A 288,358-nucleotide genomic window follows, 5' to 3' on the forward strand; every position below is an offset into this window, starting at 1 on the left:
GAATACTAAGGAATACTGATTCTGTATAAACAACACGAAAAGCAAGGACCACCGAGTCTATTGTATAAAACACCACGGGGTTGATCTACTCCATGTCCTTTTCTTTTAGAACCTCCGCCCACAGCCACCCGAAGCCACCGGAGACTAGAGTTGGCCGCAACTGGTTTTTAGTCCCACGTCGCCATGCGAGTTGGCCGCACACAGGCTTAAATAGCTGCGACGGCGGATGGCAGCAAGCTTCTCTTTTGTTGCATCGGATCAATTCGAGCTATGTGAGCGAGGCAGGTTGACACTTGATTGCATTTCATAAACCGATGATTGTTCATTGGGTGTCACTTTTGCCTCGTTCATGTACATTGAGTAACCCTGCTACAATGAAAGAGATTTTTAAATTGTGTGCGGCTGGAGATGTTGATAGATATAAGAATTATTAGAAGATCACAGTACAAATGGTTTCTATGGCATACCTGTGTGCGTTTTTTCCGTTAATGATCGATAAGTCAGTTACCTGTGCGATGTTTCCTAATAAAGCAAGCGTAGCATTGATCCAAAAAATCAACCACACATGTACATATTTTTGGAGATGGGATCCGCCAATTTTCTCTTTTCTTGCACACGAGTATTTTACGCGCTTCATCTGTGTTGTGTGTTTCCCCCGCCCAAGTTTCACAGCGAAATTTTTATTAGGCGCGCAATTTCAGAATTTATTCCTCCCACCACATCCCCACCCATCACATTTCCGCAGTATCCCCCCTCCTGGCAGCTCAAACCACCACCGCCGCAACCACAGCTTTATCCACATCTATGTTCTGCCCGAGCATCATCGATCCAGTCAGGTAACCCACCAATCTCTATCATGGCCCCGACCTGATTGCTTAAATGGAGCCTGCGATACATCCTCATGCCTCCAAATCCCCACTTCCCCTACCTCCAGAGTACCGCCGTGCAAGCCTAACCACATATCATGTGGAGGTTGAGGAGCTGATGGCGGTCGATGGTGCGATGGCCGTTGTGTGTGTCGACCCGGAGGAACACCTCGCCTCCGCCACCGACGAGTTGGTGCAGGCTCTGGCCAGCGACTACCCCCCAAGACTTAGCAAGTATGATCTGACCAGCTCAATCTTACCAATACCTGTTGCAATGGCTATGTTTTGTACGGTTGATGTATTAAGCATATTCGTGCCTTGTTTATTTCAGTACTGCACACTTTGTGATGTTCAAGTATTAACTGTCCAGCACTGATCCATGCTTCGACCCAGAGGAACACCTCACCTCCGCCGCTGCTGACTTGGGGCGGGCTCTAGCCAAGATGAAGTGCCCCAGCAACTACCTCTCAGGACTTACCAAGTATGAACTCACCAGTTCAATCTTACCAATACCAGTTGCAATGGCTATGTTTTGTATGGTTGATGTATTAAGCATGTTGTAGTAAACATGCCTAACATGTCTTAGCTATTTTCCCTACCTTTTTATAGACAACTGGGCCATTCTCTACTCTGGCAGCACCTGCCTTGCGATGTTTAACTCTACCAATTGCATTTTTATCAGTACCAGTTTCAATGGCTATACTAGGTTGCCTGTTGTTAAATGTGCCTTGTTATTTTCAGTACTACACACTGTGTGATGTTCACGTATGAACTATCCAACTCAATTTCACCTATAGCAGCTACAAACTTACAAAACATGACTTAGGATGTTGTTAATACTATTGCAATTAATAGTTGTATCCGTTTTTTAATCTGTCCCTTTGCTACTGTGCTACTCTCCACAATGAAGATATACTATAGATGTTATCGTCTTATTTCTATTTGATATTTTTGGTGGATGCTAACCCTGTTGTAGTTAACATGCCTTTCCATGTACTTACGCAGGACCATAACGGGCGACGTTGTTGTTTGCTGTCGAGGTTAGCTGCATCCCATGTCTTATAGTATTTTACATCATTTGTGCAATTGCAGTTTAGCTTCTAATATTTACTTGCATGTTGTAGGTACACATGTCAGCGGCTCTGATCTACGCTTCGACACGGAGGAACACCTCGCCTCCGCTGCGGCCGACTAGGGGCAGGCTCTTGCCCATATGAAATGCCCCAGCAACTACCCCTCAAAACTTACCAAGTATGAACTGACCAGTTGAATCTTACCAATACCAGTTGCAATGCCCACGCTTTGTACGGTTATGTATTAAGCATGTTGTAGTAAACACGCCTAACCCGTCTTATCTTTTTTCCCTACCTTTTTATAGACAACACAACCATTCTCTGCTCTAGCAGCACCTGCCTTGCGATGTTTAACTCTGTCAATTTCATTTCTATCAGTACCAGTTTCAATGGCTATACTAGGTTGTCTGTTGTAGTGAACAATTCTATCCATTTTTTAATCCGTCCTTTTGCTACCGTGCTACTCTTTCGCAATGAAGATATCACTACAGATGCAGCCGTTTATTACCATTTGCTATTTTTGATGGATGTTAACCCTGTTGTAGTTAACATTGCCTTTCCATGTACTTACACAGGGCTATAATGGGCGATGCTATTGTTTGCCGTCGAGGTTAGCTGCATCCCATGTCTTATACACCATATGTTCCTAAATATATTTATTTTTTAGAGATTCCAATATAGACTACATACGGAGCAAAATGAGTGAATCTATATTCTAATCTAAACTATGTCTATAATTTTATATACATCTGTATGTAGTTCATATTGAAATCTCTAAAAATACTCGTACTTAGGAATGTAGGTAGTTATATTTTACATCATTTGTGCAATCTTAATTTAGCTTCTAACATTTACTGGTTGCTTGTAGGTACATATATGAGCGGTAGCGATCCACGCTTCGATCCCTTTTGCATATGGCGCAATGAGATATTCATGAACAAGCGTCAAGTGAGGAAACTAAGAAAGATTGTCAGGCGAAAGAAACGGGTGACGGGAATTAAGCTCTTCATTTACACTTTGTCCAAGACAACGGTGAACTTTAGGATGGTAAGTAATGTGTTGCCTTTTCCCCCTACCTACAACAAGTTACTCTATTAGACCTGAGTATCTAAATTTTTTCTCTTTTCAGTGGTCGCCGAAGCAATTTACTGATGATTACCTTGCAAACTACATGACCGGAGTGGAGTCAACTAAGGTTAAAGTATATATAATTCATGCTACCATGATAATTCTCTAGAAGTCTTCCTGAAGGCGGTGAAGGATGGGCAGGCGGTCGTCACAAGGAGTTAGACAAAAGTTGTTTGTGCCTATGGCATGCAGGAGGGCACATTATGGGCATTCCGCTTCTTCAACACCATTGGTAGCCAAAATGATTTAAACTTGTCTCTTCACCTTTACCGCCTCTAAATATTGTGGTTTATCATAGTTAATTGATGCATAATCCTGTAATTACTGAACATATTGTACTGAGAATTTTATTAATGGATTGGTTGTTGAACCATTGTGATGATAATTTGAATTCCACGTTTCATATTTCAAAAATTCCAATTCAACTAATAAATTACAGGAAAAAATAAAATTATACAGGAGCGAATAAAAGAATGTGCACACGATTAGAAAGAAAATAACATGTGAGATGACAAATAGAGAACATGCGGTTCTTTGATGTGACACGCTTGCGTTGCCCGACGGATGCACACACGGTTTCGTCTCAAATGCGTGTGCGATTCATGGTAATACGGAAAACGTTTCAAACCTGTGTGCGTGTGATAGGAATACCTATCACACACATCTATGAAAATGGACACGTTGGCATTAGTAGAGGCACTCCACATATTTTACATTCTTGAACTGTGTTAGATAATGTACCTATCGCATACACATCGGTAGATTAAATGTTGATGTCCACCTTTTTCACACGACTATAGCGGCGTAATCGTTTCGGATGTCTCTCGGATCAGAAACGTAACGTCGAGACGTAACATGTGGGACTGGGGCGACTTCTCATATGTTTATTCTATTCTGATCGTCAGTAGCCACTCGCCTATCCTCGATGGTTTTTGGATCGTGTGGGAAGGAACCCCTATCACACACACTCACTCGGCGATGGTTCAGAATGCCGTCGTGGAAAGGGGTTAAAAACCGTTTGTATAGCACGTTACGGTACCAGTGCAATATAGACTATATACGGAGCAAAATGAGTGAATCTACATTCTAATCTAAACTATGTCTATATACATTCATATGTAGTTCATATTGAAATCTCCAAAACTACTTGTACTTAGGAACCGAGGTAGTTGTATTTTACATCATTTGTGTAATCGCGGTTTAGTTTCTAACATTTACTTGTTGCTTGTAGCTACATATATCAGCGGTACTGATCCACGCTTCGATCCCTTTTGTGTATGGGGCAATGAGATATTCATGAACAAGTGTCAAGTGAGGAAACTAAGAAAGATTGTTAGGCAAAAGAGACGGGTGATGGGAATTAAGCTCTTTATTTACACTCTGTCCAAGAAAACAGTGAACTTTAGGATGGTAAGTAATGTGTTGCCTTTTTCCCCTGCCCACAACAAGTTACTCTATTAGACATGAGTATCTGAAAGTTTTCTCTTTTCAGTGGTTTCCAAAGCAATTTACCGATGATTACCTTGCAAACTACATGACCGGAGTGGAGAAAACTAAGGTTAAAGTATATAATTCATACTACCATGATGATGGTCTAGAAGTCTTCCTGAAGGCGGTGAAGGATGGGCGGGCCATCGTCACAAGGGGTTGGACAGAAGTTGTTCGCGCCTATAGCATGCAGGAGGGTACATTATGGGCATTCCGCTTCTTCAACAGCATCGGCAGCCAAAATGATTTACACTTGTCTCTTCACCTTTACCGCCTCTATATATTATGGTTCATCATAGTTAATTGCTGCATAATCCTGTAATTACCGAACATATTGATTTGAGAATTTTATTTATGAATTGGTTGTTGAACCATTGTGCTGAGAATTTGAATTCCACGTTTCATATTTCTAAATTTCCAATTCGAATAATAAATTACAGGAAAAATAAAATTAAATAGGAGCGAATAAATAATGTACACACGGTTAGAAAGAAAACAACATGTACGGTGGAAAAATAAAGAACAGACGATTCTTTGACGTGAAACGTTTGCGATGCCCGACGGACGCACACACAGTTTTGTCTCATATGCGTCTGCGATTCATGGTAATAGGGAAAACGTTTCAAACATGCATGTGTGTGTGACAGGAATACCTATGGCACATAGTTACGAAAATGGACATGTTGGTGATGGTAGAGGCACCGCACACATTTTACATTTTTGAACTATGTGCGATAACGTACCTATCGCAAACACATCGGTAGATTAAATATTTGTGAGGTCCACCTTTTTCATACACCTATCGCAAACACATCGTCTCGAATGTCTCTCGAATCAGAAACATAACGTTGAGATGTAACACGTGGGATAGGCGCAACTTCTCATATGTTTATTTTATGGCGATCGTGAGTAGCCTCTCGCCTATCCCCGACGGTTTCTGGGTCATGTGGGAAGGACCCCCCTATCGCCCACACTCATTAAGCGAAGGTTTAAAACTCTGTCCCGGTAAGGGGTTAAAAACCGTTTGTATAGCACGTAAGGGTACCAGTGAATAGTGAGACACATGATTGCACAGTATTCATCAAATAAAGATCATTGCACAAGACTCTACACATGCAAAAATAACTTCCCCAAGCTTAGAACTTTGCAAGAGCTAGTCTCAAGAAAATTATGAAACAAAAAGAGAAAGTGCAGTTTATTGAAGGAGATTATGGAAAGTGGTTATCTCCCCAAGCTTAGATATAAGAAAGGTTAATAAAAACTTTTTACCGTTGAGGTGCAAGTAACCTCTCCTTTAAAATGGACATGGTCCTACGGTTCATCAAATGTTTTTTATATTGTACAACAAAACATGGCACTTGTAGTTGAATATTTTGTCATATCGAAGTGACTGTGTGGCTTGTGGAGGTTTTCATACAGTTTGCACCATACCGTACGTGTCACCACACTAGGTCCAAACCTCTGGCAAAATAAACACAAAACATAAAAAGAACACATGCTTCAGGATACGAACATAGTTCATATACCCAACCGGGCAAAAGAAATAAAATAAAGCATGAAGAACTACAAAGTTTATTTGTTGGGAGGCAATGGTGAATAATAAACATTAAAATGCATACGGATGGTTAAAGTATAATCCACTAACCTTGTCTTAAAGAAATAAACAAATTAGGCATTTTCTAGCCTTGGCACGAGCACACGTACGACCGTTCTTGGTCGTATGGTCCGGCATCTTTTACTCTATCATGGCACACAGCGTCAGCACCCAACCATACGAGCACGTGTACGAGCGTGAGCACTCCTACAAAATGATGTCTTGCATTCTAGATCTACGATTACTTTCGGCCAGAGCTTCATACAAGCACTATACGAGCATACATGCTCGTATGGACGTTGTCTTTGTCTCTCCAATCTGCTTGTCTTTGTTGAGGAGACATACGAACGCGTATACGAGCACTTGCGGTCGCATGACACGCCGTCGTTGGATCTGTCGCCTCTGGATGTTTTTGGTTGGCACCTCCCTCGCTCGATACAATGGTGCATACGACCATGGCTGGTCTTATGAAATGTCATATTTTCTTTTGTTTCATCTAGAACTTTGTTTTCTTCCAAAATTCATGCGGGATTAATTCCAACACTTGTACTAGGATAATAGTAAGAAGATCCAATCGTGCAATTGTACCACATATAAAATTTTGAGTAGACAAAAATTTCACCTAATGAAGACTAACCAAACCAACTTTAACAACAATTCATGCGAAGTGCTAATGCAAACTAAACTATAATGACTCAAAACTAATAAAAACTCCTACTTACTTTTGGGCTGCCTCCCGATAGTGCTTTCTTTAGAGCAATATAGTTGGGCTTTTATGCTCCATAAATCCATCAGATCCCAAGGGATATCCACCCGGTGTGTAGTTGGACTTGACTCTTCTTGATTAACTTCACTAAGTAACATCCAGGCACTTATGCATAAAACATATTGTAATGTTTCCTTAGTGTCATCACTCTCACGACCATTGTTGTAAGATGCAATGATCTCGTCATGAGCATCTGCACACTGGAATTTAAGGTGGATCTTACCATTACAACTTCTGCAAGAAACTGGATATGAGGAACACAACACAAATGCACATTTATCCAACAAGTTTATCAATTTCCTCATATCCATGGTAGCCATACGTTTATCAGTGTGCACTTCAAATCATTGCAAGAAATCACTATCAAAACTAATAGTTGTGAGAAGGCCGTCAAACCGTCCGTCCTCCTCTTCTCTTGCTAGATTCTTCCTATGAGCTCACTTGTTCGTGTGTATCATCTTATGTCTTTTATTACCAGAAAGATATTCTTGACAATAATAATTTACGCCATCCAAAAAACCATACATCCAGTCAAGAATTTCATCCTTCCTTCGAGCTTCAACAACTTTGATCTCTGCGGATAATTTTCATGCAACTTGATGACCTACAAGGGCACATGGCTATTGCAATTCACGGTAAGTAGAGTATGTCGTTCCCACAAGGAGCGGTGTTGCAGAGGTAACTACCAACCTCGTAGCTACGTCTTCACTTACGTGGCTATGTTCACACCCAGAGCATTATCTGGAAATAGTCTATTCGTCAGTTGCTAGCGGAAACTATAATAAGGGTGGTTTTATCTAAACAACTATGAGGAGTTAAAAACATAAATAAAAGAGCAAATAAAATAAAGGGGCGACGCTTGAGTAATAAGGGCATTCTCAAGGTGTTCGGAGTCATCTCTACCCGTATGTTTTACGAATACTAAGCCACTTTACATGTTTCTCTTTGTGGGCGGAGCAGGTACATATATGTGCATACATGCGGCGGCTCCTATCACATACGACACCATCATTCTTCGACACTCCGGTTATGAAATGGTGATTAAGGAGAAAAGGTCCCCGTCGACGCAGTCAAAGTGGTCTCCGTTTACCCCCTGCCGCAACAATCCGGGACGAAGGGAGATAGGGCCTGTCGCACACCCACCTCCGCAACCAGCCGGTTCGCGAACAGTATAATAACCTTCCGTCCAAAATTTACATATGTTGAATGGTCGACTTCCCCCAACATCAAGAAGACTACTAACACAAACATGTAAAGAGGGTCACATATGGCGCAAGACAATCGGTACTACTACATACTAGAGTTCATATTATTCCCCCAAGAACTAATTATATTACTCAAACATGGTGATGGAGTACATAGAGTTTACGGACAAGATACAATCCAACACGAAGTTGGAGATGGAGAGAGGCATGGCGGCAGTGATGAGGAGGGCGCTGGCTGGAGGGCCGGCGCCAGCATGGTGGCGCCTCCTTCCTTCCTTCTTCCTTTTCTTGGCCCTTCTCTCTATGCTGGAGTCGCTGCAACATAGGTGTGGTGACTGTAGATGAGACTTGTGGAGGATGGAGATGGCTTGATGCGGCGGCTAAGGCTGGAGGTCTTCTTATAAGAGTACTCCTCGGATGTCCTCCATTGATCTAGCCTCTTCCCTTTCATCCAAGGGCTCTAGGGGAGCCAAATCCACATCCAAGCATTGGTAGTCAAGGATACCATAGGAAGAAACGGATACAAAATCGAAGCAGAATCGGGAAAGTTCTAACAAATTTTCGGAGCTGCCCGAAGGTCATACGAGCTCCCGTACAAACGGCTACACTCGTATGGAAGGCAGTCATTCTCTATGGACTTCGGGAGCTGCTTCGTATTTTAGTCATCATTTCTTTATATGAATTCTGATTTTGATGTTTTTAGGCTCGTTGGATTGGTAGAGCAAAGGCCGATGCGTTAGAGGCCTTGAATCTTCAATTTGGACACTTTGATAAATGTCAAATCATCAAACTCTCCAAAGATCCGTGATTTGGTGCCTGAAACTTCTCTGTTGGACTCCCAACTTGGTTCTTTTGATGTCCCGAGACCATAAACATGTCAACACACCTATGAACATCACGAAAGAAAGGAAAACTAATAATAAATAAATATAAATATAAATTATGCAAAGAACTTGGTAAAACAAGTAAATACAGAAAACTATACATTGAAAACATGAATAAGTGCTAGATTGATATGATACGAGGATTTTGACACTAAAATATACTCTAAAAGGTATGCATAAAATCCACCCATCATGGGGCCGTCAACTAGCCAGGTCGCTCGGGAGCGAGCCGTCCTAACAGGTTGGACGGCTCGGAGAGTCACCGAGAGGCCCTCGCGGCACGCCACTCGAAAACGGATGGCACGGGCATCACGCGCGAGCCGTCGGTGCGACTGCAATGCACGGGATGACTAGCGCGTGACCTGACGCGGACGCACGCCGCTACCAGGCGGGCCCGTCTTGCCCGTCGCGCACGTAAAAAAATGCACCCCAGGACGCTCACAGGTGGGCCCGCTGCCGCCCAATGAAGGTAGACCCAAGCGTGCTGGGCGGTCCACCTGTCATGGACCGTCCAGCTGGGTCGCCCAGGCGTGAGCCCTTCGGGCAGATCGGACGGCTCGCGTCGCCCCTGAAAGGCTCCCGCGGCAAGCCAGCTGGAAATAGACGGACATGAGGCGCTCCTCGCCCGCGAAGAGCCCAGGGAGACGGGTACTCGCATAACTCTGCCTTTTAAAATATTTCAATATCATTTGTTACACAACTAATAACTATCATTTATTATAAGTGACTTTTTTCCTAATTTAGGGCACCTTTTATGTGCAAACAAGAAAATTGATAATTACAAAACCCATTTTGTTGTTGGCTATTTCAGAATCCGCAGCACCTTACATTTTCTCAATACCCATCATAGAGATACTGTACTAACTCCTAGGAGCTGAACATTGCTGATAATAGAATTCTTGATGAAACGAAAAATGTGGCAGGACACAAGCCTGGATTGCACGATCATAACTTCGATCGGTGTGACGGGAAACGAACGCGTCGCTACTAGGACAGATACCTTTTCTTGATTAGCAACTTTTTGCTCTCCTTTCTTTCAGCTCCAGCTTTCGAGTAAACACAGATCCGGATATTTGTCACTTGGTTTTTCATTGGACTGATCCATGATAGCAATGCGGACCGAACATGCGGCGCCGATCACGGCAGATAGACGTGACAGGGCGCAGGTGGATAGATTAACCCTTGTAATTAAAGGTCGTTTTAGAACGTGAAATTTGTTATTGATTACCCCGCAAAAAAGGAGAATTTGTTATTGATCAGTCTTGTCTTAGTCGTATTTAAGTGGAAAAAAACTCCTGCCTTCTTCGTAAGACACGTGAAGGCAGACGCAACTTTCGGACATTGGCAATCGGTTTTGCCTATTTCTCCGTTATTACAGTGCACGTTGTGTTTTTATTAAGGGAAATGTTTGGGGCCGGGGCACCGGCGGAACGATTCGGCCGGTCTCCCTCTTCCTCGCGCAGCGCACGTACAGGAGGGCACCAGAGCCGGCAGGCACCACGCGCGGGCCAGACGACCAGCGGGCTTCTTCGACCGCTGCCGCCAGAGAAGAGCGCCTTGTCGTCCGCGTGCGGCCGCCCCTCACCGAATGTCGTTCGCGTGCGGCCGCCCCTCGCCGGATCTCGTCCGCCTGCGGCCGCCCCTCGCCGGACTACTACCCCTCTGCCTCTTCCCAGAATCCGCCCCTCTGCCTCTCCCTGGAATCCGCGCCGGCCGCCCCTCGCCAGACCTTGCAGCGCTCGAGCCTCCCCAGCCATGGCAGACTACACCCCGCGGTGATTTTTTGTTAGAACCGGTTGTAGCAAATTCAATCGCCGGTGGTAGCAAAAATCTACTACTGTTGCAGCAAAACGGCGTCATCGTCATCGCGAGCAAACACTAGACATCGCGCTTTTTTGTTACATGCTACAACCTGTATCACATTTTGCTACAACCGGCACACCACTCAGCTACAACCGGCGCCGAGTTTTGCTACATCGGATATACAGAAAGTTGCAAGCGTTCAGTGCCATCAAGGAAAGCTACAACCGTCTACAGAAAATGCTACAACCTTCGATGAAAAAAGCTTCAACCAAACGAGAGATGAATTTTTCACCCAGGCGCTGCTCAAAACGAAAAAAGTTTCAATCGTTTACAGAAAAGCTTCCACCGTAGAGGAGAAAAGCTACAATCGTGTCAATTTTTGCTACTACCGTCTGTGTGTTTTGCTACATCCATTCATGCGGCCATGGTGCTTTTTTGCGACTGAGGTGTGACCGGCGACGACGAGGACGAACATTTTTTGTTGCAACAACCTCGTTTTTTGCTACCATTGGCGATGTGTTTTGCTACATCCGATTAACATGTTTGCTACAATGGCGACACTGATGGATTTTTTTTTTGCTGCAACCGTTGTCTTCATTTGCTACGACTGACACGGAAAAATGCTACCACGGGGCATCTCTGTTTTTTGCTGGAACCAATCACCGGTGAGGCGGAGCTGCATCCATGGCACTCCGACGAGCAGCGGGGGCAGCGAGCGGTCGGGGCGAGCTGAGTCCCGGAGCGCGGGGCGGCCCCGACGGGCGGCCGGGGCGGCGAGCGGACTTGGACGAGTTGAGTCGCGGAGCTGCATCCATGGTGCTCCGATGGGCGGCCGAGGCGGCGAGCGGTCAGCTCCAACCGGCGGGCGGGGCGGCGAGCGGGCGGGGCGAGCTGAGTGCCGGAGCGTGGGGCGGCCGGCGAAGACGGGCGGCGAGATCGGGTTCCTTTCCCCGTCCGCGCTCACGAGAGGAAGACGACGCCCTGGTTGGATAAGGATCCAACGGATCGGGATGGAGCTGACCGCTCGCCGCCCGCCCCACGCTCCGGCACTCAGCTCGCCCCGCCCGCTCGCCGCCCCGGCCGCTGGTTGCAGCTGACCGCTCGCCGCCTCGGCCGCCCATCGGAGCGCCATGGATGCAGCTCCGCGATTCAACTCGTCCAAGTCCGCTCGCTGCCCCGGCCACCCGTCGGGGCCGCCCCGCGCTCCGGGACTCAGCTCGCCCCGACCGCTCGCTGCCCCCGCTGCTCGTCGGAGTGCCATGGATGCAGCTCCGCCTTACCGATGATTGGTTCCAGCAAAAAACAGAGATGCCTCGTGGTAGCATTTTCCCGTGTCAGTCGTAGCAAATGAAGACAACGGTTGCAGCAAAAAAATCCATCAGCGTCGCCATTGTAGCAAACATGTTAATCGGATGTAGCAAAACACATCGCCAATGGTAGCAAAAAACGAGGTTGTTGCAACAAAAAATGTTCGCCCTCGTCGTCGCCGGTCACACCTCAGTCGCAAAAAATCACCATGGCCGCATGAATGGATGTAGCAAAACACACAGACGGTAGTAGCAAAAAATTGACACGATTGTAGCTTTTCTCCTCTACGGTGGAAGCTTTTCTGTAAACGATTGAAACTTTTTTCGTTTTGAGCAGCGCCTGGGTGAAAAATTCATCTCTCGTTTGGTTGAAGCTTTTTTCATCGAAGGTTGTAGCATTTTCTGTAGACGGTTGTAGCTTTCCTCGATGGCACTGAACGCTTGCAACTTTCTGTATATCCGATGTAGCAAAACTCGGCGCCGGTTGTAGCTGAGTGGTGTGCCGGTTGTAGCAAAATGTGATACAGGTTGTAGCATGTAACAAAAAAGCGCGATGTCTAGTGTTTGCTCGCGATGACGATGACGCCGTTTTGCTGCAACAGTAGTAGATTTTTGCTACCACCGGCGATTGAATTTGCTACAACCGGTTCTAACAAAAAATCACCGTGGGGTGTAGTCTGCCATGGCTGGGGAGGCTCGAGCGCTGCAAGGTCTGGCGAGGGGCGGCCGGCGCGGATTCCAGGGAGAGGCAGAGGGGCGGATTCTGGGAAGAGGCAGAGGGGTAGTAGTCCGGCGAGGGGCGGCCGCAGGCGGACGAGATCCGGCGAGGGGCGGCCGCAGGCGGACGAGATCCAGCGAGGGGCGGCCGCACGCGAACGACATTCGGTGAGGGGCGGCCGCACGCGGACGACAAGGCGCTCTTCTCTGGGGGCAGCGGTCGAAGAAGCCCGCTGGTCGTCTGGCCCGCGCGTGGTGCCTGCCGGCTCTGGTGCCCTCCTGTACGTGCGCTGTGCGAGGAAGAGGGAGACCGGCCGAATCGTTCTGCCGGTGCCCCGGCCCCAAACGTTTCCCTTTACTTAAGCTGGAAAATATCACCATCTTTTTTTACGAAAATAATCAAATATATTATAAAGATTCACCGAAAGTACAAACCACCTCAAACAAATAAAAATTATATCGAGGTCCATGGACCACTGAACGACCATTGCCATTGCCCAGAACGAGCCGCCGACACGCCGTTGTCGCCACTCTCATACCGGAGCCGGCCTGACCTTGTCGATGACAGCCGGAAAGTGTTCGTGCATGTGCCCTTAATGAACAGTGCCCCGGAGCCGTAGTCGTCGCCGTTGAATTCTTGAATAGATCTGAAAAACCTGACACCAAATATCGTCGTTGTGTATGCATGACGAGAAACTAAGAAAATATCACTATCTATATATATACTTTTCCATTTTGAAGATATGAGTCTCAAAATATCTAATTCTCAGATGGAACTAAACAACGGATGACATTGCATGCATCAATCAAGTTATGAGCGAGCCGTGCATGCATGGAAGCACACATGGACTGGACCGCTTTCCCTCAGAAAAAAAAAATATGGACTGGACCGGTGGGCGCATACCAGGACATTGCTTTCTTATCCTCTCCCGTTTCAGTGACCACTCTCGCTGGAAAACATTGCTCGGATGCTGGGCTGTACAATGGTACAAAATGATTGAATCAGACAGGCACGTGTATGCTAGCTGGCTGGCTACTCCCAGCAAATGGGAGAATAATGCCACAGTGGCTAGTCTATGATCAGGCTTTGGGCTTTGCAATATGTACACGGAAATTTGGGATTACATGCCCCAAAATTGTTGAAATTTGATAACACTCGAACGTTAGGTATATGACGAATCAAATATTTTCTATTGCAAATTTAGTGACGCAAGAAAGGCGACTATTGTTGGCAAGCATGACAACTTCGTACTTCAGCCTATTTTTCAACAGAAAATTACCATGTGTGTCAACTTACTTGTCATCCTTACATCACTAGAATTGTCATAAAAAACATTCGACTTGCCATGTACTTATACCTGATGTCAGGTACTTATCATTTTAGAAATTGTTTGCCTTTTCTGAAAAGTCAGCCAACCTTGTGGGACGTTCGACCTAGAATAAACAGTCACGGGCTCCCTTTTTCTTTCCGAATGAGCCGTAGCTCTTGAGAACATCAACATTGCAAGACGTTCACCAAAAGGATAATGGATATACAATCCATTCCTTAGAGAATCATCCATCTTCTCCATCCTTTATTGATTGTCGTTGCTGCCAAAGGAGTTACTCGTCGTCGCCAAAACAATAAAGGTGTACCATGCACGCAATTGGGAAGTCACCAATCTCTGCCAGAAAGTGTCGGCGACGTCGATCCCGAAGGATCGATGGCCCAAAGAAGAGGACGCGGCTGAGCTGATCACACCTAGACATCGACCGGAGTTGATGGAATATGAAAATAGGCATTGTTGTTGCCGAAGCACCATCGACCTGACAAAGACACAAATGGCTCCCCTGCATTGAACACGAAGGGGAAGACAAACCAGTCCACCTGATCCCACCACTAGATCTGATGGCACATGCAGCGTTGGAGAAGAAACCAAAGTAGAACTTATTGTGCACTGTGCTACCAACGGCCTTAGCGGTCCATCTGTATCTCGTCGCGGGTCGACAAGATCAAAGGAGAGCCTAAGGACATGGAAAAGTTCGTCCCATCCGCCACCCATGAAGTTGCTATTGTCGAAGATTTAACCGACATACCGGACCACGCCTCTGAAAAACATACCAATTCGGAAGAAATTGTCATCGATCCATCGCAGGACGTGCTCCCAATCACCGTCGAGGAGACTGAAAGTCGAGCGGTTCCCTCCACCCAAGACGTCTGTATGTTGGACAATACAAGGGATGAGGAGGACCGCAATGTATGATTATTATCCAGAGACCGAGGATGATTTAAGCCTCGGATCCGACGACTTTGATATCCCCGAGGAGCCGTTCACCGACCCTCGATGACAGGCTTTCCGCGTCAGTTAATTAGTACCGCCAAAAGAATGAAACAGAACTTCGAACAGCTTCCAGCTGAGCAGGACAAACTAAATGACAAGTGGACTGAGGTCCTTATCGCCGAGCAAGAATTCGAACAAAGAACCATTGGCAACAAGCAGCGACAACCCTGGAGGAACTCCTTCCTAGAAATCAACAAGGAGGTCGCCCGCTCCCGAGTAAATTGCACAGAAGTACCACAATTGGGGCATTGAAAGCAGATTGGTACCAAGTTTGGTAATTTTTACATGTCAGTACCAAGTCTGGGGCTAGACGTTACAAAAAGGTCTAAATCGCGTATAAACGCGTATTGACAGTGTATCTGACCGGCAGGGCCCGCCTGTCAGCTGCTGACGTGGCATTTTTTTTTGCAGAAACCCCCCGCACCTCCTTCTGCTAGCCCTGGCCCTAGCCCTCACCCTCCCGCCCGCCGCGCCGCAGCCGGCGCCGGGGTCGGCGGCGGAGCCGCAAGAGGACGACGCGCGGTGCCTCAAGGGCGTCAAGGCCGACCTCAGGGACCCCGAGGGCCGCCTCACCTCCTGGACCAGCAACACCTCGGCGGGCGCCGTCTGCGACTTCTCCGGCATCTCCTGCTGGAACCCGCAGGAGTCGCGCATCCTCGCCGTCTCCCTCTCCGGCTTCGGCCTCCAGGGCAAAATCCCCCCCCCCCCCCCCGCGCTCCAGTACTGCCGCTCCGCCAACACGCTCGACCTCTCCTCCAACGCGCTCGAGGGCCAGATACCCCCCGCGCTCTGCGACTGGATCCCCTTCGTCGTCAACCTCGACCTCTCCGGCAACCGCCTCACCGGCCCGCTCCCCTCCGAGCTCGCCAACTGCCGCTTCCTCAACTCGCTCAAGCTCAGCGACAACGCCTTCTCCGGCCAGATCCCCGCCTCCCTCGCGTGCCTCGACCGCCTCAAGGCGCTCGACCTCTCCGGGAACCGCCTCGAGGGCCAGATCCCGTCCCAGCTCGGCTCTGCCTTCTCCAAGGACTCCTTCTCTGGGAACTCGGGCCTCTGCGGCCACCCCGTGTCCTCGCGCTGCGGCAGCGGCCTTGGGGGCACCGGCCTCGGCATCGTTATTGCTGCCGGGGTCTTCGGCGCCGCCGCTTCGCTGCTCCTCGCCTTCTTCTTCTGGCGATGCACCGGGAAGGGCAAGGTTGGCCGCCGCCGCCAGGGCCGCGGAGGAAGCGAGTCGGAGGTCACTGCGACTTATCCAGATCGGGCGCCGCCGCGCGTGAGGACGAAGGAGGTGCGGGGGGTTTCTGCAAAAAAATGCCACGTCAGCAGCTGACAGGCGGGTCCTGCCAGTCAGATACACTGTCAATACGCGTTTATACGCGATTTAGACCTTTTTGTAACGTCTAGCCCCAGACTTGGTACTGACATGTAAAAATTACCAAACTTGGTACCAATCTGCTTCCAATGCCCCAATTGTGGTACTTCTGTGCAATTTACTCCCCGCTCCCCATGGTCAATGCTGGGTGGAGCCATTAATCTGGACAACCCTTCCCGAAGACAAATGAAGCCACCCGGTCAACGCTATGACACTCCAGAGGAAAGACACCGTCACGGCAAGGCACCAATCCCGCTTCGGAATAGTCACGATCCACGGGATAGGTCAGACCCGATACCAGGGTCTCCTGTAGGTCCTACCTACAGATCCCAGGAACAACCACCTGCTGGACAGGAGGGGCAACTGGCCTGGATGGCCAAATATGGCCAAGCACGTGATTATACACATAATCAGGAATTAACAACACCACACATCTGACACGTTGCAGCTCGTATCCGAGGAGCAGCACACCCAAGGTGTTTTACCAATAAGGTGATGCAGTACCCATTCCACGCTGGGTTTAAACCCATTAATATGGAAACATACAGGGACCACGAATCCGACAGTGTGGATTGTGGATTTCCTCATGCACGTGAATATGGCCCAAGGTGATGACCTTCATGATGTCAAATATCTGCCTTTAAGGCTTCAAGGACTGGCGCACCATTGGCTTAATAGCTTGCCCGAAAATTCAATAAATAGCTGGGAAGAGCTCGAGGAGGCTCTCCGAGCTAACTTTCAAGGAACTCATGGCCGGTCTGTGAACGCTAATGACCTCGGCCTGATCATACAGAAGCCCAAAGAGCCCAGCAACAATTTTGGAATCGGTTCCTAAATAAAAAGAACCAAATCATGGACTGTCCAGATGCGAAAGCAATCGATGCCTTTAAGTACAACATCCACGACGAATGGCTCGTTCGAGAGCTCTTGCACGAGAGACCCCGAACAATGGCGGCCCTCATTTAATGACTATATTATGTGCGGGAGAGGATAGCTGGATTACCCAGAGCAATCGACCTCGGCGCATCGCGCGCCCTACCACGCCCAGCTCCAATAACGTCGACATGGGAGTAGTCAATGCCGCGACCATAAATCAGTGCAGAGGTAACAAACATAAACCTGCTCAAATGGATAGAGAGGATCCCTCAATGTTGGATCAGATCCTAGACAGGCCATGTGTCATCCATGGTACTCCTGACAAACCGGCCACTCATTCTAATCGAAATTGCTGGGTGATCAAGCAAGCCGACAAGATAGCTGTCAAGCACCAGGATGGAGTTCAGCTGACAGTGTCCTAGACAGGCCATATCCAAGGCAATGATTATGTATGCATCACGTCCGTGTCAACTAGACCGACTCCTGTCTGCATCTACTACTATTACTCCACACATCGACCACTATCCAACATACATCTAGTGGATTAAGTTCATAAAGAACGGAGTAACACCTTAAGTAAGATGACATGATGTAGAGGAATAAACTCATGCAATATGATGTAAACCCCATCTTTTTATCCTCGATGGCAACAATTCAATACGTGTCTGTCGGTGTACAAAAGTAGGGGTCCTTTTGGTACCCCTTTACTTATGCGCGAGCAGTTGCAGCCGCACCTACGACCACGCTTGGCGGGGCAGAGGAGGCAAGGACGCAAGACTACCAAAGCAGTGTTGAAGACCAGAAGCATGAAGAGAAGAAGGGCGAGGTGAAACTCCCCCGGCAAGGCCCTTGCCGGGGCGGCCTCCATAGCCCCGGCAAGAGCCTTGCCCGGGCAACTTGCCCAACACCAACGAGGCCGCCACCCTTGAGCCTAAGAGTTCCGACACCATCGACACATTGGAACCAAGGATCGGGAGGCGCCCCATGGTGGCATGCAGATCTTTGTGAAGGCCAAGAGCATACAAGACTAGATGAGAACCAGAAGACGAACCGGCAAGATCTTTGCCACAGACGCCAATGAGACCCCCGGTAGGACCCTTGCCGGGGACGCCTGCAAGACCCCGCCAAGATCCTTGCCGGGGCCCCCGGGCAAGGCTCTTGCCGAGGACATCTACGAGGCCACAGCCAGGCCTGCGCCAAGGCTCCACCGCCGTTCCCACACAGCTGCCAGCCCGCCAACTAGGCAGGCACCTGCGTGGCGGCATGCAGCTCCTAGGTCAACTCAGCAAGCACCTGCATGGTGACATGTAGATCTTCGTGAAGACCCTGCCACCACACCAGCTCAGCAGCCTGCCAGCCTACATGGCGTTGCATGCCTTGTTGTCCTGGATGCGTGTAGGAGCAAGGCGAAGCGACGACGGACGGGACGGGCTTCGTTGCCGTCCCCGATAAAGCAAGAGGACACCTAAGTAGCGCATTTAATGCGTTTTGTCCTACGGTGCCAGAGATAAACTCGACTAGTGTACAACTTTCCACCTCATGTGTGCCACTGTGGTAGCCCCTTTGACTATAAAAGGAGGCCCGCGGCGTACTGATAGAGGATTCGAACTTTTTGGACCCTGCACGCTCTGTAGCACGTCCAAGAACACCAGATAAACATACACCAGTAGGAGTAGGGTATTACGCATCGCTTGCGGCCCGAACCTGGATAATTCCCCCGCGTCGATCTTCTAATCCTACTCTTCCCACAGCCCCGCGCCCTGTCAACCGTAGAAGGGATTCTTTGTGATCCCATAGGTGTTATTTCCGCCGACATCTTTGGCGCGCCAGGTAGGGGGCGCAGCTGTGGAAATCTGGTCTAGAAGCAAGCACGTTGGTTACATCATCGTGATGGCTTCAAGGGAGAAGGCCCCAACGGTGCCATCAGCGAGGCGGAGTAGTATCGTTTGCAGCCGCAACAACCACCCGCGTGGTGACGGAAAAGTTAAGTCGCGCAAAACTTTGAGTAATTCCCTTTTTTTATAAAGTTATTTTCCTCGAAAGATCTTGCTCTTTGTATGGAAAACCTGCACGCGATGGGACCCTCCCGCTATTGGCAACGCCTTTGTTCTGCTTCGAGTCCGCTAAACAGTTCGAGCGGCCGCGTTAAGAGCGGCAGGGTGGCCTATCCGCTATTGGAAACGCCCTTGTTCTGTTTCGAGTCCGCTCTACAGTTCAAGCGGCCGTGCTGAGAGCAGTAAGGTGGTTTGCCCGGCAGCAAGCACGCCCGACAGGCTGCTAAAGATCCGTCCTCAAAGCGCCGCGGCTTGGGTTTACGCGCCGGCAAGCCTATCGAACGAAGCGTAGGGCGTACATACCAAGAAAGATCGAACAGGAAAATAGCATGCATCATTTAAAAGTATTGCAGAGTTATATTACATCGATTGTTGCTGTGGTTCTAACTTAAGATAAAATTGTCTTGGTCATGAACCCGCAGCGGCGATGAGAAACAGGGTGGCTAGTCCCGACGCTGGCCCTCCACCCTCTGAACTCCGACAGTTGATGATGGGCTCGATACGCCCCTTGAGCGCTGTGAGGTCTGCATCCTCTGGCAAGCTCTCCAGCGCACCGGCGAATTCGATGTTGGGGTTCCAGAATGCCACCTTGGTCAGGGCACCCCGGCAGAGCCTCCGGGACTCATTGGCCAGATAAACTGCTCGGTTGGAGCGGAGCCGCTCCAGGGCTCCGAGGACGCCCTTGAAGAACAGGGTCAGCCTGGCATTGGGGCTCACGTTCGGCTCCGGGGTGTACCTGACATCCGGCAGGCCCATGGCGGCTAGCTGTGCGGTGAGCCTCTCCGTGACGTCGACGAGGCGGCTGATCCAGAGGTTTACGCCCTTCACGTACTCCTCATGATCGGCGGCATCGTTGCTCCGCGGATGCTTCTCGTCCTCCAGGGCCTTGTTCAGGGTCTCCTCACGGGCCCTGACCTCCGAAAACGTCCCCTCCAGGCCATCCAGTTTCAGCTTCAGGTCATTGATGGAGTCGTTGGCCTTGGAGAGTAGCTCGGCCTTACCGAAGACTACGGCCTGTGCATCCGCCAAGGCGCCGTTGGCCGTGTCCTTCTCCTCCGTCAGCTCCAAGACCTTTTTCTTCAGCCCATCCCGCTCCAGCTCCTTCACCTTGACGGCGTGATCCAGGGTCAGAGCATCGAGTGTGCCCTTGTGCCTCTGCTCCAGCTCCCGGGTCAGCTGCGCGACGATCTCTCTGATTTCCTCGTCTTTGCCGCGGAGCGTGGCGGCAAGCGCCTGCTCACGAGCAACAAGATCTTCTTCCTGGGAGTCCAGCAGGGCCTTCTGCTGTTGCCGGGCGGCTTCGTCTTTGGCGGCCTGCTCCTTCGCCAACTCCTGGGCCTTCTTGATATGAGCATACTTCAGGATGAGTTCACATTTGCGCTCAGCCAGCTCGCCCTGGGTAGCCTTCAGTTCTTCCTGGGCCTCGCGGAACCAGGCCTGCACCTGAGTGACGCGCTCCTCAAAATCAGCTTCCGCCTTGTCCACCGCCGCCATCTTGGATTTCACCTTGTCAAGGAGGGCACGGTGGAGCGCTTGGAGCTTCTGGAAGTTGACGCTCATGGCCCGAAGAAGCTGCTCCTCCTGAGAACCGTCACCGCCGACGCTCGGGTCATCAACAACCTGGAGCCCGGCGATGGCGAGCATCTCGTCGTCGAACACCTCCCCCTCGGCTGGCGCTCTGCCACCCATCGTCCTAGGGAGGCGAACGAAGAAGTCGTCACGCACCTCCAGATACTTGTCCAAGGCAGGGGCTGCAGGGGAGGAAGGTTGGTCGTTGGCCGCCTCCTCCTCGGCGGGCTCCTTGGCGGCCTCCTCGGTGGCAGCCTTGCCAGGCTCCTAGGCAGGCCCCTTGCCGGCTTCCCCGGCAGCGGTCTCGCTGGTCTCCCCGGCAGGCCCCTTGGCGGCCTCCTCAGCAGCGGACTTGGCGGCTTCCCCGGCCGCAACTGTAACGCCCGGACAATTAGGCTACAGTAAACCTCTGTTAAAGATGCCACGTCACCACGGTTACTGTTGATAAACTCGCGTTAGTTCAAAACGATTCAAATTCAAATTTAAAATATTGGCAAACAGTAAATGTTTTCAAACATAAAAACTAAAATGTTCTTATTGTGGCAAATAATTCATAGGATATATTGGTGGAGAGACCAAACATTGATAAAATGTTTTAGGGCTCTAAAGTAATTAAAACAGCAGCAAAGACTATTAACTTAATGCCTTTTATAGAGTATAATAATATAACTAATTTAATAATGTGCCAAAATAATTGTGGCAGTGGACTAATTAGTAATACTAATTTAGGTGCTCATTTGGCATTTTATAAAACTAAAATAAAATGTAACTAAAATAAAATATGAAAGAATAAATAAAAATAAAGGAAATAAAACAAAGTAAAAAAATCCTTGGCCCACTGGGCCACGGCCCAGCAGGCCACCAGACCACCAGGCCAGCCCACCAGCTGCGCCTATACACCCACTACCCCGAAACCCTAGCCGGTCAACCCACTTCCTCCCGATCCCCACTCCCCCACTCGCTCCCCGCACGCCCCTCTCCCCTTTCCCCGCCTGGATCGGGGCAGAGGGCCCCGACCCCTTCGCCACGCTGCCGCCGCCCGGCGCCTCCGGCCACCCCCTCGCCGGCGCCTGCCTCCCAGACTCACCCCGCATGGCGCCCGCCCCACCTCGACCCGAGCTAGATCGGGATCGACCCCGCTGCGCCCCGACGACCGTGCCTCGCCGCCCGGTGCCGCTTGACGCCATCGTCCACGACGACGCCATCGCTAGCCCCCGCCAGACCGCCTCCTCGACCCCGCCCCGCCTCTCCATCGACAGCCTGCATCGAGCCTCACCGTCGCCCCTCGCCACCACACAGGCGCCCGCCTCCCCGTCTCCTCCCGCACGACGCGCCCCGACCCTGCGCCTGCCCCTGACGTCGCCGCCTCCCCGATGCCGTTGCCAGACTGCCCCGCCCCGCCTCTCCATCGTCGGTCGTCGCCTCGTCCTCGCCCCGCCATTGCCGGTCCACCCCAAACCGCCTCGAGCCCACTGCCCCCTCCCTACAGCTTCGCGTTGAGCCGCCGCGCCGGTTGCGCCTCCCCTCTCCTCCTCCCTCTCTGCTCCCGTACTCCGCCGTCGCACCGCGCGACCCGGCCACGCTCGATGCGCACGCCCGCGCAACGCCGTCCCCGCCCTGGTGCCGTGCCACTCCTGCGCCGCTCGCCCGAGACCCCCTGCTGCTGCTCTGCACAGCCTCCTGGCCGTGCCCACGCCCCCTCTGCTCCGCCCTCCACGGATCCGTTCGCCCCGTCGGTGCCCTTGCCCGCCCCGCGCGCCGTACCCTCCTCGCCGGAGCTCCCCTGCCGCCCCGCAGCGCCCGGTCGGGTGCGCCTCTGTTCGGGATGGCGCCCGTGCGCCCGCTGCCCGGCACCCGTGCACCCAGCTCCCGTTAAGGCCATGAGCCTATGACATATGGGCCCCACCCCCAGAACGAAAAAATAATAAAAAAATAAATAATAAAAATAAATTTAATTAATTAATTAATTAATTAACTAAATTAATTAAGTTAATTAATCCTGTTTAAATTAATCTAATTAATTAGTTAATTTAATTAAACAGTAATTAATTAGCTAAACCCGAATTAAACTAAGCAGTGTATGACATGCGGGACCCGCACGTCAGTTTGACCCAGTCAACGCCCTATTGACTACTGATGCCATGCTGACGTCATGATGTCAGCATGCACTGTTCTGGATAATGTTGTATTAAATTAATTAAATAAATGCTAAAATTAATTTAAATCTTTTAAAATTCATATAAAATAAACTGTAGCTCGGATGAAAATACTTTGTACATGAAAGTTGCTCAGAACGACGAGACGAATCCAGATACGCAGCCCGTTCGTCCGCCAGCGTCCCTAGCATAGTGAACCTGTAACATTTCACCTCCGGTTCATCTGTCCGAAAACGCGAAACCCCGGGAATACCTTCCCGGATGTTTTCCACCCTTCGTCGGTATCACCTACGACCGCGTTAGGGCACACCTAGCACCGCGTATTGTCATGTTACGCTTTGTGTTGCTTTGATTGCTCTGTTATTTATTATGTTCCCCCCCCCCCCGTTACTTCTTTCCGGTAGACCCCGAGACTACCGGCGACCCCTAGTTCGACTACGGAGTTGACGACCCCTACTTGCCAGAGCAACCAGGCAAGCCCCCCCTTGATCACCAGATATCGCCTATTCTTCTCTATACTGCTTGCATTAGAGTAGTGTATCATGTTACCGCTTTCCGTTAATCATATCCTGATGCATAGCCTGTCATTGTTGATACAGTTGTTACCCTTACCTACTATCCTACTGCTTAGTATAGGATGCTAGTGTTCCATCAGTGACCTTACACTCTTGTCCATCTGCCATGCTATACTACTGGGCCGTGATCACTTCGGGAGGTGATCACGGGTATATACTATATTCTTTATATACATGACACATGTGGTGACTAAAGTCGGGTCAGCTCGTTGAGTACCCGCAAGTGATTCTGGTGAGGGGGCTGAAAGGACATGTGGCTCCATCCCGGTAAAGGTGGGCCTGGGTTCCTGACGGCCCCCAACTGTTACTTTATGGCGGAGCGACATGGCAGGTTGAGACCACCTAGGAGAGAGGTGGGCCTGGCCCTGGTCGGCGTTCGCGGATACTTAACACGCTTAACAAGATCTTGGTATTTGATCTGAGTCTGGCCATTTGGTCTATACGCACTAACCAACTACGCGGGAACAGTTATGGGCACTCGACGTCGTGGTATCAGCCGAAGCTCTTTTTGACGTCAGCGACTGAGTGGCGTGCGCCGCATTGGACCGTAAGCTCGCGCTTGTATTAAGGGGGCTAGGTCTGCTTCCGGCCGCGTACGCAACGTGCAGGTGTGCAATGGGCGATGGGCCCAGACCCCTGTGCGCATAGGGTTTAGACCGGCGTGCTGACCTCTCTGTTGAGCCTAGGTGGGGCTGCGACGTGTTGATCTTCCGAGGCCGGGCATGACCCAGAAAAGTGTGTCCGGCCAAATGGGATCGAGCGTGTTGGGTTATGTGGTGCACCCCTGCAGGGAAGTTTATCTATTCGAATAGCCGTGTCCCTCGGTAAAAGGACGACCCGGAGTTGTACCTTGACCTTATGACAACAAGAACCAGATACTTAATAAAATACACCCTTCCAAGTGCCAGATACAACCCGGTGATCGCTCTCTAACAGGGCGACGAGGAGGGGATCGCCGAGTAGGATTATGCTATACGATGCTACTTGGAGGACTTCAATCTACTCTCTTCTACATGCTGCAAGATGGAGGCTGCCAGAAGCGTAGTCTTCGACAGGATTAGCTATCCCCCTCTTATTCTGGCATTCTGCAGTTCAGTCCACTGATATGGCCCTTTACACCTATACCCATGCATATGTAGTGTAGCTCCTTGCTTGCGAGTACTTTGGATGAGTACTCACGGTTGCTTTTCTCCCTCTTTTCCCCTTTCTATACCTGATTGTCGCAACCAGATGCTGGAGTCCAGGAGCTAGAGATCCCGAGGATGATTCTACATGGAGTTCGGCTTCGAGGAGTAGTTAGGAGGTCCCAGGCAGGAGGCCTTGCCTTTTCGATCGTTGCTACTTTTGTGCTAGTCTTCTTAAGGCAAACTTGTTTAACTTATGTCTGTACTCAGATATTGTTGCTTCCGCTGACTCGTCTATGATCGAGCACTTGTATTCGAGCCCTCGAGGCCCCTGGCTTGTATTATGATGCTTGTATGACTTATTTATGTTGTAGAGTTGTGTTGTGATATCTTCCCGTGAGTCCCTGATCTTGATCGTACACATTTGCGTGCATGATTAGTGTACGGTCAAATCGGGGGCGTTTCAAGTTGGTATCAGAACCGACTGCTTGTAGGGATCCCCCTTTCCAACTCTTTGGCCGAAGTCGAGTCTAGTCATTGAAAAACTTTTACTAACATGGCTGTGTGTCTTACGGGCCCACGTCGCCATTGGGTGGTATTAGGATCTTTTACTCCTTGTCTATACTCTGGGACTCTGATCTCTCTTCTATTCGGGTTAAGTGAATTTTGCTAAATCTAACATTAGGATCTCGTTATCACTTTCACCCGGAGAGCCCCTTATTACTGAGGATCGTCTGCTGCACGTGAAGACCCTGAAGATACTCTCTGCTGATAACCCGAGAACTTGTGTTCATCGCTTTTGCAATTCCCTTTCATCGATAAACTCCTATGGATAACCACGTATACTCGCCATTCATACAATGTTTCCCAGTTGATCTTGTTATTACAAGATACCCCGAAATTCTCTCTGTTGTTACGAGAATCCTTTGAGCTTACTGCCTTGCTGTTCTTTATCACCTGAATACCCCTACGGATAATTCTCGCACTTACCGAGTATCCGCTCATCCCCAGTTGATTCAAGTATTTCACAAAAGTGTTCAAAATATCATTCGATCTTCCGAAAATCCTCAGGAGCCTTTTTGCTCTTGAAATTCTTGCTTACTTGCATTATGATTAATCTTAAGTCTCGTAATCTTATTGGCATCTCTTGTCATTATCATTTTGAGTCCGTTGATTCAATTTGTTGCGAATGCTCACAATCCTCAATCAGACCCTAGAATTCATCCTTCCGGCTCAGACGTCATTTGAAATGTGAGTTGGTTCTCCCCAATCAAATTGTCGCCGATTGTGCCCTATGTCTATTGAACTTATCCATCCTTGATCATAGCGTCTGTTTCTGATCCTTCGCTTTGTAAATCATAATTCCTTTGCAATTGAGCTCTAAGTTACTTAGTTGTTTCTATAATCCAAGGTCTTTGCATTGATTCTTCCTCTGGTTGTGTGCCGATACTCACATCAGATCCTTTATGGACCATCATAGCCTTGTTGGATTTTATCCGACGACGTCCTTCATATTCAATAACTTTGTGAGTCTTTTCTCGGATACATAATGCCTTTGGTAAATTGTATCCTATGCTTTGTCAACAATGCTCTCCTTTCGAGCTTGTGTTATTTACTCCTGCAGTTTGCGATATATGTTCCCAAGATGCCCCTATGGGTTGAAGCCTTCTCTAATCTGTGTGAACCCAAAAGTTTTCACGAGTCGTACTCTTCTGGTGCTTCGCCAGATAAAATTTCAGCACTACAACTTCTTCGTAAACGAGAAGTGAATGAAAGGTTATGCATTGCAGAAGTGGGAGTCGACCTTGAACATTTGTGTTCATGCCCACGGACACGATGTGGAACTTATCATGAAAGCTTCTTGCAATATTTAAACATTCGAATAATTCTTCCGGTGTAGTAAATTGGATCCCTTGCAATTATGGTTTCAACCATTCTAACCTTATTCAATACATCTGGAAGGAAACCATTCCATTGCCTCGTCTATCATGACAAGATTAAAGTATCTGCTATTGCAAGTCTACACTCCAGTTCAGTTTCTATGCTGATCTTCCCTTGAGTAGTACCCTCAAGTATTTCGAGAATACCACGGAACTACATAACTTCTTGTGAGTTCTTCATCAACTAATATTCTCACTGATTCCAATTTTTCACGGGCTCTCAGTTATTAAATACTCAAAGACACCGATAACTGAACCGAGTCCGCACTACGGTTCAACCAGTTTAGTAATCTTCTTTACTTACGAGTTTGTACCCAAACACATCATTCCTAGCCTGATTGGCTATATCATTATCGTGCTAAATTTTAAACTGTGCCACCCGGTACTTCTTCCCGGAGCACAACTTTCGACGGTGAGCAAAGCTTACGTCGATCTTCCCCATAATACCCTTTCACCTTGAGCAGCAAGCTTGATTCGAATTTGTGTCGTAACCGTGGTTCCAATATCCTTTCGCTTGATCATTCCTTTGACTTGATGTCATTGCCAATCGATTACATCTTCATGAAATCTCTCGACAAATGTGTCGTGATCATCATCGGCATTCTGAGCTCTTCTAGGATAGCACTTGAATTCATGATGAGAAATTCCACCCTTGCCCCCGATGATTTGTGTTATCATTGACCACCTTATTGCCTTCCGTTCAACACAAACTTGTTCGTGTTTTGTGTTGTACCTTGAGATCCTCGCTATCCAGCCTTAGTTCTTCTTTACCTTGGAGTATTACCATCTTTTATGTCAGGAATGTCTTGAGATTGCTCGACCTCTTAAGAATTCTTGGTACAGTGATACTTCTCGCCATCACCATTCTTTCTTGGTCCCCGTGTTGTTTCTAAATGAAATACTGACAAATGGTCTGTGATGTGTAAATTCTAAACTTCTAGCAACCCTATTGCTTTGAAGTTATTGGTCTATAGTTTCTTTCTACGTCTATGGCTTATTGAATCATCATTCGAACATTGATCGTGCTACCTAGCCCATATTTCGGGTGCACATTTCAACCAATTTTTAACTGTGTATGTTTTCCTCGAGCATACATCATTAAGTCATTCGATCTAGTTAGTGTTATCTCCTCGTTCACATAGTTGTGGAAATCCATCTTTTGGAAATCTCAATGGATTGTCGCTGAGTCAATCAGTCACCTCCTCACCTCTCCTTGATTTAATGATGAACCCTTGTTCGGAACTCGCTTCCATAGTTCATCTCCCGAGAATCTTCGATGTCGTTCCGACAATTTGTGTTGCACCTTTCTTCTCAAGCATCCTGAGTCTGAGGTTTCCTAACACCGATCAGATCTGAATCTCGGCCAGCTATGATGGTTGGAGCATATTTTCAAGAGTTATAACATTGGTCTTTATATGACCCGGTAAGGTGATGTCATGCCTAGCACACTTGACCGGAGGACCTATTGTTATAGTTCTTCCTTTCAGCAAGGTTATCCATTCTTCCATGAGGAAATTGTAAGACTTATTCTATAAGTTGTTCCTGATGGATCCTTTTTGTTTCCAAAGTCTGATCTTCACCTGTTGACCATGTCAATGCTATCTCGAAGCATGTCTATGGTACTCCGATTTTCAACAAGAACATTTGAAGCCCAATGCTAAATGTTTCCTGCTCAATTATCCAAACACCGTTGTATGGGTAATGTCATGAAATTTCTCTCCCCTACCTAAAGAGTTTTCTACATTATATCCTGTCATGGATATAATGCTCAGCTTGTCCTTGGGAAGGATATACCCTTGAAATATGTGTTTAAACACATTTTCCTTTCCATTGTTCTGTTTAATCTGATGATCACCCTTTTCTTTTCCATTATTTTATTTAATCTTTCTTGTGATCTATATGATCTAAGCAGTAATAATTCACTGCTTATGTAAACACCTCGGTGTACTACTCTGTCAGTAAGACCCTGTTGCATTTGTTGATGGCATTTCGGTAACCACCGATGGACGAGAACTTTGCCTATTGGTCCGCCTTGTTTAACGAGCAGGAAAATGGTTCTCTTCGTCCCTCGCCCTTGGTACCAACGATGCTGCCAACATAACTGACCGGTTATTCCCTGGCATGCCTTGCTTACATGATCGTGCAAGATGTCACCGTCCTTCCTACTTTAACCCACATGGTGGGCCCATAACCCACAGTTCCACAGGATCGAAACCTGACTCTCCTGTACACCCTGTTGTCAAAGTTATTCATCGTGCTTGACTTTGTATGTAATTCACAACCACCTGCCTGGTGATCTATTCTGATATCAGATGCAATGCTTATTCACATTGCTCTAAACCCCTTCAACACTTCGTTTCAGGCAACGAATGATTTCCTATGCGCTTGAAAACTTCTATTTTGCACCTTCTTACTTTGCTCTCGATATTTTCTTAAGTTTCAATTCGAGAGTTACTTTCCACCACCTTCCCCGATGTTATTGACCAGATAGTCAACCTTGCAGAGGTCCGTTCTCCCGGAATACCCACCCTTTATTCTTTCGTAAGTACGATGGAATTCCTGAAGGAAGAATGCCGACTTCATCATGATGACCTGAAGCAGAGAATTGAAGACATCAACGTAATGGATCGACCTCTTCAAGAAGAGCAAGCCAGAATGAAAAGACCCGCTAGATTCGTTACCAAACCTTCCCCCTTGCTCTACCCCTTAAATGTCGGGACGAGATTTCTTGTAGTGGAGGAGAATTGTAACGCCCGGACAATTAGGCTACAGTAAACCTCTGTTAAAGATGCCATGTCACCACGGTTACTGTTGATAAACTCGCGTTAGTTCAAAACGATTCAAATTCACATTTAAAATATTGGCAAACAGTAAATGTTTTCAAACATAAAAACTAAAATGTTCTTATTGTGGCAAATAATTCATAGGATATATTGGTGGAGAGACCAACTTTGATAAAATGTTTTAGGGCTCTAAAGTAATTAAAACAGCAGCAAAGACAATTAACTTAATGCCTTTTATAGAGTTATAATAATATAACTAATTTAATAATGTGCCAAAATAATTGTGGCAGTGGACTAATTAGTAATACTAATTTAGGTGCTCATTTGGCATTTTATAAAACTAAAATAAAATGTAACTAAAATAAAATACAAAAGAATAAATAAAAATAAAGGAAATAAAAAAAAAGTCAAAAAAAACCCTGGCCAACTAGGCCATGGCCCAGCAGGCCACCAGACCACCAGGCCAGCCCACCAGCTGCGCCTATACACCCACTACCCCGAAACCCTAGCCGGTCAACCCACTTCCTCCCGATCCCCACTCCCCCACTCGCTCCCCGCACGCCCCTCTCCCCTTTCCCCGCCTGGATCGGGGCAGAGGGCCCCGACCCCTTCGCCACGCTGCCGCCGCCCGGCGCCTCCGGCCACCCCCTCGCCGGCGCTTGCCTCCCCGACTCCCCCCGCATGGCGCCCGCCCCACCTCGACCCGACCTAGATCGGGATCGACCCCGCTGCGCCCCGACGACCGTGCCTCGCCGCCCGGTGCCGCTCGACACCATCGTCCACGACGACGCCATCGCTAGCCCCCGCCGGACCGCCTCCTCGACCCCGCCCCGCCTCTCCATCGACGGCCTGCATCGAGCCTTGACATCGCCCTCGCCACCTCACAGGCACCCGCCTCCCCATCTCCTCCCGCACGACGCGCCCCGACCCTGCGCCTGCCCGTGACGTCGCCGCCTCCCCGATGCCGTCGCCAGACTGCCCCGCCCCGCCTCTCCATCGTCGCCTCGTCCTCGCCCCGCCATTGCCGGTCCACCCAAGCCGCCTCGAGCCCACTGCCCCCTCCCTACAGCTTCGTGGTGAGCCGCCGCGCCGGTTGCGCCTCCCCTCTCCTCCCCCTCTCTGCTCCCGTACTCCGCTGCCGCACCGCGCGACCCGGCCACGCTCGATGCGCACGCCCGCGCAACGCCGTCCCCGCCCTGGTGCCGTGCCACTCCTGTGCCGCTCGCCCGAGACCCCCTGCAGCTGCTCTGCACAGCCCCCTTGCCGCGCCCACGCCCCCTCTGCTCCGCCCGCCACGGATCCGTTTGCCCCGTCGGTGCCCTTGCCCACCCCGCGCGCCGTACCCCCCTCGCCGGAGCTCCCCTGCCACCCCGCAGCGCCCGGTCGGGTGCGCCTCTGTTCGGGCTGGCGCCCGTGCGCCCGCTGCCCAGCACCCGTGCACCCAGCGCCCGTTAAGGCCATGAGCCTATGACATATGGGCCCCACCCCCAGAACGAAAAAATAAAATAAAAGTAAATTTAATTAATTAATTAACTAAATTAATTAAGTTAATTAATCCTGTTTAAATTAATCTAATTAATTAGTTAATTTAATTAAACAGTAATTAATTAGCTAAACCCGAATTAAACTAAGCAGTGTATAACATGCGGGACCCGCACGTCAGTTTGACCCAGTCAACGCCCTGTTGACTGCTGACGTCATGCTGACGTTATGATGACGTCAGCATGCACTGTTCTGGATAATGTTGTATTAAATTAATTAAATAAATGCTAAAATTAATTTAAATCTTTTAAAATTCATATAAAATAAACCGTAGCTCGGATGAAAATACTTTGTACATGAAAGTTGCTCAGAACGACGAGACGAATCCAGATACGCAGCCCGTTCGTCCGCTACGCGTCCCTAGCATAGTGAACCTGTAACATTTCACCTCCGGTTCATCTGCCCGAAAACGCGAAACCCCGGGAATACCTTCCCAGATGTTTTCCCCCCTTCGTCGGTATCACCTACTACCGCGTTAGGGCACACCTAGCACCGCGTATTGTCATGTTACGCTTTGTGTTGCTTTGATTGCTCTGTTATTTATTATGTTCCCCCTCCGTTACTTCTTTCCGGTAGACCCCGAGACTACCGGCGACCCCAGTTCGACTACGGAGTTGACGACCCCTACTTGCCAGAGCAACCAGGCAAGCCCCCCCTTGATCACCAGATATCGCCTATTCTTCTCTATACTGCTTGTATTAGAGTAGTGTATCATGTTACTGCTTTCCGTTAATCCTATCCTGATGCATAGCCTGTCATTGTTGCTACAGTTGTTACCCTTACCTACTATCCTACTACTTAGTATAGGATGCTAGTGTTCCATCAGTGACCCTACACTCTTGTCCGTCTGCCATGCTATACTACTGGGCCGTGATCACTTCGGGAGGTGATCACGGGTATATACTATATACTTTATATACATGACACATGTGGTGACTAAAGTCGGGTCGGCTCGTTGAGTACCCGCAAGTGATTCTTGTGAGGTGGCTGAAAGGACAGGTGGCTCCATCCCGGTAGAGGTGGGCCTGGGTTCCTGACGGCCCCCAGTTGTTACTTTATGGCAGAGCGACATGGCAGGTTGAGACCACCTAGGAGAGAGGTGGGCCTGGCCCTGGTCGGCGTTCGCGGATACTTAACACGCTTAACGAGATCTTGGTATTTGATCTGAGTCTGGCCATTTGGTCTATACGCACTAACCAACTACGCAGGAACAGTTATGGGCACTCGACGTCGTGGTATCAGCCGAAGCTCTTTTTGACGTCAGCGACTGAGTGGCGCGCGCCGCATTGGACCGTAAGCTCGCGCTTGTATTAAGGGGGCTAGGTCTGCTTCCGGCCGCGTACGCAACGTGCAGGTGTGCACTGGGCGATGGGCCCAGACCCCTGTGCGCATAGGGTTTAGACCGGCGTGCTGACCTCTCTGTTGAGCCTAGGTGGGGCTGCGACGTGTTGATCTTCCGAGGCCGGGCATGACCCAGAAAAGTGTGTCCGGCCAAATGGGATCGAGCGTGTTGGGTTATGTGGTGCACCCCTGCAGGGAAGTTTATCTATTCGAATAGCCGTGTCCCTCGGTAAAAGGACGACCCGGAGTTGTACCTTGACCTTATGACAACAAGAACCAGATACTTAATAAAATACACCCTTCCAAGTGCCAGATACAACCCGGTGATCGTTCTCTAACAGGGCGACGAGGAGGGGATCGCCGGGTAGGATTATGCTATACGATGCTACTTGGAGGACTTCAATCTACTCTCTTCTACATGCTGGAAGATGGAGGCTGCCAGAAGCGTAGTCTTCGATAGGATTAGCTATCCCCCTCTTATTCTGGCATTCTGCAGTTCAGTCCACTGATATGGCCCTTTACACCTATACCCATGCATATGTAGTGTAGCTCCTTGCTTGCGAGTACTTTGGATGAGTACTCATGGTTGCTTTTCTCCCTCTTTTCCCCTTTCTATACCTGATTGTCGCAACCAGATGCTGGAGTCCAGGAGCTAGAGATCCCGAGGATGATTCTACATGGAGTTCGGCTTCGAGGAGTAGTTAGGAGGTCCCAGGCAGGAGGCCTTGCCTTTTCGATCGTTGCTACTTTTGTGCTAGTCTTCTTAAGGCAAACTTGTTTAACTTATGTCTGTACTCAGATATTGTTGCTTGCGCTGACTCGTCTATGATCGAGCACTTGTATTCGAGCCCTCGAGGCCCCTGGCTTGTATTATGATGCTTGTATGACTTATTTATGTTGTCGAGTTGTGTTGTGATATCTTCCCATGAGTCCCTGATCTTGATCGTACACATTTGCGTGCATGATTAGTGTACGGTCAAATCGGGGGCGTCACAGCAACCTTGGTGGCCTCGGCCTCAGCATCCCTGGCGACCTCCTTGATGACGATGTCGATGTCGTCCTCGTCCATCGAGGGAGGATCTGAAAACCAGTAAAATAAATGGAGCGAGGCCAATATCAAAACTCAGAACAAGAGAAAGAACAGGGACGGGAAGCAAACAACTTACCCCCGCCAGGCTGAGAAGAAGTGGCTCCCTCCCTGCCAACATTTGTTGCCGGGACGGAACCACCAGCACCCAAGTTCGCCTCCTCCTCCTCCGTGCGCATGGGCTCAGTGCTTGGTGCCCTTGCCGGGGATGCCCCTCTGGGCAGCGTGGTCAACGAGGGCGGCGTGTTGGGAGTGGCCCTCAGTGGCGCCTCCTGCCGCCTCTCTCCTCCTGCAAACCCGACAAGGTCAGCACCAAGGATTCATGTCCCGGCACGCGTCAACGAAGAGTGAGTAATGAACTCACGCCGGGGGATGGAACGGGGGCTGCGTCGGGGGCTGTTGTCCGGGCTGATCTCCACCACACCAACGTGTGCGGAGCGCCGACCAGGGGCTTGTCGCTGGTCAAGACCCTGGCCCTCTTCACCACCCTCTGGGCTAGCATCTCCGTGTCCTTGTAAAGATAACATCAAGTCAAGAAGGATAACACAGGCGTGAGGTCAGGAGATGATGGGGCGAAATACTTACTCGTCCTCCACCTCCTCCTCCACCGGCTTCCTCTTCCTCTTCAGGCTAAAAGACCCGAGGTCGAACTCGGCCTCTAGGGTGCTGTCCGAAGGAGAGGGAGAAGGGGATGGGGTCCGGCGCCGCTTGGACGAGGAGGAGGCAGTCGCCGTCTTCTTCTCCACCACGGCCTTCACCGTCTTCTTCGCTGTCGCGGCCTTCCTCGCCCTCGTCTGGCGCACGAGCTGCTCCTGAGCCGGTTGCCGCTGCGTGGTCCTGTCAGGCCGGATCAGCTCGCCGGAGCTGGCCCGCCGCAGGACGCGCGTCTTCCCCACGGCCGGAGGGTCGTCCGCTTCGGCCTCCTCTTCGGACGACTCGTCGCCCACATCTTCAATGAGGGGGGCCCCGGCGCCGCTGGCCTCCCCGGCAGACTTCGCCCATTGGGCGAGCTCCGTCTCCTCCGTGGCCGTGTCGGCCTCGTCCTCCACGGTGCTGATGCTACCGGCCTCCCAGGCAATCGCCGCCTCCGCCGCCCTGGCAGCAATGTAGTCCAGCTCCTCCTTGGTGGTGTCGCGGATGAGCAGTGGCTCGTCACGGACATAGTTCTCTGACAGGTTGTTGAAAAACTCCTGCACCTTCTCTGCTGGCGGCTCGCCCCAGGCCAGGTTGAGGCCGTGCGCGTTATATCCGACATCATGGCGATGATAGCGGACTGGCGAGAGTTGTTGCTCAGCGGGACCAATCCCACCGGCAACCCAGGCAGAGGCCCCTTGACGGCGTTGCAGGTCTTCACGGCCTTGCCGGTCCTCTCAGCCCTGCCGTCGCCGTCCACATTGAGCTGAAAGAGCCTTTGGCAGAAATGGGCGTGCCCCATCACCGTGAAGTTATGCTTCAGGCCAGGGCGGAGCCTCATGATGTCGGCTGCATTCCTGAAGTCCCAGGCCGGTCTCCCCTTGTTGTGCAGCGGGGCGATTCAGCGACGGATGAAATCGGCCCCAATCATCTCAAGGGTGAGCCCGGCCATGGTGAGGCGATGGATCCTGGTGGTGGCGACCGTGAGCTTCTTGTCGTTGGCGTTGAGGTCGCTCCAGTCCTTGCAGCGGGTCGGCAGGCTCTGACAAACTCGGCAGAACTCCTGCAGATCCTTCTCCCTGATCCAGAGCCACCGGCCCCGCCACTCATCCCACCTCTCCTCCTGGGCACCCTCCGGGTATGTGCCCTTCTCCTGGGTCCTCGGGATCCAGGTGATGCACCCAAAAATGGCATCCCCTGGCTGGATGCGGGGATAGAAGTAGTGGCGGAAGAGCGCCGTGCTGGGGAGCACTCCGGCAAAGCCCTCACAGAGATGGGCGAAGAAGGCCATGCACACCACGGCATTCAACGTAAAGTCGAGGAGGTGAAAGCCGTAGGTGTGCATGATGCCGTTGAAGAAATCAGAGAAAGGGGGGGCAGAGCCCGCAAGAAAGGTAGTCGATGAAGAAAGGGTACCGGTTTGGGCCGGCCTTGGCGAAATCGGCGGGGACGATGCGCATGGCAGGGTGCCCCATCGTCGCCCTCACCCACAGGGGCCTGAAGTAGTCCCTGAGGTGGATGATACGTCTCCGTCGTATCTACTTTTCCAAACACTTTTGCCCTTGTTTTGGACTCTAACTTGCATGATTTGAATGGAACTAACCCGGACTGACGTTGTTTTCAGCAGACCTTCCATGGTGTTATTTATGTGCAGAAATAAAAGTTCTCAGAATGACCTGAAACTCCACGGAACATCTATTTGGAAAATAAGAAAAATAACGGAAGAAAAATTCACGTCAGGGGGCCCACACCCTGTCCACGAGGGTGGGGGCGCGCCCCCTACCTCGTGGGCCCCCTGACGCTCCACCGACCTCAACTCCAACTCCATATATTCACTTCCGGGGAGAAAAAAAATCAGAGAGAAGGATTCATCGCGTTTTACGATACGGAGCCGCCGCCAAGCCCTAAAACCTCTCGGGAGGGCTGATCTGGAGTTCGTTCGGGGCTCCGGAGAGGGGGATTCGTCGCCGTCGTCATCATCAACCATCCTCCATCACCAATTTCATGATGCTCACCGCCGTGCATGAGTAATTCCATCGTAGGCTTGCTGGACGGTGATGGGTTGGATGAGATCTATCATGTAATTGAGTTAGTTTTGTTAGGGTTTGATCCCTAGTATCCACTATGTTCTGAGATTGATGTTGCTATGACTTTGCTATGCTTAGTGCTTCTCACTAGGGCCCGAGTGCCATGATTTCAGATCTGAACCTATTATGTTTTCATGAATATATGTGAGTTCTTGACCCTATCTTGCAAGTCTATAGTCACCTACTATGTGTTATGATCCGGCAACCCCGAAGTGACAATAATCGGGACCACTCCCGGTGATGACCATAGTTTGAGGAGTTCATGTATTCACTATGTGCTAATGCTTTGTTCCGGTACTCTATTAAAAGGAGGCCTTAATATCCCTTAGTTTCCATTAGGACCCCGCTGCCACGGGAGGGTAGGACAAAAGATGTCATGCAAGTTCTTTTCCATAAGCACGTATGACTATATTCGGAATACATGCCTACATTACATTGATGAATTGGAGCTAGTTCTGTGTCACCCTATGTTATGATTGTTACATGATGAACCGCATCTAGCATAATTCTCCATCACCGATCCAATGCCTACGAGCTTTTCACATATTGCTCTTCGCTTATTTACTTTTCCGTTGCTGCTGTTACAATCACTACAAAACACCAAAAATACTACTTTTGCTTCTGTTACTTTTGTTACCGTTACCACTACTATCATATTACTTTGCTACTAAACACTTTGATGCAGATACTAAGTTATCCAGGTGTGGTTGAATTGACAACTCAGCTGCTAATACTTGAGAATATTCTTTGGCTCCCCTTGTGTCGAATCAATAAATTTGGGTTGAATACTCTACCCTCGAAAACTGTTGCGATCCCCTATACTTGTGGGTTATCAAGACTATTTTCTGGCACCGTTGCCGGGGAGCATAGCTTTATTCTTTGAGTCACTTGGGATTTATATCTGCTGGTCACTATGAAGAACCTGAAAGACACTAAGACAACAATTTATCGCTCAACTACGAGGGGAGGTAAGGAACTGCCATCTAGCTCTGCACTTGATTCACCTTCTGTTTTGAGTAAGCTTGCGACACCTAAACCTGCTTCTGCTATTCGTTGTGATATGTCACATGTTATTGATGATGCCACTTCTGCTATGCATGATACTTATGATGAAACTACTTCTATGCTTGATACTACTGTGCCACTTAGTGAATTTCTTGATGAACAAATTGCTAGGGTTATAGAGAAAGAAATTATTGAAACTGATTATATTGATGAAAGTGATGATGAAGACTTGCCTGTTATTCCTGAGGGTTATGTTTTTGAGAAAGAAGCTGCTTTAGCTATTTTATCTTGCAAAGATAGATATGAACTCAAGAGGTTATTAGCTAAATGGAATCAACAATCTCTTAATGCTAGAATGAAACCTGACCCTGCTTTTGCTACTTCACCTATCTGTGATACTGATAAGGATTATGAATTCTCTGTTGATCCTGATATAATTACTTTGGTAGAATCAGATCCTTTTCATGGCTATGAATCTAAAACTGTTGTGGCACATCTTACTAAATTAAATGATATAGCCACCCTGTTCACTAATGATGAGAGATCTCGCTATCTTTATATCCTTAAAATATTTCCGTTCTCATTAAAGGGCGATGCTAAGATATGGTTTAATTCTCTTGATCCTGGTTGTGTGCGTAGTCCCCAGGATATGATTTATTACTTCTCTGCTAAATATTTCCCTGCTCATAAGAAACAAGCTGCTTTAAGGGAAATATATAATTTTGTGCAAATTGAAGAAGAGAGTCTCCCACAAGCTTGGGAGAGGCTTCTCAAGTTACTTAATGCTTTGCCTGATCATCCTCTTAAGAAAAATGAAATACTTGATATCTTTTATAATGGACTAACCGATGCTTCCAGAGATTACCTGGATAGTTGTGCTAGTTCTGTTTTCAGGGAAAGAACACCGGATGAACCTGAAATTCTATTGAATAATATGTTGACAAATGAAAATAATTGGACACTTCTTGAGCCAGCTCCTGAGCCTATTCCTAAATCAACTCCGAAGAAGGGAGGTGTTCTATTTCTCAGTCCCGAAGATATGCAAGAGGCAAAGAAATCTATGAAAGAAAAAGGTATTAAAGCTGAAGATGTTAAGAATTTACCTCCTATTGAAGAAATACATGGTCTTAATTTACCGCCTGTTGAAGAAACATATTATCTTAATCCTTTACCTATTGAAGAACCTCATGGTCTTGATAACCTGACATAGGTAGTAAAGGTAAATTCCCTCTATAGATATGATAAAGCTGAAATCCCTCCTACTAAAATTGCTAGCCAATGCTTGGATGAGTTTGATAATTTTATGGTTAAGCAAGAAGATTTTAATGCTTATTTTGGTAGACAGTTAAAACAAAATGCTTATATGATCGAACACTTGGGTGATTATATGGCTAATGTTAAAGGTGAACTTAAACTCATTAGTAAACATGCTTCTATGGTTACCACTCAAGTAGAACAAGTACTTAAGGCTCAAAATGATTTACTCAATGAAATGAATAGTAAGAAAAATGATTATGCTGTTAGAGTGGCTACTAGAACTGGTAAGATGACTCAGGAACCTTTGTATCCTGAAGGCCACACTAAGAGAATTGAGCAAGATTCTCAGAGAAATAATATTGATGCACCTAGTCCTTCTAAAAAGAAGAAAAAAGAAAAATGATAGGACTTTGCATGCTTCTAGTGAACCTATTGCTGAACCACCTGAGAATCCAAATGATATTTCTATTTCTGATGCTGAAACACAATCTGGTAATGAACATGAACCTAGTGAAAATGTTAATGATGATGCTCAACCTAGTAATGATAATGATGTAGAAATTGAACCTGTTGTTGATCTCGATAACCCACAATCAAAGAATCAACGTTATGATAAGAGAGACTTTGTTGCTAGGAAACACGGTAAAGAAAGAGAACCTTGGGTTCAGAAACCCATGCCTTTTCCTCCCAAACCATCCAAGAAAAAGGATGATGAGGATTTTGAGCGCTTTGCTGAAATTATTAGACCTATCTTTTTGCGTATGCGATTAACTGATATGCTCAAAATGAATCCTTATGCTAAGTATATGAAAGATATTGTTACAAATAAGAGAAAGATATCGGAAGCTGAGATTTCCACCATGCTTGCTAATTATACTTTTAAGGGTGGAATACCAAAGAAACTTGGAGATCCAGGAGTACCTACTATACCATGCTCCATTAAAAGAAATTATGTTAAAACTGCTTTATGTGATCTTGGAGCCGGTGTTAGTGTTATGCCTCTCTCTTTATATCGTAGACTTGATTTGAATAAGTTGACACCTACTGAAATATCTTTGCAAATGGCCGATAAATCAACTGCTATACATGTCGGTATTTGTGAGGATGTGCCTGTTGTGGTTGCAAACGTTACTATTTTAACGGACTTTGTTATTCTTGATATTCCCGAGGACGATAGTATGTCTATTATTCTTGGAAGACCTTTTTTGAATACTGCAGGGGCTGTTATTGATTGCAACAAAGGCAATGTTACTTTTCATGTTAATGGCAATGAGCATACGGTACACTTTCCGAGGAAACAACCTCAAGTCCACAGTATCAACTCTATTGGAAAAATTCCATCGATTATTTTTGGAGGTTTTGAATTTCCTCTTCCTACTGTCAAGAAGAAATATGATATTCTTATTATTGGGGATGTGCATATCCCCGTTGAGGTAACATAGTGTTATTCGAAATTTCTCCGGTTCCATGTTATTCGGAATGAGTTTGTTAACAAGACTTGATCAACCTTGTTAGTGGATTCTTTTTGATGAGCATGAGATGGATGAAACTAGAAGGCAAAACCTTCTGTACCCTCTTTCTACTTTCTGTTATTTAGTTGAAATAAAGTAAACAATAGTATTTTTCTGTCTGTTTTCTGATTTATCTGTGCAATATAAAATTACCCCGAAAATAAAAGTTCTCCAAATGCCCTGAAAATGGAATATGATTTTTTCTGGAATATTTGAGAATATCTGGCACTGAGAACACAACAGGAGGGGCAAGCACCTAGCCACGAGGGTGGAGGGCGTGCCCTACCCCCTGGGCGTGCCTCCCTGCCTCGTGGGCCCACAGTGGCTCCCCTCCACTTATTCCTGCACCCACACAGTCCTTCTTCCTCCCACAAACACCAATATCCAGCTCAAGCACGAGTTCTAGCTCATTTTGCTGCGATTTTCGATCTCCTTGCTCAAAGCACCTCTCACAAAACTCCTTGGGGAGATTGTTCCTTGGTATGTGACTCCTCCATTGGTCCAATTAGTTTTTGTTCTAGTGCTTTATTCATTGCAAATTTGTGCTGCCTAGGTGACCATGTTCTTGAGCTTGCATGTCAAATTTATATGGTTCCAAGTAGTTGTAGGAGTAGTTGCTATCAATTTTGTTGAGCTTGGTTCACTTTTGTTTGAAGTTGCTAAAAATTTCAGAAATTTTTCAGAGGAAGAAATATGCTTAGGAAAATGTTCCAAGGTGGTTCTTCAAGGAAGCAAGGACCCAGGCTTGCAATGCGTGATGCTGACGACGAGCCATCAAGGGACGCTCCAGTGCGGCCCTGTGAATGGCCTTCAGAAAATTTTGTGGATTGAGCAGGAATCAAGGAAGAATTTAACGCATATTTGCGTAACGCTGATCTTGTGAGCTTCGAGGCAGAAAAGTGCAGCCAATACCATCATCTCACTAGTTCATTTGTGAGGAGGTTTGAATTTTCATCTTCACATAATTCTCCAACTGTCCTGTTTGATCTTTATGAAAAATCTTATAGCATGGACTTAGAGGATTTTACTACTGCTTGCAAACTTCCACAATGGGGTATTGCTAGTGAACCCCGCAAATCTGAATTTAGAAATTTTCTTGCTAGTATAACTGTGGGGGAATCTAGAGATATAGCACAAGCTACCATAGGGAGCATTCATTTTCCTGCTATACATTATTTTGCTCTCTTCATAGGTAGGTGCATAAATGGTAAAGATGAAGCATGTCATATGTGTGTCCCTGACCATAGTATTCTTAGGAGTGCTGTGTTAGGAGACAAATCTTATAATTTGGGAGCCATTGTTGCACGTAGGTTGCATCATAATAGATTTAATGGAGATTTCTTTGGAGGAATTTATGCAACCCGCTTAGCTGATTTTTCTTGGTGTGGACGTTCGTGAGGATGATGTTGAGTTGACTCCTACTTATTTAGACTATAATACTATGGTCCACCACGAGTTTGTCGAGAGGAATGAATCACCTCACCGGTATCGCTTAATCTTTGACAGACGTCGCGCTGTCCGTATTACTCTCCCTGCTCCTGCCTTCTTTGATTATCAGGCAAAAGGAAGATATGTTATTACCAGAGAGGAGGCAGATGAGTACAAGAGGAGGGCGGAGGCAGCTCGCCGCCACGCTGCAGCTCAGGAGGCGATAATTGCTGCATCTCAGTACGACCCCAGCTACACCTACGGATATCCGCCAGGCCATCCATGGCAATAAACCAACTTAGGCCAAAATCCTAAGCTTGGGGGAGTACGTATTTCCCACCGACATTACATTTATGTTCACACACTCATTGCTAGATGTCGGTGCTCATACTCTTTCACTGTAATATCCATGCTAGTTTATTTTTCTTTTTCCTGCTTTCTTCTTGTGTGTTTAATAAACCTTAAGAAAAACCAAAAAATTAGTAGTAACTTTTAGTTAGTTTACTTTTCTTGCTGTAGTAGTAATAATTAAAAGAAAACCCAAAAATATTTCCCGTTCTTCTTTTGCTTGTTGGGAGCTTTCCCGTGTAAATAGTTTTATTTCTTTTCTTTTCTTTCGGGGTCGATAGGAGAAGACCATAATTAAATTGTTGAAGTGGCTCTTATATGCATTATTCTTGATTTAACCAAGAGCCCATATTGCCTTGTCTTCTCCTGTTTATTGAATGCTCGCAGATTCCAGCTTAGTCCAATGCACGTGCACTCTTATTATTATTCACCTCGTTCGGTCGTACAAGTGAAAGGCAATTATGACGATATATGATGGACTGACTGAGATGAGAAAAGCTGGTATCAACTCGACCTCTCTTGTTTTTGTAAATATGATGAGTTCATCGTTCCTGATTCAGCCTATTATGAATAAACATGTTTGCAATGACAATTAGAGATCATAGTTGCTCGTGCCATGCTTGATTAGCTTTGAGTTATAATGGTTTACCTTGCGTGCCAACATGCTATTAAAATGGTTGTAATGTGGTATAGTGGGGTGGTATCCTCCTTTGAATGATTTAAGTGACTCGACTTGGCACATGTTCACACATGTAGTTGAAACAAATCAACATAGCCTTCACGATCTTTATGTTCATGGTGGATTATATCCTACTCATGCTTGTACTCAACGTTTATTAATTTTAATGCATGTTCATGACTGTTGTCGCTCTCTAGTTGGTCACTTCCCAGTATTTTGCTAGCCTTCACTTGTACTAAGCGGGAATACTGCTTGTGCATCCAATCCCTTAAACCCCAAAGTTATTCCATATGAGTCCACTATACCTTCCTATATGCGGTATCTACCTGCCGTTCCAAGTAAATTTGTATGTGCCAAACTCTAAACCTTCAAATAAACATTCTGTTTTGTATGCTCGAATAGTTCATGTATCAACTAGGGCCGCCCTTATCTTCCATGTTAGGCGGGTTATTCTCAAGAGGAGTGGACTCCGCTCCTCACTCATGAGAAAATGGCTGGTCACCGGGATGCCCAGTCCCATGCTTTATGCAAACTAAATCAAATTAATTGCAAAAAAAACTCCCCCTGGGACTGTTGGTAGTTGGAGGCACTCATTGTTTCGAGCAAGCCATGGATTGATGCTTGTTGGTGGAGGGGAGTATAAACTTTACCATTCTGTTTGGGAACCGCCTATAATGTGTGTAGCATGGAAGATATCGCCATCTCTTGGTTGTTATGTTGACAATGAAAGTATGCCGCTCAAAATATTATTTATCTCTATTTCAAAACCGAGCTCTGGCACCTCTACAAATCCCTGCTTCCCTCTGCGAAGGGCCTATCTATTTACTTTTATGTTAAGTCATCACCCTCTTATTAAAAAGCACTAGCTGGAGAGCGCAGATGTCATTTGCATCAATTACTATTAATTAATATTGGGTATGACTATGATTGGATCTCTTTTACCATGAATTACAATGTCTAGTCAGTCCTTGATCTTTAAAGGTGCTCTGCATTTATGTTTTGCGGTCTCAGAAAGGGCTAGCGAGATACCAACTTGTTATATCATATTATGATTGTTTAGAGAAAGTGTTGTCATCCGAGATTTATTATTATTGCTCGCTAGTTGATTATGCCATTGATATGAGTAAACATGAGACCTAAGAGTTTTTGTGAATGTGGTTAGTTATAATCTTTGCTGAAAACTTGAATGCTGGCTTTACATATTTACAACAACAAGAGCAAACAGAGTTTGTAAAAGTTCTTCTTTATCACTTTCAGTTTATCAACTGAATTGCTTGAGGACAAGCAAAGGTTTAATCTTGGGGGAGTTGATACGTCTCCGTCGTATCTACTTTTCCAAACACTTTTGCCCTTGTTTTGGACTCTAACTTGCATGATTGGAATGGAACTAACCCGGACTGACGCTGTTTTCAGCAGACTTTCCATGGTGTTATTAATGTGCAGAAACAAAAGTTCTCGGAATGACCTGAAACTCCACGGAACATCTATTTGGAAAATAAGAAAAATAACGAAAGAAAAATCCACGTTAGGGGGCCCACACCCTGTCCACGAGGGTGGGGGTGCTCCTGCCCCCCTAGGGCGCGCCCCCTACCTCGTGGGCCCCCTGACGCTCCTCCGACCTCAACTCCAACTCCATATATTCACTTTTGGGGAGAAAAAAATCAGAGAGAAGGATTCATCGCGTTTTACCATAGAGCCGCCGCCAAGCCCTAAAACCTCTCAAGAGGGCTGATCTGGAGTCCGTTCGGGGCTCCAGAGATGCTCACTGCCGTGCGTGAGTAATTCCATCGTAGGCTTGCTGGACGGTGATGGGTTGGATGAGATCTATCATGTAATCGAGTTAGTTTTGTAAGGGTTTGATCACTAGTATGCACTACGTTCTGAGATTGATGTTGCTATGACTTTGCTATGCTTAATGCTTGTCACTAGGGCCCGAGTGCCATGATTTTAGATCTAAACCTATTATGTTTTCATGAATATATGTGAGTTCTTGATCCTATCTTGCAAGTCTATAGTCACCTACTATGTGTTATGATCCGGCAACCCCGAAGTGACAATGATCGGGACCACTCCCGGTGATGACCATAGTTTGAGGAGTTCATGTATTCACTATGTGCTAATGCTTTGTTCCGGTACTCTATTAAAAGGAGGCCTTAATATCCCTTAGTTTCCATTAGGATCCCGCTGCCACGGGAGGGTAGGACAAAAGATGTCATGCAAGTTCTTTTCCATAAGCATGTATGACTATATTCGGAATACATGCCTACATTACATTGATGAATTGGAGCTAGTTCTGTGTCACCCTATGTTATGATTTTTACATGATGAACCGCATCCGGCATAATTCTCCATCACCGATCCAATGCCTACGAGCTTTTCACATATTGCTCTTCGCTTATTTACTTTTCCATTGCTGCTGTTACAATCACTACAAAACACCAAAAATACTACTTTTGCTTCCGTTACTTTTGTTACCGTTAGCACTACTATCATATTACTTTGCTACTAAACACTTTGCTGCAGATACTAAGTTATCGAGGTGTGGTTGAATTGACAACTAAGCTGCTAATACTTGAGAATATTCTTTGGCTCCCCTTGTGTCGAATCAATAAATTTGGGTTGAATACTCTACCCTCGAAAACTGTTGCGATCCCCTATACTTGTGGGTTATCAGTGGACCGCGTCGACTGTCGAAGGGAAGTAGGCGTGCTGCATCCGAAGCACCGCCAGCTCGCTGTCCGGCGCCTCCTTCTCCCCGACGTCCTTGGCCGCTCCCTTGCCCTTGCTGGTTTTGGGTGCCATGGCGGCTAGGAGAGGGCGAAGAATCGAGAGCAATGGGGGCGCGGCGGCGGCGAGCAGAGGCGAGAGCTTATAATCTTTCGCCTGAGGAAGAAGAGGGGAACGGCGGTTCCGAGATTGGAAAAGGCGCAGATGGTGAGCAGCACGCCTGCGGTTTTTCCTTTTTATGGGGAAAGCGCAGGCCGCCTCTTTACCATTTACCACGATGTGACGCACGCGTGCAGCAACCGCCCCACGCACGACCCCCACGTCACGCATTCAACGCGGGTCGTTGGGAAGCGCAACTGGCAAGGGAAGTTACTACAGTAAAAACTCCGCCTCACGTGCCCGCGCGCCGTTCTGGGTCTGGCCCAACAACGCTCTGCGCTTATGTGTGGCCCATGCCCGGGGGCTCCTGTCGGTGTACAAAAGTAGGGGTCCTTTTGGTACCCCTTTACTTGTGCGCGAGCAGTTGTAGCCGCACCTACGACCACGCTTGGCGGGGCAGAGGAGGCAAGGACGCAAGACTACCAAAGCAGTGTTCAAGACCAGAATCGTGAAGAGCAGAAGGGCGAGTTGAAACTCCCCCGGCAAGGCCCTTGCTGGGGCGGCTTCCACAGCCCTGGCAAGAGCCTTGCCGGGGCAACTTGCCCAACATCAACGAGGCCGCCACCCTTGAGCTCGAGAGTTCCGACACCATCGACACATTGGAACCAAGGCTCGGGAGGCGCCCCCATGGTGGCATGCAGATCTTTGTGAAGGCCAAGAGCATACAAGAGTAGATGAGAACCAGAAGACGAAGACCTCCGGCAAGATCCTTGCTGGAAACGCCAACGAGACCCTCGGCAGGACCCTTGCCGGGGACGCCTGCAAGACCCCGCCAAGATCCTTGCCGGGGCCCGCGCCAAGGCTCCACCGCCGTTCCCACACAGGTGCCAGCCCGCCAACTAGGCAGGCACCTGTGTGGCGGCATGCAGCTCCCAGGTCAACTCAGCAAGCACCTGCGTGGTGACATGCAGATCTTCGTGAAGACCCTGCCACCACACCAGCTCAGCAGCCTGCCAGCCTACATGGCGCTACATGCCTCGTTGTCCTAGACGCGTGTCGGAGCAAGGCGAAGCGGCGACGGACGGGACGGGCTTCGTTGCCGTCCCCGATAAAGCAAGAGGACACCTAAGTAGCGCATTTAATGCATTTTGTCCTACGGTGCCAGAGATAAACTCGACTAGTGTACAACTTTCCACCTCCTGTGTGCCACTATGGTAGCCCCTTTGACTATAAAAGGAGGCACGCGGCGTACTGAGAAAGGATTCGAACTTTTTGGACCCTGCACGCTCTGTAGCAAGTCCAAGAACACTAGATAAACATACACCAGTAGGAGTAGGGTATTACCCATCGCTTGCGGAGCGAACCTTGATAACTCCCCCGCGTCGATCTTCTAATCCCGCTCTTCCCACAGCCCCGCGCCCTGTCAACCGTAGAAAGGATTCTTTGTGATCCCATAGGTGTCGTTTCTGCCGGCAGTGTCTCGCTACCCCTACTTCGTCACTGGGTGAAATCACGCAAGATTGAACCCAAAGCTAAGCACCTCTCCCATTGCAAGAAAAACCAATCTAGTTGGCCAAACCAAACCAATAATTCGAAGAGAAATACAAAGATACGAAATCATGTATATAAGAATTTAGAGAAGATTCAAATAATATTCATACATAAGTTGATCATAAATCCATAATTCATCGGATCTCAACAAACACACCGCAAAAGAAGATTACATCGGATAGATCTCCAAGAACATCGAGGAGAACATGGTATTGAGAATCAAAGAGAGAGAAGAAGCCATCTAGCTACTTGCGATGGACCCATAGGTCTGTGGTAAACTACTCACGCTTCATCGGGAGGGCAATAGAGTTGATGTAGATGCCCTCCGTGATCGAATCCCCCTCATTCAGGATGCGGGAAAAGGCCCCAAGATGGGATCTCACGGGAACAGAAGGTTGCGGCAGTGGAAAAGTGTTTTCGTGGATGCTTCTAGTGGTTCTGGAATATATATGAATATATAGGGCAAAGGGCTATGTCAGAGGAGTCCCGAGGAGGTGGCAAGGTAGGGGGCGCGCGCCCCCTAGGGCCGCCCTCCACCCTTGCCGCCGCCTCGCGGCTCTTCTGACTTGGACTCCAAGTCCCCTGGGTGTCTTCTGGTCCAAGAAAAATCATTGTGAAGTTTTATTCCGTTTGGTATTCCTTTTCTGCGAAGCTAAAAAACAAGGAAAAAACAGAAACTGGCACTCACTACTAGGGAAAAGGCTAGCTGCAGCGCGGGTTTTAGGTGTATCAGTAGCGCGAGGACCGGCGCTACTAATAAGGCGCTACACCTAACACGTAGTAGTAGCGCATGCTCACCGGCGCTACTGCTATACAAGTGCAGCAGCAGCGCGCTTCATGGAAACTCGCTACTGCTAATAGCTCTAGCGCGCGTTGCCTGGACGCGCTACTGCTATCGTGGCGCTGCTGCTAACTTTTCTCCACTCGCTACTGCTAGTTTTAGTAGTTTTTGTTTTTTTTCTGCATATTTGTTTTGTATTTGAACAGGCTTTACACAAGAATCTTTAGCAGATACAAATGTCATCATGATACACATACCAATGGCTGCGAGACCACAAATGTAATCATAGCATATACATACAAATAGTCTCATCATAATCATCATCCAATACAAAGTGGTATCTTGTCATCATCTCGAAAATAGCGATACATGCAAGTCTCGAGTACTTGCAACTACAACGTCATCCATCTAAACAATGGTATATGCGAGAAGAGCTATCACTATGAGTGAGAGCGGAACTATGCAGTACATGAGGCGGCGGTTATGAGTCCTCTCTCGCGCTAGCGTGAACCTCAAGTAACTAGCTTCTCCTTCTTGTCTGCTTTTGAAGCCTTTATGGCTGGCGCCCGAGACCCCATTCACTTGCGCCTGACACTCAGGCCACTCGTTGTACACCCCCGGAACCTTCCCTTTGTACACGACATAGCACCGCCATCTCACCATCAAGAAACTAGGTACCTGTTAGAGATGCATGTTCATCAAGAGGATGTACAATCATATGCAACAAAATATATTAGAGCAACACAAAAAAGAAAGGGTTAATTAGCAACTAGATGCAACATACACTACGCAAACTAATTAACTAGAGGTACGCAGGTCATCGTACCCAAACAAACAAATTAGCGTTACGCAAGTTCGGCAGGGACCGTGGACATCACAAAGTTTCATCGCTACAGAAAGTATACAAGTTCAACCGACACATATAATCATCATCGGCATCGTAAATCACTAGAAGTTCCATCCTTCCATATCATCGAGGATGGACCCTAGCTTCTTGAATGGTGTGAGGTCTTGACATTGCATGCCTATGCGAGTTCGGACGTCAGCTCGCGATATAGGGCCGTGGTGGAACATCCCCTTCTCATCGATGACTTCTTTCATGATGATCGTCGCAATGTCCCTTTGGATGCGAAAGAAGTCATCTCTAAGTTTATAATCCGCTTCTCCATGAGAATCTAGCCACTTGTGGATATGTTCATCATTTCTGCTTATCATGCGAAGCTTTTGGTGATCCGTGTTGAACTCAATCATGAGATGGAGGATGTAGAATCCATCCTTCTTGCTTGGTTTTGTGACATGGATGCAGCAGAAGTTAGTTTTATGCGCGAAACCCATCTTCTTGTTCCTTTGTTTCCTGATCTGCATGTGGCCACCTCTAATGCTGAAGCCTTGGAGAGCATCATCCAAAATATTCATTATGTGGGTGTAGTCCTTCTTCTCGTAGTCTCTGGAAGGGTCGAAATACACGGCGTGGGAGACTCGCGGGTAAAGAACAATAAGGACGGCGCGCCCGTTGCTGCGGGGAAAAGATACCTCAAATTATTCTTCATATGAGCGAGAAGGAATGATTGAAATGTACGAAAGGGTTGTCCGGAACTGACTTACTTTGGATGATAAGGCAGGAGGACAATTTCCTGGTCCTTATTCTGTACCATGAAGTTTTGGAGGTAGTCCCTAGCAGTTGCACGCTCAAAGTCACCGAGACTCAAGAAAGACTCATGCATGTAGTACGGATCCACCACACAGATTTGCGAGACTTCTTCTCCCTTCATGACGAAGCTCATATGTAGCGCAAAAAGGCGGACGATTGTAAAATCGAGCCGCCTTGTCAGAAACATCTCAAAGATATGGTCAAACCATAGGAAGAACACCTCCGTGGGCCGTGTGTCGACGTAGCACTTCCCCTCAGGCACACGAGCCGCGTATGTCGGATATCCTGGATCCTTCGAGGCTAGTAGGCTTTTCTCAGTCGACAGCACATGGTCGTGCAGTCTCCTGAGATCCCCTGATAGTGCCTCCAGCGGTTTCGACGGTAGCATTGGCTCGTCCGTGAGATGGAACATGGCCGCACCTTTCACGGGTACACGCTCTTCAGAATCCATCATCTGGCTGCTATGTGCTCTGGCTTGTTTGGAGGCAGCTATCTTCCCCGATCTCTTCCTCTCCTTTTTCTTGGGCACACCTTCCAGACCCTTCCTTAACCCCTGCCCCAGTGTTCCCAGGCTAAGCACTGTACGACCCTCGGCTAGTTGAGCCTGTGTTGAGGCGGCATTTTCAGGCGTGTCCTATGAGGATTTCATGAAGAGAGACTTTTTGCAATCCCTGGTACGACCTTCCTGCCCGGGCAGATCATCCATATCCTCATTAGCATGCTGATAGCCCGATTCGTCATATGGTTGACTCATCATATATATGTCACAGTCATACGCGTTTGTATTGAGGAAACCCATTGGGTCGACCTCCATCTCATCATCCATTATATGTTCTACAGGACCGATTACATCAGCCAGTACTACTGCACCCCCTTCATCACGTCGTCCGCCGCTCTCACCCAACACTACAGGAGCTGGTAATTGCGTAGGCGGGGTGGTGGTCTCCGCACATGGTTGTTGATGTGTGGTTATTGGTGTGCTCTCGGCCGGCTCTAGACAAATAAGATTCTTCGGCCATAGCAGCACCCAACCCTTGCAGTTTCCAATCCGCGGCGGGGTCTCGTCGTCCTCTCCCACAGGATGTACTGGAGGAGGCAAATGCTCGTGCCCCGATTTCACACTGGACAAGCTAACCCTGAAGTGCCCAGCGGGGATCGACTGGTTGTGGAACGTGGGTTGCAAGGGGTTCATTATCATCCACTTTCCACGTCCACCTTCTGGCCTTTGATCAAGTAGAGTATGGTGCACGGGGTTTCTTTGGCCTGCAAACACATATGTGTGTGGCATAAAACATCCGAAAGGCAACGAAAAATGGAATATTCTATATATATATATATATATATATATATATATATATATGTTGGTGCGACATGTAATTACCGTGACGGCGTCGAGCTCAGCCAAAGACGAAGGCCCACCTAGCGCGCCAGAGACTGAGGACGGGCTGCTATGAGCGGGAGTGGCTGCGATAGGGGGCCCGGTTGCGTAAGCAAGTGATGGTGCGGTGGTGTTGTTGTTCATGGAGTTGCTCCCGACGAAACTGGGCAACGGGAAATCATGTACCGTCTTGTCTGGATTTTCCTTCGTCCAGTTGATGATAGCTGGAACCAAGTTAGTAGTGAAATCATTTCTGCGGGCAGTTACAGCTGCATTGACTGCTTGCAATAGCAACTCATTTTTCTCCTCGGCTGTTTTTTCGTGTCCTCAGCTGCTTTTTTCTCGACCGCAAGGTTCACCTTCACATCGATGTCCGCCTGACTAAACTTCTTTTTCTGCTTCTTGGCCTCCGGGCCCTTGTTGTAAAACACCTTCCACGTGGCGCCATCTCCAGCGCCGTGCACACGACCATATTGCGGCCGCTGGCCCAAAGGTAGTCCCTTAAGTTCGTTCAAGGCCGGGTTGAGAGGGGTGTCCCACTTGGGCCTCATCGGAGAAGTAGGGCTTTCGGCTGCAAGCTGGTGTTGCTTCTCCTGCAGAAGGAGCGTGAACCGTTTAGGAATGTATAGTCGACTAGATATGGAGCTAAATGTAAGGTGGTAAAAGAATAATTACCAGTAGTCTAATCAATTTCGTCGTGATCTTGTCCGTGTAAAAAACCTTCTTTTCCTTGTCCCACTTGTAGCGGGCCCTGATGAAGTCACGCTCCAAGGGGTTGGTGAACTTCGCGAAGGGGTCTGGGAGACCCGCAGCTTCACGTTCCACGTCCTCCTTATCCCATATGGGCCTTTTACCGAGGTAGCCACGGCTTCCGAGGCGATGCTTCCCCGTGTTTCTTTGCTGAAGGCTCTTGAATTTTGCGGGATTTGGGGGGAAAAGAGGCGGGATGAAGCAGAGAGAGTGAGGATTTTGGGTTAAGTGGACGTAGCAGTAGCGTGTTTAGAGAAAAAGCGCTACTACTATTACAGGTAGCTATAGCGGTTTTGTGCATAAAGCGCTACTGCTAACTTGACTAGCTGTAGCTCTTTTTCAGTAAAGCGCTACTGCTATAACCCACAGTTTTCCTTTTTCTTTTCCTTTATTTTCTCTCACTTTTTTTTCCGAGAGCAGTGAACGAAGGGAAGGCGATATATATTGCACCATTTGACGGTTAAATATGTATACAAAATAGGAAATATATATTACATCATTGGACCCATGCATAATAATGGCTAAGTGTGTATACAAAATAGGAACATATATATATATATATTACATCATTTGACCGATAACATACGGTTCCTCAGCGTTGACGTTTTCGTTTTTGAGTCAGCTTCTTTCCCTTCTTGTTCATTGAAGAATAATTGAGCCCTCATTGTGACTTTGCCTTTTCCATGGAGTACGATTTTTCTTAGGTAATGTAGTATTGCTTCTTGTTTTGACGTATACTTCATCATCATCGTCATCTTCCCTCATTGGGTTGTCGTACTAATCGTAGTCTTCCTCGTTGGCGACTCCATCCATTCCAATGATGTTCCTTTTGCCTCTCCTCACGACAACACGGCTGGGATTGCGCGGGTCGGTTATGAAGAAGCATTGTGTCACGTGCTTAGCGTGTACCCATGGCTCATTTTTTGCGATAGCATTCACGGTAGCGCTCTTGGCGTCGGGTATAGTCATGGTAGTGAAATGCCGGTTTTATCTTTCGACTTGCTTAGCCAATCTGACACGGAACATCGTCGTGTTGTGCAGTCCAGAGTAGTCAAGATCCCAGATCTCCCCGACCCTTCCGTAAAATCTTTCAGTTGCGCCGTTGTCGCTGCCGGTCATGCATTCCATCGTCACCCCTGAGTTCTGATCATCACTGTCCATATCTTTGGCCTCCGTGTAGAACGTGTATCCGTTGATATCGTATGCTTGATAGGTTAGGAGGTTGGTCGAGGGGCCATGTGCTAAGGCGTACATGAGCAATCCGTCCTTAGAGCCCTCCTCCGGGGGATTAGCAATAATATGCTCTTTGAACCAATGCAGGAAAGTGGAGTTGTGCTCTCTAGTAACTTCGGCGTCCGTCCTGCATACCCCCCGGTCACGATACTTCTTTGCGATAATTTCTTTGTGCAGTGCCACGAAAGGATCTACCTCGTCTAGGTGTTGTAGCACTACCAAGTTTGCTATGTCAAACTCGATGCGTCGATCTGAGTATGCCACGTGCAGTTCCCTGCGACCGTTGGAGTGACCTTCTCCTTCGAGCCTCCCATCGTGCTTGTTAACGGGCAAACCAACACCAACATCAGGCGGCTGGTCTGCGCCATATAGAAAATTCTCACAGAAAGATATGCACTCTTGTGTCAGATAGCCCTGGACGATGCTTCCATCCGGACGGGACATGTTACGAACGAATCCTTTGATGATCCCATTCATCCTCTCAAACGAAATCATGTTGTGCAGAAATGACGGCCCCAAGTCTATTATGTCGTCCACAATATGGACACACAGATGCACCATCACGTCAAAGAACGCGGGCGGGAAGTACATCTCAAGCTCATTCAGTATCACAATGATCTCTTCCTATAGCCTTCAGAGCTGCTTTAGACTGATCGACTTTCGAGAGATGACGTCAAAAAAGTTGCAGAGACCAATAAGCGTGTCACGGACGTGCTTGTCCATTATCCCTCTAAGGGCAATAGGTAGTATCTGCGTCATCATCACATGACAGTCATGGGACTTCATCCTGCTGAACCTTTTCTTGTCCGTGTCTAGATATCTGCTTATCTTGCCAAAGTAACCGGAACTAACTTTGACTCCGGTAAGGCACTTAAAGAATTGATCGATCTCAGCCTGACTTAAGGTGAAGCAAGAAGGGGGGCAATAATCCTCTTTATTTATTTTCTTGCCCTTCTTCTCCCGCACCTCTGTCTCCGTCTCTGTCTCGTCTGACTATTTACGGGGCGGCATGTGCAGATCTTCCCTGATTTTCAAATCTTGCAAGTCTTTTCTTGCCTTCGGCCCATCCTTGGTCTTATCTGGCATGTTCATCAGTGTCGCGAGCAAGCTCTCAAGGACATTCTTACAGATGTGCATTTGATCAAGGCAATGAGGTGTATCGAGTTTGTGCCAGTACTCCAAGTCCCAGAACACACACCTCATCTTCCATACATTCAGCAGCGGCTCCGGCGCCTTTTTCATCGTCTTTCCCGGCGCTGGGCACTCCTTCCAGTTTTTCAACAGCTCATCGATTTCGGCACCGCTCCGCTTACGTGGAGGTCCTCGATGCTCAGCGTGACCATTGAATAGATCTCCACGGTTTCTGCACGGGTCGTCCTGTTCGAGCCATCTTCGATGCCCCATGTACACGATTTTCCCAGACCCGCCATCTTTCCTTGACGTTAGATGCTGAGACATCGTATCATCCATGCACCGCGTGCATCCGCAATATCCATTGCACACCTGGCCTGCGACATATCCGTAACCAAGATAGTCATGCACCGTCATGATCAGCGCGGCTCTCATGTAGAAATACTCGCCTTTGCTGGCGTCCCATGTCTTGGCCGGTGTTTTCCATAAAGTGTCTAACTCCTCTTGAAGTAGCCCCAGATGCAAATTAATATTATTTCCTGGTTGTTTCGGCCCTTCAATAAGCATGCTCATGTGAATTTACTTCGACTTCATGCACAACCAGGGGGAGGTTGTACATCCATACAAACACGGGCCATGTGCTATGGTTGGTGTTCTGGTTGCCAAACGGATTCATGCCATCGGTACACGCGCCGAGCTAGATGTTCCTTGCATCACATTCGAAATACCGATAGAAGCTGTTCAACGCTCTCCACTGGCTTCCATCCTTGACGTGTCTCAGCTTCGGATCATCTCCATCGTCGGGCTTCTTCCTCTCCGCGTGCCAGCGCATTAGCTTTGCTTCCTTGGGATCTACGAAATACCGCTGGAGACGGGGAGTGATCGGTAAGTACCATACAACTTTCTGGGGACATTTCTTCCCGGCCTTCTTGTATCGAGAAGCATTGCACACCGGACAACTTGTTTTATCCGCGTGCTCCTTCCGATAAATTATGCAATCGTTGATGCATGCATGGTATCTAACATGCGGCAGATCAAGAGGGCACACGATCTTCTTGGCCTCATCAACACTAGTAGGACATAGATTCCCCGCGGGAAGAACATCCTTTAGGTATTTCAGATGCTCATCGAGGCTAGTGTCGGTCCATTTGTTTTTAGCCTTCGTCTTCAGGAGTTGGAGCATGAAACTCAAGCGGGTCACCTCAGGATTGCAACCATCATACAATGGAGTGTTCGAGTCTACCACCAGTTGCTCCAGCTTAGCCTCCTCTCTAGAAGCAGCTCTCTCAGTACTCGTCTCCTTGCGAAGCATTGCTTGAACATGAGGGTCCCGCATGATTGAACTTAGTACCGACGAACTCTGCTGCGTGGAGTCCACGTTCTCTCCGCCGACATGTCCAACCCCTTCTCCTCCGCCATGTCCGGCCCCTTCTATGCCGCCATGTCCGGCCTCTTCCCCGCCGCCATTATCAATCATCTCTTCGTCTTGCCCAGTGTCGTCATTGGCTGCCCCGTCAGCGTCATCAACATCATCATCCTCATCTTCAATTATCCACCGAGTATAGCCATCCATGAAACCAGTCATGAGCAGGTGCGCTTCGACACGACCTTCGTCATAGGGGTCGAGCCAAACTATTCCTTTGCATCTTCGACACGGACATAAAACCTCTGTCAGATTATTTTCTTTCATGTCCTGCACCGCCGACCGCAACCACCTGTCCACCATCGTTCCACTGACCATAATGAACACCTGCACGGTAGTAATAAACAAATTGATTATAAAAATGCGTGCATGCATCAAAGTCATACAAAAATTCGGCATGACCTTCCCTAAAAACAGGACAAATATAGATCTAGAGTTTGCCCGGAATTCGCCGAAACGGAAATAAATTAACATTTCGGCAAAACATAGGCAACTCAAAAGCACAATTTGGCGTCAACTCATGCCACACACACAATTTCCATCATATTTCCCAATTATCATATCACACACACACATACACATATTTCCATTTTGCAAAAGCATGAAATTTTAATCACCTCTATCTCGAGATCGAGCACACGGTGTGTGGATGATGATGTAGGGAGATCAAAAGTGCACGAAGCTCTTCTTGACAAAGAAAGATCTAGTTAGGGGGCAAATAGGTCACCTAACTAAATGCTACATCTACCTAGCTAGCTAATTTGGGAGGAGACAACTTCAACTAGCTAGTGGAGGGGGAAGGAAAAAAAGAAAGGAGATGCATTAATGAAGGTGGTGTAGTTAGCTAGGAGTAATGAAGAGAGAGAAAGGTAGGTAGAAGAGGGAGAGTAATGGGGGGAGAAGTATTAAGGAAGAAGAAGAGTGAGAGAGGGAGGATGTGGGTGGTAGGGGAAAGGGAGGAGAGGGAGATGGGGAGGGGGAGGTGGAAAAAGGTGGTGGGTCCTGCGTGTTAGCAATAGAGCGGGAACAAAAACGCGCTACTGCTAAGAGCGTAGCAGTAGCGCGCTTTCCTATCACGCGCTACTGCTAAACGGGCCAACCGTGTGGACAATTTCAAAATTAGCAGCAGCGACGTGACTAAAAAGCGCGCTACTACTATTGCATTAGCAGTAGCGTGCTTCTTGACGCCGCGCTGCTGGTGAACTTAGGTCGTTGTGTACCGTCGGTGGATTTTTGTAGCAGCGCGGTTTAGACATCACGCGCTACTGCTAAGTTTACATCAGTAGCGCGCTTTCCCTAACCGTACTGCTACTAATTAGCAGCAGCGCCTCTTTTTGTGCCGCGCTGCTGCTAAGATTCTGTGTATAAGGTTTTCCCTAGTAGTAACTAGGCTCTAGGTTAATAGGTTAGTCCCAAAAATAATATAAAATAGCATATTAATGCATATAAAACATCCAAAACAGATAAAATAATAGCATGGAACAATAAAAAATTATAGATACGTTGGAGACGTATCAAGCATCCCCAAGCTTAATTCCTGCTTATCCTCGAGTAGGTAAATGATAAAAACACAATTTTTATGTGGAACGCTACCTAACATATTTATCCATGTAAGTTTCTTTATTGTTGCATGAATGTTCAGATCCATAAGATTCAAAACAAAAGTTTAATATTGACACAAAAACAGTAATACTTCACGCATACTAATAAAGCAATTATGTCTTCTCAGAATAACATGGCCAAAGAAAGCTATCCCTACAAAATCATATAGTCTGGCTATGCTCCATGTTCATCACACAAAGTATTCAAATAATGCACAACCCCGATGACAAGCCATGCAATTGTTTCATACTTTTGATGTTCTCAAACCTTTTCAACTTTCACGCAATACATGAGCGTGAGCCATGGACATAGCACTATAGGTGGAATATAATATGGTGGTTGTGGAGAAGACAAAAAGAAGGAGATAGTCTCACATCAACTAGGCGTATCAACGAGATATGGAGATGCCCATCAATAGATATCAATGTGAGTGAGTAGGGATTGCCATGCAATGGATGCACTAGAGCTATAAGTTTATGAAAGCTCAAAAGAAAACTAAGTGGGTGTGCATCCAACTCGCTTGCTCAAGAAGACCTAGGGAAATTTGAGGAAGCCCATCATTGGAATATAAAAGCCAAGTTCTATAATGAAAAATTCCCACTAGTATATGAAAGTGACAACATAGGAGACTCTCTATCATGAAGATCATGGTGCTACTTTGAAGCACAAGTGTGGAAAAAAGGATATTAAATTGCCCCTTCTCTCTTTTCTCTCATTTTTTGGTGGGCTTCTTGGCCTCTTTTATTTTTTTGTAAAGTCCGGAGACTCATCCCAACTTGTGAGGGAATCATAGCTTCCATCATCATTTCCTCACATGGGACAATGCTCTAATAATGATGATCATCACACTTTTATTTACTTACAACTCAAAAATTGAAGGAAATATGCCCTAGAGGAAGTAATAAAGTTGTTATTTTATATTTCCTTATTTATGATAAATGTTTATTATTCATGCTAGAATTGTATTGATCGGAAACCTAAATACATGTGTGAGTACATAGACAAACATTGTGTCCCTAGTGAGCCTCTAGTTGACTAGCTCGTTGATCAAAGATGGTTAAGGTTCCCTAATCATGGACATGAGTTATCATTTGATAACGGGATCACATCATTAGGAGAATGATGTGATGGACAAGACCCATCCATTAGTTTAGCATATTGATCGTTCAGTTTTATTGCTATTGCTTTCTTCATGTCAAATACATATTCCTTCAACTATGAGATTATGCAACTCCCGGATACCGGAGGAATGCCTTATGTGCTATCAAACGTCACAACATAACTGGGTGATTATAAATATGCTCTACAGGTATCTCCGAAGGTGTTTGTTGAGTTGGCATAGATCGAGATTAGGATTTGTCACTCCGAATATCGAAGAGGTATCTCTGGGCCCTCTCGATAATACACACTGATACGTCTCCAACATATCTACTTTTCCTAATGCTTTCCCTCTTGTTTTGGACTCTAATTTGCATGATTTGAATGGAACTAACCCCGAACTGACTCTGTTTTTAGCAGAACTACCATGTTGTTGTTTTTGTGCAGAAATAAAAGTTCTCGGAATGGAACAAAACTTTGCGAGGAATTTTTATATCAATACAGAGAATTTTTGGAGCAAAGATACACCAGAGGGGGGGGGGGTACCTGGGTGGGCACAACCCACCAGGGCGCCCCCTCTTAGCGCGCCCAGGTGGGTTGTCCGCACCCGGTGGCCCAGCAGACCCTGAAACCGACACTATAAAATCCTATTTTCCCAGAGAATAAAAAGAAGGGAGAAAGAATTATCGTGATCCACGAGACGGAGCCACCGTCACCTCCTGTTCTTCATCGGGAGGCCGGATCTGGAGTCTGTTTGGGGCTCCAGAGAGGGAGATCTTCGTTCTTCGTCATCACCAAACCTTCTCCATCGCCAATTCCATGATGCTCCCCACCGGGAGTAAGTAATTCCTTCATAGGCACGCTGGTCGGTGAGGAGTTGGATGAGATTCATCATGTAATCGAGTTAATAGGGCCTGATCCCTAGTATCCACTATGTTCCAAGATTGATGTTGCTATGAGTTTGCCATGCTTAATGCTTGTCACTTTGGGCCCAGGTGCCATGATTTCAGATCTGAACCGTTTATGTTATCACCATTATATCCATGTTCTAGATCCGATCTTGCAAGTTATAGTCACCTACTATGGGTTATGATCCGGCAACCCCGGAGTGACAATAGTCGGGACCACTCCCGGTGATGACCGTAGTTTGAGGAGTTCATGTATTCACCGTGTGTTAATGCTTTGTTCTGGTTCTCTATTAAAAGGAGGCCTTAATATCCCTTAGTTTCCAATTGGAACCCGCTGCCATGGGAGGGTAGGACAAAAGATGTCATGCAAGTTCTTTCCATAAGCACGTATGACTATTTACGGAATACATGCCTACATTATATTGATGAACTGGAGCTAGTGCCATATCGCCCTAGGTTATAACTGTCTCATGATGAATATCATCCAACAAGTCACTAATCCAATGCCTACGAATTTATCTTATATTGTTCTTGCTAAGTTACTACTATCATTACTGTTGCACTTGTTACAAAACTACTGCAATCACTGTTACCGTTACTGCTGCTACTGTCACTACTATCAAAACTATCATATTACTTTGCTACTGATCATGTTGCTGCAGATAATTAATTTCTAGGTGTGGTTGAATTGACAACTCAGCTGCTAATACCATCAAATATTCTTTGGCTCCCCTTGTGTCGAATCTATAAATTTGTGTTGAATACTCTACCCTCAAAAATTGTTGCGATCCCCTATACTTGTGGGTTATCAAGACCTTTTTCTGGCGCCGTTGTCGGGGAGCATAGCTATATTTGTTGAGTCACTTGGGATTATTATCAATTTATCACTATGAAGAATCTAAAGGATGCTAAGACTAAGATTTACCCCTCTAAGATGAGGGGAGGTAAGGAACTGCCATCCAGTTTTGCTTTAGATTCACCTTCTATTATAAGTAAACTTGCAACACCACCACATGCTATTAATCCTGATATGTGGCAAGTTATTGATGATGCTATTTCTGCTATAAATGATACTTATGATGATGCTAGTACCTTTCTTGATGGTAATGATGTGCCACTTGGTGACTTTCTTGATGAACAAATTGCTAGAGTAATACAACATGATGTTGTTGAATCTGATGATGAGCTTGAAACTGCAACTCCTAAACAGCTGCTAGAACTAGCCTTCCCGGATATGAATTGCCTAAGGTACCGAAAGTTTATGTTATGAATGAGGAGATAACTAGAGATATTCTTGCTTGTAAGGATAGAGATGATCTAGAGAAATTACTATGCAAGTATAAAGAAAAATCTCTTAATGCTAGAATGCAATATGATCCTAAGTTTGCTACTTCACCTATCTTTATTGATGATAAGGATTATGAATTCTCTGTCGACCCAGAGTTAATTACTTTGGTTGAATCTGATCCTTTCCATGGTTATGAAACTGAAACTGTTGTGGCACATCTTACTAAGTTGAATGACATAGCCACCTTTTTCTCATGACGAGAAGACTCGCTATTACTTTATTCTCAAATTATTTCCGTTCTCATTAAAGGGTGATGCTAAAGCTTGGTAAAATACTCTTGCCCCTGGTTGTGTGCCTAGTCCCCAGGATATGATTTATTACTTCTCTAAAAAATATTTTTCCTGCTCATAAGAAACAAGTTGCCTTACAGGAAATATTTAACTTTGTGCAAACTAAAGTAGAGAGTCTCCCACAAGCTTGGGGGAGGCTTTGCCAGTTACTTAATGCTTTGCATGACCATCCTCTTAAGAAAAATGAAATACTTGATATCTTCTATAATGGACTAACCGATGCTTCTAGGGATTTCCTAGATAGTTGTGCTGGTTGTGTTTTCAGGGAACGAACTATTGGGCAAGCTGAAGAATTATTGAATAACATATTGAAAAATTATGATGATTGGACTCTTCCTGAACCACCGCCTAAACCCACTCCGAAGAAGAGGGGTATATTATATCTCAGTCCTGAAGATATGCAAGAGGCAAAGAAATCTATGATGGAAAAAGGTATTAAAGCCGAGGACATTAAAAATTTACCTCCTATTGAAGAAATACACCAGCTTAATACACCACCCTGCCTAAGGTGGTAGAGGTAAATTCTCTAATGAAGTTCAGTGATAATTACAATCCTCACAATATGCACCCTAGCCAATGCCTTTATGAGTTTGAAAACTACATTAGAAAACAAGTTCACTTCAATGCAAATGTTATGAAATAATTGAAATATAATTATGATATGATTGATCGCTTCAGTGACTTGTTATTTGGAATCTCCAATGATGTTAGAGGTGTGGGAAAGCATACTTCTATGGTTCGAACTCAATTAGAACAAGTTGCTAAATCACAAAGAGAATTGCTTGATGAAATGAATAATAATAATATACATGACTTTGCTGTTAGAGTAGCAACTAGAGGAGGTAAAATGACTCAAGAACCACTTTATCCCGAGGGACACCCAAAAAGAATTGAACAAGACTCACAAAGAAATAACACTAGTGCACCTAGTCCCTCTAGAAAGAAAAAGAAGAAGAAAACTGATAGGACTTTGCATGCCTCTAGTGAACCTGAAGTAGAAAAACCTCCTCATAATGATAATGAAAATTCTATCTCTGATGCTGAAACTCAGTCTGGTAATGAACACTCACCTTCTGATAATGAAAATGATAATGATGAGGTTCATGAAAATAGTCAAAGAAATAATAAAGAACCAGACAATTATGTTGAGATAGAACCACCAGTTGATCTTGATAACCACAACCTAGGAATAAAAAGTATGATAAAAGAGACTTTGTTGCTAGAAAACACGGTAAAGAAAGAGAACCATGGGTTCAAAAACCTATGCCCTTTCCACCTAAGTCTACTAAAAAGAAAGATGATCAAGAATTTGAACACTTTGCTGAAATGCTGAGGCCAGTCTTTTTGCGTACTCGCTTGACTGATATCTTAAAAATGCCTCCTTATGCAAAGTACACGAAAGACATCATCACCAATAAGAGAAAAATACCGAAAGTTGAAATCTCCACCATGCTTCCTAATTATACTTTTAAGGATGGAGTACCTAAAAAACTTAGAGATCTGGGAATACCAACTATACCTTGCTCCATCAAAAGAAATTATGTGAAAACTGCTTTGTGTGTTTTGGGAGCTCGTGTTAGTGTTATGCCTTTCTCTTTATATAAAAGACTTGATTTGAATAAACTCACACCTACTGAAATATCTTTGCAAATGGCTGACAAATCAACTGCCATACCTATCGGTATCTGTGAGGATGTGCCCGTTGTTGTTGCTAACGTGTGACAGCCTGGTTTTTGCCCTCTCTCATTTGCTTGATTTTCATTTGGATTCAATTTGAAACTTGGAGTTTTTGGAATCCTTTCATATGGACTTAAACACTTGGGTACCCTTGGCTTTCACCCAAGTGCTTCATTTCCCTCCCTAAGCATCATTCCCCTTCTGATCCACCCCAAAATAATCTTTGGAATATTTCTCTAAAATGAATAATATTCATTTTTTTCTTCCAAAAATCCTAGCCAGATCAGTATGCTCCAAAGCAACCCCAATTTTTATGGCCCAGAAAAATCTGAGAAAATTCACAAATATTCTTTGAACCCTAGGGCACCGTCCTGAGCAAAAATATTTCATCACTTTTTGGAATAGTTTTGCTACAGAAAATATTTTCTGTTCTGGACAGAAATGGTGGTTTCTACAGCAACTACCATTTTACTTGCTCCATTGTGCCTGGGTTTTCTTGTGCATTTTCACCTTAGTACGTCATGGCTAACCTCCAAAGCACAACCTCCAACTCCCAGCCGTTTGACCACACTAACTGCTCAAAGTTACTGGCCAGAAACTTACTTGGCCTATAACAACTTCTCTACTGCACCTGGATCCAAACCAAATCGTGGTAACATTCAAAACTACCACGAACAACATGCCAGACATGAAGTTTGGGCTTAGGTCGGCATGAGGTCATAGTTCACGCGGTGACCGCGTTCGTCCAGGCGTGCTGGCATGCAGCCGACGTGCTCTGCGACGCGCCCGAGCCTCTGTTGCTCGCAGCTCGCTTCCCCGCCTGCCTAAGCGTGCCAAACCTCGCCACCATCATCGTGTCAACGTCATTAACTCCTCCCTGGCGCTCGCCGCAACGAGCACGGGCACGGTCCGACCAACCCAATAGTGCGGTGCGCACTCGTCGCCTTCTCCTCGTTCATGTGCTCGTCTCCGCTCGCCCATAGTTGCCGCGTGAGTTGCATCGCCTTCTCCCCCTCTCACTGACGCCGCTCGTCGCCGGGCGCCGTGGACAGATGTCCACCGGCGGAGCCCGAAACCCCCTCGCCGCTCGCCTATAAATAGAGCCGCCCCCAGCCTCCTCGAGCACCATCCAACACTCCCACACACCCACAAGCGAGTAGGAAGCCGTAGCCCGGCCGGGCAGGCCGCGGGCCGCCGTCCCCAAGCTCGAGCTCGCCGGCGATCCCCGCCCCTCCCAGGCCAGGGCGACCCTTCCAGGGCCTCCGCCCCTCTCCGGTGAAGCCAGCCCGCCCCTCTAGATCCCCTGGAGTAGCCACTGCTCGCCGTCTTCCTCATCTCCGGTGACCACCACCCTCTGCCTCCGCTTGCGAGGAAGATTCTGATGCCGTCCGACCGCCCCTAGCTACGCTACGGGTATGGGCAGGTGCGCCACCGTCCCCTCTTGCCATCCCTCCCTCTCGTTTTGGCCAAGGAGCCCTCGTCTCCGGCGAGAGATCCGGCGGAGCCGCGACTCCCTCTGTTTCCTTCTTCCCCTCCTTCTCACCTGACTAGCGGGGCCCGCTAGTAAGCCACTTTGTACGCGCGCGAAGCGGTACGAGTGGTGGCGCCCCTGGGCTTTACGCTTTCGACGTCACCCCCCTAGTCTGTTTATTTTTATTCAAATTCATTTGAATTTGCAGAACACTTCAAACAGCCATAACTCCTCAACCATAAGTCCAAATGAATTGATTCTTTTTGCATCTTGTTCTTTGCAAAGAAATCTAGCAGCTCACCAAAGATGAGATTTTTTTGAGGTGTTTAGAATTTCTGGTGATTTTCAGAAGTTTTCTTGATATTTTCTTTTTGTGTTTAAAATTATTTTCAGAGGGTGAGGCTTGTCTTGAGGATCACCAGAAGGCTTGTGAACCTCATCTGCACTAAGGCAAGCCACAACAACATTTTCATGGTGTCATTTCAATATTTATGATTTTCTTACTTGAATGAAATGATTAATCCATGCATTTAAATAACTATTGTGTTATTTATATTCTGCTAAGTGTTTGTTAGTTATTATTCTTGATTTACAGTATGTTGAAACTAGCTTAGTTGTTGAAGTAAAGCTAAGGTCTATTTGTGGTGATGATAAAAATAATTTTGTTATGCATGTTAGTAATTACTTAAAGTTATTTTCTTACATAAATAAGATGGTAAAAATTTGCTAGAAAATATTCTGTTAAGTACTTGTTTAGTCATTTTATTTGACTTACAGAATGTTTGAACCTAACTTGGTTGGTAAAGATATTAGGAATTGTTTGTGGTATAATCTTTGCTATGCATGTCAGAAATTTATCGAAGTTACTTTCTTGCATGAGGAAATAATAAACTTGTTGTAAAATATTTTGGTTTAAATGTGAGTTATCCTGACCAGCAAAGTAATATGAGTTGTTGAGGTTTATGCTTAGTGTGAACATGGATGACATCGGTCATTTTCGTTAAATAGTGATGCATGTGTAGTTTTGCGTTTCATGGCATGCTATGACACCGGTCATTTTCATTTAAGTTGAACCTGAATATAACTCAACTTGAATATATCGTTGACTGGGTCATGGTGTCGCTGAATCAAGTTTTTCCCAGTGCAACCACATTTGCCTTTGTGGGAAGGCTTTGATTCGGTCCGTTGACATTGCCTCTGGTCGGTGCCTCCAACTAGGGAAGGTTATGTCGAGCTTACCCTGGCCGGGTAAGCAGGCATAACCTTGTGTGCCCGTTGTTCAGATTATGGTGCCGGGTCCCTGAGTGGGATCGTTTTGGCCACGACGGTGGTCGGTGTGTCTTTGGTAGACACGGGGCCACCCAGGACTAGCCCGTTGGGGATTGGGTCGGAGTGGCCGGGAGAGTGTCATGGCAATGGAAGGGTTTCGTCGGAATACCGTTGGTCCACCCGAATGGGAGTGCGAGGCCATGGGTTCCGTGGTGTGGGTACAGTGTGCTACCTCTGCAGAGTGTATAATCTATCGATAGCCGAGTCCACGGTCACGGACACCTCGTAGTAGGTCCCACCATGAGTCAACGTTTAATAAAAAAATTGCACACTAAGCTATGAACTTGGCACTGTTGATGATGGCGGAAGGGCCATCGAGATGTTCGGGACCAAATTTTGGTCGTGGTTGTGATCGCCGTAGGATCACGAGTTACTCTTGTTAAGACCAGGTTGGTGGCTTGTTTGTGATCCGAGAATGATCACGGTTGGTAAGTTGTCCCGAGGGACGTTCAGCATGATCATAGCATGTTGGGCATATAGTGTTGCATTATTGTTAAATTGGTTAAGTATCATGATATTGTTTGCCATTATGATTATGCCTGTTGTGAGCTTGCAAGTACATTCAATGTACTGACCTGGCGTGTCATGCCAGATTTCAGGAAAGTCTCGTTGGAGAGGAGCGCTGCTCGAGTCTAGATCGTGTCCAAATCGGTGTCCCTGTGATATGGAGCTTCCGCTACGACGTTATTCCGCTGCCGCATAGTTGTTCTGATCGAGGCCCCTTTATGTTCACTAAATAATGTACATATTGTTCAGCCACACAGGGTGTGCCGCTTGGCCTCGACAGCTATTGTAATATAAACTCTGTTCCGCTAGCATCAATAAAGCAGTTGTTTTCTGTACCAAGATGTTGTGTGTTGCCAGAAGACATGGTCTCTGGGCTGGCAATGCATGGTAAACCGGTCGCTCTGAGCCGGGGTGCCACATAACGTTACTATTTTGACTGACTTTGTTATACTTGAGATGCCCGAGGACGACAACATGTCGATTATACTTGGTAGACCCTTCTTGAATACTGCCGGGGCTGTTACTGATTGCAATAAAAGCAAGGTCACTTTTCATATCAATGGTAATGAGCATACGGTGCACTTTCCGAAGAAACAATTCCAAGTGAATGGTATTAATGTTATTGAAAAATCTCCGACAATCACTATTGGAAGTTTTAAATACATCTACCTACTGTTAAAAAGAAATATGAAATGCTTATTGTTGGGGACATTCATATCCCCGTTGAGGTAATTTAGTGTTTTATGGAACTTCTTCGGTTTCATGCTAATCCAAAGTGGTTGTTAATAAGACTTGATCAACCTTATTAATGAATCATTTTTTAGAGGTATGAAGTTGATGAAATTAGTAAGCACCACCTTATGTCCCTACCTTCTGTTTTCTGTTTTTATTAGTTAAATAAAATAAAATGCCATGTTTTGTCTCTTTTCTGAATTTCCCGTGCAATAAAAAAATGACCCAAAAAAGTTCTCAGAATGCTCTGAAAATTTAATGCAATTTTTTGCTAAATATTTAAGAATTTCTGGTGCAAATAATATCAGAGGAGGTGCACCAGTTGGGCACAACTCACCTGGGCGCGCCAGGACCCCTAGGCGCGCCCTGGTGTGTTGTGGTCCCCACGTGGGCCCCCTCACTTATCCCTTCACACCACATCATCACTTACCTCGAGAAAAAATTCTCCATTTCTCTCTCTCCCGTGTTCTTGCTCTCAAACCCGTGGATTTCGATCTCTTTGCTCGAAGCTCCATTTCCGAAACTGTTCCGGGGGATTGTTGCTTGGTATGTGACTCCACCGTTTGTCCAATCATTTTTTGTTTTAGTGATTTATATTTTGAATAATTAGCTACCCTTGGTGCTGTTGTAGATGAGCTTGCATGTTGAATTCTTAGAGTTCTAAGTAGTTTGAATGCTTTCTATGGCCTCTATGTATCCCTATGAGTAGTTGCTATCAATCTTGTGAAGATTTGTTAATAAATTTTTGTCACCCAAAATTTTTCAGAAAATTGTACGCGAACAAGATGAACCTATTTGGAAGGAGTTCTTCGAGGAGGAGATCCTCGGGGGTATCTTCTAGTGATAGCTCCGCTCGTCGGTCTTATGTTGAACCAAGTGAAAGTTCCATTCGAGATGCCGCCACCAAAACATGCCTATGGCCATGCGATGATTATATGGTGCGTGTGGGCATTAAGGAGGAATTTGAACAATATGTTCACAATGCCGGTCTCAGTCCCTACATTTCAGATAAGTGCGATCAACACCACACTCTCACTGAATCATTTGTTAAAGGATTTAAATTCCATCCCCGTGAGTCTAGGGTGTCATTTAAGCTGTATGAAAATACATTTACCATTTCAATAGAGAGTTTTGCTCACCACTGCAAACTCCCATTCTGGGGTTCGCTTGACGAACCGCCAAGGGCTGAGTACCAATAATTCTTGACTAGTCTTTGCTACAATGAGACGAGGGGAGTGACGCAAGGTAGAATAAAGAGCATTCATTTTCCCGCAATTCACTACTTTGCATTATTTAACGGGAAATGTATCGTAGGCAAGCAAGATTGTAGTACACTTTGTGCTCTAGACTTGAGCCTAATATGCACCGCTCTCACTGGTGATAGGAGTTATAATCTTGGAGCGATTATTGCACGCAGACTGCAGCACAACGCAAATAGTGGCTATTTCTATGGTGGAATTTCTGCCACGCGTTTAGCATATGGGTTGGGTGTTTCACCTTTGCCCTTTGACCCTATCCTACCCACGCAGTATTTAGACTTTGATTCTATGAAAAATCATAAGATCCTTAAAGGAGATATTCGTAATTTCACCTATAACTTGTTGTTTAACCAAACATCTGTTGTGCACACATATTTTCCTGCTCCTGCTCTTTTTGACTATCACAGCAAGGGAATATATTTTGTTCTTGAGAGCGAGGCCCGTGCTCACAACGCGGCGGTGGAGGCAGCACGGCAAGCCGAGGCATCCGCACCAAGAGTCTCCGTGAGCTACCACGCCGACTACTATCTAGACTACTGATTGATTACCAAGCTAGGCCAAAAGCCTAAGCTTGGGGGAGTACGTGTTTCTCACCGACATTATATTCATGTCCGCTTATTCCATTTGTCGGTGTGCACACTTTTTCATTGTATTATCCATGTTAGATTTAATTTCTCGCTTTCTTCTTGTGTGTTTGAGAAACTGAAAGCACAAGTGCTCCCTGGGTGGTTTTGGTAATTAATGTCAACATATCTCTTGTTGGACTAATATTTTCATCTAGTGTATTTCAGACAAGTTCAAAAGATGGAGTGGCGTGGACAAGAGGATGTGGAACCCCTTCAAGATGCTAAGGACAAAGGATTGGCTCAAGCTCAAAAGCTCAAGACTCTACATTTTACTTTTAGTGATCCAAGATCACATTGAGTCCATAGGAAAGCCATTACTATTAAAAGGGGGTGAGGTGTTGCTTAATGGCTTACTTTCTCAAACTGCTTAGTGATATGCTCCAAAACCCTCAACCACTTTCTCATATCCACATATGTCCCAAACCAAAAGTCAAACTCGGCCCCACCGAAACTTTCTATCCGGCGCCACCGAGTTCATTTGACATAGCCACTGCCACAAACCCTAATCAATTCGGTCTCACCGATGGGATCCCGGTCTCACCAAGATGGGCTTGCAAACTCTCTCGTGCCTGTTGCATTTACTTTGGTCCCACCGAGATTTGTAATCGGTCTCACCGAGTTTGCTTGACCAACTCTCTGGTTAGCTCTTTACCAAAATCGGTCCCACCGAGTTTGTGTAATCGGTCAAACTGAGATGAGGTTTTACCCTAACCCTAGCACATCGGTCCCACCGATTTGATAATATCGGTCCCACCGAAATGCCTAACGGTCACATTAGGAACTGAATCGTTCTGACCGAGTTTTCTGATTCGGTCCCACCGAGTTTGGTGAATTGTGTGTAACGGTTATATTTTGTGTGGAGGCTATATATACCCCTCCACCCACTCTTCATTCGTGAGGAGAGCCATCAGAACATGCCTACACTTCCACCATACATTTTCTGAGAGAGAACCACCTACTCATGTGTTGAGGTCAAGATATTCCATTCCAACCATATGAATCTTGATCTCTAGCCTTCTCCAACTTGCTTTCCACTCAAATCATCTTTCCACCAAATCCAAATCTGTGAGAGAGAGTTGAGTGTTGGGGAGACTATCATTTGGAGCACAAGAGCAAGGAGTTCATCATCAACACACCATCTATTACCTTTTGGAGAGTGGTGTCTCCTAGATTGGTTAGGTGTCACTTGGGAGCCTCCGTCAAGATTGTGGAGTTGAACCAAGGAGTTTGTACAGGCAAGGAGATCGCCTACTTCGTGAAGATCTACCCTAGTGAGGCAAGTCCTTCGTGGGCGATGGCCATGGTGGGATAGACAAGGTTGCTTCTTCGTGGACCCTTCGTGGGTGGAGCCTTCCGTTGACTTGCGCAACCGTTACCCTTCGTCGGTTGAAGTCTCCATCAACGTGGATGTACGATAGCACCACCTATCGGAACCACGCTAAAAATCTCCGTGTCTCCAATTGCGTTTGCACACTCCAATCCCATCCCTTTACATTCTTGCAAAGTGCATGCTTTACTTTCCGCTGCTCATATACTCTTGTCATGCTTGCTTGATATGTATTGTGAATGTTTAAACTTGTGCTAAAACTCTACCTCAACTCAAAGAAATTAAAAACTGCAACTTTTCTTGATTAGAGTCTATTCACCCCCCCCTCTAGACACCTCTTCTCAATCCTTTCAGAAACTATAGAAAAACCAAAAAAAAGTTGTAGTTAGTTTACTTTCTATGCATGCTTAGTTGTATTACTTAAAAGTAAACCCAAAAAGATTTCCTTGTTCTTCTTTTGCTTGCTGGGAGATTTCCCGTGTTGAAAGGATCGAGAAGAGGTGTCTAGAGGGGGGTGATTAGACATTCAACAAAGAAAAGTAGCAGTTTTTAAGTTCTTCAAGTTAAAGTGGAGTTTTAGCACAAGTTTAAACTTTCACAATACATTTCAAGCAAGCATGGCAAGAGTATATGAGCGGCGGAAAGTAAAGCATGCAATTTGCAAGAAAGTAAAGGGATGGGATTGGAGTGTGCAAACACAATTGGAGACACGGAGATTTTTGGCGTGGTTCCGATAGGTGGTGCTATCGTACATCCATGTTGGTGGAGACCTCAACCCACGAAAGGTAACGGTTGTGCGAGTCCACGGAGGGCTCCACCCACGAAGGGTCCATGAAGAAGCAACCTTGTCTATCCCACCATGGCCATCACCCACGAAGGACTTGCCTCACTTGGGTAGATCTTCACGAAGTAGGCGATCTCCTTGCCCATACAAACTCCTTGGTTTAACTCCACAACCTTGACGGAGGCTCCCAAGTGACACCTAACCAATCTAGGAGAAACCACTCTCCAAAAGGTAATAGATGGTGTGTTGATGATGAACTCCTTGCTCTTGTGCTTAAAATGATAGTCTCCCCAACACTCAACTCTCTCTCACAGATTTGGATATGGTAGAAATATGATTTGAGTGGAAAGAAACTTGGGGAAGGCTAGAGATCAAGATTCTTGTGGTTGGATGGGAATGTCTTGGTCTTAACACATGAGTTGGTGGTTCTCTCTCAGAAAATGAATGCTGGAAGTGTAGGCACGTTCTGATGGCTCTCCCCACGAATGGAGGATGGGTGGAGGGGTATATATAGCCTCCACACAAAATCTAACCGTTACAAACAATTTACCAAACTCGGTGGGACCGAATAGTGAAACTCAGTCAGACCGATTCAGTTCAAAATGTGAACGTTAGGTTTTTCGGTGGGACCGACATGATCAACTCGGTGGGACCGATGTGCTAGGGTTCGGGTAAAACCTCAACTCGGTTTGACCAATTACACAAACTCGGTGAGACCGATTTTGGTAATGAGCAAACAGAGAGTTGGTCAAGCAAACTCGGTGGGACCGATTGTATATCTCGGTGGGACCGAAATAATTGCAACAGGCAATCAGAGAGTTTGCAAGCCCATCTCGGTGAGACTGAGATCCCATCGGTGAGACCGAACTGACTAGGGTTTCTGGCAGTGGCTATATCAAGTGAACTCGGTGGCGCCGGATACATCAAATCGATGGGGCCGAGTTTGACTTTAGGTTTAGGACATATGTGGAAATGAGGAAGTGGTTGAGGGCTTTGGAGCATATCACTAAGTACTTTGAGCAAGCAAGCCATTAAGCAACACCTTATCCCCTTTTAATAGTATTGGCTTTCCTATGGACTCAATGTGATCTTGGATCACTAAAATGAAAATGTAGAGTCTTGAACTCTTGCCAATCTTTGTCCTTAGCATCTTGAAGGGGTTCCACATCCTCTTATCCATGCCACGCCTTTGTTGAACTCTCTGAAATATACTAGATAAAAGTATTAGTCCAACAAGAGATATGTTGGCATTAATTACCAAAATCACCCAGGGAGCACTTGTGCTTTCAATCTCCCCATTTTTTGTAATTGATGACAACATACATCAAAGCTTTAGATAAAGATATGAAGAATAATAAGTAAAGCTTTGGAAGGACATGTAACATGCATAGGCTCCCCCTACATGTATGCAATTATGTAAATAAGAAATGCAAGAGCATGTGAATGCATAAGCATGTCAGAGCAAGCAATGAGTTACATGTATCTTGGCTATATGCATCAGAGCAAATGATGTGAATAAAGGAAGTGTACCTCCATGTTCATGATTCCTTCTTGCAAACAATATGTACAGTAGCAAGAAATCATCATGCACATGAATGTGATGCATATACTTACCTTATGGTCTTGAGCTGGCTTTGGAGGAGGTGAACTTGAGGAAACATGGTTAGATAACACAAGAACACCTACTAAACAATGCCAGAACAGGAAACCACAAGAGTACCAAGATTCTGATGACATGTAGAGAGTGAGTACTAGGTACTCTATTTGGATATAGACATGTCCCCAAAGAGTAAAGATATGCAATGAATTCGAAGATTTCCTCCCTTTAAATGTCTTTCTCCCCCTGAATCTTATATTGGATAATGGGAGAAGATAGGGAAAACAATATCAGAGCAAAAACAATCATAATCAAACATAATACATACTAACATGCCTTTCCCCTCTTGAAGACATGTGACTTCTCTCCTCTATGGATAATAAGCATCTAGAGAAGCTTAAGGTGTGCATTCTCTATTATGTGATAAGCTTTGATGTGCTCTCTCTCCCCTTTGACATCAATTTCCAAGAAGGGATCTTTTGGAGCATCAGTCAAGTAGGTTTGGTCCTTGAGTCACAGTACAAAGCAACATGTAATATAAGATGCTGGTAGAGGACAAGCATCATGGAGTGGAGCTTGAACAAATATGCAGGATGTAAATGGCAAAGTGTTTTCTCAGTATTGAAATCGGTTACTCCGAGTTATTTGCTTCGGGGGCACCGATTTGTTTCGGTTTAGCCGAGAAGAACAAATCGGTGAGGCCAAATTCAACACAGAGAGAAAACAATTGTCATCTCAGCTCACTTAGGCAAATAAGATCTCACAAGGATTTGCAAGGAATTAACTGAAAGATTTGCAATGAATTGGATGTAGGGAATGCAGAACATAAGAGATAAAAGGAAAAGAAATGTACATGAAGTTTTTTTAAAGGGGAAACAAGCATGCAAGAGACAAATGCAAGAACACAGAACAACACTAGAGAACTTCATCTAGAATTGGTCGGCGACAAAGTCACCTATGTTAGAGTATATTGACTGAGGAGTCAAGTGAGAACACTTGATCGTAGGTCATACTCGCCGTTTAAGCTCAAAATGGGGTTGCCATTTTTCATTTAAGCATTTTGATGTATTCACATCTTTTTTGACTATAAACAGTAGGGCAAAACACCCCACTGCAATTTTTATAAATAACTAGGCAAGGTCCAGTACTACAAAGCAAGAAAAAAGACAGCAAGGGCTTGAGAGAAGCCCCCTAAAAAACAGAAGAAGAAATGAAGAAGAAGAAAAAAAGAGAAGAAACTAAAGAAGCTAGAAATAACCAAAAAATACTAAGAGAAAGGCTATTGCTAAAGCTAAAGCTAAAGACCTAGGCAGGAAGAAGCTGCCAAGAAAGATCAATGAAGCTATCCTTGAAGATCCAGCCATGAGTTGAATTGGTTGGCATGCTTTGGTCTCATCCTGTGCTTGAGTAACTTCAGCTCCATCAAGAAAATGTTCTTCCATCCTTGAAAAGTGGGGTGGATATGTTCCAAGATCTTGTTGTTTCTGGAAATCCAAATAGCCCAAGAGCTAAGTATTATTATGTCCATGAAAAATTGTAGCCTTAGCTTTTCGTTAATGTCCTGGAATGCCTCAAGAACAGATAAATTTGGAGTTCTGGTGGGACAGATGTGATCCCAACATCTCTTAGCAAAAGTGCATCCCCAGAACAAGTGATACAGGGTTTCCTCCTGTTGGCACCCCCTGAGAGCACAGTTATTGTCTTCTAAAACAAATGTTTTCCTTCTCAAAAGATTTCTTGTATTGAGTCTGTCATGTAATAGCATCCAGAAGAACATTTTGTGTTTAGGTTGGCATGATGAATCCCAGATCCAGTTGAAGTGTGGTGGAGTTTGTTTGAAGCCAATCATAACATTGCAAGCCTTGGTAGAGGAAAAGTGTTCATTACCCCAGATGTAGCTCCATGTGTCTGTGTGGTTCTGGTACTGAGATTGCCTCATGGAGTAACATATCTCTTCAAGCTGCAAGAATTTCTCATGTGCCTCCATTGATAATGGAAGGTGAAAAAGATCTTCAAATTATTCTGTGGCCAGAACCTGCTGCACTGTATATCTGACATTAATCACAAAAGAGAAAAGATGGGGGAATTGATGCTGCAGTAGTTGCTCAGACCATAAGTCAAACCAGAAAAAAGCACTTCTGCCATCTCCCAAGTTGCACCTTGCTAACCCTTTAAACTGTTGAACTAATTGCAGGTTTGCCTTCCACCAGAAAGAACCTACTAACTTATCTCCTGGCAACTTGTCCTCATTGTAATGTGTCTCCCAAATCAAATTCACCCATGGAATGTCATGTCTATTGTAGAACTTGTGTAAGTTTTTCATAAGCAGTGCCTTGTTCTGTGTGAAGATATCCATGACTCCTAGCCCTCCCTGACTCTTTGGTCTACAAACAGTGGTCCATTTTACTAAAGTTGGTCTATGGTCTTCCATATCTGGTCCTCTCCATAAGCAGTGCCTGAAATATTTCAAGATTTGTTGCTTAATAGTCACTGGTACATCCAAGCAGCTCATGAAGAAAATTGTGAGAGATGCCAGAACTGATTTAACCATTAACAATCTGCCTGCATAGGTCATGAATGTGGCAATGCTAGCCAATCTTTTTGCAATCCTGTTAACCAGTGGTAAACAATGCTCCACTGTTGGTTTGTGAAGTCCTAAAGGAAGCCCAAGGTATGTGAATGGAAAGTGTCCCATCTGACAATTAAGGGTTCCAACATAAATTTGAGCCCTCTCTTCCTGAATATTAATAGGTACCATGATAGACTTCTGGTAATTTACCTTTAAACCAGTGGCAGATGCAAAAGTGTTCAGTAGGGCTTTAAGATAGATGAGTTGTCTAGAATCAGCTTGCATGATTAACAAGGTGTCATCTGCATACTAGACAATTGGAAAATTAGTGCATGAATTTATTTGAAGAGGTGCATGAAGGAGGCCCATTCCCATTGCTTTATTGATTACTGATTGGAGCAGGTCAGCAACTATGACAAACAACAGAGGTGATAGAGGATCTCCTTGTGGTACTCCCCTTCTACAGTAAATCTTCTTACCAGGTATTCCATTCAGCATTACAGCAGTTGAAGCAGAGTTAAAGATCATTTCTATCCATGAGATCCACTTATTGCCAAAGCCTTTTGCTCTGAGAATGTCTATAATTGCTTGGTGTTCAATGGTATCAAATGCTTTTTCAAAGTCTAATTTCAGCACAAGCAATTCTTCCCTGGATTTGTAACATTGGTGAATGTATTCATAGGACCACCCCAAACAATCTTGGATAACCCTGCCCTTGAGAAATCCATATTGGTTAATGTGGATCATTTGCAAAATAACTTTTTGCAATCTATTTGCCAATAGCTTAGTGATGATCTTGAGCACCCCATTAAGCAAGGAAATGGGTCTAAAATCACTAGGGGTAAGAGGAACTGAGTTCTTGGGGATGAGGGTGATATATGAGGTGTTGATGCTCTCCAGAGAAATATTACCTTCATGGAAGGCATGCACCAAGTTTCTTACATCAGCTCCAATAATGTGCCAGCAGGCTTTTATAAAATCATTGTTGAAACCATCTGGCCCAGGGGATTTATCGGTAGGCAAGTCCTTAACCACATTATTTATTTCCTCATCTAAAAATGGTTGTTCAATGTCCTTGAAGACATCTGGGTTGATCTAATTGGCAAGAAGGTTTTCCAAATCAAAATGCATAGTATGTCCCTCAGATTTTCCTAGTCTCTATTTAAAGGATTCCCAAAGTAAGCTAGCCTTTCCATCATGATCAGTGATTTCAATTTGATCCTCATTAAGGAGCATAGCAATCTTATTATGCCTGTAATTAATTGAAGCTCTGGTGTGGAAAAACTTTGTATTTTCATCTCCAAATATTACTCCTTTAACTTTTCCTCTTTGTTTCCAATATATCTTCTGGTTCTTCAAAATAGTCAGCAAGTGTTCTTTTAGCAAGGCTCTACAATTCCACTCTATGGTATCCAGTCTTCTAAATTCCTCAAAGAAGTCCAGGAGGAAAATGCACTCATTGATGTCTGCAATCTGCTTCTTAAGGCATGTCAAACTCTTTGACCATAATTTTAGGGCCCTCCTTAGGTTTTTAAACTTAGCATTGATCAACTTGGCAGGATTTGTGTAACCCACAGGAATGTCCCAAGATGCTTTGACTATGTCTTTAAAAGAGTTGTGCTTCAACCAGTAATTCTCAAATCTAAACACTTTTGCTTTTGGAATAGAAGTTCCCACTTTGATGAAACATGGCAGGTGGTCAGAAATAGGTCTTGCAAGAGGAAGAGCTATGGAATCTGGGTATGAAATCATCCAGGAAGCAGAAGTGAAGAACCAGTCAAGTTTTTCTAATAGTGGGTTTTCATGCATATTACTCCAGCTGAATTGTCTGCCTTTTAAGGGTAGTTCAAGCAAACCTAAGTTACTAATAGCTTCATTAAAGAGGAGCATTTGATTGACATCTCCCCCTGGTTTGTTCCTGTCACTTGGAGATCTGATGAAATTGAAGTCACCCATCACTATCCAATCCACATCAGGGGGCATTTGGATGTTACTAAACCATTGCAGAAATTCAGCTTTGTCTTCCTGGTTGCTAGGACCATAGATGTTTGTCAAAACCCAAGACTGGTTGGAAATGTTACAAGTGAATTTCATTGAGAGAGAAAACTTGTTTTAGAACAGAACTTCTCCAGGAAAAAGAGAACCAACCCAGATAATAATTATGCCTCCAGAAGCCCCAACAGAAGGTAGGTACTCAAATTTAGTAAATCTATGTGGGCAAAAGTTATGAACATAAGACAAGTCAAACCCCTCCCTTTTGGTCTCCTGCAAACATATGATCCCAGCTACACTTTCTTCTATTTTTTGCTTTAAAGCTAGCCACTTGGCTTCTGCATTTATGCCTCTAATGTTCCATTTTAATATGTTCCAAGATCTCTTATTATTCATTATGTAGCATGGTTGTTATTAAACTGCTATCAAAGCCCAGCCTTTGACAGACCACCACACAGCACCCATAGAACCTGAATAAATACTGAGTGCAGCAGATTACTTGCAAAAATCCAGGTGCCCAGATTAGCATCATACAAGTCTTCCAGAAGGGCACACCATTACAGCAAGAGCTAGACAGACTACCAGGAAAGGTCCCAGTCATACACATAACAAAATGCCTCAGGCAGTACATAGAGCTCAATATTTGAGAAACTAACTTAGTAACATTCTCCCCATGGACCCTGCCTGTGCAGCCAAATATATAAAGGGTTTACTAATCATTCTACACTAGGGTTGGAGTTGTTGTTCTCCTTGGCCTTGGAATTCTTGGCCTCCCCATCAGACTCCTTGCTTCTAGCCCTCTTGGCCATGTTCTCTTGCAGGTCCTCTCCAGCCACCTTGCAAAAGGATGAAGTGAGATTTTAACTACTTTACTGTGCAAAACTGGAGGAGCAGCATTGCAAGGAAGACATGATTTTCCTGAGCAAGAATTTCTTTTAAAACCTTTGTTTTCCTCTCTAATTCTTCCACTTCTTCTTACCTGGGTTTCAACTAGGGGTCCCTTTCCCCTCCTTTTCCTGGAGATTGCTTCACCAGCAGGTAAGAGTATCACATTAGTTGGAGAAACCATTTTCAGAGGACTGCCTGCTCCAGAAGAAGAGTGAGCTGCTGGGCTACATCCAGCATTTTCTTTGTTAAAACCAGTAGGTGACTGTAACTTGCATACTGGGGCCTGGGAGACAGAGCACTTATCAGGGATACAAAAATTCATAGTATCTTCCTCTTTGCAGTTCTCAATAAAAATTTGCCATAAGGGTGATTTCAGAAGGTGCAAGGTCCACTCAAATTTGTCTGGAGTCAGAAGCAAGTGCGGAATAAAATTAAACCAACTTACTGGAATATGTAAAGAGAAAGAACTTGCCACCTGTGTGGGAGAAGGTACAAAATGTTTCCCTCAGAGCTCAATGCCTTCCTCAGACATAAGATGAGCACCATCAATAACAGAAAAAGCATGCTGTGAGGCCAACTGAAACATTTCTTGTGGACTGATCAAGGAAGTAGAAGAAATATCCAAATTAACATTAGTTATACCTGCAGAAGGACCAGCACTTTCCTTAGTAGAGCTCAATGGATCCTCAATAGCTGCTGGCACTTCTTTGAGAATGCTCTGTTCTGCAGCAAGTTGTGGGTCATCTGAAATTTGCTGCACGGCAACAGCACTAGAGGCTTCTACAGCTTCAGGCACCTGAATTTGCAGAGCCTCCTGTTGGATGAGACCAGTGTCATTCTGAATTTCATTTACAATGTTCAGACCAGGAGCTGTAGCATCAAGCTGAACCATCTGATCAGCAAAACCCACTTGTTGATTCACAGGTGCAATGAATTCACCCTCTTCCACATCATTTTCAGCATCAGATGGGTAAGCTTGCAGTAAATTATGAAGACCATCACCAAGAGGGGCCTCAATATTCCCAAAGCCACTTGATTAACCTCCTGATTCAGAATATTAGGTCCACCATTGTGTGAGGACAAACCTTCAGATAAAGAAACTGTTGTGGTAATGCTGTTGTTGGGCAAAACTTCAATTGCATCCATCCGAACTGCTTCTTGCTGTTGCTACTGAATTATATCCATAGGCTGAGCTGCTGGCTGAGGAAAAGCCCAATGCCCCTGCTCATCCCACTCTTCCCACTCTACATTATCTGCAGGTGCATTGTTCAACTGCAGGTTATGAAATCCTGGAAAATCATTAGCATTATGAGGAATGGGATGTGGATCAACTCCTGGTAGGGGGAAATGGTCCACATCTGCAGGACCACCACCCTGCATTTCCTCCAGCAGGACCTCAACAGAACTAGTTAGAGATCCTTCTTCAAAGTTTTCTCCTTTAGACCAACGAATGCTCTTTGGAATTTCAATCAAGTCTGTCACTCTTGCCTTGACCAGGATCTTGCCCTTTAGAGCACCTTCCTTTTCCCAGTGAATGATTCTTCCAAATTTTGCTATTGTGGTGGCAATATCTTCAGTGTTACAGTGGTCGAAAGGAACATCAACAATCAGCAGCCAACACACCCTGTTAAACTGCACTCCCCTCCAGTTTCTGCCCTCGTTATGCTTAGTAAATGTGATGAAAACATCCCCAAAAGCATGAGGGCTGTCTCTGACCAACCTGTCCCTATCACGGATGTTCCTAAACTGAACATATGCCTCCCCAAATGGGCAAGGCTGAATCTCTCTAAAGCCAACTTGAGCATCTGGGTCATTTTGCAGAAAATCTTCCAAAACATCACGGACGTTGGGGAAGTGTACCTCATCTAGAAGAGGTTGGATGGTGGCGATGGCCCAATCCTCATGGCGACGCGGTCGAGGCAGAAGAACCACCCTGGTAACTCCATTTCTTCCCTCAATCTGCTGAATCTGGAACCCGTGCGGTACAAACGGCTGAGGATCGATGGGAATGTTCGCCATAATGGCCTCTGCAGATGAGTGGAGCTCAGAGTCTGACAGCAATGGCGGAGAGGTTGAACGAGCTTGCACAGAAAGGGAAGTAGGAGTGGAATGTGAGGAGTCTGTCTACGGTCTTGGTTGAAAATTTAGGAAATGCCCTGAGACCAGCTCCCTAAATGAGGCAACCAATCTTGGCTCCTGGGCCGGCCCAATGTGCCTGAACCTGTCAGAAACTACCCCCTCGGCCCAGGCCTCGGCTAGTGGGCTACTGAAGGTTGCTACTGGGATAAATGGCCACAATCCAGTAAGCCTTGGCTTTGGACAGAAGCGCGCCAGGTGACCCACGTCACCACATGCAAAGCATGCACGTTCAAAATAAAGTGTGTTATTATCTGACTCCGAAATGCGCTCCTGATCCTCAATAATGGGCCCATTAACTGCTGTAGTAAAATTCTCAATTGAAGGCTGACTCAAATCACACTCCGTATCAACTGCCCTGGATAACCAACCGTTGGAAAACCGACCTATGATCCCTCACCGGAGTTGCACTCCGACGATCGCCGGAGCAATGAACAATGGCTTTGTCCTTATGACCAACAACGGTCCACTCAGCATCTAACTCTTTGTAAAACAGTAATTCTTCACGATGCCAGTTAGGACCTCCATTACCCCAAAGACTAAAGACCATCTCAAATTTTTCTCAACCACTTTCCCCGCATTGTAAATGTGAAAACCCACCGATTTGGAAGCAACGGAGAACTTGAAAGAACGGCCCTTGAGAGAGGAGACCCCAAAACCTTGAGGATAACCTCCAAAAGTTGACTGAAGAGCAATACTAACCATATGCGTATCCAACTTGAATGTAGCCCGGAAGAATGACACGACCAAGATGAATTCCTTTTGCCGAAAACCAGGAGAGAAGACCACTGGGTGCCCAAACGTGCTCCTCATGGTGGCTTGAAACTTCTTGCCCCTCTCAAAGTTGAGAGAAAAAGGTGCCATTGTTCCACCGAGAAATGATGAACGTGGATGAGGCAAGGAGACAAGGTGCACGCCGGGGTCGGAGTGGCCACCGGCGGAGAGAGAGGTGGCCGCCGGGGCTGGAGTGGCCACCGGCGAGGCAATCCCCTAGAGGAGCCTAGGAGAGCCTAGGAGGGGAGAGGAGAGGAGAGGCTTACCGCCAGAAACTTTATAACATACCTTGGGTGGTGGTGTTGATCTTGATCATGTAGTTGAACTTGTGTGGGGTGCTCAAGGTTGATGTAGTTCATCAATGAGTTGGGAGCACCACTTGTAGTTTGAGTTCATCTACCTACATGGGTTAGTCTTGCAAGGAAGAGCACTTGTGTATCCAAAATGACAAGCATGAGGTTCAATACCAAATGAAATTTGATATATAGAGATTGTCAAAGGATATGTTTGAAAGGATTCATGCTTCTTTGTCTTCAACCACCGAATTCTAGAAACATGGTGACTGATACGTCTCCAATGTATCTATAATTTTTGATTGTTCCTTGCTGTTATATTATCAATCTTGGATGTTTTATAATCATTTTATAGTCATTTTATATCATTTTTTGGTACTAACCTATTGACATAGTGCCAAGTGCAAGTTGTTGTTTTCTGCATGTTTTTTTACATCGCACGAAATCAATACCGAACGGAGTCCAAATGCAACGAAACTTTACGGAGATTTTTTTGGACCAGAAGACACCTAATGGGCCAAGGTTGCGCCTGGGGGGGTGCTCCGAGGAGAGCACAACCCACCAGGGTGCGCCAGGAGGCCCAGGCACGCCCTGGTGGGTTGTGCCCACCTCGGGTGCCCCCCGGACCGCCTCTTTGCTCTATAAATACCCCAATATTCCATAAACCCTAGGGGAGTCGACGAAAATCAATTCCAGCCGCCGCAGAGTCCAGAACCACCAGATCCAATCTAGACACCATCTCGGATGGGGTTCACCACCTCCATTGGTGCCTCTCCGATCATGCGTGAGTAGTTCTTTGTAGACCTTCGAGTCCGTAGTTAGTAGCTAGATGGCTTCATCTCTCTCGCTGAATTCTCAATACAATGGTCTCTTGGAGATCCATATGATGTAACTCTTTTTGCGGTGTGTTTGTTGGGATCGGATGAACTTTGAGTTTATGATCAGATCTATCTTTTTATATCCATGAAAATATTTGAGTTTCTTGGTCTCTTTTATGCATGATTTCTTATAGCCTCGTATTTCTTCTCCGGTATTTGGGTTTTGTTTGGCCAACTTGATCTATTTATCTTGCAATGGGAAGAGATGCTTTGTAGTGGGTTCAATCTTACGGTGCTTGATCCCAGTGACAGAAGGGGAACCGACACGTATGTATCGTCGCTACTAAGGATAAAACGATGGGGTCTATCTCTACATAGATAGATCTTGTCTACATCATGTCATCATTCTTATTGCATTACTCCGTTTCTTCATGAAGTTAATACAGTAGATGCATGCTGGATGGCGGTCAATGTGTGGAGTAATAGTAGTAGATGCAGGCAGGAGTCGGTCTACTTATCTTGGACATAATGCCTATGTAATGATCATTGCCTGGATATCGTCATGATTATTTGAAGTTCTATCAATTGCCCAACAGTAATTTGTTCACCCACCATTTGCTATTTTTCTCGAGAGAAGCCACTAGTGAAACATACGGCCCCCCGGGTCTCTTTCTCATATTATTTGCCTTTGCGATTTCTTTTCCTTTGCTTTTATTTTCAGATCTACTAAACCACAAAAACAAAATACCTTGCTGCGTTTTATTCTTATTTATTTTATTTCATGTTTGATCTATCAATCTATTTTATTCACGTTCGTTCCCCATCATGGGGCGCCGCTACACGAAAGGGATTGACAACCCCTTTTAACGTAGGGTTGCGAGAAGTTGTTATTTGTGTGCAGGTGCAATTTATGTTGTTATGCTTGGTTCTCCTACTGGTTCGATAACCTTGGTTTCACATCTGAGGGAAATACCTACCGCCGTTGTGCTACATCATCCCTTCCTCTTTGGGGAAATACAGACGTAGCTTCAAGCCATATCAAAAGGAATTTCTGGCGCCGTTGCCGGGGAGGATCTTCAACATATAAGTTCCTAATCACAAATCTCATCTCCTCACAATTTACATTATTTGCCATTTGCCTCTCGTTTTCCTCTCCCCCACTTCACAAAAATTTGCCGTTTTATTTGCCCCTCTTTTTCGTTCGCTGTTTTCTTGTCGGATCTGTTTTTGTGTGTGTTCTTGTTGGCGTAGTCATGATTCCTCAAAGAAAATATTATGATGTTCCTTACCCCAATATTTTGCTTGAAATTGAGAAAAGTACTAAGGAATATATGACTACACAATTTGAGCATAATAAGTATTTTACCGAAGAACTTAAGGAACACTCCGTTGTGCTTGATGCTATAACAATACAACTTGATGATATTAGTAGAGAAGTTTGCAATCTCCAATCTAAGTATGCATCTGCTGAAAGTTTGCTAGGAAAAATATCCGACGCACAAGCTACTCTAGTAAATCAAATGGCTGCTAAACCAATCTCGCTAGAGGATAAAAGTGATGAAGATCTTAAAGTGATTGGTGTTTCTTCTATTGATTCCTTGTTTAGTAAAATTATGATTGATGAAAAAGGGACTGGAGAAGAGTCAACTTTAGCTAGAAGGCGTCCCGATATTTCGGATGGTGAAAATCTTGTTGAGAAAATTGATGGAATTGGGTTTGAAGAGGTCAAAACTTTAACTAGTGATATGCCCACTCTTTTGGATTACAAAGACTTTAATTATCATAGTTTCTCTTTGGTTGGTTGTATTTATTTGTTGCAATCCGTGATAAATTCACCCCATGCCTATGAACAAAATGAAGCTTTTACTAAACATATTGTTCATGCTATGATGAAAGCTTTTGAAGAAAAAATGGAATTAGAAGTTTCAATTCCTAGAAAATTGCATGATGAATGGGAACCTACTATCAAACTCAAGATTAAAAATTATGAGTGTTTTGCTTTGTGTGACTTGGGTGCTAGTGTTTCTACAATTCCGAAATCTTTATGTGATGTGCTTGGTCTTACCGATCTTGAAGAATGCTCTTTAAATTTGCACTTGGCGGATTCTACTATTAAAAAGCCTATGATTATGTGCCCATATATTTTATTGTTCTTGATATTGATTGCAATCTTTCTTGTCCAATTATTCTTGGTAGACCGTTTTTACGCACTATTGGTGCCCTGATTGATATGAAAGAAGGCAATATTAAGTTCCAATTTCCTTTGAGGAAGGGGATGGAACACTTCCCTAGAACAAGAATTAGGCCACCATATGAATCAATCATGAGGGCATCTTATGGATCTCAAAACAAAGATGACCAAACTTAGATCCTTGCTTTATGCCTAGCTAAGGGCGTAAAACTATAGCGCTTGTTGGGAGGCAACCCAATGAATAAATTTTATTTTTGCATTTTGCTTTCTGTTCTTGAGTGTTTGCACAATTATTATACTGTTTTTATTGTGTTTTTTTGTGTTTCATTAGCGTTTGTGCCAAGTAAAGCCTTTAGGATCTTCTTGGGTGATAGTTGTTTGATCTTGCTTAAAAATAGAAACTTTTTGCTCTCACGAAAACAATTGTCATTTTTACCAGAGCGTGCTAAAATACTAATTCTTTTTGCAGTAGATTAAATACAAATTGCTCAGATCGTCCTAATTTTATAGAATTTTTTGAGTTCCAGAAGTTTTCGAAATAGTCAGATTGCTACAGACTGTTCTGTTTTGACATATTCTATTTTCTTTCCGTTGTTTGCTGTTTTGATGGCTCTATGGTTTTATTTTATGAGTTTTTGCCATAGAAAAGTAGGAATACAATAGATATAATGCAAAAACAAAATATGAATTTGTTTGATACAGTACTTATAGTAGTGATTTATTGTCTTTTACTAACGGATCTCACGAAGGTTTTATTGAGTTTTGTGTGATTTAAGTTTTCAAGTTTTGGGTTATCTTACGATGGATGAAGGAATAAGGAGTAAGAAGAGCCTAAGCTTGGGGATGCCCCGGCATCACAAGCTATTATCCAAAAGAGAGCAAGCAACTAAGCTTGGGGATGCCCCGAGTGGCATCCCATCTTTCTTCTAACGACCATCGGTATTTTAGTCGAAGCTATATTTTTATTCGTCACATACTATCGGTGGAAACGACACCTATGGAATCACTGGGATCCCTTCAACGGTTGGCAGGCGCGGGGTTGTGCAAAGAGCGGGTCTGGTAGCCAGCACAAGGATCGTTTACCCAAGTTCGGGCCGCAAGGATGCATAATACCCTAGTCCTGCGTTGGTGTATATTTGAGTGTTCTTGAGCCTTCGAACTAGCTGTGGTGCGTGCGTAGTTCAAAAGATCTGAATCCTTCTCCAGTATGCCTCGGGCCTCCTTTTATAGTCAGAAAGGGGTTGCCACAGTGGCACATAGGAGGTGGAAAGGTACACAGTGGTTAAGTCTATCCTCTGGCACCGTCGGACAAACACATTTAATGCGCTGCCGACGTGCCCTTCTTGCTTTATCGGGGATGGCAAGGAAGCTCGTCCCAGCTGTCGCCGCCTCGCCTGGCTCTGACGCGTGTCCGAGTTGATGAGGCGTTGTAGTGCCACGTTGGCTGGCTCCTAGGCTAGTGCGGTGGTAGAGTCTTCACGAAGATCTGCATGCCACCACGTAGGTGCTTGCTGAGTTGGCCTGGAGGCCACGCGTCGCCCCGCAGGTGCCTGCCCAGCTGGTTGGGCTGGCAGCTGTATGGGAACGGCGGTGGAGTCTTGGCAGACGTGGGCCTGGCTGTGGCGCCGTAGGTGTCCACCGCAAGGGTCTTGCCGGGGCCCCGGCAAGGGTCTTGCCGTGGCATCGCGGTCGTCCCCGGCAAGGATCTTGCTGGGGGTCTCGTGGATTTCCTCGGCACGGGTCTCGCCGAGGATCGTCGTCTTCTGGTCCTCATCTGATCTTGTGTGCTTATGATCTTCACAAAGATCTGCATGCCACCATGGAGGTGCCTCCCGAGCCTTGGTTCCAATGTGGTTGATGGTGTTGAACCCTTGGGCTCAATGGTGGCGCACTCTGCTGGCGTTGGGCAAGTTGCCCCGGCAAGGCTCTTGCCGGGGCTGCGGAGGCCGCACCGGCAAGACCCTTGCCGGGGGAGTCCACCTCGCCCTCTTGCTCTTTGTGTCTCTGGTCTTGGCGTTGCTTTGCCCGTCTTGTGCCTTTGGTTTCCTCCCTTTGCCCTGCTAAGTGTGGCCACAGGTGCGGCTCTGACTGCCCGTGCACAAGTAGAGGGGTAAAAAAAAGGATCCCCTACTTTTGTACACCGACAGGAGCCCCCGGGCCTGGGCCACATATAAGCGCAACGCGTTGTTGGGCCGGGCCCAGATCGGTGCGCGGGCACGCGGGGCGGAGTTTTACTGCGGTAATTCCTTCGCTCGCTGCGCTTCCCCACGACCCGCGTTGAATGCGCGACGTGGAGGGTCGTGCGTGACATGGGGGTCATGCGTGGGGCGGTTCCTGGCCTCATGCGTCACATCATGGTGAAGAGGCGGCTCGCGCCTTCCCCATAAAAAGAGGAAAATGCAGGGGCGCGGCTCATTTACTGAGTGGACTCGAGTCGTGGCCTTCAAGGCGCCCGTGCCCTACGATCACGGGGTGGAAAATGGTCGCCTCACTCGTCCCCTCGGTTTCTGCTTGCTCGCCAAGTGTCCCCCATGCCTCGAAGATGGTAGGCGGCGGATGCGGGGGCACGGGCCTTAAATGACGAGGCGGGAAACCGGGTCGCCGCTGATTGGAGCAGCAGGTCGGTCTCGATTCCTTGCGCCCCTGATGGCCGGATTGGTTGAGTTGGGCGGCCGAGCCCCGACCCCGCCCCTTTATAAGAAGGGGAAGGGGGTGGCACCCCTCAATCTTTCATCATCCACCTCCTTCCACCTTGGCTCATTTCTTTCTTCTGCTATGGCGAGAGGGCGCGTCGTCAATTCGATGGTGGTGACGAGGGTCTCCGCTCGATAGCGCGCCCCTCCTTCCCAAGAGCTCATGGCGGCAGAGCCGGCCACGAGAGGAAGGGGGAGGGGGCAAGGCCGAGGTCGTTGTGGCGCTCGGGGAAGAGGAGGAGGGGGCGGTGCACCGGCCTCGCCTCCACCAGTGGTCCCTCCACAATGGAGGGCCACGTCGGGGACCAGCCCCGCGAGTTATTCATCAGGCTGCACCGGCCAGTGTGCCGTCGTCTTCGTCTCCCTGCTCCATTCGCTCGGGAGATGGAGCTCGATCCGCCACAGACTCCGAGGTTGCATGTGAGGGGTTGCGGGAATGGCGGCACGCGGGTTGATGTCGACTTCCCCGCCCCTCATGTCATGTATCTTCGTCGCAGATGGAAGACCTTTGCTCGCGTCCACAGTCTGACGGAGGGGCTCGTTCTCCACTTCAAATTAATGGAGAACGGCCTGCTCTCCGTCAAGGTCTTTGGGGACTTTGGGACTCGCCTAAAGTGTTGCGTGGAGAGCTCCTCCGATGACGAAGACTCCTCCTCAAGCGGAAGTGACGAGGAGGACACGACAGCGATGACGAGGGCGCCGAGCGGGTGGATGCCGATTCCGACTGACCGCGTCGCCCCTCCCTTGGCCACGCGCCCTGCCAAGGGCCTTCCTCATCAAGCTCTCCATCGGCGCATTCCCCGTCGCCCCCTTTTTGCCTTCACCTGCCACACCTGGGAAGAAAGGGGCAAGAACAGGGATCACGGGGCACTTATCTTTTTTTAGTTTGTTAGCCTACAGGCCTTAGTAGAATTTAGACCTTGCAATCCCCTCGCTCGTGCATACATTCCGTACGAATTGTACTTGTTAACAACGTATGAATGAGAAGAAGGGTGTTTGTCGGGCTTCTTTTGTGCGTGGGCGGGGGCCACACCAAGGAACGAGCCCTCGTTATCTTAAGATAAACATTGTAACCCCGCAATAGTCCTTGACATCCTCCTGCTCTATAGCTCGATTACACTCACGCCCATGGCGGAGGTAGGGGCAAAGCAGGATTGGGCCCTTCGCCCGTTCCCTTCCCACCGCGCTACGACCATGTCCCGGCCCAAATTAAGGTTTTTTTTGGACATGGGAAAGAGGGAGCATGATGGTATTAGAGCGAGCGAAGTCTTGTACGTTCAAGTTTCATACGGAAGTAGGGAGTGGGGAATGAAAAACTTATCTGATGTTGCAGCCCCCGGCAGTTTTGGCTTGCCGCGGTCGGACCTTTGGATCCGCAGCCCCCGGCAACCTTGGCTTGCCGGGGTCGGGGCGCCGGCCTGTTCTCTTTCCTCCAAACAGCTCAGCAGAAATGTCCATGCACCCTGCGAACCTAAAAAGGATGGGAAGGAACAGAGAGATGCACACTCGACCTCTATGCTAGGGGTTAGTCGCCGCTAAGCACTATCAACCCTAACCAAGGGAGAGACTCAACCTAGCATGCATGCTAAAACTTAGGGCGCCAGCGCTTCATTTATTTATGCTCAAGGTATACGTCTGGCTTTGTACAAAGGGTTACATGCCTCGTAGGCAAGGCTTGTACAAAAGGTGGTCTGGCGGGGAGCCCGGCAATCGCGCCTTATAAGTAAAACTTGCGAAGATGTTCGATGTTCCAGGAGTTGCTCACTGGAATAGCATCTTTGGTCTCTAGGCGGACTGCGTCGGGCCTGGTAACTCGTATTACCCGATAAGGGCCTTCCCACTTCGGCGTCAACTTGTTGGAATTCTTGGCCGATTGAACGCGCCGAAGAACAAGGTTGCCATCCTCAAAGCTTCGGGCATGAACCTTGCGGCTATGGTAGCGGTGCAAGGCTTGCTGGTAGCGCGCTGCTCTCACAGCCGCCCGAAGACGATCTTCCTCAAGGAGCGTTGCGTCATCTTGCCGCAATTGCTCTTGCTCAAACTCATCATAAGCGAGCACGCGGGGTGACCCGTACGTGAGTTCCGTGGGGAGAACTGCTTCTGCCCCGTAAACGAGGGAGAAAGGTGTCTGGCCGGTGGCTCGATTTGGTGTCGTTTTGATTGACCAAAGAACCGCTGGCAATTCATGAATCCAGCGCCGCCCGCACTGGTGTAGCCTGTCAAAAGTTCTTGTCCGGAGGCCTCACAATACTTCAGCATTCGCCCTCTCAGCCTGGCCGTTGCTTTGTGGGTGTGCAACAGAAGCAAAACAGACCTTGCTGCCGAGGTCCTGGATGTACTGCAAGAAGGTGCGGCTCGTGAACTGCGTGCCATTGTCGGTGATGACTCTATTTGGCACACCAAAACGGCAGACTAGCCCCTTGAAGAATTTGACGGCTGATTGTGCTGTCACCTTTCTCACTGCCTCCACCTCCCGCCACTTTGTGAACTTGTCGATTGCAATGTACAAGTACTCAAAGCCCCCGACAGCACGGGGAAAGGGGCCCAGTATGTCGAGCCCCCAAACCGAGAATGGCCAGGAAAGAGGGATTGTTTGGAGAGCTTGAGCTGGTTGATGAAGCTTCTTTGAATGGAACTGGCACGCTTCACACTTGGTTCCTAGTGCTGTTGCATCCTGGAGGGTTGTGGGCCAGAAGAAACCTTGTCGGAATGCCTTGCTGGCAAGGGCCCTCGACCCTATGTGGGAGCCACATATGCCTCCGTGTATCTCTGCCAACAGCTCCAGTCCTTCCTCCCGAGGAATGCACTTTAATTTCACACCGTTTGGTCTTTTTCTGTACAGAACGTCGTCGACAAACTGATACATGGCAGACTGATGGGCTACTTTCTCTGCTTCTTCCTGCTCCTCAGGGAGTTCCCCCATTTGGAGGAATTGGACGGTATGCTCTGCCCATGCCGGACCCTGGAGCTCGACGGCAAGGACCAAAGGCATTTCCTCTGCCATGGGAGCGGCTGTCTCTACGGCCAGGGCTTGACGCCCTGCCGGAGTCTGTTGCCCCATGGCAGGCTTAGTGTCCACGGCAACATCTTTGCCGGCGGCTCCTGGGAGCTCGGCGGGAAAGTACTTGCCGGGGCCTGAATTCCTCCGCTTGTTCTGCCATGTCGATGGTTCAACAGATGGTTGAGTTAATCGAAGCACAAAAGTACCTGGTTCCATAGGAAATTTGAAGGCAGAGCATTTCGGCAAGTAGTCGGCGATGCCGTTCTCCACTCGGGGAACATGCTCCGCTTCTATACCATCAAAATGCTCTTCCAGCTTCCTCACTTCATCTACGTAGGCCTTCATCAATGGGCTTTGATAATCTTTGTTAACTTGCTTGACGACAAGCTGTGAATCACCCCTGATGATGATATTCTTGATTCTGAGGTCTGCCGTGATCCTGAGACCGGCAAGCAACCCCTCGTATTCAGCAGTGTTGTTTGTTGACATCTCCCTGGGAAAGTGCATCTGGACTACATACTTGAGGTGCTCTCCGGTGGGTGCGACGACCAGCACACCAGTACCGGCGCCTTGCAGCAAGAAGGCCCCGTCAAAGTACATAACCCAGTCGCGACTTGTTTCCTTGCCAGGGAGAGCGGTCTCCTGAATCTCTTCGTTGGGCATTGAGGTCCATTCCGCAATGAACTCCGCCAAGACTCTACTCTGAATTGTCGAAGTGCTTTCTAACTTCAAACCAAAGCTCGACAGTTCGAAAGCCCATTCCACAATCCTCCCGATTGCGTCTGGGTTATGCAATATCCGTTGCAACGGGAAGCGGGTGACGACGGTGATTTCGTGTGCTTGGAAGAAATGACGTAGCTTCCTCGAGGCCATAAGGAGGCTGAAGAGCAGTTTCTGCACACCGGAGTACCTTGACCTAGCCCCCTGCAAGAGGGAGCTGACAAAGTAAACCGGGTGCTGCATCATCATCTTCTTCTACACTATTTCATTTGGTTGCATCGCTTCTGCTTCACCAGCGTCAGACTCTGCTGGGGGCCTTGCCTTACCGGCACCAGGCCCTACCGGGGGGAGCTCTGGTTTGCCATCCGCCAGCCCTGCCATTGCCACTGCCTCTTTGTCGACCTCCCTCTGTGCCACTAGCGCGGCGCTGACCACTTGGTTCGTTGCCGCTAGATATAGCAGCAACGGTTCTTGTGGTTTAGGCGCAACCAGTATTGGCGTAGAGGAGAGGTACTTCTTCAAATCCTGCAGGGCTGCCTCGGCCTCTGGGGTCCATAACATTGGGCTCGCCTTTTTCAAGATTTTGAAAAAGGGAAGGGCACATTCAACAGACGCAGCCAACAAGCCAACACACATCCTTGAAACGACACCTATGGAATCACCGGGATCCCTTCTACGGTTGGCGGGCGCGGGGTTGTGCAAAGAGCGGGTATGGTAGCCAGCACAAGGATCTGTACCCAGGTTAGGGCCGCAGGGATGCGTAATACCCTAGTCCTGCTTTGGTGTATATTTCAGTGTTCTTGAGCCCTCGAACTAGCTGTGGTGCGTGCGTAGTTCAAAAGATCCGAATCCTTCTCCAGTACGCCTCGGGCCTCCTTTTATAGTCAGAAAGGGGTTGCCACAGTGGCACACAGGAGGTGGAAAGGTACACAGTGGTTAAGTCTATCCTCTGGCACCATCAGATAAACGCATTTAATGCGCTGCCGACGTGCCCTTATTGCTTTATCGGGGATGGCAAGGAAGCTCGTCCCAGCTGTCGCCGCCTCGCCTGGCCCCGACGCGCGTCCGAGCAGATGAGGCTTTGTAGTGCCACGTTGGCTAGCTGCTGGGCTAGTGCGGTGGCAGAGTCTTCACGAAGATCTGCATGCCACCACGTAGGTGCTTGCTGCATTGGCCTGGAGGCCGCGCGTCGCCACGCAGGTGCGTGCCCAGCTGGTTGGGCTAGCAGTTGTATGGGAACGGTGGTGGAGTCTTGGTAGACGTGGGCCTGGCTGTGGCCCTACAGGTGTCCTCGGCAAGGGTCTTGCCGGGGCCCCGGCAAGGGTCTTGCCGTGGCATCGCGGTCGTCCCCGGCAAGGATCTTGCCGAGGATCGTCGTCTTCTGGTCCTCATCTGATCTTGTGTGCTTATGATCTTCACAAAGATCTGCATGCCACCATGGAGGTGCCTCCCGAGCCTTGGTTCCAATGTGGTTGATGTGTTGGAACCCTTGGGCTCATGGGTGGCGCGCTCTACTGGCGTTGGGCAAATTGCCCCGGCAAGGCTCTTGCCGGGGTTGCGGAGGCCGCCCCGGCAAGGGTCTTGCCGGGGGAGTCCACCTCGCCCTCTTGCTCTTTGTGTCTCTGGTCTTGGCGTTGCTTTGCCCATCTTGTGCCTTTGGTTTCCTCCCTTTGCCCTGCTAAGTGTGGCCGCAGGTGCGGCTCTGACTGCCCGTGCAAAAGTAGAGGGGTAAAAAAAGGGGATCCCCTACTTTCGTACACCGACACATACTATGTGTTTTGCTTGGAGCGTTTTGTATGATATGAGTCTTTGCTTGTTTTATTTTGTGTTTTAAGTCTTGATTCCTTGCTGGACACACCTATTTGAGAGAGCCAAAATTATGTCATGACTTGTTAGAATTGCTCTCTTTGCTTCACTTAAATTTTTTATGAGCTATGGACTTGCTCTAGTGCTTCACTTATATCTTTTTGAGCGTGGTGTGCTTTAGTATTTTTGAAGAAATGCTCTCTTGCTTCACTTAGATTTATTTGAGAGTTAATAAGATTTTCAAGAAATGTTCTCTTGCTTCACTTAAATTAATTTGAGAGAAAGAAATATTATGCTCATGCTCTTCACTTATATTTGTTTGAGCTTATCAAAAGCAACATATGAAAATTAGTTCCAAAGTGATAGATATCCAAGAAGGATATAATTAAAACTTTCATGAAGATCATTGGACAAAATAAACTTGATTATTAGTTTGAGATATGATGATGTAATATGTGAGTTATGTTGATGAGTAATTATGCTTGAGTAAGAATATTGGTGTTAAGGTTTGTGATTCCCTATGCAAGCACGAAAGTCAATAATTATGCAATGAAATTATATCCTACTTGTAGTGCATTATTCGGTGTTCATTATGCTTAATGCTCGCTTATGAGATTATTAGTTTCTTGGTTGGTCGCTTCTCAATCTTTTGCTAGCCTTCATTTTGCACCAAGTATGATATCTACTTGTGCATCCAAAAACCTTTAAACCAGTTTTGCCACATGGGTCCACTATATCTACCTATATGCGGTATTCTCTTGCCGTTCTAAGCAAATTTGTATGTGCCATCTCTAATTTTCAAAATAAACTTCTCTTTTGTGTGTTCGTTTCGCTCGTGGAGCGGTGAGGGGTGGCTAATATTTTCCATGCTAGATGTGTTATTCTCACGGTGAGTGTTTATTCACTTGTCATTGCACGAGAGTAAGGCAAAGGTATTAGGCACGAGAGTAAAGCACGAGGAGTGTTTATTCCATTTTGTGTGTTTGTTCACCCACCGTTTGCTATTTTTCTCGAGAGAAGCCACTAGTGAAACCTACGGCCCCCGGGTCTCTTTGTGATATTATTTGCCTTTGCGATCTGTTTTGCTTTGCTTTTATTTTCAGATCTACTAAACCAAAAATACAAAAATACCTTGTTGTGTTTTATTCTTATTTATTTTATTTGGCGTTCGATCTATCAATCTATTTTATTCACGTCTGTTTGCCCATCTTGGGGCGCCGCTATCGGAAAGGGATTGATAACCCCTTTTACACGTTGGGTTGCGAGAAGTTGTTATTTGTGTGTAGGTGCTGTTTAAGTTGCGTTGCTTGGTTCCCCAACCGGTTCGATAACCCGTGTTTTACATCTGAGGGAAATACCTACCGCCGATGTGATGCATCATCCGTTCCTCTTTGGGGAAATACCAACGTAGCTTCAAGCCGCATCAGTGATGTAGGGATTGCTCAAGATGTGAGTGAGTTGCAATCTCATAGATTTAGATTCATCCAAGTACCTACAAGGGTTAGATAGCATGCAAGGGTGCAAGTATATCCAAGACATATGATCATCATCATAAGAGAAATATCAAGGATTAGTTAAAGGCTCATGCCTTGCATGTATCCAAATGGAGTTTCTACTCCAAGTTTGAAGCATCAATGATGTTCAATTCACCTCTCAAACGGCAAAATACTTTCTCATCAAGAGGTTTGGTGAATATATCCGCCAATTGTTTATCGGTACGAACATGCCTAAGATCAATGTCTCCTTTAGCAACATGATCTCGAATGAAATGATGACGAACTTCAATATGCTTAGTTCGAGGATGTTGCATGGGATTATGAGCAATCTTAATAGCACTTTCATTGTCACAAAGGAATGGAACATGTTTCACATAGATCCCATAATCTTTAATAGTTTGGGTCATCCAAAGTAATTGAGCACAACATGAACCGGCAGCAATGTATTCCGCTTTGGCAGTGGATAAGGATATCGAGTTTTTTTCTTGGAGGACCAAGACACAAGAGATCTACCAAGAAATTGACAAGTACCTGAAGTGGATTTTCTATCAACCTTGTCACCAGCATAGTCCGAATCGGAGTAGCCAACAAGATCAAAAGAAGACCTATTAGGATACCAAATGCAAAAATTTGGTGTATGAATTAAGTATCTCACTATCCTTTTCACAGCCTTAAGATAACATTCTTTGGGGGCCGCTTGATATCGTGCACACATGCACACACTTAGCATAATATCTGGACGGGAGGCACATTGTCGGGTGGTAGGTGCGACATATGCCAACGGGTGGCTTATCATTGTGGGAGCCAGTAAGACGTCGCCGGTGCCTGGAAACGGGATGAGGCGAAGACATGCACGCCGGCGAATCTTACCCAGGTTCGGGGCTCTCCATGGAGATAACACCCCTAGTCCTGCTCTGCGGGGTCTCCGCATGATCACTAGATCAAAATGAGTAGCTACAAACGCTCCTTGAGCTGTCGAGTTAGAGGGAGAAGAAGGGCAAGGCTAGTTCTCCTTTTCTCTCTATGTGGTGTGTGTAATTCTATGAGACCAACCCTTTGCATGGGTGCCCCGGGGGGTTTATATAGGCCTACCCCCTAGGGGTACAATAGTAATCCGGCTGGGCGCGGGTCCCAGCCGTCAGTGTCTGTGTTTGCCGGCTTCTCCGCCGGCCATTGGGGCCCGCCGACTGGTGGGTCCCGCCGGCTGCCGGCCTCTTGGTCGACAGGCCGGCCCCACCGCTTGGGGGTCTTGTCGGCGGCTGGTTACTGTTGCCTCGCCCCTGATGACGAGGGCTTTGTCGAGGTAAGCGTGGCTACAGCGCAGCCGCCTTGCGGGCTCTCACTGTAGCCTTACCTCGTCTTGTCTCCTTAATGAGGCACATGATTCGAGGGAGGGAGGTAGCCGGCTCTTGGGAGCCGGCTACGCCCCTGGCCGTCTAGGGGAGGCCGGGCCGCCTTCGAGCGTTTCTCTGGCTAAAGGGGCCCGCCACCCGCGGGCCGTACTGGCGCTTGTCGTGGGTGACATCGAGGTCAACATGGCTACAGTGCCGCGCCAGACGGGAGATGGTTGACCCGTACGGCGTCCTGTGGCCATTCCTGCTTCGGGATTCGGGGGTAGTGGGCTGTACTGTGGCCACGCCCCGTCTTATCACCGTTATGTGGATGCAGTCTTGGTGGGTGCGGTCTTGGCCGGCTTCTGGGAGTCGGCATTCTTTATGGCCGGCTTCTGGGAGTCGGCATTCTTGGGGCCGGCTTCCTGTAGTTGGCCATCTCGTAGCTTTCTTGGGGAAGGTTTCTGAGACTGGGTCGCCTTCTGGGAGTCGGCCCTGGGGATAGCCGGCCGGGGGAAGGCGGCCCTATGCTTTGTATGCTTGAAGGCTTAAATGGCCTGATAATTTTTGAAGAGCCAGGGGGAGTCGGTTAGGCTACCCGTGGCCATTTACTCCGACAATAGTCCCCGAAGCTGATTGGGCTTCGAGGTTGGGTGGAAGTCGAGAAGCTCGGTCAGCTTCCTATCTTGACGAGCCGGCAGGTGGGAGCCGGCTTCGGTTGGGCGCGCCGTCTTGGCGAAATTTTTTAAAAGTCGGAGGGCGGGAGTCTGTTGGCACGCGTGCCGGGCTGCGGGCCGGCCGCTCGCCGCCTGCGAACTGAAGGAAATATGCCCTAGAGGCAATAATAAAGTTATTATTTATTTCCTTATATCATGATAAATGTTTATTATTCATGCTAGAATTGTGTTAACCGGAAACATAATACATGTGTGAATACATAGACAAACAGAGTGTCACTAGTATGCCTCTACTTGACTAGCTCGTTGATCAAAGATGGTTAAGTTTCCTAGCCATTGACATGGGTTTTCATTTGATTAACGAGATCACATCATTAGGAGAATGATGTGATTGACTTGACCCATTCCGTTAGCTTAGCAATCGATCGTTCAGTATGTTGCTATTGCTTTCTTCATGACTTATACATGTTCCTATGACTATGAGATTATGCAACTCCCGTTTACCGGAGGAACACTTTGTGTGCTACCAAACGTCACAACGTAACTGGGTGATTATAAAGGTGCTCTACAGGTGTCTCCAAACGTACTTGTTGGGTTGGCGTATTTCGAGATTAGGATTTGTCACTCCGATTGTCGGAGAGGTATCTTTGGGCCCACTCGGTAATGCACATCACTATAAGCCTTGCAAGCATTGTAATTAATGAGTTAGTTGCGGGATGATGTATTACGGAACGAGTAAGGAAACTTGCCGGTAACGAGATTGAACTAGGTATCGAGATACTAACGATCGAATCTCGGGCAAGTAACATACCGATGACAAAGGGAACAACGTACGTTGTTATGCGGTCTGACCGATAAAGATCTTCGTAGAATATGTAGAAACCAATATGAGCATCCAGGTTCTGCTATTGGTTATTGACCGGAGAGGTGTCTCGGTCATGTCTACATAGTTCTCGAACCCGTAGGGTTCGCACGCTTAATGTTACGATGACAGTTATATTATGAGTTTATATGTTTTGATGTACCGAAGGTTGTTCGGAGTCCCGGATGTGATCACGGGCATGACGAGGAGTCTCGAAATGGTCGAGACATAAATATTGATATATTGGAAGCCTATGTTTGGACATCGGAAGTGTTCCGGGTGAAATCGGGATTTTTCCGGAGTACCGGGAGGTTACCGGAACCCCCGGTAACTTAATGGGCCTTAGTGGGCCTAGGTGGAAGAGAGGAGAGGAGGCCAGGGCAGGGCTGCGCGCCCCTCCCCCCCCCAGTCCGAATAGGACAAGGAGAGGGGGGCGGCGCCCCCCTTCCTTCCTCCCCTCCACCTTTTCCCCCTTCCTCTCCTAGTCCAACATGGAAAGGGGGGGAGTCCTACTCCCGGTAGGAGTAGGACTCCTCCTGGCGCGCCTCTCCCTTAGGCCGGCCGACCCCCCCTTGCTCCTTTATATACGGGGGCAGGGGGGCACCTCTAGACACACAATTGATCATTGATCTCTTAGCCGTGTGCGGTGCCCCCCTCCACCATATTACACCTCGATAAAATCGTAGCGGTGCTTAGGCGAAGCCCTGCGTCGGTAGAACATCAACATTGTCACCACGCCGTCGTGCTGACGAAACTCTCCCTCAACACTCGGATGGATCGGAGTTCGAGGGACGTCATCGAGCTGAACGTGTGCTGAACTCGAAGGTGCCGTGCGTTCGATACTTGATCGGTCGGATCGTGAAGACGTACGACTACATCAACCGCGTTGTGTTAAACGCTTCCGCTATCGGTCTACGAGGGTACGTGGACAACACTCTCCCCTCTCGTTGCTACGCATCACCATGATCTTGCGTGTGCATAGATTTTTTTTGAAATTACTACGTTCTCCAAAAGTGGCATCCGAGCCTGGTTTTATGCGTTGATGTTATATGCACGAGTAGAACACAAGTGAGTTGTGGGCGATATAAGTCATACTGCTTACCAGCATGTCATATTTTGGTTCAGCGGTATTGTGAGATGAAGCGGCCCGGACCGACATTACGCGTACGCTTACGCGAGACTGGTTTCACCATTGCGAGCACTCGTTGCTTAAAGGTGACTGGCGGGTGTCTGTCTCTCTCACTTTAGTTGAACCGAGTATGGCTACGCCCGGTCCTTGCGAAGGTTAAAACAGCACCAACTTGACAAACTATCGTTGTGGTTTTGATGCGTAGGTAAGAACGGTTCTTGCTAAGCCCGTAGCAGCCACGTAAAACTTGCAACAACAAAGTAGAGGACGTCTAACTTGTTTTTGCAGGGCATGTTGTGATGTGATATGGTCAAGACGTGATGCTATATTTTATTGTATGAGATGATCATGTTTTGTAACTGAGTTATCGGCAACTGGCAGGAGCCATATGGTTGTCGCTTTATTGTATGCAATGCAATCGCCATGTAATTATTTTACTTTATCACTAAGCGGTAGCGATAGTCGTAAAAGCAATAGTTGGCGAGACGACAACGATGCTATGATGGGGATCAAGGTATCGCGCCGATGACGATGGTGATCATGATGGTGCTTCGGAGATGGAGATCACAAGCACAAGATGATGATGGCCATATCATATCACTTATATTGATTGCATGTGATGTTTATCTTTTATGCATCTTATCTTGCTTTGATTGACGGTAGCATTATAAGATGATCTCTCACTAAAAATTTCAAGATAAAAGTGTTCTCCCTGAGTATGCACCGTTGCCAAAGTTCGTCATGCCCAGACACCACGTGATGATCGGGTGTGGTAAGCTCTACGTCCATCTACAACGGGTGCAAGCCAGTTTTGCACACGCAGAATACTCAGGTTAAACTTGACGAGCCTAGCATATGCAGATATGGCCTCGGAACACTGAGCCGAAAGGTCGAGCGTGAATCATATAGTAGATATGATCAACATAGTGATGTTCACCATTGAAAACTACTCCATTTCACGTGATGATCGGTTATGGTTTAGTTGATTTGGATCACGTAATCACTTAGATGATTAGAGGGATGTCTGTCTAAGTGGGAGTTCTTAAGTAATATGATTAATAGAACTTAAATTTATCATGAACTTAGTACCTGATAGTATCTTGCTTGTCTATGTTAATTGTAGATAGATGGCCCGTGCTGTTGTTCCGTTGAATTTTAATGCGTTCCTTGAGAAAGCAAAGTTGAAAGATGATGGTAGCAATTACACGGACTGGGTTCGTAACTTGAGGATTATCCTCATTGCTGCATAGAAGAATTACGTCCTGGAAGCACCGCTGGGTGCCAGGCCTGCTGCAAGAGCAACACCAGAAGTTATGAATGTCTGGCAGAGCAAAGCTGATGACTACTCGATAGTTCAGTGTGCCATGCTTTATGGCTTAGAACCGGGTCTTCAACGATGTTTTGAACGTCATGGAGCATATGAGATGTTCCAGGAGTTGAAGTTAATATTTCAAGCAAATGCCCGGATTGAGAGATATGAAGTCTCCAATAAGTTCTACAGCTGCAAGATGGAAGAGAATAGTTCTGTCAGTGAGCATATACTCAAAATGTCTGGGTATAATAATCACTTGATTCAACTGGGAGTTAATCTTCCGGATGATAGCGTCATTGACAGAATTCTTCAATCACTGCCACGAAGCTACAAGAGCTTCGTGATGAACTATAATATGCAAGGGATGATTAAGACAATTCCCGAGCTCTTCGCAATGCTAAAGGCAGCGGAGGTAGAAATCAAAAAGGAGCATCAAGTGTTGATGGTCAACAAGACCACCAGTTTAAAGAAAAATGGCAAAGGGAAGAAGAAGGGGAACTTCAAGAAGAACAGCAAGCAAGTTGCTGCCCAGGAGAAGAAACCCAAGTATGGACCTAAGCCTGAGACTGAGTGCTTCTACTGCAAACAGACTGGTCACTGTAAGCGGAACTGCCCCAAGTATTTGGCGGATAAGAAGGATGGCAAGGTGAACAAAGGTATATGTGATATACATGTTATTGATGTGTACCTTACCAGAGCTCGCAGTAGCACCTGGGTATTTGATACTGGTTCTGTTGCTAATATTTGCAACTCGAAACAGGGACTACGGATTAAGCGAACACTGGCCAAGGACGAGGTGACGATGCGCGTGGGAAACGGTTCCAAAGTCGATGTGATCGCCCTGGGCACGCTACCTCTACATCTACCTTCGGGATTAGTATTAGACCTAAATAATTGTTATTTGGTGCCAGCGTTGAGCATGAACATTATATCTGGATCTTGTTTGTTGCAATACGGTTATTCATTTAAATTAGAGAATAATTGTTGTTCTGTTTACATGAATAAAACCTTCTATGGTCATACACCCAATAAAATGGTTTGTTTGATCTCGATCGTAGTGATACACATATTCATAAGAATGAAGCCAAAAGATGCAAAGTTAATAATGATAGTGCAACTTATTTGTGGCACTGTCGTTTAGGTCATATTGGCGTAAAGCGCATGAAGAAACTTCATACTGATGGGATTTTGGAATCACTTGATTATGAATCACTTGATGCTTGCGAACCGTGCCTCATGGGCAAGATGACTAATACGCCGTTCTCCGGAACTATGGAGAGAGCAACAGATTTGTTGGAAATCATACATACAGATGTATGTGGTCCGATTAATATTGAGGCTCGTAGCAGGTATCATTGATTTCTGACCTTCACAGATGATTTGAGCAGATATGGGTATATCTACTTAATGAAACAGAAGTCTGAAACATTTGAAAAGTTCATATAATTTCAGAGTGAAGTGGAAAATCATCGTAACAAGAAAATAAAGTTTCTACGATCTGATCATGGAGAAGAGTATTTGAGTTACGAGTTTGGCCTTCAGTAAAAACAATGTGAAATAGTTTCACTACTCACGCCACCTGGAACACCACAGTGTAATGGTGTGTCCGAACATCGTAACCGTACTTTATTAGATATGGTGCGATATATAATGTCTCTTACCGATCTACCACTATCGTTTTGGGGTGATGCATTAGAGACAACTGCATTCACGTTAAATAGGGTACCATCTAAATCCGTTGAGACGACATCTTATGAACTGTGGTTTGGCAAGAAACCAAAGTTGTCGTTTCTTAAAGTTTGGGGTTGCGATGCTTATGTGAAAAGGTTTCATCCTGATAAGCTCAAACCCAAATCGGAGAAATGTGTCTTCATAGGATACCCAAAGGAGACAGTTGGGTACACCTTCTATCACAGATCCAAAGGCAAGACATTCGTTGCTAAGAATGGATCCTTTCTCGAGAATGAGTTTCTCTCGAAATAAGTGAGTGGGAGGAAAGTAGAACTTGATGAGGTAACTGTACCTGCTCCCTTATTGGAAAGTAGTTCATCACAGAAATCTGTTCCTGTGACTCCTACACCAATTAGTGAGGAAGTTAATGATGATGATCATGTAACTTCAGATCAAGTTACTACCAAACCTCGTAGGTAAACCAGAGTGAGATCCACACCAGAGTGGTACGGTAATCCTGTTCTGGAGGTCATGTTATTTGACCATGACGAACCTATGAACTATGAGGAAGCGATGATGAGCCCAGATTCCGCGAAATGGCTTGAGGCCATGAAATCTGAGATGAGATCCATATATGAGAACAAAGTATGGACTTTGGTTGACTTGCCCGATGATCGGCAAGCCATAGAAAATAAATGGATCTTCATGAGGAAGACGGACGCTGATAGTAGTGTTACTATCTACAAAGCTATACTTGTCGAAAAAAGGTTTTTTTACAAAGTTCAAGGTGTTGACTACGATGAGATTTTCTCACTCGCAGCGATGCTTAAGTCTGTCCGAATCATGTTAGCAATTGTCGCATTTTATGAAATCTGGCAAATGGATAGACAAAACTGCATTCCTTAATGGATTTATTAAAGAGAGTTGTATATGATGCAACAGGAGGTTTTGTCAATCCTAAAAGTGCTAACAAAATATGCAAGTTCCAGCGATCCATCTATGGACTGGTGCAAGCATCTCGGAGTTGGAATATACGCTTTGATAAGTTGATCAAAGGATATAGTTTTATACAGACTTGCGGTGAAGCCTGTATTTTCAAGAAAGTGAGTGGGAGCACTACAACATTTCTGATAAGTATATGTGAATGACATATTGTTGATCGGAAATAATGTAGCATTATTCTGCAAAGCATAAAGGAGTGTTTAAAAGGAGTTTTTTAAAGAAAGACCTCGGTGAAGCTGCTTACATATTGAGCATCAAGATCTATAGAGATAGATCAAGACGCTTGATAAGTTTTTCAATGAGTATATACCTTGACAAGATTTTGAAGTAGTTCAAAATGGAACAGTCAAAGAAAGAGTTCTTGCCTGTGTAACAAGGTGTGAAATTGAGTAAGACTCAAAGCCCGACCACGGCAGAAGATAGAAAGAGAATGAAAGTCATTCCCGATGCCTTGGCCATAGGTTCTATAAAGTATGCCATGCTGTGTACCAGATCTATTGTATACCCTACACTGATTTTGGCAAGGGAGTACAATAGTGATCTAGGAGTAGATCACTGGACAGCGGTCAAAATTATCCTTAGTGGAATAAGGATATGTTTCTCGATTATGGAAGTGACAAAAGGTTCGTCGTAAAGGGTTATGTCGATGCAAGTTTTGACACTAAGCTAGATGACTCTAAGTCTCGGTCTAGATACATATTGAAAGTGGGAGCAATTAGCTAGAGTAGCTCCGTGCAGAGCATTGTAGACATAGAAATTTGCAAAATACTTACGGATCTGAATGTGACAGACCCGTTGACTAAAATTATCTCACAATCAAAACATGATCACACCTTAGCACTCTTTGGGTGTTAATCACATAGCGATGTGAACTAGATTATTGACTCTAGTAAACCCTTTGGGTGTTGGTCACATGACAATGTGAACTATGGGTGTTAATCACATGGTGATGTGAATTATTGATGTTAAATCACATGGCGATGTGAACTAGATTATTGACTCTAGTGCAAGTGGGAGACTGAAGGAAATATCCCTAGAGGCAATAATAAAGTTAATATTTATTTCCTTATATCATGATAAATGTTTATTATTCATGCTAGAATTGTATTAACCGGAAACATAATACATGTGTGAATACATAGACAAACAGAGTGTCACTAGTATGCCTCTACTTGACTAGCTCGTTGATCAAAGATGGTTAAGTTTCCTAGCCATTGACATGGGTTGTCATTTGATTAACGAGATCATATCATTAGGAGAATGATGTGATTGACTTGAACCATTCCGTCAGCTTAGCACTCGATCGTTTAGTATGTTGCTATTGCTTTCTTCATGACTTATACATGTTCCTATGACTATGAGATTATGCAACTCCCGTTTACCGGAGGAACACTTTGTGTGCTACCAAACGTCACAACGTAACTGGGTGATTATAAAGGTGCTCTACAGGTGTCTCCAAAGGTACTTGTTGGGTTGGCGTATTTCAAGATTAGGATTTGTCACTCCGATTGTCGGAGAGGTATCTCTAGGCCCACTCGGTAATGCACATCACTATAAGCCTTGCAAGCATTGTAACTAATGAGTTAGTTGCGGGATGATGTATTACGGAACGAGTAAAGAAACTTGCCGGTAACGAGATTGAACTAGGTATCGAGATACTAACGATCGAATCTCGGGCAAGTAACATACCGATGACAAAGGGAACAACGTATGTTGTTATGCGGTCTGACCGATAAAGATCTTCGTAGAATATGTAGGAACCAATATGAGCATCCAGGTTCCGCTATTGGTTATTGACCGGAGAGGTGTCTCGGTCATGTCTACATAGTTCTCGAACCCGTAGGGTCCGCACGCTTAACGTTACGATGACAGTTATATTATGAGTTTATATGTTTTGATGTACCGAAGGTTGTTCGGAGTCCCGGATGTGATCATGGACATGACGAGGAGTCTCGAAATGGTCGAGACATAAATATTGATATATTGGAAGCCTATGTTTGGACATCGGAAGTGTTCCGGGTGAAATCGGGATTTTTCCGGAGTACCGGGAGGTTACCGGAACCCCCCGGTAACTTAATGGGCCTTAGTGGGCCTAGGTGGAAGAGAGGAGAGGAGGCCAGGGCAGGGCCGCGCGCCCCTCCCCCCAGTCCGAATAGGACAAGGAGAGGGGGGCGGCGCCCCCCTTCCTTCCTCCCCTCCACCTTTTCCCCCTTCCTCTCCTAGTCCAACATGGAAAGGGGGGGGAGTCCTACTCCCGGTAGGAGTAGGACTCCTCCTGGCGCGCCTCTCCCTTAAGCCGGCCGAACCCCCCCTTGCTCCTTTATATACGGGGGCAGGGGGCACCTCTAGACACACAATTGATCATTGATCTCTTAGCCGTGTGCGGTGCCCCCCTCCACCATATTACACCTCGATAAAATCGTAGCGGTGCTTAGGCGAAGCCCTGCGTCGGTAGAACATCAACATTGTCCCCACGCCGTCGTGCTGACGAAACTCTCCCTCAACACTCGGCTGGATCGGAGTTCGAGGGACGTCATCGAGCTGAACGTGTGCTGAACTCGGAGGTGCCGTGCGTTCGGTACTTGATCGGTCGGATCGTGAAGACGTACGACTACATCAACCGCGTTGTGTTAAACGCTTCCGCTATCGGTCTACGAGGGTACGTGGACAACACTCTCCCCTCTCGTTGCTATGCATCACCATGATCTTGCGTGTGCGTAGAATTTTTTTGAAATTACTACGTTCCCCAACACGAACCACTTGGCATCCCTTGGCTGAAAAGCCTGCCAGCCCACGCGCGCGACAAGACGTATCCGCAGGTCGGGGGCCCACCACTCGTACGCCCGGGCTCAGGCACGGATTCTCTGCGGCCCAAAGCCGTCCGCACGTCTTCCTGCGGTGGTTTCGGCACGTCTTTAGGGCGCAGTTATCGCGGGACGTGGGGGGAGTGGGCGCAGTTAATCCCACGTCCCACCCCACGCCTCGCCTCCTCGGCTTCGCCGCATGAGGCTATAAGTAGGGGGAGGGGGGAAGCGGCAGGCGTTCGCACGCCCCTCTCCTCTCCGCCATCTTCTTCCTCTTGCTCTCCCTCACAGCAGCGCCTCGCCGCCGCGCCGTCCCCCCATCCTTTTTTCCGCCGCCGCGCTCATTCTCGCCGGCCTCACGCCGCGATGGAGTACGGCGGGGACTGGGACGGCTCCAACGTCCATGAGGACCACGTCGAGTTCCTCCGCAAGACGCGGTGGCTGCCCGGCACGGACAAGGTGCGGGTCCGTCTCGCGCCTGAGAAGGAGATCACGCCGGAGCCGGAGGAAGGCGAGCGGGTGGTCTTCCGCTCGCATTTCTTGCGCGGCATCGGCTTGCTAGCAAGCGCCTTCTTCCGCTCTTTTCTTGAATTCTACCAACTCCAGCCGCACCACCTCACCCCGAACACGGTGGTGCTGCTGTCCGCCTTCGTCACCTTGTGCGAACCCCACCCTCGAGCTCTGGGGGGAGTTCTTCCAGTCCAAGCTGGGCACGCGTATGCAGGGCGTGCCGGCTCAGAGTGGTGCCTACATCGCGATGCGGAGGGTGACAGCCGACAACCCCTTCCCCGTCATCACGCTGATCCAGTCGGTGAAGCTCTGGCAGAAGTCATACTTCTACGTGAAGAACCTCGCCCCGCAAGGCGACTACGTCAATTTGCCGGCTTACGTAGCCGGCCCTCCGGCGGGTCGGCGGCCCTAGTGGTCCTATCGGGCCGTGACGCTGACGCCGGCTGGAGCCGCGGCTGTGGCCCGACTGCGGGTGATGATCCAGTCGGAGGGCCTGACCAGGCCCGACCTGCTGGCCGCCTTCGTCACGCCGGGTGCTTCCGCTTCAGAGCCGCCCTCATCTGATCTGTCAGATGAGCGGCCAGCTCGATCCGAGTCCGATGTGCACCAAAGACATGCTGCACGACGAAGTGGCCCACATGGTGAACTACCTTGCGAGCTGCAAGCTCTCCGCAGAGTGGCAGTTTGGCAAGGAGCCATATTGCCGAGCTCACCCACAGCCCACGGTATGTTCTCTTTTTCCCTTTCTTCTCTTAGTTTTGTCGCCGAGTTCCTTTTGGCCGACTCTGACTAGTCGGCATGTCTCGACAGAGCCCTCTCCTTCGGCCTGCAGGTGGGTCGGAGGCGGAGCGCCGGTTCGTCCCCGACCGGACGGAGCACGATCTGGAGGACGCCGACTTGGGGGCGGCCGCCATGGATGACAACACCGAGGCGGGCGGTGGCCAAGCCGGCGGCGAGGCAAGCGGCTCCGGGCTTGGAGTCAGCTTTGACGACTGGCCGGATGACGACGAGGCGGAAGTCGTCCCACGCTGCCAGCCGGCGCCTGGCCACGGCGCAGGTTCCTCCGTCGCGCCGCCTGCTCGGGATGGCGGGCAGAAGCGTCGTGCCGCGTCGGGCTTGTTCGGCAGTCGGCCGAAGAAGCCCAAGGGCGGGGTAGCGGCGACCAGGCGGGAAGAGGCGGCCGCGAAGGCGGCCCGCTTCCGCAAGGCGGTGAAGCAGCCGCAGACGGTGTCGGCGTAAGTATATACTCCTTCATGTATTCTTTCCTCTTTTCTCTGGTAGTTCCTGAATCCTTGTCCTTTCTCAAAAAATCAGGGCTCCATTGTCGCTCGAGCGGGTTGCTGCCGCCTCCATCGTTGGGTAGCCGGGAGGATCCGGGAGCACCACTCGCCGCGTGGACCCCCGTGCCGATCTTAAGGCGGCGACGGAGCGGAATGCGCGGGAGGCGTGGGAGGAGCAGGAGGCGGAGGCATTGAGGTCGGCCGCCGCCAAGGCGGCGCAGGAGGAGGAGGCGGCGAAGGCGCGCGCCAAGGCAGCGGCCAAGGCCCAAGCGGAGGCTGCGGCCGCGGCGATGGCGGAGGGGGGCTTGCTAGTCACCCCTCTGCGCGTCGCGGCGCCTGAGGCCCTAGAGCCCCGGCCAGAAGAAACCGGCGGTGACCAGCAAGGGCTGGAGAGGGAGGACGACGTCGTCGTCCCGGAGAGGGAGGCGGCACCGGCCCCGCCGACTGGGGCGACCCAAGGCGGCCGGCCTAACTTGCCGCCTGCGCAATCGGCCGGGGGCGAGCCGGCCGCGAGGACTGATCTGGTGGTCCGGACGCCGTCGCGCCAGCGCGCGGGGAAGGCCGCATCAGAGCCACAGAAGGCTGCATCGGAGCCACAGCAGGCCGCAGGCTCCAGCTCGTCGGCCCAGGACATGGAGGAAGCCAGCGCCAGCTCGGGGTGGACGCCGGGTGGAGGGACGGCCGTGATGAACGTGGCCGCACAGGACGTCCGGACCCGGCTTCAAGCCCAGGCTGCGGCGCTGAGGAAGTACAACGACGAGTTCCTTGCGGCGTGGGCGGCCATCCGGGTTAGTCTTCTTGTCTTTGCTTTTTTGATCTTGGTTTCTTCCGTGGGGGCGCGTCAGCGCACCCACTGGGTGTAGTCCCCGAGTTCCGAGTCGGCTACTGAGCAGGCGGCTTGGAACTTCCTAGCGGACCTTGTTTTGCTATTCTTGTTCTCATTTGCTCTTCTGCCTGACTTGCAGGACTACCACAACCTCCGCGCGGCTGCCTTCAACTCCCAGGCTCGGGAGCTGACCCAGAAGACTGCTGACTTATCTGAGAGCCGGGGTAAGTGCTTTGTCTTTTATCTCACGTGGGGGCGCGTCAGCGCACCCACTGGGTGTAGTCCCCGAGATTCGGGCCGACTGCCGAGCAGTCGGGTCGGATCTTCCTTGACGACTTCTTCTTATTGCTTCTTTTTTCTCTGCCATCCCTGCAGCGGCCAACGCTAGTCTAAGGGAGCAGCTGGGCAGGACTCAGGCCGCCCTCCGCACTAAGGAGGCCGAGTTTGCCGCCTTGGCACAGGAGCGTGACTGCCTGGCCAAGAGGTTGGCTGACCAGGAGGAGAGCCACAAGGCGGCCCTGAAGGCGGTGCGGGACAGCGAGGCCGCCCTCCAAGCCGAGTATGAAACAGAGGCGGCCAGCTGGGCCGAAGCGAAGCTCGCGCTGATCAACGGCTATGGCCAGATCGAAGACTTGGTTGACGGTAGGCCGCCTTCCTCTTCGTCCTTTCTTGCTGCTTGCCGTTTTGGCTTGTTTTCTGACTTCGTGTTTTTCTCTTCTTTCTCTTTCTTCCTTGCACAGAGTACTTCCCTGGCTACTCTACCGCCGCCAACCAGGTCGTCGAGGCCCACCGCGAGGCACAAAGGCAGGCTGGCGCCGAGATCGCACCAAACGCTCGCCGGTCGCTGGAGGAGCAGCTCTTGGCGATCCAGGCCCGCCTCCAGCCGGCTCATCGCCTGCTCCGCCGGCTTCAGCGTGTCGGGGCACAGGTGCTAGCCGCTCTCTGGCCTGGTGAAGTGATTCCCCGCACCCCCAGTCGGACTGCCGACTGGCTGGAGGTGGCGGTCGGCCGCTTCGAGGCTTGGAAGGCTTCGGCGGCTCGGTCCGGTGCCAGGCGGGCGCTGGAGTTCGCCAAGGCCTGGTACCCCGGGCTAAGTCTGGACCAGCTGGCCACCTCGCGACAGCAGGCCAACACGGAGCTAGAGCCGGCGCGGCCGGCTATCATCCGGCAGGCTTCGGCGATCGCCGACTACACCGACACCAGCGCCTTCGCTCCTGAGGTGGACGACAATGGTGTTGCCCAGCCGGAGGAGTGGTTCGGGCTGAACCCGGCAGACGGCGAGGACTCGGCGGAGGAGATCGACTCCAGCGACGAGGGCGAGGAGGAGGAGGATGAAGACGCCGGGCCAGATGGTGGAGTGGTCGGTCAGCCTCAGCTTGATCGTGCCTCCAGCAACAAGGCACGCGCGGGTGCACCGCCTCCAGCCGGCGATGATCAAGCCAAGACCCGCCAGCCGGCCACTCCTCCAGCCGGTGGCGCCGTCTCCACCGACCAACCCGGCTCCCACACCGCGCCCTTAGTCTAGTCTGCTGCCTTTATTTTCCTGTCTTGCCACTCTTGGAACAGTATTTTGTTAGGTTTGCACAATTCCACCCACTGGGGGTGTATTCGAACTATATCGATTGCCGGCCTGTTGGGGGCCTTATATGTAAATATGATTATGCATGCGTTTGGCTTTCCCTTGTTCTTTGCTTTTCATCCTTCTGCTGTTTCCTTTGCCGCCCTCCCTTGGTTGCCGCCTCCCCAGTCGGACAGTTGCTCTGCAATCTGTGGCTGGAGAAGTGCTTGGCCAGTTGGGAGGGCAAGTACTCTAGCTTTGTTGGATTATAGCGAAGTGTTTGGGAGGCCGGCCAGCCGGCTATTTTGACAGTCGGCAAGCATGGTTGGAGGCCGTCTTTTCGTTATACAAGTTCGTTAGTCCTTAGCCGTTTTTCGTGTGGGCATCCTTTCTGCCTTTGGCTCTTGCTAGTCGGACAGTCGGTTCTTCGAGCTGCGACTTTCAACAAGAGAGGGCTCAGGAGCCGGCACACTACTTGTCTGACTTCAGGTAGAACTTTAATATAACTTACAGCGGCCAGTCCCCGGGTCGGCTAGTCGAACCTGGTGCCAGACAGAAAATCAAATGTAATAATACATTCATGAATATGACACTCATCATTCATAGTTAAAGGAAGGCAGTCCCCGAGTGCTCCTCGGGGGGCCTGTTGTTTCGTACTTAATACAAATGGGTAGCATGATACATACTGCTTTCAACTGTAAAATCTTCTCAGGAGGTTCGCGTTCCATGGTCGCTCCGACTCCTTGTCGGAATCATCCCTCTTGTGTGCTCTTGGTTTTTGTGCGTCGATCAGGTAGTAGGAGTCGTTGCCTAGTGCCTTGCTGATGACGAAAGGGCCTTCCCAAGGGGCCGAGAGCTTGTGCTGGCCGGCTGTTCGCTAGATCAGCCGAAGCACAAGGTCGCCCTCTTGGAAGGATCTTGGCTTGACCTTGCGGTTGTGGTAACGGCGCAACCCCTGCTGGTAGATGGCGGACCGGCTGAGTGCTAACAGCCGGCCTTCTTCCAGCAGGTCGACGCCGTCTTCTCGCGCTTCCTTGGCCTCCGCCTCCGTGTACATGGTGACCCAAGGCGAGTCGAACTCGATGTCGGTTGGGATGACAGCCTCGGCACCATATACAAGGAAGAACGGAGTGAAGCCAGTTGACTTGTTAGGGGTAGTACACAGACTCCAGAGGACAGCCGGCAGCTCATCGAGCCAGCAGCCGGCCGATCGCTCCAGTGGTACGACCAGTCGGGGCTTGATGCCGGAGAGGATGAGTCCATTTGCTCGCTCGACCTGGCCGTTTGACTGCGGGTGGGCAACGGGCGCTAAGTCCAGTCGGATACCCTGCGTCGCGCAGAAACGTGCCAGTGCTCCTTTGGCAAAGTTTGTGCCGTTGTTGGTGATGATGCTGTGCGGCACGCCGTACCAAGTAGTGATGTCGGCAATGAACGTCACGGCAGTCGGCCCGTTCAGCTTCTTGATTGGCTTTGCTTCGATCCACTTGGTAAATTTGTCCACGGCGCAAGCAGATGTGTCAAGCCGCCGTGGGCTATCTTGAATGGGCCCACCATGTCCAGCCCCCTAGACGGCAAAGGTCCAAGTGAGCGGGATGGTCTTGAGTGCAGAAGCCGGCAGGTGTTGCTTGGAACTGAAGACTTGGCATCCTTTGCAGCTCCTGACTATCTCTTTGGCATCTTCCAAAGCAGTCGGCCAAAAGAAACCGTGGCGGAAAGCTTTGGCCACAAGTGATCTTGAGGCTGCGTGGTGGCCGCATTCGTCTTGATGGATATCCTTGAGGATTGCCACTCCTTTCTCTGGCTCGACGCAGCGCTGGAAGACTCCAGTGACGCTGCGCTTGAAGCTCTCTGTTTATTATTGCATATGCTCTGGCTCGACGTTGCACTAGTGTTGCCGAGATCTCATCAGCCGGCAGCTCTCTATTGACTAGAAAGTTGAGGATGGGCTAGGCCCATGATGGAGCTGTGACTTCTTCTACTGTCAGTACGGCCACCGTGACTCGGGTGGGTGGGTTGGGTGGTGGGGAGTTGGAGTCGGCCACCGCTTCTTGTGTCGCTGCAGTCCCCGGGCCGACTGCTGCAGTCCCCGGGCCGACTGCTGCAGTCCCCGGGCCGGGTTCTGAAGTCCCCGAGCCGGGTGCGACTACGGCAGTCCCCGGGCTGGTTGTCGAAGTCCCCGCGCCGCCTGCTGGGTTTCTCCAGTCAGATCCGGCTGCATCGGGGGCAGGCGGTACGAAGATAGAGTCCGACTCTGGAGACGGCTTGATGGACGGCTTGAGGAGGCGCTGGAGAGAGACACCGGTCGGTATAGCCTGTCGGGTGGAGCCGATCCGCGCCAGGGCATCTGCTTGGTCATTGTCGGCCCGTGGCATGTGAAGGAACTCGCACCCTTCGAAGTACCCACTGATCTACTGGACGAGGAATCGATAGCTTGCCATGTTTGCATCCTTGGCGTCCCAGTCGCCAGATGACTGCTGGACCACCAAGTCTGAGTCGCCATAGCACAGGATTCGGCGTATGCCGAGCTCTTTGGCTAGCCGGAGTCCATGTATGAGCGCCTCGTACTCGGCCACGTTGTTGGAGGCGGCGAAGTGGATTTGCAGCGTGTATCTGAGTTTGTCGCCTTTGGGAGAGGTGAGGACGATGCCGGCTCCCAAGCCGGAGCGCATCTTGGACCCGTCGAAGTGCATCCGCCAATGGGTAGAGTCGGGAGTCGGCGGTAGGTACTGGGTCTCGGCCCAGTCGACGAGGAAGTCGGCCAATGCTTGGGACTTGATGGCGGTGCGGGGCTGGTAGAAGATTGTGTACGGTGCCAGCGCAATGGCCCATTAGGCACCCAGCCGGATGCATCCCGGCTGCCTATGATCTCGGCAAGCGGGGCGGTGCATACGACCATGATGGGATGCTCTTGAAAGTAGGGCTTCAGCTTCTTGGCGGCGAAGTACACTCCATAGCACATCTTCTGGTAGTGCGGGTAGTTTTGCTTTGAGCTGGATAGCACTTCGCTTAGATAATACACCGGCCTCTGGACTAGCTGGGCTCGGCCTTCTTCCGGGCGCCGGACCACGACAACTGTACTGACCACTCGGCTAGTCGTGGCAATGTAGAGGAGCATGGGCTCCTTCTCAGTCGGCGCCTCCAGGACAGGTGGAGTAGTCAGCATCCTCTTCAACTCATGGAAGGCTTGGTCTACTTGGTCATTCCACTCGAAATGAGTGGATTTCTTCATGAGTCGGTACAGGGGGAGAGCCTTCTCTCCTAGCCGGCTGATAAAGCGGTTTAAGGAGGCCAGGCACCCAGTGAACTTCTGCACGTCCCGCAACCTGGTAGGAATCTCCATTCTCTCAATGGCCTTGATCTTCACAGGGTTGCACTCAATGCCACGTTCGGAGACCAGAAAGCCTAGAATCTGGCCGGCTGGTACTTCGAACACGCATTTCTCGGGGTTGAGCTTGATCTGGAATTGGCGCAAGTTGGCAAATGTTTCTTTGAGGTCCTCCAGCAGGGTGCCACGCTTCTCTGTCTTCACCACAATATCGTCTACGTAGACGTGGGCATTTCTGCCGAGTTGCTTGAGGAGGCATTTCTGCATGCAACGCTGAAAAGTGGCACCGGCATTCCTCAAGCCGAATGTCATAGTCAGGTAACAGAAAGCTCCGAATGGTGTGATGAAGGCAGTCTTCAGGCGGTCTGCTGGGTCCAACTTGATCTGGTGGTATCCTGAGTAGGCATCCAAAAAACTCAACAGCTCGCATCTGGCCGTGGAGTCTATCACTTGGTCAATCCGTGGCAAAGCAAAAGGATCTTTGGGGCAGGCCTTGTTGAGGCTGGTGTAGTCTATAGACATATGCCATTTGTTTTTCTTCTTCAACACCAAGACTGGGTTGGCAAGCCACTCTGGGAAAAATACTTCCATAATAATGCCGGCGGCGAGGAGCCGGGCTATCTCTTCTCCTACGATTCTTCGCTTCTCTTCTGACAGTCGGCGGAGGGGCTGCTTTACTGGCTTCGTGTCGGCTCGAACGTGCAATTTGTGCTCGGCGAAATCCTTCGGAACACCCGGCATGTCCTTTGGGGACCATGCAAAGATGTCTCGATTCTCACGGAGGAAGTCGACGAGATCGCCTTCCTATTTACTGTCCAGGTTTGCACCAATGACTGCAAACCTTTCCGGGTTCTCCGGGTCCAGAGGTATCTTCTTCGTCTCCTTGGCCGGCTGGAAGGAGCCCTGCGCATCATAATCCTTGGGGTTGGGGGACAAGGCCGGCTGCTTGCCGGCCATGGCCACAACTCGTTCCAGTATCTTCTTCTCTTCTGCCACCACGAGGGACTCGGCCAGCTGACTGCTGGCTGCAGCGCACTCGATGGACTTCTTGTAGTCGCCGGCTACAGTGATGATCCCCTTCGAGCTCGGCATCTTCATCTTCAGGTAGGCGTAGTGGGGCACAGCCATGAACTTGGCCAGAGCAGGTCGGCCAAGCAAGGCGTGGTAAGGGCTCTCCAGATCTACTACCTCGAACCAGATTGCTTCTCGGCGAAAGTGATCTTTGTCTCCGAAGAGAACATCCATCTTGATCTTGCCGATCGGGGAACAGGACAGGCCGGGTACGATGCCATGGAACACGGTCCGGCTTGGCATGAGCTGCTTTGCCTTGATGTTCAGCTTCTCCATGGTATCGCGGTACAATATGTTGATACTGCTTCCGCCATCAATCAGAACGCGGGAGAATCGGGCAGCTCGCCTCTCCGTTGCGAGGGTGACATCCAATACTAATGCGTAGGAGCCAGGGGACGGCATCACCTCTAGGTGGTCGGCCCGGCTCCAGTTGATAGGCTTCTCGGACCAGTGCATGAACTCGTGGTTGCTGGAGGCGACTGCGTTGACCTCTTGGTGCTGTCGGCGCCGGCTACGCTTGTCTTCAACTTGGCTTGTGAAGACGACGTAGGCGGCGTGCTCTTCAGGGAACTCATCTTGAATGGCTCCGACTGCTGGTCGAGCAGCCGGCTGCTGGGGGGCTGGAGGCAGCGGGCCGGGAGGCGGAGGCGGCACCAGCCTCTCGCCCTTGGAGATCCGTGTGAGCCAGTGGCACTTTCGGGTCGTGTGGTTGGACGGCTTCGCGCCACTGTGGAACTTGCAGGGGGCATCGAGAGTCTGCTCGTAGGAGAAGGCCGGCTGCCAAGCCGGCCTGCCACCCTTCTTCTTGTGAGCGGGCCGTTCTTCGGGCTGCTCATCTTCAACTGTGGCCACCTGCCGACTGGTGGAAGGTGGCATAGGGGCCTTGCGCTTGTGGTCGTTCTGGTAGGGGCGCCGATTGGAGTCGCCAGCCGGCGTCTTGGGAGCCGGAGCGAGCACCTTCCCGGAGGTGTCCACTCGGAGCTCGGTCTTCATCGAGGAGTCGGCCGTGGCATACTTGTCCGCGATGATCAGCAGTTCGTTGAGGGTAGCCGGCTCATCGCAGAGGAGTCGGTGCTTGAGGAGGGTGCCCTCTCGGCACCCGGCGGTGAAGTACTCGATGGCCTGAACCTCGTGCACCCCCTCGTAGGAGTTGCGGAGCTCGGCCCACCGCGTGAGGTAGTCGCGGGTCGACTCGTTGGGCCCTTGGATGCATAGGGAGAGCTGGCGAGGCTTGGGAGGCCGCTTGTACGTGCTGGTGAAGTTGCGGACGAAGACTTCCGTGAAGTCCAGCCAGCTGTTGACGTTGTAGGGCTTGAGGCTGTTGAGCCAGGTGTGCGCCGTGCCTTGCAGCATGAGGGGGACGTACTTCACGGCTACGCACCTGTTGCTGTTGGCTATGCTGACAGCAGTAGAATAGTCGATGAGCCAATCTTCCAGCTTCACAGAGCCGTTGTACTTGGGCGTGTCTCTGGGGAGCGAGAACCCTTTAGGGAAGGGCTCGTCGCGGATGCGGGGGCCAAAGCACGGCGGGGCGACATCGTCTTCTGCTTCTAGCGCCAGGGATCGAGCTAGGCGGTCGATCCGGTGGCGGGCGTCGTTCTCGCCGACTCCTTCGCGGTGGCCTAGTCGGTCACCAAGAGTCGGATGCATGACAGGCGGCGGGGTGGGATATCTCTCCCCTCGAGGCGGGGGAGGAGGCGGATTTCCTTGGCGCTCCATTGCTCGAAAGCGGTCTTCCGCGTCGCGCTCGATGGTGATCCGAGTTCGGCTGCGGCTAGCAGCCGGCTCCTTGTCTTTCCTTGCGTGGGCGCCGCTCGCAGTCGGCGACCGGGGTGTCGCGGCGTGCTCTTGGCGCGGGGGAGGACTCTCAGGGCGGGTTCCGGGTTCGTGCCGTTGGATTCGCCTGGTCATGTAGGGGAGGTCATCGGCTCGCAGCCCATTTAGCTCTTCAGCGGCCGCCTGGGCGGCTCGCAGATTCTCGAGCGGGGTGGCGTAGACGGGGCGGTCTGCCCCCAGCATGCTGGCGATGGCCGCGCCGCGCTTCTGGACGAGGCCGGCTTGGCTCGGCCCGCCATGAGGCGGCGTGCCAAAGGCGGCGCGGGCAACTTCGCGCCGGTGAGCCTCGGTGAGGCCTCTCATGGAGGCTATCTTCTGGCCTTCCGCAATGAGGGCGAGGCAGCGTGCCTGCAGGGTCTCGGCGTCGGCGTCAGCCGGGATGGGGACGGATAAGTCGTGCATCGCCGCTTGCAGGGCGTCGTGGGCGTTGTCGCCCGAGTTGGCGACGTGGCTGATGACCAGCACCTCCGTGACAGCGCTACTGCAGCTGTCAGCTCGGGGGAGAGGGTCGTCGAAGACTACCACATCGAAGGGGTAGGCGTCGAGCGATGCCGTGTCGGAGTCGACAAGCATCGGGTCGGTGGAGCCGACCGACTCCAAGTCTACACCAGGCTCGCTGGAGACGAGAAGTTGGTCGAGGAGGCTGACGAGGCGGCTCTCGGGGTAGTCCGTGCCCGCGTCGGACGCGGACTCGTCGGAGATGCGAGTCTCGCCGAGCAGATCGGCGAGGCAGCTCGCTGCACAAGCGTCGTGACGCCTTGCAGCGCGTCGGGGCACACGCCGTCGGGCGCAGCAGGCTGGCTGCGCTCGCGGGGGAGGAAAAGGGTTCCCGTCCAGAACAGGTCTCCGGACGACGGTGCACCTGGCCCCACGGTGGGCGCCAAATGTCGGGTGGTAGGTGCGACATATGCCAACGGGTGGCTTATCATTGTGGGAGCCAGTAAGACATCGCCGGTGCCTGGAAACGGGATGAGGCGAAGACATGCACGCCGGCGAATCTTACCCTGGTTCGGGGCTCTCCGTGGAGATAACACCCCTAGTCCTGCTCTGCGGGGTCTCCGCATGATCACTAGATCAAAATGAGTAGCTACAAACGCTCCTTGAGCTGTCGGGTTAGAGGGAGAAGAAGGGCAAGGCTAGTTCTCCTTTTCTCTCTATGTGGTGTGTGTAATTCTATGAGACCAACCCTTTGCATGGGTGCCCCGGGGGTTTATATAGGCCTACCCCCCAGGGGTACAATAGTAATCTGGCTAGGCGCGGGTCCCAGCCGTCAGTGTCTGTGTTCGCCGGCTTCTCTGCCGGCCATTGGGGCTCGCCGACTGGTGGGTCCCGCCGGCTGCCGGCCTCTTGGTCGACAGGCCGGCCCCACCGCTTGGGGGTCTTGTCGGCGGCTGGTTACTGTTGCCTCGCCCCTGATGACGAGGGCTTTGTCGAGGTAAGCGTGGCTACAGCGCAGCCGCCTTGCGGGCTCTCACTGTAGCCTTACCTCCTCTTGTCTCCTTAATGAGGCACATGTTTCGAGGGAGAGAGGTAGCCGGCTCTTGGGAGCCGGCTACGCCCCTGGCCGTCTAGGGGAGGCCGGGCCGCCTTCGAGCGTCTCTCTGGCTAAAGGGGCCCGCCGCCCGCGGGCCGTACTGGCGCTTGTCGTGGGTGACATCGAGGTCAACATGGCTACAGTGCCGCGCCGGACGGGAGATGGCTGACCCGTACGGCGTCCTGTGGCCATGCCTGCTTCGGGATTCGGGGGTAGTGGGTTGTACTGCGGCCACGCCCCGTCTTATCACCGCTATGTGGATGCAGTCTTGGTGGGTGCGGTCTTGGCCGGTTTCTGGGAGTCGGCATTCTTCATGGCCGGCTTCTTGGAGTCGGCATTCTTGGGGCCGGCTTCCTGGAGTCGGCCATCTCGTAGCTTTCTTGGGGAAGGTTTCTGAGACTGGGTCGCCTTCTGGGAGTCGGCCCTGGGGATAGCCGGCCGGGGGAAGGCGGCCCTATGCTTTGTATGCTTGAAGGCTTAAATGGCCTGATAATTTTTGAAGAGCCAGGGGGAGTCGGTTAGGCTACCCGTGGCCATTTACTCCGACACACATAGATATAACAATGAACCAATCATAGAGCGGTAAACCTTTTTGTCAACCGGTTTGCCATCCTTGGTCAAGGCAAGATGTCCACTAGTAGGCATGGGCGCGTTCATACCTTTGCTTTCTTGCATGTTGAACTTCTTGAATAAGTCCTTGGTATACTTTGTTTGAGAAACAAAGGTGCCCTCCTTAGTTTGCTTGATTTGCAAACCAAGAAATAAATTGAGTTCACTCATCATAGACATCTCACACTTCTCCGACATTAGCCTTCCAATCTTTTCACTAAATAGTTGAACCAAATATGATATCATCAACATAAATTTGGCATACAAATAATTCTCCATTAACCCTTTTAGTAAAAAGAGTAGAATCAAATTTTCCAATCTCATAGCCTTTTTCAATAAGGAACTTGGTCAAGCATTTATACCACGCTCTAGGAGCTTGTTTAAGACCATAAAGAGCTTTGCGAAGTTTGTAAACATGGTCGGGTTTCTTCGGATTAACAAAGCCGGGAGGTTGTTTAACATAAACTTCCTCCTCAATTTCACCATTTAGAAAAGCACTTTTGATATCCATTTGGTACAATGTAATATCATGATGATTTGCATAGGCAACTAAGATGCGGACGGACTCAAGTCTAGCAACGGGGGCATATGTCTCACCATAGTCCATACCTTCGACTTGAGTGTAGCCTTGAGCGATGAGACATGCTTTGTTGAGAATGACTTGTCCATCTTTGTCTTGCTTGTTGCAAAACACCCATTTGGTACCGATGATGTTGTGGTTGTTGTCGGGCTTCTCAACCAATGTCCACACTTGGTTCCTCTCAAAGTTGTGTAGCTCTTCATGCATGGCATTTATCCAATCCGGATCTTCTAATTCTTCTTCAACCTTCATAGGTTCAATGCTAGAGATGAATGAATAATGTTCAAAAAAAATAGCCAAACGAGTTTTGGAGCGAGTAATTCTGCCAGTTTGGATATCATTGAAGATTTGTTCGACGGGATGGTCTCTTGAAACTCTTGCTCTAACCCGTGCGAGGTTTTTTTGGGTCGGGGTGGAACATCTTCTTCATCATCTTGTTTTTCCTCTTGGCCTTCTTCATTGTTGGTGTTGTTATTCTCTTGTGGAGGTGGAGAAGGAGGTTGATGAGGTTCATCTTGGTGTACTTCCTCGTTTTCTTCACCTTGGCGTGTCCCACTTCTGGATGCCTCCGAGTCAACTCTTGGTTCACCTTGTCGTGAGGTAGAAGCTTCCACTTGGACGGACGAGGTACTCTCCTTCACCTCCATTGGACGAATCTTGCCAATAGACAAGTCTTGGATTGCTTCCGAAGGGTCTTTGTGTCCTACATCAATTGGCAATTGCTCTACTTGCAAGCCGCTAGATTCATCAAACTTCACATCTACCTTCTCTTCAAACTTTCGGGTGAAATTGTTGTAGACACGGTAAGTGTGAGAGTTTGAGCCATAACCAAGTAGGAAACCCTCATGAGATTTAGGAGCAAATTTAGAACAATGATGCTTATCAGGAATATAGCGCTTTGAGTCGAATACTTGAAAATTTCCAACTTGGGGTTTCTTACCGATGAGAAGCTCGTATGCCGTATTGCCGAGTAGCTTGTGAAGATATAGACGATTTGTTGCATGACAAGCTGTCTCAACCGCTTCTGCCCAAAAGTGTTTTGGCGTCTTGTACTCATCAAGCATCGTTCTTGCCATCTCAATAAGAGTCCGGTTCTTCCTCTCAACAACTCCATTTTGTTGAGGCGTGCACGTAGCCAAGAACTCCTACGAAATCCCTTCTTCGTCAAGAAAGGTGTCCACATTTGCGTTTTGAACTCCGTTCCATTGTCGCTGTGAACCTTCTTGATCTTCACTTCAAATTGATTTTGGGCCTTCCTAGGGAAGTTCCTGAAGATCTTTTGGACCTGCGATTTATCATCAAGAAAGAACACCCACGGAAATATTGAAAAATCATCGACTATGACTAAACCAAATGAGTTTCCACTGAGACTTTTATAGGCGTTTGGACCAAAGAGATCCATATGTAGTAGCTTGAGCGGTCTTCTCATGGTCATGATGTTCTTCACGGGGTGGCTCCCTCCAACCTGTTTTCCTGCTTGATAGGCACTGCACAATCTATCCTTGTCAAATATAACATCTTTCACTCCAAGGATATGATCACCTTTAATAAGCTTATCAAGATTTCGCATGCCCACATGACCTAACCTCCTATGCTACAACCAGCCTTTAGAAGATTTAGCAATTAAGCAAGTTCTAGGTTGAGCCTTTTTAGTGAAATCAACAATGTATAGATCACCTCTATGTTTACCGGTAAAGGCCATATTATGATTATCTCTTCGAAACACTTGGAAATATACCTCAGTAAATAGAACATTGAAACCAAAGTCAGCTAATCTAGATATGGAGTAAATTATAGCCAAGAGATTCAACAAGCATAACATTTTGTATGGAGCTATCATGTATAGATCACCTCTATGTATACCGGTAAAGACCATATTATGATTATCTCCTTGAAACCAAGGCCAACCACCTTACCCTTTGAGTTATCATCAAAAGTGACATATTTTCGAGGGCCGTCATTTTCAGCAAGCTCACGAAACATATACTTGTCTCCGGTTATGTGATCGGTACATCCACTATCAAGAACCCATTCCTTTCCTCCAGCCATGTAGCCGCGAAGATTTTCCATAAGACCAAAGTACTCATAGACTCATCGAGATCAAAGTCACTATCATCATCCTCATCATAGTATCCATGTTCAACATCGTCTTGTGATTGATCATTTCCTAGAGAGAGTGATTCATTAGATATATGATCATGGCAATGTTCATCTTTATGAATTATAATGACTTCCGAGATGATATTGCTAATGATTCCAACATCTCCTTTGGCATGCATAAGGTCATGAAGCTCAAATAGACAATCACCAAACTTAGGATCATTGGAATTCATCTTACTTAGGCAATTGACTTATGAAGAATCACATCTAGATTTTGCAAGGAATGGTTTGGAAATCGTTCCTCAAGATATCTCCATATGGTGTAAGCACAATCAAGAGTAGGCAAGCAAACAATCAAATTTCTAGGCAAACCTCTAGTGATAAGATTGACAATTCTAAGGTTGCGAATCATGTCAATAGATTCATCAGGGGTAGGATGCAAGGGGTCAACAAGGGGCGCACAAGGGCTAGTAATGTACTTGTTCAAGTGATATTCATTGAAAATCTCAAGCATCTCATTTTTTCATTCATGAAAGAACCCTCCATCAAGTATAGGGACTCTACGTCTAAGACTCCCCAACGTAGACTCACCCATCTTCCTCCAATGGTGATTAAACCAAAGCAATGGAGACCAATGCTCTTACACCAATTGAAAGGATCGAGAAGAGGTGTCTAGAGAGGGGGTGATTAGACATTCAACAAAGAAAATTAGTAGTTTTTAAGTTCTTCAAGTTAAGGTGGAGTTTCAGCACAAGTTTAAACATTCACAATACATTTCAAGCAAGCATGGCAAGAGTATATGAGCAGTGGAAAGTAAAGCATGCAATTTGCAAGAAAGTAAAGGGATGGGATTGGAGTGTACAAACGCAACTGGAGACACGGAGATTTTTGGCGTGGTTCCGATAGGTGGTGCTATCGTACATCCATGTTGTAGCGATCCGACCTCAGACGGTCAAATCTCTATGCATAAGTGTCATCCCTGGATCGGTGATGCTGACACCCACAGTACTCGAAGGATTTATAACAGAGTGCAATCACACACTTATTACATCGAATGTCTCAAAAGAGAACTTATTACAATAATATGGCTTAAGGCCATCTAAATAAGATAACTGCGGAAGCATCGAAAGTAAATGAGTCCATCAACTCCAACGGCATAGCTGAGTGCACGACAACGACCTAGCGCAAATTACTCTTCGTCTGAAAAGTCTGCAACATGATATGTTGCATCCCGAAATAGGTCAGCACATGGAATATGCTGGAAAAATAGCACAGTAGAGAAATGAACAGGTAAATACTATCACTATATGCATATATGGCTGGTGGAGGCTCTATGGTTATAATGTTTTGCGAAAAGCCAATTTTTTCCTACAACGAAGGAATATATTTTGTTTAACTATCATGGTAGTTGTTAAACATTGAGAAGGTTCCTCCAACTCAATCCCAATTAAGCAGTATTAAAAACCCCAAAATTAATTTAGAGTGATGAGATCAACATGATAATCCAAGAACCAGATACTCAAGATGTCCATAACCGGGGACACGGCTAACCATGATTAGTTTGTACACTCTGCAGAGGTTTGCGCACTTTTCCCCACAAGACTCGATCTCCTCCGTTGGATTTCTCGCACTACATGGTGTTTGAGAAACGGATGACCGAGACACAGTCCTTCATAAACATTAACACTATACTCTGGGTAGACAGTACCACCAACATCCCCTACATCTGCTAGCCTACCACTGAAAGAGGTCATGAACCTTACTCAACTCTGCCAGAGCCCATATGGCTTGTGGCCGCACACGGATGTTTCTAGCATGAATAATCTTATGATCCCTTTGAGCCTGGGTGGCGAGCCATAGGATGATCACACTGGTACTCCGGGATATCCTAGGACAACACTGGATTCTCCAGGTTCCCGCATCCAATCCACCCAGATGCGTATTTAAGTAGCCACCTTAAGTTAACCATTAATTAACAGTCTCACATCTGTCATGGATCTCTCAAACCAAACCACGTCTACGAGCATAGCATGGCAGTATAAGCATAACGTAGAAGTAACTCCCAAGGGTTTGATATAAAAAGGACAATAGGTTCTACCTCATCACCTACTTCCCAATACCCACAAGTTAATCACATCCTAATCATGCAGTGTTTGAGGGTTGTAACTAATGCATAAAAACTGGGTAATAAAGAAGTATGATCAATGTGTTACTTGCCTTGTTGATGATCCGCAAACCCTAGAGACTCGTAGTAGCACGCTTCGCACTCCGGGAATTCTATCGCAAAAAAACAATAGCATACATAAGCACTCAACCATAGATTCAAGGGTAAAACTCAGATGAGAAAGTCAAATCTGAAAGTTCAACTGAAGAGCTTCGATTTGCAAAAAGAATCAATCGAATCGGAGCTACGAAACTCAAACTACGATCAAAAGAACTTCGAAGTCAAATCAGCTTGAAACCAAATTTTAAATTGTCAGAAACCATGTTCAAGTTGTTTAACCGGAAAGAGGGGTTCGAGACAAAGATTTAGGCGTTGGTTTCACTGGATTTAATCGAACGGTTAAAGATTAGGGGCTAATCTGCGATGATAAATAACCACAGATAGATCCCTGGCGAAAAAACAGAAAAAGAAAAATCTATCGGACGAACGTCCGCTAACAAAGACTAACGAACGAAATCGATCGTTTCAGAAACTAATCTGACGAACGTTCACTAATTTCTAAAAATGCCAAAAACAATTTACGCCGTCTAAATAGAATATTTAGAATAAAGTGAACATTTTTCTAGCCTAAAAATGCAATTTTGAAAAATGCATATTTTTTTCTAATTCAAATAAAATAGCAATAAATCCAAATAAAAAAAATACTTATTTGATTTTAACATTTTTCCTCCAATATTTCTTTTATTTTGGAGAAGTCATTTTATCTCCTCTCTTTTTATTTTTAATATTGGAAATATTTCGAGAGAAAAAATATTAAAATCAAAATGATCCTCTTTTCAAATTTGAGAAAATTCAAAAATGAAAATAAATGAAATCCCCAACTCTCTCCGTGGGTCCTCGAGTTGCTTAAGATTTCTAGGATCACAAACGAAATGCAAATAAAATATGATATGAATATGATGACCTATGTATAACATCCAAATTGAAAATTGGGATGTTACAAACCTACCCCCTTTAAGATGAATCTCGCCCTCGAGATTCGGGTTGGCTAGAAAATAGGTGTGGGTGGTCCTTCCGTAGGTCTTCCTCTCGTTCCCAGGTGGCTTCATCCTCGGTATGGTGGCTCCACTGAACTTTGCAAAACTCGATAACCTTGCTGCATGTGACTCGGCTGGCAAACTCGAGAATCTTGACAGGTTTCTCCTCATAGGTCAGATCACTATCCAACTGAATTGCTTCAAGGGGCACTGTATCTCTTAGAGGAATATCGGCCATCTCAGCATGGCACTTCTTCAACTGGGAAACGTGAAACACATCATGAACTCCTGACAATCCTTCGGGTGACTCCAACTTGTAGACCACTTCTCCCATACGCTCCAAAACTCGGTATGGTCCTACAAATCTCGGGGCTAACTTTCCCTTAACTCCAAATCGTTTAACTCCTCGCAGAGGTGACACACGAAGATATGCTCTGTCTCCGATTTCATAGACTACCTCCTTGCATTTTGAATCTGCATAACTCTTCTGTCTGGACTGAGCTACCTTCAGTCTATCTCGAATCAGCTTAACCTTCTCTTCGGACTCCTTGATCAAATCTGGTCCAAACAACTGACGGTCTCCAACTTCATCCCACATCAACGGTGTCCTGCACCTTCTTCCATACAAAGCTTCGAAAGGGGCCATCTTCAAACTGGCTTGATAACTGTTGTTGTATGAGAACTCTGCGTAAGGCAGATTATCATCCCAACTAGATACTTAATCTAGCGCACAAGCTCTCAACATGTCCTCCAGAATCTGATTGACCCTCTCGGTCTGTCCATCAGTCTGCGGATGAAAGGCTGTACTGAACTCTAGCCTGGTACCCAAGTCTGGTGCAGCTGATGCCAAAACTTTGAAGTAAACTGAGTTCCTCTATCTGATACGATGGTCCTCGGAACTCCATGCAGACATATGATCCTGGTCATATATATCTTGGCCAACTTCGCACTTTTATAGGTGGTTTTCACTGGGATAAAGTGAGCCACTTTGGTCAAACGATCCACTACTACCCAGATAGAATCATATCCCGATCAGGTCCTGGGTAATCCGGTGATGAAATCCATGCCAAGCTTGTCCCATTTCCATTCGGGTATCGGCATAGGCTGCGGTAATCCTGCTGGCTTCTGATGTTCTGCCTTCACTCTCTGACATACATCACATACGGCTACATAATGGGCAATATCTTTCTTCATACCGGTCCACCAGAAATGCTCCTTTAAATCCAAATACATCTTGGTGTTTCCGGGGTGTATCGAGTATGACGAGTCATGAGCTTCCTGAAGTATTAACTTCATGATCTCTGGATTATTGGGCACATAAACACGGTCATCAAACCACAAAGTGTCGTGCTCATCCTCACGAAAACCTTTGGCTTTTCCTTTGCTCATTTTCTCCTTTATCTCAGCAATTTCCTTATCATCCTTTTGGGCTTCTCGAATCTTTCCCAATAATCTTGACTAAACCTCCATCGCTGCAACAAAACCTCTAGGGACTATCTCCAAACGAAGCTCCCTGAGATCTTCGGCTAACTCCTTTGGTAATCCTCCGCTTACAAGGGTATTTGCATAACTCTTCCGGCTCAAAGCGTCTGCTACGACATTGGCCTTTCCTGGATGATAATGCAACTTCATATCATAATCCTTTATAAGCTCCAACCATCTCCTTTGCCTGAGATTTAGCTCCTTCTGCGTGAAAATGTACTTCAAACTCTTGTGATCCGTGTACACATCACAACGGTTTCCAATAAGAAAATGTCTCCAAGTCTTGAGTGCATGAACTACAGCTGGTAACTCCAAATCATGAGTGGCATAATTCAACTCATGCGGTCGAAGCTGACGTGAGGCATATGAAACAACTCTTCCGTCTTGCATAAGTACTCCTCCAAGTCCTAAGCGAGAAGCGTCGCAATACACATGGAAATCCTTGTGTATATCCGGTAGAATCAGCACTGGGGCTGTAACCAAACGTTTCTTCAGCTCCTGAAAACTTGCCTCGCATTCATCTGTCCATTTGAACTTAGTGTCCTTCTTCAACAACTCCGTCATAGGCTTTGCAATCTTGGAAAAATTCTCAATGAATCTCCGATAATATCCCGCGAGTCCTAGAAAACTGTGGATCTCTCCAACTGAGGTGGGTGCTAGCCAATCAGTGATAGACTGAACCTTGGTAGGATCCACTGATATACCCTCTCCTGATATAACATGTCCAAGAAATCCAACTTCCTTCAACCAAAACTCACACTTGCTGAACTTGGCATATAACTGGTGTTCCCTGAGCTTCTCGAGAACTAAACGCAAATGCTCCTTGTGTTCCTCTTCATTCTTCGAGTATACCAAAATATCATCAATGAACACCACAACGAACTTATCCAAGAACTCCATGAACACCTTATTCATCATACTCATGAAATAGGCAGGGGCATTAGTCAATCCCAATGGCATAACCGTATACTCATATAGCCTGTACCTTGTGGTGAAGGCTGTCTTGGGTATATCCTGTTCTCGGATCTTCAACTGGTGGTATCCTGATCGCAGATCGATCTTGGAGAATACTTTAGCTCCTTGCAGCTCGTCAAACAAATCATTGATCATCAGTAATGGGTACTTGTTCTTGATCGTCACTTCATTCAACGCACGATAATCAACAACCATTCTCAAGGATCCATCCCTCTTCTCAACCAATAGCACTGGGGCTCCCCATGGTGACGAACTTCGTCGAATGAAACCCTTCTCCAATAACTCCTTAATCTGCTTCTTAATCTCCTCCAGGTCATTTGCGGGCATCCGGTATGGTCTCCTTGATATCGGTCCGGTGCCTGGCAACAGCTCTATCAAAAACTCAATATCTCGATCCGGCGGCATGCCTGGTAGTTCATCAGGAAATACATCCGGGTAATCCTTCACTACAGGCACTTCCTCCTGAACAACTCCTGAGAGGGAATTTACTTGGGTTCTCTTTGGTGCATGCCTGGATACATACTTAATGCTTTTTCCCTCTGGGGTGGTGAGAAGGATTGACTTACTAGCACAGTCAATGTTCCCTCCATACTTCGATAGCCAATCCATACCTAGTATTATATCCAATCCTTGTGACTCCAAAATTATTAGGTCTGAAGGGAAAACATGGTTACCAATGGTTAAGGGTAACCGATCACACCATCGGCTGGCCATATACTCTGCTCCTGGCGAACTTACTAACATGGGTGACCTAAGGGCTAAGGTGGGTAACTTATACTTGTCGACAAATCCCCTTGATATGTATGAATGCGATGCACCAGTATCAAAAAGAACGAGAGTGGTAAATGACTTAACCAAAAACTTATCGATAACTGCATCTGGCTGCTCCTCAACCTCCTCCACGTTGACGTGGTTCACCTGACCTTTGGTGAAGGGATTGGGCTTTCCAGAGCTTCCATTGCCATTTCCATTCTTGGCTTCAGAACACTCGGTGGCATAGTGTCCAGTCTTCCCGCACTTGAAACAAGTAATGTGACTTAGGTCCTTCTTGGCGGGTGTAGAGGGGTTGGAACGGTTCTGGCTGCTGCTTCCTCCATTCCCATTCCCATTCTTGGGGCCACTATGGTTATGCGAACTTCCTCCATTGTGAGTGTGGCCTCCATGGTTGTGGTGAGTGTGCCCTCCTGAGTTCGGGGTAAAACGAGGTCTCTGCTAAGCTCCTGAATTGTACTTCCCTTGTCCATACTTCCTTTTGCGGCTCTCTATCTGCTGCTGCTTCCCTTCAATCATAAGAGCCCTGTCTACCAACTCCTGGTAGTTAGCAAATGTTTCTACCATCAACTGCATGCTCATCTCATCATTCAGCCCTTCCATAAACTTCTCCTGCTTCGCGCCATCTGTGGCCACATCATCTGGGGCATAGCAAGCTAACTTACTGAACTCATCCACGTACTGTCCCACAGTACGATTTCCCTGGCGTAAGTTGCGAAACTCACGCTTCTTCATGCTCATAGCTCCAGTTGAGAGATGTGCGGTGCAGAACGCTTGCTGAAACTGATCCCAAGTGACATTGGCTATGGGGAAAGTGGCTGTGTATTCTCCCACCATGAGGCTGCGGGTTCATCCAATTGATGTGCGGCAAAACACACCTTCTCAGCATCTGTGCAACCTGCGGTGGTCAACTTCCTTCCAATCATGCGTAGCCAGTCATCAGCAACAATCGGCTCGGTGCTACTGGAAAACACTGGCACATACAACCTCAGAAAACAGGCTAAGTTGTCAACTTGAGGTGGTGGCGGTGGGTTGTTGTTGTTGTTGCCTTGGTTCTGGACTAGTAGCTGCATCAAGGCATTCTGTTGTTGGATCAACTGAGTGAGCTCCGGTGGGAAGACAAATACGGGGTCACGTGTCGGAGGCATCTGATGGGTTTAGAGGGGAGAGATTAGAATAGAGTGAGGACTAGTGAGAAAGCACTACCCATATGCACATGAGACAAACACATTCATATCACACCACTCAATTCAAACAAGGGCATACAAACGATCTAACTACCGTTACAAGAGTGCTCGGACTACTACTATGTACATGGGGAAAATACTACTGATAATATGGTGGTCATCTAGAAATTTTGATCGGTGGAAGGCTCCATGATATCTGCTCCAGCTTTGTCTTCATAATCATCATCACTACTATCAGGATCGGAGTCGGTTCGTCGATGATGATGTAGTCCTCAGAACAGATGTCCTCGGGTTGGTCGTCACCTCCTCCTGGCGCGGGGTCTCCCATGAATACTCCTAGCTTCCTCGTCAGGTCGTCATTTTTCTCCACTAGTATTGCGATTTCCTCCTCGTATCCATCTTGTGTAGACTTGAGTTCCTCTTCAAGCTCCATGTTCCTGGTCATCACCTTCTTCAATTCTATCATGCTTGCGCACATCTGGTTCTCCTATCGATGAATGTGCTGGTTTAACTCCTGGATGAAAGCTGCAATGGACCTGTCCCTCCTGGTGCTGATCATCTCCCATTGCTCATCTCGGTGCCGATTGCTCATCTCGGTGCCCACATATCTGGTAGATGGTGTCCTTAAGATCCTTGTGATAAAATTCGCCGATGCGTCCCATGGCGCTCTTACCTAGACTCCAGGTTGGTGCATCAAAGGAAAACTCTATGGGCTCAGTAACTGGCATGAATGTCCTTCCTGAAACTTGAACTCGAATCATCCAACGCTCCTCTTCTGGTAAAGTGGCGGTGTAGGTCCCAGTGAAGCATGGTATTCTGATGTTCAGGTACCTAGTGACTTCATTCAAGTGTCGTCCGAAAGGTGTGTCTTCATCCGGTTGTGCAAACTTGTTTCTTGAGTCCGCCATCCTATAGAGTGGAAAATGGAGAGGAGTCAGAAATGAGTAGAGAAGAGTGACCTATGGCTTATCTTAGTGGTCGTGTCCTACAATCAGCGTGTGCTCTGATACCATCTTGTAGCGATCCGACCTCAGACGGTCAAATCTCTGTGCATAAGTGTCATCCTGGATCGGTAATGCTGACACACACAGTACTCGAAGGATTTATAACAGAGTGCAATCACGCTCTTATTACATCGAATGTCTCAAAAGAGAACTTATTACAATAATATGGCTTAAGGCCATCTAAATAAGATAACATCAGAAGCATCGAAGGTAAATGAGTCCATCAACTCCAACGGCATAGCTGAGTGCACGACAACGACCTAGCGCACCTTACTCTTCGTCTGAAAAGTCTGCAACATGATATGTTGCAGCCCGAAACGGGCCAGCACATGGAATATGCTGGTAAAAAACACAGTAGAGAAATGAACACGTAAATACTATCACTACATGCATATATGGCTGGTGGAGGCTCTATGGTTATAATGTTTTGCGAAAAGCCAATTTTTCCCTACAACAAAGGAATATATTTTGTTTAACTATCATGGTAGTTGTTAAACATTGAGAAGGTTCCTCCAACTCAATCCCAATTAAGCAGTATTAACAACCCAACAAATTAATTTAGAGTGATGAGATCAACATGATAATCCAAGAACCAGATACTCAAGATGTCCATAACCAGGGACACGGCTAACCATGATTAGTTTGTACACTCTGCAGAGGTTTGCGCACTTTTCCCCACAAGACTCGACTCCTCCGGTGGATTTCTCGCACTACATGGTGTTTGAGAAACGGATGACCGAGACACAGTCTTTCAGAAACATTAACACTTTACTCTGGGTAGACAATACCACCTACATCCCCTACATCTTCTAGCCTACCACTGAAAGAGGTCATGCAACTTACTCAACTATGCCAGAGCCCGTAATGGCTTGTGGCCGCACACGAAAGTTTCTAGCATGAATAATCTTATGATCCCTTTGAGCCTGGGTGGCGAGCCATAGGATGATCACACTGGTACTCCGGGATATCCTAGGACAACACTGGATTCTCCAGGTGCCCGCAACCAATCCACCCAGATGTGTATTTAAGTAGCCACCTTAAGTTACCCATTAATTAACAATCTCACATCTGTCATGGATCTCTCAAACCAAACCACGTCTACGAGCATAGCATGGCAGTATAAGCATAACGTAGAAGTAACTCCCAAGGGTTTGATATAAAAAGGGCAATAGGTTCTACCTCATCATCTACTTCCCAATACCCACAAGTTAATCACATCCTAATCATGCAGTATTTGAGGGTTGTAACTAATCACTACAAAAAAAGACACATCCGTGACATTTTGGGCCGAACGAAAAAAAATTCTGTCATACATATGACAATTCTATGACGATAATTGTGACAAAACCCGGTATCATCATAGATGTGGTGGGCTCCTACTTCTATGACAAAAAATCATTACAGAAAATGGGCTTTTTGTCCTGGGCGGGCCGGAGACGCAGCTGCATGACATTCTTTGGGCTGTCCATGACGGAAAAAACCATGGTAGAAGCGAGGGCGAGGAAAATTTCGGGGAGTTCCCGGTTACGGTGGGAGGTCGGGGGCCGAGCGATGCATGTTTCTCTCGTACACGTACGCGCATGTGTGCGAGGCATTGGCTCTAACTGAACCCGAGCGAGGCGTTGGGCTCTAACTGAACCTGAGCGATTGCACTGCAGGCTACGCGTTACTGAATCCGAGCGATCGATCGATGGCTGCTAACTGAAGCTGATCGATGCTGTCTCTGGGATGAACAGTGAGCGTTGCGGGGGGGGGGGGGGGGGGTTGGATGAACAGTGAGCGGTGGCGTTGCCTCTGGATGAACAGGACCCCGGGGTGTGGTGGAGGGTTGGATGAACACTAGACGGTGGAGGGGTGCCCGTGGAGGGGTGGTTGAACAGGACCCCGTGGTGTGGAGGGCTGGATGAACAGTAGACGGTGGAGGGGTGGTTGAACAGTAGCCGGTGGAATAGCGCGCAGTGGAGGCTGGATGAACAGGAGCCCGTGGAGGCTGGAGGAGGTCCACGGTAGCCCGTGGAGGCTGGAGGAGGTCGACGGTGGAGATGAACAGTGTCCCGTGGAGTCCTGTGTTGCGGTACGCCACACCCCTCCCGATGAATAGGACCCCCGTTTCGACCGTAGGAGGTCCGTTTCGTCCGTTTTGCGGTACGCCACACCCCTCCCGATCAACAGGACCCCCGTTTCGACCGTAGGAGGTCCGTTTCCTCCGTTTTGCGGTACGCCACACCCCTCCCGATCAACAGGACCCCCGTTTTGACCGTAGGAGGTCTGTTTCCTCCGTTCTGCGGTACGCCAGGCCTCGTTTCCATCGCCTGTTCCGTCCAAGCCCTCCCGATGAACACGACCACGCATTCCGTTCCGACCCAGCCGGTTGGCTCCCACGCGTTCCGTTGCCTCCCGATGAACACGACGCATTCCGTTGCCTCCCCATGAACACGACGCATTCCGTTGCCTCCCCATGAACACGATGCATTCCGTTGCCTCCCCATGAACACGACGACGACGCTGTTTCTCCGTTCCAACCCAGCCATGTACACGAGCCCTGGCCGTACGTATGCGTGAGTAGGCGTTCGAGACCCCTCCCGTATGTACACATACGTGGCCGTATTTTCTTTCTTGCACCCTGGCCGATGTACGTACGTGTACATGCTACGTGCGCGCCTCTACTACGACACGTACGCGCCTCTACTACGACACGTACGCGCCTCTACTAGGACACGTGCGCGCCTCTACATCCACCAGTATATATGTACGTACACGTTCGCGACCAGAATGACAACGCTACGTATGCTTCGACCAGGTGGGTCCCGACTGTCAGGCACTTCCTGGCGTGTGAAGATGTAGCTGGTGGGTCCCAGCAGTCAGGGGGGCGAATCATTTTTTTTTTGCCCGGACGCACTTCCTTGCGTGCGAAGGTGTAGCTGGTGGGTCCCAGCAGTCAGGGGGAAACGTTTTATTCATGAAATACGGTGGCCCGTCCGGTGGGTCCCCGCTGTCAGGTGGAGGAATAATTATTTTGCACGTAATAAGGAGGCACTTCCTTGCTGCGGCCATGGACCCAGCTGTCAGCCTCTCCACGTATAGTCCACGTCCGATGGAAGCCGTTCCTTGACCACGTTGACCACGCCGCGCCGAGAACACCAGGGCGGTGGACGACGGTGAGGCCTAGGAAGGGGACGACGCGGAGCCGGGGAAGACGCGGCAGTGGATGCCCACGCGTAGAGGAGTACGAAGGTTCACTGGTTTGCTGCGGTGTGAGGCTGCCGTCGCCGCAGAATAACAGGGGGTGTGGGTGAGTAGAGGGATGGCCTGGCCAGCGGTGGGAGTAGTAGGGGGCGGTGAGGCCTCCGCCGCATCGCAGCCAGCCACGGGAGGCAGGAGCACGAGGCACGACCGGCGCTGGTTTGGGCGGCTGGAGCAAGAAGACCAGAGGTTGAAGAAGCACTACGGCCGTTGGATGGACATCGTACGGTCACTGGAGCTAGAATCGTGCATATTGACTAAGTTGACAAAGCCCTCTGTCCCCGTCAACTTAGTAGGCCCACAAGTCAGCCTGCCACTATACTGGGTCCCAGCTAACAGGGGGAGTATTCATTTTTTTGTGCGTAATAAGGAGGCACTTCCTTGCGTGCGAAGATATAGCTGGTGGGTCCGAGCTGTCAGCGGCGGTAACGTTTTTTTCGCGAAATACAGAGGCCCTTTCGGTGGGTCCCTGATGTCAGGTGGAGGAATCATTATTTTGCACGTAATAAGGAGGCATTTCCTTGCGTGCGGCCGTGGACCCAGCTGTCGGCCTCTCCACGTACAGTCCACTTCAGATGCATGTCGGTCGTTGACCACGTTGACCAAGCCGCGCCGAGAGCACCAGGGCGGTGGACGACAGCGAGGCCTAGGAAGGGAACCACACGGAGGCAGGGAAGACTCGGCAGTTGTTTCCCACGCGGAGGGGAGTACGACTGTACGAGGGTTTACTGGTTCGTCTGCCGTCCCCAGAGAATAACAGCAGGTGTGGGTGAGTAGAGGGATGGCTAGGCCAGCGATAGGAGTACGGAGGGGCGGTGAGGCCTGCGCGGCAGCAGAGCCGGCCGCGGGGAGGAGGGAGCAGGCAGCCCCGCCGACGCTTGTTTGAGCGGCTGGAGCAGGAAGAGCAGAGATTGAAGAAGCACGACGACTGTTGGATAGCCATCCAACAGTCACTGCTTGTGCGTCAACCTTTTTTTAGGAAAGCCTCAAATCTATGGAAAACAGCATACAGCCCATCTGCCATTATTTCTAATAATTTACAGCCCATTTGCTAATTATTAAGGTTTTTTTGGAGACCATATTCTTTTTGTTAGCATTACAGCCCATATTGTGGCCACGGTTAAAAAATTATACAAAATTTTGCATATTTCGGTGCGGTCCGAACTGTTTTTAATCCCGAAATTTCGACTCACATTCAAACTGATTTTAAAAATAAATGTATATCAATTTAAAATCCAACAAATTCTCCACGCATAAAAATTAATGTAATTTAAAATCTCGAAATGAAAAAAAAGATATTTGAAACTAATTGCCGGTTTGATGTGTTTTAAAAATGTACAACCCATTTCTCATTACTGATGGGCCATTTTCTCGGCCAGCCGAATGAAAGCTCTCCTCGTCTTGAAAGATTTGCAGCCCAACAGGCCTCACAAAGCGACTTACTTGGCAAATCACAAAAAAACTGGGCTGTGGCCGTGGACCCAGCTGTTAGCCTCTCCACGTACAGTACTCTTCCGATGGAAGTCGTTCCTTGACCACGTTGACCACACCGCGCGGAGAGCACCACGGCGGTGGACGACGGCGAGGCCTAGGAAGGGGACGACGCGGGAGTGGAAGCCCGCACGGAGAGGAGTACGAGGGTTCACTGGTTCGGCTGCGGTGTGAGGCTGCCGTCGCCGCAGGGCCTGGCCAGCGGTGGGAATAGTAGGGGGCGGTGAGGCCTCCGCGGCAGCACAGCCACCACGGGAGGCAGGAGCATGCGGCACGACCGGCGCTGCTTTGGGCGGCTGGAGCAAGAAGACCAGAGGTTGAAGAAGCACTACGGCCGTTGGATGGACATCGTACGGTCACTGGAGCTAGAATCATTCATATTGACTAAGTTGACAAAGCCCTCTGTCCCCGTCAACTTAGTAGGCCCACAAGTCAGCCTCCCACCATGGTGGGTCCCAGCTAGCAGGGGGAGTATTCATTTTTCTGTGCGTAATAAGGAGGCACTTCCGGTGGGTCCGAGCTGACAGCGGGGGGAACGTTTTTTCGCGAAATACGGTGGTCCGTCCGGTGGGTCCCAACAGTCAGGGGCAAACGTTTTTTTCACGAAATACGGTGGCCCGTCCGGTGGGTCCCAGCAATCAGGGGGGGAAATTTTTTCTGCGAAATACTGGTGGCCCGTCCGGTGGGTCCCTTCTGTCAGGTGGAGGAATAATTATTTTGCGCGTAATAAGGAGGCACTTCCTTGCGGCTGCCGTGGACCCAGCTGCCAGCCTCTCCACGTACAGTACTCTTTCGATGGAAGTCGGTCGTTGACAACATTGACCACGCCGCGCCGAGAGCACCACGCCGGTGGACGACGGCGAGGCCTAGGAAGGGGAGGACGCGGAGCCGGGTAAGACGCGGCAGTGGATACCCACGCGGAGAGGAGTACGAGGGTTCACTGGTTCGGCTGCGGTGTGAGGCTGCCGTCGCCGCAGAATAACAGGGGGAGTGGGTGAGTGGAGGGATGGCCTAGCCAGCAGTGGGAGTAGTATGGGGACGGTGAGGCCTCCGCGGTAGCACAGCCGGCCATGGGAGGCAGGAGCATGCGGCACGACCGGCGCTGCTTTGGGCGGCTGGGGCAAGAAGACCAGAAGTTGAAGAAGCACTACGGCCGTTGGATGGACATCGTTGACCACGCCACGCCGAGAGCACCAGGGCGGTGGATGACGGCGAGGCCTACGAAGGGAATGACATGGAGCCGGGGAAGACACGGCAGTGGCTGCCCACGCGGTGGAGAGTACGAGAGTTGACTGGTTCGGCTGCCGTCGCCGGAAAATAACAGGAGGTGTGGGTGAGTAGAGGGATAGACAGGCCAGGGATGCGAGTATGATGGGGCCGTGAGGCCTGCCCGGCAGCACTGCCGGCCACGGGAGGCGGGAGCAGGCGGTTCCGACGGCGCTGGTTTGGGCGACTGGGGGAGGAAGATCAGAGACTGAAGAAGCACGATTGCCGTTAGATTGACATCTAATGGTCTGACGCTGGTAGAGTCGATTGTTGACTAAGTTTCTTTTTTGAGAAACCTGGTGTACGCATGCACTTAGTAGGCCCACAAGTCAGCCTCCAAATATGTGGCAGACAACATAAAGCCCATTTGCTATTTTTTACAATTTGCAGCCCATTTGTTAATTCTTAAGTAATTTATTACAGCCCGTTTTCTGCCCAGGACCACGGTCAAAAAGTTCAACCTTATTTTGCATATTTCGGTGGAGTCCGAACTGTTGTAATCCCGAAATGATAAACATTTTTTTAAGAACTTATTGATTTGCCAAAAAAACGTTTTGTTTTTGTAAGCAAATAAGACGTGGGACAATTGAGTTGGTTTAAGGGAAAACCAGTGGTAAAAAAATCAGCGCTTGGTGGGAAAAAACAACAAAAATAAGGATGTAAATATGAAAAGAGAATTTTATGTGTTTTCAATATAATGATACGTGTATATGAACTAGTAAAACTATAGGTAGAGATTAGAAAATGGATGTAGGACATGCGTTTCAAGAGGAAAATAGAACTGGGCTGTGTGTTTGATTCAGTAAAAAATCTGCCTGCGGATGTTGTAAGACAAAGTATAATTAACGCTGGCGGGTCAGAGGCCAGTAGATACCTGCTGGATCTTTGTGCCCCGTTGTCGTCATGGGCTGGGCCTGTTAAAAACAAAACCAACCCTGGGCAGTCTACAACCCAGTTGAAACTTGCTCGACCTAAAAAAACATTATACGTGCTCAATATACGAGAGAATTCTGCAAGTACAGACTGATAACTGAGATGTAGCACGGATATTGTTTTTTTATCGTGATAATAAGTGCATGCACTTGTTTCGAAAAAATTGGAGAACTGGGAATTCGAACGGCGGGTGCTTATGCTACCCATCAAATAAATATCAGGTGCCTGAAAATTCGTTTCGAAACAAATGATTCAGCTTTATATCCACGTCGACCCTCGGCATGATGGTTGGAAGCAAATGCAAGTTCATACCAAAAGATCGTTAACAACAATACCAACTTGCGGACGACAAGGTAGTACAACTACCAATACCAAACTAACTTATAATCTTTTTACTCCTGGCCCTAGTGTTCGTCTGGTAGAAAATCTTGCAGAGGACCAGCTCCCGCTCCTTCTCTTGCTCCAGGTCCCCGAGGTGGTATTGGTGTATCACCCAGTTGGTCCTCTGCTGGTCGAAGTTCTTGTTGGTGTGCAGCACCAGAACCTTTTTTGCTGCCCGTCTTGCCGGCCGTTGACCATCACCGGCAAGGTATTGCCGGTCTTGTGCCACATCGCGTGGATGCCGCACTCCGACTGTATCTTGCGACGCATCCATGTGCCCCTTTTGAATGCCCTGGAATTGCGCTGGAAGAAATTCTTCCTTAGGCCACTCAGTGTGATACCTGCAGTATTGTGGAATACAGGTTTTAGTGTACCTAGTTGGCATTTTCATAACATCTTTGGCATGTTGCAGTCACTTGTTTCACTTTTTATTAACTGTCAAATTGTAATTGCTTCACCAGGTCTGCATCTAAAAAGAAAAATAGAGCTATAAACAAAGGAATATGTTTGTGCAAGTAGACGCCCGATCGGTGTCTTACCTGGAAGTTTCTCAGGTTGGGTGTACCATATGCCGTGCTCGCTGTCGATGGTTGGTATGAACAAATCGATGAACAAACCGAAATCTCGCGCTGTCAGCACTCACTTTGGCCTCAAGGTGCTCGATTAGCTCCTGATCCGTGGGATCGAACTTGATGCCAGCCGGCAGCACGGGCCAATCCTTCTTCGACTTGCATCGGTAATTCCAGTTATATGGTACTCAATGTATGATCAATCGACTGTTTTAAGTGAATGATGAAAGATTTCGACAGATAAGTGGTACTCCAAATCTGAAGTCCAGAATACCCGAACACGCCGCCGGGATTCTTGTGTCACGTCACGCGCAGCGTGTTGTCACATAAATTCAATGTGTGGACATGATGAATAATTTGACCCACGTATACTAGTACTGCTACTGTACTACTTACTAGTCGTATTTAGTGTCACAATTTATACATAGGTTTAACTAACAAGTACGCACTTGAAGCCTAACTGATATATATATATATGGCTTCTGCACAGCATCTCCATCATCATTATCAGTACATCCTACGCAGGTGAGTTAGGATGCACTTGATCCCAGGAAGGTATCTATCCTTCAAACCAGAGGAGTGCTTCAAACTAACAACAGTATATAATATCCAACAAAAGAGGGCCGTGCTACAGCAGCAGAATACATGGCTCAGTCTAGATATCAGCACGAATCAAGTTGTGCATATTTGCTGTTGGCATGAACCACATCGCCGCATGTCGGGTTTGCAAAAGCCATCCATCGCATGGAAGCTTGATGCCTTTCACACACTGAAGATTATCTGGCAACAAGCTGTGTCGACGAATCTCTGGATATGGTGATTCATGAAACCCATGGTATGATGTGTAAACCCAGCCCCCCCTCGCGAATGGAAGTTGCATAGCACAGTAATCATCGCCGGTGATATGATCGATGATTGGTTGGATGATCGGATAATTGAGCCCGAGGAACAAGGAGTGGTTGCCGAGGCTGTAAACCCGCCTCCAGTTGAATACGCCTGGCCCAACGGAGCTGGGATCTTTCTCGAACACGAAGCAGCCATAGCCATCAATGTCATGAACGCCCCACGCATTGTACTGCATGTGGTTTGATGTAATGGTTTGGTCAATTTGGTACGTGCGAATGAGCATCAAATGACCGCCGTCAGCTGAACGAGCGATAAACCACCACCGATCGGCTGGTATGATTCCAGGTCCTGGAATCATGAAGGCCAGCGCATTTGCGTCTACTGCAACAATTCAAATTGGAGACCAAAAGGACAAAAATAAACAATCATGTTCAGAGTATGTGTGGAATTAAGATTATTATAACAGTGACACATATCATAGACAGAGAATTGCAATGTCGTGGTCATAATCATACCCCAAGTTAAAAAAAAAAAGCCAATGGCTTTCATATTCTAGCAATATGTCATGGTTGAAACATCATGTAACAATGAGAGGAAAACAGCTATGACATCGCCTACTCATATTCTACCATAGCACTTACTACTACTGTTCTCATATCAACTCTAAGCAATAACATGCGTTGTTATAAAAATCTTATAAACGAGAGTAACATATAGCAATCATGATGTTATGCTCATAATATGTATTCTAACAATCATTAGATGCCAATTGTTCTCATATCAACTCTAACAATAACATGTGTGGTCATAAAAATCTAGGAACTGAGAGGAACATATAGCAATGATGTGGTTATAGACATGCTATGCATTCTAAATTTGTAACAAATGAACAGGCAGTCGTATTCATAAGGTAAAGATGAGATGAGATAGAACAATTACACGACGATAGATTCCACTAGTATAGGCAGCCAATCTGGGCGTTGACCGCGTAAACGATGCCATCGTGCACTATAGCATCAGACAGAAATGTTGCCTCAACAGGATTGATGATGAGCCATAACCATGTATGGCGATCGGATTCCAGATAGACTAATCCCATGTAGTCTTCTGATGGTGTGGGCACTTCGCAGATTACAACTTTCTGCAAACAGAGGTCGAGCCAAAAGCTTGACGCGTCTCGTGCGTAGTAGGCAGGAGTGTCCGGCGGGCCGCGAGGCTCGATGGCGGCGGTATCCAACGATGGAAGGGTGATCTCTCGCTGGGTGTAGATATCCACAAGACACCACGGACTACCGGTGTGGTGGATGAGGACGATCCAGTTGGCCTTCATGCCCGCCCAGTAGTGGCCGCGCATGAAGGACAGGTGGACGGGTAGTGGTAGCATGTCGAGGGGAACCACGACAACCTCCGTAGGATCGTCAAGTCGGTGTCTGGGCCACCTGCGAGGATCGGGCATCAGCAAGCAGGGTGTCTTGAAAAGAGCCGGCCGGTTGCAGACGAGTAGACGGTACAAAGACACCGAGCATGCGGCCAGAAGGACGGTGCTGAGTAGGTCCATACGACTACAGATCTGCTCCAAGAGAACATCGGGGAGGGAATTCCAATGGCGGCTCTGCGTGTCAGTCGGTTCTGCCATTGGGGTTTTTGGTGCCTGCGAGCCAGCGGGGAAGTGGATTCGGGCGGGCGAGCGAAGAAGCTTCTCCTTGTGTGGCCGAGCAGTGAGCGGGGGGATATGGTACGCGCGAGCTACCAAGGAAGATGGCGCGGGCGGGTGAGCAGTGAGTGGGGGTAAATGGTGTGCGGCCAACGATGGGGAAGAGAGGAGGAAGAAGAAGAGAGGAGGAAGAAGAAGAGAGGAGGAAGAAGAGTGGAAGACGGGGAAGAAAGTGCATTCAATCTCAATTCTACTAGTACTACTACCAGGATATACCGTCCTTCGGAGTGTAAATAGTTACACCGATGACATGTGGGTCTACCACAACAGGGCCCATATGTCAGTTAATGGAGGACAGAGGTGCGTAGGCGTATTTGCGGAAGCGTGCTCTACTGGCAAACATGATGGCAGTACTGGGTAAGGCTGATTTAGTAACACCAACACGCTGGTTCAGCTTATTAATTACGTGTCCCATCTGCTGCAGCGTGTATTGGCACTTCACTGCGAAGACTAGTTGAATAGTTCTCTCTGACCGAGATGGGGAATAATGGATCGCGAGGACTTCCTTTCTACAGTATCCCTATGCCTCTACGCTCACTTCACTCATTTTGCTCCGTACCTAGTCACTTGTTGAAATCTGTAGAAAGACAAATACTCCGTATTTGAGAACAGAGGGAGGCTTTCACTCCGTACTATTTGGGAACAGAGGGAGTATCACCATATGGAGGGAACAGAGGAAGCTTGAAATATGAACATGTCAATGGGAGGGAGTCAACATGCAACACTCACACGTACACATGGACGCACGCAACACTCACGCACCCATGCGGCACACAGCACACGACGCAACACACACGCTCATGCTCAAGTGCTCAACCTACTCCCTACGTCCGTGAAAGACTGTACATTTAGAGATTTACACATTGACCAGGGCATAATTAACGCCCAAAAGTAGCAGACTTATGTGTGCATGCGACCATTGAGATAAGAAGATTAAATGAAGGCTGTTGCATGCTGTAATTAAGGATAGACATGTAGCCTATACCTACAGCACAAGTTGGTGCATTAGTCAATCAATATCGATTTAGATTAAAGGCTAAATGCATTGGAAGTGTAGATGTACATCATGTACTACACTCTTTGTTTTATAGCCGATGTACACTCTTTGTTGGAAGACCGAGGGAGGACACGTGCATGCACTCACATACACAGCCAGGGCGGTTCGCGCGCAAGGGTTGGACTCCTGTCGCGCCTGCGTAAAGTTTTGTTTAACTGATTTCATTGCTCTGCCAACTGACAGGTGGGACCCAGAAACCAGGTGACAATTTAACCAGTCAACGAAGTGCCACGTCGACTATGTGGACGGTCAGTAGGGTGCAATACGGTGCTCTACGATGAGCTAGTGATCGTATAATCGCCGCAAAACTATATGTAGTGACCGTAAAGAGCGTATTGTTACATACGTTGACCGCCAGTGTATTTTTCTCGTTTCAAATTAAGCCATATTAATCGGAAAGGACGCAGTATGGACTACTACTACTAGTACTAGTACTGCTTTGATGTGTCCCGTCAACTCGCCAAACGAGGAGAAGCTTGCTTCCTATGCCTCTCCCTCGCCCACGCGCGTGGTGGTTCGCAGGACGAGGAGAGGGTTTTGACTACAGCGCCCTCTCCCTCTCCCTCTCCCTCGCCCTCACCCTAGCCCTCACGGTGGACGTGCAGTAGTTCAATCGGTGTCAGATTGCCAGAAGCATATTGTACTGTAGTATCATCATTGTTGGACCTTCCGAAGAGGCGAAGAGCCAAGTGCAAGGTTCACACGAGTACGAACTGTTGAACCTCCCGAAGAGGCAAAGAGCCAAGCGCAAGGTTTTATAGGAGTTGTCGTCCTAGTAGGAGTGTACTACAACTATAGCGAACGATGCTACTGTATGATGCCGCCACGTCACGTATATCCAAAGTTGTGCCACCTTTTTTCTCAAAGAGCGTGTTGGAGCCCGTGCAACAACCACACAAGTTGCACGTACACATAACACATTTACTAGTAATAAATTCTAAAGGACAAATGTCAGTATGCCACACAAGTTCATCTCCAATTCATGTGATAAATTGGTGCACGACTAGTCTACATATATTCACAGCGCTACCGTTCACAATTACCGTACTCCACTTACATGTTATAGATGGGCTACATGTCCTCCTCCAGGTTCCAGTCCCAGGTGTTCTTCATGGATGGCACGATCCATAGCGGTGGGCAACGGGAATCATTGTCGCAGCTTTCTAGTCCGGTTCCACACGATGGAGACTCATCCAAGCTGAAGCGACATAAATCAGGGATAGCGTGTCCCAGCATGACGTTCATCCGGCGGTGCGCACTGAAGACACAACCACGCTTCATGAACGGCAGGCCTTCCGTGTCATGCACGGAAGGTGGCATCCGCTTCACAACGGGGTAGTTGTCCCCGATGAAAAGCGAGTACTCTCCAAGAGTGTTCCTCGGCACCCATGTAGCATCACGGGGGTCAAACTTGGCGCCGTTCATCTGGTACACGCGGCATCCCAGATCTGGACACATGGTGACGTACATAGTCAAGGTCCATGCATAATAATGTTGTGCTCAAATATGGCGGTCAGTAATACTGTGCAGCAAATAGTACTACTCCGGTATAGAGGAAGTAAAATAATCGGCTTATTATATATAGCCACTCTTGGCTACATGGATGAGATAGTAAGACATGGAAAAACAAAAATGCTGGCAGCTAGTGGGTTCAAGTCTTCAACGGCCTAGCTAGCTATACGTGTCCTCCAAGGTAAAAAGTACTCCTACTAGTACTACAAAGTATACTACTAGTACAACAATGAAAGAGAAGGCGAGAGGGTTAAAAAATGGAATACCTGGGTAGATGGTGACGGTCCGATCGTGGTAGATTGTGTGACCATGTTGCACATCAGTGGTACCATGGGTAACGACTGCTAAGATAGTTGATCCCAATATGCCAAAGTCAGCTACAAGGTTCCAGGTTAGACCGAATCGCGGATGCAAATGCACATCCAGGATCGGCGATCTTATTTTGATCGGGGGATGACTGGTCCCTGCAAAATAATGGAGTACCGTTAGGGATGCAAATGATGGTTTGTGCATTCCGTTTGTAATCTCCCGTACCGTAGGATGGCAACCAGATGAAACAAGTCCCCTGGCTTGTCACCGCGAAGATGCGGCCTAGATGGCGCACGGCGTCTTCGAACGTGTAGGGGTACAAATCTGCCACCGCCAACATGCGCCAGCCTCTGCCATTACTGCCTCTTGCATTGATGGCAATCCTTATGTCGAACACCGCGATGAGATAGTAATCGTCATAGCCGCGTCGCTTTGTCGGCGGGTCCGCAATTGCTATCTTCTTCAATCTCATGTAGGCATCATCATACGTATTCAAGCCCAGCCAGTCCGGAAGGCCGATCCCAATGGTGGAGAAGGGGTCTACCGGAACGGCCGCACTGTTGTGGATGTGGTGCAAAATGATGGTGGTATCCGGCCGGAGGTATACAAGCCAATCTTCGTTGGCACCGACCCAGACCTATATATAAGACGGTGGGCAGCGGAGAAATTACGGGATGGAAATGGAATAACTAAGTACTACATGATCAAACTCCATTACTGACCTGCTCATCGGACAAAATCCAACTACCTCTCAACATCGGCAACTTTAGCGGAGTCAACGTGCAACCATGGCCAGGGAGTGGTGGACTGTTCGAAGGATTGTCCCATAGAAGAACATTCTCCTCGAGGACGCATGGAAGACCAACAAGCATGGCCTTTTCCCAAGCATGTTTAAGCAACGTCTTGAAAAAGTTGGTGCAGGAAGCACCGAGTCTTGCGGCGGTGAGGACGTCGGAGCGGCGTGCGATTTCTCCCAGAGAATCGTCGTCCAAGGTCTCCCAGCCCCGACGAGGAGGAGAACCGCCTGGCGAATCCATGGGTGCAGCGACGAACTGCCTTCTCTTCGGGGGAAGGGGAACTGGCAAGGAGGAGATAAGAGCGTAGTAACCACAGGGCCTCGTCCCTTCCAACTGTAGATCGTTCCTCAGCGAAGGGGTGAGGCTATTGTTTACTACTAGTACTAGCATTATGGAACGTTATGGGATTGCATTATACTGTAAATAATAGCACTAGTAAGAAATTTTTGGCACTAGGTAGTAGTTTTTGGCGTGGATTAAGAAATTTTGGGTATGTTTTTGCCATTTTTTGTACACGCCAACTAGTGTCAAAAAACGTCTTACATTATGTGACGGAGGGGTACATACTCGTACGGTAGCAGTACTAGTACTACTTTTCTCAACTAGTAGTGCGATGTACTGTACTTCTAGTCTAGTCTAGTATAGTGCACCAGTTTTGAACTCTTGAATCTCAGGGCCAAGGAGCTACAGTTGGAAGTGGAGGGTATTACTGTTCTCTAGAACCATCGTTGTACTATCAACGCAGGGGAAGTACACCTGCGTAGTGGCCTAGTGGGTACTCTCGGTGCTCTATTCAGCCGCTCCTCTCACGTAGCTGGCCTACTCAGCCGCTCCTCTCACGCACACACTAGCAGCCTGTTTATCAGCGACGGTTACTGCGGGGGCAGAACATTTGAGTTATTTGATACAGCGAGACTAGGCTTTTCGCTTCCATTTGTGGAGGTGTAATGGATCTCGTCGAACTTTGTTAGTAGTTCCTTCTTTATGAATGAGATGAAGCAAAGCTTTTGCCTTCGTTTCAAAAAAACACGTGAAGAGGAATTTCTTTTATAGTAGAGCCGATAATGGAGTGAAGTCCATGCGTGCAATGCCACAAGCTACAGAGTAGTAGTAGAGCACTTTACGTACAGAGCCATATTGCACAGTTCCCAATGCCCCGCCAGGCTTTTCCGGCTCCTCGGGCTTAATTGGGAGGCGCTAGTTTAAATATGCTACTAGCTGGAAGCTGCAAGCGAGGTGCGGCTAGGGTGAGCACGCGAGCCACGGGATGCTGGGAAGGAAAACCCGTTCATGTGGCTAGGCTGTCCAGTGCACCCAGATTGTGGGGCCGCACGTCCGTTTGACTTCAAAACTCAAACTACCTGTGTAAAATATTGGCCCGCAGCGAAGTGTAGTAGTACTATTTTTTTTAAAGGCTGCCGTGCGTTCGGCCGGGATCGAACCCACAAAACGAGGTATACACTCCCGCGACCACTAGTAGTACTCGTTGGAGTACAACGCAACCTAGAATCGCCTTTTGTCGCTAGTAGTACGTACATTGTTCCTTACAAGAAACCCCTAATGGTTAATAGTATAGCCAGCTGCTGGCTATAAGCCAGTGCCATGTCATCTACAGCCCATCTTATAGCCAACATGTACAATAATAGATCAAAAGAGTGTACTACGTTTTTACTATGTGGCCCACTTGTCATTCTCACAAAGTGCCTAGGAGCACGTGCTAGAGCTGGCTCTTCACGAAGAGCCCGCTTACCTTCTCTCTCCTCTTCTCTTTCCTCCAACTAAGCAGAAATATACTAGTTTATTTCTTATAGCCCGCTGACTCAGCTCTATTGTACTTGCTCTAATAATGCAAGAAACCACTAAAATGCCAAGAAACTACTACCACTTGCATACGTGGCAGACTTAAGATAAGACTACCTTATCAACCATTGTACATGCTCTTACCAAAAAAATCCTCAAGTGACCTCCTACCTCCGGCCCATCCACCTAGTCATCCTCGGCCATGGGACGCAGCTACCGCCGCCGGCAGAAGGCGAGGTCAAAACCGCCGACGGTGCGGAGCCAATGTTGCGGCAGCCTGGATGCCAGCTTTGTCCGGCGCTCGCGGCCGCTAGCTAGCCAAGATAGCTCCGTCCAGCTGCTTGTGAGTAAGGTTTGCTAGCTAGATTGGCACGGCAGCGCGGCGGCTTGCTCGCGCGCGCCGCGCTAAGGCCAGCCATCTGGCTCGAGCAAAGGCCAGCGCGGCGGCTTGCTCGCTCGTGAGTCACGCTCGGGCCAGCCTGCCAACCCGTGCGGAGGCCAGCGCGGCGTCCGGCCCGTCCGGCGGAGCGGCGGCCAACTCGCTCATCACCGGCGCCACCGACGAACACGCATCAGTACTGTTTGAAGTAATGTTCAGGAAAAATAATGATTTGAGGGGGAATAACATGATAGAAGGTCAGATGTGGGTCCCTCGTGTCAACGGTCAAACAAAATGTGTTGGTTTAAGCTGCCTCTCAGCACGGACGTGTGGGCCAACCCTGTCATAAATGGGTTTAAACGAACCTAATCGGTAGGAGTACTAGGTAGTTTTTGGCGTGGATTAAGAAATTTTGGGTATGTTTTTGCTATTTTTTGTACAATAGATTCTTCCTAGGGCTGGTTGAAAGTGGTAGTTTTTTGTTAAATACTCTACATATTGTAAGTAGGAGTGAAAGTTAAGCTTTGGAAGCCAATAAGCAAGGCTAGTTACATAGAGCATATGTGTACATGATTGAAAGTAAATATCAACCATGAGTAACTAATATCTTGATGGAAAACTCGAAACTATGGAATACTAGGAAAAAATGCATGGTTGGAAATACTAGCAATGTTCATGTCCGTTGCAACGAATCATAATTAGAATAATACTTATTCACAAACTTGGTACAAAACACTCTAATTTTGATATACATATGTCACTAGAGATATATTATGTTTCAATTAGAATATATTCCTTGGGCTGTTTTGGTGAGGTCAGGGAGGGATCTGGTTGGTTTTAAGATACTAATTATGGGTTTTTCTGCAAATTGGTAGACAAGTGGGATGTTGGTGAGAAAAGGCAACAACTTACCTCACAGTCGTTAGATGTAGATCTAATGGTCAGAAACGACGGATGGCGGACACACCAGCATCACCAACTTAGTCTTGTATAGGAGTACTAGCAAGATCCGTGCATTGCATGGAACATCAAGATGCATTTTTTATAGAACACTTGTTGTGAGTGACCCTTGCGGGAGTAATCTCATGTGTAAAAACTAATGATATCTCGAGAAATATGAGATAAGGTCAAGAGGAGTGGGGTGTGGTGGTGGTTGGTGGTCGGACTGAGCGGAGGCACGGGGATTGACGACGCCGGCAGCGGCCACCAGGCCAGTTTGTTCCAGAGGCTTCCTTTCTTAATTGCTCAACAATGAGGTTTGTTGGAGATAAGGATGAACGAGGGAAGGCCTTGTCTGCAAATGTGGAGAGGGGTGCGGGTATCTTTTAGTTTAATTTCCTTCCATCAGATATAGATCGGACGGTCTATATTGCAAGATGGCACACGTACCATCATCACCAACTCGGTTTTTTATAAGAGAAGAAATATAAGTATGGAGATACAAACGTATTATCGATACTTGCTTCCGTAAACTAGCATCTACATTCTATTCAACACCTCGGCATGTGGGGCCTTAGCACAATGACTTCTCAACTGTGTAAAACAAAGATTTTCCCGTCGCCGACAAGGAGGGGGTGACGGCGGCGCGCTTTTTGGCTTGCTCTAGTCCTAGTAGTCATACTAGGTGGTCTAAGCACATGTAGATTTATTCTTTTTCACGTCTTGTGTTCGCCGTACTGCCACGACTGTTGATGAATAGACGGTAAGTTATTCACGGGGAAACCCTTGTTCAGCGTGTTTGCGAGAGAGAGAGAGAGAGAGAGAGAGAGACAGTGTGCGTGTGTGATATGTTAGAGACTGAGGCAATGATAACAGATTCTTTGTGTCTATGTGTGTGGAGGATAGAGAGAGACATGTACATGGGGCTTTGTGTTGTGTAACGTGGAGACACATATACATAATTAGAGAGTGAGTGTGTGAGATACACATGCGGACATGAGGAGAGATGAGGACCAGATAAATGGGTGTTTGTGCGTGTCTATGTGTGTTTGTGCACGCGTTTGTGTGTGAGAGGGAGAGAGTGTATGTGGAGTAGAGAGACCACTGATGATGTAAACCTAGTATAAGGGAAGGGGAATGGTGTGACATGTGTAGTAGCGAGATAGCACGGGTGCGGGCGGGGGGAGCAAACTATTTGGAAGAGACATCGAGTGTGTGTGTGGGAGAGCGGTGTGAGAGCGAGAGAGAGAGAGAGAGGAAGAGAGGGGGCGAGAGGGGTCGTTTGTGTCCATAAATGGCGTATAGATAGGGAGACAATGTTGATGTTGTCCGAAATTGGCCTATGAACGGAGACGCAAGGGAAGCGAGTCATCGTGTGTGTGATAGGGACTTCATGAGAGATCTAGAATAGATGGTGTAGAGAACAATGTGCGAAATCGAGAACGATTATACATTAGGGAGCTATGCAAAGAGTCACGACATATATGTATACAGGGAAGGAGCTGGGGCGGGTCCGCATGTGGGAGAGATAGAAAGAGGAGAGTGGTGCACAAGGAGACAAAGTGTGCTTGTTTGCAGTGGGGGTGGTGTGTGAGGTGAGTGCGCGAGAACCACATGACTAGGGAGATAGATGTTTGGGGCGATGTTTTGTGTGTATGGGAAATATACACTCTACATAGTGTGTGTGCTTGGGTAAGAGAGATAGCGGGAGACCAAGAGAGTGAGGGAAGAGATGTGTGCATGCCCGAGAGACAAAGTGATAGAGACCTATGTTGGGGTCCGGACTTTACAAGAGAGAGAGGTGTTAATGTGCTCGTGTGTTGGTGTTTGGGGGAGAGAACGACTTCTCTATGTGTGTGTGTGTGGTGGTGGGGGGAGGGGGTTGACTTCAGATAAAGAGTGAGGTGTCTATATTTGAGGGACTTTAGCGTAATTGAGATATTGTGCACTCATGGTTGATTAATTTGTTTCACAGTTTGTACTATGAGATAACGATACTTCTGAACATGCGTGATATACCTTGATGTACCAGAATTACAAACCTAAGATTGGAATTTTGGAATTCGACTCCATCATTAGCTTTTGTAATTCATTTAAACGGAGGTACATTTTTTAAGCTGGGATTTCGTGATTTCAAATTCATATATCAAACCTGGAGATATACACATACGGGCATGTTCAAACTTTATAATCATCCACTTTATTCATACACATACACATTTTTGCTTTTGTCATCATATTTAGGATAAACACATTTGGAATTTCATTTGAATTGGACCGTATGATGGTATTTGCTTGTAGTAGCTCAATGATCCATATTTGAATTGAATGGACAATCTAAGTTTCGAGTTGGAGACATTGATTTTCAAAACTTGCACATTTTTTTGCGTGCAAAACAAACAAATTGTCGGCCATGATATCATAGTCGGCCGTACGAGAGCAGAATACTTATAATTTAGGCGCCAAAAGCTTTCAAACTTCCCGCTCACATCGAAATATCACGCGCCCGAAAGTTTGGCCCTGCGATATTCCTGTTTTACCCCTGCCACATGAACGGAAAAGGGCTGCTTTGGTAACTCCATTGTTTTCCCCTCTTTGCCCCCAACATTCTTCCCCAGAGCCCCTCCCCTTCCCCTCCCCGACCCCCCCCCCCCAACCACGGCAAGCCGCCGAATCTAGTTCTCCGCCGCAGCGGTGGACCTCACACCCCGCCGGATCTACCTTCCGCACCTTGGAACCCCCAACTGCCAACTCACCACTTCACCGGAGCCGCTTCAGCGACTGGCTTGTCCACCGCTCCAGATCTCCTTCACCGCCATCATGGTCCACCGCACCGGATCTGCTTAACCGGCGCCCTCGTCCACCACAGCGTAGGCCCTTCACTGACTCCCTCGTCCGCCCCTTCGCTGGCCCTTCATACAAGCCCTCATTCGCCGCAACAGATCCGCCTCACCGAAAGCACTGTACAATGCGCCCGCCGAAGCCTTCGTCCACTACACCGGACCCGCTCCACGGATGCCATATTCAACTCCACCGGCCCTGCTTTACCGACGCCGCAACCTCATCAGGTTATTTCGATTTGTACTCCTTCGGTTTTTCTCTTTATCGTGCAACTGTTCACTTACCACAGATGAGCTTTCTTGTATGTCGACAGGCGCCGCAACGGTAGCACCGGAGCCGCTTCAGCAACGGCGACAACCAGCCCAAACTCAACCGCAACACGAGCACCATCGACGATCCTTAGCTATCAAGTATGACAACGATACCCATACGCCGCCGAGAATCAGGTACTATTATCCAACGGCCGGCGCCTACGTTCACTTTCCTAGCATAAGCACCGCACCTTTGAATTTCTTCAGGGCATCATTCAGTTTTTCATGAGACGTGTTATTCTGCGTGCACCTGTAGGGCCATACTTCTGGCTGTGAACATGTTACGTGTGCTAAATTACATACCAGTGCACATATAGTTAATATGCTTTAGTTTAGTTCTGATGCCACCTATTGGTTCCATCAGACTGCTTAATGTTCTCTATGCTTAATTACACATCAGCAAACTAGCATGTGGTTCCGCTGCTTTTTGTTCGTTTTACCCTACATTTTCTGATGCTAGCTATTACATCACTGCTCCGAGCCTTTGTTCATTACTTGTTTGTGTGTTCTTGATCTTCCCAAGTTGCATGACTAATTTTATGCTTCTATTAATTATGGAGCTGCTAACCCCATCAAGCAAAATATTTGTTCTTTTGGGGCTGGCACCTCGAACAAGCATAAAAATAGAAGGAAGCAGATATATTGTCGTGTATGCACACACCCTTCTTTCATTAGTTTAGATGAACCATTGATGATCAATTCGGACCAGTGCATGCGATTAAAATTAATTTTACCTAAATAGATGGTGCAGAATAAACTACAACAACTAGATTTGCAACCACGGGATGCTGACGATATCTTCAAAGAACATTGCAACAGCAGCTAGGCTTCATAGCAACATATGGTAAGCCAGTGTGTTTTAGTACATGTGAAATGTAATGCGAGTGGGCTGCTTTCTTGGCTTGTGCCCTCAACCTGCAATCCTACCGAATTACAAATAGTTCAGTTGTCTGCTTTGCTGTATTGCTTGATCGAATGCTTATTTGTTGTTACGCTATACCTGAGTTGGCCAATATGTCAGCAGTGCCTGCTGTACTATCATAAAGAAATGCATGCCTATTTCATTTGAGTCCTTAACTTTTCCTCTCAACTTCATCACAAGACTGTCTTCGTAGTTTATATGAGGCCACACTGTTAAGTGCTTTCTCAGATTATTTCAACTGCTTAGATGCCTTGGCAACTTAAATATAGCGGTTGTACACTCCCTTTCAACTAGGGATGTCAATTGGGTCCCGTTTAATCCCGATTAAAGTCCACTAGTGATATGATAGTTCAAAAGAGTTTTTGCTTTTTGAGGAAAATGAACTAGGGAGGTAGCAAAAACTAACTAGATGGGACTGGCAGATGTCGTTTATTTGCCTCTTACATCCCTAGTTTCATCTTACCATTTTAATTTCTTTTCGGCTGATGCTGCTTCGAACCATTTAAATATAGTTTGCCATGCTCGGCAATAATTTGTCCGTCGTTTACCATGTAAGCTTACTGCCTGGATCAGACGATAACTATCTCTTACTGATGTCCAGCAGAAACCTTTCAGGATGCCGTTCACACTAGGACACAATGTACAACCCCAGAATCTATTTGTGGAAGCAGTGCGCCATCCATGTTACCAGATGGTAGAAGTTCAGAGGCAACACTGCTGGAGAGCAGTCTGAGCACAGTATTATAGTGCTTGAGGCTCTACTAGAGGCAGAAAGAGATGGTGTGGCTACCATGAGTGATGTAATCTTTATCTTGAGGCTGGAAATTACAGAATTAGCGGCACGCATTATGCAAGCAACCCCAGAATTGGAGGAAGTAAGAATGTTGCATTTGAAGATGGAGGAGGTCCTGCTGTTTCTGCTATCTGAAGCCCAAGGTAATCCCGGTTCTTCTTTAGATACCAGTTGAAATTGTCATTAGATTATTGTACTTGCATGTCGTGTCATGTCTCTGAATGGATTATTTTGCAAGACCCCCTATGTTGTCCATGTGTTGTAATGATCCGAATTTTTGAGGTGAGGTAATCCTCAGTACTTGTATGATTGACATAAGGTGAACTGTTTTTCGTGTGAGCATATTGTATTGGATGAAATAACTGTTTGACTCAGAGTGTATCCAACCTACTAAATTCGAAGATCACGGCATTTCTAAATCATAATCATATATAAAGGTGGAATAAATCTGCCGTCTAAAGTCTTCTTCCCCGCCGCCGACAGCCATCGCACCCGCAGCACCCTCAACGTATCAGGATAGGCCTACACGGCGTCGCAAGAGAGGTGGTACTCTTCCTTATGTGCTTAAGTTATTGATCTCACCCGGAAAATAGATTGTAATTTGTTTACTGTACTTTTCTTGTCCGTACCAAATCGTAGTGGCTAGTTGAAAGCAAACATTGGTTGCGAAGTAGCTTTGTCCGGTTTGCACCTTCAGATCCGCCATGGCACGGGCACTATACTCGTAAAGCTTATGGTTTCCCCCCTTTATATTCACTACCATCATCGTAGGTGCTTCGTGTCGTGCTAGCACTGCTCCTCAAGACCTCAACCCAAAGCTTACGTGTTGAAATACGAATCTGATATGATGCTCATATCACTAAAATAGAGAACGTTTAATTGGTCACCTAATGTTCCTATATTCGTTTCGAAAAGCATGTGCACCACCCACTGGTCCAGCTAGTTCCACTTTCCTGATTTTTCTCTTGATGCTTAGGGTTTTCCCCTTTTATCTACTCTACTATGATCTGCGTAGGTGCTTTCTGTCGTACTAGCATTACTCCACCCTTCAAGCTAAACAACACAACACTCAGAATTCGAAAGCTTAGTTGTTCAAATATGATTGTGATATGATACTGATATTAGTTAACCGACACATTTAATTGGTTAGCTAAAGGTCCCACTTGAGTTTCCAAATGCATGTCGCGACATATAGAGAGACAGCATAATTTCATTTCTTTGTCACTTGTTGACCGTGCTTTCTTGTCCATACCAAATCTTAGTTGTTATTTCAAAGCAAACATCGGTTGCTAACTACCCTTTGCGCGGTTTGCAGCTTCAGATCTGCCATCCCACTGCCACGGTCAACACTGTACTCATCATGCTTATGTTTTCCCCATTTTATGATGACCACAATCAGCCTACGTGGTTCGTGTCGTAATAGCACTGCTCCACCCATCGAGCTAAACAAGCTTAGTTGTACAAATTCATATCTGATATTATTGCTGATATTAGTAAAACTAAGAGATGTTTAATTGGTTAGCTAAATGTTCCTACTTTAGTTTCAAAATGCATGTGAGCCACATATGGAGAGACCGGAAAGAATAGTATTTCTTTGTGCGCTCTGGTTCATCATGGGTGGCCAACCGACATTGTATTGAAAGACTTGTAATATCTTCAATCTGCTTGCTCTTCTGCTCTTCTTTAAGATGATACTCTTCTCTTGCGGTCGACTGGTCAGGTCGAGTTGTTCTCCCTTAGTATATTTTGAATCTGTCAGGTCAGGTCGACTTGTTCTTCTTTACTATATGTTGAAGCTATCATCTGCGAAGTGTCATCACTTCCGGAGCTCTCATATTTTGAGTAGTAGGCCACATTATATTAATGCACACAACAAATTACAGCATGCATGGCATCTTTTAAAAGAATTGCAGAGATAGCACAAAGGGGTTTATAGGGAGGCAGTATTGGATTAGAATCACTTCTGCATTACAAAGAAAATCTCACTTGTTTTTATGTTTTCATGCATGTCAGATATTGAACATTATCAAAATGAATATCAGAATGGGCGCACGAGAGGAATATTGCGGAACGATCCACTGGCTAACAAACTTGGCATGGTGGAAGATGGCCTATCTTATTCTCCCATCAAGGTGCTTGCTCTAACTTTGCAAAGTTGTATTGGTCGCGCATATTTTGCATCTGACCTCTTGCATTACTTCTACTTTGTTACACCATCTGCTTAGTTTAAGCATCATATATGAGTATATGCCATACCTATCCATTTTCTGTACCTATTCCATGTCTCGTCACACCATGTTTTTCCAGTCAAATGTTGTTCTTTCGTAATAGATGTCCAAAAGGAAGAGGGTGAGTGCAGATCCTCAAGGAGTACAAACTAGGTATTTGGAAAAGGTAGTGATACCTGTCAAATTAGATAGATCAGCAGCCACAGAAAACACAGGCCCAACTGTACCACACTTTACCCCTACTCTAGTGGCCAAACCCCTATTAGAACTGCTGGGAGCCCAGCGTGAGGTACTGTCTATGATATCAATTCAAAATTTGAACTCCTAAATTTCTGCTTGTGCCTTACCTTCTCTCTTGTATGAAAACTAATTTCAGATGAATCTCCTTGCTCAAAGGATCATACGATCTCAAAACAATAATGGGCCCTGCATTGCTCTTGTCAGTACCTCTTTCCCTTTTGCCTTGTAACGCTGTACTTAATTAATTGCTATTTGATTATGTATCATCAGTCTGCACCTGAGCTTCATTATCCTTTGTTTCTTCCAATATTATTTGATCTATATTTACTCTTTGCAAAATGTAGAATAATGGCAACGGTTATAAAGAATTTTCTTTGGGGAATTTATTGAATTATCCTTCCATCAACATGGAGAAGGGCTTTGTCCAGCCCGTGTTAACATGTAATGTAAGTTCATCCTTCTCAAGCCTTCAAACTTTTTTTTGACTATATACTGCAAGGCAACAGCCTCACAGTCCTTTATTAATAACTAAAAGAAAGCAGTATAGTTACAATTATACAAATTTACAGAAAAAAGAGAGAAAAGATACTTACAAGCAAAGAGGCTAAGAAAGGTTAGCTATCCAAGACAGTAAACTATCTTTATATTTACACCTAATCCTAGGAGACAGAAGAGAGATGTCATGGATAAAGTTCCTTCTCCATGCTCTAAAAGAAGGTTGCTCATTTCTAAAGATCTTCCCATTCCTTTGTGTCCAGATATTCCAAGTAGCAGTGAAGACAACCTAAGTGAAGAAAGGATGACCGAAATCCCTCCTAACTGATTGAGCTATCTCATATGTGGTTTGGTCTGGTTGAACGGACCAAGAAATCCCAAGATAATTCCAAACCCTTTGGCTAAAATTGCAAGCAAAGAAAAGATGAGCCCGATCTTCATGCTGTTCAAGGTTGCATAGCACACATGTGTCATCCTGGATGATCCAATGACAACGTTGCATCATATCCCTAGTGTTCAAACGATCCATTAATAGAAGCCAGCCAAACACTTTGAACTTGAGTGTGCATGCACACTTCCAAATCCATTTAAAGATAGGGTCAACCACTAGGTGTGAGAAGCAAGAGTCATAGTATATCTTTGACATAAAAACACCAGACTACGAAGGCCACTTCCAAATGTCATTGCTCTCACCATCCAGATTGATCAAAGGCAGCAGGGCCTGGAGCTGAATTAATTCTGAGTAGGCCTCCTGTGACAGAGGCAAATGGAAATGATCCAAGACATCAGGCCCCTCCATAAACTCCTTGACAGTGATTGCATCATCAACTACAAATGAATGTAGCCTCGGGAAACAGTCATGTAAAAGAACAACACGATTTCCCAGCTGCCAACGGTCGAGCCAAAAAAGCACCGTGTCCCCAACATGAACTTGTGGAACAGCAAGCTTGCAGAAATCAGGGTATAAACGCATGACATCATGCCACCAAAAGGAGCCACAGTTCTGGGTGCTTTGAGGTGGTGACGATGCATAATAAGTGTCCCAAATTAATGATACCCAAGGCACATCCACTTTATTATAGAACTTGAAGAGATGCTTTAGTAACAAAGCCTCATTTTGAATGCCCAAGTTAAGCACACCCAAACCGCCGAATTTCTTAGGGCGACAGACTAAATTCCAAGCCGCCAATGATTGACGCGGGTTATCCGTGTTGCCCCTCCACAAACATTGCCTCATGATACGCTCTAACTGCTGCAAAATGCCCTTGGGAAGAGATAAGGTACACAAGAAGTATATTGGCATGGAACACAACACTGACTGTAGAAGATGCAGTCGGCTGCCTTGATTAAGCAGGCATGAGGAAGCAGATAAGCGTCGCTCAACAAGATCAACCAGAGGCAGCAGATCATAGATTGTAGGCCTAGAAGTTCCCATTGGCAAGCCTAAATACGTGAATGGTATAGACCCAACATCGCATCCGAGCAAAGAAGCCACCCTAGCACCTTCCGCATCAGTCATGTTTATTGGAATGAGTGAGGACTTGCTAAAGTTTACACGTAGTCCTGTTGACGCCGCAAAAGTGTCAAGCATCTCCTTGAAAGCAATAAGCTGATCATCGATCGCAGGAAGAACAATTAAAGTGTCGTCGGCATATTGTACAATCGGGTAGTCGCTGGAGTTGGTTGGGATTGGCAGTGAGAGGATATTCCTGGAGCACATCTCGTTGACTACAGATTGCAATAAGTCAACCGCAATCACAAAGAGCAACGGTGAGAGAGGATCCCCCTGACGCACGCCCGTTCTGCAAACAAAGTGATTGCCAGGTACGCCATTGAGAAGCACAGAAGAAGATCCCGGAGACAATATGCTATTGATCCATCCAGTCCACCGGGAGTCAAAACCCTTGCTTTGTAAAATTTTGAGAATAAGTTCATGCTCAATTGTGTCGAAGGCCTTCGTGAAATCCAGCTTAAGAAGGACGATGGGTCGCTTCGAAGCTTTGCATTGGTGTATATACTCAAAACACCAGGCCAGGCAATCTTGAATAGAACGACACCGAAGAAATCCATATTGATTGCGGTGGATGCATCTTAGAATCACTTTCTGAAGGCGGTTAGCAAGCAACTTAGTTAAAAACTTCAAGCACGTGTTGGTCAACGAGATGGGCCTAAAGTCTCCGACAACTTCAGGGCTCAGCTTTTTGGGTATCAGAGTAATTAATGAAGTATTAAGACATTCCAGATTGCATCTGCCCTCATAGAACTCCTGCACAAGTTGCATCAAATCCTCCTTTAGGATTGGCCAACACTTCTTTAAGAACAAACCAGACAAGCCATCGGGGCCAGGAGCACGATCCGGTGGCATGTTCTTAATGACAGATTCAACCTCGGAATCAGAGAAAGGTTGGGATAAATCCTCAAGGCCATCAACACGCGCAATTAAGGTGTCCAAGTCAAAACCCATGCGGATTCCTTTTGCCTTGCCCATTCTCTGATTAAAATCGGACCAAAACATGCCAACTAGTTGTTTGATCCAAGACCACATCACCTTCAGCATTCTTGATTGAAGAAATTGTGTTTCTCCGAAACCTTTCGGTGGCCATGGCATGGAAAAATTTCGAATTTTCCTCACCAACTTTAATGCTGCGTATAGTACAACGTTGCTTCCAATATAAAAATTGTCAATGCAAGATATCCTCAAGATGCAATTTGACAACTCGCCTGAAATTAAACTCCGGCCTAGTCAAAGGCCTAATCTCCTCCGATCCATCAAAGTAAAGGATCACTTTGTTGCAGTCAGAAATAAGCGCCTTAACTGTGGACAGATTGAGGTGCCATTGCTTGAGGGCATATCGAAGAGCCTTGAATTTAGAGGAAATAGTTAAGGCTGCCGAGGATCTGGCCACAGACTTGTTCCAAACTTGGGCAACACAATTGTAAAAGCCAGGCAACTCAATCCAATAATTTTCAAAGCGAAAGATTTTATCCTTAGGAATAGCAGTAGCAATCGAGACCACGCACGGGACATGATCAGAGGCCGTGCGTGCAAGCGGCGGTACTAGCGTGTTGGGATGATCCGAAGTCCATGCAACTGAAGTAAAAAACCAGTCAATCTGTTCAAGTAAAGGTTCAGATTGCATATTGGACCAAGTGAATTGTCGTCCCTTAATTGGTAGCTCAACAAGACCCAAGTGGCCAATCACTTCATTAAACAGAAAGATATCGCTGACATTACCCCCAGGTAGGTTACGATTTTCCAATGACCGCATAAATTGAAATCACCCAAAAGCACCCAATTATCATCACAATTGATGTCAAGATTGTATAACCATTGCACAAAATCATCGCGGGCAGGACCGTGGCAAGGGCCGTAAACTGACACAAGTGTCCAAACTTCAGAAGTATGCTTAGAACGGAATTCCAGAATAATACCATACTGCCGTGCCTCAATTAATTTACCCTCAAAGAAAGAGGAGTTCCAAATGATGACCATGCCAGCCGAGGCACCCACCGAAGGCACATACGCAAAATTGTCAAAACGTCGTGGACAAAACTTCCTAATAAACCTGTGATCAATATGCATGCACTTCGTTTCTTGGAGACAGACCATAGAGCAGCCACTTTCATCAATCTTTTGTTTAACCGCTAATTGCCGTGCTTCAGAATTAAGACCACGCACGTTCCAACATAAAACCTTCCAGTCTTTAAACCCGGACTGATTCATTACAAACCATAATAGAAAGCAACAAAAGTAGATCACACAATGACCTACACTGACCAACTAAGCATAGCCATGGGAGAGAGAACCCAAAATGAAAACATAAATAGAGATAGATGACGTTTAAAGCGGTAAGCCATGGACCATAAAGCTGTCCAATGCAACTAATCATCAGAACTCTTGTTGCAGGAGGAGGTAGAAGGATCAGCCTCAAGCTTATCCTTGGAGATCTTCTTAGGAGCAATACGCAGACGTGCCCCGATACGCTGAAGATTAGAAATAGGCGTTGGTGGAGGCACTGTTGGGTTCCCCTCCGGCTGTGAAGAGCTGGTTCGCCGCCTCTTGAAAGAACGCTGGGTCTTGATCTGTTGGGAGCCTCTGCTTGGGGATCTGTGAAAGCCATCACGTAGCGCACTTAGACGTGCACTGCGGCGCACCTCTGTATCTACCAAGATTTTAGCAGATCTTGGTTTCCGGCCATGCTTGGTGGACACCTCAGGGACAGCAGAGAACTCAAAGGACTCGGTGACAAGGTCAGAGATATCATCAAAGCAAAGAGCCCTTGCAACTGGTCTCCTAACTGGAGAAGTCTGACGTGGAAGACTGTAAGAGGATTCCGGCAGAGGCTGTAGAGAGAAGCTGACATCTGCTCCATTGTTACAAAAATCCCATGAACACTTAGATAGCAGCAGGGAGCCAAATGCAGTCTTGAACACAAACTGCGGGATTTCAGCAGTGAAAATAGCCGGCAAGAACTTCTGGAAAGTGCGTTGCCATTGCATAACAGGTGGCAGAACATGGCCAAATACAGTGAGAACTTGCCCAACATGAAGAGAGGTCTGCATAGGGGCCGCTGGTTGCTGCAAGATCGCCATATCATGAACTGGTTGAGCATTAACAGAATCATCCGAAACTTGCAGAATGATAGATTCCTGCGACTGGTTCACCTCAACATGATTTTCATCCACAAGCTCTTGTTGCTCATGCAGATCATCATGTGGAGCCTCCTGGTGATGTGGTTCATGATCGTGAGCCGGTGGTGGTAATTCATGCCAACCAATTTCAGGAAATTCCGGCATAACCCAGTTGTGGTTCTGAAATTGCAGATGCCCAAGGAGAGGGTGAGGGTTGCCATCGAAGGGCATCGGATCCTCATCAGGTGGCAAGATATCCGCAAAGTCTGCAGAGAATATGTATATCGGGGCAGACCAAGAAATGCGCGAACCCCCAAAGTCAGCAAACTCTCGGTAGACCACATCACGCGGCACTAAGGTACTTGCCGGAAAAGAAACGTACGCCAAAGTACGAACAAGCAGCGGATCATCCTGGTGCCAGTGATGGAAACGGCCAAAAGTACTGATTGCATCTGCAATATACTGCGTGCGCCTATAATCTAGGGGTATTCCAACAATAATAACCCATCCCCAATGAAAACCCTGAATAGCTCTGAAATTAATACCCTCATCATGTGGCACAAAGCGAACAAATCTATCATTGTCAAGTTGGAACGGAGGATGATCTACTAGAGCCTACCTAGCAACCGGACTACGGAAACGCAAGAGTCCAACTCCTTGGATCCAAGGCTGAGCATCAACAATAGCACGGCCAAGATTGTTGACAACAAAATCACTGACCATATTTCTGAAGATGGGAACTTCTTCAGGCAGGGGAGCAGGCTCGACAATGGCAATGGTGTATTCTTCATGCTGACGATCAGGAGCCACTGCTGGAGAGTAGAAGGTGCGTGGATGACGCCGCAGACCACCGTCGATGATCTCGAAACCCGGCGGGACGAAAGGCGTGGGGTCGAGGGCGAAGGTGGCCATTGCTGGATGCGATGAAGGAGCTGACGGCGGGGTAGGATCCGCGGTGGATAATGGTGAAGCTAAGCTGGGCGGTGGTGGCGAGGTAGGTGGCGGTGGCGTGGTGGGCGGTGGCTCGGCGGGCAATGGCGGAAGCGATGGGGTGGCAGGCGTGATGGGACTGGGCAAAGACCCCAGAGGGTTATGTGAGGGGGAAACCGAGGCATCGGGCGAGTATGTCTCCGCTGACCGGCCCGGCGAATCAGGATTGACCCGTGGGACCCACTTGTAAGCCGGAGAAGGCGCAGAGTCGGAGCATCCTTTGGCCCTGTGGCCCAGTCTAAAGCATCGACGGCAACGGACCTGCTTGGTGCATGAGCTGGTATGATGAGACATAGATAAACAGTTCTGGCACTTCCAAACGTTGAACACAATATCATCAATAATATCATTAACCTTAGCAGAAACACCAGGAGAGCCCGGTCGGTCAGCATCCATAATCAGTTGAGAATAATTTCCAGTCGCAGAAACAGAATTATCCAATATATCCCCTGATGGTTGGGGAGTAGATTGGGCCGAAGAAACCGAACATGGGATTGGAGTGCCATGTTGGCCGGTGATCCATGTTGGGCCGGGGATTCCGGTGCAACACAACCAGATGACACGGTACCAAATGTAACCTGCAACTCATTGCCTAAACAGATCGGTGTAATTCCGGAAAACACGGCAGTATTCTTGGCAGGGACGTTGATCGTTCCGAAAGAGATGGGTGGCGTCGCCACCGTCCACTGAAGGTTGCTCGCCGGCGGTGATGGCATGATCACCTTCTCAATAGGATTAAGTTCATAGCCGGCCTCAGAAACCGTATCAACACAGAGCTGAGTAGCTGGGTATCTATAACCCTTACAAGCTGGATACTGTTGGAATGTGGCAAAAGAGATTTTCTTCCTTGTCGATGAACCCGATCTAAGAGAGGACTTTGACGGTGGTTTATGCATAGCAATCAAACCCTGAGTAGCACGCTTTTTGGAGGGACTAACCAAAATCCACTCAGCGTCACACTCCTTTCTCCAGATCTCTAACTCACGTTTCCAATTTGGACCACCATTCCCCCAAAGATGAAAATAACATTTGAAATGCGGGCATGCAAACGATCTCAACTGGAGAATGCAAAGGCCAACTTGCTTGCAGAAAACAATGAAAGAAAATACCTTGTCCTTGATGAGTTGTACCGACAAATCAATGGCAGATCCCCCAATCACTGATTCCAAAGCAGCCGCCACAGAATCCTCATCAAGACGGAAATCATGCCGGCTAAAGGACACAACCATAATGAAATGGCTCGTGTCATCCGAGGGATGAACAGATCTCCCACAAGAAATGAAAACCTTCTCTGCAAAGTTGAAGCCCGCCGAGAAATCCAAATCCAACGTTGATCCACTAGAGGTACCCATAGGAGATGGGTGGAGCCGTGTAGATCAAAGCACGCCGGAGTAGATGAGCGGGGAAGATCCACAATTCACTTGCTAGAAGTGTAGATCGCCGGAAAACCTAGGCCGTGGGGTGGGAGGGTGGGTGGGTGAGAGAGGAGCCATCACCTGAGTTTTTGGTTATATCTTGATCTATTAGAATAAGCCTTCAAGCTTTGTTCTAGTATAGATTTGGATAGGCATCATTTCCTCCACTGCTGTTTGCTTTGCTGTTTACATCTGACTGGATGTTTGCAACAACTACCAGTTTCAAATTGTAGTTGTAAAAACATGTTCCTTATGCAGAACAGATCAATTTATTTGCTTATATAATTGTGAAACCTATTACGTGTCTCCTTGTTTCTCTTTCAGACTCGTATCTCTTACGCCAGGCAGAACCTTAGGGAAGATAGTGAGCCAAACCATCTTGAGGACAGCGAGATGACCCCAAGGTCCTGTCTTGATGAAGATAGTGAGTTGAAGCTACTCACCAGCAGGTGTGAGACAACCTCTATGCAGTCGCTGCCTCAATCAGTTCGACTTCTTCAGTCTCAACTTAAAGCGGAAAGGCTTACTTCAGCTCAGCTCCGACTTGAAGTCAAAGATGCAATGAAGATGTCAAAGGACTACCGTGCGCACCATCATGCCTTAAATCCAGTGTTGATGCATCTATCGTTGACACAACTGAGGTCTACTCAGCTTCTTCAGCTGTTTGGGGGGCCCGACGTGGCCAGGCCTAGTGCCTTCTGAAGTGCTCTCAGTTTTGTATATTCTTTTGTCGGCGCGTTTATTTGCACTGGTGGCGAACTTTGATGCCCAGTGGATGTAATATGTGTGATAGCCGTGATAGCCTAGCGTAAGTTGCTTGCTTATTTATTTCCTTGTTGTCTTGTTTATTTGTTTGCTTGTAGTCATTGCAGTTCTTTTTCCGTGGTTTGCTAGTGGCTGCAATAACCTATTTTTTAAAACTAGGCCACAATAACCATGGGCTAATATTTACTGTAGTGACACTGGGCCTCCTACGGGCCGTAGAAACAGTGGGCCTTCTACGGGCCGTAGAAACAGTGGGCCTTCTACGGGCCGTAGAAACAATGGGCCTTCTACGGGCCGTAGAAACAATGGGCCTTCTATGGGCCTTATCATCAATGGGCCTTATATGGACAGTATGATCGATTCCGTATGATCGATTGGCCAAACATGGGCCAATAACAGGCCACATTATGGCCGTAAACGGGCCAGAGTTGGAATCGTCCGTTCATGGGCCGACCATAACGGGCTATCGTTAATAGGTCGTATTTGATGACGCTATGAAAACGGCCCAACGTATTAACGGACCATAAACGGGCCGACTGTAACCACGGGCTGAAATTGACCCACAAGCAGAAAATGACAGTAACGGGCCGTAAGTAAACGAATGCTGGAAATGAGCCCAAGAATAAATGGGCTCTGAGAAGGCCAAAAGATAACATGGGCTGGAAACGGCCCAACGGAATAACGGGCCGTTAATGGGTATAAAGTGATACACTGTTCATTACGGGCCAGTTTCACCACGGGCCGTTAATGGGTGTAAAGTGATACACTGTTCATTACGGGCCAGTTTCACCACGGGCCGTTAATAGGCCAAGAGTTACATAGGGCCTCATATGGGCCCAAAGACGTCATGGGCCATACATGGGCCAGAAGTGAAAACGGGCTGGAATCATATTGGGTGGCCCAGATGACGCTACTGGGCCTAATTCGGATAGGGCGTAACGTGCCTTGGGTTAGCGGGCTGTAAATGGGCTATATGCGAATAGGCCGTTAACAGGCTTTACATGGGCTGGCCCGCCACCTTTTGACCAAGTCAAACGGGCCGGCCTTTTCACAGGAATGGGCCTCTGTGTGGCCGTGCCACGTGTCGACGTATCATAGGCTCCTTCTGTCCAATGAGTGGATGACATCTGTCCCAACGATGAGCCGACACGTGTTTCCTCCAGCCAATGATGATTTTACACGTGGAAAATCCCCATTGGTCGGGGCTGTTAACGGGTTATCGGATCCAAAACCCGACCGATAGCTTAACGGTGTTCCGTTACGGTGGATGCCACGTGTCGGTCACCCTTGCGAAAGCACTTCTGTGACGCGGGATTTATCGTCATGGAAGTGGACACATCCGTGATGATAATTTTGGTAATGTCATGGAACACTTCTACGACAGCACAGGTATGACTGTCTTGATTCTGTCATAAAATCGTCATGGATGTACATGCATGACAGAAAATGCGACCTACTGTGACAAACACGTATCATCACGGAAGTGTATTTTTTTGTAGTGAATGCATAAAAACTGGGTAATAAAGAAGTATGATCAATGTGTTACTTGCCTTGCTGATGATTCGCAAACCCTAGAGACTCGTAGTAGCACGCTTTGCACTCCAGGAATTCTATCACAGACAAACAATAGCATACATAAGCACTCAAGCATATATGCAAGGGTAAAACTTAGATGATAAAGTCAAATCTGAAAGTTCAACTGAAGAGCTTCGATTTGCAAAAAGAATCAATCGAATCGAAGCTACGAAACTCAAACTACGATCAAAAGAACTTCGAATTCAAATCTGCTTGAAACCAAAATTTAAATGTCGGAAACCATGTTCAAGTTGTTTAACCGGAAAGAGGGGTTCGAGAGGAAGATTTAGGCGTTGGTTTCACTGGATTTGGACGAACGGTTAAAGAGTTGCGAGGGTTTGAAGATCAGGGGCTAATCTGCGATGAAAAATAATCACGGATAGGTCCTTGGCGAAAAAAAACAGAAAAAGAAAAATCTATCAGACGAACGTCCGCTAACAGAGACTAATGAACGAAATCGGTCGTTTTAGAAACTAATCTGATGAACGTTCACTAATTAACGAGCTAAAAAAAACGATCTGAACCGGCGAAACCAAGAAAACCGAACCGATCTACTCGAAGAAAATCGGATCTAGGGTTTATAATAAAACCGAAACAGACCGGAACAAAGCCGGCGGCGGCGACGGATCAACAGCGACGGTGGGCGGCGGCTCCGGCGAGCGGGGCGGCTCGGCGAGGCGGCGGCAACGGCGCGGGGCCGCGGGCTGCGGTGGTGGTGGTGCGGGACGAGGAGAAAAGGGCGGCGGGGCGGGGCTATATTAAGGGGGTTGGGGGGCGATCCGACTTGGCCAAGGGGCCAAGCTGCGGCGGCGGCGCGGTCCCGGACACCCGGCGGGGTCCGGCACGGCTCGGGGAGGGGAAGGCGGTGGCGGCTGGGCCATGGACTAGCGCTAGTTGGGCCGGCCCAGTTCGGCTGCGAACTCTTTTTTTTAAATAAATTCCACCGAAAAGGAAAAATCCTCAATAAATATAAAAATTCTAAAAATGCCAAAAATAATTTCACCGTCTAAATAGAATATTTAGAATAAAGTGAACATTTTTTTGGCCTAAAAATGCAATTTCGAAAAATGCATATATATTTTTCTAATTCAAATAAAATAGCAATAAAATCCAAATAAAAAATACTTATTTGATTTTAACCATTTTCCTCCAATATTTATTTTATTTTGGAGAAGTCATTTTATCTCCTCTCTTTTTATTTTTAATATTGGAAATATTTCAGAGAGAAAAATTATTAAAATCAAAATGATCCTCGTTTCAAATTTTAGAAAATTCAAATATGAAAATAAATGAAATCCCCAACTCTCTCCGTGGGTCCTTGAGTTGTTTTAGATTTCTAGGATCACAAACGAAATGCAAATAAAATATGATATGCATATGATGACCTATGTATAACATCCAAATTAAAAATTGGGATGTTACACACGTTGGTGGAGACTTCAACCCACGAAGGGTAACGGTTGCGCGAGTCCACGAAGGGCTCCACCCACAACGGGTCCACGAAGAAGCAACCTTGTCTATCCCACCATGGCCATCGCCCGCGAAGGACTTGCCTCACTTGGGTAGATCTTCACAAAGTAGGCGATCTCCTTGCCCATACAAACTCCTTGGTTCAACTCCACAATCTTGACGGAGGCTCCCAAGTGACACCTAACCAATCTAGGAGACACCACTCTCCAAAAGGTAATAGATGGTGTTGATGATGAACTCCTCGCTCCTGTGCTTCAAATGATAGTCTCCCCAACACTCAACTCTCACACAGATTTGGATATGGTAGAAAGATGATTTGAGTGGAAAGCAACTTGGGGAAGGCTAGAGATCAAGATTCTTGTGGTTGGATTGGAATGTCTTGGTCTCAACACATGAGTAGGTGGTGCTCTCTCAGAAAATGAATGCTGGAAGTGTAGGCACATTCTGATGGCTCTCCCCACGAATGGAGGACGGGTGGAGGGGTATATATAGCCTCCACACAAAATCTAACCGTTACACACAATTTACCAAACTTGGTGGGACCGAATAGTGAAACTCAGTCAGACCGATTCAGTTCAAAATGTGAACTTTAGGTTTTTTGGTGGGACCGACATGATCAACTCGGTGGGACCAATGTGCTAGGTTTAGGGTAAAACCTCAACTCGGTTTGACCAATTACGCAAACTCGGTGAGACCGATTTTGGTAATGAGCAAATAGAGAGTTGGTCAAGGAAACTCGGTGGGACCGATTGCATATCTCGGTGGGACCAAAATAATTGCAATAGGCAATCAGAGAGTTTGCAAGCCCATCTCAGTGAGACCGAGATCCCATCGGTGAGACCGAACTGATTAGGGTTTCTGGCAGTGGCTATGTCAAGGGAACTCGGTGGCGCCGGATACATCAAATCGGTGGGACCAAGTTTGACTTTAGGTTTAGGACATATGTGGAATGAGAAAGTGGTTGAGGGCTTTGGAGCATATCACTAAGCACTTTGAGCAAGCAAGCCATTAAGTAACACCTCATCCCCTTTTAATAGTATTGGCTTTCCTATGGACTCAATGTGCTCTTGGATCACTAAAATGAAAATGTAGAGTCTTGAGCTCTTGCCAATCTTTGTCCTTAGCATCTTGAAGGGGTTCCACATCCTCTTATCCATGCCATGCCTTTTTTGAACTCTATGAAATATACTAGATAAAAGTATTAGTCCAACAAGAGATATGTTGACATTAATTACCAAAATCACCCAGGGAGCACTTGTGCTTTCATGTGTAAATAGTTTGTCTCGTTTTTTCTTTTCCCTTTTATTTGCTTGTTCAAGAAAACCAAAAACTCCAAAAAATATTTCAGTGTGTTTCTCTGAATTTCTTTTCTTTTTATTCGAGTCGTATCAAGGAGAAGACCACGATGAAAATGTTGAGTGGCTCTCATATGAATTACTGTTGATCTAATAAAGAGCCCATTTTACCTTGTCTTCTCCTGTTGAATAAAATGTCTACAGATTCCAGCTTAGTCCACGGCACACTTGCACTAATATTATTTTCATATCGTTCGGTTGTGCAAGTGAAAGGCAATAATGACGATACTCGATGAACTGGCCGTGGCAGAGAGAAACGAGTATGAACTCGACTTGTTCTGTTTGTGTCAATATGTTTAACCTAGTATCCATGATTCAACCCATTGTGATTAAACATATTTGCAATGACAATTAGAGATTATAGTTTCTCATGCCATGCATAAGTAGCTAGGAGTGGATAATGATTTATCTTGGATATCAACATTGCGTCAAAATGATTGTGATGTAGTATGATGATATGGTATCCTCCTCTCAATGTTCGAGTGGCTTGACTTGGCACATGTTCATGCACGTAGTTGAATCAAAATCAACATAGCCTCTATGATATTTACGTTCATGGTGTTCATATCCTACTCATGCTAGTGTCCAATGTTACTTATGCATAATCCATGTTCATGACCGTTGTTGCTCTCTAGCTGGTCGCTTCTCAATCTAATTGCTAGCCTTCGCGTGTACTAAGTGGGAATTCTGCTTGTACATCAAAAATCCTAAACCCAAAGTTATTCCAGATGAGTCCACCATACCTACCTATATGCGGTATTACCCTGCCGTCCTAAGTAAATTTGCATGTGCCACCTCTAAAAACTTCTAATAAATATCATTTTTGTGTGCCCGGATCGTTCATGGAACGACAGGAGGTGGTCGGTATCTTCCATGCTAAGCGGGTTATTCTCAGGTCGAGTGTTTATTCACTCGCCATCGCACGAGAAAAGGGCGGTAATAGGGATTCCAAGTCCCAAACTCAAAATGCAAATAATTAAAAAAACTCCCCCGGGTCTATTGTTGGTATGGATAGCACCCGTTGTTTCGGACAAGCCGTGGAGTGTGATTGTTGGTGGAGGGGGAGTAAACCTTCACTTTTATCGCTTGGGAACCACCACTAGCGTGCTTATCATGGAAGATATTGATAACTGATGGTCGTGAAGTAAACAAGAAGGGTGCATTTCTCAAAATATCATTTAACTTTGTTTTAAAACTTGATCTCTGGCACCTCTGCAAATCACTGCTTCCCTCTGTGAAGGGACTATCTATTTACTTTTATGTTGTGTCATCACCTTCTAAAATAAGCGCCAGAACCTGAGAGCACTGATGTCATGCTTGGGTGCATCATGTTGGGTGCATCATGACTGGATCTTTTCTACCATGAATTACAATGTTTAGTCGTTGCTTGAACTTTGAAGGTGCTCTGCATTTATCTTTTGCGGTCTCAGAAAGGGCTAGCGAGATACCACTATTGCCATATTATATCATGGTTGTTTTGATAATGTGTTGCCATTTGAGATATCTTATTATTGGTCGCTAGCTGATTATCTTATTAATATGAGTTAATATAATTTTTAAGAGGTATTGTCGGCATGGTTAGTTATAATGTTGGCTGAAAACCTGGGTGCAGTTTAAGCTTATTTATGCAAACAAGAGCAAAAGAGTTCCTAAAAGTTTTTCTTTTTCACTTTTAGTTTATCAACTGAATTGCTTGAGGACAAGCAAAGGTTAAAGCTTGGGGGAGTTGATATGTCTCCAACGTATCTACTTTTCTTAACGCTTTTCCTCTTGTTTTGGACTCTTTGCATGATTTGAATGGAACTAACCCCGGACTGACGCTGTTTTCAGCAGAACTACCATGGTGTTGTTTTTATGCAGAAATAAAAGTTCTCGGAATGGAACGAAACTTTGCGAGGAATTTTTATATCAATAAAGAGAATTTCTGGAGCCAAGATCCACCAGAGGGGGGCACCTGGGTGGGCACAACCCACCAGGGAGCGCCCCCCTCCTGGCGTTCCCAGGTGGGTTGTCCCCACCTGGTGGCCCCGCAGACCCTGAAACCGACGCTATAAAATCCTATTTTTCCAGAAAAAAAAGAAGGGAGAAAGAATTATCGCGATCCATGAGACGGAGCCGCCGTCACCTCCTGTTCTTCATCGGGAGGCCAGATCTGGAGTCCGTTTGGGGCTCCGGAGAGGGGGATCTTCGTTCTTCATCATCACCAACCCTTCTCCATCGCCAATTCCATGATGCTCCCCACCTTCGTAGGCTCTCTGTCGGTGAGGAGTTGGATGAGATTCATCAGGTAATCGAGTTAGTTTTGTTAGGGTCTGATCCCTAGTATCCACGATGTTCCAAGATTGATGTTGCTATGACTTTGCCATGCTTAATGCTTGTCACTTTGGGCCCGGGTGCCATGATAGTCGGGACCACGCCCGGTGATGACCATAGTTTGAGGAGTTCATATATTCACCGTGTGTTAATGCTTTGTTCCAGCTCTCTATTAAAAGGAGGCCTTAATATCCCTTAGTTTCCAATTGGACCCCGCTGCCACGGGAGGGTAGGACAAAAGATGCCATGCAAGTTCTTTCCACAAGCACGTATGACTATTTACGGAATACATGCCTACATTATATTGATGAACTGGAGCTAGTGCGGTATAGCCCTAGGTTATAACTGTCTCATGATGAATATCATCCAACAAGTCATCAATCCCATGCCTACGAATCTATCTTATATTGTTCTTGCTAAGTTACTGCTATCATTACTGTTGCACTTGTTACAAAACTACTGCTATCACTGTTACGGTTACTGTTGCTACTGTCACTACTATCAAAACTATCATATTACTTTGCTACTGATCACGTTGCTGCAGATAATTAATCTCCAGGTGTGGTTGAATTGACAACTCAGCTGCTAATACCTTCAAATATTCTTTGGCTCCCCTTGTGTCTAATCTTTAAATTTGGGTTGAATACTCTACCCTCGAAAACAGTTGCGACCCCCTATACTTGTGAGTAATCACACACATAAGAAGCCTTGCAAGCAAAGTGACTAATGAGTTAGTTACAGGTTGATGTATTATGCAACAAGTAAAGAGACTTGCCGGCAACGAGATTAAATTAGGTATGAAGATACTAACGATCGAATCTCGGGCAAGTAACATACCGATGGACAAAGGGAATAACGTATGTTGTCTTAACGGTTCGACCGATAAAGATCTTCATAGAATATGTAGGAGCCAATATGAGCATCCAGGTTCCGCTATTGGTTATTGACTGGGGAGGTGTCTCAGTCATGTCTACATAGTTCTCGAACCCGTAGGGTCCGCACGCTTAGCGTTTGATGACTATATTGTATTATATGAGTTACGTGATTTGGTGACCGAATGTTGTTCGGAGTCTCGGATGAGATCACGGACATGACCAAGAGTCTCGCAATGGTCGAGAGGTAAAGATTGATATATAGGACGATAGTATTCGGACACCGGAAGTGTTCCGGAGTGTATCGGGTATTTATCGGAGTACCGGAGGGGTTACCGGAACCCCCGAGGGGAATATATGGGCCATAAGAGGGGATCACACCAGCCCACAAGGGGTGACGCGCCCCCCCTATGGTAGGAGGCCAAATTGGGAGAAGTAAAAGGGGGTTTGGCCCCCCTTTCCTTTCTCTTTTCCCCCTTCCCTTTCTTCTCCTGTGAAAAAAAGTAGGGGGCGCCACTTGGGGAAACCCCAAGTAGGATTCAGATCCTACTTGGGGCGCACCCTGGCTACCTCCCCTCTCCCTCCCACCTATATATATGTGTGGGGGCTAGCACACCAAAGACAATTGCCTAGCCGTGTGCGGCGCCCCCCTCCACTGTTTACTCCCACGGTCATATCTTCGTAGTGCTTAGGGGAAGCCCTGCGCGGATCACTTCACCGTCGTCGTCACCACGTTGTCATGTTGACGAAACTCATCTACTAACTTGACAACTTGCTGAATCAAGAAGGCGAGGGACGTCACCGAGCTGACCATGTGCAGAACTCGGAGGTGTGGTACGTTCGGTACTTGATCGGTCAGAGCTAGAAGAAGTTCGACTACATCAACCGCGTTGTCAAACGCTTCCGCTTACGGTCTACGAGGTTACATAGACATACTCTCCCCCTCATTGCTAAGCATCTCCATGGATAGATCATTGCATGTGCGTAGAAATTTTTTTGTTTTCCATGCAACGGTTCCCAACAGTGGCATCATGAGCCAGGTCTATGCGTCGATGATATGCACGAGTAGAACACAAAGAGTTGTGGGCGTTGATAGTCATACTGCTTACCACCAATGTCTTATTTTGATTCGGCGGTCTTGTGGGATGAAGCGTCCCGGACCAACCTTACATGTCCACACACATGAGACCGGTTCCACCGACAGACATGCAACTAGTTTTACATAAAGGTAGCTGGCGGGTGTCTGTTTCTCCTACTTTAGTTGAATCACATTTGACTACGGCCGGTCCTTGAAGAAGGTTAAAACAGCAAACTTGACGAAACACCATTGTGGTTTGATGTGTAGTAAGAATGGTTCTTGCTAGAAGCCCGTAGCAGCCACGTAAAACTTGCAACAACAAAGTAGAGGACGTCTAACTTGTTTTTGCATGGCATGTTGTGATGTGATATTGTCAAGACATGATGTGATATACGTTATTGTATGAGATGATCATGTTTTGTAAAAGTTATCAGCAACCGGCAGGAGCCATATGCTTGTCTCTTTAATGTATGAAATGCAAACACCATGTAATTTCTTTACTTTATCACTATGCGCTAGCGATAGTTGTAGAAGCAATGGTTGGCGAGACGACCACGACGCGGCGATGGAGATCAAGGTGTCGAGCCGGTGATGATGGAGATCATGACGATGCTTTGGAGATGGAGATCAAAAGCACAAGATGATGATGGCCATATCATGTCACATATTTTGACTGCATGCATGTGATGTTTATCTTTTATGCATCTTATTTTGCTTAGTACGGCGGTAGCATTATAAGATGATCCCTCAACTAAATTTCAAGGTAAAAGTGTTCTCCGTGAGTATGCACCGTTGCTATAGTTCATCGTGTTGGGACACCACATGATGATCGGGTGTGATAGACTCTACGTTCACATACAATGGGTGCAAGACGGTTTTGCACATGCGGAATACTCGGGCTAAACTTGACGAGCCTAGCATGTACAGACATGGCCTCGGAACACTGGAGACCGAAAGGTCGAACGTGAATCATATAGTAGATATGATCAACATAGAGATGTTCACCATTGATGACTACTCCATCTCACGTGATGACCGGACATGGTTTAGTTGATTTGGATCACGTATCATTTATATGACTTAAGGGATGTCTATCTAAGTGGGAGTTTGTAAGTAATTTGATTAATTGAACTTAATTTATCATGAACTTAGTCCTGATAGTATTTGCATATCTATATTGTAGATAAATGGCCCGTCCTACCGTTCCCCTGAATTTTAATGTGTTCCTAGAGAAAGCTACGTTGAAAGATGATGGTAGCAACTACACGGACTGGGTCCGTAACTTGAGGATTATTCTCATTGCTGCACAGAAGAATTATGTCCTTGATGCACCGCTAGGTGAAAGGCCTGCTGTAGGAGCAGATGTTGATGTTTTGAACGTCTGGGAAGCTCGATCTGATGACTACTCGATACTTCAGTGTGCCATGCTTTACGGCTTAGAATCGGGACTTCAAAGACGTTTTGAACGTCATGGACCATATGAGATGTTCCATGAGTTGAAGTTAATATTTCAAGCAAATTCCCGAGTTGAGAGATATGAAGTCTCCAACAAGTTCTATAGCTGCAAGATGGAGGAGAACAGTTTTGTCAGTGAACACATACTCAAAATGTCTTGGTATCATAATCACTTGACTCAGCTGGGAGTTAATCTTCCAGATGATAGTGTTATTGACAGAGTTCTTCAGCCACTGCCACCAAGCTACAAAGGCTTCGTGATGAACTATAGTATGCAAGGGATGGAGAAGACAATTCCTGATCTCTTCGCAATGCTCAAAGCTATAGAGGTAGAAATCAAGAAGGAGCATCAAGTGTTGATGGTTAACAAGACCACTAGTTTCAAGAAAAAGGGCAAGGGAAAGAAGGGGAACTTCAATAAGAATGGCAGGCAAGTTGCCACTCCCGCGAAGAAGCCCAAAGCTGGACCCAAGCCTGAAACTGAGTGCTTCTACTGCAAACGGACTGGTCACTGGAAGCGAAACTGCCTCAAGTATTTGGCGGATAAGAAGGATGGCAAAGTGAACAAAGGTATATTTCATATACATGTTATTGATGTGTACCTTACTAATGCTCGTAGTAGCGCCAGGGTATTTGATACTGGTTCGGTTGCTCATATTCGTAACTCGAAACAAGAGCTACGGATTAAACGAAGATTGCCTAAGGACGAGGTGACGATGCGCGTAGGGAATGGTTCCAAGGTCGATGTGATCGCCGTCGGCATGCTACCTCTACATATACCTTCGGGATTAGTTTTAGACCTGAATAATTGTTATTTGGTGCCAGCGTTGAGCATGAACATTATATCTTGATCTTTTTTAGTGTGAGACGGTTATTCATTTAAATCGGAGAATAACGGTTGTTCTATTTATATGAGTAATATCTTTTATGGTCATGCACCCTTGAAGAGTGGTCTATTTTTGTTGAATCTCGATTGTGGTGATACACATATTCATAATATTCATGCCAAAAGATGCAAAGTTGATAATGATAGTGCAAAATATTTGTGGCGGTGCCGTTTAGGTCATATTGGTGTAAAGCACATGAAGAAACTCCATGCGGATGGACTTTTGGAATCACTTGATTATGAATCCTTTGATCCTTGAGAACCATGCCTCATGGGCAAGATGACTAAAACTTCGTTCTCCGGAACAATGGAGCGAGCCAATGACTTATTGGAAATTATACATACCGATGTATGCGGTCCGATGAGTGTTGAGGCACGCGGTGGGTATCGTTATTTTCTGACCTTCACAGATGATTTGAGCAAATATGGGTATATCTACTTAATGAAACACAAGTCTGAAACATTTAAAAAGTTTAAAGAATTTCAGAGTGAAGTGGAGAATCATCATAACAAGAAAATAAAGTTTCTACGATCTGATCGCGGAGGCGAATATTTGAGTTATGAGTTTGGCCTTCATTTAAAACAATGTGGAATAGTTTCACAACTCACGCCACCTGGAACACCACAGTGTAATGGTGTGTCTGAACGTCGTAACCGTACTTTATTAGATATGGTGTGATCTATGATGTCTCTTACCGATTTACCACTATCATTTTGGGGTTATGCATTAGAGACAGCTGCATTCACGTTAAATAGGGCACTGTCTAAATCCGTTGAGACGACACCGTATAAACTATGGTTTGGCAAGAAACCTAAGCTGTCATCTCTTAAAGCTTGGGGTTGCGACACTTATGTAAAAAAGGCTTTAGCCTGATAAGCTCGAACCCAAATCGGAGAAGTGTGTCTTTATAGGATACCCTAAGGAAACAATTGGGTACACCTTCTACCACAGATCCGTAGGCGAGATCTTTGTTGCCAAGAATGAAACATTTCTAGAGAAGGAGTTTCTCTCGAAAGAAGTGAGTGGGAGGAAAGTAGAACTTGATGAGGTAATTGTACCTTCTCTCGAATTGGAAAGTAGCACATCAGAGAAATCTGTTCCCGTGATGCCTACACAAACTAAAGAGGAAGCTAATGATGATGATCATGAAACTTCAGATCAAGTTACTACTGGACCTCGTAGGTAGAACAGAGCATATTCCGCACCAGAGTGTTACGGTAATCCTGTTCTGGAAGTCATGTTACTGGACCATGATAAACCTACGAACTATGAAGAAGCTATGATGAGCCCAGATTCCAATAAATGGCTTGAGGCCATGAAATCTATGATAGGATCCATGTATGAGAACAAAGTGTGGACTTTGGTGGACTTGCCCGATGATCAGCGAGCCATAGAGAATAAATGGATCTTCAAGAAGAAGACTGACGTTGATGGTAATGTTACTGTCTACAAAGCTCGACTTGTCGCGAAATGTTTTCGACAAGTTCAAGAGGTTGACTACGATGAGACTTTCTCACCCATAGCGATGCTTAAGTCTGTCCGAATCATGTTAGCAATTGACTCATTTTATGATTATGTAATCTGGCAAATGGACGTCAATACTGCATTCCTTAATGGATTTCTTAAAGAAGAGTTATATATGATGCAACCAAAAGGTTTTGTCGATCCTAAAGGTGCTAACAAAGTGTGCAAGCTCCAGCGATCCATCTATGAACTGGTGCAAGCATCTCAGAGTTGGAATATACGCTTTGATGAGGTGAGCAAAGCATATGGTCTTATACAGACTTTCGGAGAAGCCTGTATTTACAAGAAAGTGAGTGGGAGCTCTGTAGCATTTCTAATATTACATGTGGATGACATATTGTTGATTGGAAATTATGTAGAATTTCTGGATAGCATAAAAGGATAGTTGAATAGGAGTTTTTCAATGAAAGACCTCGGTGAAGCTGCTTATATATTGGACATCAAGATCTATAGAGATAGATCAAGATGCTTAATAGGAATTTCACAAAGTACATACCTTGACAAAGTTTTGAAGAAGTTCAAAATTGATCAGTCAAAGAAAGGGTTCTTGCCTGTGTTGCAAGGTGTGAAGTTGAGTCAGACTCCGGTCATGCTTAAAAAGCATCAACATGGCCATCAAGTAAAGGTCGGGCTTCGGGAGCACAAAATCCATAAGGAACAACTTCTAGAATAAGTCATGCGAAATCCTCATGGGAAGTGACCAAACGGCTTAATCAAGATACTACAATAATAGTGCTCCCAGCTAGGCGCGTCCACTTCACTGGAACCTATATCATAGTTCCTGGAAGACTTCTACGTGGTCATGCTTGTCTTGGACAGCGTATTCACATGTATATAGCAGAACCAGCTCATGTTTTGGAGCTTGCTATCGTAGTTCATCTCCCGAGTATCTCACAACGTCATCTCGTCGGTTTGTGTTGCAAACTTTCTTTTCCACACACATTGTCTGAATTATCCTGTTACCAACCAGACCACTGCAGAAGATTGAGAGAAAATGAAAGTCATTCTCTATTCCTCAGCCATAGGTTCTATCATGTATGCTATGATGTGTACCAGACCTGATGTGTGCCTTGCCATAAGTCTGGCAGGGAGGTACCAAAGTAATCCAGGAGTGGATCACTGGACATCGGTCAAGAACATCCTGAAGTACCTGAAAAGGACCAACGATATGTTTCTCGTTTATGGAGGTGACAAAGAGCTCATCGTAAATGGTTACGTCGATGCTAGCTTTGACACTGATCCGGATGACTCTAAGTAACTGATACATCTCCAACATATCTATAATTTTTTATTGTTCCATGCTGTTATATTATCATTCTTGAATGTTTTACAATCATTTTATATCATTTTTTGGTACTAACCTATTGGCATAGTGCCAAGTGCCAGTTGCTATTTTCTACATGTTTTTACATCGCAGGAAATCAATACCAAACGGAGTCCAAATGCAATGAAACTTTTTGCGGATTTTTATGGACCAGAAGACACCCAATGGGCCAGAGAAGCACCTGGGGGTGCCCCGAGGGGGGCACAACCCACCAGGGCGTGCCTGGGCCCCCAAGCGCACCCAGGTGGGTTGTGCCCACCTCGGTGGCCTCCTGCACAGCCTCTTTCCTCTATATATACCCCAATATTCTAGAAACCCTAGGGGACGAAAATCAATTCCAGCCGCCGCAAGTTCCAGAACCACCAGATCCAATCTAGCCACCATCACGGAGAGGTTCATCATGTCCATTGGTGCATCTCCGATGATGCGTGAGTAGTTCATTGTAGACCTACGGGCCCGTAGTTAGTAGCTAGATGGCGTCCTCTCTCTCTTTTGATTCTCAATACAATGGTCTCTCGGAGATCCATATGATGTAATTTTTTTTGCGGTGTGTTTGTTGGGATTCGATGAACTTTGAGTTTATAATCAGATCTATCTTTTTATCCATGAAAGTTATTTGAGTCTTCTTTGATCTCTTATATGCATGATTTCTTATAGCCTCTGATATTTGGGTTTTGTTTGGCCAACTTGATCTATTTATCTTGCAATGGGAAGGGGTGCTTTGTGATGGGTTCGATCATACGGTGCTTGATCCCAGTGACAGAAGGGGAACCGACACGTATGTATCGTTGTTATTAAGGATAACAAGATGGGGTCTATTTCTACATAAATAGATCTTGTCTACATCATGTCATCGTTCTTATTGCATTACTCCGTTTCTCCATGAACTTAATACACTAGATGCATGATGGATAGCGGTCGATGTGTTGAGTAATAGTAGTAGATGCAGGCAGGAGTCGGTCTACTAATCTTGGACGTGATGCCTATATAATGATCATTGCCTGGATATCGTCATGATTATTTGAAGTTTTATCAATTTCCCAATAGTAATTCGTTTACCCACCGTTTGCTATTTTTCTCGACAGAAGCTACTAGTGAAATCTACAGCCCTCGAGTCTCTTCTTTATTATATTTGCCTTCGCGGTCTTTTTTTTTTGCTGTTATTTTCAGATCTATTAAACCAAAAATACAAAAATACCTTGCTGCAATTTATTCTTATTTAGTTTATCTCGCGTTCCCGCAAGATCTATTTATCCAATCTATCATATTTTTCTCCCGTCTAGTTGCCAATTTCTCGCGTTGTTGCCCGAAAGGGATTGACAACCCCTTTAATACGTCGGGTTGCGAGTATTTGTTATTTGTGTGCAGGTGCCATTCATGTAGTGTTGCATGGTTATCCTACTAGTTCGATAACCTTGGTCCCATCACTGAGGGAAATACCTACCATTGCTATGCTGCATCATCCCTTCCTCTTTGGGGAAATACCGATGTAGTTCTAGCAAGCATCAGTCACAAACCAGATATGTATTTATATTGAATGGTGGAGCTGTCAGTTGGTGCAGTTCCAAGCAGAGCATCGTGGCGGGATCTACGTGTGAGGCGGAGTACATAGCTGCTTCCGAAGCAACAAATGAAGGAGTATGGATGAAGGAGTTCATATCCAATCTAGGTGTAATACCTAGTGCATCGGGTCGAATGAAAATATTTTGTGACAATACTGGAGCAATTGCCTTAGCGAAGGAATCCAGATTTCACAAAAGAACCAAACACATCAAGAGACGCTTCAACTCCATCCGGGATCAAGTCAAGGAGGGAGACATAGAGATTTGCAAAATACATACGGATCTGAATGTAGCGGACCCATTGAATAAGCCTCTTCCACGAGTAAAACATGATCAACACCAAGACTCCATGGGTGTTAGAATCATTACAATGTAATCTAGATTATTAACTCTAGCGCAAGTGGGAGACTGAAGGAAATATGCACTGAAGGCAATAATAAAGTTGTTATTTTATATTCCTTATTCATGATAAATGTTTATTATTCATGCTAGAATTGTATTGATCGGAAACCTAAATACATGTGTGAATACATAGACAAACACTGTGTCCCTAGTGAGCCTCTACTTGACTAGCTCATTGATCAAAGATGGTTAAGGTTTCCTAACCATGTATAGGAGTTGTCATTTAATAAACGGATCATATCATTAGGAGAATGATGTGATGGACAAGACCCATCCGTTAGCTTAGCATATTGATCAATCAGTTTTATTGCTATTTCTTTCTTCATGTCAAATACATATTCCTTCGATTATGATATTATGCAACTCCCAGATACCGGAAGAATGCCCTGTGTGCTATCAAATGTCACAATGTAACTGGGTGATTATAAAGATGCCCTACATGTATCTCTGAAGGTGTTTGTTGAGTTGGCATAGATCGAGATTAAGATTTGTCACTCTGAGTATCGGAGAGGTATCTCTGGGCCATCTCGATAATACACATCATAAGAAGCCTTGCAAGCAAAGTAACCAATGAGTTAGTTACAGGATGATGTATTATGGAACGAGTAAAGAGACTTGCCAATAAAGAGATTGAACTAGGTATGAAGATATCGATGATCGTATCTCGGGCAAGTAACATACCGATGGACACAGAGGATAACGTATGTTGTCATAACGGTTCAACCGATAAAGATCTTCGTAAAATATGTAGGAGCCAATATGAGCATCCAGGTTCCGCTATTGGTTATTGACCGGAGAGGTGTCTCGGTCATGTCTACATAGTTCTCAAACCCGTAGGGTCTGCACGCTTAACGTTTGATGACAATATTGTATTATATGAGTTATGTGATTTGGTGACTGAATGTTGTTCGGAGTCCCGCATGAGATCACGAACATGACGAGGAGTCTCCAAATGGTCGAGAGGTAAATATTGATATATAGGACGATAGTATTCGAACACCGGAAGTGTTCCAGAGTGTATCGGATATTTATCGGAGTACCGAAGGGGTTACCGGAACCCCCGGGGGGAATATATGGGCCATGAGAGGGGAGCACACCATCCCACAAGGGGTGGTGCGCCTCCCTATGGCATGAGGCCAAATTGGGAGAAGGAAAAGGGGGGTTCGCCCCCCTTCCTTTCTCTCTTCCCCTCCCCTTTCTTCTCTGGTGAAAAAAGGCAGGGGGACCACTTGGGGAAACCCCAAGTAGGATTCGGATCCTACTTGGGGCGCACCCTGGCTGCCTCCCCTAGCACACCAAAGACAAATGCCTAGCCGTGTGCGGCGCTCCCCTCCATCGTTTACTCCCACGGTCATATCTTCGTAGTGCTTAGGAGAAGCCCTGCGTGGGTCAGTTCACCATCATCGTCACCACACCGTTGTGCTAACGGAACTCATCTACTACCTCGACAACTTGCTGGATCAAGAAGGCAAGGGACGTCACCGAGCTGAACGTGTGCAGAGCTCGGAGGTGTCGTACGTTTAGTACTTGATCAGTCAGAGCTAGAAGAAGTTCGACTACATCAACCGCGTTGTCAAACGCTTCCGCTTACGGTCTATGAGGGTACGTAGACATACTCTCCCCCTCGTTGCTATGCGTCTCCATGGATAGATCATTGCGTGTGCATAGATTTTTTTTGTTTTCCATGCAACGGTTCCCAACAAAAATTAAAACTCGATACTTAGAACAAATATGACTCTATATGAATGCCTCCGGCGGTGTACCGGGATGTGCAATGACTCAAGAGTGACATCTATGAAAATTATGAACGGTTGCTTTGCCACAAATACCATGTCAACTACATGATCATGCAAAGCAATATGACAATGATATAACGTGTCATAGTACAACGGAACGGTGGAAGTTGCATGTCAATATATCTCGGAATGGCTATGGAAATGCCATAATAGGTAGGTATGGTGGCTGTTTTGAGGAAGGTAATAGGTGGGTGTATGGCACCGGCGGAAGTGCGCGGTACTAGAGAGGCTAGCAATGGTGGAAGGGTGAGAGTGCGTATAATCCATGGAATCAACATTACTCATAAAGAACTCAACAAAGTACTATGTGCATGCTCCTAGGGGGATAGATTGGTAGGAAAAGACCATCGCTCGTCCCCGACCGCCACTCATAAGGAAGACAATAAATAAATAAATCAAGCTCCGACTTCATCACATAACGGTTCACCATACGTGCATGCTACGGGAATCACAAACTTTAACACAAGTATTTCTCCAATCCACAATTACTCACTAGCATGACTCTAATATCACCATCTTTGTATCTCAAAACAATCATAAGGAATCAAACTTCTCATAGTATTCAATGCACGTTGTATGAAAGTTTTTATTATATCCCTCTTGGATGCCTATCATATTAGGACTAAATTCATAACCAAAGCAAATTACCACGTTGTTTAGAGAGACTCTAAAAATAATATAAGTGAAGCATGAGAGTTCAATAATTTCTACAAAATAAAGCCACCACCGTGCACTAAAAAGATATAAGTGAAGGACTGGAGCAAAATTGCCTAGCTCAAAAGATATAAATGAAGCTCATAGAGTATTCTAATAAATCACAATTCATGCATTTCCCTCCCGAAAGGTGTGTACAGCAAGGATTATTGTGGCAAACTAAAAAGTAAAGACTCATATCATACAAGACGCTCCAAGCAAATAACATATCATGTGGTGAATAAAAATATAGCCTCAAGTAAATTTACCGATAGATGAAGACGAAAGAGGGGATGCCATCCGGGGCATCCCCAAGCTTAGGCTCTTGGTTGTCCTTGAATATTAACTTGGATTGCCTTGGGCATCCCGAAGCTTAGGCTCTTTCCATTCCTTATTCCATAGTCCATCAAATCTTTACCCAAAACTTGAAAACTTCACAACACAAAACTCAATAGAAAATCTCATAAGATCAGTTAGTATAGGAAAATAAATCACCACTTTTGGTAGTGTTGTGAACTCATTATTTATTTATATTGGTGTAATATCTACTGTATTACAACTTTTCCATGGTTCACACCCCCCGATACTACCCATAGATTCATCAAAATAAGCAAACAACACATAGAAAACAGAATTTGTCAAAAACAGAACAGTCTATAGCAATCTGTAACTCTCGAATACTTCTGTAACTCCAAAAATTCTGAAACATTAGGACAACCTGGGAAATTTGTATACCAATCTTGTGCAAAAAGAATCAGATCAAAAACACACTTCTGTAAAAAATGAGAATTATTTTCCCCGGCGCAAAAGTTTCTATTTTCAGCAAGATCAAAACAACTATCACCGTTAGCCATCCCAAAGGTCTTACTTGACACAAACACTAATTAAAACACAAAAAAAGAGGGTAGATGAATTATTTCTTGAAAAACAGAACCAAAAAAAGCAAGAACAAAAATAAAATTGGGTTGCCTCCCAACAAGCGCTATTGTTTAACGCCCTTAGCTAGGCATAAAAACAAAACATAGATCTAAGTATTGTCATCTTTGGTATGCAATCCATAAGTAGCTCTAATAAAGTTCATATGGCAACTTAATTTTATTTCTAGGAAACTGTTCCATGCCCTTCCTTAACGGAAATTGAAATCTAATGTTTCCTTCTTTCATATCAATAATTGCACCAATCGTTCTAAGGAAAGGTCTACCAAGAATAATAGGACATGTAGGATTGCAATCTATATCAAGAACAATGAAATCTACGGGCACATAATTCCTATTAGCAACAATAAGAACATCATTAATTCTTCCCATAGGTTTCTTAATAGTGGAATCCGCAAGATGCAAATTTAAAGAACAATCATCAAATTCATGAAAACCTAACACATCACATAAAGTTTTTGGAATCGTGGAAATGCTAGCACCAAAATCACACAAAGCATGACACTCATAATCTTTAATCTTAATATTAATAGTAGGTTCCCACTCATCATAAAGTTTTCTAGGGATAGAAACTTCCAATTCAAGCTTTTCTTCAAAAAAATTCATCATAGCATCAACGATATCTTTAGTAAAAGCTTTGTTTTGATTATAAGCATGAGGAGAATTCAACATGGATTGCAACAAGGAAATACAATATATTAAAGAAAAATTATCATAATTAAATTCCTTAAAATCCAAAAGAGTGGGTTCATCACTACTAAAAGTTTTGGCCTCTCCAATCCCACTTTTATTAATTTTCGCATCTAGATCTATAAACTCCGAATCATTGGGACGCCTTTTAAATAAAGTTGACTCATCTCCAGTCCCCTCTTTATCAATATTTATATTAGAAAACAAAGATTCAATAGGAGTCACATCAATCAGTTTAAGATCTTCATAATTATTTTCACAAAAACTAGAAAAACACGCTTTTACAAACCAATCTTGCTTAGCATGCATCTTAGCGATTCTTTCTTTGCACTCACCTATGGAAATTATCATATCTTTTAGAGATTCATCAATATCATGCTTGGGTGGAATAGATATAATTTTCAAAGAATCAATCTCAAGAGAAATTCTATCCAAGTTCCTAGCTAAATCACCAATCTTAAGCAATTTTTCTTCAACCAAAGCATTGAAATTCTTTTGCGAACTCATACATTCTTTAACACTATTCTCAAAATAAGAGGGCATCTTATCATAATTTCCATAAGAATTGTTGTAGGAATTACCCTAATTATTAGAGGAAGTACTAGGAAACGGCCTAGGATTAAAATTACCTCTATGCGCGTTATTACCAAAATTGTTCCTACCAAAAAAATTCACATCCATAGATTCATTATTACTCATCAAAGTGGACAAAGGCATATCATTAGGATCAATAGAAGCACTCTTACTAGCAAATAATTTCATAAGCTCATCCATCTTTCCACTCAAAACATTAATCTCTTCAATCACATGCACTTTTTTACTAGTGGAAGATCTTTCAGTATGCCATTGAGAATAATTAACCATAATATTATCTAGGAGTTTAGTAGCTTCTCCTAAAGTAATTTCCATAAAATTACCCCCCACGGCCGAATCTAAAAGATTTCTAGAAGAAAAATTCAATCTGCAATAAAAAATTTGTATGATCATCCACAAATTTAAACTGAGTAGGGCAATTGCGTATCATCAATTTCATCCTCTCCCAAGATTGTGCAACATGTTCATGATCAAGTTGCTTAAAATTCATAATATCGTTCCTAAGGGAAATGATCTTAGCGGGAGGAAAATACTTGGAAATAAAAGCATCTTTACACTTATTCCATGAATCAATACTATTTTTAGGCAAAGATGAAAACCAAGTTTTAGCACGATCTCGTAGTGAGAACGGAAATAACTTCAATTTAAAAATATCATTATCCACATCTTTCTTCTTTTGCATATGACACAACTCAACGGAATTATTTAGATGGGATGCGGCATCTTCACTAGGAAGGCCGGAAAATTTATCTTTCATAACAAGATTCAACAAAGCGGCATTAATTTCATAAGATTCCGCACTAGTGGCGGGAGCAATCGGAGTACTAATAAAATCATTATTATTAGTATTGGAAAAGTCACACAATTTGGTATTCTCTTGAGCCATCGTGACAAAGCAAGCAATCTAACACACGAGCAAACGAAAAGACGAATGGAGGAAGGGAGCATAAAAAGGGAAATCTTTTCAAAAATCGTTTTAGAAGTGGGGAAGAGGAAAACGAGACGCAAAGGGCGAATAATTTAATGCAAGAGATGAGGGTTTTATGATGGGTACTTGGTAGGCTTGATGTAGATCTCCTCGGCAACGTTACCAAAAATTGGCAAGTTGACAGGAGACTAATCTTGACTTGGCGTAGATCTCCCCGGCAACGGCCCCAAAAATTCTTCCTGCTACTTCTTGAGCTTGCGTTGGATTTTTCATTGAAGAGGAAAGGGTGATGCAGCATAGTAGAGATAAGTATTTCCCTCAGTTAAGAACCAAGGTATCAATCCAGTAGGAGAAGAACGCGCAAATCACCAATACCTGCACAAACAATCAAACACTTGCACCCAGCGCGATAAAGGGGTTGTCAATCCCTTCACGGTTACTTGCAAAGGTGAGATCTGATATAGATAGATAAATAAAAGATAAAATATTTTTGGGTTTTTTGGTTTATAGATCTGGAAGTAAAAGATTGCAAAATAGTAGATCGGAAACTAATATGATGGAAAATAGACCGAGGGGCCATAGGTTTCACTAGAGGCTTCTCTCATGAAGGCAAATAATAGGGTGGGTGAACAAATTACTGTCGAGCAATTGATAGAAAAGCGCAAAGTTATGACGATATCCAAGGCAATGATTATGTAATATAGGCATCACGTCCGTGTCAAGTAGACCGACTCCTGCCTGCATCTACTACTATTACTCCACACATAGACCGCTATCCAGCATGCATCTAGAGTATTAAGTTCATAAAGAACGAAGTAACGCCTTAAGTAAGATGACATGATTTAGAGGAATAAACTCATGCAATATCATGTAAACCCCATCTTTTTATCCTCGATGGCAACAATTCAATACGTATCTCGCTACCCCTACTTTGTCACTGGGTGAAATCACGCAAGATTGAACCCAAAGCTAAGCACCTCTCCCATTGCAAGAAAAACCAATCTAGTTGGCCAAACCAAACCGATAATTCAAAGAGAAATACAAAGATACCAAATCATGCATATAAGAATCCAGAGAAGATTCAAATATATTCATAGATAAGCTGATCATAAATCCACAATTCATCGGATCTCGACAAACACACCGCGAAAGAAGATTACATCGGATAGATCTCCAAGAAAACATCGAGGAGAACATGGTATTGAGAATCAAAGAGAGAGAAGAATCCATCTAGCTACTAGCTATGGACCCGTAGGTCTGTGGTAAACTACTCACGCTTCATTGGAAGGGCAATAGAGTTGATGTGGAAGCCCTTCGTGATCAAATCCCCCTCCGGTAGGATGCTGGAAAAGGCCCCAAGATGGGATCTCACGGGAACAGAAGGTTGTAGCGGTGGAAAAGTGTTTTCGTGGATGCTTCTGGTGGTTTGGACCTAAAGCATATTAATATAAAATATCATATTAATGCATATAAAACATTCAAAACAGATAATATAATAGCATGGAACAATCAAAAATTATAGATACGTTGGAGACGTATAAGGGGTTTGGACCTATAGCATCGAGAAATATCACACTTGAGGTGGTATTCAACACGCCCAAAAAACTGTGGGGAAGGCATAATCTTTGAGATAGCACGCTTTCATAGCTATTACGAGCACTCCTGGGCAGCCTTCTTTTGGCTGTTTCCATGTCCTAACACGACGCGGCAACCTAAAGCACCAGATGGACGGACCCAAGGGCATAATCGTATTAATTGGAGACAATGCACTTTTCCCTTTAAAGGAAAAACAATCCACAGCCTTAGTGGCCGAGGCACGGGAAGACGAGGAACAAGTAACTGAGGACCCGACATGTAATAGAGTCGCCTCAGGCAACCCAAGGAGCGCAACACGCCATGTCAACACGGAGAACAGCTCAGTGCAATCCAGCGGCACCCCTCTATAGGGGTACGCGCTCCATTATCCCCACCACGTGACTGAAAACCATGTTCCTCGGATACAAAACTCTGTGTCAAAAATCCGATGGGGGCATGGAGCACATGTTATATTGAGAATGGGGGCAATTCGGATCAACAGACGGCCCATTCCTATATACATTGCCTTGGATAATAACCCGGTTCAACCGGGGGCTAAGCAAGCAGCCTCTGGCCACCTTTTGATACATCTTCACCAAAGTATGTCATTTTGAGACGGTTTCCGACCATATGATTTTAAGTAAAATAGCTCAATCGATCGGGTGAAGATAAACTTCCTCCGATTTAGACGGAAAAATAGTGATGAGCATACATAGAGAGGCATAAAGAAGAATGGGGATAAACGCCGGCTCTGTTGCTTGGACTTCAGCGCACTCTTCCTGCCTCGGCTCTCCCTTCTCACTATACATATTTATGTCTTTTGTGGCTGCATCTTTCTTGCTCGGATTGTATGGTTCGACCATCGTTATGAATAAAAAATCGGGGGGGGGGGTTATTTGAGCCTCTCTTTTAGCCTGAGCATAGCTACTAACATATTACATTTTTTCTTCATATCAAAAGAAATTAAAAAGGGGGTTCTTAGTTCGAATCCGACCCTCCTTTATATCTGAGGTATCCTAGAATGCTCTCGGCCCCAAGTCATCGGTATTTTGGCATTATATGCATCGATTTCGAGTTGTGTCTTTTGGTCAATGGTTGGGTTGCCCAGCTCCTGTGCTTACCTCTTATGTTCCCGCTTAGTTGGGCTAGGATGTAAAGGGAGAACCACTGTGATTGTTACTTCTGGTTTAACCGGTTAAGTACCTCGGTTGGAGAAAGCCAAAAACTGATTGTCAGAACAAGCATAAATCAATCAGCAAACTGTATGCAATATCAAACTAAATATAGCCGATGGAGGTTATCCGAGTAAAACGAAGGGCCTACATTCTTCAAAAAGGCCACGTAATAGGTGGTTTGACCTTGGCCATCCAAGAAATTGACATATACCGGGGGCTATTAAGTTTCTCCCAAACATATGCTCCTACGACTAAGTGTAAGTTATTAAACCTTGTAGTATGATTGCCTTATTTGTTCTGATAAAATCGCCTTCGGGCACTGAGGTGTCGGCTAAGGGTTATATATCAGCGATAGACACCGGTGGTATATTCTACTAAGGGTTAGCAGCTGACGACTGGTAAACTACATCCTCAAAGAGTCGTAGCAAGAGTCAAAATAAAGCATTAAAACTAACTCCAAGGAGGAAGCGACCAAGTAACAGGCATTCAAATTTCTTACAACAGGAGCATCTCAGCATATCGAGGAAACTGGATTGAGATGATCACTGGAGATCATATAAGATTTTGTCCTTCGTCCATTTTGTCTTGGTCACGTGTGTAGCTGCCATCACATAGTATTGTTGAGCTTGTTGGTTCTTCCCTACCGGACCGCCATGCGCAATCTCTTCCATCTCAATGACCGGCCAGTGCATCTTCACAGCCACATACGCCTCCTGAGCACCCTCCAAGCATGTGGAGCGCTTCCACAATTCAAGTTGTGGAACAGCCCCTTGCAGTTGATGCGCAAGGCTGAAAAAGCTTGACGACAGCGACACGTCCGACCATAAGCAGGCCATGCAGAGATCGTCCATCACAGGTCGGGCCAGACAATATAGCCTGGCGATTTCCTTGTGTTGGTCGCCGAGGAGTGGAGACTGAGGCATCCAGAATGAGTCCTCGGTAATCCCGCCTTCGTGACTACCATGGTGCTGGCAGGCCTGCCCCACACCGAGAGGAAGATCCAAGAACTCACCTAACAAACACCATTTTTGCGTTAACATGGGGAACGCTTCACATCCGAAAACACATTGTAATAAATACAACTTATCAGTTGCCTCCCGAAGCTCCTCTTTGGCTGCCCTCGCCTGAGTTGTGGCCTCTTGGCAGTCCAACTTTAGCTTTTTCAGCTCGGTGGCATCCTTGGCAATGGAATCCTCCAGAGCTTCACTAGTCATGGTCGCGCTCTTCAGATCCTCCTCAATCTCGGTGATCCGCTTCTCGGACGCCACGCGACTCCTCTGCTCTGCAGTAAGCTCATCCGCGCTCTTAAGCACCGCAGCCTTTTGCTGCTCCACTTCTTGCCGAACTGTCTCTAGCTCAACCCTCAGGGTAGAAAGATCTTTTTCAAATGTTGTAAAAACATACGATTGCATTCAGATTAATATTAAAGTTGTTTTGATAGAGGGATTAATAAAAATGCAACATTGCAGTACCTTGTGCTTGGCCAGCTTGTTGTCGTATCAAACTAAGATCCTCTTCAGATCATGCTAGTTTTCTCTTTTCTTCTACTTCCGTCGATGTAACAGCGGAAGCAACGGAGAAACCTACGTCAAAAAACAAGTGCCCTTAAAAAACCAAATATCAAAATTTGATCCTCTAGTTGGATGCACTTTTATAGAGGCTCGGGGGCTACTGCGTATTTGCACTTTTATAGTACAATGCAGTAAAAATTATTTACAGCCCTCAAGCCAGTTTGTCAAACTAGCTCAAGGCTTGGGGGCTACTAGTCTATCAACCTTTCTAAACAAAAATCTAAATTATCGCAGATACTGACTTAGAACTTTTCGAATGATATCTTGAAGTCATCCTTGAGGGCTAGTAGCTATACTTAGATGTATCAATAAAAGCTAATAAAAGAAAATACATGAGTTATGGGTTTTTACCTCCAAGCCTTTTGCAAGGCTAACAAAAGTTTCCATAATCCCAGCTTCAACCAGCTGGATTTTGGAGTAGATGGCGCCAAGAGTGGCTCGGTGCTCGGACCGAAGTGAAGGACTGCCTATAGCGGCCTCCATGGCATGTCGACACCCTAGACACTCGACCTTATTGGGTCTGAGTTGTGGCAAGGACACTCTCCCTGTGTCACCCTGATGTCGCTTGAACTACGTCGGTATTTCCCCAAAGAGGAAGGGATGATGTAGCACAACTACAGTAGGTATTTCCCTCAGTTATGAAACCAAGGTATCAATCCAGTAGGAGAACCAAGCAACACTATGTAAATGGTACCTGCACACAAAGAACAAATACTTGCAAACCGACGCTTATAAGGGGTTGTCAATCCCTTTTTCGGGTAACGGTGCCAGAGATTGTCAAGTTGACGCGATAAAAAATGTGTAGATTGGATAAATAGATCTCGATAAAACGCGAAATAAAAGAAGTAACAAAAAAGTGCATCAGGGTATTTTTGGGTTTTTGGAATAACAAATCTGAAAATAAAAGTGGCAAATAATATATCGGAAAGCAAATATGATACAGAATAGACCCGTGGGCCGTAGATTTCACTAGTGGCTTCTCTCGAGAAAATAGCACACGGTGGGTAAACAAATTACTGTTGGGCAATTGATAGAAGATCGAATAATTATGACGATATCCAAGGCAATGATCAATATATAAGCATCACGTCCAAGATTAGTAGATCGACTCCTGCCTACATGTACTACTATTACTCCACACATTGACCGCTATCCAACATGCATCTAGTGTATTACGTTCATGGAGAAACAGAGCAATGCAATAAGAACGATGACATGATGTAGACGAGACCTATTAATGTAGGAATAGCCCCCATCTTGTTATCCTTAATAGCAACGATACATGCGTGTCTTGTTGCCCCTTCTATCACTGGGAAAGAACACCGCATGATCGAACCCATCACAAAGCACCTCTTCCCATGGCAAGAAAAATCGATCTAGTTGGCCTAACTAAACAAAGATTCGAAGAAGAAATACAAGGCTATAAATAATCATGCATATAAGAGATCAAAAGAATACTCAAATAATATTCATGGATGTAGATCTGATCATAAACTCAAAGTTCATCGGATCCCAACAAACACACCACAAAAAGAGTTACATCAAATAGATCTCCAAGAGACCATTGTATTGAGAATCAAAAGAGAGAGAGAGAGAGAGAGAGAGAGAGAGAGAGAGAGGAAGCCATCTAGTTACTGACTACGGACCTGTAGGTCTACGACGAACTACTCACGCATCATCGGAGAGGCACCAATGAGGATGATGAACCCCTCTGTGATGGTGTCTAGATTGGATCTTGTAGTTCTGGAACTTGCGGTGGTTGGAATTGTGTTTCGTCGACTCTCCTAGGGTTTCTGGAATATTTGGCAACTTATAGGGCAAAGAGGCAGTGTGGGAGGTCAACGAGGGGGGCACAACTCCCCTGGACGCACCTGGGCCTCCTGGCGTGCCCTGGTGGGTTGTGCCCACCTCGGGCCTCCCCTCTGGTACATCTTTGGCCCACAGGGTGTCTTCTTGTCCAAAAAAATCTGCAAAAAGTTTTGTTGCGTTTGGACTCTGTTTGGTACAGATATTCCGTGAAGTAAAAAACAAGGAAAAACACCAACTGGCACTCGACACTATGTCAATAGGTTAGTCCCAAAAAAAGATAGAAAGTTACTATAAAATGATTGTAAAACACATCCAAGAATGATAATATAACAGCATGGAACAAGCAAAATTATAGATACATTGGAGACGTATCAGCATCCCCAAGCTTAATTCCTACTCGTCCTCAGTAGGTAAATGATAAAAACAGAATTTTGGATGTGGAATGATGCCTAACATGTTCATCACATATTCTTTTCTTTTATAGCATGGACATTTGGACTTTTATATGGTTGAAAGCAATAGTCTAGTCTTGACATGAATATTTCAATACTCAAGCATATGAACGAGCAACCATGTCTTTCAAAATATCAACACTAAAGAAAATTATCCCTAGCCCATCATGCTCAATCATTGATCCATTCATGAAACACACTCGCGTATTAGGTACATCCAATGCTCAAGTACGATCATAGTGCCCCTTAGTTGGTGCTTTTATAAGAGAAGATGGAGACTCAAAATAAAAATAAAAATTGCATAAAGTAAATAGATAGGCCCTTCGCAGAGGGAAGTAGGGATTTGTAGAGGTGCCAGAGCTCAAAGCAAAAATGGAGAGATAATTGTTTTTGAGAGGCATACTTTTCCCGTCAACAAAAACGACCGAGTAATTCCCAACACTTTCCATGCTAGATATATCATAGGCGGTTCCCAAACAGAAAATAAAGTTTATTCCTTTTTCCACCATTCTTTCACATTCCACGGCTAGCCGTATCCACGGGTACCGTCCATGCCAACACTTTCCATGAAATTTATTATTTGACAACATAAAGTAAATTTCTTTTTCATTTCGGGACTGGGCATCCCTATTATCGCTATACTCTCGTGCAATGACAAGTGAATAAACACTTATCTTGAGAATAACACATTTAGCATGGAAAATACTGGCCACCCCCTGCTGCTTCATGAGCTGTATGGGCACACAAAAAGGAAATTTATTTTGAAAATTAGAGATGGCACATACAAATTTGCTTAGAACAACATGAGAATACCACATATAGGTAGGTATGGTGGACTCATATCGCAAAACTGGATTTAAAGATTTTGGATGCACAAGTAGTATTTCTACTTAGTACAAATGAAGGCTAGTAAATAGATTGAGAAGCAACCAACCAAGAAACAAAAAATCACATAAGCGGGCATTAAGCATAACTAACACCGAATAATGCAACACAAGTAGGATATAATTTCATTGCATAACTATTGACTTTCGTTCTTGCATAGGGAATCACAAACCTTAACACCAATATTCTTACTAAAGCATAATTACTCACCAACATGACTCACATATCACTATCATCATATCTCAAAACTATTCCAAAGAATCAAGTTTATTTGTCCAATGATCTTCATGAAAGTTTTTATTATATCCCTCTTGAATATCTATCACTTTGGGACTAATTTCATATGCTGCTTTTGATAAGCTCAAACAAATCTAAGCGAAGAACATGACCATAAAATTTTCTGTCTCTCAAAATAATATAAGTAAATCATGAGAGAATTTCTTCAAAAATTTACTAATTCTCAAATAAATCTAAGTGAATCATGAGAGCAATTTCTTCAAAAATATTAAAGCACACCATGCTCAAAAAGATATAAGTGAAGCACTAGAGCAATTCCATAGCTCAATTTTTTTAAGTGAAGCATAAAGAGCAATTCTAACAAATCAAAGCATAATTTTGGCTCTCCCAAATAGGTGTGTTTAGCAAGGATACTTGACACAAACTAAAAAGCAAAACAAGCAAAGACTCATATAATACAAGACGCTCCAAGCAAAACTCATGATATGTGGCGAATAAAAATATAGCTCCAAGTAAATACCGATGGTCGTTAGAAGAAAGAGGGATGCCTTCCGCGGCATCCCCAAGCTTAGTTGCTCGTTTCTGTTTGAATAATAACTTGGGGTGCCATGGGAATCCCCAGTCTTAGGCTCTTTTCACTCCTTATTCCTTCATCCATCGTGATCTCACCCAAAACTTGAAACTTCAATCACACAAAACTCAACAAAACCTTCGTGAGATCCGTTAGTATAACAAAGCAAATCACTACTCTAAGTACTACTGAAAACCCATTCATATTTTATTTTTGCATTATATCTACTGTATTCTAACTTTTCCATGGCTTATACCCTCCAATACAGTCCATAGATTAATCGAAATAAGCACACAATGCAAAGAAAACAGAATCTATCAAAAACAGAACAGTTTGTAGTAATCTGAAAACTTCAAATACTTTTGTAACTCCAAAAATTCTGAAAAATTAGGACAAAATAGGAAATTTGTATATCAATCTTGTGTTAAAAAATCAGGATTTTATCGTGCTTGTCTGATTTTAAACAATTCTACTACAGGCGCACAAAGTTTCTGTTTTTCAACAAGATCAAATCAACTATCACCCAACATGATCCTAAAGGCTTACTTTGCACAAACACTAATTAAAATATAAAAAACACAATCATAACCGTAGCATAATTTTGCAAACACTCAAGAACAGAAAGAAAAAGGCAAAAATAAAATTTATTCATTGGGTTGCCTCCCAAAAAGCGCTATCGTTTTATGCCCCTAGCTAGGCATAACGCATATATTCAAGTGTTGTCATTTTTTGTTTCAAATTCCTCAATCACACAACCAATATTCTTCAAAGATTTAGCATATAAATTTTCAATAACAACACTCCTAGGAATGAGGTTGAAAAATTCATTCTTGCAAGTAGGGTTTCGCACAACTTCAACAAAGTCGGGGTGAATACTAATCATCTAAGGCCTTCTTTGTTATTACTAGAAGTTACACCCTTGTTCTTAATGACTTGAATAATCTTGCTAAATTTTATGGGAGTTTTTTCAGTAGTTTTGGTAGAAGGAAAAGCCGAGCTTAAATTATTAAAATTTTCTTCCAACTTATCAATCAGAGGACTTTCTTCAATTCTTGTGAATTATGGTTCCTTTTCCTTTAGTAACTTAAAAACCTCTCCCGCTTTTGACCCAATTTTATTAGCAAGATTATGCATTTTTTATCCAAGTTTTCAACATGTTCTTCGGTAAGCATTTTCTTTTCAATAGCATCAAGCGTTTGCATAACATGCTCAACTGTTAAAGCATTTTCATTGATAGTGAGAGGTGGTGAACCCACTAGATTTCCCAAAGCATTAAAAGCATCCAAATATGGACACATCAAGAAATTCCCACCATTATCGTATCAAGGACGAATCTATACCAGGTGGTAATACCCACATAAAAACTGTGAAGAAGAACAACGGTAGATTGCTTATGACTGGATCTATTATGAGCATTGCAAACTCTATACCAAGAATCCTTTAGATTCTCCCTCCCCTTTGTTTAAAATTAAGAACTTCATTCTCGGGGGTACATGTAATAGAGGAAGAACTAGCCATAGGGATAAAGTAGGCAAACAAGATCACACGCAAAAAGATAGATCTGACGAGAAAACGGCAAATGAAAAAGAGGGCGAATAAAACGGGAAATTTTTGTGAAGTGGGGGAGATGAAAATGCGAGGCAAATGGAAAATTGAAGGAAATAAGCCCTAGAGGCAATAATAAAGTTGTTATTTATATTTCCTTATATCATGATAAATGTTTATTATTCATGCTAGAATTGTATTAACCGGAAACTTAGTACATGTGTGAATATATAGACAAACAGAGTGTCCCTAGTATGCCTCTACTAGACTAGCTCGTTAATCAAAGATGGTTAAGTTTCCTCACCATAGAGATGTGTTGTCATTTGATGAACGGGATCACATCATTAGAGAATGATGTGATGGACAAGACCCATTCGTTAGCTTAGCATTATGATCGTTACAGTTTCATTGCTACTGCTTTCTTCATGACTTATACATGTTCCTCAGACTATGAGATTACGCAACTCCCGAATACCGGAGGAACACTTAGTGTGCTATCAAACATCACAACATAACTGGGTGATTATAAAGATGCTCTACAGGTGTCTCCGATGGTATTTGTTGAGTTGGCATAGATCGAGATTAGGATTTGTCACTCCTATTGTCGGAGAGGTATCTCTGGGCCCTCTCGGTAATGCACATCACTATAAGCTTTGCAAGCAATGTGACTAATGAGTTAGTTACGGGATGATGCATTACGGAACAAGTAAAGAGACTTGCCGGTAACGAGATTGAACTAGGTATGATGATACCGACGATCGAATCTCGGGCAAGTAACATACCGATGACAAAGGGAACAACGTATGTTGTTATGCGGTTTGACCGATAACGATCTTCGTAGAATATGTAGGAGCCAATATGAGCATCTAGGTTCCGCTATTGGTTATTGACCGGAGATGAGTCTCGGTCATGTCTACATAGTTCTTGAACCCGTAGGGTCCGGACGCTTAACGTTCGATGACGATCGGTATTATGAGTTTATGTGTTTTGATGTACCGAAGGTAGTTCGGAGTCCCGGATGAGATCACGGATATGACGAGGAGTCTCGAAATGGTCGAGACATAAAGATTGATATATTGGATGACTATATTCGGACACCGGAATGGTTCCGAGGTGTATCGGGTATTTACCGGAGTACCGGGGGGTTACCGGAACCCCCCGGGGGGTTAATGGGCCTTCATGGGCTTTAGTGGAAGAGAGGAGGAGGCGGCCAAGTGGAGGGGCGCGCCCCCCGAAGCCCGATCCAAATTGGGAAGGGGGCCGACCGCCCTTTCCTTCTCTCCCTCTTCCCTTTCCTTCCTCTCCTAGTTGGACTAGGAAAGGGGGGAACCTACTCCTAGTAGGAGTAGGATCCCCCCCTGGGGCGCACCCCATGAGGCCGGCCGCCCCCCTCCTCCACTCCTTTATATACGAGGAAGGGGGGAACCCCATAGACACACAAGTTGATTTCTTAGCCATGTGCGGTGCCCCTCCACAGATTTCCACCTCGGACATATTGTCGTAGTGCTTAGGCGAAGCCCTACGTCGGTAACATCATCATCACCGTCACCACGCCGTCGTGCTGACGAAACTCTCCCTCGGCCTCAGCTGGATCTAGAGTTCGGGGGAAGTCACCGAGCTGAACGTGTGCAGATCACGGAGGTGTCGTGCGTTCGGTACTTGATCGGTTGGATCGCGAAGACGTTCGACTACATCAACCGCGTTACTAAATGCTTCCGCTTTCGGTCTACGAGGGTACGTGGACACACTCTCCCCGCTCATTGCTATGCTTCTCCTAGATAGATCTTGCATGATCGTAGGATTTTTTTTGAAATACTACATTCCCCAACAGTGGCATCCGAGCCAGGTCTACGCGTAGATGTTATATGCACGAGTAGAACACAAAGAGTTGTGGGCGATAATAGTCATACTGCTTACCAGCATGTCATACTTTGATTCGGCGGTATTGTTGGATGAAGCGGCCCAGACCGACATTACATGACCGCGTTCATGAGACTGGTTCTACCGCCGTGCTTTGCACACAGGTGGCTAGTGAGTGTCTATTTCTCCAACTTTAGTTGAATCGAGTGTGACTACGCCCGGTCCTTGTTGAAGGTTAAAACAGCAAACTTGACGAAAAATTGTTGTGGTTTTTGATGCGTAGGTAAGAACGGTTCTTGCTAAAGCCCATAGCAGCCACGTAAAATTTGCAACAACAAAGTAGAGGATGTCTAACTTGTTTTTGCAGGGCTTGCTGTGATGTGATATGGTCAAGACGTAATGATATATAAAATGTTGTATGAGATGATCATGTTTTGTTGAAGTTATCGGCAACTGGTAGGAGCCTTATGGTTGTCTCTTTATTTGCGTAAGATGCAAGCACCATATAATTGCTTTACTTTATCGCTATGCGATAGCAATAGTTGCAAAAGCAATAGTTGGCGAGACGACCATGTGAGGACACGTTGATAAAGATCGAGATGATGGAGATCATGGTGTCATGTGGATGACGATGGAGATCATGACGGTACTTTGGAGATGGAGATCAAAGGCACAAGATGATGATGGCCATATCATGTCACATATTTTGATTGCATGTGATGTTTATCTTTTATGCATCTTATTTTGCTTAGTAGGACGGTAACATTATGAGATGATCCCTTACTAAAATTTCCAGGTATAAGTGTTCTCCCTGAGGATGCACCGTTGCTACAGTTCGTCGTGCCGAGACATCACGTGATGATCGGGTGTGATAAGCTCTACGTTCACATACAACAGGTGCAAGCTAGTTTTGCACACGTAGAATACTCGGGTTAAACTTGACGAGCCTAGCATATGCAGATATGGCCTCGGAACACTGAGATCGAAAGATCGAACGTGAATCATATAGTAGATATGATCAACATAGTGATGTTCACCATTTAAAACTACTCCATCTCACGTGATGATCGGACATGGTTTAGTTGATATGGATCACGTGATCATTTAGATGACTCGAGGGATGTCTATCTAAGTGGGAGTTCTTAAGTAATATGATTAATTGAACTTTAATTTATCATGAACTTAGTCCTGATAGTATTTGCATAACTATGTTATAGATCAATAGCTTGCGATGTAGCTCCCTGTTTATTTTTTTATATGTTCCTAGAGAAAAATAAGTTGAAAGATGATAGTAGCAATGATGCGGACTGGGTCCGTGATCTGAGGATTATCCTCATTGCTGCACTGGAGAATTATGTCCTTGATGCACCGCTAGGTGACGGACCTATTGCAGGAGCAGATGCAGACGTTATGAATGTTTGGCAAGCTCGGTATGATGACTACTTGATAGTTTAGTGCGCCATGCTTTACGGCTTAGAACCGAGACTTCAAAAACGTTTTAAATGCCACGAAGCATATAAGATGTTCCAAGAGCTGAAATTGGTATTTCAGACTCATGCCCGAGTCAAGAGGTATGAGACCTCTCACAAGTACTTTGCCTACAAGATGGAGGAGAATATCTCAACTAGTAAGCAGGTGCTCAGAATGTCTGAGTACTACAATCGCTTGAATCAAGTGGGAGTTAATCTTCTAGATAAGATAGTGATTGACTGAGTTCTCTAGTCACTATCATCAAGTTACTGGAACTTTGTGATGCACTATAATATGCAAGGGATGACGAAAACGATTCCCGAGCTCTTCGTGGTGCTGAAATCGACGAAGGTAGAAATCAAGAAAAGCATCAAATGTTGATGGTTGACAAGACCACTAGTTTCAAGTAAAGGGGCAAGGGAAAGAAAGGGAACTTCAAGAAGAATGGCAAGCAAGTTGCCACTCCCATGAAGAAGCCCAAAGCTAGACCCAAGCCTGAAACTGAGTGCTTCTACTGCAAAGGAAATGGTCACAGGAAGCGGAACTGCCCAAAATACTTGGCGGATAAGAAGGATGGCAAAGTGAACAAAAGTACATATGATATACATGTTATTGATGTGTACTTTACTAGTGTTCATAGTAGCCCCTGGGTATTTGATACTGGTTTAGTTGCTATGATTAGTAACTTGAAACAGGAGTTACAAAATGAACAGAGACTAGTTGAGGGCGAGGTGACGATGTGTGTTGGAAGTAATTCCAAGGTTGATAAGATCACCATCGCACACTCCCTTTACCTTCGGGATTAGTGTTGAACCTAAAATAAATGTTATTTGGTGTTTGTCTTGAGCATAATATGATTGGATCATGTTTATTGCAATACGGTTATTCATTTAAGTCAAAGAATAATTGTTATTCTGTTTACATGAATAAAACCTTCTGTGGTCATACACCCAAGGTAAATGGTTTATTGAATCTCGATCGTAGCAATACACATATTCATAATATTGATGCCAAAAGATGCAAAGTTGATAACGATAGTGCAACATACAAGTGGCACTGCCATTTAGGTCATATTGGTGTAAAGCGCATGAAGAAACTCCATGCAGATGGACTTTTGGAATCACTTGATTATGAATCATTTTATGCTTGCGAACCAGGCCTCATGGGCAACATGACTAAGACTCCGTTCTCCGGAACAATGGAGCGAGCCACTGACTTATTGGAAATAATACATACTGATGTATGCGGTCCGATGAGTGTTGAGGCTCGCGGCGGGTATCGTTATTTTTTGACCTTCACAGATGATTTAAGCAGATATGGGTATATCTACTTAATGAAACACAAGTCTGAAACATTTGAAAAGTTCGAAGAAATTCAGAGTGAAGTTAAGAATCATCGTAACAAGAAAATAAAGTTTCTATGATCTGATCACGAAGGCAAATATTTGAGTTATGAGTTTGTCCTTCATTTAAAAACAATGTGGAATAGTTTCACTACTCATGCCACCTGGAACACCACGGAGTAATGGTGTGTCCGAACGTCGTAACCGTACTTTATTAGATATGGTGCGATCTATGATGTCTCTTACCGATTTACCACTATCGTTTTGGGGTTATGCATTAGAGACAGCTGCATTCACATTAAATAGGGCACCATCTAATCCGTTGAGACGACACCGTATGAACTATGGTTTAGCAAGAAACCTAAAGCTGTCATTTCTTAAAGTTTGGGGTTGTGATGCTTATGTGAAAAAGTTTCAGCCTGATAAGCTCAAACCCAAATCGGAGAAGTGTGTCTTCATAGGATACCCAAAAGAAACTATTGGGTACACCTTCTATCACAGATCTGAAGGCAAGATCTTTGTTGCTAAGAGTGGATCCTTTCTAGAGAATGAGTTTCTCTCGAAAGAAGTGAGTTGGAGGAAAGAAGAACTTGATGAGGTAATTGTACCTTCTCTCGAGTTGGAAAGTAGTTCATCACAGAAATCAGCATCGGTGATGCCTAGACCAATTAGTGAGGAAGCTAATGATGATGATCATGAAAGTTCAGATCAAGTTACTACCGAACCTCGTAGGTCAACCAGAGTAAGGTCCGCACCAGAGTGGTACGACAATCCTATTCTGGAGGTCATGTTACTTGACCATGACGAACCTACGAACTATGAGGAAGCGATGATGAGCCCAAATTCTGCAAAATGGCTTGAGGCCATGAAATCTGAGATAGGATCCATGTATGAGAACAAAGTATGGACTTTGGTTGACTTGCTCGATGATCGGCAAGCCATAGAGAATAAAATGGATCTTCAAGAGGAAGACGGACGCTGATAGTAGTGTTACTATCTCCAAAGCTTGACTTCTCGAAAAGGGTTTTTAACAAGTTCAAGATGTTGACTACGATGAGATTTTCTTACTCGCATCGATGCTTAAAGTCTGTCTGAGTCATGTTAGCAATTGCCACATTTCATGAAATCTGGCAAATGGATGTCAAAAACTACATTCCTTAATGGATTTCTTAAAGAAGAGTTGTATATGATGCAACAAGAAGGTTTTGTCAATCCACAAGGTGCTAACAAAGTGTGCAAGCTCCAGCGATCCATCTATGGACTGGTGCAAGCATCTCGGAGTTGGAATATATGCTTTGATAAGGTGATCAAAGTATATGGTTTTATATAGACTTACGGTGAAGCCTGTATTTACAAGAAAGTGAGTGGGAGCACTACAGCATTTCTGATAAGTATATGTGAATGACCTATTGTTGATCGGAAATAATGTAGAATTTTTTAGGAAAGCATAAAGGAGTGTTTGAAAGGAGTTTTTCAAAGAAAGACCTCGGTGAAGCTGCTTACATATTGAGCATCAAGATCTATAGAGATAGAAAAAGACGCTTGATAAGTTTTTTCAATGAGTACATACCTTGACAAGATTTTGAAGTAGTTCAAAATGGAATAGTCAAAGAAGGAGTTCTTGCCTGTATTGCAAGTTCTGAAGTTGAGTAAAGACTCATAACCCGACCATGGTAGAAAATAGAAAGAGAATGAAAATTCATTCCCTATGCCTCGGTCATAGGTTCTATGAAGTATGCTATGTTGTGTACCAGACCTATTGTGAACCTCACCATGAGTTTGGCAAGAGGGTACAATAGTGATCCAGGAGTGGATCACTGGACAGCGGTCAAAATTATCCTTAGTGGAATAAGGAAATATTTCTCAGTTATGGAGGTGATAAAGAGTTCGTCGTGAAGAGTTACGTCGATGCAAGCTTTGACACCGATCTGGATGACTCTAAGTCTCGATCTAGATACATATTGAAATTGGGAGCAATTAGCTAGAGTAGCTCCATGCAGAGTATTGTAGACATAGAAATTTGCAAAATACATACGGATCTGAATGTTGCAGACCCGTAGACTAAAATTTATCTTACACGCAAAACATGATCATACCTTATAACTCTTGGTGTTAATCACATAGCGATGTGAACTAGATTGTTGACTCTAGTAAACCTTTTGAGTGTTGGCCACATGGCGATGTGAACTATGGTTGTTAATCACATAAAGATGTGAACTATTAGTGTTAAATCACATGGCGATGTGAACTAGATTATTGACTCTAGTGCAAGTGGGAGACTGAAGGAAATATGCCCTAGAGGCAATAATAAAGTTGTTATTTATATTTCCTTATATCATGATAAATGTTTATTATTCATGCTAGAATTGTATTAACCGAAACTTAGTACATGTGTGAATACATAGACAAACAGAGTGTCCCTAGTATGCCTCTACTAGACTAGCTCGTTAATCAAAGATGGTTAAGTTTCCTGACCATAGACATGTGTTGTCATTTGATGAATGGGATCACATCATTAGAGAATGATGGAATGGACAAGACCCATTTGTTAGCTTAGCATTATGATCGTTACAGTTTCATTGCTACTGCTTTCTTCATGACTTATAGATGTTCCTCATACTATGAGATTATGCAACTCCCGAATACCGGAGGAACACTTAGTGTGCTATCAAACGTCACAACGCGACTGGGTGATTATAAAGATGCTCTACAGGTGTCTCGGATGGTATTTGTTGAGTTGGCATAGATCGAGATTAGGATTTGTCACTCCGATTGTCGGAGAGGTATCTTTGGGCCCTCTTGGTAATGCACATCACTATAATCCTTGCAAGCAATGTGACTAATGAGTTAGTTATGGGATGATGCATTACGGAACGAGTAAAGAGACTTGCTGGTAACGAGATTGAACTAGGTATGATGATACTGACGATCGAATCTCGGGAAAGTAACGTACCGATGACAAAGGGAACAACGTATGTTGTTATGCGGTTTGACCGATAAACATCTTTGTAGAATATGTAGGAGTCAATATGAGCATCCAGGTTCCGCTATTGGTTACTGACCGGAGATGAGTCTCGGTCATGTCTACATAGTTCTCGAACCCGTAGTTGTGCTGCATCATCCCTTCCTATTTGGGGAAATACCGAGGTAGTTCAAGCGACATCAAAAGGAATTTATGGTGCCGTTGCCCGGGAGACATCATCAACATCTATCAGATTCCTAATCACAAATCTCATCTCCTTGCAATTTACATTATTTTTGTTGGGGAACATAGTATTTCAAAAAAATTCCTACGATCACGCAAGATCTATCTAGGAGAAGCATAGCAACGAGCGGGGAGAGTGTGTCCACGTACCCTCGTAGACCCTACGGGTTCAAGAACTATGTAGACATGACCGAGACTCATCTTCGGTCAATAACCAATAGTGGAACCTGGATGCTCATATTGGTTCCTACATATTCTACGAAGATCTTTATCGGTCAAACCGCATAACAACATACGTGGTTCCCTTTGTCATCGGTATGTTACTTGCCCGAGATTCGATCGTCGGTATCTCAATACCTAATTCAATCTCGTTACCGGAAAGTCTCTTTACTCGTTCCGTAATGCATCATCCCGTAACTAACTCATTAGTCACATTGCTTGCAAGGTTTATAGTGATGTGCATTATCGAGAGGGCCCAGAGATACCTCTTCGACAATCGGAGTGACAAATCCTAATCTTGATCTATGCCAACTCAACAAACATCATCAGAGACACCTGTAGAGCATCTTTATAGTCACGCAGTTACGTTGTGACGTTTGATAGCACACTAAGTGTTCCTCCGGTATTCGGGAGTTGCATAATCTCATAGTCATAGGAACATGTATAAGTTATGATGAAAGCAATAGCAATAAACTAAACAATCATAGTGCTAAGCTAACGGATGGGTCAAGTCAATCACATCATTCTCTAATGATGTGATCCCGTTCATCAAATGACAACTCTTTGCCCATGGCTAGGAAACTTAACCATCTTTGATTAACGAGCTAGTCAAGTAGAGGCATACTAGTGACACTCTATTTGTCTATGTATTCACACATGTACTAAGTTTCCGGTTAATACAATTCTAGCATGAATAATAAACATTTAACATGATATAAGGGAATATAAATAACAACTTTATTATTGCCTCTAGGGCATATTTCCTTCAGTCTCCCACTTGCACTAGAGTCAATAATCTAGTTCACATTGTCATGTGATTAGTTCACATCTCCATGTGACTAATACCCAAACGGTTTACTAGAGTCAATAATCTAGTTCACATTGCTATGTGATTAACACCCAAAGAGTGATCATGTTGTTCTTGTGAGAGAAGTTTAGTCAACGGGTCTGCCACATTCAGAGCCGTATGTATTTTGCAAATTTTCTATGTCTACAATGCTCTGCACGGAGCTACTCTGGCTAATCGCTCCCACTTTCAATATGTATCTAGATCGAGACTTAGAGTTATCCAGATCGGTGTCAAAGCTTGCATCGACGTAAATGTTTACGACGAACTCTTTGTCACCTCCATAACTAAGAAACATTTCCTTATTCCACTAAGGATAATTTTGACCGTTGTTCAGTGATCCACTCCTGGATCACTATTGTACCCTCTTGCCAAACTTATGGTGAGGTACACAATAGGTCTGGTACACAGCATAGCATACTTTATAGAACCTATGACTAAGGCATAGGGAATGACTTTTCATTCTCTTTCTATTTTCTGCCGTGGTCGGGTTTTGAGTCTTTACTCAACTTCACACCTTGCAACACAGGAAAGAACTCCTTCTTTGACTGTTCCATTTTGAACTACTTCAAAATCTTGTCAAGGTATACACTCATTGAAAAAATCTTATCAAGCGTCTCGATCTATCTCTATAGATCTTGATGCTCAATATGTAAGTAGCCTCACCGAGGTCTTTCTTTGAAAAACTCCTTTCAAATACTCCTTTATGCTTTCTAGAAAATTTTACATTATTTCCGATCAACAATATGTCATTCACATATACTTATCAGAAATGTTGTAGTGCTCCCACTCATTTTCTTGTAAATACAGGCTTCTCAAAAAGTCTGTATAAAACCATATGCTTTGATCACACTATCAAAGCGTATATTCCAACTCCGAGATGCTTGCACCAGTCCATAGATGGATCGCTGGAGCTTGCACACTTTGTTAGCACCTTTAGGATTGAAAAAACCTTCTTGTTGCATCATATACAACTTTTCCTTAAGAAATCCATTAAGGAATACAGTTTTTGTTGGGGAACGTAGTGATTTCAAAAAAAAATCCTACGCACACGCAAGATCATGGTAATGCATAGCAACGAGAGGGGAGAGTGTCCTCCACATACCCTCGTAGACCATAAGCGGAAGCGTTATGACAACGCGGTTGATGTAGTCGTAGGTCTTCACGATCGACCGATCCTAGTACCGAATGTATGACACCTCCGGGATCTGCACACGTTCAGCTCGGTGACGTCCCACGAACTCACGATCCAGTAGAGCTTAGAGGGAGAGTTCCGTTAGCACGACGGCGTGATGATGGTGTTGATGAAGCTACCGACGCAGGGCTTCGCCTAAGCACCGCTACGATATGACTGAGGTGGATTATGGTGGAGGGGGGCACCGCACACGGCTAAAAGATCAATGGTCAACTTGTGTGTCTATAGGGTGCCCCCCTCCCCCGTATATAAAGGAGTGGAGGAGGGGGGAGGCCGGCCCTCTATGGCGCGCCCTGGAAGAGTCCTACTCCCACCGGGAGTAGGATCCCCCTCCTTCCCTAGTTGGACTAGGAGAGAAGGAAGGGGGAGAGAGGGAGGAAGGAAAGGGGGGCGCCGCCCCCCTCCTAGTCCAATTCGGACCAGAGGGAGAGGGGGCGCGCGGCCTGCCCTGGTCTCCTCAATCTCTCCACTATGGCCCAATAAGGCCCATACACTTACCGGGGGGGTTCCGGTAACCTCCCAGTACTCTGGTAAAATCCCGATTTCACCCGGAACCATTCTGATGTCCAAATATAGGCTTCCAATATATCGATATTTATGTCTCGACCATTTTGAGACTCTTCGTCATGTCCGTGATCATATCCGGGACTCCGAACTACCTTCGGTACAATAAAACATATAAACTCATAATATCGATCGTCACCGAACGTTAAGCGTGCGGACCCTACGGGTTCGAGAACTATGCAGACATGACCGGGACTTATCTCTGATCAATAACCAATAGCGGAACCTGGATGCTCATATTGGTTCCTACATATTCTATGAATATCTTTATCGGTCAAACCACATAACAACATACGTTGTTCCCTTTGTCATCGGTATTTTACTTGTCCGAGATTCGATCGTCGGTATCTCAATACCTAGTTCAATCTCGTTACCGGCAAGTCTCTTTACTCGTTCCGTAATGCATCATCCCGCAACTAACTCATTAGTTACATTGCTTGCAAGGCTTATAGTGATGTGCATTACCGAGAGGGCCCAGAGATACCTCTCCCACAATCGGAGTGACAAATCCTAATCTTGATCTATGCCAACTCAACAAGTACCATAGGAGACACCTGTAGAGCACCTTTATAATCACCCAGTTACGTTGTGACGTTTGGTAGCACACAAAGTGTTCCTCCGATATTCGGGAGTTGCATAATCTCATAGTCATAGGAACATGTATAAGTCATGAAGAAAGCAATAGCAATATACTAAATGATCAAATGCTAAGCTAACGGAATGAGTCAAGTCAATCACATCATTCTCTAATGATGTGATCCCGTTAATCAAATGACAACTCATGTCTATGGCTAGGAAACTTAACCATCTTTGATTCAACGAGCTAGTCAAGTAGAGGCATACTAGTGACACTTTGTTTGTCTATGTATTCACACATGTACTAAGTTTCCGGTTAATACAATTCTAGCATGAATAATAAACATTTATCATGATATAAGGAAATATAAATAACAACTTTATTATTGCCTCTAGGGCATATTTCCTTCAGTCTCCCAGTTGCACTAGAGTCAATAATCTAGATTACACAGTAATGATTCTAACACCCATGGAGTCTTGGTGTTGATCATGTTTTGCTCGTGAGAGAGGCTTAGTCAACGGATCTGCAACATTCAGATCCGTATGTATCTTGCAAATCTCTATGTCTCCCTCCTTGACTTGATCGCGGATGGAATTGAAGCGTCTCTTGATGTGCTTGGTTGTCTTGTGAAATCTGGATTCCTTTGCCAAGGCAATTGCACCAGTATTGTCACAAAAGATTTTCATTGGTCCCGATGCACTAGGTATGACACCTTGATCGGATATGAACTCCTTCATCCAGACTCCTTCATTTGTTGCTTCCGAAGCAGCTATGTACTCCGCTTCGCACTTAGATCCCGCCATGACGATTTGCTTAGAACTGCACCAACTGACAACTCCACCGTTCAATATAAACACGTATCCGGTTTGTGACTTAGAGTCATCTGGATCAGTGTCAAAGCTTGCGTCGATGTAACCATTTACGACGAGCTCTTTGTCACCTCCATAAACGAGAAACATATCCTTAGTCCTTTTCAGGCATTTCAAGATGTTCTGGACCGCTGTCCAGTGATCCACTCCTGGATTACTTTGGTACCTCCCTGCTAAACTAATAGCAAGACACACATCAGGTCTGATACACAGCATTGCATACATGATAGAGCCTATGGCTGAAGCATAGGGAACACCTTTCATTTTCTCTCTATCTTCTGCAGTGGTCGGCCATTGAGTCTGACTCAACTTCACACCTTGTAACACAGGCAAGAACCCTTTCTTTGCTTGATCCATTTTGAACTTCTTCAAAACTTTATCAAGGTATGTGCTTTGTGAAAGTCCAATTAAGCGTCTTGATCTATCTCTATAGATCTTGATGCCCAATATATAAGCATCTTCACCGAGGTCTTTCATTGAAAAACTCTTATTCAAGTATCCTTTTATGCTATCCAGAAATTCTATATCATTTCCAATCAACAATATGTCATCCACATATAATATTAGAAATGCTACAGAGCTCCCACTCACTTTCTTGTAAATACAGGCTTCTCCAAAAGTCTATATAAAACCATATGCTTTGATCACACTATCAAAACGTTTATTCCAACTCTGAGATGCTTGCACCAGTCCATAGATGGATCGCTGGAGCTTACACACTTTTATAGCATCCTTTGGATCAATAAAACCTTCAGGTTGCATCATATACAATTCCTCTTCCAGAAATCCATTTAGGAATGCATTCTTTACATCCATTTGCCAAATTTCATAATAATAAAATGCGGCAATTGCTAACATGATTCGGACGGACTTAAGCATCGCTACAGGTGAGAAAGTCTCATCGTAGTCAACTCCTTGAACTTGTCGAAAACCTTTCGCAACAAGTTGAGCTTTGTAGACAGTAACATTACCATCAGCGTCAGTCTTCATCTTGAAGATCCATTTATTCTCGATGACTTGCCGATCATCGGGCAAGTCAACCAAAGTCCACACTTTGTTCTCATACATGGATCCCATCTCAAATTTCATGGCCTCAAGCAATTTTGCGGAATCCGGGCTCATTATCGCTTCCTCATAGTTTGTAGGTTCGTCATGGTCAAGTAACATGACCTCCAGAACAGGATTACCATACCACTCTGGTGCGGATCTTACTCTGGTTGACCTACGAGGTTTGATAGTAACTTGATCTGAAGTTACATGATCATCATCATTAGCGTCCTCACTAATTGGTGTAGGAGTCACAAGAACAGATTTCTGTGATGAACTACTTTCCAATAAGGGAGCAGGTACAGTTACCTCATCAAGTTCTACTTTCCTCCCACTCACTTATTTCGAGAGAAACTCCTTCTCTAGAAAGGATCCATTCTTAGCAACGAATGTCTTGCCTTTGGATCTGTGATAGAAGGTGTACCCAACTGTCTCCTTTGGGTATCCTATGAAGACACATTTCTCCGATTTGGGTTCGAGCTTATCAGGTTGAAGCTTTTTCACATAAGCATCACAGCCCCAAACATTAAGAAACGACAACTTTGGTTTCTTGCCAAACCATAGTTCATAAGGCGTCATCTCAATGGATTTAGATGGTGCCCTGTTTAACGTGAATGCAGCCGTCTTTAAAGCATAACCCCATAACGATAGCGGTAAATTAGTAAGAGACATCATAGATCGCACCATATCTAGTAAAGTATGATTACGACGTTCGGACACACCATTACGCTGTGGTGTTCCGGGTGGAGTGAGTTGCGAAACTATTCCGCATTGTTTCAAATGAAGACCAAACTCGTAACTCAAATATTCTCCTCCACCATCAGATCATAGAAACTTTATTTTCTTGTTATGATGATTGTCTACTTCACTCTGAAATTCTTTGAACTTTTCAAATGTTACACACTTATGCTTCATCAAGTAGATATACCCATATCTACTCAAATCATCTATGAAGGTCAGAAAATAATGATACCCGCCGCGAGCCTCAACATTCATCGGACCACATACATCAGTATGTATGATTTCCAACAAATCTGTTGTTCGCTCCATTGTTCCGGAGAACGGAGTTTTAGTCATCTTGCCCATAAGGCATGGTTCGCAAGTACCAAGTGATTCCAAAAGTCCATCAGAATGGAGTTTCTTCATGCGCTTTACACCAATATGACCTAAACGGCAGTGCCACAAATAAGTTGCACTATCATTATCAACTCTGTATCTTTTGGCTTCAATATTATGAATATGTGTATCACTACTATCGAGATTCAATATAAATAGACCACTCTTCAAGGGTGCATGACCATAAAAGATATTACTCATATAAATAGAACAACCATTATTCTCTGATTTAAATGAATAACCGTCTCACATCAAACAAGATCCAGATATAATGTTCATGCTCAACGCTGGCACCAAATAACAATTATTAAGGTCTAAAACTAATCCCGAAGGTAGATGTAGAGGTAGCGTGCCGACCGCTATCACATCGACTTTGGGACCATTTCCCACGCGCACCGTCACCTCGTCCTTAGCCAATCCTCGCTTAATCCGTAGTCCCTGTTTCGAGTTGCAGATATTAGCAATAGAACCAGTATCAAATACCCAGGTGCTACTGCGAGCATTAGTAAGGTACACATCAATAACATGTATATCACATATACCTTTGTTCACCTTGCCATCCTTCTTATCCGCCAAATACTTGGGGTCAGTTCTGCTTCCAGTGACCAGTCCCTTTGCAGTAGAAGCACTCAGTATCAGGCTGATGTCCAGACTTGGGCTTCTTCACTTGAGCAGCTACTTGCTTGCCGTTCTTCTTGAAGTTCCCCTTCTTCCCTTTACCCTTTTTCTTAAAGCTGGTGGTCTTGTTGACCATCACCACTTGATGCTCCTTCTTGATTTCTACCTCCGCAGCCTTTAGCATTGCGAAGAGCTCGGGAATTGTCTTATTCATCCCTTGCATGTTATAGTTCATCACGAAGCTCTTGTAGCTTGGTGGCAGTGATTGAAGAATTCTGTCAATGACACTATCATCCGGAAGATTAACTCCCAGTTGAATCATGTGATTGTTATACCCAGACATTTTGAGTAGATGCTCTCTGACAGAACTATTCTCCTCCATCTTGCAGCTGTAGAACTTATTGGAAACTTCATATCTCTCAATCCGGGCATTTGCTTGAAATATTAACTTCAACTCCTGGAACATCTCATATGCTCCATGACGTTCAAAACGTCATTGAAGTCCCGGTTCTAAGCCGTAAAGCATGCCACACCAAACTATCGAGTAGTCATCAGCTTTGCTCTGCCAGACGTTCATAACATCTGGCGTTGCTCCTGCAGCGGTTTTGGCACCTAGCGGTGCTTCCAGGATGTAATTCTTCTGTGGAGCAATGAGGATAATCCTCAAGTTACGGACCCAGTCCGTGTAATTGCTACCATCATCTTTCAACTATGCTTTCTCAAGGAACGCATTAAAATTCAACGGAACAACAGCACGGGCCATCTATCTACAACAACATAGACATGCAAAATACTATCAGGTACTAGGTTCATGATAAATTAAAGTTCAATTAATCAAATTACTTAAGAACTCCCACTTAGATAGACATCCCTCTAATCATCTAAGTGATCACGTGATCCATATCAACTAAACCATGTCCGATGATCACGTGAGATGGAGTAGTTTTGAATGGTGAACATCACTATGTTGATCATATCTACTATATGATTCACGCTCGACCTTTCGGTCTCAGTGTTCCGAGGCCATATCTGCATATGCTAGGCTCGTCAAGTTTAACTCGAGTATTCTGCGTGTGCAAAACTGGCTTGCACCCATTGTATGTGAACGTAGAGCTTATCACACCCGATCATCACGTGGTGTCTCGGCACGACGAAGTTTCGCAACGGTGCATATTCAGGGAGAACACTTATACCTTGAAATTTAGTGAGAGATCATCTTATAATGCTACCGTCGATCTAAGCAAAATAAGATGCATAAAAGATAAACATCACATCCAATCAATATAAGTGATATGATATGGCCATGATCATCTTGTGCCTTTGATCTCCATCTCCAAAGCACCGTCATGATCACCATCATCACCGGCGCGACACCTTGATCTCCACGGTAGCATCGTTGTCGTCTCGCCAACTATTGCTTCTACGACTATCGCTACCGCTTAGTGATAAAGTAAAGCAATTACATGGCGATTGCATTTCATACAATAAAGCGACAACCATATGGCTCCTGCCAGTTGCCAGTAACTTTGTTACAAAACATGATCATCTCATACAATAAAATTTAGCATCATGTCTTGACCACATCACATCACAGCATGCCCTGCAAAAACAAGTTAGACGTCCTCTACTTTGTTGTTGCAAGTTTTACGTGGCTGCTACGGGCTGAGCAAGAACCGTTCTTACCTATGCATCAAAACCACAACGATTATTCGTCAAGTATGTGTTGTTTTAACCTTCACAAAGACCAGGCATAGCCACACTCGATTCGACTAAAGTTGGAGAAACTGACACCCGCCGGCCACCTGTGTGCGAAGCACGTCGGTAGAACCAGTCTCGCGTAAGCGTACGCGTAATGTCGCTCTGGGCCGCTTCATCCAACAATACCGCCGAATCAAAGTATGACATGTTGGTAAGCAGTATGACTTGTATCGCCCACAACTCACTTGTGTTCTACTCGTGCATATAACATCTACGCATAAACCTGGCTCTAATACCACTGTTGGGGAACGTGGTAATTTCAAAAAAATTCCTACGCACACGCAAGATCATGGTAATGCATAGCAACGAGAGGCAAGAGTGTCGTCCACGTACCCTCGTAGACCGTAAGCGGAAGTGTTATGACAACGCGGTTGATGTAGTCGTACGTCTTCACGATCGATCGATCCTAGTACCGAACATACGGCACCTCTGCGATCTGCACATATTCAGCTCGGTGACGTCCCACGAACTCACGATCCAGTAGAGCTTCGAGGGAGAGTTCCGTCAGCACGACGGCGTGATGGCCGTGTTGATGAAGCTACCGACGTAGGGCTTCGCCTAAGCACCGCTATGATATGACCGAGGTGGATTATGGAGGAGGGGGGAACCGAACATGGCTAAAAGATCAATGATCAACTTGTGTGTCTATGGGGTGCCCCCCTCCCCCGTATATAAAGGAGTAGAGGAGGGGGAGGGCCGGCCCTCTATGGCGCGCCCTAGATTAGTCCTACTCCCATCGGGAGTAGGATTCCCCCCCCCCTTCCCTAGTTGGACTAGGAGAGAAGGAAGGGGGAGAGAGGGAGGAAGGAAAGGGGGCGCCGCCCCCGGATACCTAAACTGAAGAGGATGCCCCCCTCCTAGTCCAATTCGGACCAGAGGGAGAGGGGGCACGCGGCCTGCCCTGGTCTCCTCTCTCTCTCCACTATGGCCCAATAAGGCCCATACACTTACAGGGGGGTTCCGGTAACCTCCCGGTACTCCGGTAAAATCCCGATTTCACCCGGAACCATTCCGATGTCCAAATATAGGCTTCCAATATATCGATCTTTATGTCTCGACCATTTCAAGACTTCTCGTCATGTCTGTGATCATATCCGGGACTCCAAACTACCTTCAGTACATCAAAACACATAAACTCATAATACCGATCGTCACTGAACGTTAAGCGTGCGGACCCTACGGGTTCGAGATTTATGCAGACATGACCGAGACTCATCTCCGGTCAATAACCAATAGCGGAACCTGGATGCTCATATTGGTTCCTACATATTCTACGAAAATCTTTATCGGTCAAACCGCATAACAACATACGTTGTTCCCTTTGCCATCGGTATGTTACTTGTCCGAGATTCGATCGTCGGTATCTCAATACCTAGTTCAATCTCGTTACCGGCAAGTCTCTTTACTCGTTCCATAATGCATCATCCCGCAACTAACTCATTAGTTACATTGCTTGCAAGGCTTATAGTGATGTGCATTACCGAGAGGGCCCAGAGATACCTCTCCGACAATCGGAGTGACAAATCCTAATCTTGATCTATGCCAACTCAACAAGTACCATTGGAGACACCTGTAGAGCACCTTTATAATCACCCAGTTATGTTGTGACATTTGGTAGCACACAAAGTGTTCCTCCGGTATTCGGGAGTTGCAAAATGTCATAGTCATAGGAACATGTATAAGTCATGAAGAAAGCACTAGCAATATACTAAACGATCAAATGCTAAGCTAACAGAATGGGTCAAGTCAATCACATCATTCTCTAATGATGTGATCCCGTTAATCAAATGACAACTCATGTCTATGGCTAGGAAACTTAACCATCTTTGATTCAACGAGCTAGTCAAGTAGAGGCATACTAGTGACACTTCGTTTGTCTATGTATTCACACATGTACTAAGTTTCTGGTTAATACAATTCTAGCATGAATAATAAACATTTATCATGATATAAGGAAATATAAATAACAACTTTATTATTGCCTCTAGGACATATTTCCTTCAGTTTTGACATCCACTTGCCAGATTTTATAAAATGTGGCAATTGCTAACATGATTCGGACAGACTTAATCATCGCTACGAGTGAGAAAATCTCATCTAGTCAACACCTTGAATTGTCGAAAACCTTTTTATGACAATTCGAGCTTTGTAGATATTAACACTACTATCAGCGTCCGTCTTCCTCTTGAAGATCCATTTAATCTCAATGGCTTGCCGATCAACGGGCGAGTCCGCCAAAGTCCACACTTTGTTCTCATACATGGATTCTATCTCAGATTTCATGGCCTCAAGCCATTTTGCGGAATCTGGGCTCATCATCGCATCCCCATAGTTCGTAGGTTCGTCATGGTCAAGTAACATGACCTCCAGAACATGATTACCGTACCACTCTGGTGCGGATCTTACTCTGGTTGACCTACGAGGTTTGGTAGTAACTTGATCAGAAGTTTCATGATCATCATCATTAGCTTCGTCACTTACTGGTGTAGGAATCACTGACACTGATTTCTGTGATGAACTACTTTCCAATTCGGGAGAAGCTATAATTACCTCATCAAGTTCTACTTTCCTCCCACTCACTTCTTTTGAGAGAAACTCCTTCTCTAGAAAGGATCCATTCTTAGCAACGAATATCTTGCCTTCGGATCTATGCTAGAAGGTGTACCCAACAGTCTCCTTTGGGTATCCTATGAAGACACATTTCTCCGATTTGGGTTCGAGCTTATCAGGTTGAAGCTTTTTCACATCAGCAACACAGCCCCAAACTTTAAGAAACGACAACTTGGGTTCTTGCCAAACCATAGTTCATATGGTGTCGTCTCAACGGATTTAGATGGTGCCCTATTTAAAGTGAATGCAGCCGCCTCTAAAGCATAACCCCAAAACGATAGCGGTAAATCAGTAAGAGACATCATAGATCGCACCATATCTAATAAAGTACGATTACGACGTTCGGACACACCATTACGTTGTGGTGTTCCAGGTGGCATGAGTTGCGAAACTATTCCGCATTGTTTCAAATGAAGACCAAACTCGTAACTCAAATATTCTCCTCCACGATCAGATCATAGAAACTTTATTTTCTTGTTACGACGATTTTCCACTTCACTCTGAAATTCTTTGAACTTTTCAAATGTTTTAGAGTTATGTTTCATCAAGTAGATATACCCATATCTGCTCAAATCATCTGTGAAGGTCAGAAAATAACGATACCCACCGCGAGCATCAACACTCATCGGACCGCATACATCAGTATGTATCATTTCAAACAAGTCTTTTGCTTGCTCCATTGTTCCAGAGAACGGAGTCTTAGTCATCTTGCCCATGAGGCATGGTTCGCAAGCATCAAGTGATTCATAATCAAGTGATTCCAAAAGCCCATCAGCATGGAGTTTCTTCATGCGCTTTACACCAATATGACCTAAACGGCAGTGCCACAAATATGTTGCACTATCATTATCAACTTTGCATCTTTTGGCATCAATATTATGAATATGTGTATCACTATGATCAAGATTCAATAAACCATTCACCTTTGGGTGTATGACCTCAGAAGGTTTTATTCATGTAAACAGAATAACAATTATTCTTTGATTTAAATGAATAACCTTATTGCAATAAACATGATCCAATCATATTATGCTCAACGTAAAACACCAAATAACATTTATTTTAGGTTCAACACTAATCCCGAAGGTAAAGGGAGTGTGCGATGGTGATCTTATCAACCTTGTAATCACTTCCAACTCACATCATCACCTCGCCCTTAACTAGTCTCTGTTTATTTTGCAACTCCCGTTTCGAGTTACTACTCATAGCAACTGAACCAGTATCAAATACTGAGGGGTTGCTATAAACACTAGTAAAGTACACATCAATAACATGTATATCAAATATACTTTTGTTCACTTTGCCATCCTTCTTTTCCGCCAAGTATCTAGGGCAGTTCCACTTCCAGTGACCATTTCCTTTGCAGTAGAAGCACTCAGTTCCAGGCTTGGGTCTAGCTTTGGGCTTCTTCACTTGAGCAGCAACTTGTTTGCCATTCTTCTTGAAGTTCCCCTTCTTCCCTTTGCCCCTCTTCTTGAAACTGGTGGTCTTATTGACCATCAACACTTGATGCTCCTTCTTGATTTCTACCTCCGCAGCCTTTAGCATTGCGAAGAGCTCGGGAATCGTCTTATCCATCCCTTGCATATTATAGTTCATCACAAAGCTTTTGTAGCTTGGTGGTAGTGATTGAAGAACTCTATCAATGACACTGTCAACTGGAAGATTAACTCCCAGCTGAGTCAAGTGATTGTGGTACCCAGACATTCTGAGTATATGCTCACTGACAGAACTATTCTCCTCCATTTTGCAGCTGTAGAACTTATTGGAGACTTCATATCTCTCAACCCGGGCATTTGCTTGACATATTAACTTCAACTCCTGGAACATCTCATATGCTCCATGACGTTCAAAACGTCGTTGAAGTCCCGGTTCTAAGCCGTAAAGCATGGCACACTGAACTATCGAGTAGTCATCAGCTTTGCTCTGCCAGGTGTTCGCAACATCTGGCGTTGCTCCTGCAGCGGGTTTGGCACCCAGCGGTGCTTCCAGGATGTAATTCTTCTTTGCAGCAATGAGGATAATCCTCAAGTTACGGACCCAGTCCATGTAATTGCTACCATCATCTTTCAACTTAGCTTTCTCTAGGAACGCATTAAAATTCAACGGAACAACAGCACGGGCCATTTATCTACAACAACATAGACATGCAAAATACTATCAGCGACTAAGTTCATGATAACTTAAAGTTCAATTAATCATATTACTTAAGAAGTCCCACTTAGATAGACATTCCTCTAATCATCTAAGTGAACACGTGATCCATATCAACTAAACGATGTCCGATCATCACGTGAGATGGAGTAGTTTTCAATGGTGAACATCACTATGTTGATCATATCTACTATATGATTCACGCTTGACCTTTCAGTCTCAGTGTTCCGAGGCCATATCTGCATTATCTAGGCTCGTCAAGTTTAACCCGAGTATTCTGCGTGTGCAAAACTGGCTTGCACCCGTTGTATGTGAATGTAGAGCTTATCACACCCGATCATCACGTGGTGTCTCGGCACGACGAAGTTTCGCAACGGTGCATATTCAGGGAGAACACTTATACCTTGAAATTTAGTGAGAGATCATCTTATAATGCTACCGCCGTACTAAGCAAAATAAGATGCATAAAGGATAAACATCACATGCAATCAATATAAGTGATATGATATGGCCATCATCATCTTGTGCCTTTGATCTCCATCTCCAAAGCACCGTCATGATCACCATCGTCACCGGCTTGACACCTTGATCTCCATCGAAGCATTTTTTGTCATCTTGCCAACTATTGCTTCTACAACTATCGCTACCGCTTAGTGATAAGGTAAAGCAATTACATGGCGATTGCATTTCATACAATAAAGTGGCAACCTTATGGCTCCTGCCAGTTGCCGATAACTGTGTTACAAAACATGATCATCTCATACAGCAATTTATATAATCATGTCTTGACCATATCACATCACAACATGCCCTGCAAAAACAAGTTAGATGTCCTATACTTTGTTGTTGCAAGTTTTACGTGGCTGCTATGGGCTTAGCAAGAACCGTTCTTACCTACGCATCAAAACCACAATGATTTTTCGTCAAGTTTGTTGTTTTAACCTTCAACAAGGACCGGGCGTAGACACACTCGATGTAGCGACCCGACCTCAGACGGTAAAGTCTCTGTGCTTAAGTGTCATCCCTGGATCGGTATGCTGACACACACAGTACTCAAGGATTTATAACAGAGGTAAATCACATGTATAAATTAACGTAAATACTATTACCTCAATCCAAATAGCGGAAGTAACAACAAGGTTGTGGATTCCCATTAACACCAACGGCAAATTTGAGTGTGGAAATCGTAACCCTAACGTATCACTTACTCGTCGTAAGAATCCTGCAACATGAGACGTTGCAGCCATGTAGGTCAGTACATTGAATGTACTGGCAATTTCACACTGTAGAGCAATGCTGAATAATGGCTATCACTACATGCGTATATGGCTGGTGGAGGCTCTAAGTTTAATTTTTCATAAAGCTAATTTTTCCCTACAACAAAGGAATATATTTTATTTAACTACAAAGTTTGTTGAAAACATTGAGAAGGTTCCTCCAACTCAATCCCAAAATAATAGTTATAACCCAATAAATTAATTAAGTAGCGTGACGAGATCAAACCAATAATTCAAGTACCAGATACTCAAGATGTCCATAACCGGGGACACGGCTAATCATGATTAGTTTGTACACTCTGCAGAGGTTTGCACACTTTTCCCCACAAGACTCGATCTCCTCCGTTGTATTTCTCGCACTGCATGGTGTTTGAGAAATGGATGGCCGAGACACAGTCTTTCCGAAGAGGTCCCCTTAACCAATAGATAGGCCGGTACACCAACAATCCCCTACATCTGCTAAGGATTCCCATAACTTACTCAACTATTCTAGAGCCCATAATGGCTTGTGGCTGCACATGGAAGTTTCTAGCATGAATAATCTTATGATCCCTTAGAGCCTGGGTGGCGAACCATAGGATGATCACACGGGTACTCCGGGATCCCCTTGGGCAAGCATTGGGTTTGCCAGGTGCCCGGGCAAACCACTGGGTGCTCCAGGGTGCCCCAACCAATCCACCCAGATGTGTATTAAAGTAGCCACCTTAAGTTTCCCTTAGTTAATAATAATGACTCTCACATCTTTCATGAATACTCTCAAACCAAACCACGTCTACGAGCATAGCATAGCAGTATAAGCATAACGTAGTAATCCTAGGATTAATAAAAGACAATAGGTTCCTACCTCAACAACTACTTCCCAATACCCACATGTTATCAAAATCCTACTCATGCAATGTTTGGGGGTTGAAACTAATGCATAAAAACTGGGTAATGAAAAGTATGATCAAAGTGTGAACTTGCCTTGTACTGTTGATGAAGATGATTCACACTCATAACTCCTGATAGTTCTACTCGTCACACTCCGTTCAATCTATCGTGAGCAAGCAATTGCTTACATAAGCACTCAAGCATAAAATTCGAACAAAAGATCTCGGAAAACTTCGAAAACAGGCAAATAATTCTTGCGAACAGAAAACAATTTTTCAACAGTATTAAAATTGGGTGAATCTGGCCTTATCAGAAAGTTAGATCAAGAGCTTCAATTTGCAAAAAGAATCAACTCAAACGGAGTTATAAAACTCAAATTATGAACAAAATAAGTTTGAATTCAAATCTGGTTGAAATCAAATTTAAACTTTCAAAAATATGTTTAAGTTGTTTTAATGGATAGAGGAGATCATAATGAAGAAGTGGGCGTTGGTTTCGTTGGATTTGGATAAACGAGCAAAAAGTTGTGAGAGTTTGAAGATTAGGGGCTAATTTGTAAGAAAAGTATTTACTACTGGGTCCCTGGCTACGAGACAGAAAAGCTAACGGACGAACGTCCACTACAGAAGCATATGCGACGAAAACCGTTCGCTGCGAAGACCTAACCTAGCGAACGTTCGCTAAATAGCACATACCGTTTCAAAAAGAAAAAAACGAATAGATCTAATCTGTGCCCTAGGATCTAGATCGGATGATTGAGGGGTGAACCGGCTTACTGCGGCGGTTGACGGCGCCGGCGGGGAGGAAGACAGCGGCGGCGGCTTCGGCCACGGACGGGAACGGCTGCTCCGGGGTCGGCGGCGACGGGCGGAGGCACGGGGAGGTGCGGCGCGAGTCGGCGGACCCGATGATGGTGGCGGCGTTGGTCGAGAGCGGCAGTGGAGCGCGGGGCAGGGCGGCGGAGATGCAGTGACGGCTGCGGCGATGTGAGGCGGCGGCGTCGTGCGACGGATGCGGCGGAGTGCGGCGTGGCGGCGCGAAGCGAGATGAGGAGGAGAGAGATCGGGGGGCGGTCCTATTTAAAGGCGCGGGAGGCGAGACCTGCCTTGGGCGAGCGGCGACCGGCGGCGTGGCCGCCCCGGACTCCGGGAGGAGTCTCGGTCGCGCACGGGAGGAGGGAGGCGGCGGCGACTTGGGCCGGCTGGGCTGGCTCGGTTGGGCCGGCCCAGTTCGGGAGAAGTTTGTTTTTACAATTGTTTTCCACACAGACACACAAAAATAATAAAAACAAAAGAAATAAAAATATTATGTAGGCATATAATATATCAAAAAAATTAGAAAAAGATTTTCTACAACGCGAACATTTTTCTAGCGTCAAATAAAATCCACAGAAATTTAAATAAAGCAAGGAGTGCTACTGGTTCAATAAAACCTCATAAAAACATTTTAAAAATACCAAAATGATTTCAAATATATTTCTCTCCATTTTTCTATTGTAGGGAATCATTTTACCCTAATTTCCATATATTTTATTTTTGGAGAAAAATAATTTGAATAAAACCCAAATAACTCCAAATTGAAAATAATTTCAAAGGGACTTTAAATTTGATTTTTTTTTAACTCCCAACTCATATTTCATATGATTTGAAGAAGTCATTTTATCTTCTCTCATGAAAATCATTGAGTTGCATGAAGTTTCCGAGGTTGAAAATATTTCCAAATGGAATTCAAATCTTTTCAAAAACCCTTTTCATTTATTTAAATGGAAGAAGTCATATTATCTTCACTCTAGGGTTTTGTGATGAAATGAATTTGAATTCATGGAGATCATAAAAGGCGAGGTGAATGTTTTGAGAAAGTCATTTTATTCCCTCTCATTTAACTTTCAAAAGTTTCAAATTTCACTCAATTTCACACAAGTAATCACACCACAATAAACAAACAACCCAAAACTATTTATTTGATATAACATTCCAAAATTTAGAATTTTGGGATGTTACACTCGATTCTAATAAAGTTGGAGAAACAGACACCCACTAGCCACCTGTGTGCGAAGCATGTCGGTAGAACCAGTCTCGCGTAAGCGTACGCGTAATGTTGGTCTGAGCCGCTTCATCCAACAATACCGCCGAATCAAAGTATGACATGCTGGTAAGTAGTATGACTATTATCGCTCACAACTCTTTGTGTTCTACTCGTGCATATAACATCTACGCATAAACCTGGCTCGGATGCCACTGTTGGGGAATGCAGTAATTTCAAAAAAAATCCTACGCACATACAAGATCCATCTAGGTGATGCATAGCAACGAGCGGGGAGAGTGTGTCCACGTACCCTCGTAGACCGAAAGCGGAAGCGTTATGACAACGCGGTTGATGTAGTCGTACGTCTTCACGATCCGACCGATCCTAGCACCGAAGGTACGGACCTCCGCGATCTGCACACGTTCAGCCCAGTGACGTCCCATGAACTCTAGATCCAGCTGAGGTCGAGGTAGAGTTTCGTCAGCACGACGGCGTGATGACGGTGATGATGAAGTTACCGTCGTAGGGCTTCGCCTAAGCACTACAACGATATGACCGAGGTGGAAATCTGTGGAGGGGGCACCGCACACGGCGAACAATCAACTTGTGTGTCTATGGGGTGCCCCCCTCCCCCGTATATAAAGGAGTGGAGGAGGGGAGGGCCGGCCCTCCCATGGCGCGCCCAAGGGGGGAGTCCTACTCCCGGTGGGAGTAGGATTCCCCCCTTCCATAGTTGGAGTAGGAGAAGAAGGAAGAGGGAGAGAGAGGGAAGGAAATGGGGGGCCGGCCCCCCACCCAATTCGGATTGGGCTTGGGGGGCACGCCCTCCACCTGTACGCCTCCTCCTCTCTCCCACTAAGGCCCAATAAGGTCCATTGACTCCCCGGGGGTTCCGGTAACCCCCTGGTACTCCGGTAAATGCCCGAACTCACCCGGAACCATTCCGATGTCCAAACATAGCCTTCCAATATATCGATCTTTATGTCTCGACCATTTTGAGACTCCTCGTCATGTTCGTGATCACATCCGGCACTCCAAACAACCTTCGGTACATCAAAACACATAAACTCATAATACCGATCGTCATCGAACGTTAAGCGTGCGGACCCTACGGGTTCGAGAACTATGTAGACATGACCGAGACTCATCTCCGGTCAATAACCAATAGCGGAACCTGGATGCTCATATTGGTTCCTACATATTCTACGAAGATCTTTATCGGTCAAACCGCATAACAACATACATTGTTCCCTTTGTCATCGGTATGTTACTTGCCCGAGATTCGATCGTCGGTATCTCAATACCTAGTTCAATCTCGTTACCGGCAAGTCTCTTTACTCGTTCCGTAATGCATCATCCCGTAACTAACTCATTAGTCACACTGCTTGCAAGGCTTATAGTGATGTGCATTACCGAGAGGGCCCAAAGATACCTCTCCGACAATCGGAGTGACAAATCCTAATCTTGATCTATGCCAACTCAACAAACACCATCAGAGACACCTGTAGAGCATCTTTATAGTCACCCAGTTACGTTGTGACGTTTGATAGCACACTAAGTGTTCCTCCGGTATTCGGGAGTTGTATAATCTCATAGTCATAGGAACATGTATTAGTTATGAAGAAAGCAATAGCAATAAACTAAATGATCATAGTGCTAAGCTAACGGATGGGTCAAGTCAATCACATCATTCCCTAATGATGTGATCCCGTTCATCAAATGACAACTCTTTGCCCATGGCTTGGAAACTTAACCATCTTTGATTAACGAGCTAGTCAAGTAGAGGCATACTAGTGACACTCTGTTTGTCTATGTATTCACACATGTACTAAGTTTCTGGTTAATAAAACTCTAGCATGAATAATAAACATTTATCATGATCTAAGGAAATATAAATAACAACTTTATTATTACCTCTAGGGAATATTTCCTTCAGGGAAGCTGGGGAGCAATACGGCAGAGGAATGAAGGCGTGAATGGAATCAATTTACCCTCTTCCGTTTTATAGGTCAGTAAAAGACCAATGGTTACCCCCATGTTGGGGTAAAGTCGCCGGTTCCCAATGCATCGTGCAGTATATGCACACAAAGATTGAGGCGCTCTTGTCTGATGACACTCCTAAAAATCCAGAGTAAGATCCCTTTATTGGTGGTATGTGCCAATATGAACTGTGTTGGGCCGCAATGCGTCTAGCATTAACTGTTGAAGACCTGTTTCCACTGCTAGTTGTGATGTTTCGGTTCTTGGCAAAAAAAGGGATGCCAGAGTTTGACATGGTCAGGCCTCCATTCACGGCTAAATAAGCAAGGATACCATGTTATACCGAAGGGGAGGACTCGCCAAAAAATACCCCCTCTATTTGATGGGCATGAAGACACATGGTCACAATCAGGTAATCCAAGTAGACATCGGAGCCGTGCATGACCTCGAAATTGAAAGCGGACGTGGAGGATAGAACTTACCTACGAAGCCAAAGACTCAAGCTTATAAAGCCATCTTGAAGAAGACGTCAGATATCCTCAGCTTGAGGACTAATTCAGGGGCTACTGTTGGTGTCCTAGACTAATGGGTGTTTGCCATGTCGGTCCGCTGATTATGGGCCGGACTAAGGACCCACCAAGACTGATGACTAGGCCATGCTGACCCTGGCCCTCGGCTTAATCAAGACGAAGATCTCTGGGAGGCTTGGCATACACTTCAAGTGTATTTTGAATAGTTGTCATGTTTATCCCTACATTGTAATCGACCATGTGTAAACCCTAGGTACCCGCCGGATCTATATAAGTCGTTGGGTTTAGGCCGTAGAGACAGGCATTCTCATTCTCCAGGTTTAGAGCTTAGACAAACTCATACTATCTCAAAGTAGATCAATCTGTACTTTGTACCCCATCACAACCAATATATAAGAAGCAGGACATAGGGTTTTACCTCATCAAGAGGGCCCAAACCTGGGTAAAACATTGTGTCCCTACTCTTGTTGTTACCATCTAGCTCTGATCACCAAGCTTGGGACCCCCTACCCAAGATCTGTCGATTTTAGCATCGACACCGGCTACTACAGATCCGGCTCCCCTAGACCCGGCTTCTGTTGAACCAACAACCCCAGAGCCTGTTGCTGAGAAGGGTGAAGAGGGAGACCCGGCGCAAGAGAAACTGGCTTCCCCTGCCAGAAATGAAACCTTAGCTGATGAAGATGTGTAGTTTGTTTTTGTGCAACACAACACCCCCACCTAGCACTTCCAACATGCTAACCAAGGTGGTGGTTAAAAAAGCTAGTGTTGCATCAAGTGTCAGCTGCTCAATATAACATGGAAGCCTTTAAGGAGATGAGCTTTGCAAATCTCCACAAAGAATACGAGACCTGGCTCGCTCAAAATAGAGAACTTGAAAGCGAGCTGGTGGCTACCATGAAGAAAAAACATGAGGTACATGCATTCCCTTATGTTCGTACTTTATCTATAGCCCCCAAACCCTGAGTTTATCACCTTATGATGACTTGGCACTTTTGCACAGAAAAAGTAGCCTTACTTGTGTAGCCCCCAAATATCGGGTTGCATGCTTGCAGTAGCTTGGGACTTATATCTTGTAAATGTTTTGCTTCAAAGTAGTGTAGCCCCCAAGTGCCGAGTTGTCTTGCCTGCAGCAGCTCGGGACTTGTAATTTTTGCAAATAAAGCTTCAATAAGTGTAGCCCCCCAGTGTCGGGTTGTCTTGCCTGCGGCAACCCGGGACTCACTTTTCCTTTGTAATCTTTTTGCATTAAATTAACATGTTGTAGCCCCCAAGCACCGGATTATCTTGCCTACGATGACCCGGGGTTCTTTATTCTTAACTGACTCTTGTTTGTGCACTTGGAGAATTTTGCGAACCAAGCCAGCCAAGAAATTGCCGAGCTGAAAGAGAAACTTGCCACTGAAGCCGGCAAACGTGACAGAGAACTTTGAAAGCAGAAAATGCAGAACTTTGAAGCCACGAAGAAGAAAATTGATTGGCTGGCGCAAGACTGCGAAGAATCTCTCCTAAAAGTGACGGAGAACTTTGAAGCCACGAAGATGAAAATTGCAGAGAAGAAGGAGGCCTTGGTTCTAAGAGCAGAAAACACAGAGACCAAACTTGGCGTTGTGGAAGAAGAACTCAAAGGCATAAAGGACCATGTGACCCAGGTCTATGCCACTACCTTTGGTAAGCTCGCTTTTTCCTGTCGTTATAGCTTGAATCTAGCTCTTTGCTTGTTTTGCACATGAAATCCAGCTCCTGCTTTCTTAACTTGTTTTCCTTTTGATAGGTAAAAAGAATTCCATCAACATTGAGCTTCATGTCGTCAAGCTGAAGGCATTGTATACCCTCACAATTGTACATGGGAGGTGCAGTAGCCCTCAAATCTGTTTGAGGTTGGGACCATCCAACATGCAAACTGGGTGAAATGCTGAAGGAACTTTCAACTGTCCTAGAATGGATCAAGGAGCTCAAGTTATCTACTTGCCAGAAGGGGGCGTGAGTGTCATGGCTTTGGCGAAGGCATGTCACCTAGATATGAAGCCAGAGCTACTTGCCGGTGGCTTCAAGCAATTCAAAGTTGGTAACACTCCTTTTGAACGAGCCGACTTCATGAGGGTGACGAAGGAGACCCAACATTTTGCCACCACAATCGCGCACTCGCTGGACTTGTCTAGTTTTCAACCAGGGTATGACGCCGAGAACCAACACATGGAGTCACCAAATTCTTAGTCTGTTGTCTTGGTGCCTAAGTATAAGAGCAAGGCTCCTTCAGCTTCATCGTCAATACCCAGCTCAAGTACGCCATCTGGCTCCTCCCAGAGCAAGCACTGAAAGTGAGGATGATGATAAACTTGCCATTAGGGGGTTATCTTCAATTTGCTCGCAGAGCGACGATGTGACCAAAGTTGGCATTGGTGATGCAGCAGCCGGCCATGGAGAAGTTGCAAGAGCCGGCAAGGACCCGGTGGTCACCAGCAATGACCCGACTGAAGTTGTGCAAGAGAAGGGCAAGTCTGTCGTCGGGTCTGATACCCAGTCTGTAGTAGAGTAGATAGTACTTCTGCAAAACAAAATTGATATTCAGCCCAGCTGGTCTTGTAATAAGTTAGAAACTCTGATTTGGTGGTGCGCTTGTACATAAGCGAATTTGGGCTTTTGTGTCGAACTAAGTCTATTTTACCACAAATTCTGGCTTGATACCCCTTTTGGTTAACTTTGCTTTACTCTGAAGCCGGCTTCCGCGTGACTTGCTCCGATGTTTTCAACTTTGATAAGTTCAGGGTCAACTAAGTCCACAATAGGCATCAGAAATGATTGACTTATCAACTGCACAGCCGGGTCACATGAGTGCGAATGCCATCTGGCTTACAGGCAAGTTGTACCAAGAAATAATTGTTGGCACATGCGTGGTTCAAGGGTGATTAGCTGAACTCATTAAGTTACAAGCCTCCAAGTAACCAATGATCAACGATAAAATAAAGTCTCAGCACATAGTGATATGAGGTGAAACGACAAACTGCGGGTTCCAGAGGTGCCGACTTTATTCCATTGAGCATAATATATAATTATATACATGATGATTATATTTAACCTATGCATGATATAAATTAAACTAAAATACTAAACTTATGTATAATAAGGGCGTAGATGACTGATGTTCCATGGTCTGGGAGTTTCTTCCTCGGATGTATGTGATTTATCTGCCTCACGTATGTCAACAAGGTAGTAGGACCCATTATGCAGATTTTTTCTGATAACAAAGGGCCCCTCCCAAGGTAGGAAAAGCTTACGCATTCTTGTCTGCTTCTATATCAGATGGAGCACTAAGTCACCCTTCTGGAAAGTGCGATTTTGAACTTTACGGCTATGATAGTGACATAGGTCTTGCTGATATATCATTGATCTTGATGCTGCAAGATCGCGTTCCTCTTCCAAGGCATCAAGGGAGTCTTGACGAGTTGCCTCGTTTTCTGATTGAGACTCGATGTAGAGCTTTCTGCACCGGCTCTTCCTCATTTGGCCGATCGTGAGCTTCTCGATTCTTGGGAGAGCTCCCCTAAAGAAGACAACTCCTGTGTGTGTGGGCCCCATGGTGGGGCACCAGTTGTCATGGGGTTAACACGACAAGTATCCTCATAGGAGAACTAAGTTGTGAGGCCATAGCTGCTAGGTGAAGCCTTGGATGGGGTTGATCGGGAACGAGAGACACAAGTTTACCTAGGTTCGGCCCCTCTGGTGAGGTAAAACCTACGCCTGGTAGTTTTTATTATTATGTATCAAGATCTCGATTACAATGGCGCAGTTTCACTACGTATCTCTCCAGAGCTCAAAAACTTGTCCGTTTCGACGACCCAGGAACCCCCTTTATATAATAGTCCGATCCCTGGTCTTACAAGATATTCCTGGTTTCACCCGTAGTATGAGTCCTACACTAAGCCTTTCTGGCCTTCCAAGTTCAGACGGCTCCGTATTGTATGCAGGCGCGATCAAGCCGTCTCCCACTTCTTGGGCCGGGTTCTCTTCCGGCCCACTGAGATCCTACTCAGGTAACTTCCTAGACGATCCGGTCCTGGGCCATCTGGGTCTGGCAGCTTATGTCTTGGGCTTCTTAGCCAGGTCCTAGCCGCGGGTAATATCCCAGGAGCGAGGATGGCAGAGCGGACGACTGTGCGGACGACGACTAAGGTGCCGGTGGCCTCGAAGTTTAGCGAGTTTATTTGAACTTGTTAGTTTTCGTCCTTTTGGTTGTAACTATATCATATTTGGTTGAATTTTGTTCGTTTAGCTTCAACTATCCGTGTACTATGCTTGATTCATTTCAAATGGGGCAGACACATGGTGCTCACGATGGATGGCCGGACATGTCCGCTGAAATTTGATGATGTCCAATATGCTCAGCGTTGGAGATGCCCTTAGGTCATTTCTAACGGATCCCCTAAAAATAGCGGAGTATCCAGCAAAGTAAAACTTTAGTGGAGTATTTTTATTCCAGTAGGATTTGGCCGGGCCTAGCCGATCCTCTATATATAACGGAGTAATTTTTTTGGCTAGAGTTACATTTCACTTTCGGCCACCGAAACACATTTCTTTGCTTGTTTATTTCATTCAACAACATTTTGATACATTGAAGTACATAACTCACCAATTCTTCGCTATGAGAGCAAGATCAAAATACAATAATCACAATTGGATTAACGTCTTTTCTATGTCTTCATTGTTGATATGCGGCTTCTCGGCCTTGCACACTTCTTTCTTCTTTGATTCGGAAGAAGTAGACCTTGCTTTGCATCTAATCTCATCTCTAGTCTCAACTCTAGCCCCTATTCTAGCAACGAGTGCACGAGTATCTATTAAATTTCGTGCTATCAATAGGTTGATGTATTCTTTTTCCCAATACCAAAATCATCCATCCTACACACAAATTTGAGCAAATAATGAGCTACGGAAATTGCACCGAGTCCGGTGAACAATCGAATAAAAATAAGCACATACCCCATCTTTTTGCACTTGATGAACACTCATCCGGGATGTTCCAGCGTGGTAGTAACTCGGCGAACTACCCGCCGCGGGCAGTCGTCGCACTTTATGACCGACAACGATGAGTCGATGAACCGTTGGGCTAGCGCCGAGCCCGGGCGACGGTCGGGCGTGTCTTTGCCGGCCGCCGATGGGAGAGATTTGAGTGGCTAGAGGTAGAGCCAATACTTGCATGCGGCGCGGAGGCGTTGTCGGGCTGTGCGGTCCAGTTCCTGGCCAATCAGTGGCAAGGCGCAGGCACCGACGATAGGAAGCGCCAAATTCGGCGGCAGCGGCGGCCGCAGATCCACCGGTTCTACGCCGGCGACAGGACGAGGAGGCACAAATCCAAGGGGTCAAGGACCACAGCGGAGCCTACAGAGCGGCCGCGGTGGCGAGCGGGTGCTAGCGGGGGGTGGGAGGACGAAGCGGGAGTGGAGTAGGGGAGGCAGCGGAGGAGAGGCGTTGCTTTTACTCAGCCGCCGAGCATTAGAGTATATTTATCAAAACGATACACGGCTTAGGATAATTTATCATCCACTGCGGTGGATTGAGGATCGATTAGGTGCCGGTTAGAGAAGTAACCGGTTATAGAGGATCGGTTAGAAATGGCCTTAAACTTGTGCTTCGGCACTTTCTATGTACATGCTCCTGCCAGTCCAGGGGCAAACCACGAGGTGCGTACGGGACTGTTTTTTGTTTTTGAGAGGTACGTGACTGTTTGTTGGTTACCCTGACCGACGTCTAAGGTAGATCACTTGGTGCCAATGCAGCTGCCCACTTGAAACGAGACATCACAGGATAGCCAGTTTCAGTTACGTGCGTGCGTGCGTCGTCCAGGGAAAGGCGACACATCGCGGGGGGAACGAACGAGGGCCGTACGTCGCCCAACAAATCCCACGCGTTGGACACCATGTCACGAACCATCGGACCCTCTGACGCGCATGCGTATCCGGTATCTCACCTTCTCGACCGCCACATGTGCAACTTCACGCCATCGTCTTCTTGCAGGCTCTCGCCAAGCTGCTAGTACATCCTGGGATCTAACCTGGTCTGGGTTAATCTCTAACGCAGGCCCTTGACGAGCTAATACCAAAACCAGCATGTTAAGACAAGTTACGCACAGGCCATGTGATGTTAGTTAGCCGCTCATCATTGGTCTTCACGCTTTCGCTATACAGGCCCTCTGACTAGGAGGCTATGGCGGCCCTAGGCAGCACTGTTCGGATAAATCAGGTTGAGTACCGGCATGGCATGCAATGATCATGCGCCAGGTGCCCGAAACGCACCCCCTTGTGGCCATGTCCCACAGCCCAAACTCCAGAAGGTCATCTCCTTTTGCAACATCGTCTCAGTCCAAAGTTCAAACCTACTACCTATGCTAGCCCCTCTTTTGAGAAGCCCGGAACTGGATGGATAGATGGAAGCTGTAGCCCGTCCTGCAGGCTGCAGCGGCTGGCGGTTAATCCAGTCCAAGACGCAAGAAACACGAGCAATTGGTTGCGTGCATGCGGAATGACCCGACCGGTTGGTTTCATGAGGTGACGGATCAGCGATCTCACTGTGCCAAAAGGGAGGGAACAGTCGCAGATCTTTGGATCGTTCCGGATGTGTCGAGCATATGCGGGATTGATTTTCCGTGGATGGGATAACTATGCATGCATGCATGCGCAGCCCGGTTGTTGCAAGCAATGAGAGGGTTGGCGAAGGTTATTTTGTTTTGGTTTCTAGGGTGGCGAAGCGGGATTTTGCTTGCTGGGAGACGACAGTTCTTGACAACTCGGTGTGATTTCACTCTTCGGTTGTTTCGCCTAACCTCCTTCTAGCTCAGTTGTAACATCCAAGTCCTAGAGTGCGATCGAGTTGGCCGGATGAATCCTATGGAGGTACGTTTACGTCTGTTTGCTTCTGCATTGCAGTATTCTCTTCCTACCTCTCCCTTTCGAATCTGAATAGCATGCATGACTAATGGCAAATCGATGTCTCGTTTCAAAAATAGCACAGATCGATGCGTGCGTGCATTAAAACCCCACATGTCATGTACCATCGCTGTATATATACTCGCTGTGGGCATCGCATCTCCAACGCCGACCTATTAAACAGAAACGGTATCCATCTGCACACACTAATACAGAAGCCGGCCATACAACTGTACATCTCAAATGTCCACGTACATTTTAAACGAAACTTGAATAAACCGGACGATTTTTCAGACAAACAGGATGATTTTCATTTAAACCATACCATATTCATTACATTTTCTACATATCTCATTAAACAAAAGCGTCCTGAAGTTAACCTAGTATAAATCTTTGCCCGTGTCCGTGCTTCAAGTCTTTGTTGTTCCCCATGTTCGGCATCTTCGTCGAGTGAACCGCGGAAAGTGAAGCTACGGGTCGCCGGCAAGGAAGAGTAAGACATGGGGTACGACTGTGCCCACATGGAACACAGACATCTTCGACTTCCATGTTCTATTCTTTCTCGTCGGAGTCCACAGACATCGCTGGTCGAGGTGAGGTCTACAATAGACGTGGACCGGTCGGCCTCGTGGTGTTGCAGCCCGGCGCGAAGCATGCAAGCAACGCGAACAAATGTGGAGTTGTCGACATGCATGACCATGATTGACTATGCCGCCTCCGACTCCGCCTCCGACTCCGCCGCGCGAGTGCTACACGTGGCCTTGCAAGTGCACCTACGACTGCTCCATGATGAAGCTGGGATGGACCGGCACGGGCAGGGCCGACAGCTCGTCGGAGGAGGCCTCCTCCATATGTGAGCCAAACAAAATTCGGCCAGATGGGTTTTATGGGAGCTCGCTGTGGCTGTTTCCTATTCAGCGCTTATGTATGCTAAAAATATTCAACGCTTATGGCGTCAGTTACAGCCTTTTCCAATAACTGGCGCTCATGGACATCAGATAGGTAGATTAACCGGACCGGCACAATCGGCTCACTCTAAATCATTGGGTTTTGTTTCTCTTTGTTTTTCTTGGCTGGTTCTCCGGTTTTGTTTCTCTTTTGTTTTTGTCCGGTTTCTGATTTTTTTTTCTTTCTGCTATTTTCCTCATGACTTTTCTTCAGTTTCACAAACTTTTTAAAAATTGAGAATGTTTTTCAATTTCGTGGATATTTTTCATATTTGCGGTCCTTTTTCTGAGATCACGAAAATGTTCTAAATTCACGGACTTTTTCTAAATTCCTGTACTTTTCTGGGACGCATGAACTTTTTTCAAATCAATGAACTTCTTTTCAAATGTGTGCACTTTTTTCAAATCCGCGCTATGATAAGATATGACGTACAAAGCTTGATGAAAGTTCTAGAAGGTTCCTGGCCGGTTTTGGGAGTTTCCTGGTCCTTATTTCTCTCTCTTGTTTTTCTTGGTTTCTTTTCGGGTTTTCTATTGTTAGTTTCTTTCACTGCTTCTCATTTTATTTTATTTTAATTTTTTTCTTTTATTTAGTTTTTTTAAATCAATAATACAAAAAATCTTCAAGATTTCAAAATTTGGTTGTGTTTATAAAAAAATATTAAAATTAAAAACAAAATCTTAATTTAGACAAAAAAAACATCTTTCCCAAGAGCATTGGCATTTATAATATTTTGAAATTTCAAATAATGTTCACAAATTTCCGAAAGTGAATTTTTTCGAAAAAATCTTTGTGTCTTTAAAATTGTTACGAAAATCATAATCACATAGAAAATTATAAATCCATGAACTTAGTTTTTAAATTTGATAATATTTTTCAATTCATGAACATTTTAAATTTTTATGAAGAATTTTTTATTTCATGATTTAGATGAAATTATTAAAATTCGTGAAATTTGTTGGATTTGTTAATATTTATTTAAATTTGACGACATTTTCTTCAATTAGAAACAGACAAAGGCAAAAAAATTGACCTAGGTAAAATACAACTATAAAAAAAGAGCCAGCGCTCCTGGTCCGGCCCTTTACCCTTCGCGTTAGCGCTCGCAAAAAAAGGGACGCTATATTTCGACCCCGATTCAGTTTGGCCGAATCACTAATTAAAGGGCATCCCTTATAAAAGTCACTCCCACTTTTACAAATAATTATTTGCTATTTAAAAAGGACATAGATCACGTTGCATGTAATATAAGTCCGAAGCCGTTGATCTTGTTTGTCTTTAATTTTCATGCATTGTGATCTCGTCATTTGCCCACTTGTCCGTGTTGCATTGACGCGAGTGTCGGCCTTTTTCACTTCACCGAAGATGGGGCCGGCCGTTGATGTTTTTCTTTGCGAGCTCGGCCTGATGTGCGCCCGCTTGATGTATTTGTGGGCTTTTTGGGTTTCTGTTTGTCCCTGTCGTGGGCTTCTTGTACCATGCGACGTAGAGAAGAGTCAGAGAGAGTGGCCGCTTTTTTTTCTCTCGAGATGTAAGTGGGCGGCGCCCATTCATTTTTCTTCAGTCCTCCTTCACGCCACAAGCGGGTTGGAAATGAGAAGGGTGGAGTGAAAGTGAGGGATTTTCCGCTACTTTTTTTAACATTTTTCTAGTTTAGTTTCTTTTAGGAAAATGTTTGAAAATTTAAAATATTGTTCAAATTTCAATAATACTCTAAATTTTGAAAAATTGTTTCACAAATACCACAAAAGTTCATGTTCCAAAATATGTTCCTGAATTTCAAAACACTTAACAGAATAAAAAACAAATTTTGAAAAATTCAACAGTATTTAAAATTTTGTTTACAAATTCAAAATTGTCAAACGTTGTTCATAGTTTCAAAAGATGTTCTTGTTTCCCAAAATTTGTATCAAACATTCAGAAAATTATTTGAGTTTCAAAAAAATTAGAAATTTCAAAAAACAATGTTCCAGATTTCATCTTATTCAAAACTTCAAAAACATGATCTTGTTTGTCAAAAAAATCACAAATTCAAAAACATTGCCTTCAAAAATGTTCAGCAATTTAAAAAATCAAGATTTAAAATATTTGTCCAGAATTTTAGAATGTCCTTGTATTTCCAATTTTGTTCACAAATTCAAAATATATTTGTTGTTTCAAATTTCATTTCCGAATTTTAGAATTTTCTTATTTTCCTAACTTTCTTTACATATTCAAAATACGTTGACATTTTTAAAATTGTTCATGCTTTTCCAAAAAGAAACAAATTTGTTATTTTTGTTTACAAAACTGTCACAATTTCCTAGAAATGCCTGAAAATTCACACACGTTATCTCCACTAGTAGCAACACTTTTTCAAAACAAATTGCAACTCACCGTACAAATGCGCGGTCATTACAGAGCTGCAAATGGGCCAGTCTATTCAAGGGCTTCGTGTGTGTGTCAGAGGCCTGTATGACGCAAAATGCATCAAACAGGAGGCCCCATATAACTGGGACATTCTGCGGTAGATTGTCACCGATATGCATAGAGGTGAACAACCAACGAACCAGATAGACTGGCCCAATTATCGGGTAACGATCGCGCTAGAGGATCAAATTTTCCGCTACAAAAAATATGGTTTTGAGAACCTCCTATGGGATTCCTAAATGGTTTTGGGAACCTTCTAGAACGTTTGTGAACCGGATTTCCATGGTGTTTCTTTGCTGGGTTTTTTAGTTTCAATTTTTCTCTTTTTCCTTTCTTCAATTTTTTTCTTTCTTTTTAGAATCTCATTTTTATTTATTTTCAATTTTCTTTTTCACTTGTTAGAAAAATTTAAATATTGTTCAGAATTTCAGAAAAAGATATTATTTCTAAAATAAAATTGGAATTCACAAAATTTCGAGTTTCAAAATTATATTCACAAATTCAAAACATGTTTAGTAATTTCCAACATGTTTTAAAATTTTCTTCAAAATGTAAAGCATTCTTGTTTACAAAATAATTTTTTTTTAAATGTTCGGAGAGTTTCAAATAATGCTTGCACCTCAAAAATTTGTTCGGAATTTTAGAATTGTTCACTTTTTCAAAAAAATGCTCAAAATGAATAAATGTTCACGAAATTCAAAAACTTTGTGGTTCAAATTTTTTATTCTTCTTTTTTTAAATGTTTGAAACTCAAAATTTTGTTGGTTATTCAAAAAATGTTGCAAATTTTGATTTGTTTTGTTCGTACTTTTCAATATTGTTTGCTTATTGACATTCTGAACATTTTTTTAAAGACACAAACATTTAAGAAAAATTTTGGTACAACTTTTGAAAATGTGAATATTTTTAAAATTTATGAATAAATCTTGGAAATATTGTTTTTTGAAATTTCGAAAAGCACGAAAACTTTCTTGAAAAAGAAAAATAAGAAATGAAAAGAAAAAATAAAAGGAATTGGGCAAATTTGTTTAGTTTAAACTATTCGCACTGCATACTCATCACAAACAAAACCACCTCCAGGGTCTACTAGTGTGCACCCACCGGAGGGATTCGCGAGTTCAATCGTGGATGACACTCCTCATTTTTGCGATTGTTTCACCACTGGCTGCTCCCCCTTGGGCCGCCCATGCGGTGAGTCCCTGTGCGAAGCCCCACTATTGTGCCGCTTAATGCGGTTCATAGGAGCTCGCACCACATAGTACTGTTACTTGTGAGTTGCGTTGGGATTTTTCCCAAATAGGAGAGGAGATGCAGTACAATATAGATAAGTATTTCTCTCATTGGGAACTAAGGTTTATCGAACCAATAGGAGAATCACGCAACGACTCGTGAATAGCACCTACACACACAAAAGCAAATACTTGCACCCAAGGCGGGCAAGAGGGTTGTCAATCCTCTTGAACTCGTTACATGCAAGGATTAAATCTTGTATAGATAGATAGATGAATTGCAAAAAAAGTTAATAAATTGCAGCAAAGGAATCTTGGGTTTTATAATATGACAAAAGTAGACACGGGGCCATAGTTTTCACTAGAGACTTCTCTCTCGAACACATAGCATACGGTAGGTGAACAAATTACTGTTGGGCAATTGATAGAAAGGCACGTGGTTATGAAGTATTCACGGCAATGATCATGTATATAGGTATCACGTCCGAGAGAAGTAGACCAACTCATGCCTGCATCTACTACTATCACTCCACCAATCGACCGATATCCAGCATGCATCTATTGTATTAAATTCATGACAAACAGAGTAACGCCTTAAGCAAGATGACATGATGTAGACAAAGTAAACCCAATCAATATGAATAAACCTCATCATTTTACCCTAAATGGCAACAATACAAATACATGTCCCTTTCTGTCACTGTGATATAGAGCACCGTAAGATTTGAACCCATTACAAATCACCTCTCCTACTGAAAATAAATCAATCTAGTTGGCCAAACCAAACGGATAGATTGGAAAGAAATACAAAGCTATAACAATCATGCATGATACGTCTCCGTCGTATCTATAAATTTTTATTGTTTCATGTCAATATTCTATGGGTAATTCGGGTAAAGGCCACGGTGCCCGAATTACCCGAATAGCCCGAACTAATTAGTCAACGGAAAGCACAAGTGCTCCTGGGTGCTTTTGGTAATTAATGTCAACATATCTATTGTTGGACTAATACTTTTACCTAGTGTATTTCAGACAAGTTCAACAATGGTGTGGCAAGGACAAGAGGGTGTGGAACCCCTTCAAAATGATAAGGATAAAGATTGGCAAAAGCTCAAGACTCTTCATTTATATTTTAGTGATCCAAGATCACATTGAGTCCATAGGAAAGCCAATACTATTAAAAGGGGATGAGGTGTTGCTTAATGGTCTACTTGCTCAAAGTGCTTAGTGATATTGCTCCAAAAACCCTCGGCCACTTTCTCTTCCAAATATGTCCAAAACTCAAAGTCAAACTCGGCCCCATCGAAATGATCCATCCGGCGCCACCGAGTTCATTTCACATAGACACTGCCAGAAACCCTAGGAATTCGGTTACACCGATACAGATCTCGGTCTCACCGAGATGGCCTTGCAAACTCTCTGTTTCCTATTGCAATTATTTTGGTCTCATTGAAATGTGCAATCCGTCCCACCGAGTTTTCTTGACCAACTCTTTGTTTGCTCTTTGCTGAAATCGATCTCATCAAGTTCAAGCAATCGGTCTCACGAGATGAGGTTTTGCACTAGCCCTAGCACATCGGTCCCACCGAGTTGTTCCAGTCGGTCCCATCGGGATTCCTAACGTTCACATTTTGAACTGAATCTGTCTCACCGAGTTCTTCTATTCGGTCTGACCGAGTTGGGTCAAATGTGTGTAACGGTTGGATTTTGTGTGGAGGCTATATATACCCCTCCACCCCCTTCTCCATATCTGAGAGAGCCATCAGAACGTGCCTACACTTCCACTACTCATTTTTTGAGAGAGAACCACCTACTCATGTCATGTGTTAAGACCAAGACATTCCGATCCTACCACAAGAATCCTGATCTCTAGCCTTTACCAAGATGCTTTCCACTCAAATCATCTTTCCACCATAGCCAAATCTATGAGAGAGAGTTGAGTGTTGAGGAGAATATCATTTGAAGCACAAGAGCAAGGAGTTCATGATCAACACACCATCTATTACCTTTTGGAGAGTGGTGTCTCCTAGATTGGTTAGGTGTCGCTTGGGAGCCTCCGACAAGATTGTGGAGTTGAACCAAGAAGTTTGTAAGGGCAAGGAGATCGCCTACTTCGTGAAGATCTACCCGAGTGAGGCAAGTCCTTCGTGGGCGATGGCCATGGTGGACAAGGTTGCTTCTTCGTGACCCTTCGTGGACCCACGCAACTATTACCCTTCGTGGTTTGACGTCTCCATCAATGTGGATGTACGATAGCACCACCTACCAGAACCACGCCAAAAATCTCCGTGTCTACATTGCGTTTGCACACTCCAATCCCATCCCTTTACTTTCTTGCAATTAGCATGATTTACTCTTTCCGCTGCTCATACTCTTATCAGGCTTGCTTGAAATGTATTGTGAATGCTTTAACTTGTACTAAAACTCCACCTCAACTTGAAGAACATAAAAATTGTCACTTTTGCTTGTTGAGGGTCTAATCACCCCCCTCTAGATCCCTCTTCTCGATCCTTTCAATTGGTATCAGAGTTTTGGTATCCATTTCTTTGGTTTAATCACCATTGGAGGAAGATGGATGAGTCTACGATTGGTAGTATTAGACGTAGAGTGCCTATGCTTGACGGAGAGTTCTATAGTGCTTGGAGAAATGAGATGCTTGAGATTTTCAATGAATATAATTTGAACAAGTATATTGCTAGTCCTTGTGTGCCTCCCATTGATCCTTTGCATCCTACCCCTGATGAGTATCCTGACATGACCCGCAATCTTAGAACTATTGATCTTATCATCAGAGGATTTCCTAGAAATTTGCTTGTATGCTTGCCTACATTTGAATGTGCTTATACTACATGGAGATACCTTGAGGAGCGCTTTCCAAACCATTCCTTGAAAAATCTAGATGAGATTATTCAAAAGTCCATTGCTTTTCATAAAATGAATCCTAGTGATCCTAAATTTGGTGATTGTCTATTTGAGTTTCGTGACCTTATGCGTGCCAAAGGAGATGTTGGAGTCATTAGTAGCATCATTTCACAAGTTATTAGAATTCATAAAGATGCACATTGTCATGGTCATAAATCTAATGAATCACTCTCTCTAGGTGATGATCAATCACATGATGATGTTGAACATGGATATTATGATGAGGATGATGATAATGACTTTGATCTTGATGAGTCAATGAGACACTTTGGTCTTATGGCTAACCTTCATGGTTACATGGCCGGAGGAAAGGAATGGGTTCTTGATAGTGGATGTACTGATCATATGACCGGAGATAAGGAAATGTTTCATGAGCTTGCTGAAAACGATGGTCCCCGAAAGTATGTCACTTTTGGTGATAACTCAAAGGCTAAGGTAGTTGGCCTCAGTAAGGTGACCATCTCCCATGACAGCTCTATCCAAAATGTCATGCTTGTTGAATCCCTTGGTTATAATCTACTTTCCGTATCTAGACTAGCTGACTTCGGGTTCAATGTTCTCTTTACTGAAATAGATTGCCAAGTGTTCCAAAGAGATAATCATAATATGGTCTTTACAGGTATTCGTAGAGGTGGCCTATACATTCTTCATTTCACTAAGAGAGCCCAACCTCGAACTTGCATAATTGCTAAATCTTCTAAAGGTTGGTTATGGCATAGAAGGCTAGGTCATGTGGGCATGCGAAATCTTGATAAGCTTATCAAAGGTGATCATATCCTTTGTGTTAAAGATGTTATATTTGACAAGGATAGACTTTGCAGTGCTTGTAAAGCAGGAAAACAAGTTAGTTGAAGTCATCCTGTGAAGAACAACATGACCACGAGAAGGCCATTTGAGCTACTTCATATGGATCTTTTTGGTCCCAACGCCTACAAAAGTCTCGGTGGTAACTCGTTCAGTTTAGTCATTGTTGATGATTTTTCTAGAGTTACGTGGGTGTTCTTTCTTGATGATAAATCATGGGTCCAAAAGATCTTCAAGAAGTTCGCTAGAAAGGCTGAAAACCATTTTGAAGTGAAGACCAAGAAGGTTCGAAGCGACAAAGGAACGGAGTTCAAGAACGCCAATGTGGATACCTTTCTTGACGAAGAAGGGATTTCACATCAGTTCTCGGCTACGTTCACACCTCAACAAAATGGAGTTGTTGAGAGGAAGAACCGGACACTAATTGAGATGGCGAGAACGGTGCTTGATGAGTACAAAACGCCAAGACACTTCTGGGCGGAATCGGTTGAGACAGCTTGTCATGCTACAAATCGACTATGCCTTCACAAGCTTCTCGGCAAGACACCATACGAGCTTCTCACCGGTAACAAACCCCAAGTTGGATACTTTCGAGTATTTGGCTCAAAGTGTTACATTCCTGACAAGCATCGTCATTCAAAATTTGCCCCTAAATCTCATGAAGGGTTCCTACTCGGTTATGGTTCAAACTCTCACACTTACCGTGTCTACAACAGTTTCACCCGAAAAGTTGAAGAGATGATAGACGTGAAGTTTGATGAATCTAACGGCTCGCAAGTAGAGCAATTGCCAATTGATGTAGGAGACAAAGACCCTTCGGAAGCAATTCAAGACTTGTCTATTGGGAAGGTTCGTCCAACAGAGGTGAAGGAAATTACTTGGTCCATTTAAGTGGTAGCCTCAACTTCACACCAAGGTGAACCGCAAGTTGACTTGGAGGCATCCACAAGTGGAACGCGTCAAAACGAAGGAAACAAGGAAGTACAACAAGATGAACCTCATCGACCTCCTTCCCCACCTCCACAAGAGAACAGTAACGCCAACAACAATGAAAAAGGACAAGAAGAATAAGAAGAAGAAGACAATGAAGAGGATGTACACCCCGACCCAAACAAAAGCTCTCATGAGTTAGAGTAAGAGTCACAAGAGATCATCCCATCAAACAAATCTTTGATAATATTCAAACCGGGAGAATTACTCGCTCTAAAACACGTTTGGCTAACTTTTGTGAACATTATTCATTCATTTCTAGTATTGAACCTATGAAGGTTGAAGATGCTCTTGAGGATCCAGATAGGGTGAACGCTATGCATGAAGAGCTACACAGTTTCGAGAGGAATCAAGTGTGGACTTTGGTTGAAAAGCCGGACGACAACCACAATGTCATTGGAACCAAGTGGGTGTTTCGGAATAAGCAAGATGAGGATGGACAAGTTGTATGCAACAAGGCCCGTCTCGTCGCTCAAGGCTACACTCAAGTCGAAGGTATGGACTATGGTGATACTTATGCCTCCGTTGCTAGACTTGAGTCCATACGCATCTTACTTGCTTATGCCAATCACCATGACATCACTTTATACCAAATGGACATTAAAAGTGCTTTTCTAAATGGTGAAATTGAGGAGCAAGTCTATGTTAAACAACCTCCTGGCTTTGTTAATCCCAAGAAACCCGATCATGTTTACAAACTTCATAAAGATCTTTATGGTCTTAAACAAGCTCCTAGAGCATGGTATATATGACTGACCAAGTTTCTTATTGAAAAAGGCTTTGAAATTGGGAAGATTGATTCTACACTTTTTACTAAAAGGGTTAATGGTGAATTATTTGTGTGCCATATTTATGTGAATGATATCATATTTGGTTCTACTAACCCCCATTTTAGCGAAAAGTTTGGAAGTCTAATGTCATAGAAGTTTGAGATGTCTATGATGAGTGAACTCAATTTTTTTTCCTTGGTTTGAAAATCAACCAAACTAAGGAGGGTACCTTTGTTTCTCAAAAAAATATACCAAGGATCTTTTCAAGAAGTTCACCATGCAAGAAAGCAAATGTATGAGAACACCCATGCCTACGAGTGGACATCTAGACTTGACTAAGGATGCCAAATCGGTTGACCAAAAGGTTTACCGCTCTATAATTGGTTCATTGTTATATCTATGTGCCTCCCGTCCCGATATTATGCTAAGTGTGTGCATGTGTGCACGATATCAAGCAGCCCCTAAAGAATGTCATCTTGAGGCTATGAAAAGGATAGTGAGATATTTAATCCATACACCAAACTTTGGCATTTGGTATCCTAAGAGGCCATCTTTTGATCTTGATCGCTACTCCGATTCGGATTATGCCACTGACAAGACTGATAGAAAGTCCACTTCGGGTACTTGTCAATTTCTAGGTAGATCCCTTGTGTCTTGGTCCTTCAAGAAACAAAACTCGGTATCCTTATCCACCACCGAAGAGGAATACATTGTCGCTGGATCATGTTGTGCTCAATTACTTTGGATGACCCAAACCCTTAAGGATTATGGGATACATGTGAAACATGTTCCATTGCTTTGTGATAACGAAAGTGTGATACGTCTCCAACGTATCTATAATTTATGAAGTATTCATGATGTTATATTATCATTCTTGGATGTTTTACAATCATTTTATAGCAACTTTATATCATTTTTTGGGATTAACCTATTGACCCAGTGCCTAGTGCCAGTAGCTGTTTTTTGCTTGTTTTTCACATCGCAGGAAATCAATATCAATGGAGTTCAAACACCGCGAAACTTTTTGTGGATTTCTTATGGACCAGAAGACCACCAATGGGCTAGAGCAGCACCTGGGGGTGCCCCGAGGGGGGCGCAACCCACCAGGGAGCGCCTGGTGGCCCAGGCGCGCCCAGGTGGGTTGTGCCCACCTCAGTGGCCTCCTGCACCCCCTCTTTACCCTATAAATTCCTAAAATACCCTCGGGGTTAACCTAGATCAGAAGTTCCGCCGCCGCAAGGCTCTATAGCCACCGAAAACCAATCTAGACCCTTTCCGGCACCCTGCCGGAGGGGGGAATCATCACCGGTGGCCATCTTCATCATCCCGGCGGCCACCACGATGAGGAGGGAGTAGTCCACCCTCGGGCTGAGGGTTTGTACCAGTAGCTATGTGTTTAATCTCTCTCTCTCTCTCTCTCTCTCTCGTGTTCTTGAGATTGCACGATCTTGATGTATCACGGGCTTTGTTAATATAGTCGGATCATATGGTGTTTTCCCCTCTATATCTTGTTGTGATGAATTGAGTTTTTCCCTTTGAGAATTTGTTGTTATAGGATTGAATACTTTTATGGATTTGAGAGCACTTGACATATGTCTTGCATATGAATACTCGTGGTGACAATGGGGTATCATATTGATTCACTTGATATATGTTTTGGCACTCAACTTGTGGATTCCCGCGGTAACATTGGGGTAGTCTACGCGTATGGGTTGATGCACGTTCTCGTCTTTTGTTTCTCCGGTAGAAATCTTGGGGCACTCTTTGACGTTCTTTGTGTTGGATTGAGTATTATGAATCTAAAATTATTTGGTGTTATTTTAGTATGAACTCTTGGATAGATCGATCGGAAAGAATAGCTTCGAGGTGGTTTTGTACCCTACAAATGATTTCTTCGTATGTTCTCCACTAGATAGGAACTTTGGAGTGATTCTTTGTTGCACGTTGAGGGACGGTTATATGATCCAATTATATTAGCATTGTTGAGAGATTGCACTAGCAAAAGTACGGACCCTAGGCCTCATTTTTAAGCATTGTAATACCGTTTTGTGCCCGTTTACTAATTGCTGCCTTGCTGTTTTTATTTATTCAGATTATAAAAATATATTTCTAGCATCAATATTACACTTTTATCACCATATCTTCGCCGAACTAGTGCACCTATAAAATTTGCCATTGTATTGGGTGTGTTGGGGACACAAGAGATTTCTTGCATTTGGTTGCAGGGTTGTTTGAGAGAGACCATCTTTATCCTACACCTCCCACAGATTGATAAACCTTAGGTCATCCACTTGAGGGAAAATTGCTACTGTCCTACAAAACTCTGCGCTTGGAGGCCCAACACGAGTCTACAAGAATAAAGTTGCGTAGTAGACATCAAAGTGCTATTAAGATTGCTCACAATCTCGTGCAACACTCTCGAACTAAGCATATTGAAGTTCGTCATCATTTCATTCGAGATCATGTTGCTAAAGGTGACATCAATCTTAAGCATGTTCACACCGATAAGCAATTGGCGGATATATTCACCAAACCACTTGATGAGATAGTATTTTGCCATTTGAGAGGTGAATTGAACATCATTGATGCCTCAAACTTGGAGTAGAAGCTCCATTTGGATACATGCAAGGCATGAGCCTTTTTATGACCAATCCTCGATATTTGTCTTATGATGATGATCATATGTCTTGGATCCATACTTGTACCCTTGCATGTTAACTAACCCTTGTAGGTACTTGGATAAACCCAAATCTATGAGATTGCAAGTCACTCACATTTTGAGCAATCTTTACATCACCAAGTCCGTACTATATGGATGTTGAAGACAAGGAAGCATGAACTCACTTGACATATCCTTTGACAATTTCTATATATCAAATTGCATTTGGTATCAAGTTTCATGTTTCTCATTTTGGATACACAAGTGCTCTTCCTTGCAAGGCTAACCTGTCACAGCCCTAGAGTATTGCTTGTAATTAGTTGCATTTGCATCCATGCATCATGTTTGAGTTTGTATGAATTTGAATTGGGGATGTTCAAACCCTAGCATCAAAGGAATTCACTAGGTTCAACTAAAATATTTTCAGTAAATCCAAATGGCTTTCAAAAATGTTCATCATTTTTGGAAAATGCTGGAAACAGTAACCAGAGGTGATGCACATTTTTCCATGACATATTTGGGCTCTGAATTAAATCATACTCTATTTGCATTTGGGCATTTAAATGTTATAAAATATTTTAAATGTCCAAATAATCACAAACTGAAATGTTTACTATTGGAAATATTCCAAACAGTAACCTCAGTTAGTTGCATGATTTTTGAAAGTGCCTAGCCATTTTTACTAAGTCCAGAAACAAATGTCAGAATTAGAAAAGAGAAAGAAAAAGGAAAAGAGCAGAGACTCACTTGGAACTTACCTAGCGCCCACCACAGCCCACCTGGCCGGCCCAGTTGGCCAGCCCAGCCCACCTGGCCACCTCCTCTTGTCGTCTTCCTCCTTGCCAGGAGGACGGGCGCGTGCCCGACAAGCGCGCACCGCTGTGCGGCCACCTTCTGCCTGCTTGCTCGCTGCTGGAGATGGCCCCGAGCGCCACGCACCCCCGGACTCTCTCACCCTCTCCTGTGCTCATCCCCTCCTCTCCCGCCCTCTCTCTCCCGCGACCGAACGCCACCATTGCCGCCGCTCGCCGTTGCCGCGGCCACAGCCACTGCCTCGCCTCCCCAAGCTGTCCACGAGCTCCGCTACGACGTCATAGTCCTCTCCACAGAGTCAAAGCGGCGCCAGGAGCTCTGCCTCATCCCCAACGCCGCCATCTTCCTCCTCGGTCGTCCGAGATCGCCGGCAACGCTATGTCGCCGTCCGTGCCTCCCCGGGCCATCTGAGACCGCCTACGAGACCACCGTGAGCTCTCCTACGTTTCCCCTCTCTCCCCGTGGTCTCTTACGCGCTGTAGCCTTGCTAGCCACCGTACCGAGCGCCGCCGCCCGCCATGGACGCCGGGCATTGTGCTGTTGTGCCGCTGCGCTCATACCGACGAGCCTAGCGAGCTCCTAGCTGTCCCATGAGTCCGCAGATCCCTTCCTCTGGCCTCGCCGTACCCCGCAGCCCCGCACCGCTCGAAGTCGAGCTCCGGTCGCCGTCTAGAGCTCCGGCCGTCCCCACTGCTGCCGCATTTCGCCCTGGATGCGGGCGAGCCCCAACTCCCCGCGCGTGCCCTCCGCTGCTCGATTGGGCACCGGAGGCGCAATCCCGAGCCCTTCCGCCGCGTCTGCCGCCGCCGGCGGGTTAGCCCCGGTTGACTGGGTTTGACCCTGTTTGACCAGGGTTTGACCCCCTGGGTCTTTGACAGGTGGGGCCCGCCCTGCTAATTAACCTAGGATTAGGACTAACTAAAATTAGTTAGTCTAATGACACTGATACGCGGGACCCACTGGTCAGGTTTGACCTAGACCGTCCCCATTGACTACTAACGTCACCCTGACGCAATGCTGACGCAATAAATCATTTACTGGATTTATTCTTATACAGGAAATTCCAGAAAATGCTACAAACTTCAAAAATTCATAGAAATTAATCTGTAACTCCAAATGCAAAGATTTATATATGAAATTTGATCAGAAAAATCCAATCTATCCATCTGTACCCTTTTCATGCATGTTAGAACAATTTATAGCTTCTGTTTAGGACAAATCAAATAAATGGCATTTGAATAATCACATATGGAGTTGAATTTGAATCTTTGGTTCAAACCAGCTTCATTTAATCTGGTTGCTAGTTGCATTAGCTCAAACCACATCGTATTGCCATGTCATGATCATGCATCATATTGTTGCATTGATTGTGTTTCTTCTCTGTTGCCGGTATTTGTCCCCTCTGAGTAGACGTGGTTCCGACAATTGGTTCAATGACACCGATGAAGAGCTATACTATCTTCAGAAGTGCCAGGCAAGCAAAACCCCCTTGTTCATTCCGATACAATCCCACTTTCTCACTCCTGCTCTCTTTTACTGCATTAGGACAACAACGATTCAACTGTTACATGCTGCGGTAGTTGAACCCCTTTCCCCTGCATGACCTGTCATTGCCACAGTAAATAGATGAAACCCACTAGCATGAGTAGGAGTTGTTTGAGCCCTGATGTGCCTACTCATTCATGCTTGTTGTCATGCCTGCTACTGCTTAGAGTTGTGAGTCAGGTCTGATTCATCGGGGATGAATTGGAATGTGGTGAACATGTCCTACTGTTGAGAGCTAAGTGTGTGAACATGATTTGGTAAAGGTAGCGATGAGAGGCCATGTAGGAGTACATGGTGGGTTGTCTCATTGCAGCCATCCTCAGGAACTGAGTTCTGTGTTTGTGATCCATGAACAGCTACTACCACGCATTGGAATGCTTAAGTGCCCCTCTCGACTTATTGATCGCCTAGTTCTCTGTCCAGGGGTTGCAGCTAGTTTCTGGTGTTTGTAGGATATGTGTTGGGGGCCGTGCGTAGCGCTGACCCTAGGGGTGGGCTATGTTGCGGTAGATACACCGTGGCCCGGTGTACCGAGTCGCCCGTTTGGTGTCTCGGGAACCCTGCACACATTGTTTGGGGCTGTGAGCGAAACCCCAGTCGGATCTCCTCGCGGATGGAACCCGAATAGGCGATAAACCTAGACTAGAGACGTGTGTGGTTAGTCAGGTCGTGGCCAACTCCCTCGCCAGGCTTCCGCTTGAAGGTTGCCGAGATACACGACGTGTACATGGTGGTAAGTGGCGAGAGCGTGTGTGAAGAAGTACACCCCTGCCGGGTTATAAATGATCTATTCGAATAGCTGTGTCCGCGGTAAAGGACTTCTGGGTTGCCTGTACAGTTCATAGACAAGTGAAAGTGCATACTCTAAAATGCGCAAGATAAGTGTGACGCCCCCGATTCAATCGTACACTAATCATGCACGCAAATGTGTACGATCAAGATCATGGACTCATGGGAAGATATCACAACACAACTCTACAACATAAATAAGTCATACAAGCATCATAATACAAGCCAGGGGTCTCGAGGGCTCGAATACAAGTGCTCGATCATAGACGAGTCAGCGGAAGCAACAATATCTGAGTACAGACATAAGTTAAACAAGTTTGCCTTAAGAAGGCTAGCACAAACTGGGATACAGATCGAAAGAGGCGCATGCCTCCTGCCTGGGATACTCCTAAACTACTCCTGGTCATCGTCAGCGACCTGCATGTAGTAGTAGGCACCTCCGGTGTAGTAAGAGTCGTCGTCGACGGTGGCGTCTGGCTCCTGGGCTCCAGCATCTGGTTGCGACAACCAGGTAGAATGGAAAGGGGGAAAAGAGGGAGAAAAGCAACCGTGAGTACTCATCCAAAGTACTCGCAAGCAAGGATCTACACTACATATGCATGAGTATATGTGTAAAGGGCCATATCGGTGGATTGAACTGCAGAATGCCAGAATAAAAGGGGGATAGCTAATCCTGTCGAAGACTACGCTTCTGGCCACCTCCATCTTGCAGCATGTAGAAGAGAGTAGATGGTAAGTTCACCAAGTAGCATCGCATAGCATAATCCTACCCGGCGATCCCCTCCTCGTCGCCCTGTTAGAGAGCGATCACCGGGTTGTATCTGGCACTTGGAAGGGTGTGTTTTATTAAGTATCCGGTTCTAGTTGTCATAAGGTCAAGGTACAACTCCGGGTCGTCCTTTTACCGAGGGACACGACTATTCGAATAGATAAACTTCCCTGCAGGGGTGCACCACATAACCCAACACGCTCGATCCCATTTGGCCGGACACACTTTCCTGGGTCATGCCCGGCCTCGGAAGATCAACACGTCGCAGCCCCACCTAGGCACAACAGAGAGGTCAGCACGCCGGTCTAAATCCTATGGCGCAGGGGTCTGGGCGCATCGCCCATTGCACACCTACATGTTGAGAACGCGGCCGGAAGCAGACCTAGCATAGCAGGCGTTCCAGTCCAATCCGGCGCGCGCCGCTCAGTCGCTGACGTCACGAAGGCTTCGGCTGATACCACGACGTCGAGTGCCCATAACTGTTCCCGCGTAGTTGGTTAGTGCATATAGACCAAATGGCCAGACTCAGATCAAAACCAAGAACTCGTTAAGCATGTTATTTTTAAGTATCCGCGGACGTCGACCAGGGCCAGGCCCACCTCTCTCCAAGGTGGTCTCAACCTGCCCTGTCGCTCCGCCACAAAGTAACAGTCGGGGGCCATCAGGAACCCAGGCCCACCTCTACCGGGATGGAGCCACCTGTCCTTTCAGCCCCCTCATCAGAATCACTTGCGGGTACTCAACGAGCTGACCCAACTTTAGTCACCACATGTGTCATGTATATAAAGTATATGGTATATACCCGTGATCACCTCCCGAAGTGATCACGGCCCAGTAGTATAGCATGGCAGACGGACAAGAGTGTAGGGCCACTGATGGAACACTAGCATCCTATACTAAGCAGTAGTATAGCAGGTAAGGGTAACAACTGTAGCAACAATGACAGGCTATGCAGCAGAAAAGGATTAACCGAAAGCAGGAACATGCTACACTACTCTAATGCAAGCAGTATAGAGAAGAATAGGCGATATCTGGTGATCAAGGGGGGGGCTTGCCTGGAAGCTCAGCCGAGAAGGAGGGGTCGTCAACACCGTAGTCGTACTGGGTAGCAGCGGCGTCGGTCTCGGTGTCTAGCAAGAGAAGAGGGGGAAGAAACAATAAATGCAATGCAAACAAATGCATGACGATGCATGACATGACAAAGCGTGATGCTAGGTGTGCCCAACCGCGGTAGTAGGTGATACCGGCGAAGGGGGGAAACAACCGGGAAAGTATTCCCGGTGTTTCGCGTTTTCGGACAGATGAACCGGAGGGGGAAAGTTGCGAGTTCGATAGGTTAGGGATGTGTGGCGGACGAACGGGCTGCGTATCCGGATTCGACTCGTCGTTTTGAGCAACTTTCATGTACAAAGTTTTTCCATCCGAGCTACGGTTTATTTTATATTAATTTTAAAAGATTTAAATCATTTTAGGATTTATTTAATTATTTTAATTCAACATTATCCAGAACAGGGCTTGCTGACGTCATTATGACGTCAGCAGTCAACAGAGGTTTGACTGGTCAAACTGACATGTGGGTCCAGTGGGACCCACCTTTCATTCTCTGTTTAGGTTAATTAGGGTTTAGCTAACTAATTACTATTTAATTAAACTAACAAGTTAATCAGATTAATTAATTAGGATTAATTAACTTAATTAATTTAATATATTACTTTTATCATTATTTATATTACTTTTTTAATTATTTTTATGGAAACGTTCTGGAGGCGGGGCCCTCCTGTTATAGGCCCCTGGGGGCCAAGCGGGTGTGGGCGATGGGCGACGGATGCGAGCGCGTGGGCGCCCGTTACGGCGCTCGCCCAGGCCAGCCGCGGGGACTGGACTTGCTAGGCACGGCGGGGCGCCGGCGGCCAGGCGCGGCACGGAGGGGAGCATGCAGGGGGAGGCGCGGCGGCGTGCGGCTGCGGGTGTGCGCGCGCATGCAGTGGTGCAGCCGGGCGCGAGAGCGGCTGCGGAGTGCGCCTCGGGAGGGGCGTGAGCGCGAGCGGGGCGGAGCAGCGGTGGTCGGGCAGCGCGTGGTGCGCGGCGAGCGCGCAGCTGGGCATGTCGGAGCGCAGCGCGAGGGAAAAAGGAGGAGAGGCCGGGGCCTCACCGCGGGGCGTAGGGTCAAGGGCAGCGGGGCTCGGGGAGGTAGACGGGGACGACGACATTGATGGAGACGGGGAGGCGGTCCGGCGATGTTGCCGAGGTGGAGTAGCTCCGGTCGGCGTCGGGCGACGAGGCGCGGCGTCGAAGTGGCTCCAAGGACGGTGAGCGGCGGGCGGTGTCGAGGGCGCCGGCGACGTCGGGGCGGCCCCCTCCCGATCCAGATCGGGATCGGGAAGAGGGGCAAGGGAGAGGGGGGTCGGCAAGGAGTAGGTCGAGGACGGCCTGTCCGGTAGGGAGGCGGCACCGGTGATCGGTGTCGGGGGCGCGCGACGGGCGTTGGGGCTCGGGGCGTAGCCCGATCCAGACAGGGGGAGGGGATCGAAGGGAGTGGGGAAGTGGGGGTGAACGTGGTGTGACTAGGTTAGGGTTTCGGGGATGGGGGATATGGGGAGTGGGGGTGGCCGATTGGGCCTTTGCCCAGTTGGGCTGGCCAGCTGTGAGCTGGACCAAAGCCCAGTGAGGGGGGGAAGGGGGTTGCCCTTTCATTTTTTTTGTTAGTTTGTTTTCTGTTTTTGATCTTTTCCTTTTTCTTTATTTTCTTTTCTGCTTTCTCTTTATTTACCTAACATTTTAGTTTTGTAAAAATACATAGGTTGTACCTAATTTTGTAAACATAATTAAGTCACAACCCGAACATTTTTGTTTTAATGTTTGAAAACTTTGGTTGTTTGTCTCTATTTTGAATTTGAATCGGTTTTCGCACTAAAGCGAGATTAGCAACAGTAAACGAGGTGACGTGGCATCGTTAGCAGAGGTTACTGTAGCTTGATTATCTGGGCGTCACAATTCTCCTCCACTACAAGAAATCTCGTCCCGAGATTTAAGAGGTAGAGAAGGGGGGAAGGTCTAGTTACGAAATTCTAACGGATCTTCTCGGCCTTGGTTGCTGTCCTCGAATAGGTCGATCCATTACATTGATGTCTTCATTTCTTTGCTTCAGGTCATCATGGTGAAGTCGTCATCCTTTCTTCGGGGGTTCCTTCGTGCTTACGAATAGGTAAGGGGTAGCTCGGCTACGACAGAATGCTTAAGGGGTAATCGTCTGGGGTTTTCCCGTGAATGAACAGATGAGTATCTCTCGAGTTGAACAAATCGAGAGTAAGGTAAGAAGGTACAATAAGGAGTTCCAAGTGGATTAGACAATTGTTCGATGCCTGAAAAAGAGTGTGAAAGGGGTTCAAAGCATCAAGTTTAAGTATTGCATCTGATACCGGAACAGATCACTAGGAAGGTGGCTCATGAATTACACACGAAACCAAGAGTAAGGGATAACTTTGTCAACAAGGTGTACAGGAGAGTCAGGTTTCGATCGTGTGGAACTGTGGGTTATGGGCCCACCATGTGGTTAAAAGTAGGAAGGTCGGTGACATCTTGCACGATCATGTAAGCAAGGCATGTCAGAGGATAGTCTGTCGGTTATGTCAGCAACAGCATCGGTACCAAGGGCGAGGGACGAAGAAAACCATTTTCCTGCTCGTTTGAACGAGGCGGACCAGTAGGCAAGGTTCTCGTCCATCGGTGGTTACCGGAATGTCATCAACAAATGCAACAGGGTCTTACTGACACGGTTGTACACCAAGGTGTTTACATAAGCAGGAGAAAATTACTGCTTAGATCATATAGATCACCAGAAAGGTTAAACAAATCAATGAAAAGGAAAAGGTGACCATCAGATTAAACAGAACAATGGAAAGGTAAATGTGTTTAAACACATGTTTCAGGGATATATCCTACCCAAGGACAAGCAGAGCATGATATCCATGACAGGATAGAAAGTAGATAACCGTTTAGGTAAGGAGAGAGGAATTTCATGACATAACCCAAACAACGGTATTTGGATAATGGACAAAGAAAATTTAGCATTGTTCTTCAAATGCTCTTATTGAAAATCAGAGTACCACAGACATGCTTTGAGATAGTATTGACATGGTCTTCAAGCAAAGGTCGGACTTGGATATACAAAGGATTCATCAGGAACAACTTATAGAATAAGGCTCACAATTTCCTCATGGAAGAATGGTTAACCTTGCTAAGATGGAAACTATAACAGTAGGTCCTCCGGCCATGTGTGCTAGGCATGACATCACCTTACCAGGTCATATAAAGACCAATGTTGTGACTCTTGGAAAATGTTCCAACCATCATATCTGACCGAGATTCAGATCTGATTGGTGTCAAAATACCTCAGACTCAGGATGCCTGAGAGGAAAAGGTGTAATACAAATTGACGAGATGACATTGTAAAATTCTCGAGAAATGAACTATGGAAGCGAGTTCCAAAACAAAAGTTCATCAGTAAACCAACGAGAGGATGAGGAGGTGGCTGATGGAAACAGCGGCAATTCATCGAGATTAACAAAAGATGGATTTCCACAATTATGTGAACAAGGAGATAACATTTGTCAGATCAAATGGTATAATGATGTATGCTCGAGGAAAACATACACAATTAAACATTGGTTGAAAGGTGCACCCGAATATGGGCTGGGTTGCACGACCAACGTCGGAATAGTGATTCAATAAGCAATAGTCTAAGAATGAACGACCGACCATTAACTTCAAAGCAAGAGGGTTGTTAGAAGTTTTTGAATTTTACACATCACAACCCACTTTTCGGTATTCCGGTTAGAAACAACACGGAGACCAAGAAAGGAACGCAAATGGCGAGAGATATTAGTATATCAAGAATTCTCAAGAGGTGGTAAAATTCCCACAACATTCTTGACATAAAAGGTGGTAATACTTCAAGGTAAAGAAGAACAAATGATGGGTAGCAAGGAACTCAAGGTATAACACAAAACACGAACAAGTTTTTGTGTTGGGGGGAATGCAATAATGTTGTCGATGATAACCCAAACCATCGAGGGCAAAGGATGGTATTTCTCATCAAAATTCGATAGATCTCTTGGAAGAGTTCAGAATGTTGATGATATTCACGACACATTTGTCGCGAGAGTTCATGAAGATGTAATCGATCGACGACGACATCAAGTCAAAGTAATGATGAAGCGAAAGGTTATTGGAACCAAGGGTACGACACAAACTCAAAATCAAGTTTGATGTGCAAGGCGAAATGACATGACGAGGAAAATCGACGTAAGCTTAGCTCAGCGTCGAAAGTGGTGCTCCGAGAATAAGGACCAGGTAGCACAATTAAAATCATCACGATAATGATATAGCCAAACAGGCTAGGAATGGCGTGATCGGGTACAAACTCGTACTTAAAGAAGATTACTAAGAGTTGTTGAACCGTAGTGCGGACTCGATTCAGTTATCGGTGTCTTTGAGTGTTTAATAACTCAGAGCCCATGAAAAATTGTAATCAGTGAGAATGTAGTACTTGATGAAGATCTCATAAGAAGTTATGTAGTTCCCAGATAACCTCGAGATACCAGGGGGGTAATACTCGATAACATATCAAAGTAGAGGTTGGACTAGGGTATTGCTCTACAGAAGACAAGTGCTTAATCTTGCACGAGAAATGGTATTTAAAGGAGAACATGGTCGGAACCACGATTGCAAAAGGCTAGATCCCAGATATAAGATGAACTTATACCAAGGGAATAATTAATTTAAGAGAAGCTTTTAATGATAAGATCTACATCGTGTCCATGGGCATGAACACAAAGTTCAAGGTTGACTCCCACTTCTCTAATGCATAACCTTTCATTCACTTCTCATTTTCGAAGAAGTTGTAATGTTGAAATTTTATCTAGCAAAATACCAGAAGAGTATGACTCGTGAAAACTTTCGAGGTCACACATATTAAGGAAGGCCTAGGTTCAACCCATCGGGGCATCGTGGAAACATATATCACAAACTTCAGGGGTAAATAACTCAAGCTCGATAGTAGAGCATGGGTGACAAAATGAGAGGATACAATTTACTGAAGGCATTGTGTATCAAGGAAAGAACTTCTCCATGATTTTGTATACGAAAGACACTGTCGGATGATATTCCAACAAAGGATCTGACGGTCCATAGCGGAGCTGATGTGAGTATCGGCACATAACCAGAGGAAAAACAATGTGAAGGCATTGGATTATAGAAGCAACTGACTAATTCAAAGCTCACATGTAAAGGAATTATAGTTTCCAAATCAAAGGATCAGAAGCAAATGCTCTGATTAAGGATGGATAACTTGAGTAAGCTTAGGGGTACAAGCGACGACAATTTGATTGGTCGAGATCCAGCTCATGTTAAAAATGACGTCTGAGCCGGAAGGATGAATTCTAGGATATGATTGAGGATTGCGAGCATTCGCAATCATATTGAATCAATGGACTCAAAATATTTGACAAAGGATGCCAATAAGATTACCAGGCTTATGGGATTAACCATAATGCAAGCAAGCATGAATTTCAAGAGCAAGAGGATGCTCAGGGTTTTTGAAAGATTGGATAGTATTTTGAGGAATTTTTTGAAGCACCTGAACAACTGGGAAGAAACAAATCCTCGGTAAGTGTGAGGATTAATTTGTAGGCGTATTCAGGAAACAAGGAACTGCAAGGCAGTGGGCAAAAAGGATTCTCGAAACAACGACGAGTATTTCGGGGTATCTTGTAATAACAAGACCAACTAGGGATGAATGTAAGAATGACAACTGCATGTAGTTATCCATAAGGGTTGACGGTGGAAGGGGAATTGCAAACGCGATGAACACAAGTTCTCGGGTTAACAACGGGGGGTATCTTCAGGGTCTTCTAATGAATCAAGCCATCATCTGGAGTGAAGTGGCTCTCCGGGAGAAAGTAGTTACGAGATCCTAGTGTTAGGGTTAGCAAAAATCATTTAACCCGAATAGAAGAGAGATTAGAGTCCCAGAGTAAAGATCGAGGAGTAAAAGATCCTAATACCACCCAATGGCGACGTGGGCCCGTAAGCCACACAACCATGTTAGTAAAAGTTTTTCAGTCACTAGACTCAACTTCGACCAAGGAGTTGGAAAGGGGATTCCTAAAGGCAGTCGGCTCTGATACCAACTTGTGACGCCCCCGATTCAATCATACACTAATCATGCACACAAATGTGTATGATCAATATCACAGACTCACGGGAAGATATCACAACACAACTCTACAACATAAATAAGTCATACAAGCATCATAATACAAGCCAGGGGCCTCGAGGGCTCGAATACAAGTGCTAGCCTTCATAGACGAGTCAGCGGAAGCAACAATATCTGAGTACAGACATAAGTTAAACAAGTTTGCCTTAAGAAGGCTAGCACAAACTGGGATACAGATCGAAAGAGGCGCATGCCTCCTGCCTGGGATACTCCTAAACTACTCCTGGTCATCGTCAGCGACCTGCATGTAGTAGTAGGCACCTCCGGTGTAGTAAGAGTCGTCGTCGACGGTGGCGTCTGGCTCCTGGGCTCCAGCATCTGGTTGCGACAACCAGGTAGAATGGAAAGGGGGAAAAGAGGGAGAAAAGCAACCGTGAGTACTCATCCAAAGTACTCGCAAGCAAGGATCTACACTACATATGCATGAGTATATGTGAAAGGGCCATATCGGTGGACTGAACTGCAGAATGCCAGAATAAAAGGGGGATAGCTAATCCTGTCGAAGACTACGCTTCTGGCCACCTCCATCTTGCAGCATGTAGAAGAGAGTAGATGGTAAGTTCACCAAGTAGCATCGCATAGCATAATCCTACCCGGCGATCCCCTCCTCGTCGCCCTGTTAGAGAGCGATCACCGGGTTGTATCTGGCACTTGGAAGGGTGTGTTTTATTAAGTATCCGGTTCTAGTTGTCATAAGGTCAAGGTACAACTCCGGGTCGTCCTTTTACTGAGGGACACGACTATTCGAATAGATAAACTTCCCTGCAGGGGTGCACCACATAACCCAACACGCTCGATCCCATTTGGCCGGACACACTTTCCTGGGTCATGCCCGGCCTCGGAAGATCAACACGTCGCAGCCCCACCTAGGCACAACAGAGAGGTCAGCACGCCCGTCTAAATCCTATGGCGCAGGGGTCTGGGCGCATCGCCCATTGCACACCTGCATGTTGCGAATGCGGCCGGAAGCATACCTAGCATAGCAGGCGTTCCAGTCCAATCCGGCGCGCACCGCTCAGTCGCTGACGTCACGAAGGCTTCGGCTGATACCACGACGTCGAGTGCCCATAACTGTTCCCGCGTAGTTGGTTAGTGCGTATAGACCAAATGGCCAGACTCAGGTCAAATACCAAGAACTCGTTAAGCGTGTTATTTTTAAGTATCCGCGGACGTCGACCAGGGCCAGGCCCACCTCTCTCCTAGGTGGTCTCAACCTGCCCTGTCGCTCCGCCACAAAGTATAAGTCGGGGGCCATCAGGAACCCAGGCCCACCTCTACCGGGATGGAGCCACCTGTCCTTTCAGCCCCCTCATCAGAATCACTTGCGGGTACTCAACGAGCTGACCCGACTTTAGTCACCACATGTGTCATGTATATAAAGTATATGGTATATACCCGTGATCACCTCCCGAAGTGATCACGACCCAGTAGTATAGCATGGCAGACAGACAAGAGTGTAGGGCCACTGATGGAACACTAGCATCCTATACTAAGCAGTAGGATAGCAGGTAAGGGTAACAACTGTAGCAACAATGACAGGCTATGCAGCAGAATAGGATTAACCAAAGCAGTAACATGCTACACTACTCTAATGCAAGCAGTATAGAGAAGAATAGGCGATATCTGGTGATCAAGGGGGGGGCTTGCCTGGAAGCTCAGCCGAGAAGGAGGGGTCGTCAACACCGTAGTCGTACTAGGTAGCAGCGGCGTCGGTCTCGGTGTCTAGCGAGAGAAGAGGGGGAAGAAACAATAAATGCAATGCAAACAAATGCATGATAATGCATGACATGACAAAGCGTGATGCTAGGTGTGCCCAATCGCGGTAGTAGGTGATACCGGCGAAGGGGGGAAACATCCGGGAAAATATTCCCGGTGTTTTGCGTTTTGGGACAGATGAACCGGAGGGGGAAAGTTGCGAGTTCGATAGGTTAGGGATGTGTGGTGGACGAAAGGGCTGCGTATCCGGATTCGTCTCGTTCTTCTGAGCAACTTTCATGTACAAAGTTTTTCCATCCGAGCTACGGTTTATTTTATACTAATTTTAAAAGATTTAAATCATTTTAGGATTTATTTAATTATTTTAATTCAACATTATCCAGAACAGGGCTTGCTGACGTCAGCATGACGTCAGTAGTCAACAGAGGTTTGACTGGTCAAACTGACGTGTGGGTCCAGTGGGACCCACCTGTCATTCTCTGTTTAGGTTAATTAGGGTTTAGCTAACTAATTACTGTTTAATTAAACTAACAAGTTAATCAGATTAATTAATAAGGATTAATTAACTTAATTAATTTAATTATTTAATATAATATTTTTATCATTATTTATATTACTTTTTTTAATTATTATTTTTATGGAAACGTTCTGGAGGCGGGGCCCTCCTGTCATAGGCCCCTGGGGGCCTAGCGGGTGTGGGCGATGGGCGACGGATGCGAGCGCGTGGGCGCCCGTTACGGCGCTCGCCCAGGCCAGCCGCGGGGGCTGGACTTGCTAGGCGCGGCGCGGCGCCGGCGGCCAGGCGCGGCAAGGAGGAGAGCATGCAGGGGGAGGCGCGGCGGCGTGCGGCTGCGGGTGTGCGCGCGCACGCAGTGGTGCAGCCGGGCACGAGAGCGGCTGCGGAGTGCTCCCCGGGAGGGGCTTGAGCGCGAGCGGGGCGGAGCAGCGGTGGTCGGGCAGCGCGTGGTGCGCGGCGAGCGCGCAGCTGGGCATGTCGGAGCGCAGCGCGATGGAAAAAGGAGGAGAGGCTGGGGCCTCACCGCGGGGCGTAGGGTCAAGGGCAGCGAGGCCCGGGGAGGTAGACGGGGACGACGACGTTGATGGAGACGGGGAGGCGGTCCGGCGATGTTGCCGAGGTGGAGTAGCTCCGGACGGCGTCGGGCGACGAGGCGCGGCGTCGAGGTGGCTCCAGGGACGCTGAGCGGCGGGTGGTGTCGAGGGCGCCGGCGATGTCGGGGCGGCCCCCTCCCGATCTAGATCGGGATCGGGCAGAGGGGGCGAGGGAGAGGGGGGTCGGCGAGGAGGAGGTCGAGGACGGCCTGTCCGGTAGGGAGGCGGCACCGGCGATCAGTGTCGGGGGCACGCGACGGGCGTTGGGGCTCGGGGCGCGGCCCGATCCAGACGGGGGGAGGGGATCGAAGGAAGTGGGGAAGTGGGGGTGAACGTGGTGTGACTGGGTTAGGGTTTCGGGGATGGGGGATATGGGGAGTGGGGGTGGCCGATTGGGCCTTTGCCCAGTTGGGCTGGCCAGCTGTGAGCTGGACCGAAGCCCAGTGAGGGGGGAAGGGGGTTGCCATTTCATTTTTTTTGTTAGTTTGTTTTCTGTTTTTGATATTTTCCTTTTTCTTTATTTTCTTTTCTGCTTTCTCTTTATTTACCTAACATTTTAGTTTTGTAAAAATACATAGGTTGTACCTAATTTATTAAACATAATTAAGTCACAACCTAAACATTTTTGTTTTAATGTTTGAAAACTTTGGTTGTTTGTCTCTATTTTGAATTTGAATTTGAATCGGTTTTCGCACTAAAGCGAGATTAGCAACAGTAATCGAGGTGACGTGGCATCATTAGCAGAGATTACTGTAGCTTGATTATCCGGGCGTTACAATAAGCGTTAGTGCTATGGATGGCGTTCTCGTAGGTAGACGGGAGCGCATCCATAGTGGTGTATTGAATGGTGAATATGTGGACTCGTGTGCGCCACCTCAAAAGAGTTACTTGCAGTCATAGTTTAGGATAGCCACTGAGTCAAAGCTGGCTAGCTACAGTCAAACTCCACCACCCCCTTTGTTGATACTGATGCATATGTAGTTTGTTCTGATGTAAGTCTTGCTGGGTACATTTGTACTCATGTTTGTCTATTTTATGTTTTGCAGAGAGACGTCAGTCTCGCTAGTAGTTCCGTGTGGACTTCGACGTTTAGTTTGTTACCTCAGCTACGATCTTGTGCCCTCGGCAGGATCTGGTAGATAGTCAGGCTTCTCAGCCTTTTTCATTTGTAGATGTCTGTACTCAGACATGTTAAGCTTCCGCATGTGCTTTGACTTGTATGCTCTGAATGTTGGGTCATGAGACCCATGTTTGTAATATCTCGCTCCTCGGAGCCTAATGAATAAATACTTTGAGTCATAGAGTTTTGTTGTGATGCCATCTTGTATTTACACATATCGAGCATATTGCGTGTATGATTGAAATGCTTGGTATGTGTGGGATCCGACAACCTAGTTGTTTATCCTTGGTAGCCTCTCCTATGGGGAAATGTAGTCTTGTGCTTCCATGAGCCATAGTAGTCCGCTACAGCCCCGTTCACCGGAGTCCTGCTAGCCCAGCACTACTGCTCCGGAACACTTGACTGGCCGGCATGTGATTCACTTCGTTCCTGTGTCTGTCCCTTCGGGGAAATGTCACGCGGTGACCTCCGGAGTCCTGCCTAGCCTGCTACAGCCCGGTTCACCGGAGTCCTGTTAGCCTAGTGCTACAGCCCGGATTCGCACGCTGCTGACCGACATGCTCGATGTTGATTCATGTATGCCTGTCCCCGTAAGTTAGTGCCACGTTGGGTTCACGACTAGTCATGTCGGCCCGGGTTCTCTGTCATATGGATTCTAGCGACACTATCATATACGTGAGCCAAAAGGCGCAAACAGTCCGGGGCCATGGTAAGGCGACACCCGTGGGAATGCCGTGCGTGAGGCCGCAAAGTGATATGAGGTGTTACCGGCTAGATCGATGTGACTTGGAATCGGGGTCCTGACATAACCCATGTGGGAGGATGAACTCAAACTACAAGTGGTGCTCCCAACTCTCGATGGACTATATCAACCTTGAGCATCCAACACAAGTTCGACTACATGAGCAAGATCAACACCACAACCCAACACTACAAAAAAAGACACATCCGTGACATTTTGGGCCGAACGAAAAATAATTCTGTCATGCTTATGACACGTCTATGACAATAATTGTGACAAAACCCGGTATCATCATACATGTGGTGGCCTCCTACTTCTATGACAAAAAATCATGACAGAAAATATCGTGGAGACATAGCTGCATGGCATTCTTTAGGCCGCCCATGACAGAAAAATCATGGTAGAAGCGAGGGAGAGGAAATATCGCGGAGTTCCCGGTTACAGTGGGTGGTCGGGGCCGAGCGATGCACTATGGTTTGCGCGTTTCTCTCGTGTACGCGCCTGTGTGCGAGGCGTTGGCTAACTGAACCCGGAGCGATCGCACGTTACTGAACCCGAGTGACCGATGCCATGGCTGTTAACTGAACCCCAGCGATTCACTCGCTGATGACTGAACCCGAGCAATTCCTTCGCTGCTGCTGCTAACTGAACCCGAGCGATTGATCACTGCTGCTACTTACTGAAGCCGATCGAGCCCCCGTGCGACACGTAGCCAGCCGGTGTTGGGTTGCCTCTCAATGAACAGTGACGATTGCTACCGTGCGCGCAGTACGTAGAACGAGTCAAGACGTGGTGAGTCGAGCCGGTTGGTTGGTTGTGGATGAACAGTTCCCGGTGAGGGTTGGATGAACAGGACCCCGTGGTAGTAGGCCATTGCCACTGGATGAACAGGACCCCGAGGAGGCCGCCGCACCCCAGCCGGTTGCGGGTGGATGAACAGGACCCCGTGGAGGCTCTATGAATAGCAACCGGTGGAGGCTGGATGAACAGTAGCCGTGGATGAACAGTGGCCGTGGAGGGTGGAGGAGGTCGACGGTGGATGAACAGTAGCCCGTGGAGGCTGGAGCGAGGTGGTAGACGGTGGATGAACAGGACCCCGTTTCGACCGTAGGCGCTCCAACACAAGTCCGTTTTCTCCGTTTTGCGGTACGCCACACCCCTCCCGATCAACAGGACCCCGTTTCACCATAGGCACTCGAACAAAAGTCTGTTTCCTCCGTTTTGCGGTACGCCAGACCCCTCCCGATGAACAGGATCCCGTTTCGACCATGGTCGGTCGAACAGAAGGCTGTTTCCTCCGTTCTGTGGTACGCCAGATCCCGTTTCGGCTGTTCTGTCCATGCCAGTTGGGTCCCGTTGAACAGGATGCGTTCTGACCTAGTCGGTTGCCTCCCGATGAACAGGACGATGTTTCTCCGTTTCGACCCAGCCGGTTCGCTGCCCGATGAACAGGATGTCGTTGTTGCCGTCCGTTGCCTCTCCATGTACACAAGCCCTGGTCGTCCGTATATATGCGTGAGTACGTGCTCGAGAGCCCGCCCGTATGTACGTACGTGGCCGTATTTTTGGCCATGTGGCTATACGTACGTGTACAGGACTTAGACGGGACTGCGTGAACTACTATGTTGGGTGCCCTACAACGACACGTGCCGCTACTCACTCGGCCATGGTTCATACTTGCAGAGAGACCGATCGACCAGTATGTACATACACGTTCGCGACCAGACAGACAACGCTACGTACTCTTTGACTGGGTGGGTCCCAGCGGTCAGGGAGGATAAGGACGCACTTCCTTGTGTGCGAAGATATAGCTGGTCGGTCCTAGCTGCCAGGGGGAGGAATCGTTTTTATTTTGCGAGTAATAAGGAGGCACTTCCTTGTGTTCAAAGATGTAGCTGGTGGGTCCAGCTGTCAGCCTCACCACCTAAAGTCCTCTTCCGATGGCTGTCCTTTGTTAACCACATTAACCGCGCCGCGCCGAGAGGACCAAGGCGGTGGACGACGGCGAGGCCTAGGAAGGGAACGACGCGGAGCCGGGGGAGACGCGGCAGTGGATGCCCACACGAAGGGGAGTACGTGGGTTGACTGCTTCGGTTGTGGTGTGAGGTTGCCATTACCGGAGAATAACAGGAGGTGTGGGTGAGTACAGAGGGATGGCATGGTCAGCGGTGGCAGCACAGCCGGACACGGGAGGCAGGAGCAGGCGGCACGGTCGATACTGGTTTGGGCGGCTGGAGCAAGAAGACTAGAGGTTGAATAAGCACGACGGCCGTTGGATGGACATCATACGGTCACTGTAGGTAGAATCGTTTATATTGACTAAGTTGACAAAGCCCTTGGTACGCGTCAACTTAGTAGGCCCACAGGTCAGCCTCCGAAACGGTGCGCCCCAGATGTCAGGGGGAGGAATCATTTTTTGGGCGGCTGAAGCAAGAATATCCGAGATTGAAGAAGAAGCACGACATCCGTTGGATGGACATCCAACGGCCACTGCTGCTAGAACCGTGTGTTGACTATAAGTTGACAAAGCCTTGCATACGCGTCAACTTAGTTTTTTAGGGGACGGGCCCACAAGTGTGTGGCAGAGAACATATAGCCCATTTGCGATTTGTAAGAATGTACAACCCATTTTTGAATTCTAATGGAATTTTCTATAGCCCATTTACAGTTTGTTATAAATGCAGCCCATTTTCTAGCTAGGACAACAATTAATAATTTCAACCAACTGCTCAAAACAGAATTCTAAAATTTCCCACATTTTGATGGGATCCAAAATATTTTTACCCTGAAATTTCTAGTCAGATTAAATATAATTTCAAAATAAATTTGTAGAAAATCCAACTCAATATTGTGCGCGCAACAAGTATTGAAATTAAAATTTTCAAAATCCAATAATAATATTTTTTAAACTAATTACGTGTTTGGTGTATTTTTTATAGTTACTGCCCAGTTTTTATAATTACATCCCATTTATTATTTCTTAAAGCCCATTTTTTTGTTAAGCCTAATGCATCCCTCCTAGGAAAGTTTGCAGCCCAGCGGGGCGGAGAATAACGAGTTGACCCGGATATTGTGTACAACTGTCGGCCCAGTTGCATTGCTGATGTTGAAAAAAAGGCATGTGCAGTATAGTACAACCTAACATGGCTACTCAGCCCACATTCAGCGACGCCGGAAAGGCCCAAACAAGGCTTCTGTACAACTTTTTGAAGTCACTGAGCTCAATTAAAAACTTAAGCAAAAAGTTGGATTACAGTGGAACCTAATTAAAAGCTGTCATGAGCAAAGAAATAATTCAACGGGTCCCACTTGTGCGTGTGTGCGTGCGTGCGTGTGTGTGTGTGTGTGAGAGACCCATCGGTCGATGCTCGTAAATACATCCTTTAGCCATATGCATTGCTGATGCTCAGTAAAAACTTATATAGTTGACACAATCATATAGAACATCATAGCACACTTAACTTGCATACAAAAATTTCACGCAGGCGGCACAATCAGGATGGAAGCAGTGGATCGCTACGGGTAGGGCTATGTTGAAACCAACGAACTCGTACATAACATGGCTACTCAGCCAACATTCAGCGACGCCGGAAAGGCCCAAACAAGGCTTCTGTACAACTTTTGAAGTCACTGAGCTCAATTAATAACTTCAGAAAAAAGTTAGAGTACAGTGGAACCTAATTAAAAGTTGCGAAGAAATAATTCAACGGGTCCCACTAGTGCGTGTGTGTGAGAGAGAGAGAGAGAGAGAGAGAGAGGCCCATCGGTCGATGCTCGTAAATACATCTTTCAGCCATATGCATTGCTGATGCTCAGTCAAAACTTATATAGTTGACACAATCATATAGAACATCATACCACACTGAACTTGCATACAAGAATTTCATGCAGGCGGCACAAACAGGGTGGAAGCAGTGGATCGCGAAGTTTGCCTGAAGCTTTGAAGTCTATTAACCAACTATTACTGCATGAGGCTCACAATCTAGTTTATACTAGGCTAATGATTGCATAGTTTTGCTTGCTGTAGTAGGTTTCTATGAATCCCTCTGTTGTTCATTATGCTCCGTAAGACTTTAATTGAGCTACAGAATGGCCAATTGCTTGCTTACTTATACGCAACGCGTTGTCTAAATTTGTAACTTGTCTGTGTTTTGGATTTGGCCCCAACATCATGCTCCTCTGGTAAGAGAGATTTCTGATTGCGGGCTGCACAGACTACCATTTTTGTAATTTTTAAAATGTCGCCTGTTTATGCTTCATGACATGTAACATTATTGTTAGTCATGTTTTTCCATGTACAAAATAGTCTATCTTGCTCGCTTCACTTTTGTAACTATATTTTTGCCCTAGTCATGTGTACTTACAGAAACATTTTAGGATGAAGTGACATCAACACAAAGATCTGCGAGCAGTGCGGCATGGCCGTTACCAAATGATTATGGATTGGAATTGGAATGTGCTGATGTTCTCGAGCATCAACTAGAGGTGGCAAGACAACGTGTACATGATTCTCAACGTACAATCAACAAGTTGAGACTGGACTTGCAGGTATTAGACGCAGGAGTCAAAAAAATGAAATGAGACACTGAGGTAACCACGAAGGAATTGGAGATTTTGCAGACTGAAATTTGTGCTATCTGAATCCGGCCAATCCTATTTTCTGAAGAGATTATAGTTCAAATGGTAAGTTCTGTTGATGCGTGTCCATGACGTATGAGCTTTATTTGTCCAGTGTATGTAATTTGTTGTTTGTGTACGCTTTATTATCACTGGTGCCGAACTATAATGCCAAGTGGGTATATCCGGCTGTAATTTTTTATTGTATAGTGCAGGATTATTCTACATTTCTATGCCTTAGTCTTTTTATTGTATAGTGTATGTTTTTAGAGGCGATAGTATATAGTAGGATAATTCTTGAATATGCTATACGTTGAAACGGGGGCCAACACCCAAACATTTCTTGGACGCCATACAAACGAACAAACATGTGTAGTCAAAGCGGGCCTTAATTGGGCTGGTCAAAATAATATTTAGTGGATCCCGAATGATGTGGCCCACCGTAACAACGGCTCTTAGCAGGCCGTTAACAGGCCAAAAGCTCGATATGGCCGTATAAATGGAAATGGCCCGCAGGCCTCTAGCAGGCCGAAATAAATGTCAATTTTATCTTGGCCCTTTTACTTTACGGGCCAGTAAGAGGCCGAAAGTGTTATGGGCCAGAGGAGGCCCAATTTGCAAACTAGGCTTTTAACAGGCCGAAAGTCGCATCGGGCTGAAATTTTGCCCTGCGGAACATGGGCCTCTAATGGACCCAAAGTCAAAGCCCCAACTGTTGTGCGGGCCGTTACAGGCCGAAAGACAAAAGGGTCTAGGTTGGCCCATTTACCAAATGGGTCGAGGACAGGCCTAAACTCACAACGGGCTATAATTGGCTCAACTGCCGAATGGGTCGAGAAAAGGCCGAAAGACGTCCCGGGCCATTAACGGGCTGGAACTGACGATGGGCTGCTAACAGGCCGAAAGAAGCTCGGGCCGTAATTGGGCCCAAAGACGTAGCGGGCCATTAACGGGCTGAAACTGACGATGGGCTGGAAATTGTCAAATCTAGAATGGGCCTTTGATGGGCCGATTCTGTGTAACTTGTATGGGCCGTGCTTGTGAATGGACCTGACTCAAGTAGTCCGCTAATGGGCCGGCCTGCTTATTTTGACAGGCCTGACCTTTTAACCTGAATGGGCCACTGTTGGGCTGAGACACGTGTCGATGTATCATAGGCGCGTTCCGTCCATTCGCTGGATGACAACTGTCCGAACATCGGGCCGACACGTGGATCTGCCGGCGAATGAGAATTTTACACGTGGAAATCCCCATTGGTCCGCGTTGTTAACGGGTTATCGGAGCCAAACCGGAACCCAATAGCTTAACGGCGACCCGTTACGGTGGATGCCACGTGTCGGTTACCCTTGACGAAAGCACTTCTATGATGCGCGATTTATCGTCATGGAAGTGGACACTTCTGTGATGATAATTTTTTTAATGTCATGGAACACTTCTACGACAGCACAGGTATGACTATCTTGATTCTGTCATAAAATCGTCATGGATGTACATGCATGACAGAAAATGTGACCTACTGTGACAAACACGTATCATCGCGGAAGTGTATTTTTTTGTAGTGCAAGGTATGTCATTCCATCTTAGAGAAGTTTTGACCCAAGTCATGAGTCAAAGCAACTCAACGAGATGTGAATACATAAAAATGCTTATAAAATGGTAAGCCCATTTTGAGCTTAAACGATGAGTATGACCTATGATCAAGTGTTTTCACTTGACTCCTCAATCAATATACTCTAACATAGGTGACTTTATCGCCGACCATTTCTAGATGAAGTTCTCTAGTGTTCGTGTGTCCTTTGTATTTTCTTTGCACATTTTCTTGCTAGAGTGTTACCCTTCTTAATAAAAAAACACTTCATCTAGATCTCTTTTCTGTTTTTATTCTTTTAGTTAATTCCTTGCAAATCTTTGTGAGATTTAATTTTCCAAGTGAGGTGAGTTGACAAAATTTCTCCTCTGCACTAAACTCGGACTCACTGATCCAAGCCTATCGGCTAGACCGAACTACAAGGATATCTTGTAGACAGTTCAGTGGTACAACCAAGATGTACTAACTCGGCCTGTCCGATATGCATCATCCATGACACAGCCAACTCAGCGTCACCGATGGAAACAGATTGGTGCTATCGACTTCACTGCTGAGAAAACAATTTGCCATTACATTCTGCACATTTTTACTCAGCTCCACTCAATGATTCTTATCCTCTACCCACATCTTAAACTACATACTACTTTGTAGTGTGTCTCAAGGACCACACCTATTTGACTCATGCTCCAGAAGTTCCCTTCTTGGAAATTGATGTCAAAGGGGGAGAGCGCACATCAAAGCTTATCATATGAGCACATCTAAGCTCTTCCAGGTGCTATTAAAACAAAGAGGAGAGAAGTCACGTGTCTTTTAGAGGGGAAAGACATGTCAATATGTTTGATCTTAGTTATTATTATTGAATATCCTTATTGCTCTACCTTTGGTTGACTACACCTTTTCCGTACCCTCTCCCATTATCTAATATCAGATTCAAGGGGATAAAGAGTTCATATCTAGGGAAGAAAATCTTTGGAATTCATTGCATATCTTTAAAACCTTTGGGGACATGTCTATACCCAAATGAAGTACTAAGTACTCACCCATTACATGTCATCCCAGTCTTGGTACTCTTGTGGTTTCCTGAAATTGCTTTATCTAGAGTGTTCTTGTGTTATCTAACCTTGTTTTCTGAAGTCCACTCCTTCTAAAACCATCCCAAGACCACAAGGTAAGTATATGCATCATACTCATGTGCATGATGATCTCTTGCTGATGTACATATTGTTTGCAAAAAGGATTCATGAACATGGAGGTACACTTCATATACACATCATTTGCTCTGATGCATATAGCCAAGATGCATGTAACTCATTGCTTGCTCTGTCATGCATGTGCATTCACATGTTCTTATACTCTATATTCACATGATTGCATACATGTAGGGGGAGCATATGCAGGTTACATGTCTTTCCAAAGCTTTACTTGTTACCATGTATATCCTTAATCCAAAGCTTTGATGTATGTTGTCATCACTTACCAAAAAGGGGGAGATTGAAAGCACAACTGCTTCCTAGGTGATTTTGGTAATTAATGTCAACATATCTCTTGTTGGACAAATACTTTTACCTAGTGTATTTCAGACAAGTTAAACAATGGTGTGGCAAGGACAAGAGGGTGTGGAACCCCTTCAAAATGCTAAGGATAAAGACTGGCAAAAGCTCAAGACTCTTCATTTATATTTTAGTGACCCAAGATCACATTGAGTTCATAGGAAAGCCAATACTATTAAAAGGGGATGAGGTGTTGCTTAATGGTCTACTTGCTCAAAGTGCTTAGTGACATTGCTCCAAAAACCCTCAGCCACTACCTCTTCCAAATACGTCCAAAACTCAAAGTCAAACTCGGCCCCACCGAAATGATCCATCCGGCGCCACCAAGTTCATTTGACATAGCCATGCCAGAAACCCTAGCAACTCGATTATACCGATACGGATCTCGGTCTCACCGAGATGGACTTGCAAACTCTCTATTGCCTATTGCAATTATTTCGGTCTCACTGAAATGTGCAATCGGTCCCACCGAGTTTGCTTGACCAACTCTTTGTTTGCTCTTTGCTGAAAACGGTCTCACCGAGTTCAAGCAATCGGTCTCACCGAGATGAGGTTTTTCCCTAGCCCTAGCACATTGGTCCCACCGAGTTTTTCTAGTCGGACCCACCGAGATTCCTAATGTTCACATTTTAAACTGAATCGGTCTCACCGAGTTCTTCTATTCGGTCTGACCGAGTTGGGTCAAATGTGTGTAACTGTTGGATTTTGTGTGGAGGCTATATATACCCCTCCACCCCCTGCTCCATATGTGAGAGAGCCATCAGAACATGCCTACACTTCCACTACTCATTTTATGAGAGAGAACCACCTACTCATGTCATGTGTTGAGACCAAGACATTCCGATCCTTACACAAGAATCTTGATCTCTAGCCTTTCCTAATGGCTTTCCACTCAAATCATCTTTCCACCATAGCCAAATTTGTGTGAGAGAGTGAGTGTTGGGGAGACTATCATTTGAAGCACGAGAGCAAGGAGTTTATCATCAACACACCATCTATTACCTATTGGATAGTGGTGTCTCCTAGATTGGTTAGGTGTCGCTTGGGAGCCTCCGACAAGATTGTGGAGTTGAATGAAGAAGTTTATAATGGCAAGGAGATCGCCTACTTCGTGAAGATCTACCCAAGTGAGGCAAGTCCTTCGTGGGCGATGGACATGGTGGGACAGACAAGGTTTCTTCTTCGTGGACCCTTCATGGGTGGAGCCCACCGTGGACTCGCGCAACCGTTACCCTTCGTGGGTTGAAGTCTCCATCAACGTGGATGTATGATAGCACCACCTATCGGAACCACGCCAAAAATCTCCGTGTCTACATTGCGTTTGCACACTCCAATCCCATCCCTTACTTTCTTGCAATTAGCATGCTTTACTCTTTCCGCTTCTCATACTCTTATCATGCTTGCTTGAAATGTATTGTGAATGCTTAAATTTGTACTGAAACTCCTCCTCAACTTGAAGAACTTAAAAATTTCCACTTTTGCTTGTTGAGGGTCTAATCATCCCCCCCTCTAGACCCTCTTCTCGATCCTTTCATCAACCCAGTAAAACATGCCACACACTTGCGCAAAGAAGGCCCGGGCCAAAATGCCATTGCTAGCCCTCTGCCCCCCACTAGCAAACCTAGGTCGCGTGTGTCCCCAACTCCTCCAAATTCGAGCGCCCCCTTCCTAGTTCCTAGTCCCCACCCCACGCCGGCACGCTCCCATGGCGCCACCCCACCCCTCGGCACCACTCCACTAGCATCGGCGTACCGTGGTTTGCATCTGCGCCATCATGACAAGCAAGCCTAGAGGTTGCGTTCAGCGGGGCGACGACGCTCGGCCACTGGCCATCATGCAGCTCATCTCATCTTCCCCGACGGCACCTCCCCGACGCAACACCACTTGCCCGCCGGCCTGCATTGCGTGGCTCCCAATGACCGACATTCCCCATCCCATTCCACTATTGCATGTCCAAATCGCCGCCTAAAGTCTTGCACCGCCGACGCCAGCCACCAAACTGCAGTCCATCTCGTTCCATTGTTGCTGATACTTTTCTTCATTGTTTACTACTTCAGGTAGTATGGGTATTACCAGAACCCGAACCCGAATATTTGGGTAACCGAATTTGTGGGTAGCACATTTTCTGTAGAAATTTCGGGTATCATTTTTGGTAACCCGAAATATTTTTTACCCGAATTACCCGACCCGACTTTGCGAGTAAACCCGAACGCCCAGCGTGACTTGGAATACTTTAGGGATTATCTCTTGTCTCAAAAAGGGAAACACTTATGGGATCAAATTAAAATGTTGCGTTGGTATGCTTGGAATTTGGGCTTAATGTATGACTATACTTGTTGCTCTAAGATGGAGGCTCCACATCTCCCCTTTCATTGTGAATTTAATGATAATGAAACCTTGGCTTCTTATGCTAATGGTATATATGATTACTATGATGTGGACCAAATAGAATAATTTGTTGCTTTTCAGGATGCTTATGAAATAGAATCTTTGTTTGAAAAGTATGAAGATTGTGATGATGCCCTTTACAGATCTGAAAATTATGCTATACTTAAATATTGCTATGAGAATTATGAATGCAATGCCTATATTAATGATTTTATTGAGAAAGTCTCCGCTATCCAAGAAGAGACTTATATTTTGCAGGAACCTATGCAAGAAGAAATTGATGAAACTGTGAGCTCATCAGATAAAAAAGATGAGGAGAGCGAAGAACAAAAGGAGGAAGAGCAGATTGATCACCCGTGCTCACATTCCGATGAGAGTAACTCTTTATCTCATACATTGTTTAATTTCCCTTCGTGCTTACCGAATGATGAATGCTATGATCCCTTTGATTCGTTTGAAATATCCCTTTTTGATGAACATGATGCCTGCTATGCTTGTGGCCATGATGAAAATTTGAATCATGCTTATGGAAATGAACTTGCTATAGTTCCTTATGTTAAAAATGAAATTATTGTTATTGCGCCCACACATGATAGTCCTATTATCTTTTTGAATTCTCCCAACAACACTATATCAGATAAGTTTGCTCTTATTAAGGATTATATTGATGGGTTGTGTTACTATTGCACATGATTATTTTCATGGATATAATATACATGTGCTTGCTCCTCTTACTTGAAATTATTATGAGGGATGAACTACATCTCCACCTCTCTATGTTTCCAATACGATAAAATTGTAAGAAACTGTTTATGCTATGTATCGATCTTTATTATATGTGCATGAATTGTTCTTTTATGACATGCCGATGCATAGGAAGAGAGTTCGACTCCGTTGTTATGTGATATATGTCGCTTTGTGCCCACCGATGTCTACTATGCAACTTTATTCTTGTAGACACGTGTTGGGCCTCCAAGCGCGGAGTTTTGTAGGACAGTAACAACTTTCCCTCAAGTGGACGACCTAAGGTTCATCAATCCATGGGAGGTGTAGGATGAAGATGGTCTCTCTCAAACAACCCTGCAACCAAATAATAAAAAGTCTCTTGTATCCCCAACACACTGAATACAATGGCAAATTGTATAGGTGCACTAGTTCGACGAAGAGATGGTAATAAAAGTGTAATATTGATGGTAGAAATATATTTTTATAATCTGAATAAATAAAAACAGCAAGGTCACAAATAGTAAACGGGCACAAAAACGGTATTGCAATGCTTGAAAATGAGGCCTAGGGTCCGTACTTTCACTAGTGCAACCTCTCAACAATGCTAATATAATTGGATCATATAACCACCCCTCAAAGTGCGATGAAGAATCACTCCAAAGTTCCTATCTAGTGGAGAACATAAGAATAAATTGTTTGTAGGGTACGAAACCACCTCAAAGCTATTCTTTCCGTTCGCTCTATTCAAGAGTTCGTACTAAAATAACACAAAGCTATTCTGTCCATTCGATCTATCCTAGAGTTCGTACTAAAATAACACCAAAGCAAATTCATATTCATAATACTCAATCCAACACAAAGAACTTCAAAGAGTGCCCCAAGATTTCTACCGGAGAAACAAAGACAAGAACGTGCATCGACCCCAATGCATAGATTACCCCAATGTCACCTCGGGAATCCGCACGTTGAGTGCCAAAACATATATCAAGTGAATCAGTACGATACCTCATTGTCACCATGAGTATTCAATTGCAAGACATATATCAAGTGTTCTCAAATCCATAAAAGTATTCAATCTGATAACAACAAAATCTCAAAGGGAAAAACTCAATTCATCACAACAAGATATAGAGGGGAAAACACCATATGATCTGACTATATTAACAAAGCCCGCGATACATCAAGATCGTGACATCTCAAGAACACGAGAAAGAGAGAGAGAGAGAGAGATTAAACACATAGTTACCTGTACAAACCCTCAGCCCCGAGGGTGGACTACTCCCTCCTCTTCGTGGTGGTTGCCGGGATGATGAAGATGGCCACCGGAGATGATTCCCCCCCCTCCGGCAGGGTGGCAAAAAGTGTCTAGATTGGTTTTCGGTGGCTACAGAGCCTTGCGGCGGCAGAAATTCTGATCTAGGTTAACCCCGAGAGTTTCTGGAATTTTTGGGAATTTATAGGGTAAAGAGGGGGTGCGGGAAGCCACCGAGGTGGGCACAACCCACTTGGGCGCGTCTGGGCCCCAGGCGCGCTCTGGTGGATTGTGCCCCCCTCAGGGCACCCCCAGGTGCTTCTCTGGCCCACTGTTCGTCTTCTGGTCCATAAAAAATCGACAAAAAGTTTTGCGGTGTTTGGACTCCGTTTGATATTGATTTCCTGCGATGTAAAAAAACAAGCAAAAACAGCAACTGGCACTGGGCAGTGGGTCAATAGGTTAGTCCCAAGAAATGATATAAAGTTGCTATAAAATGATTGTAAAACATCCAAGAATGATAATAAAACAGCATGAATACATTATAAAATTATAGATACGTTGGAGACGTATAAGCATCCCCAAGCTTAATTCCTACTCGTCCTCGAGTAGGTAAAATGATAAAAGAAATAATTTATGAAGTGTGAATGCTAGAAAAGTGCACAAGTTTGATCAATGACAATTTCAATCACTTTTCCTAGCATCATAACAGCAATTGTTTCTTATAAAACTTCTCATGTTATAGTAGCAACCAATTCACATGTTAAGGTTCAAACAATGAATTCTCTTGAAACTCAACAACCTATGTTCTTAGTCACCAGGAAATTGCAATTCAACTTATTCAACAAAGTCTAAGTAAGAGCTCCACATACTCAGCCATCATATAGTCTTCTATGATTGCTAACACTCACCGCATACACATGAGCAAAATGTTTGAACCGAACACATAGAAAGATAGGGGCTTATTGTTTTGCCTCCCAACGTATTCACCTCAAGGGTGATGTCAACAATAATAACTCATGCTACCCATATTCAACTGGACATATCTGCCTAGATCTTTCCTCACCACATGATGCTTGCCAAAAGAGCAAAATAAAAAGGAATAGAGAGAAGAACTTTGACTCTTTGCATAAAACTACACACAAATCAAAGCAATCTACGGGCAAAGGCACATGACATGCCTTTTGCTTTTTTGATTTGATTGATTGATCGATTTCAAGGCACATGAAAGTCTTGTCTTTCTGTATTTGTTAATCTCAATCATGCAGGCTCATACAGGGCGGTATACACGTATTTATAGTAGCTAGCTACTAGGTGCTTGTAGGACTAAGGACATCTCCAACGCTGCCCCATAAAACAAACATCTATCTGTTCGCAAATGCGTTCAAACGTGCCCACGAAAAGTGATAGCCGATCATCCAACCATTTTTGCATACATTTCAACCTAATTTAAACAAACCGAACGATATTCATACAAATAAAACAGAATTCACTTAATGTTAGAATAAATCTGACGTGCATAATCGATCATCCAACGAGCAAGCAATCACACAAGCTCGCCACCGATTTGTAAACAAGATTCACTACATTCACGACGCTTGACTACGGACGCTCCTCCTCGTGACCAGTGGCGGAGCTTGGCCCAAAAACTTGGATGGGCCGGCTGTAGGAAATGACTGTTGGGATTATGTTTCATGGCGCAAAACTACATATACACTGCAGAAAACCGCATGGGCTGGGCGGGCCACGGCCCATATGGCCTTGTCGTAGCTCCGCCACTGCCCGTGACACCGTCAAAATACCACACACCGGCCACCAGCTCCGTTTTGTGCGCAGTATCTGTGTTAGGCAGCAAGTAGCAATCAGAGTCAGTCAAGTGCTTGGAAGCATATCGGATCGATCTGGATTGATCGATAGCGTGGAAGCTAGTGTGGAGCGGCGTTGTAGCGACCAGACCTCAAACAGTCTGATCTCTGTGCATAAGTGTCATCCCTGGATCGGTAATGCTGACACACACAGTACTTGAAGGATTTATAACAGAGTAGCAATCACACACTTATTACATCGAATGTCTCAAAAGAGAACTTATTACAATAAATATGGCTTAAGGCCAACTAATACGATAACAGCGGAAGGCTTGGAAGATAAAGTGAGTCCATCAACTCCAACGGCATCACTGAGTGAAAGACCACGACCTAAGGCTCCTTACTCGTTGTCTGAAAAGTCTACAACATGATACGTTGCAGCCCGAAAACGGGTCAACACATGGAATATGCTCGCAATGTAACACAAGAGAGTAATGAACAAAATAATGCTATCACTACATGCATATATGGCTGGTGGAGGCTGTATGGTTAATATGTTTTGCGAAAAGCCAATTTTTGCCTACTGCAAAGGAATATATTTTATTTAACTACAAAGTTTGTTGAAAACATTGAGAAGGTAAACCCCCTCTCAATCCCAATTAAAAGTAATCATTAACAACCCATCAAATTAATTAAGTAGTGATGAGATCAACATGATAATCCAAGAACCAGATATTCAAGATGTCCATAACCGGGGCCACGGCTAACCATGATTAGTTAGTACTCTCCAGAGGTTTGCGCACTTTTCCCCACAAGACTCGATCTCCTCCGTTGAACTTCTCGCACTACATGATGTTTGAGAAACGGATGACCGAGACACAGTCTTTCAGAAGCGTTAGCACCTTACGATGGGTAGACAGTACCACCTACATCCCCTACATCTGCTAGTCTACCACTGTAAGAGTTCACACGAATTAATCAACTATGCTAGAGCCCATAATAGCTTGTGGCTGCACACGGAAGTTTCTAGTATGAATAATCTCATGATCCCTTTGAGCCTGGGTGGCGGTCCATAGGAGAATCACACGGTACCCTGGGATTTCCAAAAAAATACAGGCAATCACTGGGTTCCCCAGGTGCCTCAATCCACCCAGATGTGTATTTAAGTTGCCACCTTAAGTTTCACCATTAATTAACAATCTCCCATCTGTCATGAACTCAAACCCAATCCACGTCTACGAGCATAGCATAGCAATATAAGCATAACGCAGAAGTAACTCCCAGGGTTTGATAATAGACAGGTGAATAGGTACTACCTCAGCTACTTCCCAACCCACAATTTAATTCAGATCCTAACCATGCAATTGTTTGAGGATTGATCTAATGCAATAAAACTGGGTAGTAAAGAGGTATGATCAAATTGTTACTTGCCTTGCTGATGATCCGCGAAACCTAGAGACTCGTAGTAGCACGCTTCGCACTCCGGGTACTCTATCGCAAACAAACAAGCATACAATAAGCAATCAAGCAAGGGCACGGGTAAAACTCAAATAAGAGATCTAACCAGAAAGTTCATCTTAAGAACTCCAGTTTGCAAAAAGAATCAAATCAAACGAAGCAACAAAACTCAAACGGCGAAAGAAACAAGCTTCGTTTACTAAACTGGACTAAAGTCAAATTTTACAGTAGCAAAAACTTGTTTAAGTTGGCTAAACAGAAAGAGGGTTTCGAGACGAAACTCTAGGCGCTTGAATCGCCTGATTCCAATAAGCGAGCGAAAAGTTATACTAGAACGAAAATTGGATCAGAAATCGTGATCGAAAATAATCGCGGAAAATCCGAGAAAAAGAAAAACTGGCAAACAGACTAACGAACGAATGTTCGTTATCTGCGGCTAACGGACGAAAACTGTTCGTTAAAATGAACGTACGGACGAACGCCCGCTAAGTAACTAAACCAATAAAAATAAACCGAACTGATCTAACCAAAAACGAAACTAGGGTTTCTGAAATAAAACCGATTGGTTTTTTTAAAAACAAACCGGCGGCTACCTCGAACTCCGGCGGGCGGTGGCGCGGCGGCTCCGGCGGCGCGGGCGGCGGCGGCGGCGTGCGGCGTGCCACGGCGCGGGGCGGCGTCGGCGAGGCGGCGGCGGGGTTAGGGTTTGGGCGGAGGCGGGGCTGGTTGGACTGCGGGGTGCTTATAAAGGGGCCGGCCCGAGGTCTCCTGGCCGGGTACGTCCCGAAGTCGGTTTGACTTTTTTTTAAATAATTCCGACATGCAGAAAAAGAATGAAAAGAAATACTAAACGGACTCCAAAAATTCAGAAATAAATTTTCCCCGTCCTCTCAAAATAGGTCGGACAAGGTGCACATTTATTTGGGCCTAAAATGCAATTTTGAAAAACACATATTTTTTTTCCTAATTCAAATAAAATAGCGACAAAACTCCGAAGAAAAATCTTATTTGATTTTAATATTAAATCTTTGATATTTCTTTATTTTGAGGAAGTCATTTTATCCTCTCTCTTTTATTTTTAATAAAATAAATATTTCAGAGAAAAATAATTAAAATCAAAGGATCCTCTTTTCAAAATTCAAGAAAAGCTCGAATATGAAAATAATGAAATCCCCAACTCTCTCCGTGGGTCCTTGAGTTGCGTAGAATTTCTAGGATCAACCAAAATGCAAGAAAATATGATATGCAATGATGATCTAATGTATAACATTCCAAATTGAAAATTTGGAATGTTACAAACCTACCCCCCTTAAGATGAATCTCGCCCTCGAGATTCGGGTTGGCTAGAAAATAGGTGAGAGTGATCCTTCCGTAGGTCTTCATCTCGTTCCCAGGTGGCTTCATCTTCGGTATGGTGACTCCACTGAACTTTGTAGAACTTGATTACTTTGTTGCGTGTAACTCGGCTGGCAAACTCGAGTATCTTGACTGGTTTCTCCTCATATGTCAAGTCACTATCCAACCGTATCGCTTCCAGCGGCACTGTATCTCTCAGAGGAATATCAACCATCTCTGCGTGGCACTTCTTCAACTGAGAAATGTGGAACACATCGTGAACTCCGGACAATCCTTCGGGTAATTCCAACTTGTAGGCAACTTCTCCCATACGTTCCAAAACTCTGTATGGTCCCACAAAACGTGGCGCTAACTTTCCCTTAACTCCGAAGCGCTTCACTCCTCGAAGTGGGGATACACGAAGATACACTCTGTATCCGACTTCGTAAACTGTCTCCTTGCGTTTGGAATCCGCATAACTCTTCTGCCTGGACTGGGCTACCTTGAGTCTATCGCGAATCAGCTTAATCTTCTCTTCAGACTCCTTAATCAAATCCGGTTCAAACAACTGTCGGTCTCCAACTTCGTCCCACAACAACGGTGTTCTGCACCTCCTTCCGTACAGTGCTTCGAAAGGGGCCATCTTCAAACTGGCTTGATAGCTGTTGTTGTAAGAGAACTCCGCATACAGCAAATTATCGTCCCAACTAGATCCATAGTCTAGCGCACAAGCTCTCAACATGTCCTCCAGAATCTGATTGACTCTTTCAGTCTGTCCATCCGTCTATGGGTAAAAAGCTATACTGAACTCTAGCCTGGTTCCCAAATTTTCATGCAACTGATTCCAAAACTTTGAGGTAAACTGGGTTCCTCTATCTGATACAATGGTCCTCGGAACTCCATGCAGACATACGATCCTGGTCATGTATATCTTTGCCAACTTAGCACTGGTGTAAGTGGTCTTCACTAGGATGAGGTGAGCTACTTTTGTCAAACGATCGACTACAACCCATATCGAGTCATAGCCTGAACGAGTCCTGGGTAATCCTGTGATAAAGTCCATGCCTAGTTTATCCCACTTCCATTCGGGTATCGGCAATGGCTGTAGCAATTCCGCTGGCTTCTGATGCTCTGCCTTCACTCTCTGACATATATCACAAACTGCTACATACTCTGCAATATCCTTCTTCATTCCGGTCCACCAGAAACTATCCTTCAAATCCAGATACATCTTGGTATTTCCTGGGTGAATCGAATATGGTGAATCATGGGCCTCTTGCAGAATTAACTTCCTGATCTCCTGATCATTTGGCACATATACGCGGTCCTCAAACCATAAGGTATCGTGCTCATCCTCACGAAATCCTTTAGCCTTTCCTTTACTCATCCTTTCCTTTATCTCGGCAATTTCCTTGTCCGTCTTCTGAGCTTCTCTGATCTTACCCATCAAAGTAGATTGAATCTCCAAAGCTGCTACATAACCTCTTGGAAATATCTCCAAACATAGCTCATGAAGGTCTTCTGCTAACTCCTTGGGTAACTCTCCGGTCATGAGTGTGTTGACATGACTTTTTCGGCTCAACGCATCGGCTACTACGTTAGCCTTTCCGGGATGATAAGGCAATCTCATATCATAATCATATTAGCTCTAACCATCTCCTCTGCCTGAGATTCAACTCCTTCTGCGTGAAGATATACTTCAAACTCTTGTGATCCGTGTATACCTCACAATGGTTTCCGATGAGAAAATGTCTCCATGTCTTCAACGCATGCACTGCGGCTGCTAACTCCAAATCATGCGTAGCATAATTTAACTCATGGGGTTTAAGCTGTCATGAGGCATATGAAACAACTCTTCCCTCCTGCATAAGTACGGCTCCAAGTCCTCGACGAGAAGCGTCGCAATACACTTCATAATCTTTGCGTTGATCTGGCAGAATCAACACTGGTGATGTAACCAAGCGTCTCTTCAACTCCTGAAAACTGGCCTCACATTCCTCAGTCCAGTTAAACTTAGTGTCCTTCTTTAACAACTCCGTCATAGGCTTTGCAATCTTGGAGAAATTCTCAATGAACCTCCGGTAGTATCCTGCGAGTCCAAGAAAACTCCGGATCTCTCCAACTGACGTGGGTGACTCACAATTTGTCATAGTGACAACTTTGGCGGGGTCTAGTGCTATTCCTTCCCCGGATATAACATGTCCAAGAAATCCAACTTCCTTTAGCCAAAACTCACACTTGCTGAACTTGGCGTATAACTGATGTTCTCTGAGGTTACCAAGTACCAAACGCAAATGCTCTTTATGTTCCTCTTCGTTCTTCGAGTAGACCAGAATGTCATCAATGAACACCACAACGAACTTATCCAAAAACTCCATAAACACTTTGTTCATCATGTTCATAAAATAGGAAGGTGCGTTAGTCAGGCCAAATGACATAACGGTATACTCATATAGCCCGTACCTTGTGGTAAAAGCCGTCTTAGGTTTATCCTACTCTCGAATCTTCAGCTGGTGGTACCCTGATCGCAGATCGATCTTAGAAAACACCTTTGCTCCTTGCAGCTGGTCAAACAAATCATTGATCATCGGCAGTGGGTACTTGTTCTTGATCGTCACTTCATTCAATCCTCGATAATCAACAACCATCCTCAACGATCCATCCTTTTTCTCCACTAGAAGTACTAGGGATCCCCAAGGTGACGAACTTGGCGGATATAACCTTTATCCAGTAACTCCTTAATCTGCTTCTTAATTTCCTCTAAATCCTTTGCGGGCATTCTGTACGGTCTCTTAGATATTGGCCCTGTGCCTGGCAAAAGCTCAATCAAAAACTCAATGTCTCTATCCGGTGGCATGCCTGGCAACTCTTCTGGAAATACATCCGAAAAATCCTTCACCACTGGTACTTCCTCCTGTACAACTCCTGATAAGGAATTTACTTGAGTCCTATTCGGCACATGCCAGGATACATACTTGATCCTTCTTCCTTCTGGGGTGGTGAGTAAGATCGACTTATTGGCGCAGTCAATGTTCCCTCCATACTTCGATAACCAATCCATGCCTAATATCACATCCAGTCCTTGTGACTCCAATACTATTAGGTCTGAGGGGAACAGGTAGTTACCAATCCTTAACGGTAACCGATCACACCATAGGCTGGCCATATACTCTGCTCCTAGCGAGGTTACTAACATGGGCGACCTAAGGGCTTGGGTTGGCAGTTTAAACTTATCCACGAATCCCCTTGATATGTATGAATGCGATGCACCAGTATCAAAAAGTACGACTGCAGTAAATGACTTAACCAAAAACTTACCTATTACTGCATCTAGCTGGGCTTCAACCTCCTCCACGTTAACGTGGTTCACTTGTCCCCTGTTGAAAGGGTTGGGCTTCTTCCCAGAGCTTCCATTGCCATTTCCATTCTTGGCTTCAGGACATTTATTGGCGTAATGTCCGGTCTTCTGGCATTTGTAGCAAGTCACGTGGCTTAGATCCTTCTTAGCGGGTATTGCCGGGTTGGAACGGTTCTATCCGCTACTTCCTCCATTACCATTACCATTCTTGGGGCCACTATGATTGTGTGAACTTCCTCCATTATGAGTGTGGCCTCCATGGTTATGAACAAGTCCTCCTAAATTCGGTGTATAACGGGGTCTCTGCCGGGCTCCAGAATTGTACTTCCCTTGTCCATACTTCCTTTTTCGGCTGTCAATCTGCTGCTGCTTCCCTTCAAGCATGACAGCTCTATCCACCAACTCCTGGTAGTTATTGAAATTTGCCAACATCAACTGCATGCTCAGCTCATCATTCAGTCCTTCCAAAAACTTCTCCTTTTTAGCTGCATCTGTAGCGACGTCATCTAGGGCATAACGTGCTAACTTACTAAACTCATCCACATATTGGCCAACAGTGCGCCCTCCTTGGCGTAAGTTGCGAAACTCACGCTTCTTCATGGCCATAGCTCCTGCTGAAACATGGGCAGTGCGAAAAGCCTGCTGGAACTGGTCCCATGTCACAGTGTCAATAGGGTAAGTGACTATGAAATTCTCCCACCAAGATGTTGCGGGTCCATCAAGCTGGTGTGCGGCAAAACGCACTCTCTCCGCATCTGTGCATCCTGCAGTGGTCAACTCCCTTTCAATCTTGTGAAGCCAATCATCTGCAACAATCGGCTCGGTGCTACTGGAGAACACCGGCGGATTCAGCCTAAGAAAACGGGCTAAGTGGTCAACTGGTGGGGGTGGTGGTGGGTTGTTGTTGTTGTTGTTGTTCCCCTAGTTCTAATTCTAGACTAGTATCTGCTTCAATGCATTCTGCTGCTAGATCAACTGAGTGAGCTCCGGTGGGAAAGCAAATCCATTGTCGCGTCTCGGAGGCATCTGCTGGGTTTAGAAAAGATGAGAAAACATAATAGAATGAGGTCTAGAGGGAAAACACTACCCATATGCACATGAGACAAACACAAACATATCACTGAATCAAATCAAACAAGGGCATACAATCGGTCTAGAACTATCATTACAAAAGTGTTTGGACTATGCTATATACATGGCGGAATACTACTACTGATTTGGTGGTCTACTAGAAAAATTGATCGGTCGAAGACTCCATGATATCTGCTCCAGCTTCATCAACATAGTCATCATCGCTATCGTCAGGGTCCGAGTCGGTGTCGTCGATGATGATGTAGTTCTCCGAGCAAGTGGAACTGTCGTCTTCTCCTCCTGGCGCGGGATCTCCCATGAAAACTCCTAGCTTCTTGGTCAGGTCGTCATTCTTCTCCACTAGTACGACAATTTCCTCCATATAATCCTCACGTGTATCCTTGAGTTCTTCCTCCAGTTCCATGATCCTTGTCATTGCTTTCTTCAAATCCGCCATGCCTGCGCACATTTGGTTCTCCTGGCGTCGAATGTGCTGATTTAACTCCTGGATGAAAGAGGCAATCGATCTATCCTTCCTGGTGCTGATCATCTCCCATTGCTCATCTCGGCGCCCACAAATCTGGTAGATTGTATCCTTGAGATCATTGTGGTAAACTTCTCCAATGCGTCCCATGGTGATGTGAGCTGCCATACTCTTTCCTAGACTCCAGGTTGGGGCATCGAAGGAAAACTCTATGGGCTCAGTGACTGGCGTGAATGTCCTTCCTGGAACTTGAACTTGAACCATCCAGCGCTCCTCTTCTGGTAAAGTAGCGTTGTAAGTCCCGGTGAAGCTTGGTATTCCGATGTTCAGGTACCTAGTGACTTCCTTCAAGTGGCGTCGAAATGGGGTGTCTTCATCCGGTTGCATGAACTTGATCCTTGCATCCGCCATCCTAAAGAGTAGAAAATGGAGAGGAGTTAGAAATGACAATAGAGTAGTGATCTAGGGCATTAGCTTAGTGGTCGTGTCCTACAGTCAGCGTGTGCTCTGATACCATCTTTGTAGCGACCAGACCTCAAATAGTCTGATCTCTGAGCATAAGTATCATCCCTGGATTGGTAATGCTGACACACACAGTACTTGAAGGATTTATAACAGAGTAGCAATCACACACTTATTACAACAAATGTCTCAAAAGAGAACTTATTACAATAAATATGGCTTAAGGCCATCTAATACGATAACAACGGAAGGCTTGGAAGCTAAAGTGAGTCCATCAACTCCAACGGCATCACTGAGTGAAAGACCACGACCTAAGGCTCGTTACTCGTCGTCTGAAAAGTCTGCAACATGATACGTTGCAGCCCGAAAATGGGTCAGCACATGGAATATGCTGGCAATGTAAAACAAGAGAGTAATGAACAGAATAATGCTATCACTACATGCATATATGGCTGGTGGAGGCTGTATGGTTAATATGTTTTGCAAAAAGCCAATTTTTCCCTACTGCAAAGGAATATATTTTATTTAACTACAAAGTTTGTTGAAAACATTGAGAAGGTAAACCCCCTCTCAATCCCAATTAAAAGTAATCATTAACAACCCATCAAATTAATTAAGTAGTGATGAGATCAACATGATAATCCAAGAACCAGATACTCAAGATGTCCATAACCGGGGACACGGCTAACCATGATTAGTTTGTACACTCTGCAGAGGTTTGCACACTTTTCCCCACAAGACTCGATCTCCTCCGTTGAATTTCTCGCACTACATGATGTTTGAGAAACGGATGACCGAGACACAGTCTTTCAGAAGCGTTAGCACCTTACGATGGATAGACAGTACCACCTACATCCCCTACATCTGCTAGTCTACCATTGTAAGAGTTCACACGACTTAATCAACTATGCTAGAGCCCATAATAGCTTGTGGCTGCACACGGAAGTTTCTAGTATGAATACACTCAAACCCAATCCACGTCTAGGAGCATAGCATAGCAATATAAGCATAACGCAGAAGTAACTCCCAGGGTTTGATAATAGACAGGTGAATAGGTACTACCTCAGCTACTTCCCAACCTAGAATTTGTTGGAAATATGCCCTAGAGGCAATAATAAATGGTTATTATTATATTTCTTTGTTCATGGTAATTGTCTATTGTTCATGCTATAATTGTATTATCCGAAAATCGTAATACATGTGTGAATACATAGACCACAACGTGTCCCTAGTAAGCCTCTAGTTGACTAGCTCGTTGATCAACGATAGTCATGGTTTCCTGACTATGGACATTGGATGTCATTGATAACGGGATCACATAAGTAGGGGAATGATGTGATGGACAAGACCCAATCCTAAGCATAGCATTAAAGATCGTGTAGTTTCGTTTGCTAGAAGCTTTTCCAATGTTAAGTATCTTTTCCTTAGACCATGAGATCGTGCAACTCCCGGATACCGTAGGAGTGCTTTGGGTGTGCCAAACGTCACAACATAACTGGGTGACTATAAAGGTGCACTACGGGTATCTCCGAAAGTGTCTGTTGGGTTGGCACGGATCGAGACTGGGATTTGTCACTCCGTGTGACGGAGAGGTATCTCTGGGCCCACTCGGTAATGCGTCATCATAATGAGCTCAATGTGACTAAGGCATTAGTCAGGGGATCATGCATTGCGGTACGAGTAAAGAGACTTGCGGGTAACGAGATTGAACAAGGTATTGGGATACCGACGATCGAATCTCGGGCAAGTAACATACCGATTGACAAAGGGAATTGCATACGGGATTGATTGAATCCTCGACACCGTGGTTCATCCGATGAGATCATCGTGGAACATGTGGGAGCCAACATGGGTATCCAGATCCCGCTGTTGGTTTTTGACCGAAGAGGCATCTCGGTCATGTCTGCATGTCTCCCGAACCCGTAGGGTCTACACACTTAAGGTTCGGTGACGCTAGGGTTGTAGAGATATATGTATGCGGAAACCCAAAAGTTGTTTGGAGTCCCGGATGAGATCCCGGACATCACGAGAGGTTCCGGAATGGTCCGGAGGTGAAGAATTATATATAGGAAGTCTAGTTTCGGCCACCGGGAAAGTTTCGGGGGTTACCGGTATTGTACCGGGACCACGGGAAGGGTCCCGGGGGTCCACCCGGTGGGGCCACCTGTCCCGGAGGGCCCCATGGGCTGAAAGTGGAAGGGAACCAGCCCCTAGTGGGCTGGGCGCCCCCCCATGGGCCTCCCCCCATGCGCCTAGGGTTGCAAACCCTAGGGTGGGGGGACTTCCCCCTTGCCTTGGGGGGCAAGGCAACCCCTTTCCCCCCTTTGGCCGCCCCCCCTTGAGATCCCATCTCTAGGGCTGGCGCCCCCCCAGGGGGCCTATATAAAGGGGGGGAGGGAGGGCAGCAACACACAGACTTGGGCGCCTCCCTCCTCCCCTGCTACACCTCTCCGTCTCGCAGAAGCTCGGCGAAGCCCTGCCAAGACCCGCTACATCCACCACCACGCCGTCGTGCTGCTGGATCTCCATCAACCTCTCCTTCCCCCTTGCTGGATCAAGAAGGAGGAGACGTCGCTACACCGTACGTGTGTTGAACGCGGAGGTGCCGTCCGTTCGGCACTCGGTCATCGGTGATTTGGATCACGGCGAGTACGACTCCGTCATCCACGTTCATTGGAACGCTTCCGCTCGCGATCTACAAGGGTATGTAGATGCACTCCTTTCCCCTCGTTGCTAGTATACTCCATAGATGCATCTTGGTGAGCGTAGGAAAATTTTAAAATTATGCTACGATTCCCAACAGTGGCATCATGAGCCAGGCCTATGCGTAGTTACTATGCACGAGTAGAACACAAAGCAGTTGTGGGCGTTGAGTTTGCCAATTCTTCTTGCCGCTACTAGTCTTTTCTTGTTTCGGCAGCATTGTAGGATGAAGCGGCCCAGACCGACCTTACACGTATGCTTACGTGAGACAGGTTCCACCGACTGACATGCACTAGTTGCATAAGGTGGCTAGCGGGTGTCTGTCTCTCCTACTTTAGTCGGAACGGATTCGATGAAAAGGGTCCTTATGAAGGGTAAATAGAAATTGGCAAATCACGTTGTGGTCATACGTAGGTAAGAAAACGTTCTTGCTAGAAACCTACAAACCACGTAAAAAAAACTTGCAACAACAATTAGAGGACGTCTAACTTGTTTTTGCAGCATGTGTTATGTGATGTGATATGGCCAGAAGATGTGATGAATGATATATGTGATGTATGAGATTGATCATATTCTTGTAATAGGAATCACGACTTGCATGTCGATGAGTATGACAACCGGCAGGAGCCATAGGAGTTGTCTTTATTATTTTGTATGACCTGCGTGTCATTGAATAACGCCATGTAATTTACTTTACTTTGTTGCTAAACGCGTTAGCCATAGAAGTAGAAGTAATCGTTGGCGTGACGACTTCATGAAGACACAATGATGGAGATCATGATGATGGAGATCATGGTGTCATGCCGGTGACAAAGATGATCATGGTGCCCCGAAGATGGAGATCAAAGGAGCATGATGATATTGGCCATATCATGTCACTATTTGATTGCATGTGATGTTTATCATGTTTATGCATCTTATTTGCTTAGAACGACGGTAGTAAGTAAGATGATCCCTTATAATAATTTCAAGAAAGTGTTCACCCTAACTATGCACCATTGCGAAGGTTCGTTGTTTCGAAGCACCACGTGATGATCGGGTGTGATAGATTCTAACGTTCGAATACAACGGGTGTTGACGAGCCTAGCATGTACAGACATGGCCTCGGAACACACGCAATACACTTAGGTTGACTTGACGAGCCTAGCATGTACAGACATGGCCTCGGAACACGGAGGACCGAAAGGTCGAGCATGAGTCGTATAGAAGATACGATCAACATGGAGATGTTCACCGATCTTGACTAGTCCGTCTCACGTGATGATCGGACACAGCCTAGTTAAACTCGGATCATGTTTCACTTAGATGACTAGAGGGATGTCTATCTGAGTGGGAGTTCATTAAATAATTTGATTAGATGAACTTAATTATCATGAACTTAGTCTAAAATCTTTACACTATGTCTTGTAGATCTAATGGCCAACGTTGTCCTCAATTTCAACGCGTTCCTAGAGAAAACCAAGCTGAAAGATGATGGCAGCAACTATACGGACTGGGTCCGGAACCTGAGGCTCATCCTCATAGTAGCCAAGAAAGATTATGTCTTAGAAGCACCGCTAGGTGATGCACCAATCCCACAGAACCAAGACGTTATGAACGCTTGGCAGCAGCGTGCTGATGATTACTCCCTCGTTCAGTGCGGCATGCTTTACAGCTTAGAACCGGGTCTCCAAAAGCGTTTTGAGAAACATGGAGCATATGAGATGTTCGAGGAGCTGAAATTGGTTTTCCAAGCTCATGCCCGGGTCGAGAGATATGATGTCTCCGACAAGTTCTTCAGCTGTAAAATGGAGGAGAATAGTTCTGTTAGTGAGCACATACTCAGAATGTCTGGGTTGCACAACCGCTTGACTCAGCTGGGAGTTAATCTCCTGGATGACGCGGTCATTGACAGAATCCTCCAGTCGCTTCCACCAAGCTACAAGAGCTTTGTGATGAACTACAATATGCAGGGGATGGAAAAGACCATTCCTGAGGTGTATTCAATGCTGAAATCAGCGGAAGGGGAGATCAGAAAAGAACATCAAGTGTTGATGGTGAATAAAACCACTAAATTCAAGAAGGGCAAGGGTAAGAAGAACTTCAAGAAGGACGGCAAGGGAGTTGCCGCGCCCGGTAAACCAGTTACTGGGAAGAAGTCAAAGAATGGACCCAAGCCCGAGACTGAGTGCTTTTATTGCAAGGGAAGTGGTCACTGGAAGCGGAACTGCCCCAAATACTTAGCGGACAAGAAGAAGGCCGGCAACACCAAAGGTATATGTGATATACATGTAATTGATGTGTACCTTACTAGTACTCGTAGTAGCTCCTGGGTATTTGATACCGGTGCGGTTGCTCATATTTGTAACTCAAAACAGGAACTACGGAATAAACGGAGACTGGCAAAGGACGAGGTGACGATGCGCGTCGGGAATGGTTCCAAGGTCGATGTGATCGCCGTCGGCACGCTACCTCTGCATCTACCCACGGGATTAGTTTTAAACCTCAATAATTGTTATTTAGTGCCAGCTTTGAGCATGAACATTGTATCTGGATCTCGTTTAATTCGAGATGGCTACTCATTTAAATCCGAGAATAATGGTTGTTCTATTTATTTGAGAGATATGTTTTATGGTCATGCCCCGCTGGTTAATGGTTTATTCTTGATGAATCTCGAACGCGATGTTACACATGTTCATAGTGTGAATACCAAAAGATGTAAAGTTGATAACGATAGTCCCACATACTTGTGGCACTGCCGCCTTGGTCACATTGGTGTCAAGCGCATGAAGAAGCTCCATGCAGATGGACTTTTGGAGTCTCTTTATTACGAATCATTTGACACGTGCGAACCATGCCTCATGGGTAAGATGACCAAGACTCCGTTCTCCGGAACAATGGAGCGAGCAACCAACTTATTGGAAATCATACATACCAATGTGTGCGGTCCAATGAGTGTTGAGGCTCGCGGAGGATATCGTTATGTTCTCACTCTCACTGACGATTTAAGTAGATATGGGTATGTCTACCTAATGAAACACAAGTCTGAAACCTTTGAAAAGTTCAAGGAATTTCAGAGTGAGGTTGAGAATCAACGTGACAGAAGAATAAAATTCTTACGATCAGATCGTGGTGGAGAATATTTAAGTCACGAGTTTGGTGCACACTTAAGGAAATGTGGAATAGTTTCACAACTCACGCCGCCTGGAACACCTCAGAGAAATGGTGTGTCCGAACGTCGTAATCGCACTCTATTGGATATGGTGCGATCTATGATGTCTCTTACCGATTTACCGCTCTCATTTTGGGGCTATGCTTTAGAGACTGCCGCACTCACTTTAAATAGGGCACCGTCGAAATCCGTTGAGACGACACCGTATGAATTATGGTTTGGGAAGAAACCTAAGCTGTCGTTTCTCAAAGTTTGGGGATGCGATGCTTATGTCAAGAAACTTCAACCTGAAAAGCTCGAACCCAAGTCGGAAAAATGCGTCTTCATAGGATACCCTAAGGAAACTATTGGGTACACCTTCTACCTCAGATCCGAAGGCAAGATCTTCGTTGCCAAGAACGGGTCCTTTCTAGAGAAGGAGTTTCTCTCGAAAGAATTGAGTGGGAGGAAAGTGGAACTTGATGAGGTGATAGTCACCCCTTCCGAACCGGAAAGTAGCGCAGCGCGGGAAAATGTTCCTGTGGTGCCTACACCGACTGGGGAGGAAGTTAATGATGATGATCATGAAGCTTCGGATCAAGTTACTGAACTTCGTAGGTCCACAAGGACACGTTCCGCACCAGAGTGGTACGGCAACCCTGTCCTGGAAATCATGTTGTTAGACAACGGTGAACCTTTGAACTATGAAGAAGCGATGGCGGGCCCGGATTCCGACAAATGGCTAGAAGCCATGAAATCCGAGATAGAATCCATGTATGAAAACAAAGTATGGACTTTGACTGACTTGCCCGATGAGCGGCGAGCCATAGAAAACAAATGGATATTTAAGAAGAAGACGGACGCAGATGGTAATGTGACCATCTACAAAGCTCGACTTGTCGCTAAGGGTTATCGACCAGTTCAAGGGGTTGACTACGATGAGACTTTCTCACCCGTAGCGAAGCTGAAGTCCGTCCGAATCATGTTAGCAATTGCCGCATACTATGATTATGAGATATGGCAGATGGACGTCAAAACGGCATTCCTTAACGACTTCCTTAAGGAAGAGTTGTATATGATGCAGCCGGAAGGTTTTGTCGATCCTAAGAATGCTAACAAAGTATGCAAGCTCCAGCGCTCAATCTATGGGCTGGTGCAAGCATCTCGGAGTTGGAACATTCGCTTTGATGAGATGATCAAAGCGTTTGGGTTTACACAGACTTATGGAGAAGCCTGTGTTTACAAGAAAGTGAGTGGGAGCTCTGTAGCATTTCTCATATTATATGTGGATGACATACTATTGATGGGAAATGATATAGAATTCTTGGAAAGTATAAAGGCCTATTTGAATAAGTGTTTTTCAATGAAGGACCTTGGAGAAGCTGCTTATATATTAGGCATCAAGATCTATAGAGATAGATCAAGACGCCTCATTGGTCTTACACAGAGTACATACCTTGACAAGATATTGAAGAAGTTCAGTATGGATCAGTCCAAGAAGGGGTTCTTGCCTATATTGCAAGGTGTGCAATTGAGCACGGCTCAATGCCCGACCACGGCAGAAGATATAGAAAAGATGAGTGTCATCCCCTATGCCTCGGCCATAGGGTCTATTATGTATGCCATGCTGTGTACCAGACCTGATGTAAACCTTGCCGTAAGTTTGGTAGGAAGGTACCAAAGTAATCCCGGCATGGAACATTGGACAGCGGTCAAGAATATCCTAAAGTACCTGAAGAGGACTAAGGATATGTTTCTCGTTTATCGAGGTGACGAAGAGGTCGTCGTAAAGGGTTACGTCGACGCTAGCTTCGACACAGATCTGGATGACTCAAAGTCACAAACCGGATACGTGTATATTTTGAATGGAGGAGCAGTAAGCTGGTGCAGTTGCAAGCAAACCGTCGTGGCGGGATCTACATGTGAAGCGGAGTACATGGCAGCCTCGGAGGCAGCACAGGAAGCAGTCTGGATGAAGGAGTTCATTACCGACCTAGGGGTGATTCCCAATGCGTCGGGCCCGATGACTCTCTTCTGTGACAACACTGGAGCTATTGCCCTTGCCAAGGAGACCAGGTTTCACAGGAAGACCAGGCATATCAAGCGTCGCTTCAACTCCATTCGTGAAAGTGTTCAAAATGGAGACATAGATATTTGTAAAGTACATACGGACCTGAATGTAGCAGATCCATTGACTAAACTTCTCCCTAGAGAAAAACATGATCAACACCAGGACGCAATGGGTGTTCGATTCATCACAATGTAACTAGATTATTGACTCTAGTGCAAGTGGGAGACTGTTGGAAATATGCCCTAGAGGCAATAATAAATGGTTATTATTATATTTCTTTGTTCATGGTAATTGTCTATTGTTCATGCTATAATTGTATTGTCCGGAAATCATAATACATGTGTGAATACATAGACCACAACGTGTCCCTAGTAAGCCTCTAGTTGACTAGCTCGTTGATCAACCGATAGTCATGGTTTCCTGACTATGGACATTGGATGTCATTGATAACGGGATCACATCATTAGGAGAATGATGTGATGGACAAGACCCAATCCTAAGCATAGCATTAAAGATCGTGTAGTTTCGTTTGCTAGAAGCTTTTCCAATGTTAAGTATCTTTTCCTTAGACCATGAGATCGTGCAACTCCCGGATACCGTAGCAGTGCTTTGGGTGTGCCAAATGTCACAACGTAACTGGGTGACTATAAAGGTGCACTACGGGTATCTCCGAAAGTGTCTGTTGGGTTGGCACGGATCGAGACTGGGATTTGTCACTCCGTGTGACGAAGAGGTATCTCTGGGCCCACTCGGTAATGCGTCATCATAATGAGCTCAATGTGACTAAGGCGTTAGTCACGGGATCATGCATTGCGGTACGAGTAAAGAGACTTGCCGGTAACGAGATTGAACAAGGTATTGGGATATCGACGATCGAATCTCGGGCAAGTAACATACCGATTGACAAAGGGAATTGCATACGGGATTGATTGAATCCTCGACACCGTGGTTCATCCGATGAGATCATCGTGGAACATGTGGGAGCCAACATGGGTATCCAGATCCCGCTGTTGGTTATTGACCGGAGAGGCGTCTCGGTCATGTCTGCATGTCTCCCGAACCCGTAGGGTCTACACACTTAAGGTTCGGTGAGGCTAGGGTTGTAGAGATATATGTATGCGGAAACCCGAAAGTTGTTTGGAGTCCCGGATGAGACCTCGGACGTCACGAGAGGTTCCGCAATGGTCCGGAGGTGAAGAATTATATATAGGAAGTCAAGTTTCGGCCACCGGGAAAGTTTCGGGGGTTACCGGTATTGTACCGGGACCACGGGAAGGGTCCCGGGGGTCCACCCGGTGGGGCCACCTGTCCCGGAGGGCCCCATGGGCTGAAAGTGGAAGGGAACCAGCCCCTAGTGGGCTGGGCGCCCCCCCATGGGCCTCCCCCCATGCGCCTAGGGTTGCAAACCCTAGGGTGGGGGGACTTCCCCCTTGCCTTGGGGGGCAAGGCAACCCCTTTCCCCCCTTTGGCCGCCGCCCCCCCCTTGAGATCCCATCTCTAGGGCCGGCGCCCCCCCAGGGGGCCTATATAAAGGGGGGAGGGAGGGAAGCAACACACAGCCTTGGGCGCCTCCCTACTCCCCTGCTACACCTCTCCGTCTCGCAGAAGCTCGGCGAAGCCCTGCCGAGACCCGCTACATCCACCACCACGCCGTCATGCTGCTGGATCTCCATCAACCTCTCCTTCCCCCTTGCTGGATCAAGAAGGAGGAGACGTCGCTGCACCGTACGTGTGTTGAACGCGGAGGTGCCGTCCGTTCGGCACTCGGTCATCGGTGATTTGGATCACGGCGAGTACGACTCCGTCATCCACGTTCATTGGAACGCTTCCGCTCGCGATCTACAAGGGTATGTAGATGCACTCCTTTCCCCTTGTTGCTAGTATACTCCATAGATGCATCTTGGTGAGCGTAGGAAAATTTTAAAATTATGCTACGATTCTCAACAGAACTTAATTTAGATCGTAACCATGCAATTGTTTGAGGATTGATCTAATGCAATAAAACTGGGTAGTAAAGAGGTATGATCAAAGTGTTACTTGCCTTGCTGATGATCCGCGAAACCTAGAGACTCGTAGTAGCACGCTTCGCACTCCGGGTACTCTATCGCAAACAAACAAGCATACAATAAGCAATCAAGCAAGGGCACGGGTAAAACTCAAATAAGAGATCTAACCAGAAAGTTCAACTTAAGAACTCCGGTTTGCAAAAAGAATCAAATCAAACGAAGCAACAAAACTCAAACGGCGAAAGAAACAAGCTTCGTTAACTAAACTAGACTAAAGTCAAATTTTACAGTAGCAAAAACTTGTTTAAGTTGGATAAACAAAAAGAGGGTTTCGAGACGAAACTCTAGGCGCTTGAATCGCCTGATTCCGATAAGCGAGCGAAAAGTTATACTAGAACGAAAATCGGATCAAAAATCGCGATCGAAAATAATCGCGGAAAATCCGAGAAAAAGAAAAACTGACGAACAGACTAACGAACGAACGATTCATTATCTGCGGCTAACGGACGAAAACCGTTCATTAAAACGAACTTACGGACGAACGTCCGCTAAATAACTAAACCAATAAAAATAAACCGAACCGATCTAAACAAAAACGAAACTAGGGTTTACGAAATAAAACCGATCGGTTTTTTAAACAAGCCGGCGGCTACCTCGAACTCCGGCGGGCAGCGGCGTGGCGGCTCCAGCGGCGGTGGTCGGGCGGCGGGGCGGCGCGGGGCGGCGGCGCGGGC

General features: G+C 45.9%; 1 protein-coding gene across 1 annotated transcript; it reads left to right on the forward strand.

Annotated features, from left to right (window-relative positions):
* Window positions 1-14,843: 14,843 nt before the first annotated feature.
* LOC109734441 (inactive LRR receptor-like serine/threonine-protein kinase BIR2) lies at window positions 14,844-16,482 on the forward strand. Its single transcript, XM_040395853.2, has 3 exons — window positions 14,844-15,068; window positions 15,411-15,475; window positions 15,564-16,482. Exons 1-3 carry the CDS (start codon window positions 14,844-14,846, stop codon window positions 16,480-16,482), a joined length of 1,209 nt encoding a protein of 402 aa, XP_040251787.2.
* The last annotated feature ends 271,876 nt before the right edge of the window (window positions 16,483-288,358 follow it).

This window comes from Aegilops tauschii, chromosome 7 (genome assembly GCF_002575655.3).
Source record: "Aegilops tauschii subsp. strangulata cultivar AL8/78 chromosome 7, Aet v6.0, whole genome shotgun sequence".
Classification (NCBI taxonomy): Eukaryota; Viridiplantae; Streptophyta; class Magnoliopsida; order Poales; family Poaceae; genus Aegilops; species Aegilops tauschii.

Bases quoted from the DNA above. Each gene is read 5' to 3' on its own strand.
- LOC109734441 (XM_040395853.2), top strand. From the start codon at position 14,844: ATGGAAAAGTTCGTCCCATCCGCCACCCATGAAGTTGCTATTGTCGAA. The intron at 15,069-15,410 runs GTATGATTATTA...CATTGAAAGCAG, and splicing joins GGGATGAGGAGGACCGCAAT to ATTGGTACCAAGTTTGGTAA. The intron at 15,476-15,563 runs GTCTAAATCGCG...TTTTTTTTGCAG, and splicing joins GGGCTAGACGTTACAAAAAG to AAACCCCCCGCACCTCCTTC.